The sequence below is a fragment of the Nilaparvata lugens genome, chromosome 5 (genome assembly GCF_014356525.2).
Source record: "Nilaparvata lugens isolate BPH chromosome 5, ASM1435652v1, whole genome shotgun sequence".
NCBI lineage: Eukaryota > Metazoa > Arthropoda > Insecta > Hemiptera > Delphacidae > Nilaparvata > Nilaparvata lugens.
The window spans coordinates 50,005,382-50,267,341 of NC_052508.1; the positions used below are offsets into that span (position 1 = coordinate 50,005,382).

The following is a 261,960-nucleotide window of genomic DNA, read 5'->3' on the forward strand; positions in this document are numbered from 1 at the left end:
GGCAATTCTAACTTACCAAAAATACCTCTAACATAATCTGTTTATTTATCTTCTTATGTCTCATACCAGTAGCTACAACTATACTTACATTAGGAGCTGGTACCAAGTTCAACTTGAGATTGTTTTTCTTCATTTCATCAACAAGTTTCTCATTAATTACATTTACCTCAGAGCCGGTGTCAATAATCATTTGATATTTCTTATTGAAAATTTGTACTTCTATTTCTGCTAAGTCATATCCAGTGGGTGGAGTATTCTCTTGTTCCTCCAATAGTTCATTAAAAATACAACCTATCATGTATGGTTCTTCTTGACAAACAATTTCAGATTTACTCATAGCTTCATCTACCTGAATTTCTGGAGTATGTACCATATTAACACTTGATGCTTTAATATGACTTTCTTGATAACTAGGCATTACTTCATTACTTAAATTCTTACAGCTATTTTCTTGCACATGAATTTGACTGATTAATTCTGGCTTTCTTACTTCAAATCTGTTTGAAGTTTCAGTTTCAAAATTTATTTTATTCATGTCTACAGTTATATCAAAATTTGACCTTTCCTTAACTGGGAGAGCAGGGCTGTCGTTTCGTCGTCCCATAATTAGTTTAAAGGAACATTATGTCTTGGACGATTTGCATTTATCTGATTTGAAGTTTGAGCAGGCATATAACCTGGCGGTGGTAGGCTGAAATCTAACTGGTAGTTGTTAGCTGGTCGATTTAGATTTGATTGATTTGAATTCACAAGTTGATGATTTCTATTATCTCTGAAATTATGCTGAAAATTTTGATCTCTATGACCATTATTGTTTGGTCCATTTTGGTACCGTCGATTTTGGAAATAATTCCTACCTCCTTGATACTGCTTATTATTATCATGAAACATCATACCATTTGAATTCTGAGACCTATTTCTATCATCCCTATGTTCACTCTGATGAAAACTTATTGTTTTATTTTGACCTCCAGTTTGAGCATTGTTATGATCACGGGGCATTTGTCTGTTTACTTTGTAAGTGTCAGTATTGTCAAACTCATTCAACAAACAAATAAACTCATCACTAGTCTTAATGTTACGAATAATAGCAGCTGTAGATATGGTTTCATCAAAATGACCTTTCAAAAACTTGAAAATAGTATCTTTATCTAAGGCTGGAATTAGATTCTTAGCAATGTTGAAACGAGAAATATAATACTCAGTAAGATTCTTAGATAAGTTTGGCTTATATTTTCCAAATCTCAAATCATCTCTAGCAGATGACTGAATGTTGTCTGACCACATTCTAGCAATGAATTTCTCTTTAAATTCTTCAAAGTTATTTATATCAAAACGAATGAAAATCCACCAATCACGATGAGCAAAATTTGAATTAAAATTGTTTTCCAAAATACCCTTAATTTTGATCCAGTTTGTGATTTCATTTCTCTCAAGATACTCGGTCAAGTTTATTAAGAAATGCATTGGATTCTTTTTGTCAATTTGCATTTGGAATTCAAACTTATCGAAATTACTATTGTTACCAGTATGATTACACATCGGTTTTGTTGACATGTTAATTTTATTTATGTTTTTTCTAACCTCAGTTATAGCAGCTGTATTTTCTTGACAATCTATTTTCAAAGAGGATAATACCTTGATTTCCTTGTCTACTTTTTCGTTTAATTCTACAACCTCTTTTTCAACATGCTTAATACTTTCATTATTTTCTGCATTGATAGCATTTTGTGTCATATTTTGTTGCTCAACTATGATCTTATTTTTATTTACTCTTTCATTAACCTCACTGACCCTATCAGAAACTTGAATGATTTTGTTTTGCATTGATGTTTCTACATCTAAAATTGATGTTTCAAGATCATTAGTTTTCTGCTGTAGATGACCTATTTCTTTGTGATTTTTACTTAATGTATCATTTATCTCTTTTATTTCCCGCTTTGTACTAACCTGATCTAGGCTTATGCTAGCAAATTCTTGCTTCATATCATCAAACCTAGCATTAAACTTAGCATTTTGCTCATCAATCTAGCATTTTGCTCATCAAATCTAGCATTTTGCTCATCAAATCTAGCATTTTGCTCATCAAATCTAGCATTAAACTTAGCATTTTGCTCATCAAATCTAGCATCTTGTCTATCAAAGTTTTGTGTTAAGAACTCTATAAGATTTATATCATTTTTAGCTCCTACCATACTTGTTTCATTTGATATTTCTACTAATTTCTCATGACTTGTTACATTTGAAATGTTTTCACTTACAGCTACACTATCGTTTGAGTCATTGTTTAAGGTTAGGTCTAAATCTTGTGATTCTTCATCTAAGTTTTGAATGTTTTCACTGGATAAAACTTCATTATTTTTATTGCTCTCCATCTTGCTACTGCGTAAAAAATATTTACTCATTAGAACCTGAACTTTCTTGAACCGATTTCCCACTCAGCAGCATCCCCCATTCACAATTCATCAAGATATCTATCCTACCAATAATTTTTTATAACCAGGGAGATATTTTTTAGTTTGAGTCCCACACCAGGGCGTACCATTTGCCGTGCTACCAATTTTTCCTTAAACGGTTGGATTAGCATTTAACACCTATCACCTAAGGAAAGTTGTCGGCTCCAATAAAATAGATTCTTGATAAACTGTGAATGGATCTATTGCCTATGAATGAGAAATCCAGTTTTCAGAGCAAATTAACTTATAATCTTCAGATGAAAATTTTTTGCAAAACACAGAAATGTACAAAAAACAATAACTTACAAGCCTAATGATTTCAGAATTATTACGAACTAAAAAATACTTATCTAGTTTACAGTTGAAACACAGTGGCTATTGGCTTTACTACACTAATAGCGAATTTTGCACAAAAATTTATATAAACTTCAATCTAAAACATTAATAAATTCATTTAAACAGACAATAACTCAGAGCACAAAATTATACAAGCAACAGCCAGCCATGTTTTCAGAAGAAGGTCCAACAGGAAAAAGACACAAGTTGCCAGTCACGAAAGACAACGCCCTGTTCAATATCGATCTTTACAGACACGTCAACACAAAATTATAACTTATAAATTTAGAATTCACATTCTACATCTGTTCTCAATAAAACTTTATTTTGAAAATGTTATTTTAAATTTTTATACATATATTCTATTCAAATAAACGATTTATTTAGTAATTTGTTAACCCTACCTCGGTGACATTATGGAACAATGCAACAAACATTTACGATAATAAATTCTCCGTCAAAAAATTTGTCTGTCTATTGATAACTCTGACATTTACTACAAAGTTCCATAGATCTCGAATTGAAGATTCGACTCCAATGTGAGAAGAAAAATGTAATATTACAGTATTAAAGATATATTTATGGGAATAAATTACAGTTGAGAACTCTTTAACAAACACTGAGTTCACAAATAATCAAACATTAATTACATATACTTGATATCTAAAAAAGGGAATGGCTTCATGCTTTTAAAATATTAATTGGAAAAAAGACCCTATTTTCCATGTGCTGCCACATAGGTCGAGATCACAAGCAAGAGAGAGCAATTCTCAGAAAAATTTCATCTCTCCCTTTAACAATTTGTAAGCCTTCTTCTGATTGACTTTCTAATTTTAGTAAAATGTGATGTAATTGGTTACTTAAGATTCAGGGTTTCTCCAACTTTGTTATACAAAGATAAATAAAAATGTATATATAACTAGCTTAGATAATAACCTGTGAACATTCCAATAAATATTCAAATAACATAATAATCGTTGTTTTCTCATTAAATAAACCTTCCCTAACATATAGTATATAATTTTTTTGAGTAAAAATATAATTTAATAGTTGATTGAGCAATCAGCTGATTTGTTCGATATCAATTCAATAAATTGTTGATTGATCTAAGATGGATTGATGTATTAAATCAAAACAAAGGATTCTAACCTCAAATTATACAAGCAATCTTTTTTTATAATCTGCCAATAATAAAACAAGCCACTTTATAAGTTTATTTCTGTCAATGAATTCTCATTATTGCTTAATTACAATTTTGCAAAGTTCTCATGATTACTCTTTATCATAAATAATATTCAGTTTTATTTGAGTGATACCTTGACTAGGCTATCTATTCTTTCAATTTCACAACTCTACTAAAGATTAGTTATTTACTTCAAAATTATTTTATGGTGCCAAGACACGACGTCATATAATGTGTCCTCTGATTTCTGATATAAAACGATAATTTGGGATTACAATATAGTTTTTATGATCCTGGTGGTTTTGGATCAGGAATCATACAAGTTACAAAGCCTGTTAATAAATCTAGTGAGAAACGTGTCTTCTAAAAGTTCAACAATATGTATAATAACAAATGAATTCCATTCAAATATATGCACCTTACATCGCTAATCTCCTGCTACATACAATACACAAATATAAATAATCTCCTCCTCTACAAATAAACATAAACATCTTTTTTGAATAATCACTCTGCCCTCAGCTAGGAGCAGTTCTTTGCGGTATCATGCCGCCAAAGTAGTTCAAACATTGGTGCAAAATCATTGCCAACCCAACAACACTATAATTCTCAGGCTTGTAAAATCTAACAGTTCTCTTTGCTTATTATCGTATCATGATTTGTATATTCAATTTCTCCTTCTTAATTAATTTTGGGCTTTATGTTTACACAATGAATAATCTTAATAGCTAGTCTTTGGTAATTTATCAACAAGAGATTCTTATTCATTAAAGCACATGAAAGTTTAGCTTAATATAAAGCCAAATATGGATATAAATTTGATGGAACAATGTGGTTTTATCATTTGGCAGATAATTTTACTTATTTTCTCTCTTTAGATAACACATTAATAATAATAATGTACTTTTTATAATATCTTACATATAATTTACATTTCTATGACACTTGAATATTTTGAGAAAAGATAGTTTTGTAAGTTATGATTCATTAATTGGCACTGGCTATCGATAGTCAGAGCAGTGAATGATCGATTTTATTGGATTCCTTTTAACTCATCTGTCATTTTGTGATCTTTGGCTTGCATGGTAAGTTGGCTTTTAAATGGAATAATTACTATTTAATTAGTTTGTGAGTGATGAGGAAGGTATAAATGGCTTCTAAATGTTCCATTTCTTTATTTTAGGTATTGGTTTAGTTGGTCGAAGTGGATGAATCATTGACTGGACAACTGCATTGTGTTGTATCCAAGATAGGTATGTATTTTGGCAACTGGTAAGGTGAGTGACAATTCCATCATAATATTTTTGTTTACCTTTCTTATCTTTAAGTGGCTCGATAATACGGCTTGAGATTAGAGATATTTTCCCACCAAGGCATTCGATAGTCTATGACTTTTTAAGAGTACTTTATCTCCGACACTGTATTTAAATTGTTTGGATTTGCTATCATGATAGCATTTTCGCGAGGTTGCTGACCTTTCTAATCTCTGTTGTACTATGTGACAGATGTCTAAGTTAGGATAATTTACAGCGATAGATGGTGGGAAATCTATTAATTTTTCAATAAATATTTTGTTTCTTTCTTCGAAAATAATTTCTGCCGGTGTATATCCTGTGTTTTCATTTATACAGTTGTTGAAACACTCTTCCAGGAACAGCAAATATCTAACCCAACTTTGATGTTTTTCAGAGCAGTATGCCCTCATGAATCATGAGATTTCTGCCATATGGCGCTCTACAGGGTTTGAGCTAGGAGAATATGTGGAAGTTCGAGATAATTTGATGTCAGCCAGGTCAAGTATTCTTTTCTATTGTTTGCTACAGAAGTATGAAGCATTATCTGATAGAATGTGCTTAGGTTTTCCTACTTGTGGGGTCCATTTATTCACTACACAATTTGCTAGGGATTCCCCTGTTAGCTTGCCAATGGGAAAGAACATGGTGTATTTTGAGAATGTGCATGTTAACACGATCATATATATTTTTTCTCATATTGTGCCATGGGTAGAGGACCATAAATGTCTGCTGATACTAATTCTAATGGGGCGGTTGGCAATATTGGTATCATTTCTCCCCTGACTTGATATTTTAGATGTTTTGTTTTTTGACATAGGTCGCAGGCTCTTAATACTTTGGCTACTTTTTTGTGCATGCCTTTGAAATAACATGCTTCTTTCAGCATACATATCATTTTCCTCACTCCAAAATGACCAATTCTTTCATGGGTTTCTTTAATCACTTCCTCACCTATTTTTATTGGGATGATAATTCGCCAGTTGTAATTCTGTGGTGTGGTACTGTGAAATAGAAATCCCTGGTATTGTGTGTTCAGATGATCGATTTTCTAATAATTCCAAGATTTGGGATAGTTTGGGGTCTTCTTTTTGTGCATTCTGAATTCTTCTGGGTCTCAGGGAATTCTTGTTAACTCTAGGCTGAATATTCTCGGGATATGATACACTTTCATCCATTTCCATCGCATAGCATTTCAGATTTGTGTCATTACAGTAGGCGGCGTCTAGTTCTTGTGACAGAAAATCAGCTGTTTGGTTTTGCTTTCCTGGTAAATGTGTGAGATCGAGATCAAACTCCTGTAGGGCGAGAAACCATCTTGACAATCTGTTATGGTTTAATTTAGCTGTTTTAAAAAATGTAAGAGCTTTGTGGTCAGTGTTGACATAAATTTTGTTTCCCAGCAGCAGTGTGTGGTATTTTTTACAAAGTTCTACTATACTTAATAATTCCTTTTCTGTAATCGAATAACGTCTCTGTGCCAGATTTAGCGTTTTACAAAAAAAACTAATACTCCTTTGTCTCCTTCTACATTTTTCTGAAATATTTCAGCTCCTATGGCATAATCTGAGGCATCCACATTTATATAGAATGGTTGGCTCATATCAGGATGACTCAAGACAACTGTTTCAAGGGAAGCTTCTTTTAACTCTCGAAATATTTTCTCTTCCGCCTCTGTCCATTTCCACACTTTGTTTGCTGATAGTACATGACGTAGTTGGGCGGTATAGTGTGACATGTGACTGTTGAAACGTCTGTAGGATTGAAGGAATCCAATGAATTTCTGTAGCTGCTTGCAATTGGTGGGTGAAGGAAATTTTCTGATGGCTTCTAATTTACTGCTATCTTGGGAGATGCTGTTCAGGGTAATGATGTCCTAAATATTTGACTTGTCGTGCAAAAAACTCACATTTTGATAATTTCAATTTGAATCCACAATTGATGAGACAGCGAAATACTGTCTTCAGATGTTGACAATGGTCCTGAATATTTGCTGAAGAAATAATCCCATCATCCACGTAAAGCGTACAGAAGTCTCCGACATCCTCTCCTACAGCTTGGCGAAGGCAACAAATAAATATGGCCATGGCATTCCTCAGTCCAAAGGCTAGGCGGGTGAAGCGGTAATTTATCCATTAAATAAAAATGACAAATAATCTCTCGATTCTGGTGCTATCTGAATTTGCCAATAACCTGCGCTTAGATCAATTGTAGAGTATACGTTTTTTCCACTAAAGGTTTGAAGCACCTGTTCTATTTGATCAGGACCCTCGCGATCATCCTCCAAAATGCTGTTAAGCGCTCGTGCGTCTAGACACAATCTCACAGTGCCATCTTTTTTAGCAACACATACAATTGGTAGGCTATACTGGGAGCTTGATGGTTCAATAATCCCTAATTCTTGCATTCTATTTATCTCTGCTATAGCTGCCAGATGGTACGTAAATGGGATTGGATAAGATTTTCGGTAATATGCTTCATGAGGCTTGACGTTGAGCTGGCATTCAAAGTATTTGGCCAGACCAGGCTGCTCTGAGAAGACGTCTCTATTTTCAATGAAGACTTTTGTTACATTGTTTTTTGAATCTGAATCCCACTCAACATTTTATTTTGTCTAGTAGTCTTTCCAACATTTCTTCTGAGGTAATATCCTTATCAATCACATTATCGCCTGCTGCGGTTAAACCCAACACTTCGAAATGCTCCATGGTTTCTTCGATTTCGTGGATGCCCCAAGCCCTAGGAACGCCCTCCATGTGGTATGCAAATTGTACAATCCGATTTTCTCCAGGGTGTCTTTTTAAACTGAGAGGTGTAATAATTTCGGTTGTAGTAATTTCGGGACTTGCATGGAACTTTAGTGTGCAGAAATTAAAACAGGCTCGAAAATATTGTAGGAAATCGGTGCCTATTATCATCGGTGGACCCTTAACTGGTAGCACTAGGAAAGTGTATTCGAATATTACTCCTTCTATTTCTACTTCTAAAAGACATTGTGTGGTCACCCTTATTCTTCTGCCAGGATTAATACCGGAGATATACACATTAGTAAGGGGTAGTGTGCCTCATGCATGCTCCTCTTTAATGTTCTGAAACATATCCTCTTGCAATAAACAGCATTGTGAACCACTGTCAATCAGGGCTTGTAGTTTAGTCCCGTACAAATTGCATTTGATGTAAGTTTGTATCTGACTGTCCGGTGTCGCACCGACATTGTCAGAATCTTCTAAGAGTGTTTCACGCTGGTCGTCCCAGAAAGTAGCGTTTACGTGGAGAGGTTTAGTAGGTTCCTCTAATTTGGTAGATGAATAATTATTATCCTTTGCCTCTGGGGTATCATATAGTCATGTAGATTTAGAAGCGCTTATTTCTTGATCTGGTGGTGGTTTGTTAGTATGTTGGTTTTGGGTTGCTTTTGTTACATGTGCTACTGTATAAGATGTATTTACTCTATCGTCTAACTAGCTTAGATAATAGCCTGTGAACATTCCAATAAATAAATCTCAATATATGAAGCTATAATGCGATATACACTTAATTTTTTATGTGAGCTTTGTATACTCTTATTTTCCATACTTTTTTAGATTTCAATAAATATTCGAATAACATAATAATCGTTGTTTTCTCATTACATAAACCTTCCCTAACATATAGTATACAAATTTTATGAGTAAAAATATAATTTAATTCATAATAGTTGATTGAGCAATCAGCTGATTTGTTTGATATCAATTCAATAAATTGTCGATTGATCTACGATCGATTCATGTATTAAATCAAAACAAAGGATTCTAACCTAAAATTATACAAGCAATCTTTTTTTTATAATCTGCCAATAATAAAACAAGCCGCTTTATAATTTTATTTCTGCCAATGAATTCTCATTATTGCTTAATTACAATTTTGCATAGTTTTATGCCTTATATTATTTGATGTCAACTATTTCTGAAGGTTTGAAAAGAAAAAGTTTTTTTTTAAAGTGAATTCTCATGAAGAAATTTTAAAGGCAAGTCTACAAATATTTTCTAACCTCAAAATGTTTTATGGAGATGGGAAGTAGGTATTGATGTTTTTCAATGTTTCTGCCTTGTGTTTTAAAGTACTGTTCTTAATTTTAATGTAATTGTACATTATAGATATTGAGTGGATTTTGAAATCAATTTGAAGCTCATTTTTTGCAAGCCGGACACATTCCAGTAATGTCTCCCGGCTACATAGGCCAAAGTCCTTTTCAGGGCAATCCAGATAGTTACTTACTTAGAATAGCACAACTTAATATTGAGGGCATGACAAGAGCTAAAGGAGAAATTTGTGGAAAAATGAGTAAAGATCTCAAAATTGACATCATACTGATTCAAGAAACACATGTAGCAGCGAATATGGATAACAAGCTGAAGATTCCAGGCTATACACTTGTTAACAGTTTAAATCATGATAAGCATGGAATTGCCACATTTGTTACATCGAATATTGCTTCTAATTGTAGTGGTTTAAATGGAAATAGTCATGCCATAGGCATAGTATACGGAGGGCTGAGTATATTCAATGTGTACAAACCCCCTGGGGAAGAATGGGAGAACCCTGCCCTCCCTCATGCTGCACATCCGTGCATTTATGCTGGCGATTTCAACTCTCATAGCCCTCTGTGGGGCTACAGAACTGAAAACAGGGATGGTGAGAGTCTGATTCGATGGGCTGAAGTAAATGATTGTCACTTGGAATATGATGCTAAACAAGGCAGCACTTTTCATTCTGCCAGATGGGGAACTTCTACCACTCCAGATCTGTGCTTTGTGTCATGTAATAGGGAAGGTAGACCTTTGCATGTGACAAGATCAGTTGAATCAAGATTCCCTAGAAGTCAACATAGCATGGTGGTTTTAGAGATTGGCATGAGGTTGCCATGTGTTCAAAATCCTGAACTTCCAAGGTGGAATCTCCGTAAGGCAGTTTGGGCAAAGTTTACTGAAGAAGTTGAAAAAACAGTTTCCAGAATCCCTATCAACATACCAAACTATGGAAGGTTCAGCAGACTGCTTTTCATGGCTGCAAAGAGATCTATCCCAAGAGGCCATAGAAAGAATTATGTCCCATGTTGGAATGCAGAATGTGATGGTTTACTGGCTGAATATAAAGTTTCACCAACTGATGAGCTTGCCAATAGCCTGATAAAAAATTTGGATGAAGGAAGACGCAATCGTTGGATGGAAGCCATGCAGAGTCTGGATTTCACTCACTCCAGCAGAAAATCATGGAGTTTACTCCGAAAGCTGAGTGGGAACACAAGATCCATAAAAAGAGCGGATGTGACTCCTGATCAAATAGCTGACATGTTCCAGGAAAATGGTGATATAGATGTGCCCCCAAAGCTGAAAGCTCAAATGAAGCGGAAACTACAGAAGGAGCTGAAAAACTGCATGCAACAATCCTTTTTGGCTGAGTTGGTAAGTTCTGAAGAGATTATAGCTGCCATAAAAAAGATGAAAGGCAATAGAGCACCAGGAGTTGATGGAGTTCTGCCTGAGTTTATCAAGAATTTGGGACCAAAAGCTATAATGTGGCTCTCAAAGTATTTTTCTGAAGTAATGGCTAGAGCTGAGCTCCCCAAATCCTGGAAACAAACAAAGGTCGTAGCAGTATTGAAGCCAGGAAAAGATCAAAGACCAATAGCCCTGTTGTCAGTTGTGTACAAACTTTTTGAACGAGTCCTGCTGACAAGAGTCGGGAGCAGAATGGATGAGTGTTTGCCAGAGGAGCAGGCTGGTTTCAGGGAGGGAAGGAGTTGTGAGGAACAAGTATTGGGGCTCACAACTTACATTGAGCATGGGTTTGAGAGAAACCTCAAATCAGGAGCCGTATTTCTGGACCTTAGTGCAGCATATGACACAGTGTGGAGATCTGGTCTTCTTCTGAAGTTAGCAAGGATCCTGAAATGCAAGGCAACCATCAATCTCTTTGGAGCTATTTTGAGAGACCGTACATGCAGAGTGTCTCTTTATGGTAAACTCAGCACTATAAGAAGATTACAAAATGGTTTACCTCAAGGATCGGTTCTTTCACCAATTTTGTTCAATGTTTACACTGCAGACCTGCCTGTTACTCAATCACGCAAGTTTATTTATGCCGATGACATTGGGCTTGTTACTCAAGGTCGAAATTTTGATCAGCTCCAAATTGTGTTGAATGAGGACTTAGAGTTAATGGCAGAATACTTCCAGCAGTGGTTCTTGAAGCCAAACCCGTCCAAAACTGTCTCAACAATATTCCATCTTAGTAACCAGCATGCAAAAAAGACAATTAATCTCAGGTTATGTGGCAAAAGAATATCTCATCAGGAAGCTCCCCGTTACCTAGGAGTCAGACTTGATAGATCCCTCACATATCGACAACATCTGCAGGGGTTGAGAGATAAACTGAAGACAAGGCTAAATATCATCAGCAAACTTGCGGGAACAACCTGGGGTTGTGACATGAATGCCCTTCGAACATCAAGTCTTGCACTTCTGTACAGTACAGGGGAGTACTGCTCTTCTGTCTGGGCTCGCAGCAGACATGTTGAGAAAATTGATACAGTTTTCAATGAAACTATGAGGAAGATTAGTGGGACATTGAGACCAACAGAGACTGAGTGGTTGCCTGTGCTTAGTAACATCATGCCTCCAGATCTCAGAAGGTTGGAGAAGAAGAACAAGTTCATTTCCCAGTTACAACACATTCATGAGGATCTCCCAGTCTCTAGAGATTTGGCTAACCCTCCACCAAGGCGCCTCAAGTCAAGAAGATACTTGAGACTTGATGAGCAGGAGGAAATTAGAAGTGCAAGGGAGTTATGGAGACTGAGATGGTTGCAGGGAGAGGTCAGGAACAAAGGCCTTGTGGATGACCCTAATAACATTGTTCCTGGCACCCAGCTGAGACGTAGAGAGTGGTGTGGCCTTAACCGGTTCAGGACGCAGGTGGGAAGGTGTGCTGAGCTGATGACAGCATGGGGATACACATCTGATCCTCTGTGCCAATGTGGACAAATCCAATCAATGAACCACCTAATATCTGAGTGTCCACAACACTCCTATCATGGAGGGCTGTTGGCCCTCCATGATGCTGGAGAAGATGCGTGTCAGTGGCTCCAGAACATTCTAAATTCTATTGGTATTTGAAATATTAAGTGTAAAATTATGTTTTTTTTTCTAATTTTGGCCTATGTATGCATATGCATATATATCACTTAAGATTGTCAAATAATGATCAACTTTGAAAATTGATATACTCTAGGAGATCATGTCAACAAATCCAATTATATTGATCAAGTCGATTAAATTGTCTAGCTCGATAACATTTCTCGCTGATTGATTATGATTACACAGCTGGAAATAATCCTGTCTCTCTCCCACACAGGCACATGTATCTTCTGTTATTAAGAGACGACAAAATTATCATATGTTTTCCAAGGATGAATTATCCTTTTCATGTCCTTCAGCGAGTTTTCCCAGGGATGAGACCTAGTGCAATCGAATTTTTATATCATAAACCTACTATACTCCAAATTTCGTGAAAATCGTTAGAGCCGTTTTCGAGATCTGTTGAACATAAATAACCAAATATAAAAATATAAACAGATATACAGAAATTGCTCGCTTAATATAATAGGATTTTGAAGTCTGTAAATATTTAGATTTCTGTCTCAACTGGCAGCATATAGGCCCTGGGTGGGAGGGGCAATGCAGTCAAAACACGCTGCTGCCGGGTATTATTTGCCGTGGATCGTGGCTGTCAGCAAATTAGGTAGACAATAGTTCATGCTATATATTTTCTCTTTAACTTATTATCACTTTGTAATATATGCGAAATCACATTTCTAATATTTTAGAACGTTTTACGAAGTAAAATGATTATCAAGGTATTGGCTAAGTAGCATTCAGTTATGCCTTATCAAAATCATTTTTCTGTTGTATGGATCCCAACTAAAAACTGTAGGTTCATCCATCTCTTTTCTTCAGCAAAATATTTTTTATATGTCGACATTGAAACCCTGTTTACATAGTATCACACAAATTGAAATATATGGAATAAATGAGAATAGAGTTAATCGAATTGATCTCACTTTCAAACTTCAGCATATTGTTTTATTAACCTTACAAAAACAACTCTTACAATCTATTCAACATACATAAGTATAACTGTTTGGGATTCATAATAATTTCTCTAGATTCTAAAGCTTAGCAATTATTAAAAATAAAAATAATACGTTATCAATTGAGAAATTCATAAGGTCTTTATTTGAAAATATAATTTAAAATTACAATGATTACAATATATACAATTAATGATTACATATGTCAATTTCCATTGTAAAAATATATCTCTTATTCATTCACGAATACTTTACAGCAACATTTGATCTAAAAAATAAAACATTGCTTTCAATTCAAACTAAAAATTCAGCATGAATTTCACGACATAATAATTTATTTCTGAAGGCAATTCCGATTTTATTTATCAGTATTATTGTTATTAAAATTTATAGCTATTAGTCTAAATTTATGTATACCTAGTTTTCTAGAATTGAACTTTTCCATTCCAACTTCGCATTGTAATAGTTATTAGTTTGTTAATCTTAACTATCAACAATAATTATTAATTATTATGGAACAGAGTAAATCATCAACAAGCCTATTAGATCTCATTTTAAATTTTAACAGTACGATTCTAGGGTACATGGTAGGCTATTATTATTTATCTTATCAAGTATTTTATCTGCAATCTAGTCAAACAAATATAATGCTTTATATGCTTCCACCACTATAATAATATTATCAAGTGGCTAATTAATATTTCATTATTCCATCAAAATTGTTCAAGTACCTAGTATATTTTTAAAATTTTCAGCCTAGAACAATAAAACTTGATTAGTTACTAAACCTGTATTTCTATAAACACAAGTAGACAAATAATAAGTTTTATGATTGTGTTTACATTATGTTGGGCTCACATTAGAATCAGGTTTGTATTGATTCCTGACGAGAAAAACACGTCATACAAAACGAACATTTTCGATTAGTTAAAAATCGCTATTTGAACTAATTTAAGCAGAACAAGTCAAGTAATAAAAGTTATCAATGTATTCTCCATTTCAGTACGGTACTATATTCCAAGCTAAACGTAAGGTAGGTACTTAAATTAAGTGGATAATTTTAATGTAAGTATACTGGTAACATAAGTACACTGAACATGAATTATTTATTATTTTAAGCACAATATAACAAGCACGAGGTGAAGGTTTTGATATTTTATTTTTGTAGAATCCAACAACAGAAAATCATGAAACAAAAATAATAGTACGCTCTACGCCTATCAATCAACACTGCATTAAAAATACTTGGGTTTTTCCAAATTGGTTTTCCTCTAATAAGATTTAATTGTATTTTGTAATAATATTGTTTCAGATATACCCTTCCAATGGGAAGTCTTTTACATTTTTATCCGATACACGTACAAAACAAACATTCTCGATTCAGGAATTTGTGAAAAAATTCTATTTGAACTAATTTAAGCTTTTCAGGTCAAGTAATAAAAGTGATCAATTACATGAAGATCTTCATAAAATACTTTAGTATTAAAAATTTCATCGAGATCAGTATTGGTTTGAAATTTTGAATGGGGTTAAACATTAATCAATATTAATTCAAATTTAATCTTTCCTTAGATCTATGATAGATTCCTAGCATAGGAATATTTTCTTACTACATCCCTAACGATTTTGCATGGCTGAAAACTGAAGATGAAAAAATATAATAAATTGAACTAGTTTATTAAAATTAATCATTGGAGTAATTTGTGTGAAATAAATCTGATCAATATATAGTTATTAATTAACACTTTTTTATAGTTCCTATCTAATTATCTATCGACTTAGGCTTGGTTGAATAAAGATCTTTCTACTATATAAAACAACTTATGTAAAAAATGAAGTAAGATGCTAAAAATACATAAATATCGATTAAAAAATGTTTATAGTTCTCATCTACCTGTAGCAGGAGAAATTAATGAAAACTTCACAATATTTTAACTAAAAAATATAAATACAGTATATACTCTATTGATTTATTATAATTTTCATATAAATAAAAACAGTATTCGTCAGTTTTTACATACTTTTTAAACAACAGTAACCTGATCTTCTATTGAATGCTAAGTACGCTTCTAGCTATGCTTATTCCTAGAATAGTCCTATAGGCAATGAAAAGTACAAACATAGAAATCAAAAATGTCAAGGTGGAAGCACATACTTTTTTATTAAAATTACTAATGATGCTTAATACTAATGTGTTAAGGGCGATTGTTTAGTAGTAACAACTACTTATCAATAAATGTAATATACTTAGCTACTTGTCGCACCACTATAACATGACGCTAGAACATAGGCCACTTCCTTTCTTAAACCCATCATCACAGTTAGCACCCTTTACACTGATTTTACTAACTTACAGTCTGGATTTCATCTCCATACTATAATAATCTAAGATCTATAAATATTATTGTTATCGTTTATCATTGTTATCCTAGTTATTTTCCAATGCAGTATAAGTTAATACTAAACGGCTAACTCTAAAAAAATACTTACATTTTCATCTATACTAGTTTGACAAAATATTTACGAAAACTAAGCGTCTCTAGATAGAGTTTTCAAACGATTCACTTTTATAGGTTGTAAGGTGATAAATCTGTATTTTCATTTCTCAGTTTTTTTTTTGCATCACTTTATGTTCATCCTAAATTTATTTCTTCTCTAGGAAAAGGTATTCACGATTATTATTAGGCTACAATTTTCTATTGGAAAATATAGAAACTCAGTTGACTGAGTGTACGGTATTTACCAAAAAGATTCACTTTTGCACAAAAAGACGGTGCAATGAGAATATTTCTTTTACAAATTAAATTCTTCGACAAATCAGCTAAAAGTCTCAATAATTCTAGTTGAATTGGGAAGTTCAATTTGTTTCAATTCTCTAAATAGAGTTTATAGATAGGTTTATCTAGTAACAGAATTCAGCCACTTCAAAGAGTCGAAATAGCCTGATCATTGAGTCCTGTTAAATTTTACAATATTCGAATAGATTTTCTAGATAAATAGTATATCTAGTACTGAATATAATAAATCGGGTAATATAATGATAAAGTTACTATTAATATTCATTTATTGATATTGAAATGTTATTTTCATTACTAGCCTTATAATATGTTCGATAACTGTTGGGCAAGCGATTTCCTTATTAGTTGGTAAGCAGTACAAATAATGCAGTCTCAAAAACAACAGTTGATTGAAGGATAAGTGTGCAAACAATAGCTGTAGAATTAACATGTAATTCACTACAACTCGTTTATCAACTGCACTAAGGCAAAACCAAATTATGACCAATTTATTCCTTTATATTTCACCCATATAAGTCACTTACTGTTAAGGAATGCTACAACTACTCAAATTGATCAAACATCAATAACAATGAATAGGCCTAGGGCGACTCTATTGTATTTTTCAATGAAAGAATGCAAAGAGTCAAATATCTAGTTAAATTTTCGTTAAGAGACCCCAACTAAATACAATTCAGTCGTGTTACCAAATAGCTCTAGGTCTACTGTTTAGGTTTATCAGATAGATAGGCCTGTAACCAGGAATCTAAGAAAGATAGCCTAGTTATTAGTTACTAGAGTAGTATTGTATTACCGTACCAAACTTACGAACAATGTAGAATAGTCATTAAAATTATTATTTTATGAGGACTGAAAAACTAATCTATTATAGTGTGATCTAATAGTATTTTAATGACGCCAAAATATTTGAATACGTCTCTTATTGAATAATATGTTATATTGTACTGATAATTACAAAAAGCTTACAGTATCAACAAATATCTTTTTTTTCATTTTTTTAAATTGAATTTTTCACAAACCCTAGCTAAAAATTACCTAACAAGTGAATCGTTGAAAAACTGTTAATTATTATTATATCTCATTTGTTTTAAATATTCAGAATTGACAGCTGAAGCTGAGCGTTTAATATAAGCTACAATCAAATTGTAACCAGTATATTAGTTTTGGTAGTCAATATTCAATAGACACAGCCTAATGCTTATATATGTTCCTGCCGGTTCCTTATCCAACAATGGATGAATATTGATAATAAGATTGAAGCTGTCTCAATGCCCCAACGCGTATAATATGGGATTGTGGTTGATGTAATATGTAAGTATTGGATTTTATCACTTATAGTTGATTCCAGTTAAGTTCTAGAGGTACCGTTAGTACTAACGAAATAGAGTATGACAAAATTTTTTGGCATAATTAAATATTAATACCTACATTAAAAATATGAAATATAATAGAACACTTATAATATTTCCTCAGTGTTCAAATTCGCTTTAGACTGCTCAGTAACAGAAATGTTTCACATCAAATTCATGCTTCATTCAAGCATAAATTTGTTCAAACTTACATTGTAAAAATGACTCTGAAAAATATAATGTCATGTTTATCGTCGTTTTTAGTTCAAAATCTTCAAAAAGATTTAATTTTTTGAAAATATAACAATAATAAAACTTTTTCACGATATTGTTGATGATTTTGGCAAGAAATTTGTCTATTTTATTCATTGCTAGAATATTAATCCTTGAGATGATGTGATTGTTTAAACTTGATAGAAATATTTCATTCTATTAATTCAAATACTGTGATGGATCTCATAACACAACCACGTTATAAACAGGGAGACAACTTCATTTTCATTATCCATTAGTAAAATTATCCTACCACAATATTCTACAAACATTCATCCTTCGTTACAATCATCAGGATTTTGATCAACTTTCAGCATTATAAAAAACATCATGGAAACAATCTCGAAATCCAACAATGGCGACAGCAGTTCGCGCTTTCAATAAATTCATTTCCGATAAGTAGAAAAAAGTCAGTCACTGTTGATGAATCACAATCGTTAGTCTTGAATAAAGCAGTAGCAGCAGCAGGCCTCTCAAGGTCAAGGTCAATAGAAGATCATCTTCTACCAAACTTATTGAGGGATATTATTATTATTTCGATCCCTATGTCCCGCAGAGAAATAGAGTGGCGAATTCCAGGGTATGAATGTCCGCTTTAATAACGGGACAAATTGAAAGTCAACCATGAGAGAGAAACATAGCACATTACTTTGATCACATGACTCCGTTTCTTGAACAAATAATACAATAATGAATGAAATCCAGATAAATAAGGAAATTTGAAATGTTTTTGATTCTAGAAAAAGCATAACTTTGGAGATCTACCAAAGGAAGCTTCCGGATCACATAGTTCAATTTGATTAGCAATAATAATCATACTGACCAATGAGAATTAATAAGCACTTTCATGTTGATTAATCCAGTGACCAATCATAATTATTATAGCTCCATTTTATTAAAACTGCCTTCTAGATATCTTTGCGCGATCAAAATATGAAAGGAAATAAGTACATTTACTTAACTTCAAAAAAATCTTCTACAGTATAGGAAAAGTTTCAGGACCGTATTTCTAAATATTATTTTTAAGGAACAGAGCTTGAGCCAACTAGGTCGCTTATACCTAGCAATCAAATAATAATAATCGATCGGAGTTTTCAGATTGTTTCCTATTATTGGTTGCTAGGCAACCAATTGTGTTTGGGTTGAGTGTTTGTGGGAGTCATTATGTAAGGGTGTGATCACATTAACCGCGTGTATGTGCAAGTGCAAGTCATGAATGAGCCGAAAAACAAAATTGGATAATTGCCATTGAACCATGCTGTGACTTGCATGTAGCTGCTCACACACAACGCACCAGCAAGTGCATTGCAAGCGTTGTGAGTGTTCCTATTGTTCTTTCCATTTTTTGTTTTTCACGTGCAAACTTAGTCATGCATAACCAAGCGTACACTTGCTAATACGCATATAAAATACACAAGCGTACACTTGCTAATACACACTAAAAAAGTTTATAAAAACTCTCCAAAACTAAGAAGGGTAGGCCTAGATGAGATGAAGGTCCACCCACAAACATATCTTTTTCCGGAAGCTTCCAGAGGCATATATTTTATAAAAATAATAGTGTCAAGAAAAATTCAATATTAGCTTGCAGAATATACAGAGTTCCTGAAAAGTATGGAAACAGCTTAATATTTCTGTTACAAAGATAATTTGACAATATCTTCTATTAAGCTAGCTCCGCAGTGCAGGCTGGATGCTTGTCTGACTCGGACTAGGCGCTGAGACAGCAAATAATAGCAGCGTTGGTGGGAATGGGAGCGGCCGCAGTAACATCTTCCACCCAGCAATGGTCGGCGTAGTTCCGCCTAGCGGACAGACGAAATATCAATCCAGTCGGTTATTTGACCCCTCCAGCCAGGCTCAGCCAAGCAGCCGAGACAATAGAACAATGGAGTGGCGGTCTTATTCGCGTTCATCAGCAGTTTTTTTTCTCACGATTATTTTGATTTTTGTGTTACCTATAATCAATAATAACTCCAGTCACAAGTAAAAAATTTCCAGAAACGTGGTGTATTACCATATTAATGACTTTTCATGATGGGTTTTTATTATTTAAAAACATTGTTGACATTCTGAGCCTTCAGGCTAAACTTGGGGAGAATTTCTCTATCACGAAAAAACCCAGCTGTTGATCTTTCGGCAACCATTAATAGTCATCCTGCAATGCGGCCGAAACACTTCCAAGCCAGACACCCAACTCAAATGGCAACAACGCCAAGCTGTGAGAAACCATCCTGCACTGCGGCGCTAGGTTTAGGGATCCATTTGTATAAAAAACTACTTTTTTGTCACTCAAAATTTTGTTCCGCCATATTGAATCCAAATTTATTTTTTTAAATGGGAAGGTGGCCATACGATACATTATTTAGATATGGCGGAAACCGCATATCGATATCTCAAACCGTTTCAAAGTTATTCGTTTTTAAAAATACCAATAAATCATATTGAATAATCATTTTTGTAACAGAAACATTAAGCTGTTTCCATACTTTTCACCAATCCTGTACATCTCAAAAATAGAAATAGTACCCTTTAAAATAATAAAACAAGAATACAAATTGTAACGTAACTACTAGTTTCAGTAATCACACCATCGTCAGGCAATTTTTTTATAACCTGACGATGGTGTGATCACCGAAACTAGTAGTTACGTTACAATTTGTATTCTTGTTTTATTATTTTGAAGGGTACTATAATTCTATTTTATAAATACAAGAAAGTAGCCCTGAATTCATACATTTCAAAAATAGTATACAACGACTAAAATAGTAAATTTATGAATTACGGTACCTTAGTTGGCTACAACTAGTATAACTTTAGTACTCTGTAATGGCCCTAGTTGCCCGTCCAGGTATCGACCACTCTATTGCTCTGTGTTGTGTCCAGATCAAAGATCGGTGACACGGACCTTGTAGGCGTACTGCTATTCGTTGTTGTTTTTATTTAGTTTCTTCTTCTCGTCGTCTGCCTCGTTGCATTCGCTCTCTGAGGAAGACTCGAGTGATTCAATGGAGAGGGCAGCCAACCGTCCACCGCCCGCACCACCACCAGCAACCCCTACACCCCCCGCCTGACTCATTGGCTGAGTCGAGGAGGAGTTGGTCCACCGGTCGTTCAATGATGGAGTCGAGCCGTCGGCACTCACTGCACATAAAAAACAATCGAAATATTCAAAAAATATTCAAGATAAGAATAACAAAATACTCGAAACAACATAACTGTATCTTATCTACGACTACGTTATAATGAAAACATTACAACATCACAATCAATCCCCTTAAAAACTGGTTTCCGTGATGAATTTTCAAAAATATACTTGAAAGTTTATGTAATTCAATGGCTTTTACTTTTCGACCAATCACAATGCAGATTCACCCACGAACAGTGTAAAAAAGGTGATCGCTGAACCGAAATCAGCTGTTCCAAACATTACCTGTTTGTTCTCACCTATAGGGAAATCAATAATAACAGTATCTAATTCAAATCTATTCAATCTATTGTTATCTATAAGAATTCTAATTTTATACAATTTGGAAAGCAGAAATTTCAGCAACATCAAGCAAAGGGTAAAGAATTCAGCTGTTTATACAAGAGTATTATGCAACTACTGATTGTTAAAGCTGTGCTGATTTCAAACTAGTTGAATGTTTGTTGAATTCCATAACATTGGATAATTAAAAATTAAATATATTTTGGGATGTAAGAATTGGTGAGTACTAATTTTGCTTTTATTTACAAAATTTTGTTAATAGTAAACTGTTGGTTGTATCTTTTCAAGTGAAAAATTATAAATTGAATGATTGTGCACTTGACCTTATCAATTTAAAATTATGGAGTTTCGATTTAGAAGTTTTGGGTAAATAACTCTTTCTGATTTCATTGAAATTGTATTTTTCAACCTATATAATAAATAAAATAGCTATTCACACATTTTATTTCAATCATTTTCCATGTTGGCTATATGTTTGCTTTGTAACCTGTCAGCAATGTGGTACCGTACTGTACTTTGCTTGAGTGGTTGTAGATAGTGTATACAGAAGTTTTATATGGACTTTAAAGCACTAAGCATCTTCAAGACACGCGCTTGCTTGTGTCTCAACTCTACACCTAACTTGTGCATTAAAGACTCATTATAATAATTTTGTAAAAACTACTATTATCATAGTAGTAATAAATATATATATAGGCTACTACCCGTATAGGTAGTTGTAGCTGTACATAGATTTTATATACTTATTTTGATTTTAGTGAAGTCAAAAATATAAAACATTGAGGTAAAAATTGTTCTTCAAAGTGAAAATTTCAAGTTTCAAAGTGTTTAGCCTACAATCCTAAAGGTTAAATGCACCAAATAATTAAAATAGAACAGATTCTCTAGTAAGATTCACTTCAAACTCTTATCACGTGTTGAATGGAAATACCATAAATTAAAAAATACATGACGATTGAGGATAAAGTACGCTGAGCTTGTGTCAATGTGTCTGTGGTATTTTTCCTCTAAATTTAAAAGTATTGTAGAATGTAAACAGCTCTAACTGAATAGTAAGTTATCATTTGTGCAGAGTGGTCTGTAATATTCATTGGTGAAGAGAAAATCGAAGAGCAAATTCTATCTAAATACAAGCCGAATATTCTTCGCCTGCTTGCAAAAAAGAGGCTTGATTATTCTATAACAATTAGAATAGTATTCTATCATAGATGCAAGCGCAACTATCTAAGCTACTTCAACTATCGTACTCCTAAGATTGAATATGAATATGCAATTATAGTGAGACTCACGTTCTAGAATCAGTAGAAATGATAGGACGGTATCAGGAATTGCTATACTACCTATAAAGGAGGTCCTGACGGTATAGTATCTTTATCCACCGAATTCTATAGTAGCTGATAGCTGATCTATATAGTAGTAGATCCTTCTATAATAGCTTCTATAGATAGCTGATCCAAGTCATCCAGGGATCTAGTAATTGTCGATTCTTGTTAATGATTATATCTCAAAAATATATTATATTCACCAAGAAAATATACATTTTCATGATTTAATAATACATTTTTACAATTTAGATTAAATATTCTAGTAGTTCATTATATTTATTCATAGCCTACAGACGATTTTGCGGAAATGGGAAAAAATTTAGCTACCTGCTTCGTCTGAAGGTGCGTACAGATTTACCTGCCGCGAACACGAGTAATTCTCTTTTAATCAGCTGATGCCAAGCTTTTTATATCTTACCGTTTCTATACAAATACAGTTATAATCAGCTGATGAAAAGTGAATTGCTCGTGTTTTCGGCGCGTATATCTGCACGCACCTCAATAAAATACAAGGTTTAAGGTGCATGTTCATTTGTGCGTAAACTTCCGCAGTCGACGACGACAAGCATCGTTGACATCCATATTGTCCAAATTTCAAGTGTGCTAAAACCAAATGTGCCATTTAAAAGCATAAGAAAGTATAAACTCAAACTCACCCATTGAAACATAATTGAACATAATCTTTTAGGTTATTTAGACAAATTAAAATCCACCCAATCTGAGATTCTCTCCCTGTCGTGGTCGACGACGGCATTTACGCACAAACGAAACCCCAGCTTTAGTAAACCAATGTTGATCAGGTGCTGATTTATATTGTGAATCTCACTAAAGAACGTACAGAATTTTGCTAAACTTAGCGATACTCTGAACTCATGGTTGCGGATTGAAGCAAGGTTTGATCGGGAAATGAATGAGACGTGTAGTTTACGAGAAGAGGAAGAAGATGTATAAGGAGAAGAAAAGGAGAAGGATAAGAAGACGATAAAGAAGAGGAAGTGGAAATGAAATAAGAAATATAATAATCAGATAGGCAGAGCAGAAAAAATGGAGAAGAAGCAAGAATAATAGAAAGACGTCGCATAACAAAGTGAATAGACTATTAGTCCAGCCAAAAAGCTATTACTTCCAACTTAATTTGATTATTAAACTTATTATTACAAGCTGTAAACCTGATCCAACCCGTTTTCCGTAAAATATTTCCTATTTATAAAAAAACAACTATATTATATTCAATTTCTGCAGAAAAGCCAAAGCAATTACATTTTGCTGAACATAACCACTGTGGTTACAAAGCTGATTTTGAAAAAATCAAAGATTTGTATTTAGAACGCAATTTGTTTCTCCAGAAAAGAACCGAGGAACTAATGCTATATTTTCTCTGTTTAACCCTGTTGTCAGTATTTTCAGTAGCAGAGCAGAAGTCTTCAGGGTGTTTTACAGCATTTAACTTTGGATTTTCGTTTGATAATTATTTTCTGTATGGTATTTCCAAGTCTAATGTATTATAACTATTATTATAATATCAATCTTTGAGATTATTTTCATAATAATTGTAAGATTACAAAAATATGTGAGTCAGTATTTTGTACTTTTATGCAAATTGTACCTTCATTCATTTAACGATGTTATTTATACCTTTTTGTAGATTTTTTCGTTTTGCAATAAATTTAAATTGATAAATTATTTTGATTTTGTTGAACCAGAATCTATAAACATCTCTAGCAATGAACTACAGAGGCTCAATATGCCCAAATCTTCAAGGATAATATAGAGTTGTGCAGAGGAAACGCATGTTTTTCGAACAGCCAGTACTCGTCAACGGGAGAGGGTATTGCCCTGGAACGAATGTTGGCAGACGACCCATACTATGCCATTTCAGTTGCTATGAGCGTTAGAACGTACAACATCGTGTGTTCGCTGTTAAGCAGTTTTTTTTAGAAACAATGAATCTGTAGTCACAGTGCAATGCTTTTCCGTCAATATTTTAGAGTTGGGCGTCGAGGTGCAATGTCCGATCGAAAAATGTAGACCGAGTAAGTGTCGTCGAGTCGATCGTCTAGGACTAGTAACAACTGCCGTTCTGACTCGGTCTACACTTTCCGGGGAACGGGAAAGACCAGGTGGTTTCTTTTTCATCACATAACTAGTACTCCTAAATGCTGCAACCCAACGGAGTACAGTATTTCGATCGGGCATTGCAACTCGACCCTCACAACTCTAAAATATTGACGAAAAAGCGTTGCACTGTGACTACAGAGAGAGAGAGAGAGAGAGAGAGAGAGAGAGAGATAGGTGCAACTAGGACGGGTATGGGGTTTACCTGGCCGATTAGCAGTACCTGTGAGCAGTTCTTCCTCGGGAATGGGATCGACACTGGAGCCGAGCTCGAGCATAGATCCTCTCCGTGCCGTCTTCGAGTGGGGACTGAGCAGCAGCAGCGAAGTGGCTTCCTCTATGAGCAGAACGGACGATGACTGCGGCGAGCTGGACATTGATGGTGGCTCGCTCTCGCGGCGGAACAAACCAATCACCGACTGCACGCCCGGTTGTTCGATGCCGCCTACACACAGTACAATAACGGGGTTAGTGACTAAAAACAGTACAGGAATATTGCATTCATTAAATTTAAAACAAAAACAGATCAAAGTGATACATCTTAACGTAGGATCAATGACTGATAAGGTGGGGCAGGTGAGAATATTTTTGGAAGATGAAGCTCCAGATTTTTTTCTTATAAGTGAGCATGGGCTGACTGATGGTAAGTTGAATTCAAGTAAACCGCACATTTGAATAATTATTTTGAAAGAAAATATATGAGAAAGTGAGGGTTCGCTATTTATAAGAATGATTCAACTATGACTGGAAGTTTGAAAATTATGGAGATGAGTAGGAGTTTTTCCGAGCAAAAGATTTTTGAGTGCTGTGACATACAGCTGGAATTGGATAATCAACGTATAATTCTGTCATCAATATATAGGAGTCCTCATGCTAAAATTGATATATTTGTTGAAGAGTTAAGTGCCTACCTCAAAGCATTAGAACCGTTTTTGAACTCGCTTGGAATAATAATAGGGGGGATTTTAACATAAATATTATGAAGAAAGATAGAGCTGCAAATTGTTTTGGTCTGAGCTTTCGAATTATGGTTCTTACTAGAATGACCGAGCTGACGTCAACATTTGAACAAATTTCCCAATCAATAAACATGAGGTGATTGAGTGTCATTAATCCGATCATCATGTAGTTTCTATCACTTCTAAACAGCCATCTGGGAGGATTTGTAATTTTAAAAAATACATTACACGGAATTTGAATCGCCAGAACCTTGTAGAGTTGAAGGATAAATTGAGACTTGAAAATTGGGCTGATGTTTACAGTGAAAAGGTACTGTGGCACAAACTAATTTTATTGATTAGTAGATTTTAATTTTATCTAGGTCTAGTAGTAGATGAGAAACTACGACGATTGACCATACATTTTGTTAAATGTCTTATGTCAATATAAAACAATTTATTTCTATTTCTATTATTCCATGCAAGTAAGCTAATTAAGTTACCTCCTTCAAGTGTAGATAATATAAGAAATAATGAGAAAAAATCCAATATTAAAAACAACTATTTGAATGGCTTATTGGATGTCTGCCTGAAACTATTGAGTTTTTTTTCATAAATTATCTGAATTTCATTCAATTATAATAATTTTATTCCTTTCTTTTGCACATGAAATTTTAAAATAAAAAGATGTATGAGTGAGTCTACAAAACATTTTTTTCACTGACCTCCTACTTGCATACAAATTAAGAATAAATTAATGAAACCAATATAAAAATCTTGTAGTACCCTTTATTTTTCAAAAACTTCAAAATAGTTCAACAGAAAATAAAGGGTACTAAAAGATTTTTATATTGTTCTTATTAATGTGTTGAAAAGTAGCCCATATAAGTGAAGTGTTCTTATAAATAAAGAATAATTTTGCAAGTTGTACTTTTGTTTTGACATGAACCAACTGTATAAAAGTTTTTTCTTTATTTCACTGAGTTAGTGATAGTAGATAATTTTAATTATTGTAAGTCATTGTTTTTTGTCAATATAAAACATATTTTGATGGTTTCCATTTGGTTATATAGTGTACCTAGGAATGTGGCAGAGGGGGAGCTGTAGGCGAGGTACTCCTTGTTGGAGCACCATCCGGGGAACTCGTTTTGCCTCAGCGGTCCGGCGTTCTGGTCCTCGTCGTCCCGTTTCCATGGCAACATCTTCTCCAGGGCGGTCGGCGTCGACACCCGAGGCACTTCTCCCGCTGAAATTAGCAAATAATCAAACATCATTCTACTGGATTTGTCCACTGCTCATTTCCTATGACAAAATAACAGACATAATACTGACACAGATAAAACAAATATAAAGCTCTCACATACAATAATAAACAGAGATAGAATACTACACAGACAAGAAGTGAACGCAACTTGTACATTATTGGCGTTCAGGCTATATATTTACAGCATTTTCCAATTCCGTGTACATTTTTTCCTCCCCATATTTAAGCCTACACAAACTATTTATCAATTCCATGTACGTGCTTTCCTCCCCACATGACTGTACACTAACATTTATTTACGTCTCATTTGCATCTGAAAGTTTAATTTTTTTAAAGGAAAGGTTTTATATAATTAACTTATTCTTAATTCCATTACTCCATATACGTGTTTACTTTCTCATGTACACAAGCAGTCATTTACGTCCCAATTGCATGTACATTTTTTCAATGTAATTTGTTCCGAATTTTAAATTTCTTGTACGCGTTCGATTGTATTCTGATTACGTGTTTCTAATTAATATTGCAATAGATAAGCGATTTTATGGGCTGCTGTGAGAAGTGAGATCATTCATTAAGAGTATACATCGTCTTGACTATTGAAAGAAGTATGGAAAGAGATGAGCTAATGTATATTGGAGAAATAATATATATCTGTAAGCCATCATGACATAATATCCTTCAATGAAATATTTACAACAAAATACTGGGAAGTCTAATATTATTATCTACCGTTAATATCTAAAAACACCGAAGATTTTGTAGTTGGAGAGGAGATATATATGCAGAATATTCATAACAAAGAATGGGAAAAAGGAAGAATAATTGAGAGATTACCACAACCAGGTTCATTCCTGGTTAGAAACAATAATGGCGGTGTTCAGCGAAGAAACACGATTCATATACGAAAAATAAAAATCTGGTGTGGCGCACCCACACAACTTTCCTTGCCGTTATGAGAATTGATCACCTGACGCTAGTGTTCCCGCGCATCTCAAGTCTACTTATAAACAAAGATCTGATTCAGCTGGTGACAGGACAATAACGCTGGAGACATACGAGGTCTGCTATCTCTCCATAGTGAATCATTTAATAGAATCAACGGTTGCCTGCAGTTTGCAATTGGATAATCACATTTTCTCGAATTTCGAGCTTATTTTCAATTTTAGGTGAAAATGTTACTGGACATCAATTGTAGAGATTTTCATGCTCAATCTTTTCCACGTGAAATTTTTCGTTTAAATTGTATCTGAAGCCTGATAATTGAGAATCTAAAATCAAACTTTGCATAGATGGGGCGGTGCTCCTGAAATTTTTACAGATATGGGACTTATCAATGACTTTTTTAGGTATGAATTTTATCAAAATCGTTGGAGCCGTTTTCGAGAAAATCGCGAATAACCCTGTTTTTGACAACATTTTCGCCATTTTAGCCGCCATCTTGAATTGCATTTGACCGAAAATGTTCGTGTCGGATCCTTATAGTGTAAATACCTTAAGTTCCAAATTTCAAGTCATTCCGTTAATTGGGAGATGAGATATCGTGTACACAGACACACACACACACACACACACACACACACACACCACACATACAGACCAATACCCAAAAACCACTTTTTTGGACTCAGGGGATCTTGAAACGTATAGAAATTTAGAAATTGGGGTACCTTAATTTTTTCGGAATGCAATACTTTCCTTACCTATGGTAATAGGGCAAGGAAAGTGAAAAGGGGAATATAGGATAATATACGACTAATATAAAGTCTTGAAGAGGGAGATGTTACAGATGATAATTATTATTATCATATGATTTCAATACACTAGTTACCAGAACGTTAATAACAGTTTAGTCTTGAATGAATAATTATAAATAAAGATGGTTGGTTGATATGAAAAGTATTATTTATTCAATATCTAACATGGTAGTTTATATTGGTAAGGGTTTTACTAATATTTTTTCAATTTGTTCCTCAATTTGGATCCTAATTTTACTTTCATTTTTGAATGTTAAAATACTTCAAGTAACACAAGCCATTCAAAAACACTACTCTTTCTCATCATCGAATAGTATGGGAAAAATCTGGTGTGGTGCACTCACACAACTTTCCTTGCCGTTAAGAAAACTGACGCTAGTGTTACCGCGCATCTCGTCTACTTTTCAAAAATCTGAGCCAGCTGGTGACAGGACAATAGCGCTGCAGACACATGAAGTCTGCTATCTCTTCATAGTGAATGATTCAATAGAATCAACAGTTGCCAAAAGTTTGCAATTGAATAATCTTATTTTCTCGAATTTCGAGCTTATTTTCAATTTTGGGTGGAAATGTTACTGAACATTAATTGTAGAGATCTTTATGCTCAATGTTTTCCACTTGAGAATTTTTGTTCACATCGTATCTGAAGCCTGATAATTGGGAATCTAAAATCAAACTTTGCATAGATGGTGCAGTTCTCCTGAAATTTTTACAGATATGAGACTTGTGGCAGTTGATAGAGCTTATCAATGACTTTTCTAGGTATGAATTTGATCAAAATCGTTGGAGCCGGTTTCGAGAAAATCGCGAAAACCCCTGTTTTTGACAACATTTTTGCCATTTTAGCCGCCATCTTGAATTGCATTTGATCGAAAATGTTCGTGTCGAATCCTTATAGTGTAAGGACCTTAAGTTCCAAATTTCAAGTCATTCTGTTAATTGGGAGATGAGATATCGTGTACACAGACGCACATACACTCATACACACACACACATACAGACCAATACCCAAAAACCACTTCTTTGGACTCAGGGGACCTTAAAACGTATAGAAATTTAGAAATTGGGGACCTTAATTTTTTTCGAAAGCAATACTTTCCTTGCCTGTGATAATAAGGCAAGGTAAGTAAAAATTATCTTTGGGAATTTCAAGTCATGAATAGAAGATAATAATTAGGATATTCAAATCGTGAAAATTACGTGTGAAAATATTTGATAAATTCAATAGCTATATTTGATCAATATAGACTAAGAAAAAGCTTGTTGAAAACTAATATGGCGGAAATAAGAGTAGGCCTACCCTAATCAATCTTTTCCACTAGGATGATGAACAATAAATATTTTAAGGCTACATTATTTGGATAACTCTTTAGGTAAAACACCTGAAAATTCCAATATCAGAAAGCTACTATATACTATTCGATACAAATTGGATACCAGAGATTCAAGTTATACTCAAAGTTCAATATTATTTTTCTATACAGGATATAAATATTGCACGTTGAATATCATGATATAATCCTAATCAATCAATTAGCACAGGTTGAAGAACATTTTTAAATAGTTCAAATTCAAAACAATGATTCAACCACTGTTTATTTAACAAATAATAACCACCAGGTTAATGATAAGGAAGCGGATGACGACTAATTAAAATTCTAGATAGCGTAAAATTCAATTTTAAATTATAAAAATATTCTAAATGAGAATGCAAAGCCATGCGGTTAGGCGCTACTTACTAGTGGACGAATCTTTCGAGAGCTTCTTTTGAGGCGACTGCGAAGGTGGTATGCCTTCATCTAAAAACATTCATCAAATTATATATAACAACAGGTTTGAAAAGTATATCATTCAGAAACACAATGTTGAAAAACAATATACCATTTTTAATTAACTATTGTGTTGGATTATTACTTCGTCGATTTTTTAGTTTCAATATTTTTTTCTTGAAGAGAAGAAAAAATACAGGAAGATGACAAGCCTTAATAATTAATATATTTAGTGAAAAGTATAGTCATGTAAAGTTGACATTAATATTTTTCATGTAGAGCATTTTCTGCTAAAGCTATCTTTATGAAATGTTTATAAAATTTTAATTTTTCAAGCATATTTGGATGAGCATGAATTAGTATAATAAAGAACTTCATATCTTGAAGTTTTTTGTAGTAAAATTATGGTTTATAAGGAATAAGCCTGCATTTAATAATGCATTCAAGGCTGACTATTTATTTACAACTCTGCACTTTTCATATTTTACAGCCTCAAGCAGAATAGGACTATTCTTCTTAATCAAGTACAAAAACATTTTACAAAAAAAAGAATTACTACAAGAATAAAATTGACATACCGTTACATTCAAGATTTGATAATAAAAATTATTTTGATAGAGAATAAAAATTATTGACATTTATAATTTAAAGAGAAGTTGCAAGTGCATTAAATAGAGATAAATTTGGAATGGCAATCAATAAAAAAGTGGATAATTCATTCCAAATACACAGATAATAGATTAAATTGAAAGATCAATGCAAAAGAGAGATTTTCCATGACAAAACTTATGCAGAACATCCGTCATTCAATTCCAGAACGATAATTTTAAACGAAAATATAATAGAAATCTACAAAGAGTTATTGTTCACATTGAGCAAGCCCTGATAATGTAGATAGAACGCCAAAGCTACAAAAAAAATTAACTTGAAATTGATCAATATAAAATAGGGACTTTTATACCTGTTTTGAAGTTGACTTACTTTGTAGGTCTGGTCTTATTGATTTATTGAATGCATACTAGAAAATGTATCAAACGAAATTAATTAATACATTTTTGTGGTCTGCATTATATACTTTATCTACCTACCTTGATATCACAGATTTGGTAGAATATATTCCATAAATAATTCGAAAAATACTTTTTCTCAAGGTATAGTGTTATAAGTTTAATAGTAAATGAGTCTTTAAAGCGCAAAATGAATATGAATCGAAGTGAAAAAATAATCAATGTTCCTTGAAGGCTTGATTTTGAAACTTAATATTCAATTAATTTGTGTTATATTTTTTTATCTTCTTAAGTGATGATTATTTTTATTTTTGTTAATTGAATATGATTCGTTTCATAAGTATCAGTAAAGCATAAGTAATCAGCATAAGTAAATCAGGGATCAAGTTCAAACATGAATCAAATTTAATTTCCAATAGGAGCCCTCATCACTAAAAGAACACCGTAATTTATTGATGATTGTAGTTATCGTTGTCAAAACGAATTGACCTGCATAAATTGAATACAAAAACAGTTCAAAACGGAAGTCAAATCAACTCAATTAAACATAAAATACTTACAGGCCCCTAATCTCCACCATTTTTCGTTGGCTGGATTTCGTCGGTTTTTGACATGCTTATCTAAAAGACACAGAGCAAAACATTTTTCGTAAACATAAAACATCAAGCCATGCCTCATTAACAAAGCAGCAGAAGCTACATGCTCATGATTCAAATAAAATAATATACAATGTATTGCAAAAACAAATAATTATGAACAAATATAAAATGAAAATAATGACGGAAAATTGTCTTAACATAAACTGAAAACGTCAAATGCAATCTTAGGCGATATTATCAGATTTCAAAAGAGCTATGAAGAGGGAAAAGATAGGAGAAATTATGTGGAAAGAGAGAGAAAATAGTTAGGAACGATTCTTGGAATACAAACTTGAAAGATAAATTTCTACAGAATGGTATACCTCAATTTATAAATTCATAACTCAAGTTAGGATAATTAATCTTCCAATCTAGATAGTTTATATATTAACGAAACTGTTTAATACTATTATTGAAGTTTTGTAATAATTGTAAATTGAAAAATAAGGTTTAATGTTTATTGATCAACATATTTCTAATAAACTTTATTCATAATAATTAGAAAATATACGGGAGTTAATTCAAGGTGATTATTCTGAAATATATTTAGGAAGGATTTACTGTCATTAATGATTCATTCCTCCTGATATTCTTTTATTTTTTTCTAATCTCACTCTTGAATCGACTTCGCCCACCATTAGTTTTAATAAAGTAAAGTGTAAATAAAAAGGCATTTATTATCTATCAATGGAAGAGTAATAAATTTTCATATTATTATAGGGAAGCCTAACTGATTGTGTTCACTTCAGGAAGTCCCCCAGCACATTAATTTAATGATATCATCGTTATTTAGACAACAATTTCATATTATAGCTAGTATTCATCAAACAAGTAGAACTTTTATAATTCTTCACAGGAGTTTTCAAATTAACAATTTTTACTAGATAAATGGAATGAATATCAGAAACCGGTTGTGCCATGAAAAAGGTACCTATTAGTGATTCTATAAATATAATAAAAAAATCAATAATATTACTTTTTAAGAATCGACCATCTCAACTTCATACTGTATAATGTGATATGAAACTATAAAATCTGATAGAGAAACTAGTGAAGTTACTTTCACAAAGTTTCATTAATCGATGCATTAATGTGAGTGATAATTGAGTCTAGTAAAGTCATTGTAATTATTGAACTTAGCAGTCTAATTTTATTTTTCGAACAGACTGTACTTAATATAAGAAAAGTTTTCAAGTGTTCGTTTGTAATGTACATACATGATACACGTAACGAAAGTGGAACTGAATGGATTCTATTCATTGTTAAGAGATAAAAAACAGGTTCAACTAGGATGAAACAAGGAATAAAACAGCGAAATTGTCAAGATCCAATCAGAATTTCATTGAATATTAAAATTACCTGCTTGATTATTGCTTGGTAAGACTGAAAAATAGAACAAATGTAAGTTAAGTAGTCAAGAAAACAGGTGGTGGTGGAAAGTGTTTTCACAATATTGTTAATGTTGAAAAGATATAAAGGTGGAAGGTGTTATTATAATTAAATACACAATGTTGAAAAGATACAAAGGTAGCCTATTTGCAATTAATGTGAGTTGTTATAATATTGTGCCTGTAAGTCTATGCTAACTCTTGTACCTACAGATCTGAGCAAGCCTATTTTCAAATAGCTTGCTTTCAAATGCACTTTTATTTGAGCCGTTATTTGAGTATGTGTTGCATTAAAAAATAACAAAAATATAGAAAAATCCAATTGAACGAAAAATCGGTAGATTTTGAACACAGTATTAGGTTAACTGTTTTATTCGCAATGACCTTCAATCGAACTTACAATTAAGTACCCCATAAACTAGATTCTAGAGTAAAGACCCTCATTATGATTTTTTATTCAATTCGAAACCGATGAAAAGTTTTTAAATTGTACAGGTTTATGAAAATTTGGAGATTTAAATATCTGTTACCTATTTCGATAACAAATGAACTGTGTTCATTTCTATTTCGATAAAAAATGAACTGTGTTGATAACAGCATTGAGAAAAAGGAAAATAATGAGTTTCATTTGTTTACATAGAAAATGGAAAATTATAAAACAGTAATTTTAATCAAAATAATATAATATATTTTCTACGCTGTGATTGATGTATATTTTTATACCTACAATCGACGGTACATCAGGACATTACAATACAGTATGTACAGAATTCATTGGATGTTTAAATTCATAAGAGCCATTACACATTTTGTTACTTCAAACAAAAAGACCTATTCTTTTTTCCCAAATCTAGATTCTAGCTAATTACTATTATTGTACATGTAGATATGGTTAGCATGTAGATATTAATTTAATTCCATTTTTAAACCTTGATAACTTTTTTCACAATTCCATGATTTGTGGGGTTTAATGACATTCAACTCTAACGTGTTCAACTCAGTGTTATCTCCTGAATCAAATAATTCATATCCTATCAATAATTACTCTCTCTCCCCAAAAGTAAATTCCAGGTAATTGTTAGGATCAACGTATTTGCATTTTATTCAATTTCCAGAAACCCTTTTTATACAATAAACCTTTGTCAGGATTTCATCCTCAACGACGATCAACGTTTAAAAAAAAACTTAAATGTTTTCGAACTCTGTGTTTAATAAAGTAAATGAATCATATCTTTTGAACGAATTAGCTAGCAATGCATTGAACAGAACACTGCCACTTTTGACAAATATAAATGGTGTGCCACTAGACAACTAGTAAAGTGATAACAAAAAACACTTAGGCCTGCTTCACATTGCACTGCTCTAAGATAAATACGGTCTACACAAATATGGAAACTAAGGCCACTTTCACACTGTCACTGTCTTCGTCACATAAATGCTCCATTGAATATATTGAGGTCAAAATCATCTGAATGTATAGATGTAAATACTATACAAATTATCAAGATCAATATCGAAATACTAGTACATCATAAGTAACTCGAAACTCATTGTTTTGCTATCCTTGTCTGTCATTAGAAAAAGCAAATATCTCCATCGTTTTCTAGCTCCGCATGGTTGCTCAATTGTTTTTAGACTATGAATATAATGCAACCAAAATATTCAATCTCAATTATGAAACATTATTATTACATCATGGAAAAATATATTTTCTTGACAAATTGAATTTAAATTAAACAATAATAATGATATTTATTATTATATCAGATATAGCTGGATGACTTGAATCATGCTATTTTCTATAGGACTAGAGAATATTCTAGAGGAATTATGGAAATTGGCAACCCTTTCGTCAATTCCACTTTCGTAAGGCGTGAATCTCACTATAGATATATATACAGAGTAAGTCATATGTATGGGAACCCTTTAATAAGATGGAGATGTAATACTGTAACTTTCAGGATGAGTTATTGGTCGAATACTCTACCTTTTGACGCACAACTGAATTTAACCCCCTCATAAGGGGGTGACTTAGAGATTGTAACTCAAATATTTAAAATGTAAACACCCATTGTGTAGTTGTAGTACATCATTTTAAAGGCATTTTCAAAACGAGGAAAATTACATCAATAAAATGTTCTATGATACTTTTATCCGAAATGGCGGCTGATTGAACTTTATCAATATTATTTCTTTAAAAACTTCAATCAGCCGCCATTTCGGATAAAAGTATCATGGAACATTTTTATTGGCGCCATCTTTCTTGTTTTAGAAAGACCTTTAAAATGATGTGTCACACAATGGGTGTTAACATTCAAAATATTTTTCTTAAAAACTAAAACTTCAATCAGCCGCCATTTTGGATACAAGTATCATAGAATATTTCAATAAATGTTATCTTTCTCGTTTTAAAAAGGCATTCAAAATTATGTATTATATTTACAACAGTCTCCAATTTATTGAAGTGTTCCCATACATATGACTCACTATGTTTAAATATTGTGTGTTACAAGCCGTGTACAGTAAAAAGCCCTGATTGAACTAATTTTTGAACGATCAATAATAATCCAAATATTAGTGTATCATTCAAATTGATCATCAATGTGACAAAAACTACAGTACAAGTGTGAAAGCGACGCAACAGCAATGAGGTAATAATAATAATAATAATGACAATGACTGTAATGATGATGATTATAAAAGCAATGCACAATTAATTAGGTATGGCGTGGAGCGGGACAGAGCCGATACAAACGTCATCCAATAACAAATAACTAGTTTCTACTTTGCTGCTGGCAATAATGATTTATCTACTCTGCTGGTTTTGTCAACGTCAACGGCTAAAAAGGCTTTGAGCACAGATATAATCACAGAGTGCACTGAGCGAGACACTAAAGTGTTTTCTGAAGGAACGGCCGAATTTTAAGGTCACCTAAAAAGGGGTGATGAAATCACTGGACCAATCATGGAGTAATTGATGAAATAAAAACACTGCTGGTGTTTTATTCTAGTTCTGTCGCCAAATTTGATTTCTTGGACCTTGTTTGAAGAAGTTAGATTTTCATAAACTATCACGATGATTATTTATAATAAAATAATCCTCTGATAAGCTTTTTGATTGGTCAGTGAGCTATCAACCACCTCAATTTGTGATGTTTCAAAAGAATATATGTATCGCGCAGTATACTCTGTGAAACAGAGAGGACAACCTCTGGGCCTGTTTCATTTGAGGTATTTAGTATGACACACGTTTTTTATTGTTTAAAGAGCTGATACTGTACGGGTCAATAGGATTGGCGACTTTCTTGCAGGTTTCACATTTCATTCTCATTGGGCCTGTTTGACATCATTTAGAATGTAGAAGATCAATAAAACAAGCTAGCTACCCGTCTACTGTAAGAAAGGCATTTTTTGACATGTTAATGGGCTGGGTTTTGTGTATCTCTCTGCTTGAAAATATGAATATGGTATGAATGTGGACAGGCCCTTATGAAACAGGCCCAGATTAGCGTGTGCTATCTGCGCTGCGCTCAACGACTACACTGCAGAGTTGCTCGTGCGTGAGTAGTGGCAGACAGACCGTCACGTCGCCAGGGCAGCGACACCTCGGCTACAGTCGGCACGTCCTCCAGTCGCAGACTGCTGGGTCGCGACGACTTGGGCTTAGCCGACACATACTCAGTCACAAGACGCGCCCTGGTGGACGCCTGCCGAAACCCGGGCAGCGACGCTATCTGGTTTAACAGACTGTACGATGGCGACTGACTAGTTGCGGTCGCGGCTGCGGCTGCGGTAGCGGTTTCCACCACCGTCTCGCCGCCGCTGTCTTCCGCCGCTAAAAACAGCCAACAGCCACCAAGCTGTCTCAACTGGTCCAAACACTCACACATCCACACCCACTACACACACGCTACCAGTGCTACAGTTTCCTCATGTAAATGCAAACCAATCAAATCTCTATTTACGGTATCCTATTAATTACGTGAGTGGAAATAAATCAACATAGGCTACTTTTTACATGATATATCTTTTATATGATACAAACAAAAACAACCTGAAAAGTTGTCTCGTCTCAATAGCAATAAACGAACACTATATTCCCTAACAATCAACAACCTACAAAAAATAAGTAAATAAACTTGAAACCATCATAATTTGAATTGAAATTATAGTGAACGGAAACTAACTGTCTATTTACAACACACTATCTATATCCTAGAAGCATTGATAAATAAAGCCATTTATTCTGTCTCCTAATTTTACAATAAATAATTTTATTTTCCTAGAAGAGTTTGAAGTTATATGAGAGAACAACCTGAATAGCCTTACAATGTATAGGGGAAAACATCGCGTTTATAGATATGATAGACATTTTTTTAATGATATGTGATTGGAAGTAGGGTTTCTATACTCGCATATCCCCTATACCCAACAGACAAACATGAACTCATTAACATTATAAGTGCTCAACAGATAATCCTAAAAAGAGACACTACTTTAAAAATTTTGAGGGAACTAACAACTATCACTCTTATCTATAGCCTATTCACAAATTCGTACATAAAATTCAGAATGAAAAATAAAACTAAGAGAGGCATTAGAAGGTAGGCTACCGTGATTCAAAAATGACGATTTTGAAGTATCCCTGTCGTGTAATGTCAGAAAGTTATTTGTGCAACTAGTGCGCAAAGTGACAGTTTGCTGCACCGAAAGAAACGTTTACGCCCGAGCCGTAGGCGAGGGCGGAATGGTTTGTTGAGTGCAGCAGAGGAACTTTGGCCACATATTTCACATTAAATTTTTCCTACAGTTACCATTGAATATGAAAAGTGGGTAATTAAGGGTAAAATTGCCTGAAATGCATCAAATGTTTGTGTGTGTGATGCTGTTATTAATAAAAACCTTAATTTATTGTCAAATTGAATAATAATGTAGTAGTGTTTGAATGAAGGGGTGGCTGTCACTGATGTGGTGGCTGTCCTCGAACTCGGTGTCCTTAATATTATTATAACGTGCACCACAGTCACTGTTAACAACTTAATTTTAATCTTCCTGCACTGGTGCTCCATATAACCTACTAATTATTTTGCGTTGTCATGCTGCAAATCTGGAGTACGCAAAGTACTCACTTTGCGCACTAGTGCGGAAAAGTGATTCTTTGCGTTCTGTAAACAGTGCAGGAATGGTCACTTTTCAGGGTATCTGTAGGAAAATATAATTTCTTAAAAAAACGTCTTCTATACTGATACAAAAGTGCTGTGGATCAATTTTAAGCATCGAATGTCTCTTTCCTCAATTGAAGACCACATAGTGAGGTACGTAATTGTGAAAAAGTTAATTAACAGTTGAATGATTAAATAAATTCCCTGCATAATCAGTTTATGCATATTTCAGTTTTTTTTCATTATTCCCAAATAATCAGAAGCATAATTACGAATCAAACCAATTCCTGTTCGCAAATAGCTATACTAAATTCAACCGTCGTAAAAATTTCCTAATATGAAAGAAGCAATGCCAGGAGAACCAGGGACACTCAGATGACGTCATCTTACGACAGCTGAACGCAATAGAAATACGCTCAACCAGGATGTGTTCCAAATATTTTACCGCCCAATTTACATTTTCTATAAAACAAGAATGTAATTTTTTTCAATGTAATACTTATGAATCTATATGAGCATTAAGCATATATAAATGATGAAACATACCCATACCGAGCTGAGACACAAGTAATGCTATTTATATGAATCAACTGATAGCTAGCTATAATTGGAATGCGAAACAAATCAGAATTCTATCTAAATACCAACACCCCTCCAAACCCTAAAAAAACATAAATTGAAACCTATTAGGCAATTAAAATGAAAATATAATTCAACTGGAATAAAAATGATCAATATGAAGTTCAGAATCAAGATTAATTATCACACATAGGACCTAATTTATAAAAAAAATATCTTCTACGCTTTATAAAAAAAATCAGAAAGCTCCAAATATTTCCCACTTCTAGTATAAAAAAGCTAAATGTTTAGGAACCAAAAATTGGAATATAATAGAGTAATTAGATACCATAAAGTTTCGCCAAGAAAAAAAAATTAAATGAGATGCAGGTTAATTATTTCCTTTATTGCTTTATTTCCCTAATTTATATTTGACAGTGTAGAAGAACATGTACATCTATTTTTATGGATGATTATTATATTACCTCAGGGAACCTACCACTTCATCGAAAAACTAATTCACAGATAAAATTTAGTCCTTCAATCCTCGTCAACTACATGAAAGCCCAATAATTCACCATAAAACTCAGTTCTTCGTTCAAGTACCGTACCTAATAACTAATAGTTAATTTTTCTATTTAAGTTAATTAATTAATTCATTGGTTAAAATAATACCATTGAACTTGGAATAAAATTATTTGTGAACCACAACTTATATCTGAACCCGCCCTAGTCTCTAGAATTATTGCTGTACAGTACTTTGATCTTAAAATATGAAATACCTAATATCATACCCTGATTATGAGTTAGTTTTCATCTATAACTCTAAGGAATAACCTGCCACGAGAACCTCCTAAAATGCATGTCTAATTTTCGAATAGATTATTTTATAAATTTCACACAACCAGCAATGATGAGAACACAACTTTCAAAAGGGAATTGAATGCGAAATAAGTACCCTACAAGAATTAGATGATGAATGGAGTAGTAGTAGTAGTAGTAGTAGTGAGAACAGTGAATGAGAGAAGGTATGACAGATAGATAGTTGGGCAATGGGAAACTCAAGTTCATTCACAAAAATCAAGCCAGCTGTTACAATCTGCCAATTATGAATGAAAGGGTGCTTACGAGAGGGTTGCGCTGTGAATGTGATGCCTCCTCCTTCCCATTCATCTTTGGTTCCTGGTTTCGGAGTTTCGTTCTCACACTCAAGAAGCACTTCGTCTATATAGTCTGCAAAAACATTACATCAAATGAAACATAAAGTAACTTGAATCGTTACGAGGAAAACATTGATGCAAAAGTGCTCTGTAGGTAGTAAGATTTACTGTAAAATAAGTATAGAGTCTGTATAAAATAAGTAAAGTTGAAACTTGCAGAAAAATCCGTGTTGCGAAATTGTGCGAAATTTCACTCTTTTCATGCAAGCTCATATTACTGGATATATTAAAATTGACAACTCTGCATCGACTGTGTTGTTAATTTGAATAAATTGACTATAATTTGAATAAACTAGTGACCCCCTGGGTTGGAAAACTCGCTCATGAGTTGATTATTTGATCTTTGAATTCCACAAAATCTAATTATACATAGTTGGTGAGAATTGTGGAAACAGCTGAATAATCCTTCAACAAGGATAATTTGATTGTGGTTTTCATGGGTATCCTTCCGGGAGTCGCGCCCTACTTAATCACACGAGCAGTCGCATACTGCAACTCATTGAAGTGATGGGGGGAAAGTTTTGGAATACATAGGAGACTCATTCACTGACACCACCCCATTCAATAGTTTTGTGCAGCTAAAAAAACTGACACTGTTGTACTTTTTACAACAGCGCGACTGCCGGAAGGGTATCCTATTAAAATTTTTAAAAAATTCTGTTTCTTCAAAACTCTTGTCCGTCATCTTGGATCCGTCATATGAATTATAACTTCATCTCGAATCCAGCTTCATTTTTTCAAATGGGAAAGTGGTCATGTGATACACGATTTCAATACTTAAGTTTTTATCGATGTGCTGACGAAACCAGCACATCGATATCTCAAACCGTTCCAATGATCTTCACATTCAAAGATTTGAATAAATCATACAAAAATGAATTAAATGAGTACCTAAATTGAATAGTCATAGGTTAGTGAACACTAATAGTAACTTCTACTCACGTACTGAATGAACTACACAAAAAGTCTACTCACGTATTTGACACTGATAAAAAAATGATCTCTATCGTATTTCTAAAGTAGACTACTCATTTATTCCATTACTGCATTACTGGCTAAGTTGTATGATACTCAGCTGAAATCATGTGTCGGCGCATAAAGGACAGTCTGTGTGATAACTCCCGAATAGCATCATTTTATTTTAAATGAATGACAAAATAATAGAAAATAGCATGCAATTAATTCCAGCTGACTAAATTATAAATCACAACATTGTTTTCTCATGCACTTTCAATGTTATTTTTATATACTGGAAAAGGACGAAGGAGTCAGTCAATTTTGTTGTCCAACTAACTTGAACTGTAAAAAGGTTCGAAGAGTACGTACTCAAAATTTGAAGCTGATTGATCAATTCTTTCTCAAGTTATTGTAGAACATACAAACAGACGGACAACGACTTTGGCCTTGAGTGAGTCAAAAGTGAGAACTCGCTAACGCTCGTTCAATTATATCCTGTTATAATAATTATGTGCTAGCATGAAAAGATTGAACTTGGCACATTTTGGCAACACAAATATTTACTCCGCACAATTTGGCAACACGGAAATTTTCTCCAAGTCCCAACTTATTTTGTACAAACTATAAAATTCTCGGCTCTGGTTGGGTGGAAAGAATTGTAACTCAAAGTGAATCTCACTATAATAATTTGAATATCTATTATTTACAGAAAATAAAAACTAGTATCAGTATTTGAGGTTCTAGTTTTAAGATTATATTCAGTATTTTTCGAACCTATATTCTTTTGCTTAAGCTGCGTTTGCAACAAAGTTATAAACAAAATGTCAATAACTTAATCCTTATAGATTCTATTAGATTGATCCTAAGTTATCATAGACATGATGAACATATGTGTTTGTCAAGTTCCGTTCAATCTAATAGAATCTATAAGGATTAAGTTATTAAAATTTTGTTCATAACTTTAGTGTAGACGCAGTTTTAGAAATGTTGATATGAAAGTTGAATGAAACTCACGGAGTGAAAAATTGTTTAGAAATTAAAAAAATAAATCGAATTCAAAAGTACGCTAATTTAGGTATGAAATTTTGTTGATTGAAGCAGTTACATAGACAATCTAGACCCAATTTGAAACTGCATACCTCTCAAACCTCTCAGGGGTTGAAAATAGAATTAAATTCATTCATTATACATAAATACAATCCGTACCTATTGATAAATACCAACTGGAAATTGATTTGAGTTACTTTGTAAGTACAGTTGTTATGGTGATGCGCGTTTCTTCATGTGTGTAAAGTATGAAGCAACCATACAAAATGGTCAAACGCTCGCCACAGCACCACTCGTCAAACAGTGAATTATCAATTTCTACTAACAAAATATCTTGAAAATTATACTATATTATACAGATAAGAAAGGAAATTTACTATTTATAGGCATTCGAGATGTTATTCATTATGAAAAAAATAAAAAATATGCCTTAGAATATCAAGATGTAATAGCTGATGAAAATAATACAATAATGTAAAATGTTTCATCGGAATCAAAGCGGAATAAGATCATAATAATGTGCCTCACCATTTGCAAATTGTTTAGCTGATCCGTTCTGCTGGATTCCGGGGAAACTAACGTGATTGTGCTTTCCATCCTGCAAAGAATGAGGTATTAAGACAATTTCAATCAGAATACAAGAAGACATGGACGTGACTTCAAATCACACATAATGCATAAATTTTATAGATAACATCGGTGATTCAGATTATAATTAGCTTGAGCTTGGACTTTAACCTGAACTTTTCCAATAAATATTGGAAAAGGGTTAGAAATAAGCAAGATATTTCATCTGTTCAAATGCCAATAAGTAGACTAAATTATTAGAAAAAATCAAATAAATCAACTACCTGAATATTTCTGCAACTGCGAACATTGATAACTGGGAGGAATAAAATCCTATCAACAACCCTTGCCTATAAGTGAAATTAGTTATTAAACGAAATTCCAAATTTATTTATGCAATCAACTATCTGAAGACTTCTGCATCTGCTAGCGGTAGTATTGGAAATATTCTCCCTGTTGCAAACGCAGATGTCTTTAGGTAGAGTAGGTAGCAAATTAATCTAAAATTTAGTTACAATTGGAAGAGCTGTGGATCTGGGTCAGTAGTGTCTTTCTGGAGGTATAACTAACTACCTCTATATAGCTACTCCGGGGACGCACGACAATGTCAAACGCCCCCTGCATGGTTGGGTTATGACAAGTGTAAGCCCAGGGTTGCTAATGACAGTCCCACAAGACTTTCTCACACAGTCCTTAAACTTGATTCCTTGTGTTGTCTTCAGGCAGTACCACACAAGGAGGACTTGCTAAGCTGATATCTGGGCGTAAATGTATTCTGCCGTTCTTTATGAATAAATGGCTATAACTCAGATATCATTAATGTCACGTATAAATGAGAATTATGAATGCACCTTCAAACTATAAATACATTTATAGAGAATTGTTGAATTTAATTTTCAATAAGGAATGAGAGAATTGAGGTTGACCTTGTTGAGTCGCTTGCTCCTCTTGTGATGGTGTTTGCGCTGATCTCCGACCAGCCGACGTATGTTCATGTGCATGCGGTAGTTGACTTGCGACGACAGATCGCGGTCATCCACGGTGTGACGGCTGTAGCTCAGCCGACGGTGCTACAAGTACAACAACTAATTAGTAATTATTTACATTGTACATAGATTCCATCAAAAAAAGATTGGAATGAATTTAAATTTCTTGCACCTATTATTTTGCAATGATATTTCATGGCGCGTATGACTCTGCGCGCAATAATAATAACTTATTGCTCCGAGGAATAATTTATTGCACACAAATAAATTCAAGTGTACAGTTCTAAAACTCTAGCAATTTGTGTTATTAGTAGCTCTGGTAACCTACAGTTATATTATAAATAATATAGTTAGCAACTGTATGGTAGCCTAGGTAAGTAATTGTAGGTTAAATTGTCTGAATTAACTTGGTCACGTTTCAAGGTGGCTAGGTTCTCCTGCTTCCTAACGGTGACTCTGAGGAAGTGTAATATCGTTGATGAAAGATTACTAAGCTGAAAGATTATTATCCATCTTAGGAAGTTTCATATATGAATTGATAAATAATAATTATAAAACGTTAATTCATGTGTTGACTCGAGTTGCATGTTGCCTCTAAGCATAATAACTGTGACTCTGAGGTTTTCAATCAAACAGATGCTTTCAAATATTTAGGTGTGATATAATGGATGAAAATGTATTGAAATTTGATGAGAAGCTCATGCGGCCTCAAAGCATGATTAACAAAATTTATTATGCTATCTAAAAGAAGTATTAAATACAAATCAATGAATTAATAATAATGTAGTTCATGTCTCTATATAAAAACTATTATAGTTCATGACTTGACATCTCTCTACGAAACAACAGAACTTGTTTTACGTTTTTTCCTGAGGATGATGTCCAGAAGAGCTCTAGGCTTGTGCGTGGGAGACTGACCCTACCTTCGAGTTGGAAGACTAAATTTTTGTAAATTGTTCAAAGCATGTCTGGATGAATATATAATTACCACAAGTAATGATAGTGCTCTATTTATAAAGAAAATAAATAAAAATAAATCTGCATTAATATAATAAATATTGATGAATTGGAAAGTCGTATTCAGCCGTGCATTTGCTAAGCCTATCAGTTATCAGATAATAATTCAGCTTTTAGAATAAAATTTAATATGAATAGTATTTAGACGATTCGGAATGTATATAACAACCACCAACTGCCCAACATTCGCTTATTCTGTTACAAAGCGCAACGTGCAATAACTATTAATTAACAGTATTTTAATATTTCATTTAAATAGAAAATTCATTAGAGCCCGTTGCCAGTATCATGCTAATATCATAATGAAGTGATAATTCTAATAGCATATAGCAAAATAAAGTTCATGATCGATTATTCGATTAAAACACCTTCCTACAAATCAAAATGTATCGTTCAAAATTCTGCCGATTATTCGACAGTGAATATCAACAAGAAGAATTTGCTGGAATGACATTTCTTAATTCTCCAACAGTAAAGATTTGTATTGTCAACATTCAATAAAATATTTTTCTAGAATAACATGTTGGTTTTACTAATTTATTGCTTATGCTTAAGTTCGTGGGATATTACCTATGCGTTCAAAATAATTTTCTCTATGAGACTTATTCAGTGAATTTTTAAATGAAAATTTTGATAATTTGAAGATATTATGTTCAATAATTATTTTCAATTCCGTCCATGACAGACTTATTCTGTGACTTTTGTAAATGTAAAGAAAACTGGAGATGTCATATCAATACCAAAATCTAGAATAGCATAAATACGTTATTGGAGTCAAAAATGACAAAACGCAATAAAGTTTAATTATTGACAACTTCTAATACTTGATTTGAGAAATTACTACAGCCGCAAATTTATTGTAATTTAAGCAGCAATAAATTTATCCTACAGATATAGCAAAGTTACTATTTTCAAAAATGCCTGGCTGCATCAATACCACTTAGAAAGTGTACCTCACTATTAAAACAATTGATAATTGTTAATTTTCTTACTCTGTTGATGTAGCCAACTATTCTCAATTGCTGAAAATTATCACCTATTATCAAAATTGATGATTCTTAAAAGGTAATCAGTAATCTAATCCTATTTGGAATTTTCATAACAGACACAACTTATTATTGTGTATTTCAATCAATCAGCAATAATCAGTATTGTAAAAATCGTAATCTACTAATTTATAATTTTCAAGAAATTCAATTCCAATTTCACCAATTTCAGGTTCATCACATGCATCCAGATTGATATTTTTGTAAAACAAAAGTTTTAAAAGTCCATTAAGCTGGGTTCACACCAAAGTTATTAACAAAATGTTAATAACTTGACTTAATACTTATAGATTATATAAGATTGAACGGAACTTGACAAACACATAATGTTCATCATGTGTATGATAAGTTGTGCTCAATCTAATAGAATCTATAAGGATTAAGTTATCAACATTTTGTTAATAACTTTGGTGTAAATGCGGCTTTAACCTCCTCAAAGTAGTAATATAAATAATGCAGCATAAGATGAATTAAATCAAGTACCAATACAAGTAGTAGACTATCTAGCCTACAGCTGAAAATGAAGTAAATAGCACCAATACAAGTAACTTAGTAATATAGCGAGAAAATGAAGAAGATGTTAGTAAAAGTCAGGCAATGCTCTCACAATCCTGTATTTAGCTCACCCCTACCCTTCTGCACGGCTGGCAAAGTTCTTCAGCCAGCAAATGGTGGATCCTCGCGTCGGTCAGATCTTTCTTCGAAGGATTGTACTCGAGCTCTTGCATGTCGATGTTCCACGTGCTTGAGTCTAGCTGTGAGAAACTGCAACGTAAAATGATCAGAGAAATATTAATTGATTGCCGGGAAATTATTGTATGTTTCTAAAGTAAGTAAATCTAATAGTTTAGCACTAGACACGTGAAATAGTTTTCTAGAATTAGAACTTTCATCCATGAACACAATAGAATGAAGTACTGTAATCTGATTATGATCTAAAGAGGGTTACCAGTGTGAGTTTCAACTGAATCGGAAGAACAGCTGGTCATTGAAACTTGGAATATGACATGATTCAAATCTACCAGCCATTAGGAGACGTATTTATGAAACATTCCAAGATTAAATAATCACTTCTGACTTGGACTTTTAAATCAAGCAATAACAGCTACCTACTAAGAAGCCTACTATTCTATTGTTAAGTCGTAAAGTTGTAAATTCTAGGTAGCAAATTCCTTTTCACCTATGTTGAGATCTTGAAACCAGTTCACAAATAAGGCATTCGATTCGGTTGAAAACTGGAAAACCGTTGATTACAATTAAAGCCAGTTACACATTGATTTTTGGACGTACTTTTTTGCCGTCCTTAAAAATTCTACACATGATAATATCATATTATGTTTCTCAAGTTATGTTCATAGGAATTATATATCATAGGAATTATCTCATAGGAATTATAAGGACGGCAAAAAATCGTACGACCCTAAATTGATGTGTGTAATAAAACTAGTCTTACGGTAGCCTTAATATTTTCATAACAGCTTGAAATACTAGCCTATATATCTATATATTCTCAAGAAATAAACTTCTCTGGAGAACTCTTTATTGTTTCGTAAGAAAATGATCACATAATCTAAGTATTCTCTATGTATATGTCAAGAGGATGCGGTAGCAGTCGGCCATTATTGAATCATGTTCCATAAGATCAATGCAACCATTTTGAACATATTGCGCCCTCATTTATGGACAGAGATTATTCACGTATATGGCACTGAAAAGAGAATTCAATTCTTCAGGGCTGATTCATTTTAACTTTTCCAATTTAGAAATTGAAACAATAATTGAAGCAATAATAAACTACCTTCTTCAAGTTATTATTATTTTTAAAAGAAATATTTAAAATTTGAAAAATCAATTGCTCTGCTACATTAAATATATCATCTAATAATGTTTTTCAAGAAGATTTTATGTAAAGAAACTGTAGACGTGATGAGTTTGAATAATAAATAATGCATAATTCGATTATATTTAGTATATACAATGTGAATAATGAATAATGTATAATTTGAATGTGTATAATGTATGTATTGATGTTATGTGACTACTACTAAGCACTCTCTAGTCTCCAGTTAAAACTGAGATGTTCATGCAAAAACACAAATATAAACTTATTCTACATATTCATAAAACTGAAAGCCCACGAAGAGAATCTATATTGATACTTAATCTTTACTACAGAAAGTGCAAGCTCCTATAAAAGCTTAAGCTCATTCAAATAATTTATCACAGTTGAAATATTGAAAAAAATTGTTTGTTTAGTCTTTTATACTATATTATTCTGCTGTCTATTCTATAACGTTAAATATTTTTGAAAATTCATTACATAACGTTTAATTAATTTAGCGTTGCATATTATTCGAATCCTATCGATTGATAAACAATAACTATACTAAAAACGTTTTCGTCTATTATGAGAAAATTGGAACTGTAATTTATTACGAAAAATGATAAATAGCTTATGGAGTAAAAATATTCAAGTACTATAATCGCTGTATGAATGTAGCCGATCAAGACAGTTAGAACCAGAGAGCAACGTAACATTATGAATAAACAATCATTCACTGGGCATCACATGGTAAGAATAGACAAGGCAACATTATTTTATTGTTAGTCAAAAAATATACAAGGTGAGGCAGAGAGGACGAACTTTTTTGAGATAGGTAGTATTTTCATACGGATAGAACAAATTGGAATACTATGTCATCTTATTATGGTCGTCTTATATGATGCCATTTTTTTAGTAAAGAGGATATTCTGTATTTCCAATGTTGATATCCATGTTCCTGCCATTTTGTCAGGCATGAAGCTGTGGTCTGGGTATTTTAATGAAAGCAATCAAGCAAAGCAAAGCATAGTTCTGTTTTTCGTAGCTCTGAGTGTTCCCGGTTCAGAAAAATAAATTTATTGGCACCTTTCTTCACTAGACCTGTCGATCAGCGACAACTTTTAGTGGAGTAGCCCTTTTTACCTATTTCTGATCGCAAAACGCGTAGAATAGACGAACTGAATGAATTAATTTGCCTAGAAATCGTTCAAATTGACAAGGCCATCTTCCGAGAGCGTTTCTGAAAGTATGCTCATATGTCACATTAAGAGCCGTCATTAATGCTTTGCATTAGTGATTTGCTAAGAGCCGTCACATATTGATGTTGCTTTCAAACACTAGTTTTGTGAAATGGTAGCTTAACATGCTCATTACAAAACCAAAAGTTCAATAGTTTTCATTCACTAACTTTGTAAAATGGCATCATGTCATGCTTATTATTATGAGAATTTTGTAATAATGTTTTTTCATTCACAGATAAAGAATTATTCATATTGATCTATTGAAAAACACGCGCCCTCTCTGAGACTCACCCGGTATAAGAGAATTGAGACTGTTCTCGGAAACTGCATGAAAAGAGAAACATTTACAAATTAGTTTGGTGTTAGTATAACACAGGGAAAAAGTTAATTTGGAAGTGAGTCATACATGCAGCACATGGCTTTGTTGGTTGCAGATTTAAATCGATAGTGAACAAAAAAGGTTGAAATGGAGAAAGATACATGGAATTTGAACACCAATTCTACTTTAGCTCACAGTTTTCAATTCTCAATCGTCAATTATCAGCACTGATCAAGATTATGTTTTCTAAAAAAAATTTGGATATAGATCTATCTATAACTGTTCGTCTCATTTCTGATAGGGTATATGATAAGTTTTCCATTGAATATTGGAATATACAGAAAAGGCGAATAATAAATTATGTAAAACATTTCAACTTTTTGTCTTGTCTGTGGTATTGGATAAGCCCTTGAAAAATGTCATAATTTTCCATTGGATAGCTTGATTTTATATCTTACCAGTGTTCAAACTCATGTACCATACTATGGAAACAAACAATAGTACGGTATGTAAAATCAAAAAGTGCGTAGATTTACGCGCCACGAACACTTTTCACTTTTCATCAGCTTATTATACCTGTATCCTACTTTTTCTATACAAATACAGATAAAATCAGCTAATTAAAAGTGAAATTCGCGTGTTCGTGGCGTGTAAGTCTGAACGCATCTTAAAATCAAAGCAACACTAATTTTCTAATATTCAAGTCCGTAATAAGTACTGACCAATGCTATAGTGTTTGTAGCATGAAGAATGTGGAGACTATCACAATGATTTCGCATTCGAAGACATTTTCGTGGCAGAGACGAGACAGTGAAGAAGTGTGACAAAGACAGAAAGCAGAGACGAGTGGCGGTGCAAGAAGGAGAGAAGAAGTTGTAGAAACTAAAAATTAAAATAAAACTAAGGAAAACAAAAAAGAACGCTTCATACCTACGGGGGAATACCAGAGAGGAATTGTTGTACCTTCCGTTCAAGTTGCCCGCCGTGTAGTTTCTAAAGATGGCGGACATTGATTCGGTGTTGCTGATGTTGCCGATTGTGGAGGCGTTGCGACGCATGAAGTCCATGGCGTCCTTCATGGCCAGTTTCGAATAGGTCTCGAGGATCTTGGGCTCAGCGCCCTGGTGGTCGCGCAATAGGTACGGCCGGATGAACCGGTTATCGAATCGTTTGAACCTGCCGACAAAACCACACACTTTATGTCAATCTACCTTATTATTCGAGAGAAAACAAATCTAAAAACCGTTAAGGGGCGTTTGAATTGGCCGAGTTTACTTGACTTCAAGTTTTGTATAAAATCAATGTATTTTGCAAAGTTGAAGTCAAGTTTACAAGAACAGAAACTTGAATCCACTATACCAATGTAAACCCTTCTTCAAGTTTTGTAGATGTTGAACATGTTTGACTATTGGATTCAACTTGAATCTTGAAGGTACAGTCCAACCTTAAAATGCGGAAATTAAATGAAAACAGTTGTCAGTCAATGTAGAATGTATGAAAACAACTGAATAAAAAAGTATGATGCAAAAACAACTATGTAGCCTATGAAGAAACAAACTTCAACTTCAAGTTTTCAAAATCGCCCATTTAACTCAAACGTTAAAGAAACTTGAATCCAAGTAGGCCTATACTGGACCAATGTAAGGAATGATGTGATTCACGTTATAAAGTCATTACCTGATTTAAATTGGCTTGGTATCCTTGTATATATTTTTGGACAAATCAGATAGTTCTGCTTTTTCAACTTCACACCGTTGCCAAATTGTTTGTTGGCTATGAATTACAAGAACAGAAACTTGAATCCACTAGACCAATGTAAACCCTTCTTCAGGTTTTGTAGATTCGAATTTATTGACTTTTTGACTACCAAACAATTTATAAATCTCAATACGGAAAATTATAATTAAATCATGGAAGAATATTTTTTCTTGGCGAATGAAATATAATAGATCATTGTTAATTATAAAAATCAAAATTATAATTAAATCATGAAATAATATTTTTTCTTGATATAAAGGGATAACCTGAATCACAGCCAACGCAACTTTTATGAAGGCGTTGGAAAAAGTTTTAAATTTTCACAAGATGACAAGATGGTGAAAATGACACCATGGGTTTTGAAACATGTTTGTAACTTTCTGATAAATTATTGATATTTTTAGACAATATTCTAGTGTTTCGTTATGGTTAAATATCACTATATCTCACCAAAAAAGTATCTGAAGGAAAAAATAGCTTGGCAACTAAGTTATGCCGTCCTATTATTTCCACTGGCTTGACAAAGTAACAGTGTCTTTTAAGGCTGTGCAAAGGCTAAAAATAAACTTTCTACTAGTGATATTTTTCATAGTTTTTCGATTTGTATATCATCAAGCTATCAAAATGAAAAAGTTTTCTCAGGAAAACAGGATGAGACTAGTGTCAGAACAGTATTTTGAAAAACCAAATCAACATCCGTTCAAGCGCTCAACGCTCCATCCGCATCAACTCAAAAATAGTATCACCTATGGATTGGATGAAAACCTCAAATTGTACAGTAAAAATTAAAATTCACGCTTGAAAATGTAGCGGTTTCCCTTCAGGGAGCCACTATCATTTATTTTTTTATTGAATATTGTATAAACACCTTTAAAAAATTTGAATTCTTGCTCTGTTATTTTAGCACTCCCGGTAGACTTTTTGTTTTATTGAATATTGTATAAAAACCTCTTAAACAATTTTCTCATTCCCCTAAAAAATGTATGATAAAGACTGAACTTATTTTCATGTTTTGCAAGTTATACCTTGTGACTGCATAAAGATTTTTTCTCGAAATAGTCAAGAATTTATGCAAAAACCACAGATAAATCTTATTAAACCATGAAGGGTTCATACACAACTAATTTTGTCTCATTGGTTTTGGCTCGCCCGGTCTAGTAGCGGTTCTACCCCTCAGCCACCCTCTTGACTTCAATCTGCCACTGGTTGCACACTACAATCATTTCCAATCTATGGTGGATTTAATATATGGATTTATTTAATCTATGTGGATTTATCTACTCTTGACTCAATCCCGGATCCGCCACTGGATTTAACAGTACAATAATTACCTATCTTTTTCTGGACATTTTACTCAACGAATTTCCTTCTGCTATTCAGATCTTCGGTCGACATTTGTAGAAGCAGAAGTCGTTAGTTCTATTATAATAGCTACAGTACTTACGTACTGTATAGTACAGTACCTGTTCGTTTTTACCGTATAATTATATGATAATAGAAAGCTTTATTAAAAACAGCCATAACTTCCTTGTTTTCGGATATTTTCAAAAACGGGACTTACGCTTTAAAGAATTTGGGGTCGCTGAATCCAAATCCGAAATCAGAAATCTTCTATCTATATTTTTAAGGAAGTTAGACTTTGAGAAAAAGTGATGAGTCATATACTTTGAGCAAACGTCGGCATAGTTGTTAGATCTTGCCTCTGCTTGCCTCGAGGGGAAAAGACGTGACAAAACGAGGTTCCTGGATAGGAGTCACCATGTGAAAGACACGATTTGACTCAATGTACTTCGACAAAAAAACGTGAACACTGTTCAGTGTTCAAGTTGCACGTCTCCTATCGTGTGAAGGAGGCCTATTTAAGGGGCGTTTGAATTGGCCGAGTTTACTTGACTTCAAGTTTTGTATAAAATCAATGTATTTTGCAAACTTGAAGTCAAGTTTACAAGAACCGAAACTTGAATCCACTATACCAATGTAAACCCTTCTTCAAGTTTTGTAGATGTTGAACATGTTTGACTATTGGATTCAACTTGAATCTTGAAGGTACAGTCCAACCTTAAAATGCGGAAATTAAATGAAAACAGTTGTCAGTCAATGTAGGATGAAGAAACAAACTTCAACTTCAAGTTTTCAAAATCGCCCATTCAACTCAAACGTTAAAGAAACTTGAATCCAAGTAGGCCTATACTGGACCAATGTAAGGAATGATGTGATTCACGTTATAAAGTCATTACCTGATTTAAATTGGCTTGGTATCCTTGTATATATTTTTGGACAAAGCAGATAGTTCTGCTTTTTCAACTTCACACCGTTGCCAAATTGTTTGTTGGCTATGAATTACAAGAACAGAAACTTGAATCCACTAGACCAATGTAAACCCTTCTTCAGGTTTTGTAGATTCGAATTTATTGACTTTTTGACTACCAAACAATTTATAAATCTCAATACGGAAAATTATAATTAAATCATGGAAGAATATTTTTTCTTGGCGAATGAAATATAATAGATCATTGTTAATTATAAAAATCAAAATTATAATTAAATCATGAAATAATATTTTTTCTTGATATAAAGGGATAACCTGAATCACAGCCAACGCAACTTTTATGAAGGCGTTGGAAAAAGTTTTAAATTTTCACAAGATGACAAGATGGTGAAAATGACACCATGGGTTTTGAAACATGTTTGTAACTTTCTGATAAATTATTGATATTTTTAGACAATATTCTAGTGTTTCGTTATGGTTAAATATCACTATATCTCACCAAAAAAGTATCTGAAGGAAAAAATAGCTTGGAAACTAAGTTATGCCGTCCTATTATTTCCACTGGCTTGACAAAGTAACAGTGTCTTTTAAGGCTGTGCAAAGGCTAAAAATAAACTTTCTACTAGTGATATTTTTCATAGTTTTTCGATTTGTATATCATCAAGCTATCAAAATGAAAAAATTTCTCAGGAAAACAGGATGAGACTAGTATCAGGACAGTATTTTGAAAAACCAAATCAACATCCGTTCAAGCGCTCAACGCTCCATCCGCATCAACTCAAAAATAGTATCACCTATGGATTGAATGAAAACCTCAAATTGTACAGTAAAAATTAAAATTCACGCTTGAAAATGTAGCGGTTTCTCTTCAGGGAGCCACTATCATTTAATTTTTTATTGAATATTGTATAAACAACTTTAAAAAATTTGAATTCTTGCTCTGTTATTTTAGCGCTCCCGGTAGACTTTTTGTTTTATTGAATATTGTATGAAACCCTCTAAACAATTTTCTCATTCCCCTAAAAAATGTATGATAAAAACTCTTTAACTGAACTTATTTTCATGTTTTGCAAGTTATACCTTGTGACTGCATAAAGATTTTTTCTCGGAATAGTCAAGAATTTATGCAAAAACCACAGATAAATCTTATTATACCATGAAGGGTTCATACACAACTAATTTTGTCTCACTGGTTTTGGCTCGCCCGGTTTAGTAGCGGTTCTACCCCTCAGCCACCCTCTTGACTTCAATCTGCCACTGGTTGCACACTACAATCATTTCCAATCTATGGTGGATTTAATCTATGGATTTATTTAATCCATGTGGATTTATCTACTCTTGACTCAATCCCGGATCCGCCACTGGATTTAACAGTACAATAATTATCTATCTTTTTCTGGACATTTTACTCAACGAATTTCTTTCTGCTATTTAGATCTTCGGTCGACATTTGTAGAAGCAGAAGTCGTTAGTTCTATTTATATAGCTTTCATTGTATATTCAAATTAATTATTATAATTATCCTATTTCTTGAATGATGGTTAACATGAGAAATGCGAGTGAATATGATCATGTAGACAATGATACATTTTCCTGTCTCTAAAGTGGTGGTTGCCGTGATAGTTATCTTTCTCTCAAATGAAGTTTAACATGAGAAATACGACTGAACATGATTAAGTTTAGAATGATACACTTACCGTCTCTCAAATGGTGGTTGCCGTGATAATTACCTATCTAACAAATTATGGTTAACATGGGAACTAGGAATGAATATGATGATGTTACCTGTCTCTCAAATGGTGGTTTCCGTGATGGCCGAGGATGTCCTCGATGCCAGCCATGGTGTGGTCGATCATCCTCTCGTGGATACGCTCGTTCATGGTCGGCTTCCGCTTCTGTGCGCGCTTTACGTTCAGGATTTTCACCAGCGGCTTGATCGTGATACCCTGCGAACATACATCATTACAGATGAAAAATTCACTTGATAATTGAAGGAAAAACATTATAAGAATAGGGTCATTCAATTATGGTTATGCTCACATTGAATTCGTATATGTGCAAATGCAAGCTTGATAATGGACGACCAAGCGTGCAGATAAGAAACAAAATCTAGAAAGAGCAATAGGAATACTGACACTGATTACTTGCACTTGTTGGTTGCGTTCACTATGAGCAGCTACATGCAAGTCACAACGTGTTTCAATGGCACTTCTTTGTTTTTGATTTCAGCTCATGCATGATCTGACTTGCACTTACACACATACGCATTCGATGTGTTCACACCCTAATGAAAACAAGAGAGAAACCCCATATGTTATTGTTGAAGAGAATAGTACCTTATTTGTGCAACTAGTGCGCAAAGTGACAATTTGCTGCACCGAAAGAAACGTTTACGCCCGAGCCGTAGGCGAGGGCGGAATGGCTTCTTGAGTGCAGCAGAGGAACTTTGCTCACGTATTTCACATTCAACTTTTCCTACAGTTACCATTGAATATGAGAAGTGGTTGATTAAATGATTATGGGTAAAATGATGGCTGAAATCCATCAAATGTTGCTGTTATTAATAACATCCCTAATTCATTTAAAAATTAATAATCCAATTGAAGTTGAAAATTCTCAGCCAAAGTTCTCATTTTTATTCATTCAAGAATCAGAAAAAATACAGATAGAACAAAAAATTCGCATTCAAAATACACGCCAACAGCTGATTGGGATGGCTGCAAGATGGCTGAACCGACAAGCGCGCGACCCAGCGGGAAGAATCGTACCTAAGTTTGTTTCATCCAGCTACTGAAACAGGATTCAGAAATTTAGTCTTTTGCTCAAATTACCGAGAAAAATGCTCAAAGTAAACTGAAAAATATTTATAAAAATAACATAGACAACAGATAATATTTATTGTAGTATTGTTATGTTTTTTATTATTTTTATTTATATGAATATCGAACGGTAATCATTTAACCTCAAAATTCGAATTTTATAATGTATATTTGCTACTTTTCTCATTTCTTGGAGTTGAAATAATAATTATCAATAGAAAAGAACTATTATTTATTATTAAATGATGAGAATTCGTAAATGATGATTATTTAATTATGATTTAGATGAACATTATTCTTGTTTTGGATTTCTAGATTGGGATTTTATCATAAATGTAGGGTAGCCATTGAAATGATTCTTATCTAAATCTAACCACAGTCATTGTTACCAACTTAATTTTTGTTTTCATGCACTAATCTTCCATATAAACCCACCAACTATTTTGTGTTGCCATGTTGCAAATCTGGAGTGCAGAAAAAATTTGTGCCGCACTAGAGCGGAAAAGTGAATCTTTGGGTATTGTAATCAGTACAGGAACAGCAACTTTCCGAGGTAGCTGTAGGAAAAATTATTTTTCTTTCTCTCATTGAACTACAGTTAAATTGCAATGAATAAGTACCTATATTATACATTTTGAATGATGGCAAAGGAACAGATACTTGCACCAGAAGTACTGTAATACGAAATAACGTATAATAAATACTCACTGTTTACTATGAGTGACAACCATTTTTCAATGTTGTATTGGAATCAGCACACTGCCTCAAAAAGAGACTTTCTACTACAAAATTCGAATAAATTGTAGAAACTAGTTCTTCCAATGTTTATTATGAGTGATTGGTATGTTTTACTCACATCCCCAGACTGACTCAAAGTCATTCTCTACTAAAAAATTCCATAAACTGTATAAAATCATTTACACACTGTATTTACTACGAGTGACACCGTTTTTCTATGTTGCACCGGCATCTACAGACTGACTCAAAGGAACAATTAAAGGTCACATCGAATTTGAACGAAGTCATACACCTCAACATTAGACTGGCCACTAACGACATGACATGTTCTGCATGTTGTCATCAGCGAGAGACTTCGATCAAAAAACAGCTGTTTGCCAGTAGCTTCTAACATAGAATACACAATAAATTAACTAATGGAAAATTACAATAATAATTTCAAATCAAATTTATTTTCTATTTATTTCATGTTAAAAACCAAATACATTTCAAAAAAAATTATAAACATTTTTTTCCATGCATGGGCAGAATGCCTGTGTGCAGGAAAGAGTAGCAATCTGAAAAGTTCATAAGTTAACATAATGACAAACATGACAATATATATGTGAAATCGAATAGAGTAGTGGAGAGGAAATAAACAACAAAGAATCGAAGATAAAAACCCTAACCTCAAAAACGTTCAACATTACAATGGTACTTTTCCATTATGATAAACACAAATCAAAACTTTTGTTCAAAACCTTTTGCTGTGATGACACAACAATGTATGACGATATGTGTGTACTCAAATCATACATTTGTGCTGTCGTTAGTGGCCAGCCTTAGACATAGCAATAATTGTATATGCTTTACCTGGAAGAAGACGGTGAAATAGATGACAGCGATGGTGGTGGTGACAAACATGGGTTGCAGCTTGACGCGGTGTGGGTCGATGAGCAGAACCAGAGCAAATGCGACTGCGCCGCGCAGCCCGCCGTACGACATCACGAACTTGTCCACCTTGTTCAGTTTGTACAGTCGAAACTCGTTCACCAGAGCCGTCAGGATTATTACACCTGTGCAACGAGACCAAAATTATGATAAATTATTAATGCAATTTAAATTACTGTAATTATTTATTACAGATACAAATTAGATTTTCTATTCATATATTGCATGGAAATATATGGATTAAAAATGGAATAATTGTATTGGAAAAACGTTTTGAAGAATAAGGCCTGGTTGTACAAAAGCCTGTTAATTGTAATCATGATTAAATTCCACGAGAATCAATTAGAGAAGGGTGCTCTTAAAATAAGGTTATCTTGGTTCTCGTGGAATTTAATCGTGAGTGAAAGTTAACAGACTTTGGTCAACTTGGTATAAGCATATCTATAGTTTGTTATCCATTTATTTGATACAAGCATAGAAAGGCTTACAGACAAATTCTTGATAAACAATGCTACCATGTAACACGTTTCATTGTAATGTCATATCAGAACAAATATGAACAAGATGTGAAATTTTCATCTTTCATCTTTTGGGTAATACGGCAAGGCAGAACATCCAAAAGGATCTCTCTGCCGATAAAAGTCATATGAATAAATGAAGAACAAATAAACTCTTTTGTTGAATTTTTTTTTCTTCAGTATAATAAAATCAAAAAAACTAACAATGTTTCATAAAAAACCTTTTAAGGTAGCCTGATGTGTGTATGATAAATTTTATTCTTTTTACATAAATGAACTACTAGTAAATTGTGAGATCTTGTCTAATTTGCTTTTAGACAAACTTCAAAGTTGAAGCACATCCCTCAATTGGTGTGCAGTTAAAATCTACAGTCTCACCGAAACTGATTCTGTCTTATAATGGTGATGATACGCACTCAGCATTAAGTTCAAATGAATCTTGACTCGAACCGAATGCACGCTAGACTGCTGCTGCTGATCTTTAGTCGCAGAAATCTATCTATTGAAAATGTATCATTATATATTAATGCACATAACCAAATCCTGGCTACGTGCCTGGAAGTGAGTCTTTACTAAATTTGTCTTTTGAATAAATAAATTATCATTGTAAATTGTAATCAGGAATAATTATTGTATAGAGTAGTTGTTGTGACTTACCGATAGCCCTGAAAATGGAGCAGAATGCGATGGTGAGCACGACAAACCAGGTGTTCCAGTCGTGACTGTCGTTGACCGTGGCCACGCCCAGGAACATGAAGATGATCGTCTCCGAAGAGGAACTCAACATCTTCATCGCGTACTTCACAGTCGTGTGCGACTTGTGCGAAATGTTCGCCTCCACGTAGTTTTTCATTGTGATGCCGCAGAATGTTATTCTGCAATAAGAAGAAGATTCAGATGATGCAAAAATTGAGTTATAAAAATATAATATAAGTTTTTCTCATTTCATTTAAAAGTGTGAAATGAAAGACTCAATCAATTCAAGTGATGAATGCCGATTAATGCCTATTCATGCACAGATTAGCTTGACGATATATTCAATGAGGAATAATAGTTTCTGTTGTGATGCATAGTTCCATAGATATTTATTGTTATACTGCAGAATTCTATACTGAAAATACAAAGAAAAATGAATGATAAGTTCTGAAATATTTCTCACATGAGATAATTTCATGACATTGGAGAACATCATTATTATAGAATAGAAGTGTAAAGAATAGAATTCATTAATTTTGTATTTCAAGTGAAACTACTATTCACTCAATGTCTTTCCAAGCTTTAATTTTCATTAGAAAGCAAATCGAAAAAAAAAATTATGGATGAAAATAAATTCAATTCCGAGTTATGGTACTGAATAATCATAGTAAAGAATAAATTCTGATAGAATCATGTTTTTTAATCAATTTTACTATTAATATTTGAACATTATGCTTAGACCGTTGTATTCAAGTGACATGTGAACTTTTTTATTTTGTCAGCATTTGAAACCATAAGTTAATTGAGAGATAAAGAACATTTGCTTGAGTGAATACAGTGTTGATTTCATTTTTCATAATTTAGGAAAGATTAAGATATGGATTGATTTGAAAAATAAGTGTCACAAATTATTCATATTATTATAAATTATTATTATTACAAATTATTATTATAATAATTATAATATTATTATAATTTTTATTATAAATTATTATTAAAATTATTCATATTGTTTATCATTTTTCAAAACATCTCACAATGTTACAGGAGTAAAGAGATGAAAATCACAGTCATTCGACAGATATTGTTATTTGAATTTTATTTAATAAATTGTTATATTCTCAATGCCACTATGCCAGCTACACACTGAGAAAATGAAATTGGAGTTGAGCCGACTTGACAGGAGAGACCTCGACACTGAGCCAATGGCTGTTCCACACTTAACCATCCACGGCCGACACTCACAATTGACCTCCGATTGGCTGAGAATCAGCTGTTGATGGGAATTCATCAATCAGATAAGGGCCAAGCCACTTTTTTCAGGCGTTTCTGGACTGGCAGCGGACGAGTCAGCAGGGCAGGAAGCTGACTGGGTAGCTGATAATTGATTAGCCAATCGAAGAGCTTCCTGCCCTGCCGACTCGTCCGCCACCAGTGCAAAAACGCTTCATGTGGCTTGGCCCTAATTCTGAGTGTCGCCCGATAAATAATGCAATTTTCAAGGGCACCTGGAGGCACAGCACGGTATATAGAAGAAGACGGTAGGTGTCACGCGCATGTTTGTGCTAAATTTCCGGTGTAGCTGACAATTGTATCTTCAAATCTATTCAAGAAGAAGCTTTCTCTGCCGAACTTAAAGCATTGCGTCAAAATCAGGAGCTATTGCCTAATAGTCTATTAAAGCCTTGTCACCATTCGTTCATTCAGATTCTCTGCTCAGAGTTGGTGGACGTTTGCAAAACGCAAATGCTTCATTTGATTACAAACATCAAATATTGTTGCCCAGCAATCACAAATTCACTCGTGCATTGATTGTTGCTCACCATCGTCGTCTAAGTCATGCTGGGGTGCAGGCCACCATGGCCAGTGTAAGACAACGATTTTGGTTTCCCTCCACCGTCGCACCATCAAAAGTGTATTGCGGCATTGCATATTGTGTTTTCGCTTTTCGGCTCTTCGCTCTGAGCAAATCATGGGTAGTTTACCTGCGGCCCGCGTACAGGCTAATTTTCCCTTTTATAATTGTGGTTGGATTACGCCGGTCCTATTTTCATTCATGTAGGCGGCCCCAAATCTCATGCTTCTTATTTAACCACTCTTCAGAAAAAAGGCAAATGGTTAAGCAATTATGAAAATTTGAAGGTCGGTACGGTTGTCATCTTGAAGGATCCTGGTTCTGCGCAGTCCACTTGGAAGCTGGCGTGCATTACTGAAGTTCATCCCGGTAAGGACAACAAGGTTCGAGTTGTCACTGTTCTCACTCCCTCCGCACTTTAAGAGGGCTATTTCGAGTTTAGCACCTCTTCCCATTGATGAGGATTCTAGTTAATCCCCTTGCTCTTGGTTCATGTTGTATTTTCAGGTTTCATTGTTTTTTTTCCCCTGGTTCTCACATGGGGCCCAGTTTTCAATTCCAATTGCCTTGCCAGATTTTACATATTTCTTACTTTTTCTTATTGTGCCATACCCCCGTATGACACAAGGGGCCCAGTTATGTAAAATCTGACAAAGCATCTATTGGAACGGTTCACTTGTTATTCGTTCCGCTACTACGTAGACTTCATGTCATCATCATGTCTGTCTGTCTGCGCGCTGTGTCTTTTGTGCGTCTGTGCTGATCAGTGACGTCTCAATCGCGGTTTTTGCCACTGCCCTAATCAGCTGGTTTTCTATACTTCTATTCGTACTTTTTCGTCGGATTTTTGCCGTTGTAATTTTAATATTTGTGCTATTCGATTTTTTAGAATTAATCTTGTCTTTAGGCATCTTACTTTTAGATATTTGTTACTTTTTCACCATTCGTTTGCGAGCGCTTTGCCTACGTTCTAAACATCCGGCAGCTTGCCTTTTCATTGTAGCTTGCAGGCTGCTGTCTCCGTGGCTTCTTCAATGGTGGATAGTCGATGGTGCATTTACGCTCGGTCTAACCTTTCATCTGAATTCATCGGACTTACAAAACCTTTTTAAAATGTGAATTATTCTTTAAATTAATTCGTTTGTTCCATTATTCAGTGTGATCAATTATTCTTGAGTTCTTCACTCAATACTCTGTTAAAATTGGATAAACTTTGTCTAAAATTGCAAACGCGTGTGAGCGTTTCATCGCTATTCATTTGATTTACAAAACCTTTTTAAAGTGTGAATATTCTTCAAATTAATTCGTTTGTCCATTCTTCAGTGTGATTCAATTATTCATCGAGTTCTTCACTCAATTACTCTGTTAAAATTGGATAAACTTGTCTAAAATTGCAACTGCGTGTGAGCGTTCATTGCTATTCATGATCTACAGAACCTTTTTAAAGTGTGAATTATTCTTCAAATTAATTCGTTTGTTCTATCTTCAGTGTGATTCAATTATTCATCGAGTTCTTCACTCAATACTCTGTTAAAATTGGATAAACTTGTCTAAAATTGCAACCGCGTGTGAGCGTTCTTATAAAGTTCAAAAACGTCAAACAAAGGGGAATGTTTTAGGTAGCATAATGGGAATCTGTTTTACTTTTTTCAAATTTGAGCGCTCATAGATTTTAAAAAAGTTAAGCTCGATATAATAAACTTTATTGGTCATTTTTGTAGCAATTCTCATGTAGAATCATGTTTTCGGCATTAAACTTTTTTGTTAGATTTCGTCTCATGTTTTAGCCAGTCTTATGGTCGTCCATCTTGTTTTTGTAGCATTTGAATCTACCGCTGCTACAGTCCGCCGACAACTTTCTCATGTGTCATGCGATCTCTGACGTCACAGTTTCATTGATCGCTTGATCGATAGTAGCGCTAGTTGTCGTCTGCTTCTTTCAATGTTTTCTAGTTTAATATTCGTCTATAAGTATTTTGAATTGTATTTTCATTGTTTTTGAACCTCCTTTGGTATACTTCAACAGTCACTTCAACCTCAACACCTTCAGTTCGCTTAATATCGATTTTATATGTTCACTTCATTCGTAGAGTTTGTGCTCATGACTGCCGTGGACGTCATGTTTCCGCTATTGGACAGTTCCTGTTTCGTCAACCAGCAAGCAAGAAGGGTCACTTCTTTTGTACAGTCATACGATGTAACATCTCAATTTAACGCGTCCATCTTTGGAAAACTTTATCCATTTTCATCATTCATTATGTCCTAGTTTGTGTGCTTATTCAAGAACCATTCAACGCATTTTTCATCAGTGAACGTTTTTCAACCATATTTTCTATGAATTTAACTTACCTTTCGGGACTTTTCTACTAAGCGTCCTTTTTTGCAAATCACGCCATGCTTTCTGCGTACAACGTTTTTCAATTATTCATCACATTATTATATGAACTGTAAGTAATTTCAACATGAATTCCACATGAACTTTCAACAATCCTCAATATGAACTTTTGATTTATTATTTATCACTTCAATTTTACTGAGCATCAGTACACACTTTTTAGCGGTTACATTCATTCATCTTGTATGCTCATAGGAGATACATTTTTCAACTTGGGAAGTCTTGTGCAAGTGCAGCTTACCTTATTCATATTTCAACTCAGGAAATTTGCGCAAGTGCAGTTTGCCTTTCATTGTCAACCGCTACTCATTTTTAGCTACTCAGTCTTAGCTACTCATCAGTTATTTAGTCGAACTTTGTCAATCTCAATTCTTACTGATGCCAGTGATTTCATCGTCAAGAACATTTTATCTCTTTTTTCAAATATTTATTCACTGCAATTACATCAACTTTAGGACATAACCTCAAACATTAATTATTCTACTTAACTCATGGTGGAACCTTTTTTCCAATTAACATTCAACCAGTGAAACTCATTCAATTTGTGAAGTGCCCATTCGTCGTTATTTCATTATCAATTTTAATATTGGAACAGTCTCAACTTTCAATATCTCAACGTACTCAAATCAAGTTCTCTTCCGCATCGGTCATCGTTTATCAGGATATAATCAAGATATCTTCATCGTTCAACTTCTATTAGCCCAGCAGCTGTCTGCAACTACAATGTACTTGACAGGAGTCAAGTTCCATCCTCGGATTTTGAGTCACCGTAGGCCTATCACTTTGGCAACACATCATTAATTATTCAGGGAAGTCTTATTCTATTATTCACATTTTTGTACTTACCCTCTCAGAGGCACTGTGTTTACTGGTAGTCTTCATCCCATCAATTTTGTTCCTGATTAACTTTTATTCCTAAATAATAACTATTTTAATACGATCAATCATTCAATTTTTTATCTTCTATTATTATTATTACTTATGTGTTCTACATATAGTAATATTCCCCATGTAACTTGACATGCGTTAAGCTGTCATTTCCCAGCCCGCTATGTAATACAATATGCTGAGCTTCGTCTCCTTTCAATATTGTATTTGGTATTTTTCAACCTTTTCTATTTTTAATTATTAATCGAACCTTCAGTTCTGGACAGACTTTCTGCTCCTTCTGCTTACATTATAGCCAAGTTGCTATATTTGTCCTCTTTCAGTGTTACATAGTCAACAGCTTGAAAGCTTCAGGTACGATTGGATTCTACCTAAACTGAATTCCTAGTTTTCATTTGTTGTGAAATTAGGTAATTGTTCATATTCATATAATTTCTGTTTTTTTCTTACCTTTAAGATTACTAAGAATTTTGCAGGACTTTTATCTAGGATTTTTGTCTCTCGACTGTTTTTATTAGTCAGGTTAAGATTCTCATATTTACGATCTTTTTCAAGTATTCTAAATTTTATTCATTTTTAAACATTGCTAAATTTTGTACGTTCAATTCAATCATTACTCATTGTCATTATTGTTCTATTATTAGTTTCAGCATCAATATACTCTTTTGTGTATTTCAACATTAACATTGATATCCCAACTTATCTTTGTATTTACTCAATCTTTTGCGCTCACAGAGGTAACATCATTTTGAAACATTGTATCAGTATTCTTAAACGTACTAGCAAAAGTCTAGGTACAATAAACTACTTGAGTGCATTCCTAATTCTTTTTATTTTAATTACAACTACATTAATTTTAAGCATTCCAATAGTTACATTCAAATATCAGCATTACATACGGATAATAAGAAACTTATTATCTATTATTCTTTAATTATTAGTCATCATTATTGCACTACTTTTGTGCATTTACTTGTGCTCAGACGCACAGTAAACCAGAGGTATTTTTTCGGATCTACACATTCAAGGTTTGTAAATCATCAAGCTATCAAAATGAAAAAGTTTTCTCAGGAAAACAGGATGAGACTAGTGTCAGAACAGTATTTTGAAAAACCAAATCAACATCCGTTCAAGCGCTCAACGCTCCATCCGCATCAACTCAAAAATAGTATCACCTATGGATTGGATGAAAACCTCAAATTGTACAGTAAAAATTAAAATTCACGCTTGAAAATGTAGCGGTTTCCCTTCAGGGAGCCACTATCATTTATTTTTTTATTGAATATTGTATAAACACCTTTAAAAAATTTGAATTCTTGCTCTGTTATTTTAGCACTCCCGGTAGACTTTTTGTTTTATTGAATATTGTATAAAAACCTCTAAACAATTTTCTCATTCCCCTAAAAAATGTATGATAAAGACTGAACTTATTTTCATGTTTTGCAAGTTATACCTTGTGACTGCATAAAGATTTTTTCTCGAAATAGTCAAGAATTTATGCAAAAACCACAGATAAATCTTATTAAACCATGAAGGGTTCATACACAACTAATTTTGTCTCATTGGTTTTGGCTCGCCCGGTCTAGTAGCGGTTCTACCCCTCAGCCACCCTCTTGACTTCAATCTGCCACTGGTTGCACACTACAATCATTTCCAATCTATGGTGGATTTAATATATGGATTTATTTAATCTATGTGGATTTATCTACTCTTGACTCAATCCCGGATCCGCCACTGGATTTAACAGTACAATAATTACCTATCTTTTTCTGGACATTTTACTCAACGAATTTCCTTCTGCTATTTAGATCTTCGGTCGACATTTGTAGAAGCAGAAGTCGTTAGTTCTATTTATATAGCTTTCATTGTATATTCAAATTAATTATTATAATTATCCTAGTTCTTGAATGATGGTTAACATGAGAAATGCGAGTGAATATGATCATGTAGACAATGCTACATTTTCCTGTCTCTAAATAGGTGGTTGCCGTGATAGTTATCTTTCTCTCAAATGAAGTTTAACATGAGAAATACGACTGAACATGATTAAGTTTAGAATGATACACTTACCGTCTCTCAAATGGTGGTTGCCGTGATAATTACCTATCTAACAAATTATGGTTAACATGGGAAGTAGGAATGAATATGATGATGTTACCTGTCTCTCAAATGGTGGTTTCCGTGATGGCCGAGGATGTCCTCGATGCCAGCCATGGTGTGGTCGATCATCCTCTCGTGGATACGCTCGTTCATGGTCGGCTTCCGCTTCTGTGCGCGCTTTACGTTCAGGATTTTCACCAGCGGCTTGATCGTGATACCCTGCGAACATACATCATTACAGATGAAAAATTCACTTGATAATTGAAGGAAAAACATTATAAGAATAGGGTCATTCAATTATGGTTATGATCACATTGAATTCGTATATGTGCAAATGCAAGCTTGATAATGGACGACCAAGCGTGCAGATAAGAAACAAAATCTAGAAAGAGCAATAGGAATACTGACACTGATTACTTGCACTTGTTGGTTGCGTTCACTATGAGCAGCTACATGCAAGTCACAACGTGTTTCAATGGCACTTCTTTGTTTTTGATTTCAGCTCATGCATGATCTGACTTGCACTTACACACATACGCATTCGATGTGTTCACACCCTAATGAAAACAAGAGAGAAACCCCATATGTTATTGTTGAAGAGAATAGTTATTTGTGCAACTAGTGCGCAAAGTGACAGTTTGCTGCACCGAAAGAAACGTTTACGCCCGAGCCGTAGGCGAGGGCGGAATGGTTCCTTGAGTGCAGCAGAGGAACTTTGCTCACGTATTTCACATTAAACTTTTCCTACAGTTACCATTGAATATGAGAAGTGGTTGATTAAATGATTATGGGTAAAATGATGGCTGAAATCCATCAAATGTTAGTGTGTGTGATGCTGTTATTAATAACAACCCTAATTCATTTAAAAAATAATAATCCAATTGAAGTTGAAAATTCTCAGCAAAAGTTCTCATTTTTATTCATTCAAGAATCAGAAAAAATACAGATAGAACAAAAAATTCGCATTCAAAATACACGCCAACAGCTGATTGGGATGGCTGCAAGATGGCTGAACCGACAAGCGCGCGACCAAGCGGGAAGAATCATACCTAAGTTTGTTTCATCCAGCTACTGAAACAGGATTCAGAAATTTCGTCTTTTGCTTAAATTACCGAGAAAAATGCTCAAAGTAAACTGAAAAATATTTATGAAAATAACATAGACAACAGATAATATTTATTGTAGTATTGTTATGTTTTTTATTATTTTTATTTATATGAATATCGAACGGTAATCATTTAACCTCAAAATTCGAATTTTATAATATATATTTGCTACTTTTCTCATTTCTTGCAGTTGAAATAATGATTATCAATAGAAAAGAACTATTATTTATTATTAAATGTTGAGAATTCGTAAATGATGATTATTTAATTATGATTTAGATGAACATTATTCTTGTTTTGGATTTCTAGATTGGGATTTTATCATAAATGTAGGGTAGCCATTGAGATGATTCTTATCTAAATCTAACCACAGTCATTGTTACCAACTTAATTTTTGTTTTCATGCACTAATCTAATCAGACTGACTCAAAGTCCTTCTCTACTAAAAAATTCCATAAACTGTATAAAATCATTTACACACTGTATTTATTACGAGTGACACCGTTTTTCTATGTTGCACCGGCATCTACAGACTGACTCAAAGAAACAATTGAAGGTCACATCGAATTTGAACGAAGTCACACACCTCAACATTAGACTGGCCACTAACGACATGACATGTTCTGCATGTTGTCATCAGCGAGAGACTTCGATCAAAAAACAGCTGTTTGCCAGTAGCTTCTAACATAGAATACACAATAAATTAACTAAAGGAAAAGTACAATAATAATTTCAAATCAAATTTATTTTTTATTTATTTCATGTTAAAAACCAAATACATTTCAAAAAAAATTATAAACATTTTCTTCCATGCATGGGCAGAATGCCTGTGTGCAGGAAAGAGTAACAATCTGAATAGTTCATAAGTTAACATAATGACAAACATGACAATATATGTGACATCGAATAGAGTAGTGAAGAGGAAATAAACAACAAAGAATCGAAGATAAAAACCCTAACCTCAAAAACGTTCAACTTTACAGTTTTGTGTTGTGGTACTTTTCCATGATGAAAAACACAAAGCAAAACCTTTTGCTGTGATGACACAACAATGTAAGATGACATGTGTGTACTCAAATCATACATGTGCTGTCGTTAGTGGCCAGCCTTAGACATAGAAATAATTGTATATGCTTTACCTGGAAGAAGACGGTGAAATAGATGACAGCGATGGTGGTGGTGACAAACATGGGTTGCAGCTTGACGCGGTGTGGGTCGATGAGCAGAACCAGCGCAAATGCGACTGCGCCGCGCAGCCCGCCGTACGACATCACGAACTTGTCCACCTTGTTCAGTTTGTACAGTCGAAACTCGTTCACCAGAGCCGTCAGGATTATTACACCTGTGCAACGAGACCAAAATTATGATAAATTATTAATGAAATTTAAATTACTGTAATTATTTATTACAGATACAAATTCGATTTTCTATTCATATATTGCATGGAAATATATGTATTGAAAATGGAATAATTGTATTGGAAAAACGTTTTGAAGAATGAGGCCTGGTTGTACAAAAGTCTGTTAATTAAAATCATGATTAAATTCCATGTGAATCAATTAGAGAAGGGTGCTCTTAAAATAAGGTTCTCTTGGTTCTCGTGGCATTTAATCTTAACTTGAAATATTAAGTTATCTCGTGGCATTTAATTTTTAACTGAACAGACTTTTGTGCAACTGGGTATAAGAATATCTATTTTTTGTTATTCATTTATTTGATACAAACACGTTTCATTGTAATGTCATATCAGAACAAATGATCTATTTTGTTGAATCTTTTTTCTTCAGTATAATAAAATTAAAAAACTAATAATGTTTCATAAGAGAAAAAACTGTTACCTTGGGGTAGCCTGATGTATGTATGATAAATCTGATTCTCTTTAGATAGATGAACTACTAGTAACTTGTGAGATCTTGTCTAATTTGCTTTTAGACAAACTTCAAAGTTGAAGCATATCCCTCAATTGGTGTGCATTTAAAATCTAAAGTCTCACCGAAACTGATTCTGTCTTATAATGGTGATGATACGCACTCAGCATTAAGTTTAAATGAATCTTGACTCGAACCGAATGCACGCTAGACTGCTGCTGCTGATCTTTAGTCGCAGAAATCTATCTATTGAAAATGTATCATTATATATTAATGCACATAACCAAATCCTGGCTACGTGCCTGGAAGTGAGTCTTTACTAAATTTGTCTTTTGAATAAATAAATTATCATTGTAAATTGTAATCAGGAATAATTATTGTATAATATAGATTTTCTGTATATTTCCGTGAGATTAATAGTTGTTGTGACTCACCGATAGCCCTGAAAATGGAGCAGAATGCGATGGTGAGCACGACAAACCAGGTGTTCCAGTCGTGACTGTCGTTGACCGTGGCCACGCCCAGGAACATGAAGATGATCGTCTCCGAAGAGGAACTCAACATCTTCATCGCGTACTTCACAGTCGTGTGCGACTTGTGCGAAATGTTCGCCTCCACATAGTTTTTCATTGTGATGCCGCAGAATGTTATTCTGCAATAAGAAGAATATTCAGATAATGCAAAAATTGACTTATAAAAATATAATATAAATTTTTCTCATTTCATTTAAAAGTGTGAAATGAAAGACTCAATCAATTCAAGTGATGAATGCCGATTAATGCCTATTCATGCACAGATTAGCTTGACGATATATTCAATGAGGAATAATAGTTTCTGTTGTGATGCATGGTTCCATAGAAATTCATTGTTATACTGCAGAATTCTATACTGAAAATACAAAGAAAAATGAATGATAAGTTCTGAAATATTTCTCACAAAAGATGAAGATGAGATAATTTCATGACATTCGAGAACATCATTATTATAGAATAGAAGTGTAAAGAACAGAATTCATTAATTTTGTATTTCAAGTGAAATTACTATTCTCTCAATGTCTTTCCAAGCTTTAATTTTCATTAGAAAGCAAATCGAAAAAAAATTATGGATGAAAATAAATTCAATGCCGAGTTATGGTACTGAATAATCATTTATAGTAAAGAATAAATTCTGATAGAATCATGTTTTTTAATCAATTTTACTATTGATTTTTGAACATTATGCTTAGACCGTTGTATTCAAGTGACATGTGACCTTTTTTATTTTGTCAGCATTTGAAACCATAAGTTAATTGAGAGATAAAGAAACATTTGCTTAAGTGAATACAGTGTTGATTTTATTTTTCATAATTTAGGGAAGATTAAAGATGTGGATGATTTGAAAAATAAGTGTCACAAATTATTCATCAATCGAACTCAAATATCATTTTTCAAAACATCTCACAATGTTAACAGGAGTGAAGAGATGAAAATCACCGTCATTCGACAGATATTGTTATTTGAATTTTATCTAATAAATTGTTATATTCTCAATGCCACTATGCCAGCTATACACTGAGAAAATGAAATTCGAGTTGAGCCGACTTGACAGGAGAGACCTCGACACTGAGCCAATGGCTGTTTCACACTTAACTATCCACGGCCTTAACTTTACACAATTTATTGACCTCCGATTGGCTGAGAATCAGCTGTTGATGGGAATTCATCAATCAGATAAGGGCCAAGCCACATTAAGCGTTTTTCAGGCGTTTCTGCGCTGGTGGCGGAAGAGTCGGCAGGGCAGGAAGCTGACTGGGTAGCTGATAATTGATTAGCCAATCGAAGAGCTTCCTGCCCTGCCGACTCGTCCACCAGTGCAAAAACGCTTCATGTGGCTTGGCCCTAATTCTGTGTGTCGCCCGATAAATAATGCAATTTTCAAGGGCACCTGGAGGCAGAGCACGGTATATAGAAGAAGACGGTAGGTGTCACGCGCATGTTTGTGCTAAATTTCCGGTGTAGCTGACGTCATTTTATATCCAATTATCTGTTTTTAACAAATAAGTTTCATAAATTAGCAATAGGTGTTGAAAACCTCGGTTGGTGGCGATGACGCAATCTAGCTTGCACACACTTTGCATGACCCCTACTGTTTTCATCTAAATACCGTGAGGCAGAGTACTCATTCATGTGTGGAACCAACAATAGATTGGAAAATGAATGTGTTAGCGGTATTTTACAATATCCCTGCCTAACTCTGGAACATATGGTTTGAATGGTACTGACGCAAGTATGGGAATGTGCAGTTCTAATGAAGTAAATGTACAGCTCTAGAAAATGAAGAAAATGCACAACTCTAATCGAGGCCTACACTGGACTTGTTCGTTGTGACATGAACAATAAAAATTCGATTGCAACTTGAATACTGTACAAGCATAAAAGTAATGTTCTATAAATGTACATGACCAATGTACGGTCGGTTTGGAACATATTTTGGTTTCAATGGTACTGACGCAAGTATAGGAAATTTACAGCTCTAATCGAGGCCTACACTGTACTTGTTTGTTGTGACATGAACAATAAAAATTCGATTGTAACTTGAATACTGTACAAGCATAAAAATAATGGTCTACAAATCTAATCTACAAGACACAATTACGGTCGGTTTGGTACTGACGCAAGTATGCCAGACATGTGGAAGATCTCGGCGTTGAGGTAGGCGAGGTAGGCCATGACGAAGATGAAGATGGGCTCGATGACGCGCACCTGGTGCGTGAAGCGGGTGACCAGGCCGGTGAGGAAGCCCCAGATGACCCCGATTAGGGTGCCACCTATCGCCACCACGAAGAACGACGCCAGTCCAGACAGCAGGTCCGTGTAGGTGATGTTGGCCGGGCCCATTGTGTTGTACGTTTCGAACATGTGGTACAGCACCTACACAAAAAAAATGATAAAAGAAATGAGGTGAATTGAATTGAAATTTTCTTTTCTCGAAATAAAACATAGGTATGAAAATGATAACATTTGTAATAAAAATTGGAGGCTCCTCTCGTGGGCACAGCTGCCTGTTATGTGTGAAAGGAGCGAGTTGAAATAGAACCAATATTTAACTTAATAATGATTGTTAGTGAAAATGTTTATTAGCCAATGTAATAGGCTAGATATACAGAGTATCCCACGAAAGGTGTAACAGCCCAAGATTATGGATTCTACATAAGATTTGTAACAAAAAATGTTCAGTAACTGTCTTATATCGACCTTGATTTTTGAAATGTATAGATTTTTCGATATTTATGAAAAACGTCAATCACTAGAAAACTATCAGGTAAATCTAATTCGAAGGAAATGGTTGGAAAGAGGAGAAAATGTTCAATTAAATACTTTGTTCCCTTGTTTGACGGTTTTCAACTTTTTATAATTATTTAAAATTTGGCTTCGAACTCGACGAATGTACTGTTCAACTTTGAGCGTTCCTAGAAAGTTCAAAAACGTCAAAGGAACAACTTTTAGGTAACATTTCATGGGGCACTCTGTATAACATAATATGCATTTAATACAATAGATTAACTGAATACAGTAACAATTTCATCGTAAATGAAAAATAATAATGAATGGATGAAGCAATTGAAAAATACTTTATTAGAAAGTAACGAGTTGAACGCAAAGTAATATTGAGATTCAATGTATCCAAACCTCAGATAATGGAATTATTTATTCGATAAATGAACGTTTAAAATGTGAAACACACAAAAAGTGACTAGTTCAGTACAGTTTAGTCCCATGAATTCGGTTTATTGTATCAACTCAACAGACCACTCCTTTAGAAGAAGAAAATTCTATGCGAGCTACTATTTTCTCTAATACTACTGAGAAAAGTATTAAGTTAAGGCTGTTCCGTACACTTTTTTATTATTTAAATTGGATAATCTTTCTCAATATAATTGTTGAGATCATTATAAGAGTGAGAAAAAGTGGCAACTGAAATTTTCAAGTGGTCTAATAAGCGAGTTATGGGTTGATGAAATGCTAACTTTCCAAATTCCGTTTTCTTTCCAGATCATAAACGGTTTCGACTATATTATTAGAACTTCTCTTGAAAATTCAAAAAATGTTTCTTTCCAAACTAAAACATTTTATTCCCCATATCGTTTAAAATAAAAAAGTAACATTTTTTTGTAAATTCGATAACTTGTTTATTTTGGCATTAATCGCGAAAAAACGCATATTAGAACAAACCCAATGATATACTGAATGTATTAAAAAAACTCCAATGGAAAATTCGAAACCGTATATAACCTGGAAAGAAAACGGAATTTAGCTCTTCAACAGCCCATAACTCGCTTATTAGATTACTTGAAAATTTCAGTTGCCACTTTTTTTAATCTTAACAATTATATTGAAAAATATTATCCAATTTAAATAAAAATAAAAAGGTAAAAATAATGAACAGCCTTAATACTATTGGCCAATATTTGCAGTAGCAGAAGTCTTCGGGGTGGTTGTCAGCATTTAATTTGAATTATCGTTTTACAATCATATTAGATTCATTTACGTCTACATTGATAAATACAAACTAGATTAATCGTATTGGTAAAAATAATGCAAATGATTAGGTTTTACTGACAACAGTGACAGCATCGTTGAGCAGGGATTCGCCGAAGACGACGATGTAGAGGATCTCGTTGACGTGGATCTCCTCGAAGACGGCGAGCACGGCAACCGGGTCGACGGCCGAGATCAGCGCCGAGAACAGGAACATCTCTAGCAGCGGCGTCTCGCAGCCGAACAGCCCTGTCAGCCCAGCTAGCCACAGTGAGGCACCTGCCCATGCCCAATCAACCAAATTAATCAATTAATAATAACAGAGACAAATGATTGTTGAACGGTATCTTCACAATTTAATCTATGATGATAGCTGCAATTTAATGTTTCAAGTTGGTACCTTTAGTAGCCTACTAGAATTACGGTTTCTCAAATATCGGGACACCGAGTTTTGCTCGTTATTTATTTATTAATAAACAGAACTCAATTCTTTAAAATGATTGGGGAAGAACTAACAAGCACAGCCCAATACTGTTTCTTCCCCGAATTTTGATTTATGCATTGTAAATATTCCAAAAAGTAGGTTATGTTTCATATACTATATTCCAAATTTCGTGAAAATCGTTAGATCCGTTGAACATGAATAACCAGATAACCATATATAAAAAATATAAACACATATACAGAAATTGCTCGCTTAATATAATAGGATAGGTCGGTACTTAATTAATAACACCACAAAGTGAAGAACAGCTTTGAAGTTATTTTTATCTTCTTCTACAAAGAGTAGGCAAACTTCTTTATTTTGTGATAACGCATATCAACTGTGTTGATGGAATGGAGTGCTGGTGGAATAGGTTGGAAATGTTATAAATTCAGTGTATTTAGGTATGTTCACGTATTGCGATTATTCTAAACATATTATTAAATTAATTCGAATTATCAAATTACGGTTCTGAGAAAACAATAAATGATTCAAACATTCAATAGAGTACCAACATTTGCTCTACAGTATCACATTGAAGAGCGCTGTCTGGAGTAAGGCTTGGTTGGTATTTTTAGAATTCAGATATAATATCATGAACCAAGTTTATTGTTATTGTATACATATTATTGAATTGAATAAAAGTAGCAAATTACGCTTTTGAGAAAACAAAAGTGTACATTAAACCAATTTAAACATCCAATAGAAAATAGAATACAAACATTTGAATGACTACAATAATTAATATCGGGGACCGAGCTTCGCTCTGGAGTACAAAAGCATAAAAAAAATATTACGAAAGAAGAAATTATAATAATATGCATAGTTCATACAGAAATGTTCTATCTAATCACAATGAATTGGGATTAATTCCCAGAGGAATGCAAAAATTTCCCTTACAAAGGCCCGGTTGCACAAAAGCCGGTTAAATTTTAATCCTGAATAATTTCACGTGAACCAAATCCGAGAAGACCATTTCAAAAAGATGTTTTTACTAGAATTAATCAGGATAAAAAGAACCCGGTTTTTTACTAAGTACCTGATTGAATGATTACAAAAGTTCAACAGCTGAGTCATAATTTTGACACAGTCCCACTAGCTCACTCACTTCCATCATCAACAGACGACGAAATGATTATTAACAGCTGTTTTTCCAAGGATGAATAATAATAATTATCCTTTTAATGTCCTTTAGCGAGTTTTCCCAGGGATGAGACCTAGTGCAATCGAGTTTTTATATTATAAACCTACCATGTTCTGAATTCCATGAGAATCGTTAGAGCCGTTTTTGAGATCCGGTAAAATACAAACATATAAACAGAAATTGCTCGTTTAATAGTATAGGATTTCACAATTCATATTGGGACCGGAGGAGGTATAACCTATAGCTATAGGCTAATTTCACATGTGGATGGATGCAAGGGCCAGTCACTTGTCACTGAGGAGCGACACACCGTTGCACATGCGCTTTGTATTCAATCATAATCTCACCCGTCAGAGAGGGTGGTGGTGGGAATTGGAGTGGTGAGGGGTGAGGAAAGAGATAGCGCTATCTCTTTCTCGCTTTGAATTGATAGTTGATTAACAAAATATTTCATCTTAATTATGAAAATTCATTATGAAATTATTGAAAAAATATATTTTCTTGCTCAATAAAATATAATTTATTATTTCAAACGAGAAGGAACCGTTAATATTAATATTATCAATCATCAATATTCAAAGCTCCAGTTAATATTACATCAATAAACCTGTATCAGCTATGAATCTATAGAAGGCATTGACAAGACAGAGGATTGGCAACGTTTTCCCCTTATCTTTCTCCACTTCCATTTATAATGTGGACCTCACTAAAGCGTTCATTAACGTGCATGTCGCTGGCCCGGCCACATTCGAATTTCACCATACAAATTATGCCAAGATTTACTACCTATTTTCTACTATTTTCTACCTCCAATAACCGATTTTCTACCTCAAAGATAGCAGAGATATTGAATAAACTAAAGTGCCGGGCCAGGGACATGTTAGCCCGGCCATCTCTGAATTTCACCAAACAAACTATGCCAAGATTTACTACTTATTTTCTACTATTTTCTACCTCCAATAACAGATTTTCTACCTCAAGGATAACAGAGATATGAGCAAAAATATAGAAAGGTCAATGACCTCTCAGCCCGGCCATCTTTGAATTTGACCAAACCAAATATGCCAAGATTCACTACCTATTTTCTACTATTTTCTACCTCAAACCAAACTGAAATCTAACCATTCATAACGGAGATATTGGCGAAAATATGTGTAGGTCACGTGCATGTCGCTGGCCCGGCCACATTCGAATTTAACCAAACAAACTATGCCAAGATTTACTACCTATTTTCTACTATTTTCTACCTCCAATAAAAGATTTTCTACCTCAAATCAAACTAAAATCGAATCACGCATAATGGAGATATTGGCTAAAATATGTATAGGTCACGTGCATGTCGCTGGCCCGGCCACATTCGAATTTAACAAACCAACTATGCCAGGATTTTCTACCTATTTTCTACTATTTTCTACCTCCAATAAAAGATTTTCTACCTCAACCAAAGGGAATTATAGAGGATTGTAAGTTTTCACCCACCCCCCTCGCCTATCACCACACACGAAAACTCGTTTCTAGTCTTGCCATGATTGAATTTCTGAAAAACTAAATGAGCCATATGTAGTACACAAGCCCTGCTATCATATTCCACGAAGAACGGAATCTATAGCTCATCACTAGACAAAGTTATTGAGTGTTTAAAGATTACCCCCCCCCTCGTAACAGCATGTCTCTGGCCGGCCACATTCGAATTTAACAAACCAACTATGCCAGATTTTCTACCTATTTTCTACTATTTTCTACCTCAACCAAAGGGAATTATAGAGGATTGTAAGTTTTCACCCACCCCCCTCGCCTATCACCACACACGAAAAAACGTTTCTAGCCTTGTCATGATTGAATTTCTGAAAAACTAAATGAGCCAATATGTAGTACACAAGCTCTGCTATCATATTCCACGAAGAACGGAATCGATAGCTCATCACTAGACAAAGTTATTGAGTGTTTAAAGATTACCCCCCCCCCTCGTAACAGCATGTCTCTGGCCCGGCCACATTCGAATTTAAACAAACCAACTATGCCAAGATTTTCTACCTATTTTCTACTATTTTCTACCTCCAATAAAAGATTTTCTACCTCAACCCAAAGGGAATTATAGAGGATTGTAAGTTTTCACCCACCCCCCTCGCCTATCACCACACACGAAAAAACGTTTCTAGCCTTGTCATGATTGAATTTCTGAAAAACTAAATGAGCCAATATGTAGTACACAAGCTCTGCTATCATATTCCACGAAGAACGGAATCGATAGCTCATCACTAGACAAAGTTATTGAGTGTTTAAAGATTACCCCCCCCCCTCGTAACAGCATGTCTCTGGCCCGGCCACATTCGAATTTAAACAAACCAACTATGCCAGATTTTCTACCTATTTTCTACTATTTTCTACCTCCAATAAAAGATTTTCTACCTCACCCAAAGGGAATTATAGAGGATTGTAAGTTTTCACCCACCCCCCTCGCCTATCACCACACACGAAAAAACGTTTCTAGTCTTGCCATGATTGAATTTCTGAAAAACTAAATGAGCCAATATGTAGTACACAAGCTCTGCTATCATATTCCACGAAGAACGGAATCGATAGCTCATCACTAGACAAAGTTATTTAGTGTTTAAAGATTACCCCCCCCCTCGTAACAGCATGTCTCTGGCCCGGCCACATTCGAATTTAAACAAACCAACTATGCCAAGATTTTCTACCTATTTTCTACTATTTTCTACCTCCAATAAAAGATTATCTACCTCAGCCCAAAGGGAATTATAGGGGATTGTAAGTTTTCACCCACCCCCCTCGCCAATCACCACACACGAAAACACGTTTCTAGTAATATTTTCAAACTGTCCAAAAATCCACTGTTTCTTACTCAGCCGCCAATTTGTTACTCACACTACTATCTCAACCAAGGAATCTCAGACAGTTTCAAAATTATTTGTAGATTAATTTCGTACCCTGGAACAGTGCCTTGAATATTGGTAGGGAAACTTGGGATAATTGGTAGTGGTTGATTTTAAAAATAAGCATGTATTGAACTATGTTTTGAATTGTTTCTGATGAAATACCATATAACAAATAATAATGTTGGGAAATAAACATAAAACAACTTATTACATAAAAAATGCATTGCAAGACGTACCTTTATTTCATCAATAACTATAATTGAACATATGATACACTAATTAATATTTGAAATACCTTTATAAAATCACAACTAATTGTTCACATTCTGCAAACAGAAAGGAGAATAGAAAAAACATCTTTATTTGCAATGGAGGAAAATCGCAAACTATGTGAACATATAAGATACACAAATTAATATTTGATTACCTTTATACAATCGAAACTAATCGTTCACATTTTGCAAACAGAAAGAATAGAAAAATCATCCTAATTTGCAATGGATGAAAATTGCAAACTATTCGTGCATAAGATGCACAAATTAATATTTAAAATACCTTCATACAATCGAAAATAATCGTTCACATTTTGCAAACTGAAAGAATAGAAAAAACATCCTTATTTGCAATGGATGAAAATCGCAAACTATATGAACATATGATACACTAATTAATATTTGAACTACCTTTATGCAATCAAAACTAATCGTTCACATTTTGCAAACTGAAAGAATAGAGAAATCATCCTAATTTGCAATTGATGGAAATCGCAAACTATATGAACATATGATACACAAATTAATATTTGAACTACTTTATGCAATCAAAACTAATCGTTCACATTTTGCAAACTGAAAGAATAGAGAAATCATCCTAATTTGCAATTGATGGTAATCGCAAACTATATGAACATATGATACACAAATTAATATTTGAACTACCTTTATGCAATCAAAACTAATCGTTCACATTTTGAAAACAGAAAGAATAGAGAAATAATCCTAATTTGCAATTGATGGAAATCGCAAACTATATGAACATATGATACACAAATTAATATTTGAACTACCTAGTATAATTATAAATTTGATTCAAGTCAATGAATCAATGTATGTGAGAGTAACGTATTGAAGATTTAATAAAATAATAGAATAAATTCATTTGTTTCAAGCACATATGCTAATACAAACGAGTTGAGTTGAATACAGTCATTACATTCTATGATATCACATTACTGGTATGTCTTAAATCATGCTTTAAATATATATCACAAGTAAGAGTACTTTAGTAAGTATATGTTCCTAATATACAGAAGAATAGATCTATCACATTCGACAAATTTGAAATTTTAAAATAAAATATCTATCTGTACATTTTCATGTAATAACAATCCCATATCTATCAATCATAGCACTCCCGTATAATATATATACCTATACATATTTTATAAACGTGCAATAACAGTTCAACTACAAAAATAATCAATTTTTTGTAAAATTTATTCAATACTACATTTCTCACATACTAAAAAAATACCATTTATAGTAATCAACAATAATAACATTCCAGTTTTAAATATCTACCTATTCCTATTTTATAAACGAAACGAGTAATAACAGTATTAACTTCAACAATAATCAATTCTAGACAAATATATCCAATAATACATTTTTATATAATAATCCGTCACACATACAATAATCTCTTCCAACTATCTTATTTTTAGAGCTCAATCTATCCCCATCAAACTTACTTTATTCAGCTCACTGCATTCCTCATTTAACCGTCTAAAATGAGCATCGAATACTTTTAATATTTTCAATGATAATCTCTGTTCCCTGACTATAATTATCGGACATTATTCAAGTGTTTATTATCATAGATCTGATTTCGATTGCTTTCATTGTATACCCATACAAACGGTTGATTTTCTGCTCCGTAAAGTTCGAAAGTAAAACCATGAGTTTGTCATCGTCAGTAACCACATTTGTAGTGAATTTTTCTAAATAGTGTCTTCTTATTCCACCATACATCGGGCACCTTAACAGAAAATGCTCAACATATTCCTTCTCTTTCAGTTTTGTACTAGTTTTCCTTCCTTCAACTTGTAAGACTTAAGAAAACTTTCCTCTGTCCTGCCAATCTCCAACCAGATTGCAACCCGCCAGATGCAACTGATTCTTCAACAAACACACCCAGTTACCTTGGTTATCTTGATCCTGTTGCGCCAACTCGTATAATCTATCAATGCATTCTCTGGGGTATCTCCCGTTAGCCATTGACATAACTCTACAGATGTATTTAATTGACTTGACGAATATAAAACTACTCAACCGTAGTCTTCCAGTCTCCAATCTCAATGACCAGCTGGGAGTGCTTCTATTCAACAGGAGTAAACGCTTTAGAAAATAAAGCTGTGCTTCTCGCCAGTGTGAACTTGGAAGAGCATTTCCTAGAAGTACATCCAAAATTGACAGTTCTGGATGCAGAATCGATAGTTCTACAGTTCCTGGAGATTAATAACGATAGTTCCATTGAAATAGTCGAAATAAATGGATTTGAAAAAATGCTCTTCCAAGTTCCACTAGAAAAATGTATTTTTGTCAGCAGAACACAGAGAAATGCTTTAAGATCCTCGAATATGAGAGTTCTAGGCAGAGGAGGTCAACCTGAATATAGAACAGATGAGTTCCAATTGATAAATTCAATTGATAAATTTTTATGGCTATTTGAAATTCAAAAAATCTGGTGTGGTACACTCACACAACTTTCCTTGCTCATATTCGAAACTACGATCAGATTTTTGTATATGTGTATATATAATTGTTTTCAGAGTACTTTTTCCTTTGTGTAAATTGTGAAATTCAATGATCTTTTTAGTCGTAATTTTTTTAAAGTCTTCAAAACAGCTGTTCTACATATGAAATATCTCGACTATGTGTTCTTTTTATGAACTGCGCTACCTACCTATTTCATGCACGAGAAGAAGGTTACAAAGTCCATTTCTCAAGGATGGGGTGGACCCCCCATTAGTTTCCCAGTAAGGAGACTCATGCCAGTTGATAGAGCTGATAAATATCTATACAGAGTATGAATTTGAAAAAAATCGGTCAATTTATTTTAAAAAAAATCGTGAAAACATGGTTTTTTAGTAATTATCCGCCATTTTTCTCAAGAATATTACGGAGCTCCTGCAATTTTCCAAGGAAAAAACTCATGTCATTTGATAGGACTTATGAATAGCTACCCATGGCTTGAATTTGAAGAAAATCGTTAGAGCCGTTTTCGAGAAAACCGTGAAAAACCTGGTTTTTTAGTCATTTTCCGCCATTTTTCTCAAGAATATTACGGAGCTCCTGAAATTTTCCCAGAAATGAGACTTATGCTAGTTGATAGGGCTTATAAATAGCTATCCATGATATAAATTTGAAGAAAATCGTTAGAGCCATTTTCGAGAAAAACGTGAAAAAAATGGTTTTTTAGTAATTATCCGCCATTTTTACCGCCATCTTGAATTGAATTTTATTGAATTTCTCATTGTCGGGTCCTCACGGTATAGGGACCTTAAGTTTAAAATTTCAAGTCGATCGGTTAATTAGGAATGGAGTTATCGTGTTCACAGATATACACACACACACACACATACACACACACACACACACACACACACACACACACACACACACACACACACACACACACACACACACACACACACACACACACACACACACACACACACACACACACACACACACACACACACACACACACACACACACCACACCACACACACACACACACATACACACACAGACCCAAAAATCATGTTTTTGGACTCAGGGGACCTTGAAACGTATAGAAAACTTGAAATTGGGGTACCTTAATTTTTTTTGGAAAGCAATACTTTCCTTACCTATGGTAGTAGGGCAAGGAAAGTAAAAACGAGATAATTCACGTTTTCACCAGAAGAACACAGAATTCAAATATTTGAGAGATGGAAATCATAGTTCTAGGAAGAGGAGGTCATCCTGAATCGAGAACAGCTGAGTTCCAATTGATAAATTCAATAGATACATTTTTATTGCTATTTGAGATTCAAAAAACAAGATAATTCACGTTTTCACCAGAAGAGCACAGAATTCAAATATTTGAGAGGTGGAAATCATAGTTCTAGGAAGAGGAGGTCATACACTAATACACACACACATACAGACCAATACCCAAAACCCACTTTTTTGGACTCAGGGACCTTGAAACGTATAGAAATTTAGAAATTGGGGTACCTTAATTTTCTCGGAAAGCAATACTTCCCTTACCTATGGCAATAGGGCAAGGAAAGTAAAAGAAAATATAAACTATTCTGCCATTCTTCAGTAATTAATGATGCAATATGAACAACTCTCTCTCTCTCTCACTCCATATTTACAAGAATTTCCAGGAAATGTCCCATTCGCATAACACAAGATATTCTTCAAATATTGATATATCACTACTATTCAATTAAATTTCAAAACAAGAATGAATTTTGTACAAGCACAGTTTTCAATGTTCAGTATTAGTGATAGTAGAGATAGATAGGAAATATCTTGGAGAATCACCCACAAAATTTAAGTGCATCACATTTCTATAGTTGTTTTAGAGTGAATGCAATGTTTAGTAAGAAAAATGATCCCAATAATCCTGAGAACTACAGAGCGATTTCATTTACAAATGCAATTTACAGTAATAAATATTTGTAAGTATCTTGTTGACAAGATTGGAGAAGTGGATTAATGGTCGAGAAGTCATTAGTGAGAATCAAGCAGGTTTTCGAAAAGGATACTCCGCAATAATTGATAACATTTTTTTTTCAACGTAATTAAACATTCTCTATCCATGTGTAAAAGATTATACTGTTTCTTCGTTGATTATAAGGCTGCGTTCGATTCAGTATAGAGAGAAGCACTCTTTTATAGACTGGCCGAGATAGGAGTTTCAAGTGAATTTGTTAATTTAATAAGAGCGCTATACGGTCCAAATGCAAAATCATCGATATGGTGCAAGGAGGAGCGTCAAACTGAAGACATAAGTATTGAAATCGGATTAAGGCAGCAGAGCTGTCTCATGTCTCCACTTTTGTTCACCTCATTTATTTATGATATTTGCGATATTTTGGGAGGGGGAATCAGGATAGGAGATATGATATTGAATGCTCTTTTTATGCAGAACTTGTTATCATTTCCGACAATGTTACTGAAATGCAGAGAATGATCCATGGACTACATTTTTATTGTAATCGTTGGAGTCTAGTTATTAATATGGATGAATCAAAGATGATGGTTTTTAGAAATGGAGGAAAGCTGTGTAAAAGGGAAAAGTGGAAGTATGGAGGTGAACCTGTAGAAATTGTGAAGGAATATAAGTATTTAGGTTTAGTTTCACATCAACTCTGTCTTTATCAGCACATTTCAAGCAAAAATTAAGAACAGCGAAATTTGGAATTCAGAGTATGTGGAATAAATTGATAGCAAATGACGATGTGACTGTTTCAACAAAATGGCAAGCTTTCAATGCAGTTAGTATATCTACGGTTACTTATGCAGCTCAGGTGTGGGGTTATCAGGAGAGAAACGATCTAGAAATATTCCATAGATTTTTTATTAAGCGTCTTTACTGGTTACCTAGAAATACTCCTAATTATATATTGTATTTGGAGACTGATGTAAAAGAAATGTATCTCCAAACTTTAAGAATGAACAGAGATTATGTTTTGAAAACAATAACATTATCAGATAACAGGTTTCCCAAAAAAAATACAATTACGATGGCTCAAAGTAAGTTTCGATGGTGCAAGGAGTGGAGAAGGCTGTTCGGTTTTAATGATATTAATTGGGTCGACCCAGTGACTCAGTCTGATGTATGGAAATTGGAAAGCTCGGATATAATTAATAAGATTGAAGGGGTAAAAGAAAGGAGACGGGGCTGCACTACCTGTGCACTGGGCTATTGTTCCAAAAAGGTGCATCCTCTAACTCTCGACTAGCATACTTCATTGTCCTCTAATTCCGGTTCATTACCCTTTTAGTGGCCATCAGTGGCCCCGTGTGCTTTCTTGAAGGCAATTCTAGCTGGTAGCACCAACTTATCTATTACTTTGCACCTTACTTACATCTGTTACTTGTATTTTCTGCAGTTATTGAATGTGAATCAGTGATCAAGTACTTGGATATTATTTTATTATTCCCAATGGTTCATTTTTGATGAAACTCAACTTGCTCACAATTGATTTTTTGGCGTCCTTTCAAATTCTATTAGATTGAATTGAACTCAACTTGACAAACATATGTATACGTGTATTATGTGTATGTCAAGTCCTATTCAGTATAGCAGAATTTCTAAGGACGGCAAACAAATGTACGCTCAAAAATCGATGTGGGCTTTACTTACACACCACGTACGTTTGACTAAATTTGTACTTATCATCGAAAGTAATGTGTGTGTGTTTATCCAATCACTGTAGGCTACCACTGGTTTACAGCTGGAAGTGCCTTTAAGTAATCACACTGGTCCACCAATATATTCCTCGGAATGGAAACCTTAACAATAGACCACGAAAATGTCGGAATTCAATAACAATCGGCGACCACTGAAGTGTCACTAGAACTTCTACCTGTCCATCCATTGTTTTCGGCGGCCCTGTTTCATTTTTTTAACCCGATATAAGAAAAGTGGACAAGAGATTTATAGAATATAGCTGAAAAAATGATCATTATCACTCAATCTAAGCTGACCTCAGACTGGAGAATAATCAAATGAATAAAAGTTACATGAATGATAAGAATAAGATACGGTTCATTAGCAATATATTCAAAGCAAGATGATCCTCATTGCCATTAAATTTCAGACCGGGTGGGGAGGAGGCTAATACAATATGTTCTTTGTGCAATAGTGGTGAAAGGGAAGATATTTATCATTTTATAGGCCGCTGTAAGGTATTGGGAGAGCAAAGGAAAAATTTGTTACAGCATCAAGTACTGGTAGAAGAAGTAGTGCAAAAATATCTTAACGGGGATGACTGGGTGCGGTTGGAGGGGTATTTAAGATCAGCGGGAACATAAAGAAATTTCCTCATTCATGAATACTATTTTTAAACTGTAAAATAGTTTGTTTATATTCTTTACCTAGGCTTGTTGGTAATATATTGTATTTATTGATGTTCACCTAAATCTTATCTTGTGAATGAGAATAAATTCTTGGTTTATCAATTATAGTTGAATTATAGTTCATGGTAATAGAAGGCTTATAACTATTTTTGTACAGAGTAGGTACCGGAATCAATGACAATTGCTGAAATGTATCAAAATTTTTTATCTTGATTAGATACGAGATAACTTACTATTATCTTTGTCTACCAACTCTGGCTGACGGCTTCGGCCATGCCTAATGAATTTTTGTCAACCACAGAATAATACTGCGTGCTACTTCATTGGTTAAAATGTTAAGTGTTTGTATTCTTCGATGTAATTGTGTATTGAGGACAGTAAAATTCTTTTCTATTCTATTCTATTCAATGTTCAATACATATCAAATCATTTTGTACCAAGAATGAATTTCGCTATCTTGAAAATTAGATAGGCTATTACGAGTTTAAACTATTAACAGGCACAATTTCGCTTGAGCTACTATTGAACATAACGGATTAATCGACCAGGAAACTCATTGGAGTATAATCAATCATCGTTTCGAACGATTAGTTTTGATTGCATAAAGGTAGTTCAAATATTAATTAGTGTATCATATGTTCATATAGTTTACGATTTCCATCAATTGCAAATTAGAATAATTTCTCTAGTATTCTTTCAGTTTTCAAAATGTGAACGATTAGTTTTGATTGCATAAAGGTAGTTCAAATATTAATTAGTGTATCATATGTTCATATAGTTTACGATTTCCATCCATTGCAAATAAGGATGATTTTTCTATTCTTTCAGTTTGCAAAATGTGAACGATTAGTTTTGATTGCATAAAGGTAGTTCAAATATTAATTTGTGTATCATATGTTCATATAGTTTGCGATTTCCATCAATTGCAAATTAGGATGATTTCTCTATTCTTTCAGTTTGCAAAATGTGAACGACTAGTTTTGATTGCATAAAGGTAGTTCAAATATTAATTAGTATATCATATGTTCATATAGTTTGCGATTTTCATCCATTGCAAATTAGGATGATTTTTCTATTCTTTCTGTTTGCAAAATGTGAACGATTAGTTTCGATTGTATGAAGGTATTTTAAATATTAATTTGTGCATCTTATGAACGAATAGTTTGCAATTTTCATCCATTGCAAATTAGGATGATTTTTCTTATCTTTCTGTTTGCAAAATGTGAACGATTAGTTTCGATTGTATAAAGGTAATCAAATATTAATTTGTGTATCTTATATGTTCACATAGTTTGCAATTTTCCTCCATTGCAAATAAAGGTTTTGCTTTTTCTATTCTCCTTTCTGTTTGCAGAATGTGAACAATTAGTTGTGATTTTATAAAGGTATTTCAAATATTAATTAGTGTATCATATGTTCAATTATAGTTATTGATGAAATAAAGGTACGTCTTGCAATGCATTTTTTATGTAATAAGTTGTTTTATTTTTATTTCCCAACATTATTATTTGTTATATGGTATTTCATCAGAAACAATTCAAAACATAGTTCAATACATGCTTATTTTTAAAATCAACCACTACCAATTATCCCAAGTTTCCCTACCAATATTCAAGGCACTGTTCCAGGGTACGAAATTAATCTACAAATAATTTTGAAACTGTCTGAGATTCCTTGGTTGAGATAGTAGTGTGAGTAACAAATTGGCGGCTGAGTAAGAAACAGTGGATTTTTGGACAGTTTGAAAATATTACTAGAAACTTGTTTTCGTGTGTGGTGATCGGCGAGGGGGGTGGGTGAAAACTTACAATCCCCTATAATTCCCTTTGGGCTGAGGTAGATAATCTTTTATTGGAGGTAGAAAATAGTAGAAAATAGGTAGAAAATCTTGACATAGTTGGTTTGTTTAAATTCGAATGTGGCCGGGCCAGAGACATGCTGTTCGAGGGGGGGGGGTAATCTTTAAACACTCAATAACTTTGTCTAGTGATGAGCTATCGATTCCGTTATTCGTGGAATATGATAGCAGAGCTTGTGTACTACATATTGGCTCATTTAGTTTTTCAGAAATTCAATCATGACAAGGCTAGAAACGTTTTTTCGTGTGTGGTGATAGGCGAGGGGGGTGGGTGAAAACTTACAATCCTCTATAATTCCCTTTGGGTTGAGGTAGAAAATCTTTTATTGGAGGTAGAAAATAGTAGAAAATAGGTAGAAAATCTTGGCATAGTTGGTTTGTTCAAATTCGAATGTGGCCGGGCCAGAGACATGCTGTTACGAGGGGGGGGGGGTAATCTTTAAACACTAAATAACTTTGTCTAGTGATGAGCTATCGATTCCGTTCTTCGTGGAATATGATAGCAGAGCTTGTGTACTACATATTGGCTCATTTAGTTTTTCAGAAATTCAATCATGACAAGGCTAGAAACGTTTTTTCGTGTGTGGTGATAGGCGAGGGGGGTGGGTGAAAACTTACAATCCTCTATAATTCCCTTTGGGTTGAGGTAGAAAATCTTTTATTGGAGGTAGAAAATAGTAGAAAATAGGTAGAAAATCTTGGCATAGTTGGTTTGTTTAAATTCGAATGTGGCCGGGCCAGAGACATGCTGTTACGTGGGGGGGGGGGTAATCTTTAAACACTCAATAACTTTGTCTAGTGATGAGCTATCGATTCCGTTCTTCGTGGAATATGATAGCAGAGCTTGTGTACTACATATTGGCTCATTTAGTTTTTCAGAAATTCAATCATGACAAGGCTAGAAACGTTTTTTCGTGTGTGGTGATAGGCGAGGGGGGTGGGTGAAAACTTACAATCCTCTATAATTCCCTTTGGGTTGAGGTAGAAAATCTTTTATTGGAGGTAGAAAATAGTAGAAAATAGGTAGAAAATCTTGGCATAGTTGGTTTGTTTAAATTCGAATGTGGCCGGGCCAGAGACATGCTGTTACGTGGGTGGGGGGGGGGTAATCTTTAAACACTCAATAGCTTTGTCTAGTGATGAGCTATCGATTCCGTTCTTTGTGGAATATGATAGCAGAGCTTGTGTACTACATATTGGCTCATTTAGTTTTTCAGAAATTCAATCATGGCAAGACTAGAAACGAGTTTTCGTGTGTGGTGATCGGCGAGGGGGGTGGGTGAAAACTTACAATCCCCTATAACTCCGTTTGGGTTGAGGTAGAAAATCGGTTATTGGAGGTAGAAAATAGTAGAAAATAGTAGAAAATATTTAGTAAATATTGGCATAGTTTGTTTGGTGAAATTCAAATGTGGCCGGGCCAGCGACATGCACGTGACCTATACATATTTTAGCCAATATCTCCATTATGCGCGTGATTCGATTTTAGTTTGGTTTGAGGTAGAAAATAGTAGAAAATAGGTAGTAAATCTTGGCATAGTTTGTTTGGTTAAATTCGAATGTGGCCGGGCCAGCGACATGCACGTGACCTACACATATTTTCGCCAATATCTCCGTTATGAATGGTTAGATTTCAGTTTGGTTTGAGGTAGAAAATAGTAGAAAATAGGTAGTAAATCTTGGCATATTTGGTTTGGTCAAATTCAAAGATGGCCGGGCTGAGAGGTCATTGACCTTTCTATATTTTTGCTCATATCTCTGTTATCCTTGAGGTAGAAAATCTGTTATTGGAGGTAGAAAATAGTAGAAAATAAGTAGTAAATCTTGGCATAGTTTGTTTGGTGAAATTCAGAGATAGCCGGGCTAACATGTCCCTGGCCCGGCACTTTAGTTTATTCAATATCTCTGCTATCTTTGAGGTAGAAAATCGGTTATTGGAGGTAGAAAATAGTAGAAAATAGGTAGTAAATCTTGGCATAATTTGTATGGTGAAATTCGAATGTGGCCGGGCCAGCGACATGCACGTCGTTCATTATTATTGTTATCCTGAAAGTTGTGCCTAGCCAGCACCAGAGAAAACTGTTATAATGTGCCAGCACACAATCAGCTGATCGATACTCGGTCGCAATCAGCTGGCCGTCGCCATTACAGGTTGATAGGTTAGATTTTGATCAAAGTTAGTAGACAGTCTGTTTACTAACGTTGAGTTTTGATTATGTAGGCTACTAACAATTTATGTTGGGCTAGGTTAGGTAGCATTTTAATTTTATTAAATTCTAATATTGGGAAACATATTTTAGTTCTAGTGAAGTACTAATGAGCACACCTACATGGAAACTTTAATCTCTAATATTATCACCTATCATCACTACAAGGTTGACTTATAATTACAACATAATTCAACACACACTGCCTTTTTAAGTTATAGGTTAGGTTCAATTAAGCAGAATAAACTTGGATCTGATATTGCCTATGGTCAGTGTTGAATGTTGATGATGAATGTTTTGTGGTTTTTACATGGTTGAATGATGTAAGTAGAGATTGAATGTTACAAACTTCCAAAGTGGATGACGTCACAACTTCTAACCCCACGTTGGTTAGGTTGGGTTGCATTACCAAGCATTTCTAATGTAAGGGTATGATCACATTGGATGCAAGTATTTCAAGCATGACCATACATGATCACTCAAGCAGATGAGAAACAAAATCTGGAAAGAGCCATAGAAACACGTGACTTGTCTGGTGGTGCTGCTCACTCAGCCACCAGCAACAGCAAAACAGCAAGTACATCGCATGTACTTGTTAGTAGCATTCAGCATGAAAGTTTCTATGGTTCTTTCCAAATTATGTTTTTCATCTGCATGGTCTCGCACTTGTACTCAAATGCATCCAATATTCCAATGTTATCATACCCTAATCAATAAGGCCAGTGTATGTTAGGATAGAGAAATAATACTCTATAATATCTTGTACCACAGAGAAAAGAATACTGGTTATACTCCAATATTCATTTGTCTCTGATTGTTAGATTTCATCACCAAATATTTCTAATCTAATAAGCTCCGTGAATGGATAGGTTAGGTTAGTTAACAATCTTACCTATGGTCAGTGTATTGAATATAGTTCCGACAACAGCGAACATGAGAATGGTGGCGAGGTGGTCGAAGAAGAGGCGGTTGGGCATAAAGTAGCCGGCGTCGAGGATGATGGGCGGCAGCATGTAGAAGAAGAACACGTCGGGAGTCAGCGTGGACACGTGCAGCGATGACGTCACGAACAGCAGCAGGCCTATGGCCACGCCCACCGTGATCAGCAGGCATGACTCGGGGAACATGTGGCTCAGCTTTGGTGCCATGTGGAACGCTGCAAAACACAAACAGACAATATTGACAAGTGTATTTTTGAAGGGTTGAAGCCTGCAGGACAGCAGAAACTGACAACCACATTGAAGGATAGGAATAGTACAAAATGAAACCAATTTTCAAGAGTAAAAGAGTTCCTAGATGGTTTTTTAAACCAAAAATATCAATTTCTGTAGATTGACAATGCAACACACTTGATTAGTAAGATAATATCCAACATGAATATTATGTGAACAAAAAGATATGGAATCCATTTTACGATATTACTTGGATCAACCAAAATATATTCATAGTTAAATACATAAAGAGCATGACATGATGAATAGCAAAGCCTATATTAGAATAAGAACTAAGGAGAACAAAAGTTATTTGGAAAACGGAAAGTTCTCATGGAATGCTCCACACTATTTTGTATGATAGGAGGTAGGAGCAGCTGAGAGGCAACAAGGAGATCTACGAGCAATAATACCGTACATCATAATTCGCATGCGCAATTTAAGTTTTTGTTCTCATTCTGTGCAGGTGCGTATGTAAGGGGGAGGCAGGGGACACGGGCCCCCTCGAAATAATGAATAAATATGAAGGAAAATCAGTACATTAATTACAGAAAAAAGAACAGTAATCTGAATTTATGACGGCCTGACAGTAAAGTAAAAATGGCGTTCAGCGCAAATTACACTCTGAATATGAGCAGCAAAACTGATATCAAGTATCATGGGCGGGAGTTACTTAAAATCACTTAACCTATATACGCCACTCATTCTGTGTGTGTTATTCTCTGTGTTTATTAACTAAAATAATCAAAACTACCAATCATACAAGCATTATAATGCCGTACCATTTAAAAGCAAAAACCTAATCTCCTAACCTATCCGTTTACCTTTGAAAAATTTAATTTTAGTTTATATTACTATTGCTTATTGATCCTCGCTAGAGACATAGTCACACAATTTCAACCAATCGTGAGCGAGTTCACTTTTTGCACTTCAAGTGGCTTGTACTACACCACGCCTCCAAAGCTCTCTCACTGGCTCATGACATTACTCCTTTAAATTTTAACATTTAATTATGTTGATAAAAATAAACATAATATTCTTCTATTAAGGTGCGTACAGACTCATGCGCCACGAACAAAATTCACGTTTCATTAGCTGATGATATTTTTATTATATCTGTATGACTGTATCATTCACATAAGTTAGGCGGGCTGAATGAGAATAGTCCAATTAGAACTCAAGAAATTATATATTCAATTATATATATATATTCAGTGAAAATCCAGCTTTAGATGTCATTGAAATCAATGTCTTCTGTGATGACAGAGTCAGTGATTAACGAAACACTTTTAGGCCCGGTTGCACAAAAGCCGGTTAAATTTTGATCGTGGTCAATTCCACGAGAACCAATCAGAGAAGCCGTCTTTTCAAAAACGCTTTTTCTGATTGGTTTTCATGGAATTAATCATGATTAAAATTCAACCGGCTTTTGTGCAACCGGCACTTAGTGTTTCAGGAACTGTAATTCAGTTTATTGTATAGAATTCAATAAATGGGAGATTTTATTGGAACTGTGAAGATTGCATCAATTAATGTTACATATGAGTTTGATTGCAAGTAACTTATTTCAATTATTCTCTTCCATAAATAAGTTCTAGTATATCACATGAATGAATCGTAAAATCAAAGTTTGCCATAAAATCTCAGGGTTTTTAAAATAGTTGACAAAAAATTTCTGCTGTTTCTTAGAATGAAATTACATTATGGTTAGTATGCATACTTCATCAGAAGGCCAAAACATCAAGTCCAGTTGAATATCCATTACAATATAACGAGAAAATTAAAAAATAAAACAGCAAAATAGCGCAATGCAAGAGTGCTTTTTAATATGAAAGGAAGAAACTCTTAAATGATTCGAATGTCGGACTGATTTATTTACTTCTTGCCACTCAGCGCAGCTAAACTCGCTCACTCCAGACAAACTTTTCTCGATTAGAATCTCCACTACCAGAGAACCAGATTGAAGTTGGGGAAAATCGTTAAGAACTGGCCCTTAGAATCAACATTTCACCGACAAACGTTGGAAAAACGGCCGCCTTTTAGACATCACAAAGTTTGACTAGTCACAAAACTTCTCAACTAACTTCGTATTAGATGGGAATAGAGTAGTTCCCAGTATCTCATAATAGCATCAAATAGGGATAATCTGCCTCAGATTAAATATAAGGAGAGTTTTTAGATTTATTGATTCTTCTACTTTCTACTACAATTCTCCGTATGACGTTGCAATGCTAGGACACTATAAAACTCATTAATAGACTATTTTTCATGAATAGACTATCAAGCTGTACCTTTTCTGTTAATGGACTAACAATAATTTATTATAGCTGTATGCACTCATGTGTATCCTCAAAATCATATCTTCATCCTTTAAGCTAATCTTATGTGTATAAATATGATTTCATTTATCTAATAACGTGTTTCGTTAGGTCTACTTGATTTGGTTTCATTTATATTTGTCTCTTTCGAACTCGCGTTAATGTTACGAAAATTTGTTTTTATGGTAATAAATAATGTAGGGATTGTAAGTAATGTGAAAAATTGTAACCATAAATCATACGAAAATTTTAGCTTGAACTTGAAGCAAGAGCTTATAGAACCGTGTAATTACTCAAATTAGTGATTTGACGTATAGTGTTTTTTTGACAATTGAAAAAAAATAGTATATAAATATAGAAGCTAACACTAATAAGCGTTTAATAGACAGTAGGCTACAGACTCCGGTCTTCTGTAATTTTGTAACTAATGAATGAGACTAATTACTTCAACTTGAGCAGTCCAATTCATTCCCGTTTAGCCAGAAAAAGCATACAAATAATTAGTACGACTTGACGAGAAAAACAGATTTTTTTCAGAAACTGGATTTTACAAATTGAAACAATCAGCGATAAGGTTATGATTATCATCCACAGTGAAAAAATTTGAACGGGAAAACAGTGAAGTTAAAAATGAAGAAGAAATTGATATCCTTGCTTTTTCTTGCTCCAATTTGCACAGCACAATTAATTTCCACGTTTTACCAGCAGCAAACCATCCAAACATCCATCGCCTCTTTCAGTCCAATACAGGAGTTCGATTTCAACAAATGTCCACAGGTTATTTGCTATGGTATAGAACCATAGCAGCGATTAATGAGCGTTGGCGCTAATTCATCTTCAGGCTTCTATTCAGGAGCGTGTCATAGCCTAATGATCTGACTTCGAGGCTGCATTCAAGAACTAGGCGAATCCTGATTGCGAACAGTGATTAATGTGAATGCAGAGCAATGCATGGATGGGTGGGTGGGTGCACCGCAAAGGAAAGAGCCAAAATGAAAGGAGAGTTACGAAGGAGAAGAATTGAGGAAAGTTGAAGGAAACAGAGAAATGAAGAGGAGAAGAGGATAACTGAGCAAGGGGATGAAAGAGAAAAAAGGAGGATGAAGGAACAACATAAAAGGACATAAGGAACGAGGAAATGAAGGTAGAAATGTGTAATCAATTATATAGTCTTGGAACGAGATATAGGTGAACCGAAAAAGAAGACAGATCAGATTATGGTATGCATACAGTAGTGTGGTGGAGGTGAAGAACACGGTGAAGGAGATGAATTGGAATGAGGGACAAAAAAGAAAAACGATGCAAGAAGAAGAAAAAAAGCAAGAAGTATAAAAAGAAGAAATCAAGGAGAAGAGAAAATAAAAAGAGATGATGATGAGGAGGAAGAGGGAGAGTAGGATGTGTAAGAGGAGCAGGAGAATGAAGAGTTTGGGGAGAAGAAGAAGAAGAAGAAGAAGAAGCAGAAGAAGAAGCACATGGAGAAGGATGAGGAGGGGTAATGGAGGGTAAACCTAATGATGAGTGGAAAAATGGAAAGTGAAGTAGGAGAGGGAAAATAATAAGGAAAAAGGAGAGAGAATGATAATAAGAATCCAAGAGAGTAAGGACATGATGAATGAGGTTTGTAAGATGTACGAAAAGACAAAGGAAATAGAAGAACAATACGGGAAAGAAATGTAGGAAAGGTGTAAGAATGAGAAGTAGAAAAATTAGGACATATAAAAGAAAAAATGACGAATTAGAGATGATGGCTTAGTAGAAAATACATGAGGAATTAGTAGGAACATAAGTGGAAAATAGTAGAACTCAACTACTACAGTGTACAGTGTACTTGGCAATGGGTATCCGGGAGAGGTCACATGCTCTGGCACTAGCAATGAATAGTGTTCCCTTGAAAGGAGGGTAGCGGGGCGCAGGGGGGCACCACCCGCACCCAACAATCGATTGTAAACCCCAATCACGTTCCTTGAGGATGAGAGACCTCTAAACAACTTCTCCTAGGTCGGGGGTTGGATACTTCCACCCCACCCCACCCCATCACCCATCAAACCTTTAGGTCATAGGAGTCCCTCTCATATTACATGACTTTTCTCTCTGCTTTTCCCAGCTCAGTTGGCATCTTCTCTCTGTCTGTTACTTCTCCCATGGTTCCTTTTCTCTTCAAACCGAGTCCCTCTAACAAGACATTACCATTCTTTCTTCACTCATTTGCTATCTCCTTCTCTAAGGCTCCCATTTCTCCTCAAATCTTCTGATGGATCTTCCACATAAGTTTACTTTTTTCTATCCTTTAGCCTTCTCTCATTTGAAGCATTTTTTTGTCTCCTTTCGTAACCTCATTTGGTGCCTTTCCTCTATTCCTTCCTTACCTTATTTAGTGTTATTTCTCTCTTCCCTTCATCCCTCATATTTCCCCTTCTCCTTATTTTTAATTTGATACATTCTCTCTCCCTCCCTAACACTCCCTCTCCCGCTCTTCCTTTCCGCTCTATTTCTTCACTTATTTGGTACATTTTCTCACACTTTCTCCTTATTCGCTGCTTCCTTTTCTCCTTTTATGTTCTGTTCCTACCATTTTTCTCTAATTCTCTTCTCTAGAATATTATGTTTAATGTGTTTGTTCAGTCTCCCACTCTTATTTCATTTGGCTCCATATTTCACTCTCTCTCTCTCTCTTCTTCGAATACTCTTTCCGAAGAATGGACATTGATATGTCCAAAGCTCCGCCAATTTATGTAGATGCATAACAATATTATCTATTTTATCTATAGTTATTACAAATTGCTTTTTTCATAACATATACAGCTCAGTAATTATTTTCTTAATTTATATTTTGTTCATATAATTTAATGTTTTATAATTTAATTCATCTATAATTTTGCTGTATTGTAAGCTATTGTATATAAGTGTATAAGCCAGTATATATTGTAATCTACATAAATAAAGTAATCAATCAATCTCTCTCTTCTTTCTCTCATTCACGCCCTTCCTCTCTCACTTTTATCCAACATTTGATATGCTCTCCCTTTCAACTCTAATTTGCTACCTCTTCTTTCTCTTTCAATTTCTTCACTAATTTGGCGCATTTTCTCTCTCCATTCCTACCGCCTTATTATACCTTTCCTCTGCCTTTTTCATCCCTCATTCGATGCCTTTGCTCTCTCCTATTCCTCTGGCGCCTTTCACTTATTTCCTTTCATCCCACATTCGGCTCCCTCCCAACTCCCATTCTTTCCTCACTAGGCGCCTTTCCTCAATCTCACTCCCACATTTTTCACCCTTTTTCTCCTCTTTTGGCGCCGTTCCCTTCCTCTTTCCCTGGTTGCCCTGGACCGTTAACCTTGACCGAATCCAGAGTCATTCGTATATAGCTGCCAAATATAGCTACAACCGATATTATTTGATAGTAACTAATGAATGTGACCACATTGCATTGTCTGCTATGGCGTGTCCTGTCCACGCAATGAACCCCAAAATCATTGTTCTTTGGTCTGCTAATAAATCACTCAGTTATCGATTTCAGTAATGTCTTCCTTTCAACCTTGAGTAATGGAAAAGTAATCATTGGTTTGATACATGAACTTGTAATTCTTTTTAAAAATCTATCCAGTAGCCTTATAGGATTAAAAATCTAATACACCATATTTATATTAAGTTTTTTGGAGATACAGGAAAAAATGAAAAATTCCATAGATTTTATGTTATTGAAATAACAGTAATAAAGTTGAAAATGTTATACGTAGAGTGAAATAAATTAAAATCGCACCCAAGATCGAAAAAGTGATAATTCAATGTCTGACCGAATAGCTAAAACAACAATATTTGCAATACTCTAGGATTATAACAACTCACTATGGATAGCCCAACTTACCATAGCCTTGATCTATCCACAGATAAAAATTTTCATATCAAACCCATGCAGTTCTCTAATGTATATTACGAATATTTTTTGATAATAATATTTTCGATCATACGACTCCGGAAGAATTCAAACGTAATACTAATATGAATGTAATATTGATGATTATTCTGAAATTGATATTTAACCTTTTATAAACAACAATTAGAATCTAACCATTGATGAAGTCATCAAATAAACACAAGGACATAAATACAAGGAAAAATAATAAGAGGAATTGCATTAGAGTGTATATAACAGATGGAAATAGAAAAATGAATAAAAGGCATGAGATGAGGGGAATTGAGAGGAATGAAGTGGCATAAAATATAAAGAGAAAGTTGATAGGGCTGTTGTGAGGGAAATAATTTATAGTATATGTAAAGTCTCCAAATTGCACGGAATTTACATAAGCACACAATCGATCAACGTCAACCCTTGTTAAAGCCAACCTGACAGTTTATCATCGCCTCAAAAGAGAAAATGTTCATCACAGTACTTGAGGTGAATATTGAGGCAGGACAGAATTGAGGAGAAAAGGTCATCCTGTTTAGCTGCAGATTTTTAAGAAAAGAGAGAAAAGTATTGTATTTCCTATTAAACTTTTCGTATTCCAAATGATCGTTATCACATGGTAAAATAGAACTCTCTTATCGCATAAGAAAATTTGTCATCAACTAACTAATTACACAGCAATATTAAAAATTATTCACTCATTACTATTCTAGAGAATCACTTGTTCCTATATCAAAGGACATAAGCTTAAACAAAATATGTATCAGGAATATTCCATTTATTTCCTTACAGTTTTCCTTTCAAGAATTCCTGTTATGTGAACCATAATAGCACGTAGAACACTCCTGTTCTCGTTATTATCCTATATTCTCTATATCTCATTCTGTACCCTTGTCTCTTCCACGCATGTCCCGTTTGTAATCACGTTTAATATAATAATATTTGAACTGAACTAATTAAAATGCATTTGTTCATGAATCCCCATTGTACTCATTCTATAAGAAATGGTTTTAGATAAATGTTCCAAGTTTTCAGTTTTACTTCATAATATTACTCTTTTCAAAGACAATACTGCTTGTATCATCTTTCAGAGTATAAGTTTTGATAGAAAATCTATTGATAGGGATTACATTGATAGATTAATATAGCTTTTGATAGAATAATATATATGCATTTAATATGTATTGAAAGGCATATTGAAATATATATCCCTTAATAGGATTCATATAGGATTCCTATAGGATTTTGGTTATACGACTGTATCGTCAATCTTTTTTTTACTTTTCTTTCACCTATAAAATTCATGTAATGCACTTCGTTTCTCTCATCCCACTCTCTTACATTCCATTCCTCTGTTACTCTCATCCGCACACTCATTACATTTCCATCACTTTCTCTTCCACTCCCATCTATCTTCTTCCTCCCCATAAGCGTCTCTCTCTACGTGTGAAGGGTGAAATTGCAAAATTGGAGCACAGCATCTCGCAATCTCCAGCTAGACTCAACCGGTTCTAATAATGTTAACTGCATGTTTATCGAATCGCATGCAGCCAGTAATTGTTTTAATGGGAACAATTGCCTTACTTATAACTGGCTGTTAATTACATGACGGCTACATAAACAGTCATGGTTGACAAGACCGAACAATTATTATTGTCCTCGCTACTCTCAGAGAGACCCGGTTATCCCAAAAACAACTGCAAATTGGATCGCGGCAGAACCAAATAGGATCACTGATCAATAGGCTACCCTCATCACTAATTACACTATTGGCACAAGCCAATTTATTAATTAAAATCCGACAATTTTTATTGCTCATAGTAATCAATCATAATTTTCCTTCCCTCAATATCTATCATCCAGGCTTTGTGAAAAAATCAATTGTGTTTTTCAAATGTAGGCGAGTTATCAATTGAAATCTGACAATTCGTAATTGGATGAAGCATTTGAGAGGTTAGACTTGTGAAATTCAATGTAGGACTGGAGTCTCAGTCAAGAAGTCACTGTATGATTTTCCGGATGATGGAATTTTTGGACTCCAATTCTAGTGAATTGAAAACATGACCTAATTTTTGAAACATGTATAAGAAATCGGGAGTGAAACTATTTTGGACAGTGTCTATTGTTCCTTTCCCAATCAATGATGTATGTTAATTATTTCTATATGTAAGAATGATCGAAAATCATAAAATAATAAAGAGTGAAATGCTCTTGTTTTCAAATCAAATTCCTTCTGATACAATATAATAACTAGCTAATACAATTCGAGATTAAACGTAACAGCAGTAGATTGATTGCCATCTATAGAGCAGTACTGTCATTTAAGAAAAACTAAAATAAAGCTGTGAATTTGGGAGTGCTTTGAATTTCAACAGATATAACCTAAGAAAACATTCTAAGTGGGTCGAGATTCTCACTAATTCAGTCAGCTATTACGTTTCCTTAGATTTTTCCAGCCAATGTTATGACAAAGAGTTGAATGGATAGTGATGGATGATTTATATTAAAGTTATAACTGAATTCTGAATATATTATATTATTTAACTGTGCGAATTAAATGGATGTAGGCTATGCATAAGAAAACATCCAGCAGATGACAATCGATATTGATAGAAAATAAAAATTCACTGACAAATTGAATGCATCTTGTCAGAAAATGAGAATCATTTTCAAAAATTTGGCACAGAACATTTGCACAGCATTTGTTTACTTTCAATTGAGTATTAACATTTGGAGGCACTCTACCTACTGTACTAGAAATCAAATGTGAATCATCCTATTTTTGAGACCGCATTTCACCTCTCCAAGCAACCAGCACAATGGATGCAAAAATAGAAAACATAAATAGCACAGTGTCTGTCCATTAGTATTAAATAGCTCGTCTGTCTGACGTTTCAGATCAACGCGGTCATTCACAAAACAAATGCTTTGCTTTCATCACATTTGAACCAAATTTTATAATTTAGATTCCACTTTGCTTTTGATCTAAATGAGCTTTTTAGAACAATCTTTTAGCTTTTGATCTAAAAGACTTAACAGTTGGCAATATTTTCAATTTATTGCATACAATATTAGACACGAATTGCAGTCTTCTCCTCTACCTTATAGATGAATAATTTCATCAATTATTGCAAATATGAGGTGAATAAAACTAATATCTGAACAATGCAAGTGTTTTGTTCAGATTATAAATCATCATCATCATCATCATCATCATCATCATCATCATCATCATCATCATCATCATCATATCATCATCATCATCATCATCATCATCATCATCATCATCATCATCATCAGTATTCTGCCCTAGGGCAGGTCCATACATGATTCCTCCTTCTCTATTGCTCTCTGTCCTGTGCTATTCTCTTCAGCATGAAGTATTTTCCCTCCTCCTCCCTGACATCATCCACCATCTTCACTCTCCTCCGTCCCAGCACCCTCCCTCCATCCAATAGACAATATATAATATAATAATACATATAACATTATATATTATTGTTATATATAATAATATATTACTGTATTATCATATTATAATAATACACAAAAATTATAAATAATTGTATTGGTATAACACTACATTGGTTACATGACAGAGAAGAAAGGAATAAGAAAAGGATACATCATTTTTCATGAATAAGACCACAGTCTATAATATTTTTAAAGGATACATCAAGTAACTTGGATTGTCTGTTACTCAACACCCACTGAATGTCATCATAACGAAAAAACGTCTTCTTGTTCATTTGTTATCTTGTGATTGGTCAAATTCCTATTACTCAACTCCTATTGACTGTTGTCATGACGACATAATTGCTGGTGTCTTATTGGTTGTCGTGTGATTGGTTGAATCCTCTTCACTGATTTCAAATTGGCTGTCGACATGATGACGATAATGCAGCTCTATCATTGGTAAACTCCTAATTGCAACACTTGAATTTTATGTTACTCAGCTCCCATTGGTTATTACTAAGACGATGGAATAGCTGTTCTCTCATTGGTTGGCTTGTGAGTGGTTGAACTCTCTCTTACTCAATTCCCATAAACTATTATGCTGCCGAAGTTACTGCTTTCTCATTGGTTAGTTGAAATTACAGTTACTCAATGTTGCTGTTATGACAATCAAATCACTAATAAAGAGCTTATTTCCTACAAGACATACACATCTTTCAATATAAAAATAGATATTGAAGTGTAATACTTATTTTTCATATTATTTATAGCTTACCAAGATTCCAAATTTTCAGTGTTTATATTCTTGAATGGTCAATTTTTGTGAAATTATAAGAATTTGTACCATAATCTCATTCAGAAATGCTCATCAACTATCTAAATTCGGGAGAGATATAGTTTTGGATTAATTCTGCTGTTTATCTCACAATCATAGTTTTGTATCATACATATATTGTTTGCTAGTTTGTGATTAGTTGTATTTTCTATTACTCAATTCATATTGACAGTCAACATGTCAACGAATTGTTCACTCTCTTATTGATTAGATTGTGAATGTTTCAATTTACTGTTCCTCAATTTCTATTGATTGTTGTCGTGGTGATAGTTTGAATGAATTGTATGTTCAACTGTCATTAAGACGACGAGATCTCTGATCTCTTATGATTGGTTGATCTTAACTCAACTCCCATTGGCTGTTGTGGTTACCATGAAACAGAATTATTTCTTACCCAACTCCATTGACTATCGCCATTATGACGAAACTGCAAATATTTTATTGATGAGCATTATATGAATTGGAGAAAAATGGTTGGTTGATATGACAGATATAACTTTCAAATGTGGGAAAACACGCTGTTAAATTTTAATCAAAGTTACTTTCCAGCTTTCTAACTTAGGGAGATTTTATTGCCGGACACTGTACCACAACATGAAATTGAACCAAACAACCATTTTAACCATGCATTCGGTATTGATATCATTAATGGTTTCAGGTTTGATAAACTTATTAGCTTCTTGGTACTAGCTTAAAATCATGTCAAGTGACTTCAATTCCTAGAAAACTCTATAGTAAGATTCACTCGAAATTTCAATTTGATTTTCAAGTTGAATGGAAACAATTGAAGTTAAGGAATACTTGATGGAATACATTGATGTGAACCTCACTGGGGATTCACATTCCATACTCTTCAATTCGAACAGCAAAACAAATCAAGCTCTTCGTTGATTCTGGAAATGACGCTGAAAATTGAACCTTGACGTAGGCAAGGGTCACGTGTTGAACACGTGGCACGATGTCCTTCCTTCTCCACGACTTGTGCGTAAAATAGCATCGCCGCCAAATAAAACACCGGCAACCAAACGTCGGTTCGTTCACTTTTCAAGGAGCCACGCGCCGCAAATAAAAATATTTTTCCAACTTTTTCTGCCGCTGCCCGCCAAATGGGAAATAACAAAGAGCGCGAGCATTAGTGCGCATGCGCTGTATTCCTCTATTTCTGGAAACGTCTACAGAAAGCTGAAAGGTGGCATCGGAGCGTAAACCCGAAACCTATTAGACCAGCATTATAGTGCGACTCGAGACTCGAGAGCTCGGTACACAATTGGGGCACGTTGCACGATAATGAGCAGACATGATAAAAGGGTACGACTCGATAAATATAGATAATGATGTCTTCCAGTACTGTAAAATACACAGAATGAATAAGCTGTTGTACAGTTGATTATATTGTCATTGATAACATAGTTAATACTATAGTGATTATAGCTATATTGATAAATATAGGTATAAATTAATATAGAATATGAGTAATAATGTCTTCCAGTGCTGTAAAATACAGAGAATCAATAAATTTTTGTACAGTTAATCTTATTGTCATTGATAAAATAATTAATACTACAGTAGTTATAGCGATATTGATTTGAAACTGTTAGAATTGTTAGGGTGTTACGCACTGATGTTCTATGTAAGGAATGCTGACAATTTTAAGTGAAACACTGTTCCCACTGTAGTATCGTCAATCTTATTGATTAATATATTTATCAATTCATGCAGCCATAAACAGGTTCAACCTAATACTGTTCTCTAGTATTTTGGTGAATAATCGTTACAAAATTGGGGTAAGGATTCAAGGATTTGTCTTTCCTCAATTCAAGTGAAAAATATGTAAGCAGAAGTTTTGAATTTTTTTGAGATTTTTCTTCAGTGAAGAATAATAATGATTGATAATCATAATATTGTTTTTGAACAAATAAAACAAATAAGTTTGCAATGATTATAATTACAAATTTGGGAAATATTGTTTAAATTTTGAAAGAAATGATTTTATATAGAGTAAAGGTAATCTTGAATAAGAGGTCAATATTGGTGGTGAGGGTTACAGAGAAGGGTTATTGTATAAAGTCAGTCCAGCAGACTATCAGTATCCTGGAAAAGAAAAATCTTCATTCCACAACTTTTTCTCATCAAAGCTAACTAATAACAATAAAAATTATCTATTGTACTCTGGCGTCACTTCCTCCAAATATCTTTACAGCCATCTTTATTTGCCATTAAAAGTTGCCCAGTCATTTGCTGAATTTCGCCGTCTAATTAGAAAAGCTTATCTTCTGTTCAATCTAGAAGAGATCTCTCAAACTCACTCTCCCTCCCTCTCTTTCGCTCTCTCTCTCTCTCACTCTCTCTCTTAATCTCTCAGCCTCTCTCTGTCAACCCTCGATGCTCTTTCCACTGAACTCGAGTATTCCCTTGGGAAGTTCGCTAAGTGCAACATTATTCAGATTTGAATACAAGATTTTCTGTGAACCGGCAGGTTTGTTCCCACCGGAATTTCCCAGGCTGGAGAAACGTTTCAAAAAAGTTGTGTTTCATAGAATCCAGGAGTTTTTCAACAAGATTGTCAAGTTTCGAGACAATATATTTTAATAATCGACATTATCACTTTTTCTTTCTTGAACACTTCCTTAAAGTAATCTCTATTTTATTTTTGTAATTCCTGAGACTTGAATGGTAGTCATAGTTTTCATTTAATCTCTGTTTTATTTTAGTTTTTCATATTGGAAAATCTTTTCTGTTTTTTCTCTCTCAAAATTAGTTATCATTCTTTTGGTTTTTGCAGTTAAATAGATTTTCATCAATTTGATTTTGTATTGTGTTATTTTTAGTTTTTATTTTGAATCGGACTTTTTGCGACTCCCACCAGCGGTCAAAGACTTTTTCCTCCTCCTACTGTCTAAAGTACTTACTTTACTCCCTGGAACATAATACTAAAGTGTCACTTTTTTGCTCTCGGTACTAAAAAACAGAAAAACTCCCTAGGGAGGAAAAGTAACCCCATTTAAATAACATGGGAAGCATCTCTATTTTAAAAACGTACATTTGAAATAGGTTAGAAGGTCTAAGCTCAGATGAGGAAGCATAGAGTAGTCATTAAACCCACTAAATTCAATACCTCAACCAGACATTTGATCAATATATGAAATTTATGTTTGTATGCTAAAATTATTACAAACTTCATATCACTTTACTAAAAAAAAATGTATAAAATTTTTTTTTATTCCATGTTATTCAAAATACCAGCCAAAGAATATTCCTAATTGACTAATCAAATTTGAAACGGGAACTTCATCATAGCTGTAGTTGTGGCGGCCATTGTTGTTGAAACTATTGCCGACAATAGCGCATAGCGCTGTCGGCGGAGAACTGTGATTACAAGCCAGTTGTTTCTGTTTACTCTTCAGATTATGTTGTAACACAATGTTTGGTCAAGTACGCTTTTAAAAATTATTTTATTTGGAGTCTTTATAAAAATGTAGGTGGAGAAAAAATGTTGTGTATATCACGAGTGAAAAATGTTTTTCTCCCTCAGGAAAATTGTTGCCCTCGACTTCGCCTCAGGCTTCAAACTTTCCCCTCAAGAAGGAAAAACAGTTCTTTTCACTCTAGATATACAAATAACTATTCTTTTGCTGGTGGGGTGCCAGAAACAATTTTTAGTTCTGGGTAATTCACTTTATTTTATTTTCTTGTGATAAGTATTGATCTATTTACCTTTGATTTGTTGCGTTGTTGAATTCTGGCAATAAAGAATTGAATTGTATTGAACGATTAGCATTATTTTGATATCCCATATTACAGTACTGAGCTTGTATTAATGGATAGAGTTTCCTATTAAATATTTGTTTATTTCCCTTTCCCAATGAGGGGAAATCTCCTTGACATTAGACCAATTCAAATGAGATATTGATCCATTTAGTTCTCATTTTAATCATACAATCACTTAATTTGGATGATTGGAATGGATAGATAATGTCGATATGTCATCATTTGACAGTATGTCAAGGCGAAAAAGCACAGCAGCCGACACACATCTGCAGGCAGACAGAGAAAAAACAAAATGTCTGCATGCAGACAGGAGGAGATATATGTAGGCAGACAGATGGACGTCTGTATATGTGTTGCTGCATTCGAACACCTAGGGAGGGATTTTCCCTCCATTTATCAGCATGCGTCCGTCTGTTGGTGTGCGTTTGCGTTCATGATGATTATTTCAAGAATTTGAATGAAAATTTGATAGTAGAATAAATGAAATCTCATCATCATCTTCACTTCAGGGATTAGGTTTATTAATGAACCTGTTCCGGTACCCATCTCTTTCTTGGTCTCCCTACATCTCTTTTCCCTGTAGGTCTATAGTTTTGGACTACAACGGGAATTCTTCCAGGTGGCATTCTATCCAAATGACTGCACCAGTTGCGTCTATTTTGAATAATTCTTTCACGTAGAGGAGCAATTAATAAACCCTGTCTTATATCAGTGTTTCTTATTCTATCAACTCTAGTGCAGCCAAATACACTCCTTAGAAACCTCATTTCTGCAGCTTGAATTCGACTGTTCATTCTACGTGTGTGAATCCAATTCTCACTTCCATATAGGAGAGTCGGAACTGCAATGGTATTATAGAACTTTATTCTGGTTTCTTGTCTTGATTTATTTTTGAGGTTTCTATGTATAGTGCCACATATTTTCTGAAACTTTGAAATTTTATTGTATACATCAATATCTGTATCATATGTTACATCATTACCAAGATAGTTGAAATTTTTCACTTGTTCTATTAATTTTCCGTTCAATTCTATTTTGGTTCTAATTGGATATTTTCCTTTGAATGCTATGGATTTGGTTTTTATAACTGATATTCTCTTAAATTAATTCTGATAATTATTATTAATGAGTATCATGATAATGACCATTATTATAACAAGCTATATTCATTGAACTGTTACTGCGTCATCATTTTTAAAACACAATTATAACTGCACAAAAATGAATCTCCCATGAAAACAAGATCAATATTTTCGCTCCTGTTTTTCAGGAGATAGAAATTCAAAGAGAATTCTAGTAATTAGTTCAGTCATCCTTTGATAGAGCTTTCAAAAACAGGCCAAATTAACACTGACGTGCCGACACGCGCGAAAAAATGCGTTTTTAATGTTCAATCTCCTCTTAACTCAATCTATTTTATACTTTATCTCAGCAGCTACAACTCATTTTAATGTTGAATCTCCCCTAACAGCTGACTTGAGTGAGATTCACTCCAAGCTGACAGTATCAGTTGAATAGGGGTAGGAGCATCAAGGAATGCTGACAGTTTGTCTAATGAATCTCACTGTGGCAGGTGACTGGCGGGGTGTTATTTACTGACGTTAAATTTCATCATTTTCGTAAAATGTCCGACGCACTAACCTTATCTATCTTTGTCAGCCAACTTGCTTGCCATAATCTTATTTCTTGTATGCAGACTGGGCTATACTAGAGGTTGCTGCTGCTGTCATAACAAACACAACGTCTTCTTCTTCTTCTCCTTTTTTTCTTCTTCTTCTTCTTCTTCTTCTTCTTCATCATCTTCTCCTCCTTCTTTTTATCCACCCTTTGGCATCATGTGTCGTGCATATGGATTTTTGCTGATGTGGGTGTGTGACTCAATGTGTTGTTTTTACACTGAACATATATATACTAAATCTATGGTGGTTTATCTACATATATTTGATGCAATATATAGCCTGCCCTCTTGCTCCTATCAATCGGGTTCCCCATTTTCTCGAGCCAAATTGCGAGTGGAGAGAAATTTTGCCAGACAACTGAGCAGGGCAAGATATATACTGTTTGCTCATGTCCTCACTCCCTTAATTTATTCATGTACTTCTTATTATCTTTCTCCTTTTCTCTCTCTATTTCTCCTCCTTCCCTTCCTTTTCAGACTATTCGCTATCATTCTTGTTCTTGCTCTTCTCCTAAATCTCAATCACCTCCAACAAATTTTACTCATCCTTCTTCTTCTTATTGCTGTTTTTCTAATTTCCTTCTTCTTATTTCTTCATTCTCATTCTCTCTCTCCTACTCCTCCTCTTCTTCTTCTAACTACATCTTCTTCCTCTACTTCTTCTCATCCTACTCCTCCCTTATTCTTCTCTATCTCACTCTACTTCTCCTCCTCCTAATTCTTCTTATTCTCCTTTCCTCCCTACTTATTCGTTTCCTCTCTATTGTTTCTTTTTTCATTCTTCTTCTTCTTCTATTGATTCCTCTTCTTCTTCTCCTACACTCTTACACTCCTCTCCTCCTCTCCCTATTTCTTCTCTCATTATTTTCTACTCCTTCGATGTCAATGTGAAATTTTGCCTGACATCTCGGCAGGTTAAGCTTCAAGATAAATAATGTTTTCTCATCTCTTCTTCTCAATTTATTCTCTTCTCTCTCGTCATGTATTCGCTGTTAATGCAGCCGCCTGACGGAAGTGTTTGCGTGTTATTGTCTCATACGTCTTCTTGGTCCATATTTATTTTTAATTAGTTTAGTCAGCAGCTGGCTATTTACCCGGAAGACGTCTGCGTAATTTATATGTAAGGAATGACGCGAAATATTCTTGAACTCTCGTTTCTAGCAAAATAATAGAAAGGGATTAACGGCAGGATTATAATAGTATTAGATACTGAGTTCAGTTTGGGTCGTGCAAATGAGATGATTTATCACACCAATTTCAGTATTGAAAGTTTGCAGTACTGTAGTGGTAAGCGAATTTAAATTTTCTCAAAACCTATTGAATTCTATACTTGCTTCCTCAATATAGTCAAACTATATGGAGAATATATCAAGAACTATAAGGAGAATAGCACGTAATACGACATGAAAAAAATAGTAAATATAACATAACTTAAAGTAGTTTAGGTAGGCTGACCAATGTTTGAAAATAACGAATAATACATTAAATCAGCCCATTTCCAATATATTTCGACTGTTGACTGGAATTTCAGTCAATAATTTTTTTTTTAATTCGCGTAGTAGGCTGGAAGTTACACAATCAACTATTCAATGAATTGATTCGAGTTTAATCAATCAGTAAGTAGTACTGTAACTGGAGATTCAAAACTTGCCGTTTTTATAAAATGGTTTAATTTTATTGAATCAGTGTCGTGCTTTAAATTCGAGACTTGATCCACAAGAGTTCATATAATTGATTGAGTTATTCAATTTTAGTCTGTATAAGGGAACAATCATGACGCACGCTATAAGTGCTTAGGAGTGAGTGAGTCAGCTTGAGGGAATTCCTTCACTTCCAAGTGTCGAGAAAGAGAGGATGATTCATGGAGTGTGAGTGAGAGAGAGATACAACGACTGCTGAAGAGATGTATGTGGAAGAGAAAGAGAGAGAGTAATCAAAGATCAAGGAGGGGAGGTATATAATAAAAATGAAAATTTAACTCATGAAGAGTGAGAAATGAGTGAATTTGAATAAGAATCTAGGTTCGAAAAATTATTCTAAGTGTTTATACACTTATTAGGGGAAAACGTAAGCGGATCAAGAAAATTGGGGAATAGGGAAGATAGAAAACTAATATTTTACTCACTTTTTCTATTATTATCTATTCGTTTTATTCTATCTATACTAGTGTACTATCCTTCTAAGCTCTCATAGAAGTATTCCTCCATCTGTAAATTTGTGGGTCAAAAAATTAAAAACAATCAATTTTTCATTTAAATTTAATCATTGCATAAAATCAAAAAAATCGCTGGCACTACTAGTGGAGTGTAACTAGAGATGCATTGATGTGAAAAGAAATATTTGAAGGGGTGTGAGAAAGAAAAACGACAAAAGTTTGAATAAACGAGGGAGAGAAAAGGAGAGTGCGTAACAGGTCAACGCCCGTTCCAAACGGATACCTTGGTTACCTTGCGATTGTGATAAGGAGAATACCGCAAGGTACCTGTACTCTATATAACGCGGTGCAATGTACCTTGTACTGTATCTAGCACGGTGCTCTGCTAACAGGCCTGCTCTTGGTCTTTGACCTAGGGAGGTCTGCTCTCTGCTTCCTTTTCTTTGCTGCACGTATCCTGGTCGCATCAATGTCAATGCCCTCCCTAACTGAATCAAGTATGACTCATACCGCGAATAACTACGTGGTGAATGACAGGTGATTATGAAAGAAATGCTCCGTGCGTTGTAGCAAAGAGGATAAGAATACAATATTCAATTATGTTTTTCTTGTTGCCTATTCAACGTTCACTAACTATGTAGTAGAGTACCATTGTTCGTAATTATTGTTACACAGAAGATTAAAACTTATCGCAATTTGTCTATCTCAGTTGTATATATTTCATGAATAATAATATTATGAGATATAATGACATAAAGATTATTATGAGATTAAATCGAGTATAATGATAATTAGGAACTTATAATGGAGCATTAAAAGTGATAAACTTTTGAAATTAGATATCAATTTGATTACGCCTCGTTTGGAAACTCCAAATAAATATTTTCAAAATTCACAAGTTTATGGCTTATGAATCATGGTTGGATATTACACGAAGATCAAAAAATTTCACTGTAAATTCAAAGTAATGAAGTTTAGCCAATAAAAGGGTTTTCAGTTTTGTAGCTCTCAGGCTTCAGATTTTTTACCTCTCCAATTGTAGAATTAACATCATTTGAAGCTCTCAAGAAATACAATATTGGAAGAATTTTCATTTTGAGAGAGTATTACTCTCTTAATTATTAGTTTATCAATAAAATATTTTCATCATCCACAAGAGGAGAGAGCTTGTCGGTGTCACCCTTAGCAAAGAATTCGCTAAATTCAAAAGACTGATTATGTTCAACACAAAAACAAACGCAAGAAAATTACAGCGTGAAAATTATATGAATAGGTGGGTAATGAACAAAATATTGTTCCTCTTTGCGTTTTCTATAATATCGACCTTCATTCTATTCATGAGCTCGAAACAATACAGAAGATGATATTCAAATTATCTAACCACGTGTATTCTGAGACAGTGGTATGAGAATCATAAATATGGTGACGCTAGGATTGCGTGTTCTCAAGTTACAAATTTTGCACCAACACAAATTGAAGGTCAGTTTACCCCACGAACAGCTGTTTTCAAGGTAGAGGAAGGTCATGTAAACCGCAAACCACAAGGAAAGTTTATCCAAGTTGCATGCAATATGCATCTGCTCCTTCATCACACAATCTAGATCAGTAGAGAAGGATATTTGAGACTACACTATAATTTCAGACACATTAATTTAAATATTTTGAAAAATTCAAGAGTTAGAGGAAGATGTCTAATCGTCGATAAAAATTGCTAGATTTCCATGGAATACAAACAACCAGTTCTCATTATTTTGACAAGGAAAATGTGAAGTAGATTGCTGTATAATCACATTTGCAAATTAATTTTTTCCTCATCACAGATTGTTTGCTGAAGTTCAGTTCAAGTGACAAATCAGGTACAATGTCTTATAAATAGTCTCTATAGTCTCAATGTCTAAAGGTGCGTACAGATTTACGCGCCGCGAACATGAGCAATTCACTTTTAATCAGCTGATGCCAAGCTTTTTATATCTGTATCTTACCGTTTCTGTAAAAATACAGATATAATCAGCTAATTAAAAGTGAATTGCTCATGTTCGCGGCGCGTATATCTGTACGCACCTTTATATGTCTTATTATAGTCTCTGGAAATAACACTTTTGAGAAGTGCTGTTCTGTAAATAATACGGAAAAAGTTGTAGAAAATGAGTGCAATAAATTAAATAGAACACAAAAATAAATGCGAATGAAGACACAAGTTGCACGAATACAACAAAATGAAGATCAGATATACTGGGATAAATTGAATCACTATAGAAGGCGGTGGATAACAATGTATCTAATTTCCACTGACTATATAACGTGAATCTCACTATAGTATTTCCAATTTGGAACTAGTATTTCAATTTGAGAAAAAAAGGTTACTTCAAAATATAGTATATAAGATTCATATGAAACTTACAAATACAGAATATTTTCCTATTTCAACAGTAGGGGTAAAGTGAGACTTCTGTCTCAAAGCTGGCTCAAACCTGCCCCAAACCTGGCTCAAAGCTGCCCCCAAATCTGCCCCAAATCTGATTCTTGGTTCTAACCTTGCCCAATCCAATGTAATCTGATCTAACCTAACCTAGCCATACCCCTAATCTCACAATAAACCTCAAATGAAGATTTCCCACTTTTTTGGAAAAAAAAACTAGATCCAGCTTTTTTTTATTTCTTGAATAACTAAGAAACCGTTAATTTTACAAAAAATTACAAGAATAACTTTTTCCAGTAAATCTAATAACGAATCCATTGACACCCCATTTGTCAAGATTGAACAAAAAATAAGGATCTCATGGGAAAACTAGATCCAGCTTTTTTTTATTTCTTGAATAACTAAGAAACCGTTAATTTTACAAAAAATCTACAAGAGTAACTTTTTCCAGTAAATCTAATAATGAATCCATTTGTCAAGATTGAACAGAAAATAAGGATCTCATGGGAAAACTAGATCCAGCTTTTTTCAATTTCTTTAATAACTAAGAAACCATTAATTTTACAAAAAATTTACAAGAATAACTTTTTCCAGTAAATCTAATAACGAATCCATTGACACCCCATTTGTCAAGATTGAACAGAAAATACGGAAAAATTAGATCCAATTTCTTGAATAACTAAGAATAATTTTTTTCAGTAAATCCATTATTTGTCAAGGGATCCTAACTCTGAAACTGAGCAACAAGCATTTTTATGTTGAGACCCTTTCTTAAGCAAACCTCAGCACTAAACCCCCCCCCCCTCCACAGGGGGGGGGTTGGGGGGTCTTGACCCTCTGCCTTTAACCAGCTAAGCTTGAACTACTTGAAAACTCACCTCAGGTTGTATTGAGAAGAAAAAAATATATAATAAAAATGTATAAGAAAGAAGTCAAGTCGGATATATTACTTGTTGATCAGAGTGTACATCTTGATGAGAGTATTACCAAATATGATTATATCACTCACACACCATATATTCAACAGACATTTAATTACAATGATGAAATTCGAATTAGTTTAAAACAAGAAGATATTTATACACTTCCAAGTAGAAGTTTTCTCATAATTGAAGGCGAAATCAAAGTGAAAGATAAGAATGATGTTGAAACCAAGGACTTTTCACTTATCAATAATGGAGTTGCATACCTATTTGATGAAATCAGATATGAATTGGGAGGGGTTGAAGTTGATCGCACACGTAATGTAGGATTGACAACAACCATGAAAAACTATCTACGTCAATCAAAACTCAATGAAAAAATTATGGAGAATGCAGGATGGAAGTTGACTGGATGGAAAAGTTTAGATAAATTCTGCTTTTGCATTCCTTTGGATATGTGGTTAGGTGTAATGGAAGACTATAGAAAAGTTCTATTAAATGTTCGTCAGGAAATTGTTCTATTAAGATCATCATCAGACTTAAATTGTATTGAATCAGAGACAGCAAAATCGGTGAAAATTGATATTACAAAACTACAATGGAAAGTACCCTATATACATGCTTCTGACACTGTTCGTCTTGATCTGCTGAGTTTAACACATAGTGATATACCAATTACCATTCCATTCAGATCATGGGAATTGCATGAATTTCCACAATTACCTGAAACTACCAATCTTCAATGGACAGTTAAGACAACTTCAAACATATTGAAACCTAGATTCATTATTCTTGGATTTCAAAAGAATAGGAAAAATGTTATAACTGCTAACAGGTCACATTTCGATTTCTGTAATCTGAACAATGTTAATCTCTATTTAAATGCTCAATCATTCCCCTATGAAAATATTGTTGGTAATAAACATTTATTGTATCACATGTTCTCTGAATTCCAAAATGAATACTATCCTTATAACAGCAGTACATCAATTGAGTATAAAACATTTGATGAATATGCACCATTGGTTGTTATAGACTGTAGTAAGCAAAATGAACTATTGAAATCTGGTGCAATAGACATAAAGTTGACATTGGAAACAACAAATAATTTCTCAGAAAAAACCAGTGCCTACTGTTTAATCCTCTATGATAATGAGTTTGAATATACACCACTGAGTGGAACAGTAAAAAGAGTATTATAAATCTTCTATAAAATAACAAAGAACTAGACAATATTCAAATCAAAAGTATTATCTACAAATGTATCAATATTTTACCTTCAGTATCATCCCATTGATTTGTAGAATTGTTCTTGTCTTGATCTCAACCATTTTCTTCAAATTTAATTTTAAAGCATTTTATATTATTATTCAATTTATCAGCTTCTTTCAAAGCAAAATACTGACTGTGATGATATAGTGCTATCCATATGAGCTTAGATTTTTCATTAAAGTTGAATAATGTTCTTGGTCTGGGTAACCAAACCTACATTTTTTTCTGGGTGTACTCACCTACATCTACAATTTTTTCTGGGTGTACTCACCTAAACCTAAGATTTTTCACCTATATTTATTACATTTTTTTCATACCATTCTTTAAAAGAGATTCCAGAAGAAAGTGAGAATTGTTGGATTAAGTTTGGATCAGTCATATACTTCCATTCTTTTTTATTATTGAGATTGATGTTTGGTATGAAAGTTGCAGCTAATGGTATACATTGTAAAAAATGGAAAAAATTCTGAATCAAATTTTTGATATCAACATTAATATCTCTATTATTATCTTTATCATACAAATATCGACCAAATTTATCAACACTCATGATCTATTTTTATAATAGATGTTTAATACAACCTGAGGTGAGTTTTCAAGTAGTTCAAGCTTAGCTGGTTAAAGGCAGAGGGTCAAGACCCCCCAACCCCCCCCCCCCTGTGGAGGGGGGGGTTTAGTGCTGAGGTTTGCTTAAGAAAGGGTCTCAACATAAAAATGCTTGTTGCTCAGTTTCAGAGTTAGGATCCCTTGACAAATAATGGATTTACTGAAAAAAATTATTCTTAGTTATTCAAGAAATTGGATCTAATTTTTCCATATTTTCTGTTCAATCTTGAAAAATGGATTTACTGGAAAAAGTTATTCTTGTAAATTTTTTGTAAAATTAATGGTTTCTTAGTTATTAAAGAAATTGAAAAAAGCTGGATCTAGTTTTCCCATGAGATCCTTATTTTCTGTTCAATCTTGACAAATGGATTCGTTATTAGATTTACTGGAAAAAGTTACTCTTGTAGATTTTTTGTAAAATTAACGGTTTCTTAGTTATTCAAGAAATAAAAAAAAGCTGGATCTAGTTTTCCCATGAGATCCTTATTTTTTGTTCAATCTTGACAAATGGGGTGTCAATGGATTCGTTATTAGATTTACTGGAAAAAGTTATTCTTGTAATTTTTTTGTAAAATTAACGGTTTCTTAGTTATTCAAGAAATAAAAAAAAGCTGGATCTAGTTTTTTTTCCAAAAAAGTGGGAAATCTTCATTTGAGGTTTATTGTGAGATTAGGGGTATGGCTAGGTTAGGTTAGATCAGATTACATTGGATTGGGCAAGGTTAGAACCAAGAATCAGATTTGGGGCAGATTTGGGGGCAGCTTTGAGCCAGGTTTGGGGCAGGTTTGAGCCAGCTTTGAGACAGAAGTCTCACTTTACCCCTACTTTCAACCAACTTTTTCACTTTTCTAACAAACAGAGAGCATCATCAATCAACACAACATTTCCAAACTTGAAACGTCCTGACCGACAAAAGTTCATTTAGTGGCACACGCAAGAGCTCAGTTGACAAGCATGACCTACAGAGCAGTTCAAAACTGGGAAATTCTCGTGTTCAAAATGGCGACCAATTTGGGATTGGTCTATTGCGTGCAGCAGTCAAAGTCGAAATAAATAACTTGTGAGTTCTGTATTGGTCGTTTCAAATGGTACCTACTTCACCAAATTACTGGACTTTAGCGCTCTTCATAGTTTTCTCATATTTCTTCTCTGCTCTTCTTGTAAGAGAGGGCCGGCTGCTCCCTAACTTCGCCCTTCTAGAAACTAGAAAATTCTAGAAAATTCTCTCATTAAGTATTACTTCTTAAAGTATAACAAATAACAATATTCAAATACCAAAAGAACTCTTTTCAAACACTTTCCACACAAGCATATACACTGTACTACACATAACATCCCAAAACCAAAAGAGGCAGCAAAACTTCTTGAATTTCTTTCCCATCATTATCATTCCAAAAATGTCTCCCTTATTCGATCTTCATCTTCTATTCCTTCTTTCTTCTTCTCCTCCTTCCATTGAATTTTCTATTTTTGATTGCTCTTCGTTCTCCATTGAATTCTCAAACGTCTCTTATACGTTTTGGATTTTATTCATATTTTCTGGCTTTCTCTGTTTCGGAAATTATTATTTATTCCAACTTACTCCCTTCCTACATTAAGTTCTTTCGTTTCCGAATTCTCTCCTGTGTTTTCATATTCACTCCCAAATTTCTACTGTGAATTTGTTTTTCTCTTTACCTCAGTCGTCTGTTTCAATTTTTATTTTATTTTCTCTTATGAGAGAATTTTATTATTTTCTTCCCCTTTCTTTTCTTCTTCTTCTTCTTCTTTCTACATGATTTTCTTATCACTTTTTCCATTACTCTTTATCACTCCCTTCTTTTCTTCTTCTTCCTCCATAATTTTCTTATTACTTTTTCCATTACTCTTTCTCACTCCCTTCTTATTCTCTCAGTTTTTTTTCTGCAATTTTCCATTCTCAGTTCAATGTCCTTTCTGTTTTCCTCCCTACTTCTACAGCATTTGTTCTGTCAATTACTCCAACCATTTCTCAACATTTGTTTCTAATTGAGCGCAAGAAGGGCTTATAGTGCAAGATAGTGCTTAGAGTGCTTATAGAGGCTTATAGTGCCTTATGGTGCAGGACGGCCTTTCCCACAGCACTTTTGTGTGCATTAAGTGACCATAAAGACAATTATCCTCCCGTATTATAATATCCTCATTTCCTTCTTTACACTCTCCTTCTCCTTTGTTCATCTCCATCTTAATCACATCTTCATCTTCATGTTATTGTTGTTGTTTTTATTCTTCTTGTTCTTCTTATTTTCTCCTTGTTCTTGCTCTTCTTCTTCTTCTTCTTCTTCTTCTTCTTCTTCTTCTTCTCCTTGTTCTTCTTGTTATCATTCTTCTTCATGTTCTTCTTCTTCTTTTCTCCTGCCCCTTATCCTTCTCCTTCTTTCCATCTTCTTCTCGTTTTCCTCCTCCTTTTTCTTCTTCTTCTTCTCTCCTCATCACTCATTAAGTATTACTTCTTAAAGTATATCAAATACCAATATTCAACTACCAAAAGAACTCTTTTCAAACACTTTCCACACAAGCATATACACTGTACTACACATAACATCCCAAAACCCAGATTCACATCATGACTGTCCTCTTTAGAGCTTCTCCAATGCTTATTTGTAAGCCACACACCATCAATCACAACATCTGACAATGAGCGACTTTTTCAATGAAAATAGGATTGAGAACAGTTGCATTGGCACAAAAATAAAATAAGGATGAAGATGATGATGACGATGGTAAATAATAACATGAAGAAGAACAAGATGGATTATGAAGAATATTAAAAAGAAAAAGACGGCTGGTTGCAAATTGTGCACATTTCCAAGTTTGCAACCCAACCCTTTATTCTCTTCGTCACCCTGTCAGCCTTCTTGAACTCCTTCAAATCTTCCCTCTTCCTCTTTCACCCCTCTTTCACTTACTCCCTCACTATCCTCTGGTCCTTTTCCTTCTTTTGAGACCCTTCCCCTTTAGTTTTTGACCAGAGATTAAGGCCAAGGGCAGCCACAGTTTAATGGATGAGTTGGATGTTGACCGCCACTGCCACATTGATCGAATTGTTGGCAGCGGAAGGTCGTTGGCAGAAAATAGACACACCACACTGATGCAGATACTAGATAACAGAAACATCGTTGCCGCCTTCTACTTTCAAGCTTTTCGACACAATGACTCATCAGCATACTGTCACAGATCACATAAAAAAGGGGAAGCTGCACAGTGTTTTCCTTAAAGTAACGAAACAGAGAAAAGGAAATTGAACAGAATTAAAATCATTTCAAAGAAACCTCAATGGATGAGCATGAATTGAAGTGAGAGCCTCTCTTGGAGATTAATGATGGAACCTACAAATGTACTGGTAAAACCTGAAAGAAAGAAAGATATGGAAGAAATCTGTACAGAGATTGATGAAAACCTCCAATTTTGTAACTGATAGCGATATAATAGGAAGCTGTACATAGTTTTACCTCGAGATAATTATATTTCAAGGAAGTTTACTTGTTCAAATAATTGAAGACATTCATAGAGCATTATTCAGGAAATAGATATAAAAGTCTATATTGTATTGTGAATGAAATATTGAAATGATCAGTAGACTTGCTGTATACTAAAATTTTGAAGATGTTTCGATATTGTCACCCATCTCTTGTTTAGTCACATATTGAAAAAATCACTAAACAATGATAATGTGGAGCCAACAAAAAATTTGCAGAATAGAAGAAACTTGACCATTTTTATCAATTGGATTCCTTATTTGGGTGAATTATAACCTACTAGGTGTCCAAAGACTTGATACTACGTATAGAATTTTCAGCAACTTGTACAATTTTCTCCAAGTATCCAGAATTTTTAGTGGATGGACTTCTTGAGGAATTATTTGATTAATGAAGAAAGATTTATGATATCTGCTAGATGTTGATGATGATGAAGATGACCTGACCTAAGAGGCTTGACTCCATATTGACCTGGTTTGGACTGATTCTAATCTTTCCAAAAAGAAAAATTTCCTGTTGTACTAAGAAGAAACAGATTTTAAAGTAGTAGAATTGTAGTTTAAAGTAGAAGAATGTATTTTAAAGTAGTAGAATGTAACTTTTTGAACGATTTCTTGAGATACTGCAGATGGACACATTTTTTGACTCGAGCAAACACTGTGTAAACAACACAAAACACTTCAAGTAGTTTTTTTAACAATAAAAAAAAACAAATATAATAATCAAAAACTGAATAAAAAAACCTAAAATCAAAATAGTACGATTATTTTCATGAAGCCTCAAAAATATGATATAGTAAATTTGGAAAAGTGAGCATTTTCGTAACCATAACTACAGAAACATTTCTCACTATTTTGTTTAATATTTTCTGAATACAAGCCCTAGAATATAGCCAACTCAATGAAAATTTCTTTATTCTCTGTACTTCAAACTGCTGAGTTACTTCATCACAGAATCATCAAAGCATTATAAGCGTTAACAGTACCTCTATTATCTACTACCTCTATGGTCTGTAAAATTGTGATACTGCATCATACATCAGGATCTTCCTGTTGGGCCACTATGTCTATCAACAATCAATGCCAACAAAACAGGACTGCTGCAATGTAAGGCACTACAAAACTGCCAACCGAGCAATTTAGCGTACACTATTTGATGTAGAACTTGTTTGTACACTAATAAATTGATTTCCCGTCCAGCCTTGGGCTAAATGTACATAAAGGTAGTATTCCACCGTGGCCGTGACATGGAATTCATGATTCACTTTTCAGTGTCTACAAATAAAAACGGATCCACGCCCAACGACGGAAACTGTTGACTTTTCCGCCCTTGGAAATATAAGTGAGTTGTTTGGATGGAAAACGATTCATATCCTCGTGTTGCACTCAAAAACTAAACCGACACCTGTCCAAATAAATTTTAAAACTGAAAGCAAATTTGTCTTTCATGTCATTCGAAAGGTTTATAATATACTGCATACTGCATCTCAGATCCAATTGAATAAACATCTATCAAAACTTCAATTCATAAACTCATTAATTTTAATAGATTCTGTATTATATATAATCATGAATAATGTATTTCTATTTATACTATTCATTCAGATCTAGTATCAATTTAATAGGATGCGATATATTACATCATTTTAATACAATATATTTATCATTTCTTTATTACATCCATTGCTGAGAATGAAGCCCATATGAGGCACAGGTTTGTGCGTGAGGGGGATTGGAAGTAAAGGATGTAACGGTCATAAGGCGATAACGATTAGAGAAAATGAACCAACAGAAGGGATTTTGAAGTACCCTTACAACGAATGACCAGCTGATTCAACTAATATCCATACATTACAATTATATATTTATGTTTTCCATATTTATTCATTATTTATCAGTAAAAAATTAAATCAAGATTAAAATGATATTTTATAACATTGTACTATTTTTGAACTTCCGAAATGTCACAGCAGGCTATTATCGAAATGGTTGCTGTTCCAATTTATAAATTATTCAATTAATATATTTCAAATGAATTTGCTTTTGAATAAACTTCAAATATGAACTGTATCAATAACTATTGTTCTTCCATCATCGTTGCTTCTGAACTAATATTTTTGTCTGTAGTGATATTCTCTTTATAGTGACAGCGTTGTTTGGCTAGGGAACATTGATGTTATTTTATAAGGAATGCTGCTGACAGTATAATGTGAATTTCACTATGGAATACCCACTACACGACGAGTTATACACAAGCCTGATACTGGTTCATATAAGGGTTGTATAACTTCCTCCAACTTGCTTGATCCATTTGAGCAAGGACAATCCACGCACCAACCCAAACAACTTTCTAGATTAAATGTCAGTCACTCGCTTAATCTCACCACCCTTTCAATCGCCCAATACAGCTCACATCCACCCTCAGCCCACAAATCACAAACCAGAATGTGTTTCAAGTCAGTCGATTACGTCAGCTGTGGGCAAGGCTGACGCAAAACGGGGTAAGTGGGTGTAGACTTCAACCAACTAAGATGGAGTATTTTAATGCGCTGGGGAAGTGGTGATGGTGCGGAAGGGTGGGGAAGGGTCTTATCACTGTCCTTAAGGGGGAGGGGGTCAATGATTACTCCTATCCCTCTTACAACAGTGAGGGGTGGGTGGTTTGATCACTTTTCTTATTTTCCCAACAATGGAAGGGGGGGGAGGCTGATTACTTTTCTTATTTTCCCAACAATGGGGGGGATCTGATTACTTCACTTATTTTCTCAGCAGGGGGACTGATCACTTTTCCTTCTCTCCCAATAAACGCAGAATAAACGCGTCGGCTTATTGGGGAAATCCTGAAGGGCAACTACCTTCATTACAGCAATCAGCAAGTAATATCGGATCCATTGGGGAAACACATGCAACTAGCTTGAAAAGTGTTGATTTGATCACAAGACTTTCAATTACCGATAATTGTTATTTGTGTTATGATGTACGAAATTGTTTTATTATGTACAAAATTGTTGTGTTTTGTGTCAATATGTTGTTTTCTCTTTATTGTATGACTATTGTCCATATGGTGCTTGTCACTATCCATGACAGTATAATAAACCAATAAACCAATAAATTAAGAATATTGTGATTCTAGGCTAAAAAAGAAACATTTGAAAGAACTTCATCAGCTATTCTCGAGAAAAGCAGAAGAGGAAAACCGAAATAGGCCAATCAATTATTAATAGAATGCTACTAGAGAATGGTATAGGAAATACTAATCTTATTTTGATCAAGAGTCATCATTCAAGGATGTTATTGCATAATATCGTATGATTTTAAAAGTGGACCTACTATTTGGTGATGAAGATGAGATAGAATAACAGGCCTACAAATTGTCAAAACCAATCAATCTTAGAATAGTAGACTTGCGATGCGCGGGGAACACTAGCGTCAGGTGATCAATTTTCATAACGGCAAGGAAAGTTGTGTGTGCGCCACACCATATTTTTATTTATACTATTCATTCTGATCTAGTATCAATATAATAGGATGCGATATATTACATCATTTTAATACAATATATTTATCATTTCTTTATTACATCCATTGCTGAGAATGAAGCCCATATGAAGCACAGGTTTGTGCGTGAGGGGAATTGCAAGTAAAGGATGTAACGGTCATAAGGCGATAACGATTAGAGAAAATGAACCAACAGAAGGGATTTTGAAGTACCCTTACAACGAGAGACCAGCTGATTCAACCAATACCCATACATTACAATTACTGTATATATTTATTTATGTTTTCCATATTTATTCATTATTTATCAGTAAAAAATTAAATCAAAATTAAAATGATATTTTATAATATTGTATTATTTTTTAACTTCCGAAATGTCACAGCAGGCTATTCTCGAAATGGTTGCTATTCCAATTTATAAATTATTCAATTAATATATTTCAAATGAATTTGCTTTTGAATAAACTTCAAATATTAATTGTATCAATAACTATTGTTCTTCCATCACCATTGCTTCTTCTGAACTAATATTTTCGTCTGTAGTGATATTATCTTTATAGTGACAGCATTGTTTGGCTAGGGAACGAACATTGATGTTATTAAGGAATGCTGACAGTATAATGTGAATTTCACTATGGAACACCCACTACACGACGAGTTATACACAAGCCAGATACTGGTTCATATAAGGGTTGTATAACTTCCTCCAACTTGCTTGATCCATTTGAGCAAGGACAATCCACGCACCAACCCAAACAACTTTCTAGATTAAATGTCAGTCACTCGCTTAATCTCACCACCCTTTCAATCGCCCAATTCAGCTCACATCCACCCTCAGCCCACAAATCACAAACCAGAATGTGTTTCAAGTCAGTCGATTACGTCAGCTGTGGGCAAGGCTGACGCAAAACGGGGTAAGTGGGTGTAGACTTCAACCAACTAAGATGGAGTATTTTAATGCGCTGGGAAAGTGGTGAGGGTGCGGAAGGGTGGGGAAGGGTCTTATCACTGTCCTTAAGGGGGGAGGGGGTCAATGATTACTCCTATCCCTCTTACAACAGTGAGGGGTGGGTGGTTTGATCACTTTTCTTATTTTCCCAACAATGGAAGGGGGGGGGAGGCTGATTACTTTTCTTATTTTCCCAACAATGGGGGGGATCTGATTACTTCACTTATTTTCTCAGCAGGGGGACTGATCACTTTTCCTTCTCTCCCAATAAACGCAGAATAAACGCGTCGGCTTATTGGGGAAATCCTGAAGGGCAACTACCTTCATTACAGCAATCAGGAAGTAATATCGGATCCATTGGGGAAACACATGCAACTAGCTTGAAAAGTGTTGATTTGTTCACAAGACTTTCAATTACCGATAATTGCGAATATTGAGATTCTAGGATAAAAAAGAAACATTTGGAAGAACTTCATCAGCTATTCTCGAGAAAAGCAGAAGAGGAAAACCGAAATGGGCCAATCAATTATTAATAGAATGCTGCATTTCTCCAATTAGTTATTTTGATGCACCATGAACAACACTAATTTTTACGCTCACAAATTTAGCAATACTATAATTACAGAGTTCAATGTTGCATGTAAATACTGTACCGCATTTCCACAAGATAGTAATGTCTTGAATTGGAGTGGAACAATAAAAAATGTCTTCATTTATTCATTCATTGGATGGGAGATGGGAGGAGACTCCTTTCTCCTCAAGCAAAAACTGTCAGCATAGCGTGCCAAAAAAACTCTACGTTAATAATTGAATGACAGACTGACATAGTTCCGTTTTCTATTATTGAGTGATATCTTTTGGAAACCAAGGTTGAAGCCAGCATCTAGAGCAAAAGCAAAAATGTGCTCTGTCTCAGAATTTGTTTCAATTTAAGTATACTGTTAATCGTTTAAGTAGTAATAAATGATTGTATGAATCTATGTACTATAAATGAAGATAATTATCATCTAAATTCTAAGTCAAAGCTTGACTTTATCTGAATTAAGGCAATAGTAGCCTCATATCTCATAAGCAGACACTGTAAACAATTTGAAAAAGTAAGTGAGAAGGGAAAATTCGAGGATCTATTTAGAAATAGGAAACTAGACTTGTAGTTCAATTTGAAATAATTTCAAATTCATTATTCAAGGAGGGACATTGCAACGTTTTCTACAAATTTTAGATTTATCCAATTCAAGCAAAAACAATAATGTTTAGCACTGTTAACCTGACCCATTTAGTTACAAATGAAGGAACCCATTTGAAGAAGTATGTACACCAGAAATATTAAGGGAACTTTACACTGATCAAAGCCTTTTCGAAGGGTGAAAACATATGAAATATGTTTTAGGGAAATATGAAAATGACAAAAACCTAGTTAGTAGCTAAGACATAGCTGAACTTGTTATTTATGTTCATGTGAATTTAAATCTCACTGCCATCTATATAATAAGAGAGAGTAGGGTTGTGTTTGTTCGTTTGTTCGCATCAAAACATGTCAACTTGTGGATTGTATACCGGAAAAACGGGAGTGATTCAAATCTCCAAATTTTGAACATAGATTCTAAAAATATCAATCTCGTGCACCTGGAAGCCCAAATTTCAATTTTCCTTCTAGATTTTTCAGAATTAGTGTTCAAACTTCATTAATCTATACTTATAAAATTCTTATCTCTCTGACTCACTGATCACGATTTCTGGAAAACTACTGGATGCATTGCAACAAAACTTGGAATATAGCTTCCTTAAACGTCCTAGGTGCTCACTAAGAAATCTTTTGGCGATATTTCAACTCTAAGGGTGGTTTTTAAGGGTTTAAAGTTCGTCTTTTAGCATGTATATTCTTCTTCTCCCAATCTCCTTATTATAATAGAAATGTCCATATCATTTATGTTATTATAGATCTATAATCTAGAGAGAGTACCTCTTCGAAACAGTTGTTAACTGGCAACTTAATCAATAATTTTGACAGGTTAGCATTAGGTTGGCACCAAGTTGAAGAACGAATCAAAATGCATTTATCGAGAACAAATTGATTGGGCACTGCTGCTTCAATCAGAGCTATTCCTGGGAGTATAGATAGTTTTTATTTTTCATAAAACAAACTTTTATGACGGGAGTTGCTTCTATCAAGTGATCCTATTCTATCAAGACTAATTTAATTTTGTTTGTATATCCGATCGCGATAACTGCTTAAACAATTTCGATGAAATTTTAATAATTCAGTATGATTTATGGAGGGTATTTTCAAAACTTCAGAAGTGTCCGTTGTGGAATCTGTTTGCAAAGAATGAGGAAATTCGGCCAAAATTTAACTTGGGCGGAAGAAAGGGGTTATTTATTAAAACGGCCAAATAGCTGTTGTTCCTTTTCCCAATATTCTACAAAATTCGCTGCAATAATTGGACTACTATTCTACAGAGCACTTCCAACAAATCAATGATTAATTGAATGATTTGACTCAATAGTTTTCATTCCAAGTAGTGGCCTAATCTCAAAAACGATTATAACAATGTTGGTAGTATTTAGATTATAAATGGTTCACAAAAATAATCTTATATTTCAATTCCCGTAGCGAAGCACGGGTGCCCTGCTAGTCATTAATAAAAATGAAAACTACCAACTAATAAAATTGAAAGCATTTATAAATTATTTTTAAGATTTCCATATAAAAGACGTAATCCCAAGTAGAACACTTCAACGAATAGCCTACTATAATAATTTATTATTCGGTTATGGAACAATCCTACATCTTCATAGAATCCTTTAAATATTCACATATAGGTAAATAACTCTGGAGAGAATTTTATTTATTACGGTAAGAGCAGATCCTAGTCGATGTCACTTGGGAGTGGATGCAGGCTCCAACACAGAACGCTGCGCATCATTGTATGCAAAACTAGTACTGTTTGTGTAGTGTGTACACAGATGGGCAAATTTGCAAATACATCGCAACAAACAACGAGAAAGGCACATGCCTTCTTACCATAATAATATGACTGGCTCTTTGTTATTATAAACAGGTACTTGCTAGTACATAGCATCTACGTCAATCCTCCTACATGACTCTCAGTTGAGTTGTAGAAGTAAGTTGCTTATTATGTAAGTATTTCATGTAATTTTCATTCTTGTAGAACATTCGCATTCGAATGTTTTTTTTTTCAATAAAAATTCATTTTTTTAATTTTATTTGGAAGATGGATGTTGGCAACCTCATATTGTATAGTCGTTATCATTAGGATTAGATGAATATATTGGAAAAGTTGGACGGAATCTTAATTCTGTGGAAATACTATAATTACATTCAAAATGGAAGTACTTGACAAATAAACTTGGAGTTTAATATTGCCGGCCACATAGCCGTGTTGACTTGAAGGCGTTGCACCCCTTCAGTCTGCTAGTGCTACCTGGTCGCGGGTTCGAATCCCGCCGAATCCCATCGAATAGGACGTTTGATCATCTCATAATTCACCCTCGTATTTCCCATTACCCAGGCACAAGCAAAAAAGCTCATGTCGGCATGATCCGCAATAAAAAAAAAAAATATATATATATATATATATATATATATATATATATATATATAATGATCTTACTTCGCACATATTACTTGAAATGAATAATTGACGAAAGATTTTCATTTACTTTAGAAAATCGATTTTAATGTCAATTATAATATAAACCTCAATAAATCTTAAACTGTACAAATATGAACATTCAATCATTCTCTCATCAGCTCTGCTATTAGTTTGATAAACAACATTAGTAAATTATTAACAAGTCATATGGTTCATATGATTAGAAAGAAGAAGCGTGAATGTAGAGCTACCAGCTTCTTACATATAGTCAATGCACTTCAACCTTTTAAAGCTTGGTTCAATCAATTGTAGCATTTCTATAATAACGCATATATTTTGTAATACAACTTTAATTTGACAAACACAAGTATTATTGAATAACAAAGGCCTTCAATCTCTTGTATAGAGTATTTGTGTTTAATGAAATGTAGAGAAAAACATAGAATGAATAGAGGAGAGCCATGAGGGATGAGAATGTTAATCTTTAGCTATATCGGCCGAAACGCGTCGATAAATTGAATTCACAATTTATTGTTAAAAACATAACGATTGTCCAGAACCCATCTAGAATATTGAGTTCATCAACAACTCATCTTCAACAAGAAAAATTAAGTAAGAAGGTAAAATGTCAGACTTAACTGCTGCCAGAGAAAATAGAACTATTCCTAATCAATTATAATTCTATTTATTTGAAGCTACAATGAATCAATCAATTTGCAGTAGCTCAGTTCCATTGGCTGGGTATTGTTTTATGAATTCTATTAATAATACTGTATGTTGTTCGGAATCTACTTAAAATGCTCATTTCAATGGTTCAAAGAAAATTAAATAATATTATTCTAGTACATGCAGAATAGATGAAGGTGTTACATTTTTAGACACAAGTTTTTGTTAGATCTGTTTATCAAACTAGGGTACTAGGATATGATATTGACATTGAATTCGATTACTTAGCACGTAAACACAATACAAATGCGATTGTAGAGCTTCTCTTCGTGATTTCGTGCTGTAGGCCTATTGGGATTAGGTTCATTTGACCTTCCTCACTGCTGCTTGTCGTGATATGCTCATTGATATGGTTCATATGATTAGAAAGAAGAAGCGTGAATGTAGAGCAACCAGCTTCTTACATCTCCCCCCCTTGAACGAGAAACTTCCTCGAAGGTGTCAATTTGCTTGAGTGACAGATGATTGGTTCACTCCCATTGATTCCGCAGGCCACTTCATACATTGAGTTTGATATTCTTCTTATAATGGGGAACGGTCCACTTCTAACTTCATCTAATTTATTTCTATTCAACTTGTTCCCTTTTTCTATATACACTAGTTCTTTTTCCTTGAAACCATATATTCTTCTGTTCTTATCACATCTCAGTTTGTTCCGTTTGTGGTTTAAATTGGAATTTTTTATTGCTTCTTCTCTGTCTATTTGTAAGTTTCGTTTTTTCCTCAGTTGTGATGGTATTATTCCCAAATCCTCTCCCAATAGCAGATATCTTTGTGTAAATTTAGTAGTGCTATGGATTGTCTTGTTGTATTCTGATGTGCAACTTTCCGCTATTTTCGACCACGTCTGCGTTCTTCCTTCTGGACTATTCACTTTGCATCTAATACGATTCACCAATGTCTGGTTTAGCCGCTCATTAAGACCATTTGATTGTGGGCAATCTACCGATGTGAACACCATTGTAACACCTTTTTCGAGTAGGTAATCTCTAAACTTTTTTGATTTGATAGACGCATATTGATCAGCTAATAGGATCTTGACAGAATGGTTTTGTAAGATAGGATCTAGCAAACGAATGTATTCTTTAGTAGTTTGACCGCTAGAGCTTGAAGTGAATGCATATCTAGAGAAGTGATCGACCAATATGTGTAGGTATCGTTTTGTTGAGTTGTTTCCACCAAACCCTCCAACAGTATCTATCGACATGATCTCATACGGTTCACTAGCTGGACCCAATTGTAAAAGTAATCCTATTGAGCGACCTTTTCTTGTTTTATTCTTCTTACATATATGACACGAATCACAATAGCGCTTGACCATTTCATCCATGTTGGAAAAGTAGTAATGTGGACGTATGTGTAATAGTGTGTGGTGAGTTCCGATATGTCCTAGTTGAAAATGAATTTTCTCTATCAATTCTTTACCCTTTTCTTGAGAAAGGAAGATTCTTTTGTTTCCTTTCATACATTTGTAGAATATTTCCTCTTTATATTCCACATTCCTATTATTCATTATTGCTTCTTTGTTTTTTTCTTGATCGTCTTTTATTTCTTGTATAGATATCAAATTCACAACTGTTAAAATGTCTTCATTTCCTTCAAAGTGCTCTAAAACTGGATTTCTTGATAAAGTATCTGCTTCAACATTTCCTTTTCCTGGGCTATATATCAATGTGAAATCATATTGCGATAGGTAGTATACAAGATCTCCCAATTCTTCATCGGTTCGTGCTTTCACTCTGAGATTCTCCAATGGTTTGTGGTCTGTGATCACTGTAAACTTCCGTCCTATCAACCAATATTGCCAACACATAATTGTCTCTTTTATAGCCATACATTCCAGATAAATAGCTTTTTTCTTCTTTTGAGCAGGGCTCAGTTTTTTTTGAAAAATATGCTACTGGATGAAGCTCATTATTTTCTTTTGGTTGTTTCAGTACAGCTCCAAATCCCTCTCCACTGGCATCGGTGAAAATGAATACTGGTTTTTCATAATCATAAATTTGTAATACGGGACTAGAACATAAGTATTTCTTCACGTTTTGGAAAGCTTTATCACATGTCTCTGACCAGATAAAAGGTATGTCCTTCCTCAGTAGATTGTGTAAAGGTTCTAGAACTTTCACTGCATTCTCTATGTATTTATAATAGAAATTTATTTTCCCCAAAAACTGGCGTACATTCTTCTTGGTTTTTGGTTGTGGGAAATTTTCAATTGCTTTGAGATTGTCAGTGAGTGGACGGACTGAGTTATTTTCAATTATGTGTCCCAAATATTTAATTGAACTCCTTGCAAAGTTACATTTTTCCAATTTCAGCTTGAACCCTTCTTTATAAACCGCATCAAGTACGAGGTTTATATGTTTCAAGTGTTCCTCAAATGTCTTTGAAAATATTAAAATATCATCAATGTAGCAAGTACAAAAATCAGTCAACTTATTTTTTTTGTAAAGTGTTACCCAATATTCTTTGAAAAATTGCAGGCGCGGTCTTCAAACCAAATGGTATCCGTAACCATTGATAATGGCCTTCGTGGGTCACAAATGCAGTTTTCATTCTGTCTTCTTTTTTTATTGGTATTGTCCAGAATGCTGAATTAACATCAAGTACTGTGTACCATTTACAATTACCAGCCTTCACTGTTATATCTTCTATTCTTGGGAATGGTTGTGGCTCTGGTATTACAATTTTGTTCAGTTCCCGGAAGTCAATACATAGCCGTGATTTTTTTTCTTCTCGTTTGAAGGCAAGTGTAACAGGAGATGCAAATGGTGAAGTTGAATATTCAATCAATCCTGCCTCTAAAAGTTTTGAAATTTGTTGTTCTATTTCTTTTTTATCTGGGATACACGTTCTGTATGGCTTCTTAATAATATATCTATCTTCTGAAAGTTTGATTTCTGCCTCTGCATGTTTTACCTCACCTACATCATATTTGTGTTTTGCAAATAGTGATTCATAACCTTCAATCAGCCTTGTTATTGTTTGTCTCTTTTCAGTATCAAGATAATTCAGATTGCTTTCCATATTTACAGAGAAGACAGATGACTCATAATTCAATCTTTCAACATCTGTTTTGTCATCAACCTTCTGTAAAATTTCTAAATTTTCATTCTGTATCAATTTGAACTTTTTTATTGCATCCAATCCAAGAAGTAAGTCATAAGAGAAATTATTGTTCTTCACAACATATACATCTAATATTTCTTCAATTTTATTGATTTTCATTGGAATTTTGGCCCGGCGATTTGTAAAATTCACACCACTAATAGTTCGAAAAAGGTTATGGTCGTTCATAAGTTTTGTCTTCAGCTCATCAACAATTTTCTGATTTATTAGAGTGATATTTGAGCCACTGTCATAAACCCCTTTTACAATCTTCTTTTTATCAACTAGTACATTAACTGTAATCAATGGAATGAACTTACACGCCGGCTTATTCAGTTTTTTGAGTTATCAACATCGAGTGTATTTTCCTCACAGGTTGTGAAATTCACTGTTTTATTTTTATTTCTACAGATCTCTGCAGGATGAAAGCGATTTGGTTTTCCCAAGGCTGTACATACAGAACAAGGAGTCTTCTTTCTTCTTATCTCTTCCATCTTGGTTGAGTCTTTTTTCTGGCTATTTATATGACTATGTCCGTTTGAGTTTGTGAATGAATCATATTTTTGAATCTCATTCATCAGATCTTCTGTGGTCTCGATATTTTCCTTATCTAATCTATTCTGAATATGAACTGGTAGTCCCACAACAATATGTGAGATTCTAGATTCATCTGTCATAGTTCTCTCACATTCAAGCAATAATCGTTCCTTCTTCAAAGCATAATCATGCATAGATCCAAAATTTTCAATGTATTTGAATGAATATGCATATCTCACATTTGACCAGCCTTTATTAGAAAAAGTTTGGAAAAATGTTTTTGACCACAAATTCCAATTTTTCAATCCTAATTTATATTTGTTGGAAGTATACCAATCTTCAGAACTCCCTTCTAAAAATAGTCTTAAACATGTTATTTTTTTCTTCATCGTTGTGGATATTGTAACGGATACATTCTTTCTCAAAATCTTCCAGCCAGAATTTTGCATTTTGTCCAATTTTCCCCGAGAATTTTTCCAAAACAAATTTCCTATCAATATCAATTGAAAATTCACTCTTACCTTTTTTCGGCATGTTGAACAAAAAAATCGATTTATAATGATCTTACTTCGCACATATTACTTGAAATGAATAATTGACGAAAGATTTTCATTTACTTTAGAAAATCGATTTTAATGTCAATTATAATATAAACCTCAATAAATCTTAAACTGTACAAATATGAACATTCAATCATTCTCTCATCAGCTCTGCTATTAGTTTGATAAACAACATTAGTAAATTATTAACAAGTCATATGGTTCATATGATTAGAAAGAAGAAGCGTGAATGTAGAGCTACCAGCTTCTTACATATAGTCAATGCACTTCAACCTTTTAAAGCTTGGTTCAATCAATTGTAGCATTTCTATAATAACGCATATATTTTGTGATACAATTTTAATTTGACAAACACAAGTATTATTGAATAACAAAGGCCTTCAATCTCTTGTATAGAGTATTTGTGTTTAATGAAATGTAGAGAAAAACATAGAATGAATAGAGGAGAGCCATGAGGGATGAGAATGTTAATCTTTAGCTATATCGGCCGAAACGCGTCGATAAATTGAATTCACAATTTATTGTTAAAAACATAACGATTGTCCAGAACCCATCTAGAATATTGAGTTCATCAACAACTCATCTTCAACAAGAAAAATTAAGTAAGAAGGTAAAATGTCAGACTTAACTGCTGCCAGAGAAAATAGAACTATTCCTAATCAATTATAATTCTATTTATTTGAAGCTACAATGAATCAATCAATTTGCAGTAGCTCAGTTCCATTGGCTGGGTATTGTTTTATGAATTCTATTAATAATACTGTATGTTGTTCGGAATCTACTTAAAATGCTCATTTCAATGGTTCAAAGAAAATTAAATAATATTATTCTAGTACATGCAGAATAGATGAAGGTGTTACATTTTTAGACACAAGTTTTTGTTAGATCTGTTTATCAAACTAGGGTACTAGGATATGATATTGACATTGAATTCGATTACTTAGCACGTAAACACAATACAAATGCGATTGTAGAGCTTCTCTTCGTGATTTCGTGCTGTAGGCCTATTGGGATTAGGTTCATTTGACCTTCCTCACTGCTGCTTGTCGTGATATGCTCATTGATACTAGTCTTCTAAAAGCCTAAGCACGTGTTTAACTTGAATATGAGACGTCTTCATTATTTCTCAACCATCAACTTCCAAGTCACATCACTTATCATATTATTGTATTATTCCTGTTGAAACTATTTCAATATTTTGTTTCGAATTATTTGAAAGAAATCCATTCGTCAATGCTATGAAATAATGGGAGGTTATTCTTCTGAACGCAAGTGGAAAATCTTAATTATATTTTATAATATACCCGTACAATGGTTAGTCAATTAAATTAGTAGTGATTTGCCCATCAAATCTAAATAAATTTAGACGTACACAAGACTAATGGACTATTATAAAAGTTCACGCAAGGCGGAATAGAACACTGGATCTAAACTATTCTATTATCGAATGTTATATTATAACATTCTATAACTTTTTATAATATAAGTATATTAAACTATTTCAGATTTCATTGAAATATTTTCGCTATCAAGTTGGCGAATTTTTCCGATACCTATAAGTCCTGATTAATGTTTCAAACTGTGATTCTGATGAAAATTAAGAGTGTCTGAACTGTAATCTTCAAGTAAAATAAGTTGAAGATACGGTATATTAAACATAGTATTACTAGGTTGTAAGTTCAGTTTCTACAGAGATATTTGACTGAATATGAGAAACAGGGGGTTATTAATGAGTTGAGTTGTGCAGTTCACAAGTGATTTCGTTTTATTACTAGGAGGGAAATCCCTATATTCAGACACAATTTCAGATATTTCCTAAAAATCAGTAGTGTTATTTTTGAACATTTTAATGATTCTATCAATAACCAATTAGGCTTGGTATTAAACTTTGATTGTATCCCACATTTCATTAAAGATTGAAAAATTCATTGAATTTTCTTGAAATGGAATAGAGTCAACTCAACTTCAACAGCTTGGTGGGAATTATACAATTTCGATTATTACAGAGCAATAAAACGGTGGGATTTGGAGAGATCGAGTTGGCTTTTGGCTAATCCACTGCACTGCACCAAATGCGGGCACAACTTTCAAATAAACAGATTTGTTTTCCAACTGGAGGTATCAACTTATCACGACTTAATAATCTGACAGTTTGTATAGTTTTTCAACGCCAAGTTCCATTTCTTCGGCATTAAAGTATATTGTGTCAACCCACATTTCTAGCTACTATCAATGTCATTAATAAAAAAAACATAGCTATTAATAAGTTTGGAATGTTTCAAGCGGCTCAACAATTACAAGACAGTTTAAATTTGGGAATGTGGGACAATGACAATGTACTGTAATTGTTCTTCGAGGATAATTATTGTGAACCACAAAAATTTGTAACGAAGAAGTGAAGACCACAATGGAATTTCTTTTTTTTTATGAAGTATGTGAATTTATTATTCATATTTTTGGGATTCCGGAAAAATATCTTTAATATCTTCTTATAAATTTCAATTACCATATTGATAAACTTCAGAAGCAATTGAAATTCGAATGAAATTTTCCATGACTGATTAATTGGAATATCTCATTGATTCAGAATACTAAATTGATAAATTTATTCATTGACATATTATTTATTTATGAAAACATGGAAGCAAAAAGGATTTCTCCCAAAAATTGCTTCCGTAACACATTTGGCACATATTGCAGCCAAAGCACGTAAATTTTATGAAATTTAAAATAAAGATAATAAAAATAACAATCAAATGTTTTTTATCAACTCACCAATCCGTCGTATCTGTTATAATTTGAATACTGGATTGTACATCATTATTACCTGTAACAAAGATTAACAGAAATACAGTTTAAAATTTGAAATGTAAAAAAAATCAAATGTATTCCAGATGAAAGTAATGCTAGTGAAAATATATTTCATTATAAATACTATTCTACCAATATTCTTACTTCTGAGCTCGTGTTCTGAAACTATTCTTCACATTCCAACTACAGGAAAATACTTTGTAGTTTCATATTTAATGTAAATAAATAATTTTTATTGCATCTTGAATTAGAAGAGCTTTCAAAATATATAAGTTCCATCAAAATTTTCATAAATTAATAATTATTGTAGTAGTCTACCTCTCAAATATATTGTCCATCGTACAATTATTCAAATTTTCAAAGAAATTTGGAAGATTATTTACCGTACAGTATGAAATTAATTTCATAATTGATTATTGTAAAATTCTGAGTGTATCTTCATGAATTTAGATTGCCAAATTGGAGATATCACAAGCAATATTACATGATGAAACAATGAATCATGCAGCAATGTTGCCTACCAAGTGCAATTGGACATATTAATAATGTTCTTCTTACTCCATTATATGACACAATTTGTAACATGTAACATGCGACCTAACATGACAGTTAGTAATGCATCTAAAGAGGTACTTCTGCTCTGTCGGTTAACCATTTTCATCAAACTAATCTAGGTATGAAGATTTGATCAGCTTATAACTCCCTCGATCATTTCCTAGAAGGGGTTCAAGCATCGACTACAATATTTCATTGACTTCAAACATATAACCATCAATAATACTGATTAATCATATTGAACATTATCCCAATAAAATCGAACCTCAAATAATGAGATGGATGAGGGTCAAATTTCATAGTTTCGAACTTGAATGTAAATTTGTGCAAAAGAGACACGAATAGCTTACAAGGCATGAATCAAAGTTTGTTGAAACACCGATCAAAGTTTGATTTTCGATAATTCATGAGGGACACGTTCGAATTGTATATAAGCTCTGATCAACGTTCATGTACACGGAAAAATTCCGCTTTAAACTTTTCATTGTAAGTATTTGAAAACACAATTCATAAAAGATATGTATAGTATACTCAACTAAAAATAACTAGTAACCCTCCTAGTTATAAACTTTTTGTACAATCACTAGTAGGCCTAACTATAGGGTTCTCCAGAATGAGCTCAAGCTTTAAACTTGAAGAGCTTCATCAAACTTTGTAATTTATATTATAAACTTCACTACTTAGAACTAATTAACTTCATATATAATTGAATCATATAACAGTATACAACTTCATAAGATGTTCTACCATTTACTTACAAAGGAAGAAAAGGGAAACTACTGTTGCTAACTTTCGAGATTTTAACTATGTTATTATAAAGTAACACTAATTTTATTAAAGTAAACACAAAAATGTTTCCAAGATTTCAAAGTGGTAAAAAATTATTGACCTTATCCTTGAGGGATGACATTGGTTCCAAGTAATCTTAATTCAAATCAAATTAGGCTGCAAGACACGCAACGCCATGTACATCCATCAGCTCTGCGTTCTGGGACCCAACAACAACTAAGCTCTTAGCTTGATTAAATTATGAACATTTTGCAAGGATGAATGATATACCCTACAGACTTCATGCAATAATCATGTCTAGACTTGATTAGTGGGGAGTTACTTGAAGTAATGGAGTCATCTTGCGAACAGATCATATAATATTATTAATTATGTTATCGATCATAACATAACATAATAAAAATTGTTTTTGATATGTAAAATAAAAGTTTCATACTGTTGTCAAAGTTATTATTTCTGAATTAAACTCATTAGTGACATATAATGGATGTTCCTCCATCAAGTTTATAGAACTTAATAATCACTAGTTCTAGTATAAAGCTTCGAAAGAAAATAAATGTCTATGAGTCGAGCCAAGGCCTTCAACAGTCTGCGTTTTACCAGACTAAAATACACCATGTTTTGCAAGTTAGCTAGGCCCCGATAATATTCCCGAAACCCCTGGTGTTTTGTGCACTATCTAGCTTTTGTAACATCAGAGGAGTTTGAAACGTACAGGGTCTAGTGTTGTATGTATAGATATTCAGTTCTCTGGAGAAAAACCATCCCAGCCCCAGCTGTTTTCATAGCTACAGTAATCATCTCTACCGCATCATCCTTTCTTCCTCGTTTTTCTTTCAAATTTTTCTGTTCTCTTCTAACACAGATGAGGCGCCCAGCTGTCCGCTTGGCTGTGCGCCAGCTCCATCAGTTCCTCCTCACACCATTCACTATTCCTCTATCCTTTATTTTTTGGTCCTCCAGCTGCTCCTTCGATTTTTCCCTACTGCAAACCCCGGGCACCCAATAAACATTGGCATCTACACAGAGATGTCAATTTAGAACTGTCAACAGTGGTTGAATAGGAAGTACTGATCTTATCCACAAGGAATACTGACAGTTTGGAGTAAATCACACTAAAGTACGGAATAGTACAAGAAACGACATAGTTCACATTAGAAGCAAGCTGAAAGTTTCGAAAGTATGTCGCTTCTTACAACGAGACTCCAGTATAGCACGAGAGAGAACCTTGAAGAAATCGATTTTCTCGCTTCACTCCCCACCGTAATCACGATTTTCTGCGCTTTTCACACAAGATTTTCCTCCCGTTTCCTCGTTTTTCTTCGTGGCATTACGGAAATTGTCATGTCACGTGTGTCGGAAATGTCAGAGGACTAGATCAGGTGGAATATATGCATGACAAGCATTCACTAATAGAATGAAAACCTTTTTAAAGATCCACGCTCAGGAACATAGAATCTCTAGGAAAGGATTACTTTCTGAACTGAACGATAATGATAATCGATGATACAGGTATTTTTCATTTGATCTGCTATCATTACAGACTATCATCAGTATCATTTACTAACCAATGAATTATAGCCATTTTTGAAAATTCTATTAATTCAAAGCAGTTTGCTTTCAAAATGCAGACAAGATATTGCACTAATTCACTTTTTCTATTAGAAATCCTCAGCATATTCCTCTGATACTGTACTGTACCAACTTTTCTTCCGATAAGCTACTTGAGGAAACCACATTGATCTCAAATCACAACAAGAAAACTTTAAAAATGGAAAAGGAATAGGAGTTTACAATATGGATCGAAAGATAATGCAGTTCTCATAACGTATCATGAGGAAATGAATACTCTCATCGATGCCGTATTCAATTTGCGCTGGAAAAAAGTAATAAAAGTTACTGGCATAGTTTCTGAGCTTATTGAGCTACTTTCGTTACAAGGAAGTCTATAAAAACCGACAAGAGAATAGGCAAATAAGCTCTCAGCGCTATAAAATGCTGATGAGAATTCTGTACAGCATGGGAATTTAGAAGTTATAAGGCGTTCAGATTTATTACCAAAGCAGATTGAAACTGGGAAGTAATAGAAAAGTAGCCAGAGTTTTTCCAGAATGAAGAAATGATTGTTGGAAAGTCTTGGAAGGTTATTTGAAAGAAATTCGTTCGTCAGCTTACATACTTGAGCCATATAGAATAAACAATCTATGAAAGGCTGACAGATTGAAGTGAATCTCACTTTAGCAAAGAAAATGGTTGACAGAGAAACAAAATATAGCTATTTTCTGCTTGAGCCTCACGATAGTAAAATGAGCTTAAATTACATGATTTTGTTATCTATTGCAAATGAATGGGTTCATTTGAAATATGGAGATGAGCCTATGATAATTTAATTGGTTTAACTTGAAATTTCAAATACAATGTTACTTGAAATACATAACTCTCAACTCTTCAATTGATTCATAAAACACAAACAATATGACAATACAAATCAAAAACAAGAATTATTGGAATCAAGAAGACATGATATAACAATGCTTATAAAACGAAAACAATAGTTTACGAAATTTAATAAGAAAGCTAGATAGAAAACTATTGCAAATTTGATTTCTCCTCAATCCAGATCTACTGAAAGAAAATTGTAAGTGATGATGATACTGCTGTAGTGAGATTTAAACTGTCAGCATTGATTCATTGATTGAATGGGAAGCATAGATGTTATTTGTTGAACGCTGATAATTTGAAGTGAATATCAATATAGCAAAGAAAATGGATGACATAAAAACAAAATGGCTGACCAATGAGAGAATACGTGTTCTGTGATTGGCTGCTCCCTGAGACATGGCATGCCCATTTCTAGTAATGGGAGGAGCTCAACAACATTGGATAAGCCGACTATCAACAAAAGAGAAACGGCTGCAGAAGTCAATTGAACATTTCAAACTGAGAAATATAAATGATTGTACTTCATTGGAGACTTGGCTATAAAAGATTACTTATAAATTTTATACGATGATATAATAAGACAAAAACGCGAACTGCCCCAATTGAAATATTGAACTCCACATATTCTTTATAATTTACAAATATATTAATGATTAATAAAGATTTTGTATCTCTTGATTTCTTCATACCTGGTTCATTAATTCATCCAATGTTATTGTTAACTCAAGACACTCCCATTATAAAAATTAAATATTTCTATTTGAATTTAGAAATCCAAGTGAACATAAATTAGAATCATCATTCATAAACTATTAATTCGATTGTTATGATGAGATTCTTCTCTTGAATATCAAATGATTTTATCTCATGAATTCTTCCATGGGTTTATTAATTTCCACTACAACTTTCCTTCAACTCAATGTATTTCGTTTTCAATGTTTCTTCTTGCATGAATACTTTTTAAAATAATTTATTCATTATATAAGTAATCCCATGAAGGTAAAGGTATTTATCTCATTGGTAAAGTTTTTCACTGAAATCCTTTTCAAACTCGACATGGATCAAAACTTGAGAATTATTAATTTTCAATTTAATTCATTGCACAATCTTTTTCTCCAATTTCAATCCTCCAATCATTACACTCAACAAGAAACACTCTTATACAACATGTAAGGTTGGATTTATCATCTGACGATGTGACCATTCATGGGACATCAACAACACCACATACTGCCTCGTGAAATGTGTCATATCTATCATCGATTGTCGGCGTGATTTATTGGTGCTTGAATACTGATGTTGAATTCACGTCACGACTCAGGTTCAGGCTCCAGGTTGACCTTGAATTGACCTCTTCACCTCATCAATACAATATGGAATAAATAAATCAGTAATAAGATTGTAATCGATGTATTCATGTGGAGAACGAATAACATTATTATTCCGGTCTCCTGTATTTCGCATAGAACTGGGTATTGAACTGAATAAGGAACTGGAAACTACATAGTTTTATATACAGTACTTGGATTACTTTGCATTTCTATTTCTGTGACGATTATATAACACACCTGGTTATGGATTCCCTTGCCAATAAAAAGTATATTCAAGGTAACTGGAGACGATAGGTGATATTTTCATTCAATTTCTGTGTTATATAAGGAAGATATCAATTCCTCAGAGCCTGTTCTACCTGATAGTTCTTGAATCTTCCTCCTTTTACTAATTGATGAAGATTCAAATCTACAATTTACAATTTCCACGATTTAATTCTGCACTAACTATAAGAACGGGAGAAGAAATTGTATATACTGAGCTATAAGTACAGATGAATGAATACGAGGTGAATGACAAAAAGCTATAGCAATTCTCATATGTCATCCTAAATGACGAATTCTTGAGCTTGAAATTATTTGAAAGCTCTCTCATCTCACACATTAGGTCAAATCACTATGTTACAATACGTTCTATTAGGAATTGAAATCAAGAGACTCCTTGAGGAGTCTTGATTCAATATACAATCAAGAGGAGTCCCTTAAGGCTGTGCAAAGGCTAAAAATAGACTTTCTACTCGTGATATTTTTCTAAGTATTTTGATTTGTATATCATCAAGCTATCAAAATGATAAAGTTTTCTCGGGAAATTTTTTTTTCGATCATTACTTTTTGAGATATGAGCGACTGAAGTTTGAATTTTTGGGACAGAACATTTCAAATTCGGTACGATATAAATCCATGATATTTAGAGGATGGATTCTTCATGGTATTGTTGATCTAGTGAAACAAAAATTTTCTGAAAATATCAATTTTTGGAAAAGTTATTCAATTTACCGAAAATAACTCAACTAAAAGTTATTTTTAGTAAATTGAATAACTATCTTGAAAAATTGATATTTACAGAAAGTTTTTGTTTTACTGGATCAACAATACCATTTAAAATCTATCCTCTAAATCTCATGGACTTATCTCTTACCGAATTTGAAATGTTCTGTCCCAAAAACTTAAACTTTAGGCGCTTATATCTCAAAAATCTGGTGTGGCGCACTCACACAACTTTCCTTGCCGTTATGAAAATTGATCATCTGACGCTAGTATACCCGCGCATCTCAAGTCTACTATTCAAAGATTTGAGCCAGCTGGTGACAGGGCAATAACGCTGAAGACACACGAGGTGTGCTATCTCTTCATAGTGAATCATTAATAGAATCAACAGTTGCCAACAGTTTGCAAATGGATAATCACATTTTCTCGAATTTCGAGCTTATTTTCAATTTTAGGTGAAAATGTTACTCAACATTAGTTGTAGAGATTCTCATGCTGAATCTTTTCCACTCGAAATTTTCTGTTAAAATTGTATCTGAAGCCTGATAATTGAGAATCTAAAATCAAACTTTGCATAGATGGGTCGGAGCTCCTGAAATTTTTACAGATATGGGACTTGTGGCAGTTGATAGAGCTTATCGATGACTATTCCAGGTATAACTTTAATCGAAATCTTTGGAGCCGTTTTCGAGAAAATCGCAAAAAACCCTGTTTTTGACAACACTTTTGCCATTTTAGCCGCCATCTTGAATCACATTTGATCGAAATTGTTCGTGTCGGATCCATAATATATTGTAAGGGCCTTACGTTCCAAATTTCAAGTCATTCCGTTAATTGGGAGATGAGATATCGTGTACACAGGCGCACATACACTCATACACACACACACACACACACACACCAATACCCAAAAACCACTTTTTTGGACTCAGGGGACCTTGAAACGTATAGAAATTTAGAAATTGGGGTACCTTTATTTTTTTCGGAAAGCAATACTTTCCTTACCTATGGTAATAAGGGCAAGGAAAGTAAAAAGTAATGATCAGAAAAAAATGTTTTCCAGGAAAACCTTTTCATTTTGATAGCTTGATGATTTACAAATCAAAAAATATCACAAGTAAAAAGTTTATTTTATTGAACTAATCAAATTAATTAAATTTAATCTTGCATCTAGAGGAATCTCATGATTTCAATTCCCAATCCGTCTATGATTACATTGATGGAAGACACTTTTGAAAGTTGACGATGAATGCACTCTGTTTTGATACTGTTGAATAGTTCTTATTTACTAGAACAGTAAATGGTTTTATTCACACACAACATTATGTTCTTGCACTAAATCTACCAATAAATAGATTTGTTCTATGCTTATACAGTTTACAGTGATGGATGCATCAACTATGCCTTCAAGTGCCCCCCCCCATTGCTATTCCTCATATTGAACCCTTTTTGTTTTGCCCATTCATGGTCGCACTCAAAAACCAGATGCGATCAGAGAAATCCAGTTCCCATTCTCCATGATCTGAATTTGAACAAATTAAAACATCACAACAATCACTCCCACAATTTTTAAGCCAACAATTGAATGGTGTGACCGCCCATCACTGCAGCTGTTAACTTCATCTGCGCTCTATTGAGGCAACGCGTGCGTGCGTGCACAACTTCTGTCAAGACAATAATTCTCAATTGTTGACGACAATTCGAATTGAAATTATTAGTGATGGGACGTTGACGTTTTGAAACAGTCAACGAGACTGATTTTGAAAATAATCAACTAGTTGATTAAAAAATAAATTTAGAATTCAATTTATTAAAGATTTTTTAGTTTTTTTTTTTTTTTTTTCAATTTCAATTTATTTATTTCAATTTTCACAATATTACATTTCACCAAGTACATATATAATAACCTCTCTAGCTATTTAGCTATTTGAGAGGTATACAGTTAGAAAATTTACAGACAATAATTATTTTAAAACAATTTGACATTTCCAATGAACACAACGTCAACAAAAGAAGTTCGAAAACAGTTCAGTACAGATTGTCGGTACACTTTTATAGCATCCCACTTTGTCACAGTATTCTGATCACAGATATCCATACAGAAGGCATTTGCTGCCAACTTGATTTTCATCGTCTCAGCCACAAATTAATACACACAGGTTACAACCAAGATTTATCTAGTTACTCTTGCTAAAACTCATTTTGATCTTTTTCATAATAATAATAATTATTATAACCTTTCTTTCATCAGAGTATAAACATTACAAGAAATAAACTCAACAAAAAACTTTTCTTTTTCTACTATTTTCAATTTTGAACCCTTAATTGCTCAAATTATACATCGTATTTTTATGTGTTTCTATATAATCTTGTTGAATATGACTATTATCTAACAAACAAATCTACTTATACCAGGCTCAATTCAGTGTTTATAAATAATATGGAAGTTATTCATATAATTGGTAGCATGAAAATTATTTATAATAATCTGGAAGTAAACTTCTAGCTTTAAATGCGTTTTGAACCATAGCCAACTTATTATAACATTGAATCAAGTATTCTAACCTCATTAACATTTACAACGGGTAAGTCATTTAATAATTTCAATCAGAATAATCTAAAGTTATGCTAGCTATTTTTCCTATTCGTTATTAATTCTCATAAAATATGCCTTTAATTTCCTTTTAGCTTCACCTTTCCTTTCCAAATTTCTTAATTCTATGGGGAGAGAGTTCAATAAATCGGGTATTCTATTATTAGGTAAGTTTTTCCCATAAACATTATTATATCTCTGCGTTCTGTAATTTCTTTGTCGCAGCCCATAAACAATTTCATTTAATACTCTATATTCCTCTTTAAAATAGTTCCTTGACAAGTCATGGTACTTGGCTAATAAATCAAATGATAAAATTCCCAGCAGATTTCTTTCAATTCCATTAAACAACGTTTGAACAATTCTTCTCATAGTCCTCTCCAATGGCAATTTTACGTATTGAGGGGCTAGGGAGTACACTGTTATTCCATAATTAATAATACTCTGTATCATTGAGAAGTATATAATTCTTTTGGTATTCACTGGAAAGTAATGACTAATTCTAGAACACTTGTAAATGTCATGATGAATTCAATTATTCAGAATAAAATGTTAACGTGTTTTACAGGACATTGTGTGTTTATTTTCATTGAGATATGTCATACCTTACCTTATACCTTATACGCGGGTTTTTACAGCCTTCCCGGCCGTTTCCCACACTCAACACGCCATCTGCCTCTATCTCTCCATATGTCTTGTTGGATGCCCCAACATATCTTGTGCTCTAACTATTAATGGATAGTCCAGTTGACTAGCGCTAATCGGCTGTCACCAGCTACTATAGTGAGGTCCACGTTATAATGGCAGTGTTTGATTAGCAATGGTAATGCTATCCTAGTCTATCATTCAACAAAGCGGATAGCGCTATCTCTTTCTCGCTTTGCTCTATTGCCATATCGGTTTTTAACAATGTAGAAATATAATTAACAAAATATGTAATCTTATTATGAAAATTCAATATGAAATCATTGAAAAATATTATTTCTTGCTTGATAAAACACAATTGATTATTTTAAACGAGAATGAACAGTTAATATTACATCAATAAACCGGTATCAGTTACCCTCCTGTCATCGACAAGAAAGAGGATCGACAACGGTGTTCTCCTATCTTTCTCTACTGCCATTATAACGTGGACCTCACTATAGCATCGTGCAAACTCACATTGTCACACTTGATCCGCTTTCACATGCAAGTGTTATTCAAGTGAATTTTAGTAGCCAATCAACCAAGCTATCAAATGTGAGCTGTGCTATGTATACACTGTAGAGACATAGTTTCCCATGTATTAAACAACAGGGAATAAAATGTACAAGCTACTTAAAACCTTTTATCCTCTGATTCAACAAAAGCTCCGCTACTGCAAGATTCACTTGGAATGCTCACAGTATTTAAAGTGTATCTTATGACACCAATTTTACCAAGAAGAGACCTGTTGGAAGTAGTACAATAAAGATGTCAAAAGATAAAATGTCATTGAAGATTGATACTCTTGAGAAATCAGAAGGAAAAATGCGTTTCGTATTTCAGTTTCCAAAACTATTATTTAATATTGAATAATGGAAAGATGATTTTTGAATGAGTTTATTTTTATTCTCTATAATTATTCAATATTTTGATCTTATTATACAGTATCAAAAAATTTCCAGTTGAAATAATACAGAATACTAGCCGTCAGGCTCGCTTCGCTCGCCATATCCGTCTAGCCAGGGGGCTCCGCCCCCTGGACCCCCGACTGGTTCGTCCAAGAATTTTTCATTTGAGCATTTTTATCATATGTTGAAACAATCCAGTCGGGGGTCCAGACTAAACGTCTGGCTAAACGGATATGGCGAGCGGAGCGAGCCTGACGGCTAGTAATATAATATTCCCAGGATTGAAGTAGCAGTGCCCAATCAATTTTTCCGCGATAAATGCATTTAAATCTTCAACTTGGTGCCAACCTAACAAAGTCAACTCAACTTAATGCCAACCTGACAAAATTATTAATTTAGTTGCCAGTTAACAACTGTTTCGAAGAGGTACTCTATCTAGATTATAGTTCTATAGTAACATATGATATGGAAATTTCAATTATAATTAAGAGATTGGGAGAAGAAGAATATACATGCTAAAAGACGAACTTTAAACCCTTAAAAACAACCCTTAGAGTTAAAATATTGCCAAAAGATTTCTTAGTGCGCCTCTAAAGAGCCAACTGAACATACCTACCAAATTTGAACGTTTTTTGTCCGGTAGATTTTTAGTTATGCGAGTGAGTGAGTGAGTGAGTGAGTGAGTGAGTCAGCCAGTGAGTGATTGCCATTTCGCTTTTATATATATAGATTAGTAATCTAATCATACACATAAGTACAAATAATACAAACAACTGCGAGAATCACTTAAACTGTCAGCATTCCTAATAAAAAACGACAATTCCTTCCATTCAAGCAATGCTGACAGTTTGAAGTGAATCTCATAATAGCTACAGAAATTCTTGTTGCTATAATAAGGCTTCAATTATTACTCTCACAAGAGCTAAACAAAAATTTTAAATATACATGATTATATTATTTATTTATTTTGTTGTTAGCTAGACTGACAGCTTGTTGGCTAGTGGGAGAACCAGTTGAACAGTTGACGTTGACATACATCCACCCGTTATATCAACTACTTCGTTAAATCAACGCCCGCCTCTAATTGAAACGCTGTTGGTTGAAGATATTCGTCCATTGGAAAGCGTCGTTCGTCAATTGATGAAGAAGAACCCTAGTGCTCGACACGACACATGACAACGCGATTGTGTTAATTCTCAAATAATTCAACTGGAGAGTCAGCCACATATATGAGTGCAGTAGAGCGAGACGTTATGTACATAGATATATAGAAACAGTACACGTTTCAAATTCCGTTGGGGGTCTTCGCCCCCTACGATTGCATGCTGCTATATTTATAAAGTAGCGTCTACTCTAGCTTTTAGCGACGTCTTCTCTCATTGATCGCGCGTGTGCGTTTGTGTGAGTGCGTGCGAGGCAGGATGAGGTGAGGGTAGAGACGGTGATACAAAGAGAGAGCGAAATGAAGGAGTGGAAGATTGCGAAAGAAAAAGGATAAAGCGAGAGGGTATACTATGTAAAAGGGTCACTCAACTCAACCCCTGATCATACCCGTTACACATACACACACTAATCTGGATTTTTCCAGTCTCATACTTTATCACTCTCTCTCTCTTCTTTCTGTGGAAGAAAACTGCGTATCATCTTGTTAACCGATTTTGGCAATTACGGAAATGGCAATCTAATAGAAAAACATGTCAACTAGAATTAGAGCTCTATTAGTATGAGGGAAGTTAGTTTTAATAGTAATTGTAGGGGTTCTGGATGTTTCCAGTGTATCCTGGAGATGGCAAACAGTTCCTTGTTGAATGTCTGCACTTCAAAAGCAAAAAAATAGAAATTTACATAATTGTTTGCAATTTTGCATGGGTAATTGATAGTAAAAATGGATTGTTCAGCTCAAATAGTCTGTTTATAAGGGAATTTTCCAGACAAAGTGTTCTGTATTTTCGAAATGAACAACTGATTATCAAATTCTATTAATAAATTGTAACTTGTGATTCAATTCGGTTTCACTTTTTTCAAATCACAAGTCCTTTTTTGATGTATGATTTTTTTGGTAAATCTTTTAATATAGTTCTGGACTGGGCTACACTTCAACTCGGAAATAATTACAATAAAAAGACAAATTTATCGTAAAACAGTATCTTTATTTAGTGGAGTCTAGGATGCTCGCAGGAATCAGAGTGGACTGTAAATTCGAATATTGATTTTTCCATTTGTATTGCACACATGAAAATTCTTCAACGACGGTAAATCAAGGATACCAAATATTCAGTGCACTCATGGAGAAGGAAATACTTTTATCATGTGAAATCACAGATTTGTGAAAAATCATCTTTCAAACTGTTTCTATCAAAGCAATGGAATAGTGATGGCCAAAAAATGTACACACAAATAAATACCAATCTTCATAATCGACGTCAATTTATAATCATCATCAACATCAAAAATGAGGGAACAGCAAATACGTCAGCTAACCTCATGGCTACTAAGCTGGCTATTTTCCTACAGGGAACGCATTTTAAGAATGACGCGTAAACGCCGCCAAGCTTCAAAGGTATTTGTTCACCGACTCCCTCACCCCTCACAACACCAGCCAACAAACACCCACACCCTCTCGAAAGAACAGATGGACTATATCACGGAGGGTTAACGAGAGGTGGGGGGGGGGGGAGAAAGAGCACAAATGTCAATAAAAATATTTACCTGGCAATTTGGAACGAGACCTCAAACTCACTCCCTCACAAGCTCTTTCATCTCTCACTCACTCTTTTTCTCTTGCTCTCTCACTTTCACTCATCCATCTCTCTTTCACTCACTCTCTATCTCCCACACACACTCTCTTGCATTCTCTCTCTCTCTCTCTCTCTCTCTCTCTCTCTCTCTCTCTCACTCTCTCTCTCTGTAACGAAGCCAACAAAGCGTTTTTCGGTCTCTGTTGTTGATAACCGTCTGTTTTCGCGCGCACACCAACATGCCAAAAATTAACCAACCTCTCACTTTCTTCTAGTGGCGAATATAATATAAATTCTCCACTCGCCATTCCGTTGGAAAAATATTCTAGCTCAAACAAACCATCACGTCAATACCGTATTTGTTTTTTCTACTGAGACAAGAATGGAATCCTACGGTGGATATCGTGGTACCGAGTTGGAAAAATATTTTGAATATTTTATTTTCGATAATATTTTGGGGAAATATTGTTCAATGATTCTGTGGTTGACCCAATAACTGACAGTTATGAGCTTCAAAGTCACATCCAGTGGTTTGGTACCTATTCATTATCCTGGCTAGTCATGCATACAACATCTCAAAAAGTCTAAATACAGTAGCTCAACTATTTCTATCTTATGTTTTTTTATTCTAATTGTGATTGCTATCACTTTAAAGAATCCGTCACTGATATTGATTACCAAACACAAATACAGTACTGTAGTTGAACTGAAATAGCATACAAACAAAATTAATAATTAGGAGAACAAATTAGGGAATGAACAATTCAACTTTTATTTAACATTTTAGTTGTGGCCTACAATAATTTGTTATCACAGTTCACAGCAATTGAAGAATAGATAAGATTTGAAGAATCAATGAACAATGAATGAGTAAGTTACTGATATTGATGGTTTACTGATATCAGGTTAGTGATTAGGATTCACTGTCAGGAGAAGAATCTAAAATATTTAATCGAGTATATGAGAAATAGTTTTGGTGGCGAATATAGGGGCACATATGCCAGATTGTCACAGAACTTAATCACAATAAAACTTACTTATGATTCTCACATATTGTCTTTCACGGCATTACGACCAATTATTCGTCAAGTGTGCAATTAAAACACGCAATTTACTTCATTCTGGTTTCTACTCAAGGCTCTTGGCACTATTTCAGAGTCACACAAGCATCACTTGTCGAATAAATCAACAACAGAGTCAAAATGGCACAAAGCATCAAAGAACAAATTCAAGTGACTATCAGTTTAATTTCTGAGCTTAATTGACCTCAAATTTTTATCATGGAGGTAATTGTTTGCGAATGTTCATTTTTAATTTCAATATTGAAATGTGTGATGTTCATAAATTTTAAATTATGAAGAATGTTTCATAGTCATGGAGTATGATGAGCTGATAATGAACTATTTAAATTCCATGATAAGAAACAATTTTATTGATAAGCTGGTAAAGAGCGGAATTAATTAATTTAATTTCGGTTATGCGTTAACAGGAAGTCTAGGTCCCTCCACTCCTCACTCTACTATCAAATATGAGAAATTAAAATGCAAAGGAGTCAATTAGAAATGTCTAGACAGTCATGACGTCATTGAAGAAACATAATCAGGAAATTACATACTTCGACTAGCTCATTAACTGATTAACGCTGCTTAATTGAAACTTGATGGACTCCATAAAATAAATGTACGTATCATTTATAACGAAGAATAATGATGTGAAAGAAAGTAATGAACAAAATTACATCCTGTAATGTACGTAAATGTACCACATACATTTTTATATTTTTGCTCAAGATGATTTCTAACTTACCTCTAAGCGTATACGTGAATATTGTGATTAAGATGTCGATGAGTAATGAATACAATAAGCCTCCACACACATAGACTCGTTCTAGGTGAGGAGTACTATTCTTTCAAATTATTGAAAAGTAAGGAGTCAAGAAGGAGTTTCATCCAGTCAACAGTACCTCTTACCACAACACCTGAACAACGAAGGTTGGATCTATGGCAGGAGGAACTGCAAAATCCACTCCTGGAACTGAAAGAAAGTGCTAGCTGTGGTAGTGAACTCCCTTTCACAACTTGGAAGTCTTTAAACCGACTACGCACAGGAGTCACAAGGTACAAATCGAATCTACTACGCTGGGGTTACATTCAGGACGATGCTGCCTGCGACTGCGGCCTGGAACAAAACTACACTCACCTATTGCAGTGCGAGTTGCTTGACACAAACTGCTCTCATGACGACCTCCTCCAAAGCAACGACAAAGCCCTCCGGGTGGCCTAAATTTTGGGAGCGAAATATATAGAAAAATAGAAGACTGGTGATCCTGGACACGGAAAGTAAGTATTGAAAAGTAAACAGCAGTATTTCCCTACTGGGAAAAGCAATATACACATTAAATCTTCTAATAAATTCTGTAAATAGCAACGTATAAAATGAATGTTAACACATTTTATCTTGAAGAATTGAAGGATATTTTAATATTAATTAAAAATTTCCCAAGGCCAATTATAATGTTCTAGACCTAGAGTATCTAGAGAAGTCTGATAAAATTACTACTACCAGAGAATATAGATTATGGTTATTCTATGCTACTACTTACTGTTTACTACTTTATACCCCACTGTTGCATAATCATCAAAATTGAAAACTAAATGATGCCATCAATACATTCGTTTTTCGATATAAACCATCATAATTGATATTGAATACCATCAAACAACTTGAAATAGAATTGAATGTATCAATTTAATAATTTCCTATGCCAATTAGAGCATACCAGAAGATTATGATAAAATTAATAGTATTCATACCTCATACCCTACCTTAATATAATCATCACTATCGTACATGTACAGAAATTGCATTGTAATATGATTCATATGGTATGAAAACTTATTTAAAGTGGATATTGCGAAATACATCCATCACTCACGTCAGTGTACAGGTGGCATATCAACCAAGTTAGCAGGCTCACCGAGTTGATAATGAATTTCAAACCGACATAAACGTCAACCTATCAAATTCATATCATATGAAAACTCCTAGTCATTGACGTTACGTCAATGGCATATCAATATTCAGGCCATACAAACTGCTCTAACTTATAGGTCTATTGTTTGAGATTGAACTTCGCGGTGAATCATAGCAGATGTTTCACGTCCGCACCGCCTTTCAATTATCTGTTTTCTTTCTCACTCTCACTCGCTCTTTCTTCCTCTTAAAGGAAATCGTAATCGGAATAGGAAGTGCCCATTTTTCCTAATTGAAACTTATCTTTCCTGATATTGTTGTGTAGCCTACTTCAATGATCTTGGACCTGTACATGGCTGTTTCTGGTGGACCCAATCATTTTCAAAGCCTCAACCTTAATTATTTGATTGTTGGAATTCTGGAGCTATGATTCAAGAAATTCATGAGCTAAATATCAGGATTGTTGAAACATGTCTGTATGGAAAACCTGTTGTTCAACAACAAGTTGTTTGACAAATATCAGTTTCATTTATACATAACTATTACTTTAAATATAAACCTCAATTTGAAGTTTTGTTGGAATCCATGAGCCTGAAATAGGGGCTGTCATTGAACACTTTAATTCTAGAATACAAATCTCATATTCCAAATAGAATACTTACGAACACAAAAAGGCTTCATGTGGTTAGCTGAGATACAATCAATCATCAATAATCCTTAAATTTATCAGCAATTAAAATTTATTAATCGTATAAAAATATCACTTCAAAACAGTTCTTTTCTATATAAAGCACATGACTAACCACCTTACATAATAGAATAATCAATCTATATATTTCATATTCAATGAAAAACTAATAAATATCTAATGTTATGATATAAATACTAATGAGATAACAATGCATACTAAAATTATTGAAATCATTCATCAATGATCTTTCAAATGGCTCCGCACAGTTCATCTCTCACCAGTCAGTCGAGATTTTTTCTAGCTGCTCAAGTACTTGTACAGTATTCATGTTTCATGTTGATAACTCTATCGCCCCACTATCCATTGCACTGCTTCCTTTGAATTTGAATGAAAAGAGATCTCAAGTTGTGATCTCAAGTTCTGTCGAAATTGGAGGTCTCAATCTTATCCTATAAAATTCTAATATGAGTGATTTCACGTGATGTGATGGTGATTTTCACATGGATGAGTTCCAGACACTATTATGAGCCACGAACCCTCTTCGCATGCTTCAAGGGTGAACAACCCCAGACGATGTCGAGCGTAGACAAAAAAATGTCTGATACGAACCCAGCAACAAGGGTTGAAGGTCCCAGTCTCCCAGTCACCGTGAAGATGGCAGTTCCTATCTATAATACACTCACCGCTGCAGTCAGATGATCTTCCAACTGTCAGCATTGAATGAATGGGAAGCATTCATGTTAATGCACATGGAATGCTGACGGTTTTGATTGAATCTTACTGCTAGCTGTCTGGTTAGCAGGGTGTAGGGCACATGACCTGGATAAGGGTAGTCGTAAAAAAGGCAAATGAGTTAAATATTACTATTAATCTCTAGACTCGGGTTGCTTATAGTGTGATTCAGCATTGGTTCGAATGGGAAGCAATGATGCTATTTAGCAGGAATGCTGCCAGTTTGAAGTGAATCTCATCACAGACTGAACTCATTGGAGCGTGAAACATACATTTTTTGAGAAACCTTCTAAGTCTAGACTGCACAAACTGTTGATCAAGCCAATTTTACACACACAATAACAAATTATAATATTGTTAATTATGAAACATTCCAAAAGTACAGTAATTCATGGAAAAAATAAAAAATCTGGTGTGGTACACTCACACAACTTTCCATGCTCATTGAACTGTAAGCCTCATTCTTAGACGAGAATGATTTAGGAGAATAACATAATGACGATTGGCGGAAAAATATTTGCAACTACGATCAGACTACTTTATATTGTGTATATATAATTGTTTTCAAGGTACTTTTTCATTTGTGTAAATTGTGAAATTCAATGATTTTTTTCAAAAGTCGTCAAAACAGCTGTTCTACAGATGAAATATCTCGACTATGACTGTGTTCTTTTCATAAACTGCTCTACCTACCTACCTCATGCACGAGAAGGAGGTTACAAAGTCCATTTCTCAAGGATGGGGTGGACCCCCCATTAGTTTCCGAGGAAAAAGACTCATGCCAGTTGATAGAGCTGATACAGGGTATGAATTTGAAAAAAATCGGTCAAGTATTCTTTGAGAAAATCGTGAAAAACATGGTTTTTTTAGTAATTATCTGCCATTTTTCTCAAGAATATTACGGAGCTCCTGCAATTTTCCCAAAAATGAGACTCATGTCAGTTGATAGGGCTTATGAATACTATCTATGGTATAAATTTGAAGAAAATCGTTGAAGCCTTTTTCGAGAAAACTGTGAAAAACATGGTTTTTCAGTCATTATCCGCCATTTTTCTCAAGAATATTACGGAGCTCCTGGAATTTTCCCAGAAATGAGACTCATGACAGTTGATAGGGCTTATAAATAGCTATCCATGGTATAAATTTTAAGAAAATCGTTAGAGACGTTTTCGAGAAAAACATGGTTTTTTAGTAATCATCCGCCATTTTTTCCGCCATCTTCATTTGAATTTTATTGAATTTCTTATTGTCGGATCCTTATGGTATAAGGACCTTAAGTTTAAAATTTCAAGTCAATCGGTTAATTAGGAATGGAGTTATCGTGTTCACAGACATACACACACAAACACACACACACACACACACACACACACACACACACACACACACACACACACACACACACACACACACACAGACCAACACCCAAAAATCATGTTTTTGGACTCAGGGGACCTTGAAACGTATAGAAAACTTGAAATTAGGGTACCTTAATTTTTTTTGGAAAGCAATACTTTCCTTACCTATGGTAATAGGGCAAGGAAAGTAAAAATGTTTAGTACAATAATGAAATGAAAAAATACTCCATGAAGGTTGACGTACGATTTTTGGTATTTAAATAAAAAATATATGAGCAGAATATATATGAAAATAGAATGAAAACTGAAGAAAGTTTAATTAAAATAAAAATAGAATTAAGAATTAATAATTTTATTATTATTGTTAGAACTCCCAGAAGCATACGAGAAGAAAAATTAATGAACCTGGAACAAAGATGATTACAAGATATATATTTTTCTATCATATGTCAGAAGATTTAAGGCTCGTATACAATGGGAAAACGTCAGCAAAAAGCTAAACTTTATTTGGACTGTAATTTGAATTGAATCCCAATGATCCATTAAAACAAAAAATTCAGATTTGAGGAACCGTAGCAATAAATCGATTGTGAATTCAAAATTTGAAGTAATTTAGTTCATTCAATAAATTCAAATCTGACCAGCTTTTTAATATAGAATGATACTCGAATATAGAGTAGAAACAAGGTTTCAAACATTAGAATTTGATAATTTCAAATAGGGTTATAATATAATTAGAGTGTTATGAACGAGAAACCATGTCTACTTTGGTGACACATTTTCTTGACTTTTCCAGCTAGCAGGTGAAAGAGAGAGGGTGAGGTGAGAGGTTGCAAGAGGGTTGTTTTGGATGGTGTAATGCAACACGGAGAAAGGGGTGAGAGTGAGAGGTGAGAGGTGTGAGAGTGGCTACAGTAGTTGGCAATGAACCTTCACTTATCTCCCGCGAATCAATACACCCAAGGTCATTTATGGTCGATTACAGCCAAATACAGTTCAGTAGTTGCAATACAGTTGCTCAGCCCTCTAATGTCATGTCAAGTGTATGCTCACACTCACTAGTTTACTCTTTAATACCACAGAAATGATAAAAGTGCGAAAGTACAATAGGAAACGACAGCATAGTGTAAAAGTAGCTTAGTGCAAAAATAGCTAAAATTAGTTCAAATGTAGAATTGATTTCAATTGAGTGTAATTGAGACAATTGAAAGAAGATGGAGATTGTATAAGAATGTATTTCATATTTCATTTAGTTTCTAAAGAAGAAAGAGGTTTCTGAAATACATTTCTCCCTTGATAATGAAAAATAAAAATATTGGACATTCCTACAAAGTTAATGGTGATGATAAATTTCTCCTACATCATATTCAAGAAGCACGTATTTCTTATGCTTCAGAAATATTACCGTGAAAATTTCCGGAAAGGGTTTTTCGGGAAATTTGAATGATACGTGAGAGTAAAAATAAACAAAACAAGTAGATTTTGAATGATCTTTCTAAAACACAAATGACACTAGAATGAGTGACAGGACATAAATTGAATAATAAATACATCAGAGATTCAATATTGATAGATGATTTATTTTCAATATAGAATATTTTCGTCAAACAGACTTTAGAAATTGGAAATCAAGGAATTGTTCAACTAAATACAAATTAGAGGAAAAAGTGTAAGATTTTCCAATAACTTTTGATCTCAATGACTAACCTGCATTTGTCAGACTTCTTTACATGCCAAATCTGTTCTTAGCAAAGAGGAGACAATAGCAGAACTAATATACAGTATTACAACATTTTTACAGAGTCTGAGATTTGGTAAAAGAAAATAAAACTCTGAGCTTGAGATTCTACAAATGATGTGAAACTCTGAATTTGAGAATCCATACACAATATAAAACTTTGAATTTGAGATTCGATATAAAACCTCACGCCAAGCACCAAACAAAGAACATTTTTAATAAAACTGACAGCTGAACCTCGCAAAGATATTCGTCGATGCAGATAGCTTCCCTGTTGTATCCACAATATTATCTTGAAAATCTCACTTCGTTACTGCACAATCGTGATATGACTTCAAAAGCTCCCAGTTCTTGGTTGATTCCTGTTAAAGCTGCCATAAGACGTCATATCACGATCCTACAGAGGTCATTTGAGAGAAGACACAAAAATGGGATATTGAACCACATTTTTCCAGCAGTTCCTCGCAACAGCATCATAATCTGAAATTCTCTCATCGTCCTTCTATCCGCTATTCCCCATTCCATAAACACTTCTCGATTTTTGTCCATCATCGTTGGAAGAAGATTCCTGACAACGCCCTTTCATCCCTAATCCCTAGCCAGGGAGGCTATCAACTATATTATTGGCTACATTCACTAGTGAAATGAATAGTATTTCAATTTAATTCGAGGAAAGTTGGGGAAGGTAAATGTCACACCGGAAAATATTTCAAAGAATCTAACCACAGCTTAATCAATTTGAAATTTATTTGTTTACAGAGTAAAAAAAATGAAAGCACAAAATTGAATAATGTGACAATTCAAGTTTTAAAGTTTATAATATCCATGAAGTTATTTCGATTATTGAATACTGCCTGTTCATTTGTGTAAAGTAACCTACTAATTTTTTAATAAAAGTTATATAATCAGTTGCATCTATATGTGCATATTGACAACATACAAGAGGTGGGGATCAGTTAATTTTCTGGATACGAATTACTTATGGAATGTATGTTTGAGTTTCTTCATCTTCTTTATTGGTTTGGGATGGAAATAAATTCATTATTCATGAGTGTTTGATAAGATGACTCCGATACAAGCATGAAAGCATGACCTGAATATTAGCAATCAGTGTAATAATGAGCTGAATAAATACCAAATCTTTAAATAAAAAACTCCAGTTATAAACATTGCATAGTGGAAAAAGTTGCAGATTGAAATTACAGTATTTGAGAGAGAAGCCCACTTCATCAAATAAGATTATTAATATTGATGTTTTAGATAAAAAACAACATTTTGGGACATGCAACGTTACAAGAATGCACGCTTCAATTTATGATTCAGCAAGAGTTTACAATGTATCAATACGAATTAGAACGAGTGTATTAGTGTAAGAAGTTTCACTCCAAGACTGATATTAAATTTTCAATTACTTGTTCCGAGTCATTTGATAATGATTTTACTAATTTTACAATGAACTCTCACTGAGTGAGTCAGTTGATAAGGCTGATATTAATAATTTTTCAATGAATTTTTACTACGCATCATTAATGATGCACTACTGTACCGTGTTTTACGACAAAAATAAAACTACCAATAATGCTCACAGTAGATAGCCTGGCTTCAATTTTTATAGTCTTTTGAAGTCTTTACTGAGAAAAATGAGTGATTTATCATGTCTGATAAAAAAAGCTCATAAATCATAGCGAGCTTCCTGCCATTGCAGTCTAGTTGATAGTCAATAAGTGAGTGTTTATCTTGCCGATGCCAATAATAATTCAAGTTGAAAGCGAAATTGGCAACTTGAGTTGCTTCAGTCATTCATCGAAAATGAAATCATAATAGTTGTACTTGATAATTTTGAAATATAATAATGATCTAATAAGTAGGTAAAAGTTAGAGTGGTTATTACGATATGGTACAATTTACAAATATCAAAAGAAAATCAACTAAAGCCAGTAAATTGGTTGTGCTGAAATATAAAGATCCGTTGAAATACATTGGATCTATAATAAGATGGGTACCTGAGCAAGGCATTCATATCATTAATATTGGATAAAATCATAATTATCAGCAGAAATACAAAAGTTTTTCTCTCAATTTTCCCAAAAAAATTTAGGGAAGGAAAACACATATTCTCTTGGAAGCTTTTCTATTAAAAATGTGTAGCCGACAAAATTAAGATTACTGTATATTGCATGTCGAAAATTATGTTGAAATCTATTAATGCCTGAGATTGTAAATCATTACTGTATGATGAATTACATTATTATCATGAAATGATCTATTATATTAGTCAAACCATGGACAGAATAGACACGGCTGATAGATAATACATCTCTTTTCACTTTCCGTGAGAGGTCATAAAACTCCTTTTCAATAGACCTGAAAGTTCTTCCATTTAATTGCTTGCTCCACCCAGTAGAATGAAGCCTACTGACTCACAAGGCCTTTCTAGTTACTACTAGTGAGCTTTTCCATCTATGAAACCTACTTTTGAAGAGAGGGCTTCTCAATAAAAAGGTCACGGGAAGTTGATCACAAAATTTACTATTTCAAAGTAAAATGAATTATTCAAATTCGCCAATAAATCCCTATTATTGAGACACGTCAAGAACGTATACCCAATTCTAAATTATTACGCTGAACTTTTTCATTCTAGTAGATAAATGCCTCAAAACTCTCTGTTTCTTTTAAAACCTCACATCCTTCAAATATTATTTCCTTACAGTCAATTTCCTTGAATTGTGGAGCATTTATCAGTCAATTTACTAAACACGAGCAGTTCAAACTAGATCGAGATATTATCCAAATTGAGATCACTAACCATAGATGACTGATATATTCTCTGATAATTCAGTATTTAGAAGACACAGTTTTCCTTATTTTATGACAATTAACATGATTCCAAGTCGAATTAATGTAGAGTATTTCACTATAATTAATGTAGAGTATATCACTATAATGCAAAGGATAAGGTAGTTTCTAGGAAACTATTCAACTTCTGGAAAAGTTAATTTTCAATTACTTCTTTCTCTACTGAGGATGAGTTATGGTGGAAACAGTCGAAGAAGAGTTCAAATGGGTAAAACAATATTAGTCAGTAAATAAAATATTCTACAATTTCATCCATATTCTCGGTATTGCTCCACTAGTATTGTGCTAGTATGAAACATTAAAAAAATAAACTAAGCTTATTCAATTCTCAGTAAAACAAGATTACTGTATAAAATTGTGAGGAAAAACTTTTATTACTGTTATGAGGTCCAACTGAAATAATTAAAAAAAATTCACGAGGTCCTGCACAAGCTTAAATATGAAAAATCTTCTATTTGAAGAGATAGGATTTCATTCAGAATCAGAAAATTAAAGAAAGTGTTTAAATAGAACAATGAAACACTTTGCTGAAATGCATTTTTGCTCTTCATCACGGAATAAGCTTGCAAGTATGATTAAATTTTGAATTTCTGATTGTGATTAAACTCGGAGGAAATCAGATTAGAATTGAACAACTAAACCAGAGAAGGAGATGACTAAGCATAAACGTTTAAACTTGCTTTTCCAAAGCCGGAGTGAGGAGGATTGGATGAAACTCTTTCTAATCTGTTCAAGGCTGAGGTAGGCAATCATGCAAACACTGTTTTCGGAAAGTAGGATGCAGAACGAGCGTTATGAGGATCTTTCTCTCTGCTACAATATTATTATTTTTAGAAGAACATTAGTACTGTAAATAAGAAGTGGTGGTATTCTAGAGTTTCCATAAAGAAACTACCCTAATAAAGCACAGTATACATCAAGCTGTTCAAACTAAAAATGTTTTCAGAACAAATCTCATTTCTCTTGGTTTTCCACAATCATCTTGGCCTGCCACCTTGATTTATTAAAATAAATCGTCATAATATATTTTTAAAAGGTATTTTTTTCAGCTAGAACTTTGGAAATGGTCAAACTTCACATAAAATATACCAATGTATCCAATAACAACAGTAGTAACAGTTTCCAACTAGAGCAGTATAGTTGATTTAATTTTAAAAAGCTGAAGAATGTTATTTTTCAAGACAACTTTTAACAGTTATTGATAGGACTAGTGACCCCTGGGTTGGAAAACTCGCTCAAGAACTGTTGTATTGTATTCTTTGAAACCCGCAACTTTTAATTATACAGAGTAGGTGAAAATTATGGAAACAGCTAAATATTTCTTTTACAAGAATAATTTGACAGTAGGTTTCATTGAGGATCCTATTTGAAATGAAGAATTACTCTGTCGTTTCAATATCTTTATTTATTTATACATTGATACATAGGATATTATTCTCAACTATAATGAATGATTGGGAAAGGAACAGCAGGCTCAAAGCCCACACTGTTCCTCATATCCCGTGTCCCTCATATCAATCCAAATTCATTTTTTTTTTTAATGAGAAGGTTGTCATGTGATACATGATTTCGATCCAGAGTTCAAAGAGGAAAAGAACGGCCGAACAACGACTTTAGCCTTCAGTAATTCAGTAAGTCAAAAGTGAGAAATCGCTAACGCTCGTTCAATTATTAGATTTCGAAATGCCGATCCCCATTTTCAAAAATGGACCAGAGGTTCTTGGAATTGGGTAGGGGCGGGAGTGCACAAATAGCATGAAATAGTCGGTATCGATTTAAACGATATTACAATATCTCCTAACTTTGAGCACATTTGAATACTCTCTGCTGAATATTGTATTCTAAATTGTCTAATCTACTCAGCTATATTGAGGTCCTCGTTATAATGGCAGTATTTGATTAACATAGATGTTGCTATCCTTGTCTATAATTCACAAAGCAGACATCGTTATCCTTTCTACCTCTGCAACGTTGCCAGATCATTTTCAGTAATGAAGTAATATAAATAATTATCAAAATATTCAATCTCAATTATTAAAACTTATAATTAAATCATGAAAAATACATTTTCTTCATGAATGTATTTGATGATTTTTAACAAAAATGAACAATTAAAATTCCATCAGATATAGACTATCAGAGAATGGGCAATGCTGTTCTCCTATCTTTCACTGCCATTATAACGTGGACCTCATTATATACAGCGCTCAATGATAAAACATGTTTCTATACTTAATCATGCTTACTTTCCGTGTCCATGATCACCATTATGCTATTATTCTATATCATTTCCCTCCCAAAATTCATCCACCCAATGTTCATGCTACAAAAACTTATTTAATGAATCATGAACTTATTCATATTGACGTTTCCGTACACAAGGTGCAACATGGATCAGATCAATATGTATCTTCCATTTCTGTTACATCTTCATTAATATAAATATAATATCATAATAAAATAAACTTATTCACGAACTTATTATAATATATTGGAGTTTCACACCAAACTAGCAAAAATATCATCGAAAGAAGGCCAATCTATAACTATCTATCTATCTATCTATAGTCTATCCATATCATAGTCTAGTTACATACTAGTATGATTCAGCACAAAAATTGTCGTGAATTGCACTGTGCGAAAATCACGTGATATTACCGACACGCGCAAAACAACAAAATCCCAAGACAATTGCGCGCAGTTTCGTCACAGCCCGTTTCGCAAATGATGCTAATGGAATCCAACCGATTATAGCTGGATAAGAAGAGATATTAATCACGTGACCAAGTGACGTCATCGTGTCACCTTTGCAGGTAATTAATCGAATTCGCCAATAAATCCCTATTATTGAGACACGTCAAGAACGTATACCCAATTCTAAATTATTACGCTGAACTTTTTCATTCTAGTAGATAAATGCCTCAAAACTCTCTGTTTCTTTTAAAACCTCACATCCTTCAAATATTATTTCCTTACAGTCAATTTCCTTGAATTGTGGAGCATTTATCAGTCAATTTACTAAACACGAGCAGTTCAAACTAGATCGAGATATTATCCAAATTGAGATCACTAACCATAGATGACTGATATATTCTCTGATAATTCAGTATTTAGAAGACACAGTTTTCCTTATTTTATGACAATTAACATGATTCCAAGTCGAATTAATGTAGAGTATTTCACTATAATTAATGTAGAGTATTTCACTATAATGCAAAGGATAAGGTAGTTTCTAGGAAACTATTCAACTTCTGGAAAAGTTAATTTTCAATTACTTCTTTCTCTACTGAGGATGAGTTATGGTGGAAACAGTCGAAGAAGAGTTCAAATGGGTAAAACAATATCAGTCAGTAAATAAAATATTCTACAATTTCATCCATATTCTCGGTATTGCTCCACTAGTATTGTGCTAGTATGAAACATTAAAAAAATAAACTAAGCTTATTCAATTCTCAGTAAAACAAGATTACTGTATAAAATTGTGAGGAAAAACTTTTATTACTGTTATGAGGTCCAACTGAAATAATTAAAAAAATTCACGAGGTCCTGCACAAGCTTAAATATGAAAAATCTACTATTTGAAGAGATAGGATTTCATTCTGAATCAGAAAATTAAAGAAAGTGTTTAAATAGAACAATGAAACACTTTGCTGAAATGCATTTTTGCTCTTCATCACGGAATAAGCTTGCAAGTATGATTAAATTTTGAATTTCTGATTGTGATTAAACTCGGAGGAAATCAGATTAAAATTGAACAACTAAACCAGAGAAGGAGATGACTAAGCATAAACGTTTAAACTTGCTTTTCCAAAGCCGGAGTGAGGAGGATTTGTGGATGAAACTCTTTCTAATCTGTTCAAGGCTGAGGTAGGCAATCATGCAAACACTGTTTTCGGAAAGTAGGATGCAGAACGAGCGTTTTGAGGATCTTTCTCTCTGCTACAATATTATTATTTTTAGAAGAACATTAGTACTGTAAATAAGAAGTGGTGGTATTCTAGAGTTTCCATAAAGAAACTACCCTAATACAAGCACAGTATACATCAAGCTGTTCAAACTAAAAATGTTTTCAGAACAAATCTCATTTCTCTTGGTTTTCCGCAATCATCTTGGCCTGCCACCTTGGTTTATTAAAAAAAATCGTCATAATATATTTTTAATAGGTATCTTTTTCAGCTAGAACTTTGGAAATGGTCAAACTTCACATAAAATATACCAATGTATCCAATAACATCAGTAGTAACAGTTTCCAACTAGAGCAGTATAGTTGATTTAATTTAAAAATGCTGAGGAATGTTATTTTTCAAGTTAACTTTTAACAGTTATTGATAGGACTAGTGACCCCTGGGTTGGAAAACTCGCTCAAGAACTGTTGTATTGTATTCTTTGAAACCCGCAACTTTTAATTATACAGAGTAGGTGAAAATTATGGAAACAGCTGAATATTTCTTTTACAAGAATAATTTGACAGTAGGTTTCATTGAGGATCCTATTTGAAATGAAGAATTACTCTGTCGTTTCAATATCTTTATTTATTTATACATTGATACATAGGATATTATTCTCAACTATAATGAATGATTGGGAAAGGAACAGCAGGCTCAAAGCCCACACTGTTCCTCATATCCCGTGTCCCTCATATCAATCCAAATTCATTTTTTTTTTTAATGAGAAGGTTGTCATGTGATACATGATTTCGATCCAGAGTTCAAAGAGGAAAAGAACGGCCGAACAACGACTTTAGCCTTCAGTAATTCAGTAAGTCAAAAGTGAGAAATCGCTAACGCTCGTTCAATTATTAGATTTCGAAATGCCGATCCCCATTTTCAAAAATGGACCAGAGGTTCTTGGAATTGGGTAGGGGGCGGGAGTGCACAAATAGCATGAAATAGTCGGTATCGATTTAAACGATATTACAATATCTCCTAACTTTGAGCACATTTGAATACTCTCTGCTGAATATTGTATTCTAAATTGTCTAATCTACTCAGCTATATTGAGGTCCTCGTTATAATGGCAGTATTTGATTAACATAGATGTTGCTATCCTTGTCTATAATTCAACAAAGCAGACATCGTTATCCTTTCTACCTCTGCAACGTTGCCAGATCATTTTCAGTAATGAAGTAATATAAATAATTATCAAAATATTCAATCTCAATTATTAAAACTTATAATTAAATCATGAAAAATACATTTTCTTCATGAATGTATTTGATGATTTTTAACAAAAATGAACAATTAAAATTCCATCAGATATAGACTATCAGAGAATGGGCAATGCTGTTCTCCTATCTTTCACTGCCATTATAACGTGGACCTCATTATATACAGCGCTCAATGATAAAACATGTTTCTATACTTAATCATGCTTACTTTCCGTGTCCATGATCACCATTATGCTATTATTCTATATCATTTCCCTCCCAAAATTCATCCACCCAATGTTCATGCTACAAAAACTTATTTAATGAATCATGAACTTATTCATATTGACGTTTCCGTACACAAGGTGCAACATGGATCAGATCAATATGTATCTTCCATTTCTGTTACATCTTCATTAATATAAATATAATATCATAATAAAATAAACTTATTCACGAACTTATTATAATATATTGGAGTTTCACACCAAACTAGCAAAAATATCATCGAAAGAAGGCCAATCTATAACTATCTATCTATCTATCTATAGTCTATCCATATCATAGTCTAGTTACATACTAGTATGATTCAGCACAAAAATTGTCGTGAATTGCACTGTGCGAAAATCACGTGATATTACCGACACGCGCAAAACAACAAAATCCCAAGACAATTGCGCGCAGTTTCGTCACAGCCCGTTTCGCAAATGATGCTAATGGAATCCAACCGATTATAGCTGGATAAGAAGAGATATTAATCACGTGACCAAGTGACGTCATCGTGTCACCTTTGCAGGTAATTAATCGAATAATAACGACGCTTTATTGTGAGCCGATTCTCTCGCCGCCAATGTCATTACAATCTGTGACGTGGGCACGCGCTTTTCAAATTCTCAAACGCCGCGTTTGGGAAGAGTGGTATCTTTACAATAGTATTAGCAGCTTAATATCATGGAACGTTGTTGATATCCATTGCGTTTGGGTTGGGGGTTGTCTTGACAATTATTAGCAATGGTTTAGTTGTTGTAATTCATTGGGTTGGCCGAGGGTTCTTTTCAATAATGCCAATAAAAATCTATACTTTTTTACATATTTTATTTATAATGCAGATGACACTAATGTAATAGCATTGGCAAATAAAACAATAAGGTAGTCCTTGTGCTATTTTTCTTCCAAATTTATAGGTGACAAAGTCCAAGGTTTTAATTTCACTATTTCCTTATATTGAAAATCGAAATACAGTTAAATTGATGGAATAAAAGATTTAGTCCACTCACTTACTTTCGGGTTTCAACAACCCGAAGCTGAAGTTGTAACATGTCTAGTTCATTTTCATCAGTTGAAAACGGATTCTTAAACCCCAGTCGATGACTTAATTTATTTAATCTCATCATTTATTTATTTTGACTGCATGTCAATTACGCACAGACGTTCACCTTGATAGGTCACAGTTTCCACCAATAGCGTTGCTCGACTGTTAGTATGAATACTGCACCTCTTTACTTTTAATTTTAGTTTACCAGGGATTGATAATGGTGTAATAACCGAAACCGGTATCTCGATCTTTAATAAATCTGTGGTTGGAGAAGATCTAGTATTTTTATCTACTGCTAATTATTATTGGACAATACAAATGTTCCTGTGATGTTTTGATAAATGATTCAGATTATTTTAGTTGTCATCTGCATGGTATTTTTTTAGGATAAAAGTATCAAAGAATCAAATCAATTTTACAATAACATTCATTTTTCAATAATGTAAAAAATGTTATAGAATAAACAAGGGTTCTGTATTTGATATATCTTATAAATTATTCGCCTGTTGAAATTAAAAATAGAAGGGAAATTTTCGTTTGATATTCATTAGAACTAGAATACTTCAGGTCATTCAACTAAAGAGTATAGACTCAAGTTCATATTCATAAATTCATACAAGTTCAGTTCAATACAATACAATACTCTCAATTCAGTAGTGCAATAAACCAATAATAGAAGGTCATGTCATGGAAACAATAGGCGCCCATTTACTATATATGCCTATTCGTATGTATATAATTCCTAGTTTTACAGGCGCCAGACAGGAGTTGAGGCGCCACCTATTAGCAATGGGTAAAATCACGGAGAATGCAACTGCTTCCATTCCCAGAGACATAGCAATAGACAATATAAATTATAGAGAGCATGATTCGTCAAAAATTAGATGATGAAGCTGTTTGAAACTGATTCGAGATCATCGATCAGAGCTGCAATTACAAGTAGCTAATTCTAGATTCTAACTGCATTGGGAAATCCCATAAAGCTCTATCATATCATAATTATAGAGAAAATGTAGCTTATTCTATGCTATTATCAAGGTCTTATGAAAAAACCCAATCTTCACGGTTTAAAAGTAAAGCCACAGAGGAAGGAGCCCTGTCCTTCATTATTTTGTGGTAAAGCACAATCTATTAAAGTTTCAATATAAGATCTACAGCTTGAAAATGTTGATATAGTGGGTTTAGGGCTAATAAAAATGAAGGCTAGAAATTGTTTTACTTAATTTTTTTTTCAAACATCACTTGAGTATGATAAAATTATTCCAATAGAACCAAATACCAAGATAATAATATCAGGTAATATTTTCATATGTATAGTTATTGTAGTGGAGCTGCCTTCAAACAGGCACCAATACAACATAAATAATAAGGACACAATAATATTCAAAGTACAATCTGATGTATTATTTACAATATTCACCTATGTAATTTACTATGATGGGAATTTGATGCGGAGCTATTGATATTAGCATAGAATACAGATAATAAGCATACAAGAATAGTCTACCAGCATAAACGAATAGCTCAATGAAAAATTATTCATAATAACTACCGTATAATAAATCGATCTTTCTCTATGAAACTAGCGTATGCTTTATTATTATAATAAGTACGTAACAACAAACATAATAAATAAGGCGTTGTCTTTACAACACCTTACCAATATCCAAATTACTCTCGTCTTGATACCACAAAATTTGACAGAATAACATTTTGGCCAGAGACTCGATACAAATAGCCGCATCTCTAGCTTTGTGAGTGAAGGTTCGTACAGATGCAGTGGAAATGTGAGCAAACAGACAACCCATCTGAGGTTAAGGTTGGCCCAGTCAAATGAATACACCGGGGGGCTTTACACACGAAATTTGTTTGAAAAGGACTAGTAGCCACTGACCATTGCCCCCCCCCCTGTCCCCTTGCTAAGGCTCCAGATCGATTTGTTCTATTTGTGTGTGTGTGTGAGTGAACCCGCCCGTTTTCATTGTTATAAAATGAACGCGTCGATCGACCTTCCCGTACATGAGTGTGTGCACTGACGGATGTCAAGAGAAAAGGGGTACCCGGTTCGAGCCCCTCCCATGCACTGCAATCAAATTTCCGTTAAACCCCATATCTGCGAAAAAAAGTCATATATATTTGTTCGACATTTATCCAATCTGATTCAATTTGACGGATTGGACAAATATTATTGATTATGGCAGAAGAATATATTTGATCAATTTGACAAATATTTATTTGTCCACTTTTGATATTTTATTCAAATCATATAATTGGATAGGATAAATATTTTGATTTCATACAATTTTCAATATTTATTCAAATTCAATTAATTTGACAGATGCTATGAATAATATTCATCTATGCAGCAGTAGACCAGACACAATTGCATTAGGTCTATAAATGACTTTCTCTTACACTGAGTGAACCCAATCTTTTTACTTTTCATAGAATTTCAGTTGAGATAGCATCATAGTTCCTACATACGTTTCGAGCATATTTTTGAGAACATTTCTGACTCTCTCTACCCTGGCTACTGATTGGTCGATACTTGAACTACCAACTATGAATATTTCAATTAGGCTATGAAAAAACTGTTTTTACGTATTTATTTCATTCCACAATCTTAATATCAAATCAATGATTGGGAAAGAATCAACAGGATAGACCTAAAACTGTTTATCTCCCTAATTTTGATTAAAATAGTCTAAAAATGGTTATTTTTATTTTTCAGTCCAAATTTGCATTATACTAAAAATGTTGTATCTGGATTGATATAAAAATGAAACAACTTCACCAAATTTGGCTAATATTAAGCGAGCTTCACTACACTCAAAGAAATTATAATCAGAGAAATTACTTTTCTATCATCAAATCCAAATGCAAGGGCTAAGAAATTTTTGCAACGAATTGTAAGAGTTTACTTTAATTATTAATATTAGTTAATAATTAATCAACAATATAGATGAGAGCATACAAGAATCAAAAGTTTCAATGTCGCATGTCCTTAAGAAACACGTAATTCTTCGTTTGTCATTGATTTCAAAACGAAGACAGAGAGTATAGAATGTACATTCTAATAACTACATTTTAAAAGTGCATTCCATAATCTCTGCTTCAAGAGCCGTATTTATTATCGTTTTTCAAAACTGTCTTGGCGTTGCACACCTACATTGCTACCAATTACAGAATAGCTAAATTCTGAGGCGAGAATATTTCCTATTGGTTCAATATAGCATGCTTGGCTTAGAAAGTTATTCCTTTATAAATTAAATGCCACAAATTAAGATTGACACTAAAGAGTAATGTTCGGAATCCGTGTCACATTCCATGCAAATTCAAGCAACGTTTTTGATTTTTTTCTCGCCGAACCAATTATTGTTAATATATTAGTATACAACGAATTTAGGCTGTGTAGTTTGATAGAGTAGTTCACAGTATCTAGCAATGCGTATGAACTTAATTAGCAGGTCACATCAACTTCTTTCAATTCAATAGCTGATTGCGATACAGTCTGATGAGAATAAATGAGCTTTTAATCGAAACTAGGCTAAGTTGGTAGGTTGTAGTCGAGAAAGAAGAGGTTGAGGTCAATGATTAGTCGATAATAAATCAATGAACGTTGAATTCGGGTATGAATGACAGAATAGCATTTTTGTTTATAACCGACCCGTATTTTGTTGAACACATAATATGAGATAGACTATCTTTTACCAATTTCGTAGTAGTTGTTATCTGACAAAAATTTCAGTTGAATGAAATGAAATTGAAAATGTTCTGAAATATTATGTAGACTATGTAATGAGACTATGTATGTAATTTGTAAACTACTGAATGAATTCGTTTAGTAAACCGGATGAAAGATTCATTTCATAGACACGAATACTATTCATTATACATTATACTATACATTTTAATATACAGTAAAAAATAAGTCAATAGTGCATGAGCTAATAGGAAAATTCCTTAAAACTCATGTATGCGTCGTAGTCAGATGTTAGAAAATATATTAAAAAACCCCAATGAGATCACATTCAAAGATGGTTTGAGAAAAGAAATAGCTATTTTTTGGAAAAGAAAGTATTTCTTTTGGAGGTAACATCATAAAGGAAAATGAGCGGAAACCAGATTAAAAAGAGGGAAATGGGTAGATAAGAGGAAAAATAATAGAATATTTGAAATGTGAAAAACAGAAACATTTCGTAATAGACTAGCGGAAATTTACTGACGTTTCAGGTTGCAGTGGAAAAACCAGATAAAATTGATTTGTATTTGAAAAACTGAGAACGTTGAGAAAGAGTAGCGACAAATGAAAGGGATCTGACGCTACCTATTTAGAAAAATTCAATGAGCAGGAATAATTGGTTAACTATGGCCGAAGTACCGTAATGATTACTTGAATCAGTGACTCACTTTGATAACTCAACTGGAATGAAATCAAAAATATTTATTCGGTCGATTTGAGGTAATATCAGGATTTTAAGAGAAGAGATTCGATTCACTTAATCATAATAATTCAAAATTTAGATAGAAGTTTTTCTGACTGATCAAGATTTCAATTATTAATTTATCCATCATGTAGATTTTTTATCCACTTCCCTCTTACCACGAGATTAATAATTCATTCATTTATACATCATTTCCATGCTTCATTGTTCTTATGATCTTACTTCAATTTTGTTTGCGATCCAATTATATTCCAAGCATTTCTTACTCAATTTTCGACAGTCTTGGTGCCGGTTGCACAAAAGCCAGTTAAATTTTAATCGTGATTATTCCCACGAGAACCAATCAGAGAAGCCGTCTTATCAAAAAGGCCTTCTCTGATTGGTTCTCGTGGAATTAATCACGGTTAAAATTTATCCGGCTTTTGTGTGACCGGGCCTTAATGGAAATCTATAAGAATCTTGTGATAAAACGGGAGCAGCTGATCTATAAATTAAAATATAATGTAACTCAGTATTGTTTGCTTTTGTAATGCTTTCAACAAAATAAATCGAAGTCAGACTGCGGGTTTCTCACAACAATATGAATAAATATTGACCCGAATTCTGACAAGGCTTTGGAAGTGTGATAACTTAGTATACAGAATATTGCAGTAATTCTCTTGCTGACAAGCGTGTAAATAAATGCACCCAAATGCCAGGCTGAGCGTGAATGAATGCAGTCTGTCACTTTTTATAACAGCAGAGAGATGAGTTTGTGAGAGAGATGAAGTGGGAGAGAAAGTATCAAGTTTGCGAGACAAAAGGATAGATCCTTCTAGAAGATGTCTTTGAAAATAATATGAAAGAGCATGCTTTATTATCCCAGCAGATGAAAGCACTCAAGTGACAAGAGCTCTTGAGTTTGTCGATAGAAAGAAGCTTAACCTTAACCTTCAAGTCTCTTCTAATAAGACCAGAAGAGTGCGCAAACAGAGTTCTCATCATTGCAGCAAATTATTGTTCGACTTCAATTAAGGATGGAACTGGGACACCGTCAGTCGAGATTATTTTTGAAGCTGAATGGGTACTCTGGAAATTTTCTCTTTTGCGTGAGAATTTATGTAGTTGAGTGATTGTGAGAGAGTGCATGTATATAGTTGAAAGAATGAAGAGAATATGAAAGAGAAATATGATACTTCTCTATTGATTAAACCGAATGAATTGTAAAAAGCTCTGGGATTCACATTATTGAAAATTCCATCAATTTTACATCATTGACAGCTAATTTTGAATTTTCAAGGTGGAAAATTGAGATTTCGATAATATGAGTTAGAATGAATCACACCGTCCTTGAATTCTCCAAATTTATAACTCTATCCCTATCGGGACTTTGTCCTATTATTATGAGCTCTCCGAATTTCCAATCTATTTGTTCAATACAGCAAAGTTCTATCAATGAAATTAGAACCTTATATCCAATTCAATTTTTTTTCAATTCGAATGCAATGCAATCACTAGAGTTAATCAACAATATTGGATGTTGGGTTTGCAGAGTAGATTTACTGTAATGAAATAATTGATGAATATAATTGCACCAAATTAAAAACACGAATGCTCTTGAAATGTATAAAATACATAGAGGATAGAGCCTTGGCCCTCTAGAGTCTACATTTTTGACAACATAGCTTCTACCCTGATATATCTTGTAAGGTTATAGAGTGCAAATAAAATACATCTATCTATCTATCTGATATGATTTATCTCCCACTAGGCCTAGTACCTTAACTACGAGCAAAGAGGAAGAAGTATGATATGATACTTTGTATTTTAGAGTAATACTAGACTAGTTAGGTACACTAGTAATACACTTATAGGTTGGTGTTACTAGTAACTATTAGTAGTTATAGGTGAACCAATAGTCATTACCTATTATAATATTGATGTTACACTGGTGAGTTTCACTTAAAACCATCAGCATTCCTTATAGTAACATCAATGCACCCCCCATCCAACCAATGCTGACAGTTTCAAGAAACCCTTTTTCAGAATCCAGGTTAAAATTGGGTAACATAAAAAATCCAGGGTAACACTGTCCGAAGTACTGAGCACGATGAATATGACATGAATGTATTATTATGCCATTTGATATCTTGTACCACAGATCTAACCGAGTATAATGTTTAGTTAGTCTATGCTTCTATATAGCAGACATTGACATGCCCAATAGATGAATATGAATATTGATTAATAATATTAATATCAAATTCACATTCATTTCTTGACAAACAGTCGACCAATGATTGAAAAAAGGACCCCGAGATCGATATACAGCCTGGAACCTCGCGTTGGATATACCAATCGGCAAAGCTCTTTCTGTTTGTTATCTAGCCATGACGAAAAATTGATTTTGGCTTCGGTCCCACAACAATAAACAATTCAAATGTGATGGAACACGGCTTCCGTTTCTTTAGCAAGATTCAATTGAAATTGTCAGCATTGGCTGAATGGTGTTATCTATAAGGAATGCCGACCGATTGTAGTGTCTCAGTATTGAGGCACAAGTGGATCCAGATCTCCATAAACAACCGTCCACTGAAATGGGTCAACATTGAATGAATTTTCTAAAATCGGCAAGTTTCTTATAACGGCATTTTCTAGTGATCATCGAAGTGATAGCCTACAATGAAAGTTGAGGTGATGGTTCTTCCACATAATATACATCATACATTGAATGAATATTTTATAGGCCATATTATGTAATTTGATCGGCAAATAACCAATGTACCCAACAAATATTTTTCAATTTTCAAGCTTCAATGTAGTATCAAATTTCCACATATGGTCCGGTTGCACAAAAGCCTGTTAAATTTTAATCATTATTGAAAGTATTTGAACCAATCAGAAAATGCTTTTCTGGAAAAGAGCTTCACTGATTGGTTCTCGTGGCATTCAATCACAATTTAAATTTAACAGGCTTTCGTGCAAATGACACTTAAAATAGCAAATCCTGATCGCATTTCAAGGCTTTTACTTACTTCTTGCACAGGGGCAACTTCAGCGTACAGGGAATATCCTGATAATCTTCAAAGAAGAAATTAAATATTATTTGAAACGTTGATGTTTGGCATTGATAGGATTTAGTCGAGAAAAATTACTAACCGCACAATATATGTGTAGATAAAGTGAGCACTATCAGACTGATGAGCAAAAGTAATTATTCAATATACTTACTATACAATGTGATTCAACTAAATGTTGATCTCTCTTATACCCATAGTAGCCTCACCACCTAGCCTACTCAGACTCATTTTAGTTTCAGTTTGGTGGATTTTTCATTACTAACAGAAAAGAGCCTTTAGTATATTTCAGCTGAATTATTATTATTATTTGATAGTAAAAAGTAAAAACTGAATAAAATAAAACCTCAAATACTTTACTTTCGAATGTGTGGATTATGAATTATTTAGGCTAGAACACTGCTAAAACAACCAGGTGGCACTTCACATGAATATTCATTTCATGAACATCAGGATTTCTCAATATCCCCTATGAATTCTATACAAGGTAGAATAACTACACTATTGCAAACAGTTGTATGAAGATTGCTTGATTATATTTAGTAAAGTTTATGGATTCATTGACACAATGAAAATTAAATCTTTAAATGAACAAGCTTTTTTCGAAGTTTATACTACATCTATTGATAAAAGGAGTGAGGAACTTACTTTCCTAGATAGCAAATACAGTACAACGCAGCCGTAGCAAATTTAGCGCAGTGAATGATTCATATCCTTTTTTGATAAGCCAGTTCAACTTGAGTGCAAATATTGACAGCTATCACATGAACTGGCGGTAGAAAGTTGTCTAAAGCTTTGACTTAAAACTTGTTCACGATTTTTCCATCCAAGATTTGTGATAGGATTTAAGGGCGTTTCTGGGAAGGTAATGAAGGCTTAGATACGAGAGTGGAATGATGACTTACTACAGCCACTTATCATTTTTCTCAGCACCACCTTGAAAAATGGATGGAAATCATTTCTTCAGAGCAATATATCCCAGGAGTACGTCCAGGAGGATGAGATCAATAAATTGGTTCACGAAAGATCTCTGAGATGTTTTAGCCTAGCGCCCTTTTCTTTCCAGTATTATGATGCATTTGACCTACCGGTAATAAATGAATATAATGGTTCATAGAAATCAACGTCATTAGAAAGAATTATTAAACAATAAAGATATTTAAAAAAATAATTTTTGAAAATAGACTACTTCAACACGCAGTTCAGATATAATAAGAGCTAATCAAATCTCATTTAAAAGAATACCTTTTCTGATAGGCTACCTGCATTTAATTTTATTTTAATCCTGATAAATATCTTGATAATTCCAGTTATTAAAAATAATTAAAGCTTATAATATGATGTCATTCTAAAGAAAAAAAATAACAAGGAAATACAATATTATGTTTTTTTAATTAATACCTACAGTTTAGAACCCAGCAGATATGTAATTTCGAAGAAAAGGTTTCTGAGCGTTTCCAAGAGCACGTCAGTAAAAACTATAAATTAATGGAAATGGACAACCAAGTTGGTACCATTTTCCACAACCCACAATAATTATTGTCTCAGGTGTAACTCCAATAAAATAAGTCTGGATTAAAATTTCGGCGTCGCGTAGGCCTATTCCTGAAGACTGAACTTCTAAAAAAATTAGGTGTTAACCAACAAACACCCACAGTCTCGTATCACTGCCATCAACGATTCTCAACATAGATTTTTAGAACATGACTTTTTTGATGATCATGATCTTTGGATCCTTCTTACTATAGTGATGGCCACGTTATAATGACAGTAGTTGATTAACTTTGATGTTGCTATATTTGTCTATCATTCCACAAAGCAGGTAGTATTATCCTTTTCTAGCTCGGCAACGATGCCAAATCTGTTTTTGACAATGTAGAAATATAATTAATTAAGACAAAGAATCGGCAACGCTGTTCTCCTATCTTTATTCACTGCCATTATAACGTGGATCTCACTATAGTGTCTTGTAGCTGCAGTAAACGCACATTGCTGCAGCATGTAGTACAGTTAGTGTAGTTTGATCTGAAATCTGCAATGAACCTCAATACAGAAAATATAAATTTAATTAAAAATGATAAGCGTGATGTGCAGCCACTGCCAACTTCTGGTTGAAAAGATTATCGTTGTAAATGTAGGTGCTCTCGTTTAAACCTGGATGGTTTCTATAAATGCAGCAGTTTGCGTTTTCGGTTTGCAGCATCTCACACCCCAACAGAGGCTGCTTAATCCATAGAGATGTAAATTTAATGTAGAATAATTATTGTAACACACACTAGACAAACAAAATGAAATATTTCATCTTTCAGCTGTTTCCTTTCTAAGTTACAAGAATTCCATTTTTATTGAAACAGGTCTCTGATTCAAGCATAGGTCAGGATAGGCGTTGTAGTCATCGTCAGCTTTGGATCGCAGTGTCGTATAGATTCTATTTTATATAGTACCGTAATCAGAAATGAATAATAATGATATTTTTCTTCAGGACTAGGTTTTAAAAATTTCCCCCTAATTATACAATAAAACTTGGGTTGCTTCAGGCTCCAGCGGGGCTCATACATCTAACTCATATCATACGACACATAAAAAATAATTTTCATATTTAAAAGTGTACTGAGATTTATATTTTTATTTATATATTAAAAGTAGTCCTAAAGAAAAAAGACAATTATCATACGATTATAGGTCTACCTATACTTATCTTAGCATTGCCACACACGATATTATAATAGGCCTCGCCTAGATAAAGTAAATAGTAAAGTTCCCCTTCATATTAGCCTACTCATAGGTCTATTTATTGATAATGATAATAACTGTCGCTGAGCATTGATACTGTTTACAAATTGACCTAAGAATCCAGTAATGTTATGGATCATCCGCAGTCGCAGAAGACTGAAGAAGCTCTTTTTCACAGCGATATTAAAAACGAAAAATGATATGAAACCATTGAAAAACTCACCTATTTTGGCGAGACTGGCCAGGAAAATCCATAGTCCTATGATGAAGGGGGCCTCGACCCTTTGGAATTCAAAGTGAAACACTTTGTAGCTGGCATGGCCTCCAGACCCAGCGTCGCCATGATCGGCTGAATCAGCTGATCGCGGCTCACGATGACCCTCCACTGCAGCGGCAGACGACAGTCCCAACAATGTACAAACAACTATTATCACAACCGACCCAAAATAAGAGCCCATCTTACTGTTAGTATGTTCAAAAATTAGACTAAAACTTACTGACAATGTCACACATAACAACAACAAAGTACGATATCGATTGATCTAGTAACAGTAGTAATGATTTTAACAAGAAGTAGGCCACTAATTTCTTCTAAGCGAGTAATAACAGGGGTGTCAACAGATGCTAGAACGACACGGGAAGCAATAGCTGTTGTAGAGATGGTGGCTGTCATAGCCGGCCACTGGAAGCGCAACTGAGATTTCCATCGCGTCCTAACCTCACCACGCTACGAGACCCAGCTCCACCTTCAAGGTTTGAGCAGCGACTGTTTCGTATTCTGCTGTTGGCGTCGTGAGAACGTCACTAGCGCCCCTAGCGGCTAACGCGCACTCTCAATAAATCGTTGAGCAAGCGGCAAAAGAGAAAATTAGCGTTGCAAATTTCCCTGCGCCCTGGAGTAGGGTGGCAGCACTGCTGGAGTGCGGCGTCAGCTGTCTAGGGGCCGCGAACTCCCCCATCACTGACAAGCAATATCTGTTTTTTTTGTTATTATCTCTTTACTACTCTACTATATAGGCTAGGCATAGAGCCACAGTATACACACAGTATGGAAACTTGGCTAGTACCCTGTCGCAAAAATCCGCCATCTTGTTAGGAAGTGCTGCATTGTAATAGTATTGATGGAAGGTTCGGATCACTATAATGATCCGGATCAATTGATCTCGTTCACTGCCACGAGCTAATCAGAAGACCAGGATTAGAACTTCCCAAGGTCACGTGACGTGTCTATAGTGAGGTCCATGTTATAATGACAGTATTTGATCAACTTTGGTTTAGGTATCCTTGTCAATCATTCGACGAAGCCGGTGCTACTATCCTTTTCTAGGTCTACAACAATGCCAATTATGTTTTTGACGGTGTAGAAATATAATTAATTAATGCAGAGAATCGGCATCGCTATTCTTCTATCTTCATCCACTGTCATTATAACGTGGACCTCACTATAGTATTTGCGCCTTGTAAAAAGCATTGGTTAGATAGGCGTTTTATTGACAGTTTCCATTCTGTACTTATTCTGTGATAGAGCTATCCAGGGGTAGTAGACACCAACTAGGGTTGCCACCCGTACTATATAATAAAGTATTGTACTTTATTTGAAGGTCTTGTACTTTATACTTTGTAGGCAAGATAAAGTACACAAAAATACTTTATTTTGCTCAATTAAGTACTATATAATCAAGTACGAGGAAATCAAAACATTTTAGGTTAGTAGAGTGGCGGAGACTGTCAGATTTAATCTAAATATTGGCTACATTTTTTCAGTGCATGTGATGCTGATGAGTTCAAGAATTTGTATAAAGTGGTTTCATATTTAGTCTATCCCTGCCACTTCAGCATTTGTGGAAAGGGGGTTTTCGGTAATGAATAATAAGTGGAGAGATGAGAGGAGCAAAGCATCTTTGAATCTCATAAGAAATAATGAACTACGGTACCTAATGATTTATTTCAATTTGAATGTTGATTGCAAAGATGCTTTGCAGCTCTTCACCAGTAACAATTATTTATTGATGATGACCAAAAGAAATAAGAAATATATTTTCAAGAATAAACTAATTGATTTTTTATTGAATTTGAAATTCATTATTAAACTCATTTTGTATTCCATTATATTCAATTATGTATTCTATTTTGAATATCCATTCAAAATTATTTTATTTGCGTGGGCTACTTATAAAAGTTATTAAAAACATAAAGCACCCTTTATTTATTTCTTCCAGGAGCACATTCAAGCTCTAAAAAAAAAATACTATAGGCAATAATCAGCCTTGTGGAGCACTTGATAGAAGAAAACCATAAATATATTGATATGAATGCTATTATGACGATTTTAAACGTTGGAAGCAAAAGTAAAATAAATTAATGAAAAGAATATTTCATATCTACACTACAGCAAAATTAAATAGTAATAAACTAATAAATATCATACAATTCGATTTAGATAATCCAATTTTTGATAAAATTATGCAAACCAAGAAATATAACATAATATAAAGAATAGTCTTATATGTACACTAGCCGTCAGGCTCGCTTCGCTCGCCATATCCGTCTAGCCAGGGGGCTCCACCCCTGGACCCCCGACTGGATCGTCCAAAAATGGGATCAGCGGGCTCGCTTCGCTCGCCTGCATGTAGACCTCAGCGGAACCTCTGTACCGAATTCTGGACCCCCGACTGGATTGTCCAAAAATGAGATCAATGGGCTCGCTTCGCTCGCCTGCATGTAGACCTCAGCGGAAACTCTGTACCGAATTTGAACATCTGTATGTCAATTTGATCTCGAAGAATACCTGTTACTATATCGACGTATCTTACCTAACCTGTGTACGGTACTGATTTTTTTTTAATATATTTCCATCAATTATTGAAAAAGGTGAGGAAACGCAGAAAAGCTGAGAAAACGCTAAATTTGGCTAACTGAATACATTGGTATTTAGGAGGTTCTGGATAAATGCATTTCAATCTTCAACTTGGTGCCAACCTAACAAAGTCAACTCAACTTAATGCCAACCTGTCAAAATTTTTAATTTAGTTACCAGAACAACTGTTTCGAAGTGGTACTCTCTCTAGATTATAGTTCTATATTAACATATATGATATGGACATTTCAATTATAATTTTAAGATATTGGAATAAGAAGAATATACATGCTAAAAGAACTTTAAACCCTTAAAAACCACCCTTAGAGTTAATATATCGCCAAAAGATTTCTTAGTGCGCCTCTAAAGGGCCAACTGAACATACCTACCAAATTTGAACGTTTTTGGTCCAGTAGATTTTTAGTTCTGCGAGTGAGTGAGTGAGTGAGTCAGTCAGTCAGTCAGTGAGTGAGTGCCATTTCGCTTTTATATATATATATAAATAGAAGATAAAGATAAATCAGTCAATACTTTTTTATTTATTTATTCGTTTTTCATTTGAACTCGAAAATGGCTAAAATAAGCTGAAACCGGTCGTTCTTTTAAAATATTTCATATAAAATAAAGGGTGCTTTTTGTTTTTAATAAATCATTTAAAATTTCATTTTGAGAAGTACACATAACTTTGACCAGAGGGGTGCAATTTTTTTGCATTAAGTTTCTTAATCTTGTGTACCTCAAATTATTTTGCAATAGCCTAGAGTTGATTAAATTGTTGAAGTTTAGCAATATTATGCATTTTTTCAAGGCGTATAACTTACATTTTGAATTTAGAAGACCAACTCTAAAACTTTTTTGATTAAATAAAATAAATTATATGTTTTTTTCATGATACTATATTAAACAATTCTTCTGTACGAGTGTGTGCTTTGTAAAAAATGAAATTAATTTATCTTTTCAATAATTAATTATTATTTTCATCATACCAGTATGTAATCAATAACTTTCCAAGCTATCATGTTCTTATTTGGATAATTTGAATTATTCTATCATTAATCATTATTAATAGAATAATTATAATTGATTCAAGTAATCAGTGATATTCATGTCAATAATGTGTATTCTTGTGAGTAACATATATAAGAATGCCACAAAAAACTATGCTGACTTTTTGAATATACAGGCAAAAATTACTTGTACTTTATTTAAACCCAATGTACTATATTTGTTAGGCCTGTGATTACCAATGTACTTTATTTTTCTTTAAAAAAGGTGGCAACCCTAACACCAACAGACACAATCTTAGAAAATATAGAATGTGCGCAAAAACCACATTTTCATTGAAAAATGGATGGAATTTAAGCTCCAGCACTATACCTATACCCTGCAATCTCAGTAATATCAATTCATCTATATTTTTTTTTCAACACATCAGTCAATGATTAGCCTTTTGCAAAAATATATCATTTTCAAATGAGCTTTTATTTTATTCGTACATAGCCTAATGGTTTCATATAGAACTTGAATTGATTTTCGCTGGTTGGCTACTGAAGGGTACTAGAGTGAGCAATAAAATACCTACTAAAATACGGTAACACTCGCACTGAAAAAGTTCATAAGTTTCCTTTCCTTAGTTAACTTTGAGTACTGTATCTTCATACATTGAAAAATGCAAAAGCATCTTAATCAATGTGAAAACATTTTTAAATAGGTACGGAACCGTAAATATGGAGAAACAAGAAGACATATTTTTCAAAAAAAAGACAACTCTGATTCAATTCAATTTATTTCACTAAAAACCCAAAATAATACTAAGTTTGACAAAATAGTGCCTTATTTGAACAACATGTTGGACAGTGACAAAACTGATAAAAGCGTAAATAAATAAAATAAAAAGGAACGGGACAATATATCAAACAATGAGACAATGAAATAATTCACTATGACCCTAACTAGTATTATAAATGATAAATGATTTATAAAAATTCTTATTACGATTAATATGATCGATTGAAACTCTTTCATCAATAGAAAAGTCGTTGTTGGTTATCCATCTTGCTTTCACTATTATTATTACTAACGTATTTTTATGTAACTTTAAAGTGAACAAAAACACTCACATTCTTTTATGTAGCGACGACCGTTTCGTGCTGGTATTGCACATTTTCAAGCCTAACAGAAACTGAGTTTGAAAATAGTTGGGCTTGAAAATGTGCAATACCATCACGAAACGGTTGTCGCCACACCAAAGAATGTGAGTGTTTTTTTTCACTTTAAAGTTACATAAAAATACGTTAGTAATAACAGAAAAGTTGTATGTTGAGAAAACATACATCCTTGTGTTTCTTTCCTCTGTGCCCTATTGGGTCGGTTTATAGTCAAAATAATTTCATATGCCTACACATTATATATATTATATTAATATAATTATTTATACGGAAAACAATATTATTATGGTTGCAAATACTAATCGTTCTAATGTGTCAATGGTATTTGGCGCATTTTTAATCCATTCATGTAGCCTATATGATTTTGGAAAGAAATATGGAGAATGTAGAATCTCGACATTAATGATTCTATATTATAACCTATACTCACAACAAAGTGTTGTCTATTTTTATAGTGTGAAGCCCCTGGAAAGTGTAGACTTCCTTCACAGCATCATTTCTATTTTAGTTAAATTCACAAAAAAAATATTTATTTCCTACAATAGCATTACTTTTATATTCTTTTCATTACAATTTTCTGACAGGAATCACTACAGGTTCATATCAAAATAAATCCATATCGAATATACAAAATAAAAATGAAATTTCATGGTAGCATGATTTTGTTACAGGTTATTATAGCCTAATAACAAATATTATCCATGAACTAAATAACATTATTAGAGTGAAAAAACGTCAAAACATTGAATATTTCACTTTTGAATTATTTTTGACGTCACTAAATTCTATTCTATTTCTAAATAGAATACATTTTAAAAATTTTCGAAAAGGCATTTAAAAAAAATAAATTGCACTATAGGCCTATGTAAGCCCATGCTTGAGAGCAACATGTCTTCGAAGGTTGGATCTCTGCTTGGTGCAATAGGTGCAGACAGGACATGAGAACTGCGGCTCCTTTCCACACTCATATTTTAGGTGAGAAGCCAATGCTGCTTTAGATTTGTAGTGCTTGCCACATGTGAAGCACTGGTGCACTCCGCATGTAAGAAGTATTGGATCTGTAATAGCAAGTCAATTGCAAATAAAATAAATTTTTTTAAGTCCAGAGTTGGAAAATTGTATAAATCATTTAGCATCAAGATAGGGAATGCATCACAAGGAGAATAAACATCGAGAGAAGGGAACTTACAATAGAGAACATTTATTAGATTCAAATAATTTTATTGATCCTTCTCTCATGAAGAGTATTAATAAAGTATATAATTGAACTGCTGAATATGAACTCTTTCCCGCTTTGTTTTTTTTTTAGAGTGAGTTTCGAACTCCCTCACTCTATATGTAATTTTGCCCGGCGCCAATCAATCACTATGAATTGATAAAATATTACTGTACTATATAACTTCACTCACTGTGTGGATACTTATATTTCAGTCACAGAACTAATATTAGAAGAAAAATATAAAAAGAGATAGAACAGGGTCGTGTGTAAGGGAATGTATGAAGTGAAAGGCAAAACAAATGTTAATTATGAATTTATTAATACACTTTAAATTGAAATGAATTTATAAAAATTGATTAAAATATAGTAATGATTTAAAATATACAAGATGATTGAGTTTTGAAAGTACTACAGTTCAAGTTTAATTTTATACAGTAAAATTTAACAAACAGTTCCCATTTATTTAGTTATTTGAAGAGTAAAATGTAAAATCTAAATATTGAACACCTCTAGTTAAAAATACGATTACAGTCAAAAATAAAAGAATTAATAAATTTTAAAGAATGATTGTGATTAGAGGAGCCTTGCTTTAATAAACTATTATTTGTGCTTGGAAGAAAATTTCGACTGTAAGCTTCAAGAAGTTAATTAAAACTGTATCTACAGATTTGTATTTAGAAAAACTTAATAATTAAATTTGCTGTTTACTTTGATGCTATGTAATTTTATATACTTATTTGGGCTTTTTAGGGTGGAGTGGTGTGGATTTGAAATAAGAAAAATTGAAAATTCTAAATACAAACTCTAACTGGCTCAGTCAATTCCCTATAGGATAATTGAAGTCTGAAACCAAAGAACCACTCCTACACTGAGCACTGTCCAAAATCCAAGAGACTAACCTCGCAAGACATGGTCTGCCTGCTTATATACTAGCACCACGATTTTCCACCCCTCATCACCCTTCGCCCTCTAGCTCCACCTACACTCAAACTCTTCAGCCTAATATTCAGTTTACAAACTGAATTCAAATATCAATTTAAATTTACTATAATGTTTATTATAATATATCATTTTAAACTATGGCTCCCCTTCATTATTAAAACAAATGATATCATACATTTTACCAATATTTAAACTCTGAAGTTTGGATACTAACAATCGAATACATACTCATCGAATTTGATTAATACAGTAATCAATCTTATAAATCTAATATGGAAAATACTTCAATAATAAATACATGAAATGAAGAATAAAATACAATGTCATACAGTACATCATTACAATAAATTGAATTGAATAAATCAAATTAATAAGATACTTATTAATTAAGCAGGTTTCTCATACTCATTGTATAACTATACTAATTGTCAACATGTTTCAATCAAACATACCTAATTATATTTATAAATTCATCCTTAGCATAAGAATCCGGATTCAACTAACTCACTTAGCTTTTAATAATATTATTACATTATAATTCATTGTACAACATATATTTTTTGAATGATTTATACATAGCCTAACCTACTTAATGACCTAATCTATATAGACATCTACTCATATCATGTTTATTCAAATAATTGATCATCAAATAGTTGCTTCAATAATAATCATATGCCAACCACGTGGTAACATTGTAGCATAATGCTAACCACGTGGTAACATTGTAAACTACATAATATCTATATTCTACTACTCTCCTAACTGTATATCTATATTGCTATATGCAATCTACATTTACCTGCCATCAACTTACGCTATAGCTATATACAAGGGTTAACACAAAACACAGTGGACCATGTGGTTTCTATTGTAAACGTGTCTGTAAATAGTGTTAAGAATATTGTCAAGTTTCTATGAAAGAATTGATTTAGTTTCAAACTATTTTGAAAAGAATACCACTGTCGTCTGGCTAGGTAGGCTATTCAACTGTATTCTCAATAGTTTTGAGAAACGGTTCTTTTTATTATTCTAGCTCTAGAGCGTCCATATTCTTACAATACAATATGTTTAGAACACATGTTACAACAAATAACAAAAATCTACAATTTTTCAATTTTAGGAGAGCACGTGGTCACCATTTGTGGATCAAATAATAATCTTTGAATTGAATAAGTGAGACTGACAAGAGGTATTGACTCCATGAGGTTTTATGAGGCATAATTGAAGAGACTTGAAATGAAGTGGATTTTTTGACATTTCAAGTCTCTTCAATTATGGAAAAGTTCAACAAAATCAATATTAACTCTACAAACTTAATCATTTATGAGGCATCATTATTAATTAATTTAAATTTTTTTGGATGTTTTATTTAGTAGGCCTATACTTGAATTTTCTTTTTAAATCAATTTTATTCACGTGTGCTTAAGATTTGCAAAATATTTGTATGAAATTTGAAATGATTTTAATTATTATGAATTTTATTTGATAAAAAATAATACATAGTAAGAAGTTATGCAAAATAATAATCCTTAAATAAACGAGTAACTGATCTGTTGATTGTCAGGAAAATTATTCCTGTATATTGAATGTATCCTACTGGTCACTGAAGTTGCAGTAACCATTATTTTTTCGTAAACTACAGATTGCGCGAGGTTGAGTGGTGGTAGAGAGGACTTGAAAGTCCTTACTCCGCCTAATAATTTTTTTCATTTAATTGACAGAATATAACATTTTCTATTACTCTAGTCCATTCTACTACTCTAGTCAGTTATATAAAATATGGAAATTGAAAAATTTTTAAATTTACTATGAATAATCAAGTTTTGCTATGCATGATTTTGTCTATAGTCTAGTCAATGCTATGGACATACTGAACTACTGACCACAATCTTTATAGAACTTCATTATTTAATATCTAAGAACAGGGATATTCTGGATACGGTATGGGATTTTCAAAATGTGGAGATATGGGATTATGATAAAGGATTTTCAAAAAACACACCACAAAATTTTTATTTCAGCATATCAATTATAATGATGAAATAGTACTACCTACATATTATTTCAACGAAACAAGAGATCTTCCATTTTATCAATACAAAGATTACAGAATTCATAAATTTAGGAAAACCAGATAATTGGATTGAAAATGTATCTTAATGTTCATTCAAATAGCAGGCTTATTAAACACAATTTCAACTATAGAGAGAGTAAATACTTTAATTATTTAAAGAGAGCAGAATTCATAAATTTATAAGAAGCAGAAAATTAATCTATCCTAATGAAATATAATAAATATAACCTATCCTGATAAAACATTATTAAATATAACCTGAATAAAACCTAACCCCTGACCCTATCACATTTAATACTTTAGATTTATTTGTCATCTTCAGAACAGAACATAAACATGTGGTTCATTTCATGAACATGTTCAGAAACATGTGGTTCAAAGCAAAATCCTAACCCCCTAACCTATCCTTTCACATTTGAAACATCAAAAAACATAACTCTACCTGGACCCTAGCCCCTTCTAGCATATTGCAATTTTTAAGCAAAAACCTAACCTATCCTAATGAAACATAATAAATATAAACTAAATAAAACCTAACCCCTAACCCTTTTAAATTTAATACTTTGGATTTATTCATCATCTTTAGAACAAAAATAAACTTGTGGTTCATTTTCTAGAGCTGAACATATCCATTTTATGATGTGCAAGTTGAATATTGCCAACCAAAGACCTTAAAGAGATATCTTCAAGGTCTTAAAATGCATCTATGTCTATGCATCTTTAAGGTCTTTGTTGCCGACATGCAATCAGCTGGTATAGTGAGGTCACGTTGTAATGGCAGTGTAAGAAGAAAGGAGAACAGGGTTGCCAGATCTCAGCCTTGCAACAAAAACAGCTGATACTGGTATATCTGATGAATTTAACTGTTCATTATTTTTGAAAATAGTTAATCATACTTTATTTGTCAAATATATTTCTTTAAGATGTGATAATAAATTTTCATTATTGAAGAGCTTTTTTGACACTTCAACCTTCCTTGCAATTGAATTTTCCATATAGCCCTTGGCAACTGAAGACGATTTCCAGCCTCCATGTCATTTTAAAATGAACAATCCCCACCTTCAACTAACATTGAAGCTGATGTTAGTCTTAGTGCATGGCCGGTATAACTTTCAGGATTATCAAGTCCAAGGTACTGAGCTACTTTCTTTGGCACAGCAGCTATAGTATTTTTACCTACATGCTGAGATGAACACTTTCCCTGGTTGTACTTTATAAATAATCTTTTACTTATCATAGTTGATGGACGAAGTGATATGTATTTGCGAATCAATTCACAAGGGCTGAAAGGGCAATCTTCATCATTTATGATGAAGCTTCTCTTCGAATGAGTTTTTCCTTCTTCAAGGAATACTGCCATAAAACTGCCATTGTCTTTAATATCATCAACATTTAGTTGTAAAAGATCATCTATTCGGCAAGCTCCAAAAATACCAAAAGCCATAATAGCCTTTGTTAGAAGCCATTCACTGTCTGGAGCTTCTTTCATGAACTTTACTACTTCGTTACCTGTCAGAACGTTTGATTTTTTAGGTTTGTAGTTGACATTGAGCTTTTTCAGAAATGTAGTGCATAGTGTAAATGATTTTGAGTCAATGTTGTGCTTCACATTGAGACAACTCTTAATCATCGAAAAATTGGACCAAACTGTACTAGCTCTACATACTTTAGATAAATTGGTCAAATACACTAATAAAATTTCATCACACACTTCTGTAGGCACAATTTCCTCTTCATTCAGCCATTGAAAAAATTTTTCGTAAGCATCGTCATATCTTTTCCTCGATTTGGTTGGTAATAGGTCTTCCGTAATCTTCATCGACTCACTCATCTTCTCCATTTCTGAAATTGAGAACAAAAGTTAGTATAGGCATACCGATACAAAAGACCCTACATAGTAAATTACCTTCCTAAATTTGTTGCAGACAGTGCTTTCACATTCAAATATTTTCATTTTAGACACTATATTATTTTTGAAAAATGGTAGGTCAAATAGAAATTGAAAAATAAATAAAATTCAAACAGCCTATTTTGATAGTTTGAATCTTGGTTATTTTAGTGATGAAATTACTAGTAGTTCTGTGAACAGTAGACCTCGCACAGTTATAAACTGCAGCCTCCTCTTATACTGTTCATCAGAGTAAATCCTGTCTGTATGTCGTGTCGGCGAGATATCTGTGTGAAAACGGCTAATGGCTGTTGGGGTTGGTGTATCAAAAATTTAACATCAAAAGCTAATCTCCTTCAAGACATACTGTCAACAGGACAGCCCGAGTTCAAAGCACAGAAAGCTCGAGAGACAATGCTATGTTATTTTAGTTATTAATTGCATGCGTTATTGCACACAATCAATAGTTCATTTATTTATTTATTTACAATGGAGACAACAGGTTTCCCCAAATATGTCTCCCTAACAATAAAAATTGTACAGATACAAAAGAAAAATGACAAATAATACAAAATTATGCAATAATAAATAATACAAACAACGAAAATACCACCTAATTTAAAAATGAAAAATACAAATATTTCAAATACTTATGAAAAAAGTAAAAATAAAACAAATTGAGAATTCAAAAATCCAAAACTTATAAAAATTAAAGAATATAATAACACTTAATGAACAAAAATTTTATCAATAGAATAAATAACATTTATAACTGAATGACGTCCCAAACCAATATGCACATCCACACTGATACACTAATTATTAATTTATTCGATCAGATCATGCTTACACAAGATTTAATTATTATCATAATAATGCTTTCCGGAATTTAGCCCAAGAAAACCAGAAAACATCTAGGCGCCCAGATAAGCTGTTATAAAAGTTCTTTGCATCCTATTTGATAGTGCATAAAAATTGCATTCAATGAGGCATGCAATGAGGCATGCAATTTATAGTCTACACAGCTGCGGATTTTTCATCAAGTTACATTGAGATATTGAATTGCATCATAGCCACCTCTAATACAAGGCCCCAGCCTACGATATTGCAACGTCGCAGTGTAGGCCTAGAATCTAATATATGATTGGTGGAAAATATCAGCTGGTATTTTTTAAAATATCTTTCACAAATCATGTATTAGATCCTAGGCCTATTGAACAATAGGCTATTTGAACAATTTATTTTACAATTCAAAGCCAAGCAATATCCCTTGAACAATATTACAAAATAACACATCATGTTGTTCAATCCATAATGATATCAGCTGAAAAATTTGAAAATTGGTGAACTAGGACCCCATAAAATTGCGATTTTGCAATGCATCACGGGATTGTGTCATGACCTGATTGTAAGACCTTGGGCTGAAGATTCGACTTATGCAGTCTCTGGTGGTCAAAATATGAACTACGTCAGTGTTTCCTATTTCTTGTTTTCATTGGCAGAGATAGAACAATAGTGAATGAAACTGATTTTAAACACATAAAATGTAATTTTTGAATGTGTGACTGTACTTTTAGGAAAATGAAAACCTTTTGGTATGTGGTAATGTATTCAATATTATTGAAAGAAAGGAGGTGAAAGGTTATAGGATAGTGATTAGACAAATGTTCTCTGCGTCATCTGCATAATTTACTGTACAGATCAAAACAAAATGCATAATATAAACATGATCGTTCATGATAGTTTATAATAATAAAATGCCTATTTTATACCCAATATCTACATGCTCTCTGAAGGAATTAAAATAAGTTCCTCTTGTTTTGTGGGTAAGTTATTATAAGTTTTATGAATCAGGTTTGATTTCATGTGAGATAGTCCACTATAAACATTATTTCTCTATAGAATTCCAATTGCCTGTTAAAGAGAAAGTGACAAGTACATACATGTTTTATGATTATTCAAATGAAATATTATAAATAATACAATCCTAATATACAATGTGTAGTATTATAGCCTATCATGAAGACAATAATTCTATGACCAGATTTTGGACCTACTGCTATGAAATGTTGCTGGTAGTTTATTTTGCCTATAGTTTTTATTATTGGTAATAAGAATAACACTACTTTAATACAGTATTTCATCATTACCAATTTGACGGCTTTTATATAAAAGGAACCAACCACCAAATGGTCATAATGGAGAAAATGAGCTCCAAAGCTTCACTGAAAAATCCCTTTTCAAACTGCATGACTTAAAACTTATGGATTGATTAAAACTTGATTTTTCTTGTCCTGTCAACATAGAATTAATACAACATTTCAAAAATTCATTCAATTATCATCCTAAATGGCGTTTGGTTCTGTTTCAATACATACAAAAGGAATTTCTTTAAAAAGAACCACACAATAGCTAAGATAGAAATAAACATTTTATTGCAAAAAATGGTAGTCAAAATACAAATTATAATGAAAATTAATCAAAAGTGAAGTCAATTGCAGCATTATATCCATCTATATCATCTTGTATACCCTCTTCTCAAATGAAACCTTTGTAAAAATTATGCAAATCCTTTGGAATCAGATGAATCATAGTCTGTATGTCTTTCTTCTTCTCAATGGAAATTCTCTTCCCATTTGGCCACAGAGGAGTCAGTCTTGAATGGAGAAAAACATCATTTGTTGAAGGTCTCCCTTTCTCTTTCATTTTCTTAATATCTATTTCAATACTTTCACTTTGATCATGACTTGTTTTCACAAGCAATGTCATTGGCTTGCTTCTGTCCAGCATAATCTCCCTCATTTTTAGCCAATTTATTTTATTACCATGCAGATCTTTCTTTCTGTTGGTTATAGACTTTTCAATTACTTCGGTACTTTTGAAATCTTCACCATTCATTTCTGTAACAATAAATTTATTTTTCTTCCAACAAGATTTCATGATATTTATGTAATCTTGTGGGCAATAAATCTGTTGCTGGAAACGCAAAGCTGATTCTACATCACTGAAATGAGAATTGTTAGGCATAAAGCTATGTCCAGGAATAAGATATTTGAATCTTATCTTTTCCAAAAAAGGCATTTTTGGAAAAGTGTTTGAAGAAGCAAAACAATTTTTATATTGTGGTTCTGACCACCACATGAATCAGACCATAAATTCAATTCACTAACATTGAGTCCAACATGGTTCAAAATATGTTTTCTTAGGCATGACCCTACTTCCTGTGCACCCCTACCAGCAATATTCTCCACCCATACATAGAAAAAGCCTTTATTATCTTTACCAGAATAGATGCCTGAAGTTTATCTGGCGTTTGTAATACACTATATTTGTTGGAATTTGTGGCAGAGGAAAAGTTTTTTCCAAATCATATGATAAAGATTCGACATTTTCTTGTTCCTTTGCTTTATATCCTTCTCCTTCTCCTTCCTAGCTAATTCAGCTTCTCTGTGATGGTCATCAAGTGTTTCCTTATCATGCTCACCAGAGCTAGAAAACTTCATTTTTGTTTGCAGCTCATCACATTTATTGCATGTATCTTTCTTCAGCTTTTTCCTCTTGATATTGAAATGGCTGTGGAAAATATGCCTGTACCACAAAAAGCTCACTGTACGCTGCCCTTCGTTCTCCTCTTTATATAAATCATACATTTTTCTCTCTGACATTTCAGTTGGCAGGTACTCGCTGTGGTACAAAATTATCTTTTCTACAATAGTGTGATTTGTATCTCGGAAATTTATTTATGTGATTCTTCACTGCTCCAACTATTTCTATTGGGATACGATTTGTTCCTTTCTTATGGATACCCCTGCAATCTTTGACAGTATCTGAATGCATTTTACAGAGTGCAGTATTTACATGCTTTGAAGAGATTGATTAAGTATTTATGAACATTTTATGGCAAACAGTCTCAGTTCTCAATTTATAGATTCTGATGTATTTTCGTTTCTCTGAATTGGAAAGCTTTCTTTTTGCTTCTACTTCACTTACTAGAGCTGCAATGAATGTTGTCTGTGAGTCATACGATCCAAGTTCCCAGAACTTGATGAATATTTTTTTCCTTGAATCACGAGAAACCTTCAGATTACATTTTTTTGAACAATGGCAAACAAAATCACTAAACTTTTTTATCATTACAAGATTTCCTTTGACTGAAAAATGCTTCTCATTTGAATCTTTCAATTTTTTCCTAGATCTAAAAGTTTGTGTTTCATATTTCCTCTTTCTTCCTTTCTTTGGCCTACTGGTCGGATTATTTTTTTCTAGTGCTCCCTTGTTTGAGTTATCACATACCGGTACCTCTTGTAAGCTTTCCTTGTCAACAACTCAACTACACTGTCATCTGATTCACTAGGATTATAATTAGGGTCTTTATCACTGTCATCAGGATCATCAAATTCAGCAAGATTTGATTCACTAGGATTATGATAGGGTCTTTATCACTGTCATCAGGATCATGAAATTCAGCAAGATTTGATTCACTAGGATTATGATAAGGGTCTTTATCACTGCCATCAGGATCATCAAATTTGGCAAGATTTCCAGCATCTGTAGTTCCAGTATTGTCATGATCATCAAACTCAGCATTGCTTCCATCCTGCAAAAAAAAGATTTCTGTCAAAACTACATTCCAGTAGTTTTGTGTAAGTATAAACAGAACCAAACGTCATTAGGATTGAAGCAACTAGAGGCTATTGCGAAAATGAATTTCCTAATTGTAGCCTATCATAATGCATTAAGCATATTGTTGTGAAATAATATAAATGTTGTATCACTACCTACTACTGTATTATAGGCGTATACACTTACACCATCTGCTATTAAAAGAATATTGTTCAAGTTTAGTAGAATTTGACCTGTTTTCTAGGTTATTATGAGAATCTATGTTTTCTTAATATAAAATGCAGAATGATTCTGAAATTTCAGTTATTAGAGATCATACGATCTATACATGTTAAACAAACATTATCAATTTTAGTAGGGACTGTATTGGTTGCTGAAACTTATTTGAAAATGTGCATGATAGTGTAAAACTAACCTCAAAAATTGCTTTTGGATATATACTTCTCATTCCCTGATTTTTAGCAAGATCCGCCAAATACTTTCCTCTTGTATAAAATTCTTGCTCCATAATTGAAGAAAATGTTGTACGGTAGGCCTAGTAGGTAGTTCATTCACTTTTAAAAACTTGCAACACACCTATCACTTTCACAAGATGCAAGGATGCAACAATTATGGTTAAGCCATTCGTGATTCGTGTAAACAGAACCAAGCCACAGAATATACAGAATGGAAACTTGTAATCAATCGGCTATCTAACCAATGCTTTTTACATGACGCCAATACTAAACACATCACGTGACCTTGGGAAGGTCCAATCCTGGTCTTCTGATTAGCTCGTAGCAGTGAACCAGATCAATTGATCCGGATCATTAAAGTGATCCGAACCTACCATCAATACTATTACCACAGAGGAAAGAAACACTACACTGTATGCTTATTCCGTGCTATTACAATGCGGCGCTTCCTAACAAGATGGCGGATTTTAGCGTCAGGGTACTAGCCAAGTTTCCATACTGTATGTATACTGTGACCAAGCAGCTGACTGCATTTGGTTCCATTTATAGAAAAACGTTACCAGTCGATCTAATACAAGTAGTTGGTTCAGATGCCAATAATAGATAGCAGCAGGAGCTACGGAGCAGTTGGGTCATTTTAGACAAACAATGGTCAATTCAATGCTCATGAGCTAATAATATTAAAAATGAGAAAATTGGTGGTTGGTTCCTTTTATATAAAAGCCGTCCAATTACAATTCATTAAAAGTCACATGTGGATCAATGAATAAATACGAAAAACATTAAAACAGGATAACCTGTTTTAGGTTGAGATGTCTGAAACAATGTATGGTAAATTGGTAATACATGATAGAAAATCGTTTCAAAAATATAAAATCATGTGGTTACATGTATAACCTTTTATAGAAAATCTTGGCAATACTGTTATGTCAATCAACAAGTGTCTAAGTAATAAAAAATAATTCACTCAATCCTTTCAATAGTAAAGCCTAAAGCCTATTCCCTTCACCCAGGAAATCAATGAATATTATGATTTATTAAATTCAGTACTATAATATTCTTTATTGCAACTAATATCACTTAATCTTTTTTGAACTTCAAGGTATTTTTCATTTCCTTCCCAGTCCAATAATTTTTATTATAAGTGAATTGCAAGTGAGGTATTTTTACATTCAAATAGTAGCTGCTCAGCCTTTATACTCCCTTGAGGAGTACACATCTTATCCACGAGCGCGCTGTCGGCGTTTCTCCTGTTCCCCTATTAATAGGATTATGATGAAATTGTGAAGCTGATATCAGTAATAAATTGAGATAATAATAGAGCTCACTCTTATAAATTCAGTCACTTCATTTACTCCTAAAAATATAATTCATTCATTATCATCAAAATGAAGGGGGTTGTGCATGTGCAACCATGCAACCTTAACACACCGCCACTGATACGTAAACAGTATAAAATTTAGTTAGAGAGCTAAGATTTGGTCGATTTGTGAATTTTATATGAATGTTTTTTGAAAACAGTATTTAAAGACTTGAGACAGTTCAAGGCTGAGCACATTATTTTGGAATATTTTTGCTTTTACATAAAAATTGTATTTAGAAACATACAGAAAATACGATTACTACTTTCATATAATTCTATTCGATGACTAATGTTTTACAATATTAGTACCGAAGATCACTCTTCAATAATACTCATATACTTATTATTTGCAAATAACTTTGTTACAAGAAGAAAATAGTTTTGATTTTATTATTGATTTTCTTCTTTTAATTCATATTTGTTTCAAAAAATTCCATTTCAATACTGGTATGGTAATATACATTTAATTGATTTTATCATATTTGTTTCAAAAAATTCCATTTCAATACTGGTAAGATATTATACATTTAATTTGACCAATGTCTGAAATGTGTTATCCTTCAGAATCTTGTAGAATATTATTTCATTTTGACGCGGCATTTGCTTTCATATGCCTAGATCAACATGCATTCCATGCTTGAGAATGACATGCCTGCGGAGGTTGGACTTCTGTTTGGCGCCGTAAGAACAGTGTGGACACAAAAACTGCGGCTCCTTGCCACACTCAAACCTTTGATGCGAGTTCAAAGAACTTCTCTCCTTGAAGCTTTTTCCACAAGATTTACACTCATGTCTTCCAATTATTGGAAAACCAGCATGATCTGCTACTTTCCCAACTGGGAAAACGTCATCTGCATGTTTTTTCACATATAGGTGACCTGCAATTCAAAGGATACAGTTCAAAAGTTAATACGAAATGGAATTTTATCAACTTGAAGCTATTTTTAAGGTTCAAAAATAATTATGAACATTATATGTTTTCAAACATTTCACAATAGGCTACTGTAGTATCAAAAATTACTACACTTCTGTCCACCAACTGGGAATTTTGATCAATTTGTTTATGGGAAAAGATATTTCCGTTGTGAAACTATTTTATAACTACATAATCATTCACATAAGTTTTCAAATTATACTACATGATTACTGCAAGATCGAATGAAAAAATGAACGAATAGTATTGTGATGATAAGCAAAGAGGAACTTTGCGCACGTATTTCACATTTAATTTTTCCTACAGTTTACCATTGAATATGAAAAGTGGGTAATTATGGGTAAAATTCCCTGAAATGCATCAAATGTTTTTCTGTGTAATTTTATTATCAATAAAAACCTTAATTAATTTAAATTTGAATAATAATGTAGTAGTGTTTGAATGGCGGGGCGGCTGTCATCCACTGTTGTCCACCGCCTCAATATTCTTATAACGTGCACCACAGTCACAGTTACCAACTTAATTTTGATTTTGCTGCACTGGTGCTCCATATATAACCTACTAACTATTTTGTGTTGCCATGTTGCAAATCTGGAGTGCAGAAAAAATTTTTCCTGCACTAGAGCGGAAAAGTGATTCTTTGCGTTCTGTATAATCAGTGCAGCAATGGCCACTTTTCAAGGTAACTGTGAGAAAAAATAATTTCTGTATTCATATTATTGTTATACAGTACCATTTATAATGTACTGTATTTTAAATTGTTCCTTTTTGCAATAGTTTCAAATTTTAATACTACTTATAAATATAAGATCTATTAATGAATATCATGAAGAAAAACAATTAATAAATGTTTATTATATTAGGCCTTTATGATAGAATTATTAGAATACAAACATAGATATTGTAATAATTGTTCATATTTCAGCCACTCTCATTGAATTTTCTTATTGCATTTTATCCCATGTACATGGGATGATTTGCTATGTAAAATAGTTTGATTGAAAAATATTGTTATGTAGCCTAACAATTCAATGGGTTTGAAATATGCCTGCCACATATTGATTCTTGATCCGGCCAGTTAGCTAATGTGACCTCTATGTTTGTTACAAACTGGATTTCAAAATAAATGTAGTCGACTACTCAAGTAGAATAATATTTTATTATTTGAACATAAATTCATAGAAGTATATGTCATTGTCACAAAATAAACGTGGAGCAGCCCTCTTGTGACACAAAAAGCACCCCTAAATATGAATTGTTGATTGCCCAATTCACCTTATCCAATATCGCAATAATAAAGTAGGCCTAATAATCAATTTTTGAAAGTGAAATGGTGTCACAGGGAAACTAAAGGAGAAATAACTGAAAAACAGAGTAGAAAAAGTTTAACTCTTAAAACATAAAATGACATAAGGTACTAATAATAGTTATACATCCCAACTGGGCTACAACATAAATAAAATTCCAATAATATTTATTTATTTCTATATGAATATACGGATACTTGATTGTTCTTCAAATAGTGTGTTTGAGATAACAAAAAAGTATACTACTCCATTCAATCGGAGAACATTCAATAGAAAATAAATCCCAAATATTTACAGAAAAAATCAAATAATTCATTGCATTTTAAGTATATGATAGTTTTTTTTTTAATTTCCAAGAGTAGTGTGTAACTTAGATAGCCTAGACTTAGTTGAGAAGAGCTGTGTAGATTCTGCCTTTCTAACAAAATACAAATTCCTTTTCTAACTAAAATACAAATGAAAAGTAGCGTATAGTAGCCTCTCTACTGTACATGTAACAAAAGCATGAAAATACAAAAAATATAAATAAATAATAATTGATTGTGATATAACAAAATAAAAATTCCTTTTCTAACTAAAATACAAATGAAAGTAGCGTATAGTACTGTACATGTAACAAAAGCATGAAAATACAAAAAAAATATAAATAAATAATAATTGATAGTGTCTTACATCTGGACAACATTTGGTTAAACCAAAGTATCGTACGTGGAACAAAATAATAATTAAATTTTGTTTTTTCTAAGAGTTGAATTTTCAAATGTTGCGGGCGTGAGTTAGAACTACATGAAGACGAAGCGAGCCTTTCTGTTTAGTGCGATGTGGACAGAAAGGACAAGCAAATTGTGGTTCCATACCACACTCGTACTTCAGATGCGAGGCGAGTCCTTTTTTGAACTTGTAGCTCTTTCCACATTTGTAGCAACTGTGACGATCATCCGAAAATGAGGACTGGTCTGAAAAATTACAATTACAAAGTTAAAATTATTATTATTTTTATCATCATCATCTGTCTACTGTGCACTAGAACTTTATCTAAGGACTCTACTCAATAAAACTGGAATAAAAATCAAAGTAGCGTATAGTGGGCCTACGGTATATGCGATAAAAGCTGAGTATAATAATACTCTCTCAAGAGATTCAAACCCAATAGATTATATGTGTTAGTCTTAAAATGTGTGCCACACTTGAAGTAGGCAATTGTAGCAATTGTGACGATCATCCGAAAATGAAAACTGGTATGAAAAAGAAACAAACAACTCGGACCTCTCAGGGCCCATTATAATTACACATTTTTCAATTAGGCACAAATGAGAATTACAACAAAATTAATGTATGATAAAAAATTCTGTCAAGGTAGAGTGGTGAAACATTGAATAGAATAAGAATATACAAAACAATTTATTCATAAATTAAAGTTACAATGTTTCAAGAGTAGATGAGTGCGTAGGGTGGTGCTGCGTTTAGCCCTATAAGGACAGTGTCGGCATTCAAATCGGGGCTCCACTCCACATTCAAACTTCTCATGAATTCTCAAATTCCGTTTCTGTTTGTAACTTTTTCCACATCTGTGGCAAATAAATCTTCCGTACTGGTCTGAAAAATAGCATTCATAAATAAGTAAATTAATTTGTGTTGTACTTGGAACAACACAAACAAGTTTAATTTGGCAGGAAATATAACTTAATCCAGAGTGATGTAAAATACTCCAGAGGGAAATGTATAAAAGTACCGTTAAAACTATTATTATTATCAGCATCACTGCAAACTGTGACTTAAACTTTATCCAAGGACTCTACTCAATGTAACTGAAATACAAATCGAAGTAGCGTAGTCGGCACGGCACGTGTAATAAACAATGAGTGTAATATACTCCCTGTAAATAAAATAAAATACTCACTTTTTCAAACTGTACACTACATACATATTAATCACTATATTACTGGTCTGGAAACCAGTAATATTGGACAAGGTTCACATACATGAAACGTGCACTGCATATCAGTAGTCAAGTACCGGTACGGTATGGTCGGTACCTAAAATCATATTTCCATAAGCAAATGTGTATTTTCCCTACATTCCAAAAGTTGTTTTTTATTTCAAGAGGAGGACCCGAGATATTACTCATAGAGAAGCTTATGGTCTGCTTCAGTACTGCTTAATTGATTGTTTTTTATTCACATATTAATATTTGTTTAACGTTGTTCAAGATCTGGTAGATTAAGCATGAACATTTCAATATTAAAATTGTATTATTGATCCCTGTTCAACCTTCATGAATCCCTGAGAGGAAAAGTGAAACTAAATAAAACAATGACAAGATAAATTTAATTAAAGACAACAATGAATATTAACAATATGAAAACATTACAGGATAGTAAAAGTAGACATGCTTGGCTCCAATGTGGTATTTAAGGTGAAGTTTTCGTTTAGCCCTGTAAGGACAGTGTGGACAATGAAATTGCGGCTCCACCCCACAGTCAAACTTCTCATGAATTCTCAAATCGCGTTTCTGTTTGTAACTCTTTCCACACCTTAGGCAAATAAATCTTCCATACTCGTCTGAAAAATATTGGAATATTACATTCGTAAATCATTCAACAAATTACGTTTATAATATTAGTCTATTACTGTAATTAGAATACAAATTAAAATAGTATTTATATTAATCATATAGTAAGGAATGTCTGAAGGTTAGAAGAAGCGGAGTATGAATTATTTCCTGGAATGAATTTATAGCCAAATACAAGAAATATTTTTACAAATGAAAAGAATCATTAAAATACAATATTTTTCTTGGCGTTACTGGACAAAGAAGCCTTGAGCTCCAGCCACGAGTTATAAATATAGGAAATAGGTACATTTTTTAATATAATAACAGCAGTAGTACAAATAAAACAATTCTGTTGATGAATGATAATCTAAGGATGTTGAATTTCATGAATAATCCAAGTACTTGATAAACAAAATTTAAGAGATTAAATATGAAAAATATGACATTCAGAATAGTTAGCCTCTAAGATAAAAATGAAGTTATTTCGCAACACACGTTAACGTTAGAGGAGAAGATCAATGATAAACGATTGTAAGAAATTTTATTTAAAAACATTTTTTGTGTTTTGTGATTAAAGTCCTGGTGGGGATAATGATTCTACAACCAGTTAAAAATAAGTTAAAAATCTGGTGTGGCGCACTCACACAACTTTCCTTGCCGTTAGGAAAAAAGATCACCTGACGCTAGTGTTCCCGCGCATCTCAAGTCTACTATTCAAAGATCTCAACCAGCTGTTGACTGGACAATAACGCTGAAGACACACGAAGTCTGCTATCTCTTCATAGTGAATGAATCAATAGAATCAACAGTTGCCAACAGTTTGCAATTGGATAATCACATTTTCTCAAATTTCGAGCTTATTTTCAATTGTAGGTGAAAATGTTACTGAACATTAATTTTAGAGATTTTCATGCTCAATCTTTTCCACTTGAAATTTCTTGTTTCAATTGTATCTGAAGCCTGATAATCGTGAATCTAAAATCAAATTTTGCATAGATGGGGCGGAGCTTCTGGAATTTTTACAGATATGGGACTAGTGACAGTTGATAGAGCTTATCAATGACTATTTTAGGTATGAATTTGATCAAAATTGTTGGAGCCGTTTTCGAGAAAATCGCGAAAAACTCTTTTTTTGACAACATTTTTGCCATTTTAGCCGCCATCTTGAATTGCATCCGATTGAAATTGTTCGTGTCGGATCCTTATATTGTAAGGACCTTAAGTTCCAAATTTCAAGTCATTCCGTTAATTAGGAGATGAGATATCGTGTACACAGACGCACATACACTCATACACACACACACACACACACACACACACACACCACAGACAAATACCCAAAAACAACTTTTTTGGACTCAGGGGACCTTGAAACGTATAGAAATTTATATTTTGAGGTATCTTAATTTTTTTCGGAAAGCAATACTTTCCTTACCTGTGGTAATAGAGCAAGGAAAGTAAAAATAGTTCTATGTTGATTTAGTGTATTTTTCCAAAAAAACAAATATATAGTAGCATAATGTAGTTCAGTATTCATTGAACTTGACTTACATTCTTGCAAACTTTACACACAGTTTCTTCCGTTCAATAATACGAAAACAAACGTTAGTCTTTACAAACATCTCAATTTCATGAATTTGATGAAAATAATAAATAGTTAACAATTGAGGTTTCAAAATGTTTAATGTGCGTTAACATTACTTTATCTCAACTGAAATTCCAAGACTATAAAATCAAAGAAATGGAAAATATTGATCTAGCATTCGGTATTTCAATTAGTGCAGTAAGTAGCTCAATGTTTTTCAATAGTAGCATTAATAGTAGTTTGAAAAAAAACATCAATCAGCAATGTTTTACTACATACATTCTCAAAAAGCAATCAAACAACTGAACAATAAACGAGAATGAAATTATTTGATTTGAAAACAATAATCTTAGTGAGATTCACTTCGAATTGTTAGCATTCATTTATAAAAGTACTTAACATCTCTGCTTCCCATTCAAACAATGCTAACGGTTTGTAGTGAATAATTAAAAAAAAAAAAATGGAGTGGCCGTAGTCGAGTGGATTAGATGCTGGCTTTGTATTCCAAAGGCCCGGGTTCGAATCCCAGCCCGGGCAATATATTTTTCTCGGGCCACTCCCGTGTTTCGGATGGACACGTTAAGACGTCGGTCCCGGCTGCCTAAAAAACAGTCGTTAGGTCATGTCAGAGGCCCTGAAATTAATCAGTTGCGACCTTGAAAACTCTGACACCAGACCTGAGCCAGCCAGGTCACTCGATATTATTATTATTATTACAAAAATAACTGAATAACTAATAGTCCACTAAAGAAACTAACATAAATTCGTAATGTTTATAAATGTATTGCATTTTTATATTGAATACCGTAGTATTACGGTAGGTATTACTGTATACATCTAAAGAAAGTGCTTCAAAGCGACATGAGTTCGAAGAGTGGTGTTGCGCTTGGCCCGATAGGGACAGTGTGGACATTGAAACTGTGGCTCCAGGCCACATTCGTATTTCAGATGGAATTTCAGAGTACTTTTCTGATTGTAGATACGACCACATTTGTAACAAGTGTTCGAGTTCCCTCCATCCTTTTCTGCAAAAAAAGTCAAATTCATTAATTCAGTCATCAGACAGCCGAAATTTTCTTGTCACATTTCAACAGTTCAATAATGTCTATATAAGCTTTCCAATCAACCATGGTCCACATTACATTTGAGTTGACAAAGAATTTACCATAAGAAAAAACAATTTAGCATCGAAAATAAAATTGTAGAAAACTGCAAACAAAAATATGATGGAATAGGTGTTGGAGATCAATAAACTCAAAAATACCATAAGAAGAGTATACATTTTGATGAATTACAGTGAAAAATGAGATTCGTTTTCGAACTATTCATCACTACGATACTACAGTCAAGTTTTTTGAATTAGTTATTAAAACTAGTACTCACTTGTGAAGTCCTTTCAGATTTTTAAATCCATTTTCAACACTCAATGAATCCTCAAAAAATCCGAAAGCACTCTGCACGTGAGTACTATTTTTTATAACTTTTATTCAAAAAAATTGACTGTAGTGTTTTTGTGAAAAAACTAATTATTTACTAGCAGTTCGTCATGGAATGTGAAATAGATGAGTAAAAAATGAAATTTACAAACAAATAGAAACAAATTTATTTGATGGTTGTAAAAACATAAAGTATAACTATGAAAAAAATCAATTTGAAAACATAGAAAAATAAATTAAATTTAAACTGTAAATAACTAAAAGGATGAAACTAAAGAAAATAGACAAATATATTCAATTGGTGCTTTCACAGAAATTGGAGTAGGTTATAAACACTATGAAACTACGAAAAAATATATTCAACTTTGTATAAAAAACTCCCTAACAACCAATAAATAAAACAATATTTGTACAGTTCAGAAACGAGTGACAATGCTCTTTTGAATTGATGAGCAGTCTCAGTCAAATACTCGATTGGATTGATGCGCAGTATGATGCTTGGAGACGATGTGATACTGGAGGTGCACCTTCTGCTTGGCACTGTAGGGACAGTGAGGACACTTGAACTGTGGCGCCACACCACACTGGTACTTGAGGTGAGCCATCAGGCTGCTCCTCAGCTTGTACTTCTTGCCACACTTGAAGCATGTCGGTCTTTCATCACACCAATTATCTACAAATAGAGCAGATCAGCCACAAATTCAACAAGTGATGAAGAAATGAGGAAGAACTACTAGCAATTGTTGAGCATTTGATAAGCAATGTTTTGAAAAATAGAGGAGCAGCTAGCTATTACATTGAGCAGATCAATAAGTAATGCTTTACACAGAATGATTCTATTCTGTTTTAATAAAGCAAGGAATTGAAAAAGTGATAAAAATATAGAGCAACTATCAATTCAATAAGTAAAGTTTTCACTGCTCTCATTCTGTTTACAAAAATTTAGAAATATGAAGCAGGCTGAAACATGGAAGATAAACGACTATCGTAATGAATTGAGAAAAATAATAAGTGGTTTTTTCATAGAATTAACTGTACTGTAATCAAACCAGCTAAGAGTTGAGTAAGTTAGTGCTAAGAAGTATATAGAGTACGAAAAACCACTAGCCATTGAGCAATTTCAGAGTATTGTTTTTTCAAAATTTACTCTGTAAAAGTAAGGAATTCAGAGCAAAGAAGACTATTATAATAATCAATATTTTCAACTACGATTTCTGTTTTCTATATAGCAAGGAATTAATTACGGGTTTAAAATTTGTCAATTATTTATAGTTTATAAAATCGAGGGAAAATGTTATTGTGGAATTGAAGATGTTGTGGATTCACTCCACTGATTTTGTTTGTGCCATGTGTTTTATGTCAATATTTCATAATTAGTATTATTAACCCTCACCAAATATCTCCGTCACCAATATAATGTTACTTCAGAGATGGGTTTAAAATAAATTTGAAAAATAACTGGAAATTAATTGTTTAGATTTTTTCGTCAAATTAAAAAGATTATACAAAAATAAATCCTCATTAAACACATATATACAATAAATGAATACATATAAATGCGATACAAGTAGGATTGTTGCTCTTCAAGTAATCTTATTGGTTGTGCATAACATACAACCACCAATCCAGCACAGTATCACCGACACCAGAAATTTATTTTTAAGCAGTGTTCAAGTTTTCTTTAGAAATAGTAGGATGAGAGCAGTTGATACGAAAATGATCGATTCAAGTTATTGAAGAGATGATAAAAACACCACTGATGGATAAGGAATGATAGCTTATCATTATCATATGAAATTCATAGAGACTATATACGTACCATACTTATATTCATAAATACAGCGAGATTAACAACCTTGAGACCAATTAAGGATTATATTTTAAATTTCAACCAGATTTTTCTTATTTTTATTTTAAAATACAGCTTCCTGAACTCAGCATTTTCAAGTTTTTTTTTCATACTACCTGAATACTATCATATTCTTCACCTACCGTAATTAATTCCAAGTGAATTTATTCTCCCTTATCCCAATGGTTTATTATCCAAAAATAAGGTTGTGAACTTGGAAAAATTACGAATATTAGTTATTGGTTGGAAAATGTAATGTAATCAATCCAATGTGATGTATAAAAAAACAATTATAGCCTAGTACCATGGCTTACTTTAGATAAGTAATAAGTAACACCTCTATCTATAGTATGCTGTGATAGTACTCTTTATTGATAAAATTATAACTGAACATTAAAATTTACAAACCTAAGCTGCGATTACACCAAAGTTATTAACAAAATATTAATAACTTAATCCTTATAGATTCTATTAGATTGAACGGAACTTGACAAACACATATGTTCATCATGTGTATGATAAGTTATGTTCAATCTAATAGAATCTATAAGGATTAAGTTATTAAAATTTTGTTAATAAATTTAGTGTAAACGCAGCATAAGTGTGATATAGTTTCTGGTTCACTACTAGACTAAATATTATTCAATATTATTACTAGAGTAAAATAGACAATTATTGTCTATTCTTCACGGAATGTGGAATCCTATTATTTTTATCATAAAAATGTTTTACATTAAGAATTTGCTAAAATAACACAATAATAGATCGATAACCTGAAATAATTTCTATAATTTGACTTGTTCACTTACATGAAAATTCATCTTTACCAAATTGAGTCAGTAGTACGGGTTTACAAGATAAAATAATTATGTGGGATGGAAAAATTTTCAGAATAAAAATTTCTACAAATTTTTCCGAAACAACAACTGCTGAATAACCCGGAAATCTACCTGAAATTAGACGGGAAATAGCAGATAATAGAATTTAGGAAACCTAAATAAAGTGTTTTAGAACTAAATGACGTTGAATATGAGTTTTCTGTTTGGCGCGATAAGGACATTTGGGGCACTGGAATTGAGGTTCCATTCCACATTCGTACTTCTGGTGCCTTATGAGTGCTCCTTTCATTTTATAGCTCCTTCCACAGTTGCAGCACACATATCTTCCTCTGATTAAAGCTGACGATTGATCTGAAACATTCAAATGGTTGATCGTCATTGGTTACAGTTTTTTCGGGATTTTCTTTAGGTCTACATACCTACCATCACAATTTACTTTATGATTCAGTAGTAGGATATCTGAAATGGTATTTTCACTCGATCCATTCCAAACATACAGAACGAGCTAAAAATATAAAATAATGCAACATATCTTAGGCTATATTATTGAATTATTTTCATAAAGATAGGCATACTTTCTTATGCCAGTTCTTTATTGTATAAAATAGTGCCCTTATGTCTGTTTTTATGTACACTATAATTTTTTATTTAGCTTATGTATATGTATATCCCCCTTCTTACATCCTTACATGGTATATGTATTAGGGCCAAGAAACTTCACTCTGACAACAATAGCCAACGACACTATTTTTATTTAATCAGGACGAGTTTGAAGGAAGTCACTCCCATTTTCAGCGTGTAAGAAATATATGCGACAATGAATGTTCTGGAAGTAATTCATGTCTCTGATCATCTGGGGAGTACCTTTTGGATTATCTAATAGCCTCAGCTTTAGGTACCGTAACTGTAGATTATGTTCAGTGTTTTGAAAAGCGCATAGAAAAATACAAAATGTAGGTTCTGTTGTAAGCTGTGCAAGTTATTTACAGAAATCGAATATTCATTCATTCATTTATTCAACATGAGTAATAATTATAGTTTTGAAGTATATTTTAAATGCCTTTTTGAAAATAAACATACTTTTTGCAGAAATAAGGATGAACAGTAACAGTCAAGTACTATAAATAATCTGTGAAAAATATTGATAAATGAGCTTATAAAAGTAGTTCTAGTTCTAGGTGCTGAATAAAAATAGATTTGAAACAATTTTAATTTTAGATAATGTAACAAAGTTTTGATTGAACTGTAATAACAGTGTGCCGTACTATATCGAGGTTCCTCTGATATTATGAAATACCCATAAAGGATACTTGTCGTATCTACTATACTAATCATAAATAATAAATATACTAAGTAAATAAATCTGTAATCACGAGAACTATAAGAGATCATACAATTTTTATTTTTAATTCAACTCTGTCAGTCTCTAATGACAGATAGAGTAGGTTCATACTAATACAGGCAAAACTTTTACAAGAGAATAGAAATATTGTTACAATGAGAACTGAGACAGTTAGGCTATATTGTTTTATAAAAAATGCTTACTAGATGACTCAATCTACATGCTTTTTATCATCTCATGAAACATACATTTTTCAAAACAGATTTTTAACGAGATTCTATATATATACATACTAGGACAATCTAAATACTTGGAACAGTAAATTAATTCTGTATAATCTTAATGATCTTAAAGCTAATAAAAATAATACTTGGAAATTAAATTTGAGAAATAGATACATAACCTCTTCAATTTCAATTCTCTCAATTTCATGGGAATGAATAAGTTTTCTTATATACGACGAACTTTGAAAAGATTATCACAAACGTATTTTAAATGTTTCTAAGGTATTAACATTTTAAATTTCCAGAACTAAACATGAATATACCAATTCTTTCACCTATTTTCCGCCCTACAATATACTACTTCTCAAAATCTGATCATTAAGTTTACAATGTTTATTTTTATTTTATTTCATCTTAATTTTTTTGTGCAGAAATATAACTTTATTTTATTCTATTATTCCATAAGAGGTGATTTTGATATAGGCTAGATTTTTTCGAGGTGTTGAAGATTAAAGACCCCAGAATGTTTAGAGACAATGTGGACTTTAAGGTGAACCTTCTGCTTGGCACGATGTGGACAGTAGGGACACTTGAACTGCGGCTCCTTGCCGCACTCGAACCGCTGATGTTTGGTGAGGCTTCCCCTCTCCTTGTAGCTTTTGCCACATTGTAAACACACCAGCCTACCGGCCACTGATTCCGTGAGTCCTGGACCTGCGCAGAATACAAAAACATAACAGTAATTTATTATGACGATGCAAAACTTTACAAAAACATCTAGTATTACGATTTGGAAATTACTTCATGCAAATGAATACATTTTCCAAAACAAATTATTAGCTTGAAATTGCTTCATGCAACCACAAATGATGATGATACATTTTGGTAGGATTTTAAAATCATAGTACGGTAGGCCTACATGTAGTGGGATTCACCGCGTTATTATAAAGTCAGCACCTCATTAACATTGGTTTGCTATATCCGTCTGTCATTAGACAAAACAGATAGCTCTAACTTTTTCTACCTCCGTTCTGACATGCCAAATGAAAATCCAAAATATCAATTATTAAAATTTATTTAATCAATTTCAAATATATTTCCTTGACGAATGAAATATATTTGAGATTGATTTTATCATTATTGACATTCAATTGAATCTAATGTAAATGGAGGTTTTAAACAGCAGAGAATCGGCAACTCTCCTTAGTCCTATATATAATAACGTCTATTCCGACTTAATAACGCGAATCTCTCACTATGGTTTTTTAGAAAGTACAATAATAATTAATTGATAATTATTCATTCTTGGGTTTGAACGATTCAGTCTTATTTAAACAATCTTTCTTTTATTTATTCATCCTGTCAAGGAGAAGTTTCTTGACTTTCCTGGAAAAATTATATTTTTAGAGAATAAAAATGAACAATTCATCGTTTTACATACCCAGCTGACAATTTTAGTTTCATTCATTTGTCTCTTCATGGAGGAGTTATGCAACTTTCCTGAAACAATTTTAAGGTTGATTCACATGATTAATTGGAATATTCTTCTTGGTTCTGGTTGGGAAAATACTGAACAATTTTTGGGATGGGTATTCAAATTTACTGTTTTAGGAAGTAAAAAAATTGTAAGCTTCGTAAACGTGAAAGTATTTTAATCAGCTTTGTTTTCCAATAATGCAGTCATACTATTAAATTTGAACATAAAACCTATTTCATTTTAAAACGCTCTTGCCTCTTCTTGTGGAACAGCTCCTTGTATTTTTTCTCTGAAATCAAATAGATAATTCTACTTTCTAATACCATAAAAAATTCTTCTAGAACTTTTTTCCAACAGACAGGTAGACCTCAAATACACTCATAGCAGCAAACTTGCATACCGTAGTCCTACTCTAAAAAATTTCCAAGTATAAGTTTTTAATTATTCTAGTCACTAAAATTGTTTTAAAGTAAATTCTTTGACTTGCCATTGACAAATAAGAAAACTGTGAAGCATTACTTATCACCAATGAATAAAATGGCAAGAAAAAAACAGGTTTGCTGCCACAAGATCCACATAAACCAAGCATAACAAAGAGATTATTCAGATTTAGCCACATACCGTATAGCCTATCGGTACCAATGATGACCAATAAAATGATGCATTGGAGAGAGATATATACATTTTTATTTTTTTTAGAAAAATATAGCTTTTTATAACTCATTAAAAGGCAATGATCCACTGTTATATTTGCCCATTTTAATATCTCAACAGATACGAGCGACCCTTGAATAGTTCTTTATCACTTGTAATTGTAAATGTGTGTTTTATGAAATCAAATACTTACCGTACCTACTTTTAAACCATTTCAAAAAACATAAATATGAAGAATTTGAGGTAAAACGCACTCTCCAAAATACAATAAGTCGTCATGTACAAAATTATCAAAATTCTATGGAAATATATGCAGTCTTGTGCGTTTTGTAGAATAAGCCCATAATAATAACCCCAAATCTAACCATCATTATCAGAGTCATTACCTACCGTACAGTTATTAGAATTCATAGACAAACATACACATTCAAATGATTGATGTTCTAGGCATCTGTGTGGCGCAGAATATCATGGTCACGGGCTCAGGTCTTTTAATGCGAGCTAAGGTAACTTAATACTTTAATATGAGTCTGTTTGAGAAATTAGAACTCTAAAAAACTCTTCAATAACTAATGGAGTATTCAAAGAGCCCTAAACTAAACCAGAGCCTTGAACTCTTCAAACACTTATATAGAGCCCTAAATTCACACAAAATAAACATTCACTGTCAGTATGCACTCAAGATGGTAACAGTATAAACTAAATAAACAATGCTGAAATCTGTGCTAACAGATACCACTATATGTAAGGGCAATTGTGGATCTTACGGGAAGGCCAGAGGGGCGCCAATCAATCATTTCAAATTATTTATTCCTCTTACACAAAAAATCCAGGGTAAATAAGTAAATATGTAAAACCTCTTCTGACAATTGATTTTAATAACAATAGACTATTATTTTAAAATGACATGTAACCAGTCTGCCTTTTGTAGGCTGAGCCCGGGAAACAACGGTTCAAGTGGCCGTAGTCGAGTGTATCAGATGCTGGCTTTACGATTCAGAGGCCTGCCAGGTAACTCGATATTATTATTATTATAACGGTTCAAGATCGAGTAAGGTACTTCTGAAATTATTTTCCATTTTATGCCATTGAAAAAAGTTTGATCAAAATAAGTCTTAAATTAGACAATTTTAAATAAGTCAAATCGATAGGTCAGTAGGACTGGTATCCGTGAATGGAGTCGTGCGATTTGAGTCGCGCTAGTGTGAATAGTGACTAGAAAATCGTTAATGACAGTTAGTCATAGTAATTATTTACCTCCTTTGCAACCTCGTTAGAGCTTGCTGGAACCAGTTCTTCATAGAATTTTTAATCAGGTCATCTGTACAGTCTTGGAACCGTTTCCTCACAGCATCTGAAAAAATTGAAAACAGAGTACTACAGGGTTTCTCAAAGAATTTTAAGAACTCGTGATTATATCTATAAGTAAAATACCTAGCTACAAATGGTATTGTTGATTCTTCAATAAACAATAATTTATTGGTGTTCTACTAAATTCATTTTAAATAGGAAATTCAATTAATTTCGTAGTAGGCCTACGGTATATTTAGTTTTTTGAGGGGTGAGTTTAAAATCATGAATGTAAGCTCAGGTGGTTGATCGGAACATCAAATAAAAATTCCTGATTAGAAGAAGTAATGCTGCAAACCCGACCTCAAAAATGTTCACCATGCAAAATAGCGGCATATTGAAGTTTAAATTCAGTGAAAAAAACGTATCAATTTATAAGATATTATCTGTACTACTTCCCATCAAATAAACATAGATTTATTACTTTAAATTTGTACATAACAGTTTACAGGCTTAGGCTAATTATGTTATTTTTTGAATCACGTTAATATTATTAATTACCGTATATCATATTATTATAATTATTTTAGACATAAGTATTCAATTGAATTGAAAAGAGATGAATAATCGAATAGATGGGAAATATCCTTGTGTAGTAGCATTACATTTTCAAATCAGTCCAGTGAAAGTATCTTATTGTACAACCTTATGACCAAGGTTTGAAAATTTGTGTAAAAAATAAATAAGATGGAAAAGCTCATTGAATATTCAACTTTTTTGTTGCAAATATTCTCGAGAATATTTTTTTGCTAATGCACTTTTGGTGCTTCACATAATACCAAAATATTGTTCCATATAATTATATACCGGTAATGAACAAGATTAGAAGATAAACTTGAAGGGTACAATATAATACTACCGTAGGTCTGAACAAAGTTGTTGAATTACTTGGGTTATATGTTTGTATTATTATGGGTGTGACACTACCAACCCACAATAATACATGGCTTTTCTGAGACAAATCTGTGACAAAATTGTCCAACTGACTATGAAAAATAACCAGTACCCATAAAAATATAATATTAAAATAATATATTAATGTATCAGAAATATACTGGGAATAGATCATAAAATACAACCTACTGAATTATATTTGCATTATCACCGCAACAAGCAATAAATATTGATATCAAACTTACCAAAGATTGAAAAACATATTTGGGTTCCAAGGAACTTTCTTTTAGCAGGAAAATTCCCTATTTTCTTCCCAGTGAGGGAGAAAAGTTGAGCAGTTTCATCCGTCAGGGAGTGTCTCAGGATTTGCATCACCATCACATTACAGTCCCTCCCACCTACATCAGACATCGCTTTGATCTGCAAACATATAAATAAATAAAAGATAATATAAGTTTTGATAAATATACAAAATGCAAATGAATAACATAATATAAAATATAAGAATATAAATACAGTAATGGAAACTACCACTCACGTTTTAAAGTGGCAAAATTTTTTGTGCGTAATTAAACGTGTGTTAATTTTTTCACAACAAAATTATTCTCAATACAACCTTATATAATGATTTGGTGAAAAGAAGAATGGATAACCAACAGTGGAAAAAACAATAATTTACACTAACACAGCATCATGAAGAGCTGTCGTCTTGTTTAAGCTAGAAAAGATGGTGAGCCACACATTATTAAAATCTCAATTAATATAATATTATTGTATATTATGTTCTTCGAGAATTTTATTATATTTATGATGAGGAGTGAAACACATTCGATCGCTTTAAGCATCCAGTCAAAAAAGCCACACAGCACGAAGACACGCAAGTCATATTGAGTATATTATTTTCTACTCACTAAGTAATTATACGTACTAGAATATGTATTCATTTTCTACAGAAGAAGAAAAAGATGATTCACAAATCTTTAAATGCATTACTTGTGAATAAAAACTTTGCTTGCGTTTGTATGCAAGCAATTGAATGAATAAATAAATGAATGGATTTATTTATTCATAAGGGAGGGGAAAGGGTTATCCATAAGGAGCGCAAATGATAGATAGATAATGTTTAGGGGTGATAAATTTGGATATTCTACTGTCTTTCTGGAACTTATTTCTGTACAGAGGGTAGGCAAACAGCTAAGTTTACAGCTAACAACAAAGTTCTATGGAAATATTAAATTTTGGATACAATTATTGTGTCCAAATGAATTAGATAGTCATCATAATACTTACAAATGATTTCCTAAAAGATCTATGATGACTCAACTTCTCCTCAAACTCATTGAATGCTTCCATGCTATCGAGAGGAATGAGTGAAAAGATTTCTTCGTTGGATATTCTCCAATTGTCAGTCCTTCACTCAGGAGGTCGGTATTATTTGTTTCAACTTTTATATTGTCAAATTTCTTATGTAGAGAAGCTACCATTTCCAATAAATGGTTCAGTTTGTCCATAACTGAAATAACCAAAATTTCGCATTTTAAAATAATAATTTCATGGCAATACTAAAATGTATCAATTGTTCAAACAGCATATTGGTCATCATGCAGCAATTGTTTTTCAAACATGCAACAATTTTCAAACCAACTGATGTATTAATTGGAATTTTCTATAATTAGAAACTAATGTGCTTTATTAATAAGATTGAATATCCAACAAGTAAAGCAGCTGATACAGTGATGTAGCCTAATACTGACCTGTTAAGGAAGGATCTAGTATCATGAAAGTAACTGCAATGTATAACAATGTTTTGCAAGTGTAAAAAACTAGAAAAAAAAATTGTTAATTCAGGAAAAATATATAATCTGGATTTTGGTTAGCCAAAGGTATTCATGTAGGCCTATATTAAGGGCAGAATGAAATAAGCCTATCTCATGAACCTTGGAAGAATATAATATGAATTTTGGTTAGCTAAACTTATCCATGTAGGCCTATATTAAGGGCAGGGATGAAATAATAGGTCTATCTCATGAATCTGTGTGGATGAGTTTTGAATGGATTATGTGAATAAATATTTCGTGAATACGTACAAAACAACACAAAAAAGGAAGTAAGATATGATGAAATTTACTTAATAGAAAATTAAAGAATAGAAACAAATAGAAAACTAGAAAATAAGTAGTTACTGAATTATGTATCAAATTAAACAATGAGCTACTGGGAAATAATGAAAATTCTATTATGAAAAATAACCACACTTCAAAATGTTGATCCAAAATTAGTTTACAAAATACCGGTAATGATTATTATAGGATTATGTCTCAAAGAGCAATAGAACTTTGCGTTAAGAAACGAGATTTCAAACTCTACATAAATAATATGAACAAATAAAATTTTATTGTCATTAAGCAACTCTGGAATTACACAAAGCATAATACTAGATTTTAAAATCAAATAATAAGATGATATGCACAAAACAATATCACACGTTAAATGACATACATAAAAGGAATAGGTACAAGTATCGTATTGAACCACATTACATAAAAAAACTACTTAAATTCACCTTAAGTAAGCATAAAATCCACATTAAAATGACCCTGAACAATTTACTTTCTATATAATCAAAATGATGTTTCCAAGTTGATTTTTTATCACCCAAGAACTTAACATTACTTGAACTATTATCTATTATATGAAATCTATTATGAGTTGAAATGTATTGAATTGAATTTGTATTCTTGATAATATACATAACGTAACATAAAAAACAAATAGATAAAAAATTACAAGATAAAAGGAAGCACATTCTTATGGCTTAGGTAGTCATAATAATACTTGACATCTAAAAATGATAATTGATAGTTTGTTGTAATAAGAATATTTACACTTTCGTAGCACAGAAGATAAAGCTTCTGGATATCTGGAAAGAATCTAACCTTGGAATAGTGAAACAAATTAAACATTAAGTACATTGAATATATTGTTTTACAACAAATCTATGTTTTAAGATAATTTTTGTTGAAAAATTGAGTTACAGAGAATATTTTCACTTGAGTTACAAAATATTAGGACCATGTCTCAAAGCTTGATGAGTTTGAAGATGAGACTTTCGCTTGCCCCGATAAGTGCAAAGGTGGCAATTGAACTGCGGTTCCATGCCACACTCAAACTTCTGATGTGTTCTCAGAGCTCCTTTCAATTTGTAACTTTTTCCGCATTTATTGCATACGTGCCTCCCATCCAATGTTCTTGAACTATCTGAAAATCGAAGAAGAGTGATTCAGGCTGTTGTAAAACATCATATTAATTAATAAGCTAGAAAATGTGTTCAATTATTTTTGTCATCATGCTTTTAGTGCGTAGTAGGATTTTAAACTGTAGCCTACATTTTGTTTCTGATTAATCTGAGCATGATTATTTCAAGTAAAACTAGATGTAAATTGATGCTGTTTTCCATGACAAAACATTATATAATAACTTTGTTGTAGTTTAGACATGGCGTATCATGACGAAGATAGGCTACTCAGTTTCCAAACTACAACAAATTTGAAATGTACCAAAACAGAATTGTAGAATGTCTCAAATTCTTCAATCTGGAAATTTGGTACTCATATTCTGAAACACACTTTAATTATTATTATTATTATTTGTAGGCTAACTGAATGTTTTTTTCTTGCATTGCATTGCTGAATTGAAATGTACTTGAATGTATGGTAAAAATACATTTTAATGACATAAATCTTCTTCCAACTTTTGTTTGAACTCCATTAATTGAATTGAATAAACGTAAAGAGATTTTCCGGTGGGGAGGTCCTTGAACCAAATATTTGTTGATAACTAAATTTATAAAATTAATGTATTTTGTGATTAAATATTTGATTTGTGTATTATGAAATGTAAATAAATAAGATAGCTTATTTTTGCATAATTTTTTGAAAGAGTTGAAAATGGATTTCATTAAAACACATATAACTTACTCATGAAACTATGATTTATTTTTGATTGAGATGCAATAATCGATTATCATCTATACACAAAAAAGTAAAATGTTCTACAACACATTATTCATTGTTGAATGCATTCCTAAAACTTTTACGATTTTCCGAGCAAGTAAAAAAGTATGCAGGCTACTTTCAATAGCTATATAGTAATAGCTGATGTAATTGATAGTAGAGCACTTATAAAAATGTCAAATAGGCTATATTCAGCAACTGAATGCAAAAATTTCAACATGAAGCTGGACAATATTATCTACACAATCAAATAAAATTAATAAAAATAATTACAAAAATATATGAATGTATAGGGATATGAAAAAACTACAAACCTATTAAAATAAAAAATTATAAATTAACAAATAATAATAATAGAATGTTCAAAATCATGAGAAATTCATTAGACTGTTTTGATCAAGGTAGCCCAATTCAAATAGAAACGATAGCAAAGGAAGAAAACACGATAATTGAATGTTGTATATGAACACATCAACACACAAGAAGCAATGCGTGAGATTTACCCCTTTACTGTCAGCCTTACTAATAATATCTACAGTTTCCCATTCAACCAATGCTGACACACTTAATTGAATCTCACAATATGATAATTAGATTGATAACTTATGAATTGATACTAACAAGAGAAAACTAAAAGTAGACAACGATGTCTTAGAAATGTTAAACTCACTTTTATTAAGGAAACTCGTTTTTCCTGCAAATAAAGATAGAATACATGGAAATAATCATAGCATAGCGGGTATACGATGTTGTATAATTATGTGTTTTTTAAGGCTCGATTTGCGTTTGGCCCGGTAGGGACAGTGTGGACACTGGAATTGTGGTTCAAGGCCACACTCGTATCTCTGATGAGTGCCGAGAGCTCCTTTCATCTTGTAGCTTTTCCCACATTTCTGACACACGTATCTTCCGTCAACAAATTCTGATTGATCTGAAAATAATAAAAAATTCTGAATAATATGATATTCATTAACTACTGTAATTCTGTAATTCTAAATCATACGGAAATGGAAATCGTCAACAGGTGTGAATGATCTGAAAGTTCTCAGAAATATAAAAGTATCTACAGGAGAAAATAACAATCTTTACATCGCTACAAAGGCAGTAGAATAATATTTGAGAAATGTAGTAGACTATTGCACTTTTTCATCAGGTACGTTTCACAATACGAATAAATAACTAAACTGGACTGATTTAACCCCCTGCAACAGTACAGAGTAACTTATTCTCTCTCCCACCCTGAACCGTGAATATTTTTAATACCCACTCTATAACCACCGTACGTTTATTACTTGAATACCCTTGATGGGCGCGTGAGATTACCAACCATGCAAAACAAACAAATAAAAAATTAAAAATATATATAATTGAAATTAAACTAAAATGAAAACGGAGTCATTAATATTGTGTTTTATTGATTAAATAATTGGATAAATTCAATTATAACCTTATGAAGCCATTTTTCAAAGATCTTAAAGAGGTATAGACCCACGTACAATGCGTATGCCTTCCCAATGCTTGCTCTTACTTGAAATTGAAGCTGCCTTAATTAAGGTATTATTTTAGAGCGAGATATTATATATATATATATAATATATATATATATAATATATATATATATAATCGTAATATAAATACCAAAGGTCTTTGATATGTAATAATCTTCCAGGTTTCCCCCTCAATGGCCAATTTCCAAGAACGACACTAGCACTGCATGTGAGTCTATGCATCTTAAAGATCTTTGCCATTTTTTATGTATACTGAATGAATAAACTAATCAAATACCGGTAAGTTATTAATCCTCAAGATAAAAACCTTTTTGACTAATTTGAAAACAGATTCAGTCATTATTATCGTGTTTAATATTACACGAATAATTTGATGAAATTTATTACAGTTACAGCATGGAGCCATGCTTTAAACCAAGGTGGAGTTGGAGGCTGTATTTCTGTTTGGCTCGATAAGGACACTTGGGGCACTGGAATTGAGGTTCCTTTCCAACGAACTTCTGATGATTGGTGAGAGCTCCCTTCAACTTGTAACTCCTGCCACAGTTCAGACACACAAATCTCAATCAAACATTCTAACTGACCTGGAAACAACAAATAACAACTAAATAGCATAGACCTACTTTCTTGTTACAAAGAGTAGTCGATTTGTAACAATATAGTCTATCAAGCTTATATGTTATGATAACAAGTTAGCAGAGTCTCTATACGAGATAGGCTTATCGGTAGGTTATAATAGTGTTCAAAAGTTACCCTACAGTTTTGAAAAGTCATATAAATTCAATGAAACAAGATACAAGCTTTTTTAAAATTTGAAAACAGAAACAGTCATTATTATCGTATTGTATATTACTTTTTACTTGAATAATTTGATCAAATGATTTTGATTTTGGAATTTTATTACAGCCTTATGTGGTAGTGGTAGTAGGCTACTTAAGTACAACCCATCACAAAGCTGGGGTTGGTGTTGTTTTAAAAGAAAACACTAGAATAGTTTGATAGTGCAAAATTTTTCCATAACAAGTGCTAAAGGTAGTTAGATCAACGCTACAGTCCAATAAAGATTGCACATTATATAGTTTAGTAGATAACAGGTCCTGAAGGGTAGTATTAAAAAATAATAAAAATGGGATATTTTACATGCATAATTTATTTATTATAGCTTACAAAACAGGTATAAATTTTCTAATCTAATTTTTTACAAAATTGTTATACTAGGTAGGTATACATTCTTATCGTACCTAAAGAAGGTTTGATGTACATAAATATTCCGAATACCATTAAGAACACTTTTTATGTTTTTTTTTCAATCTAGGCAAGAATCACAGTCTAGTCTATATTTAAACTTAACTAATAAGCTGAACAAATTTAATTTTAAACAAAAAATAATATTTACATAATTTTTGGCATGATTTGTGATTGATTAATATAGATAAATAATTAGATAATAATAATATATAGGCCTATATATGTTGTGTTCGAAAATGAGTAGTAGAAATATCAGGACCATTCCTCAAAGCTAAATGGGTCAACAAAGTTCTTTTCCATACCACATTCATATATCTGATGAATTATCAGGGCTTCTTTCAATGAGAAACTATCTCCGCAATTATTATTGCTGCACACGTATCTCACTTCAAAAGATCTTGAATTATTATCTGGAAATGGAAGAGAAGTAGTAAATCAGACCCGTGGCAACAGAATTTATTACACAAGAAAAGATTAATGTTCAATAAAAATGAATTTAATGGGAATGAAATTATTTTATTTCATAAATGAGGAATATTGATTTCACTAGGTTCGCAATCAATACTTTGAATAGATTGAAAGATGAATTTTATTTTAGTGTTAAATATTTAGTGGATGATGGTGATGGTTATGACTTTTATGGTCTTGATTATTAAATTCAGACATTATAATGAGTTCTATCTACTAGTAGACCTACCGGTACATAAAAGTATTAAAACATAAATAAATGATTCCTAAAAACAAAACCCGTATACATGATGTATGTAATAGTAATTTTAGTTGGTTTAGTTCATTAATGAACAATGATAAATTATATGGCATGAGTTTGATCCATAAATGAATAATGAAGGGGTCATAATTGGAGAGAGCCACTTATTGTTGCATTACGGACCTATGCTTTACAAACATGTGAAGTCGGAGACTGGATTTTCGTTTGGTACGATAAGGACACTTGGTACACTGGAATTGAGGTTCCTTTCCACACTCGTATCTCTGGTGAGTGCCAAGAGCTCCCTTCAACTTGTAACTCCTCCCACAGTTCTGACACACAAATCTTCCATCAATCAAACATGCCAACTGATCTGAAAATAAATAATGAAATGACAAATTAAAACCAAACAAAATACTTTCTACCAAAGATAATATGAAGCTCTAATGAGATCCATTGTCCATTGATAATTATTACCTACTGTCAGCATTGGTTGAACGGGATCACTGATATTATTGATAAAAGGAATGCTGACACTCAAAAGTGAATCTCACACTAGGCAATAGAGGCAATTATATTTCTTATGCATCTCTACTTTCCAAAAATATCTATGTGTTGATTAAAATGTATTCAATTAGTTGAGATTAGGTAGCAGCAGCCAAAACTGTAATTAGATTATTGGTCTGTAGCAAATGATACTCAAATTATTTTACAGAGTTTTATGTTATAGTATAGAAGCTTATAAAATAAAATGATGATATTCTAGAGCATGAAATGAGGGCTAATGGGATAGTAGAAAATTATTTTAAATAAGCAATTTTAGATCAATTTATTCATTAGTTCATGAAAGTTGTATCAAAATGAAATCTCTCCACACTATATAACGAGATTCATAATGTAAATTGTTTTAAATTTATAAATAACTAGGCTAGACTGTAGTACAAAAAATTAAAATATGTTATCTTCCTTCCAAATAACTAAAAAATAGAATAATCATGAATGTACTTGAAAATGAAGACACAAAACTAAAATGATTCAGAAAAAGGCAAATTATTTCATAATGTACTGTTTGGCGTTCCCAGGAAGACTAGTTTAGATAGTGGCGACGAGGTTAACAAAATAAAAAACCTAATCAACTCTAGTAGCTCTTTTCATAAAGTCTAATTAAAAGTAGACCTCGCGCAGGTATGAACAGATCCAATTGTTTATGCCACCCAATTAGCCCATCGGAGAAAATTCTGTCACGAAAAGTAGGTCACTGTTAAAACAGCCAATAGTAGATGATTATGTTGGCGTATCTACAATATTATTATTGTAGACAGCAACTATGGCGAGGTCCACGTTGTAATGGCAGTGGGAAAAATAGGAGAACAGCGTTACCAATTTTCTGCTTTGCCACTGCCTTTTATAGAGGATAGTTGATACCAATATATCTGTTCATTATTAATAATATTAACTGTTCATCCTTGTCTTGAAATACCTAATAAATAATATTTTATTTGGCAAGTGAATATATTTTTCAATAAATGAATAATAAATTTTCATAATTGAGATTAAATATATTTTGTTAATTATATTTCTACATTGTTAAAAAACGAGCTGGAAAAGGCTAGTCTTATCGAATGATAGACAAGGATAGCAACACCAAATGTCAATCAAATACTGCCATTACAACGTGGACCTCAATAATATTTATTCCAATTATAAAGCTTATATTAGATTACATCAAAGTTGTCAATAGAATGTTTTTCCGTTCTTATTAATTCTAGATTGAACATAAAGGTGGAATTTCTTAAGGGGCGTTCACTAGATTAGGTAGTTTAGTTGAATAAAATTGAAGTTTTGTATAAAATAAATGTATTTTGCGAACTTCAAGTCAAGTTTACAAGAACAGAAACTTATTGCATCCACTACTATACCAATGTAGACCCTTCTTCACGTTTTGCAGATGTTGAGCATGTTTGACTTTTGTATTCAATTTGAATCTTGAAGATACAATCGAACATACCAATGGAAAAATGAGATCAAAACAGTTTTCAGTCAATGTAGAATGTATAAAAACAAGTAAAAATAAAAGTATGAAAATTTAGAAGAAAGCTTTATTTGAGATTTATTTATTAGATTTTTTAATTTATGTTTTCAAAATCACCCATTCAACTCAAACGTTAAAATAATTGAATTCAATTAAACTTGACTAATGTGAACGCACCTTGAGCGACGACTCGAGCCGCCGCGGCTGCAGTAGCCTACATAGCGTATAAATTCACTAGATTCGATGATTCATCAGAGATGCAATACTATAGTAGCCAATACTTCCAGTTTATCTGCCGCCATAACGTTCATACGTCATAAAAATAAATTAATCATGGAATCTCTAATGAATTTATGTGCTATGTACTCCAGCCGCGCGTCTCGAGTCGTCGCTAAGGATGCACCTTTCTTGGCAATAACGCATCATCTGTTTCTCAAGTTCCATTGAATCTGGTAGAAATTTATCAGGACAAACAAAAAATTATTAACACTTTGGTGTCAACTTAGCTTTATAGACATAAGCTACTTTGAAAATAATTTTATTACAGTACTGTAATAAAAGAATACGTAGTTGAATAATAAAAAGTACGTAGTTGAAAAGAATATATGAGATTTAAATTGTTTCCTCTTTATCAAAATGACTCAATACGCAAAATAACATTCCATGTAGGCCTATGATTATGAAATCAATCTTGATCTTGATTAATAATATATAGTCGCTGCACAATCACGTGTTTCGTGTCTTTGTTTGATCTTTTTTTAATATAACCTACCTGCGCACACGGTTTTAAACCTATGCAGGTATCATTTTCCCTCAAATATTACCCGTAATTATTTATAATGGACATTATTATTATTTATTCTAGCAGCAATGTTACTTTATAATTAATAAACTATAAATATATAGCTACATTTAGCATCAACTTGCTAATTCAATAAGTAAGTACCCTTATTGTTTTTCGTTTTCTTTGTTTGTAATGTTTTTTGGAAAATAAAGTTCAAAGTTCATATGTTTAGCAACAGATTATGAATATAGTAGTATCACAGTATTGAAAATTTCCTTTTCCTTCTATATTGGCCTTGAAATGCAAACTTCCAAATAATCTTACATATAGACCTACATCGAAGCGCAATCGAAAAGGAACACTCCAGTCAAATGTCATGGAAATCTGTTGCTGCGTTTGGTCGAACATACGTCACATACGAACAAAAATATACATATAGGTACATACAAACAGACGAAATAAAATCCAGTCCAGTTAAAACGTAGACCTCACTAATCTCGGTCAAATATAACAGATTGAAAATGATTTGAATAAAATAGAAATACACTCAACAAGTAAAAATAAAATAAGTAGAAGTATTTCTTTAGCTTAATATAAGAAACTGACAGATATAGGCCTATATGTGTATTGAGTAAACACACCTATTTTAATGAGTGTATTGAGTATTATTGTCAATGATAATACTAAAAATAGGAAATTAATAAATTATATTAAAAATTGTAGTATTGTGTAACAAAGTTTGGCCTGATTTTGGAATCATACAATATTTGTGGTCAGCAATAGAAATATAGTAAGTTACTTCAAAAATCGACAAAAATATAATATTTTTGAAGAGTTCTAGACAATTATTTTATAATAGTGACTTATGCTGTCCATAGATGTGGATCTTGAGGTTTCCTTTCCGGTTTGCGCGGTAGGAACAGTGTGGACATTGGAACTGTGGCTCTTTGCCACACTCGAACTTGAGGTGGGTTCTCACACTCGATCTGTCCTTGTACCTTTTACCACAATTGCACATAAATCCACGGCCATGCTCCAATCTTAAATATCTGTCAACTGGCCTTAAACCTGGGGAAAGAGAGAATATTCATAAAAAATGTTTGTGATTGAATAAAAATTATAATAAATAGGAACCGGTATCATAATATTCGAGTATATATGCAGCGAATAAAAATTCAATAAATAGCTAACCATATAATATTTGGATGATATTAAAAATGAACACAACAAATTTATAACGATTCTAATAAATTAACTTACCATATTATTCCAATCATTTATAAATTGATGTAATAATAAGTAAGATGAGCTGAAAAAATAAAATATTGCAAATTTTCAAATAATTTAATAAAAGGCGTCTATTAATGCAACAAATATATGAATCAATTCCAACAATAAAATGTTGAAAAATATAATAATGATGGTCAAGTTTTAGTACTGCTAAACTCGGGTTCCTTCATCTGACTTTGAGGAGGCTACCCTGATTGAAAAAAGAATAGTTGATGAACTTGAGACTTATAATCGAGATGTTACTCAGCTCATCAACTCAACCATTATCTGAATTTTGAAACGGTAATAGATTACAGTAGGCTATATTTAAGAATAGAGTAGATCCCGACGTTTCTCATGGTAAATAGCAATGAGGTAGAGTAGGTAGTTGGGAAACCAAATATTTGTATTCCAATTTAACCTTAAATATCAAGTCAAAGAAGGTTTTATTAATAATCAACTTTTAATTTAACCAACAGCCAAATTTCATGATAATCACTAGTTGATGAAATAAAAAAGTAAGAAAACATGGAAATAATTATCTTAATTTCTATAAATAACAAAACAATATTCTGGAGATAAGGCATTTATGCACTAAACAAAAATAATAGAATAATTTCAACTGAATAATTATTTCAAACATTTGATATTTGGTTAATCTCTAGTATGTTCATCTAACTTTGAAATATTTGAAAGTAAATAATTATTAATAGGAAAAAATAATACGGTGATGAACTATTATCTTGCAGGAGATATTATGCCCAAATCACACAGAAGTGGCGTGGCGCTGACTATTTTCAACTCCCATATAAACAACATATATGGTTCAATATGAACAGAATTGGCGGCATTTCGCGAAGCCACTTCTGTTTGAATCGGATCGTTTATATGAGAGTGGCGTGGAAGTGGCAAAAAGTCAGTGTGCTCACATAAGTCACTCATGTGTGAGTTGGGCATAAGGCTGATCAGTTCTTAAAATGCATAACACCAAATTATTATATTATCATGCATGTGCATTGGAAATTTCATGATTTTGGAAAAATGTCATGTTTTGTGGAGAACCACTATCAATTGTCAGTTATATGAATTTTTGGACCATGTTTGATACCGATGTGAGTTTTGAGGTGATCCTTCCTTTTGGAACGATGCGGGCAGAAGGGACATTGCAGCTGGGGCTCTATACCACACTCATACTTCTGATGGGCACTCAAACTTTTTCTCTTCTTATAGCTCTTTCCACACTTACTGCACCAGTATCTCACATCCACAAATGCTGATTGATCTGCGAGAATACATAGAAACATGTTAAACATTTGTTATAAGGTACTTGAATTCTCAAATAAATGATTTACCAGTTGAGATACTTTCTGATTGGAAATTATAGTTTATTGTCACTATAACACTGGGTTTGCCATGTTGTTTGGCTCATCTTATGGCGAAACACGTGTTACAGTGTGTAAACTATATCTTCAAAAATATATCACCTATTATCGTTTCAACAGTAGAAAAATACGAATGGTACCACATTTTAAATTGAACTTGAAAACGGTTATACCTTCACTTACAAAACATGATAAAGACAGAATGGAATAGTAGGTGATTGGGAAAATAGGAACGTATTTCAGAAATATTCGGTAAAAACATGAGGGAGTGGAATAGTAAAGAAAAACATCAAGATTCGAACCACATGGATCTCCTACAAAACTACATGAACCACAAAATAGCATAATACATGAATCTTCTACGAAACTACAATAAGTTCTAAATCCTACAACACAAATCCTAAATCACACATATTTTATAAATCCTATAAAAATACTCATGCGTTTTTCATTATAATAACTTACATTGACTCACAAGTACAGTATCAGGACTTCCTATATACTTCCTAGTATATAGGAGGTCCTGACAGTATGCATATTTGGAGAAAAAAGAAGAAGAAAAAAAGAAGAAGAATAACAAAATATTTAAAAGAAAAGTAGACAAAGTAAGCCCATATTTATTGTTGGTATTTTAAAGAAATACTATAATAGATCCAATCTTTTCTAATTACTCATTGATATCATAATATTTTCCTTACTCACGCACAAGCCTTGAAACATGTGTGGGCAACTGCTCCCAGAGCTCCAGGCAAACACTTGACAATAATTCAATTTACAACCTGAAGAAATAATCTATTTAGAAATGACAAAAGTTTAATAAAAAAAACAACTATTGATAAGTTTATTTTAGTTGAATAAACTAAATAAATTTATTTATTAAGCTGTATTTCTAACTGTATAGCTTAATAATGGCGGCTTACCAATATTGGAAATGATTCGATATAACGTCTACCACAGCCTCCACGAAGCACATATTCGAACTAAGAAACACATATCAACACGAAAACAACCCGAAGATCACGACCTGTAATTTATTGTTTGAGCCACGCTGCCCACTCGAATTGCTCTGTTTACAACCGAAAACTCTCTCTTCCGCTGAGGAGTTGATAAACGTTATCTACAAATTATCAGGAAGCTGTTCAAACCTGAGTTTAGGCATTACAATGTGAACATTAATGGATTGACTAAATACACATAAACTGCATAATAGGATACTATCAACTTTTTATTGATAACCAAACAGTTTTCTGATGAAGAACATTTAATATGAATAGATTTCATATTGATAATAAAATCATTCAACCAACAAGAGATTGATTGATTACTTGCCTTTATTAGGGCGGAGTTAGGACTCCAGGTTCTCTCTGCCTCACAACCCTAAATGGACAAATGAAGAAGTGAACAAATTGGAAATTAATATGAATCAATGAAATAAACATTGGAATGTGATGAGCAAGTTTATGAACTTGATATGTGTAATAAGTGATGAAAAATGTGCTTTATTTATAACAAAAATACTTTCAATCAAACAATCACATGAATGAAGAATCGACGTATCTCATGGTGAGAATTAAGGTGTACCATACAGATTTAAAAGAAAATATTAAGAGAGACGAGTAGTAATTGGAAATTATGATATAAAATTGCAAAATAGCTGTAAGTATTGGGATGTAGGCTATTGTGTGAGTTTATGAGCTCAAGATGTGTAAACGATGAAAATGAAATAGCTGTTTAATAAAAATACTTTCAATCATCCATAAAAGTGAAGATAATCACATTAACGTGATTAGAACTCTAATTCTGTGGAGACACATCTCGTAGCTGAATATGGTACCATAAAACTTGAAAATGAAACATGAAAAATGAAGATAACCAACTTGACTAATGCATTAATTCTGTGAAAGTCAATCTTATAGCTAAATAAACAGAAAACTTCAAAAAGTTACATTTGAAAAAAAATTATTCGTATTAGGAATTTAATGTGTCAATTATATGAAGCAAAAATACAGAGATACAGACGAGTTACCTCTAGTCTTTCAATACCTAATACTAGTAATATTGAGGAATTATGCATGTCGTAGCTTCAACAATAAATATTATTATTATTATTATTGGAGAAAATTTAATCCCTAAACATTTTTGTTAAGCATGATTATGAATGATCATATTAATTATTACAAATAAAGATAGTTTGAGTAAAATTTTGTATTTGTAAAGATAGCATCATAATAACTCATGAGTAATTAAATGTGGAATATCCCAATTTAACTTGATTTATAAGAGTTAACATGATTGTAGACATGTAGCCTGATACAAAAGTAGTGTAGATTCTATATAAGTAGAGAGCCAGAGGCAAATAATAATCTTAAATGTATTTACTCTATGGCAGAATAGAGAATATAGAGACGAGTTGCTACTAGTGTTTTAATAATTCATGTAGTATGGCTAGACAATTATCACAATAGTTGACAAAATTTTGTCAACCCAAATTAGTATTCATTCTATAAAAATAGATGAAGTGATAAAATATATTAGTGACAATTATGATTTTCAGTATCTCTGCTTGAATACACATTCAAAAGAGACATTAGGAATGATTTTGCAGAAAATGCTTAAGAATCATGAGTCTCTGAAGCTGGCCTTTCTGTTCAATGGTGCTATGTAAGTACAATGAGGATTTCTCATCCTTGAACCCTCTGTTGAGCATTGAAACCCATTACAAGAATAGATGTAGTGTTGAAATAGATCAATGAAAAGGCTGATTTTCAGTAAATCTCAAATGAATTTTTAAACTAAAACTTAAGAAATCGTGTGGCGAAAATGTTTGAAAATGATGTGTCTTCGGAGGTAGCCTGTCTGGTTGGTGCGGTAGGTACAGTGCGGACATTGCGGATCGATGCCACACTCATTCTTCTGGTGAGCTCTCAAAAACTTTTTCTTTTTATAATTCTTTTCGCAGTTGTTACAGTGGTATCTCCCATTCAAAAATACTGGTTGATCTGCAAAAATACACAGAACATGCGTTGAAACCCATGATATGGCGAAATTATAGTGGAATAATAAGCAGTATTTATATTAATAAATGGTAACTGAGAAACATACACTTTACACTAGACACATAAATATTGTAGAACTCCTCTGTAGAATAAACAATATCGTGTCAAAGTGTCCAAATGTCGAATTCCAAAAGTGGAATTGTCGATTCCACATATGTGGCATAAAATATAGTACTGAAAAAGATTTTGTACTATAATAAGTAAAAGCAGAAAATGGTGATAAAATTCAGAAATCTTATAAATGAAAACATGATAGTGGGGAGCTTTTGAAAACAATTAAAACAAGAGTTTTATAGATTCTTGTAGAGAGTTAATGGGATGAAATAACTTAGAACAAGTTGGATGTGAAATGATTGTAATTCATTCATAAAAAAGGCAACGAATCCTTCTTTTTCTATTTAACATATATAATAGAGAAGTCTTATATCGAAAAGAATCTAATTTTCCGAAGGACAATAATATTATTTTACACTAGTTTTACACTATTATTTCTGATCTGGAAGGTTCCAAATAATTAAGACTACATTATTTATAATGCCTCGCACTTATGAGAAACTGGCAGGTAACGTGCTTTGCACTGGGGAAAATGTTGTGTTATAAAATGCAATATCTTATTTGCAATAGAATAATTCTTTCTTATTATTTTGCCAAAATTACGTGAATGAACTTCATCAGAGTTGAACATTTCCAGCCAAAAAATAATTTAATTGAACTCGCGATTTCATGAACATTCATGAATCGTGCGTTCTACCAATTATACGCCACGGTATCATTTGGAGAAAGCTCTGTTTGGTTGGGTTTTCATCTCCGCATAAACTCTGAATCACAAATTGAATAAACTTGTTTCAATAATTAAATTCAAATTTATTGTTTGATGAGAATGAAAATATGCATATAAACATCCTCCGTTATTTTAAGTAACTCTATGCAAAAATTCAAGTTAATCAGTTCAGTAGGTAGGTGTAGTTCAGATGCATCATTCGTTTATTTCCTATCCCGTACAAGGCAATTCTTCTCTTTATGATAGTATAGATGAATGAATTGATAACAAAACAATTTTTTTCCAAAGAAATGCATTTGTATGCAAACATAGCCTATAGCTTACACACAATTATACAGATATAAACACATTCATAAATACATAATTATAAATCACACACATATACATTCTAATTCAAAGCATAGAGGAAAGAATACATAGGCCTATATTAAAAAAATACTAGTACGGTACTTTTTGGAAGCTTCTAATTCATTACAAAACAAAATATAAGATCTTGTCAAACATGAATTTACACAGAAAATAATGAAATAATTGAACAAATCATTATAATACTAAATCAAAGGATAAGAGTAGAATAATAACTGTAAGTAGCGCATGACACATTTTAAATTACGGCAACAGTTTATCACTATGTTTGACACCAATGTGAGTTTTTAGATGGCCTCTCTGTTTGGAGCGATGTGGACAGTAGGGACATTGGAACTGGGGTTCCTTGCCGCATTCGTACTTCTGATGAGTATACAAGCTACTTTTCTCTTTATAACTTTTGCCACACAAGTTGCATCTGTGTTTCTTGATGGCAACTGCCGAAATGCCTGCAACAAACACACACATACTTGTTGAAAAATATGTCAAATCGTTGATAGTGGTGCAAGTTACCACTATGATACAGACTTCATTCGCGTATATTTTTTGTATGCGATACAAATTCAAGTAAATAGTCAAGTTACATACTTGAGTGTTGATGAAATAGCATATGTTATGTATTATATTGTCTAGTAGGCCTAATGGAAATAATGGAATATTTTAAAAATTTTCAACTCTCAATACAGTCGATAATTTAGTTAATTATTTATTTGATCAATCAATAACATAATAATAATTTAGCCTATTTATAATCAAGAGTAGTAAATAATAATGTTGAAATTTTTTGTAGATAGCTGGAGTGATAATTAGAATAAGACTGCAAAATGAATATAGAATAGGCCTATAAACTTTCAATTGTTTTTTTTTTGTAAATTATTGAATATAATCGCTTTCTTCCAACAGAAACACAATTTACTCTTATTCAACCTCTCAATTCCCAGGAGTCTACTGTATATAGTGACAGTTCTCTAATCCTCATTACAAATATGACAAGTTATTAATATTAGAAAAAAACAACTTTTCTCATGAAACTGAATATAACTGAACATAAACTGAATATAACTCGTAGCCTACATGCTGGATGAACTATTAAAAATCATTAGTAAAAGTAGAGACTGAATACAATATAAAATAGAAATTAAATACACAAACTACAATATAAGATAGAAATTCACAAGTTACTCATGAAAGAAATTCACAAAGAAAAACACAAATAACGATTCATTGATTAATTAATTTCATTTATTTTGCATATACATTCTTTTTACAGTATATACTACTGTCAGATACTACTCGTCAATTATTGTTAATCAATAATTGATTCAAATAATTACGTGACCAGGAAATAAGTGTAGGTATCAGAAATTAAAATATATACCTACAAGAAAAGGATGTAATGGGAAATGTACATGCTAGATTGCCATTTTAGGACCATGTCTAATAACAATGTGTACTTTAAGGTCATGTGGTTGCTTGCAGCGGTATGAACAGTGGGGACATACGAACTTGGGCTCCATGCCACACTCATATCTTTGATGTCTATTCAAGCAGCCACTTGATGCATAGCTTTTTCCACATTTGCTGCAATGGTACCGCTTCTTGAGAAATGCCAAGTGATCTGCAAAAATACCGAGATTTGTTAGGTAACACAAACCACACATTATAAAGTTTATACTTTAATTTCAAACACATCAGTTGAATGGCCAAGCGTCTACTACAGTACTAACTAGAAAAGTGAGTTCAACTCATCAAACAGAAATTCGTCATGCAATTACTGAAAATACACAAAATTAGCCAAAAAATTACAACAAAACCCTTTTTTCACATGGAGATTTCAGGCTACGATTGGAATACCCTGTCAACTTTCTGTGTTGTTGTAAATATGATATTGTGGTAAGATAAGTGGATGATATTGAATGAGAACCGACTGAAATTATCAAGACCACTGATTTATTGAATAAATTTTGAGATAACAGTACTAGTTTTGGTTGTTACACCATTCTCAACCTCTATCAAACTAATATAGCCTATTTGAACATCGAGCAGCATGATATAGCCAATAGTGTGGACGAAGACGAAGCCATATATATGAGTGGCTGTTAGTGACCCAATCACGGTTGGTCTAGCTGTGTCATTGCCCGAGACATAAGACACTCTCAAGCTATTCCAAATATATTTGATCATGAGAACCATTGAACTACAGCAAAAGAAGAAAATACTCAACAATTTGGATTTGATAGTATATTTTCTATTGTTATACTGTTTAACGGTTTCCATGATCATATAGAGAGTAATGTGAGTGTGTCGTGTCGTGTCTTTGCCAGAGCTCAATGAGATAACTCAATCATGATTTTGTCACTAACGGTCGATCATATATTGCTTAATTCACACACTAACTATATATTCTGCTGCTTGATTTTTAGATTGGCAGTTTACTACAGATTGATAATAGTATTACAACCAAAACTGGAGATTGATAATGATGTAACAACTAAAACTAGTAGCTAGAACATTTATAATGTGAACATACATTGTGAAAGAGAATGTACGTGTGAGCAATTTAAAAATTTTGATGAAGTTGATACATTTTTCTCTATTGTGGAAAATTGTACACAATTTTTGGAAACTTTAAAATAAAATGTTAACTCACGAAAAAACCTGCCCCTAGAACACTCATTATGTTCTATTTTTTGTTAATCCCCAGAAAAACGATGACAGTTCCTTTATCGTCTCATTGGTATCATATCAATCCGACAAATTCATACGAGAGAAAAAGTTATCAACAAAGTTATTTTATAGAACTTGACATTTTCTGCTTAAATACAAGCAAAATTAACCCATATTGTAAACTTTTAGAGGATAGTAAACTAAATATGAAGTATAAGTGTACAAGCTAATCACTAAATTTGAATTGATAGAATCAAGAAATACAAAGTAAGATAAAATATTGCAAAGGAGACCAGAAATTGAAGGTATATAAGCCTAGGGTTAATTATTGAAAGCAATATAGAGTGTTCGAAAATGTACTTATTGCTACACATAGAAAACTGAAATAAAGTTGACTTACAATGAAGTCCTGCTTTCCAATCAATGGATCTAATGGGTGCAATCATACATTTTTGTCAGACCACTTATATTATAAATTTGTTCCAATGTGTGAGCACTCCCAAAACCAGTACCGTACGGAATGCAGTTCTCAGGGTCTCAGATTCTGATCGAAAAAAACTCGCTTTTTTGCAATGATTTAATGGAAAATTAAGCACATATACCGTACAGCAAAACAGGAATATAAATTAATATATATTGAAATTTACATGAGAAAAATGTTTGTTTAATTACGTAGGTACCTTTAATTCTTCAAAAATATATTGATAAAAACAGTTCGCTCAGAAAATATGAGTTGTAAAAATAAAACATCGTTATTTTAATACATGGAGATGTGTGACTAATTTTGACAGATAATATGAAAAGGACGAGATGAATTAAAAACATGAGAGATGAAAAATACATAGACGCCAAGGTTGAATAAATGCCACTCTTAAATAATATTTTTAAATTATTTAATCGTGGTAAAAAATATAAATAAAAAATGTTGAACTTATGTTTGATATTACGGTAATATGAATTTTGAGAGTAAAGTGTGATGGAGGAGGTGGCGCATTCAAATTTTAAAGTATAGGGTATAATTATTGTAAAATAAATTCTGGTCCATGTTTGAGACCAATGTGAGTTTTGAGGTTGCTTCTCTGTTTGGCGCGATGAGGACAGTGAGGACATTGGAATTGAGGTTCGACGCCACACTCAAACCTCTTATGTCTATACAGGCCACTATTTTCTTTATATATTTTCCCACACTTGTTGCACTGGTATATTTTTTTGGAAAATGCAGATCGACCTACAAAAAATACAGAGACTTGTTGAGACACCAGAGTATTAACCGAATTACTCAATTATCATAAACAACATCAGTTACATAGGAAAACAAGCAAAACAAAATAAAATACAAAGGGAAGTTAAACTCACCTGAACAATTTTTTCATGGAAGTACTAAAAAGTCAAATTGGACAAAAAAATCACAACACAGTAGCCTATATATTTGTCACATCAGGATTTTATGCCATTTTTGAATAATGCTCAATTTTTAAATTGAATTGTTAATTTACTAGATAAATAAACTATTCCATCTTTATTTTTGAGTATGGTTTTGGTACTCAACATAAATTTGGAAAACTTTATTGAATTATTACTAATAAGTGAATAACTATAGTTTGTCATGGGAAGGGATTTTGAAGAGTATGGAAGTACAGATTCGTATTTAAAATAATAAGCATTGTCAGTATGAACATTATTACAGAAGGCCACAATTCCTCTTATACTGCATGTTTCAAGTATTACTGTGATATAATTATTATGAAATAGTTTGGAATCACTGGTTTTATAGATAGGCCTATAAAAAACATCAACTGTAAATCTTCAATTCCTCATCAGAATCACTGGAAAAGAAAACGGTAGATAAACTGTATTTATCAAAGTATAACGATAAATTTCGAGTAATTAATTTTATTAGTAGTAATTAAATAATTGGTTTTAATGCTAACTATTGAGCTGAACTATGAACAAGATGTGATAATTCTGTATATAATTGCAGTTACACAAATTTAGGAAGTGCAACAAATAAATAAATAATATATAAGTTAGCTCTGTACTGTGAATGGATTTCTTTGGAAGTGGCGTGAATCAAAAATCACATTGAATCGCATGGCTTCATAGAACAAATAGAATTCCAACTATATAACTTTTATTCTTAAAAATTATATTGGAAGAAAAAGTATACTAAACAGTACCTATTTTTATATTTTTTGTCTAGTGTAAGAAAATGTTTAGTGAATAATGTTTCACGTGGAAAAACACAAAATAATCCCCAGATATCCTTTATGACGTATTTTTATTTTTTAAATTTGTGACGAATTCATGTTTCACAATTTCATGTATGTTCTGAATAAAACGTTACATTGATTGATTGGTTGAAACAACATGTTATTTTATATATAGTTGACAAATACCTATGAAACAAATTATGTAAGAAAATAATGAAGAGAATATCTAACAAAAACATAAGGTGAAATTTAAATTATAAAAAAGAACCATAGAGAGCTATAGAAAATTGACCGGATACTGATATTAACTGGAAACAAAATTGAATAAATTTAATTTGAAAGTGTATATTGTTCAATCGTTTAATGACGATAGAAATTCTGAATTGATAAATTATTTTGAATCATCAATAAAAATTATGAGGATCAGGCGCGATAGAGGAAGGTAGGACGTGGCGAATTCAAATGTTCATAAAAACTAAAGATATTGTGGACCATGTTTAAGAAAAATGTGAGATTTGAGGTTGCAATTATGTCTAGCACGATAAGGACAGAGTGGACATTGGAATCGCGGCTCCATGCCACACTCATACTTCTGATGTCTATTCAAGCTTCTACTTTCTTTATAACTTTTTCCACAGGAGTTGCACTGGTTAATTTTCTTGAGTGATGCCGATTTACCTGCAAAAATACAGAGATCTGTTATAAGAAACACGATAAACCAAATAGGAAGTAATTATAAAATACGAACAGATGTAATAAACCGATAGAGGTACAGGTGGACCTCGTGAACCGACAAATTTATTCGACAGCAATTGAAAAAATAGAATAATAATTTGTCTAAATCATGTGGATAATCTTAATTGAGGTTCAAAATTCTCTTTAAAATGCGGTTGGACTCGATCTCGCAATAATATCTCATTCTTTCAAGTCCCCCTCTCGCCACCCTAAGACCAAAAAAAAAAAAAACAGTGAACAGATCATCAATAAGTTGATTGGGTTTTCAACATTAAAAATAATGTAAAATTTGAATCACAAATTCAATAAATTTGTTTTAATGATCAAATTATAATTAATTGATTAATATGAATGGAAACAAACCTATCTATAGCTATTTACTAATCTCAGTAAATTCAGAATCTTTATGAAAATTTGTTAATTTAATCAGTTTGATAGCTTCAAACATGTATTTCCTTATACTTTCTACGAGGGTTATTTTTTAACCTCCTATTGGCAATGAATAGAAAATGAATGTATTATTATTAATAGAATAAACATTTCACTAAGGGCCGGTTTCCGAGCTCGGGATTTGGCTAAGTCCAGATTAAACAGCTGGAGTAAGAAAATTGGCTTTCCAAAACGGGGCGAAGTCGTAGTCATTGTCAAAGTCACGTTTGAATTAAATTTCAAAAAAAACTAGAAAATTAAACACAAAATAAAATAAAGAGAAAATAGTGTTAATAAGTTTCAGCTATTTTGAATTATTTAGAAATGTTTCATCTCGTCAAGGAAATACGTTTCCAATTATAGAAATGAGAAAATAAAAAACTGCAACTACGCCACGTTTTGGAAAGCTAATTTTCTGACTCCAGCTGTTTAGAGTGTAGAACTTAGCTAAATCCCGAAGTGTACAAGTTACAAGTGGCCAAGACAGGTTTGTATGGTGGGTGATCAAAACTATCCCATTTGATTTGCTGGAGAAGCTACTTAATTGCACCAGCACTGTGAGGTCGAGTTATTATGGATCACAATGATTCCGGAAGTCACTTAAACTGACTTCTTTAATTTTTCGACACCATCTACGCACGATATCACCACTCATAACTCTTTCTGCGTAAACTTGAATAATCAGAGTAGGAATACAGTATAGAAGATTATCACATGAAACATCAGATGTATGAGGAAACCTTCACAACAGAATAAAATGCAAAAGAAAGTAGAACTTTACTGATTAAACGATTTTCCTTACAAATCTTAAAAAACAAATTCTATTTTTTTACAATTAAAATCAAATTTAAAATCTTAAATTTTCAGATGCAACCTTCACAACAGAATAAAATGAAAAATAAGTTAAAGTAAAACTTTAATAAACGAAATTTGTCATGCAGGTGCTAAAATTAGAACAAGATAAATTTGCCACATCAGAATTTCATGCCAAATTCGATTTTTTCAATAACTAATGATAACACTTTATTTACTGATGCTTATTTATTTAATGAAAATTATAGTGAATTTTCTGAGATGAATAAACGTTTCTATCATCATTCTTCTTAAAGTAGCTTACCAACGCAGTATTATCCAACCTATATACAAAAAACTTATTTACGGTATCCTAATAATGATTACAAATAAATCTGCTTAGATTGTGGTTTTATACGATATAGGCTATGGCTTGAACATCTGAGTCTGAAATAATATTTTTAACAAGCTGCAGTTCGTCATAGGAAATCAAAGGGTGCAGCAGGTATGAAATAATAAACCCTGGTATTCACTCTACTTTTATTCAATAAAACATCAAATTTCCATACACTGTATTTTGGAAGTAATTGAATAGACTTAGAACGTTGTCAAAAATCCACTTCAATTAAATAAAAATTAATATTTTACAGGAGCATGCTTTCGTGTGTACTCACACATCATCAGCTGTAAGTTACAACTTTTAAGTCTATTCAATAATGGAAAAGTTCCACAACATCAACATTCACGCTACAAACTTATTTTGGAAGTATTTAAGTATCATTACAATATATTCTAGTGGTGATGTGCATATAACTACATAATAATTGAAGTATCATGAATACTTTGATAAGTACTTTACTGTAACTTACAGCTGATGATGTGTGAGCACACACGCGAAAGCATGCTCCTGTAAAATATTAATTTTTATTTAATTAAAGTGGATTTTTGACAACGTTCTAAGTCTATTCAATTATGGAAAAGTTCCACAACATCAACATTCACGCTACAAACGTATTTTGGAAGTATTTCCGTATCATTACAATATATACTAGTAGTGATGTGCATATAACTACATAATTATTGAAGTATCATGAATGAAATAATAATCTCTACTATAATAATAGTATAGATGATAATAGTATAGGGTTGTCGTTTTTTCCCTTGACTGAATTATCTATGAGTGTACACATTTTATATATAGGAATCATATGAAAAAAGAAAGAAACAGTATATTAAAAAAACTCATTGATGAAAATATTTGATGGAAAGTATGGAATTGTGGAAACTAATCCACCAGAGAAAAACAACTAATAAGAGAGCATGTGAGAAACGAGAACAGCAAACAATTCATGGTTTCAAAGAGATCTCTTATAAAAAATAGAATCTAAATTGAACAATTATACAACTTGAAGTTGAGTTTGAGTATTCAATCGTTGAATGGCGGTAGACGAGTAAGCTGAATAGGCCTAAATCACGTTAAAGCATCTTTAAAATCAATATTTATTTTGAGAGTTGAATGAGATAAAACGGTGACGCAATTGAATGTTTGAAATATCTATAGATATTTTGCACCATGTTTGATACCAATGTGAGTTTTAAGATTGCCTTTATGTTTAGTGCGGTGAGGACAGTAAGGACATTGGAACTGGGGTTCCTTGCCACACTCAAACTTCTGATGTGCAGTTAAACTACTTTTATCTTTATATCTATTTCCACACGCGTTGCACTGGAATGCCTTTTTGGAACATGCCAATCGATCTGCAAAAAATACAAAGCTTTTTAGAGAATCACAACTTACTGTACCAAAGTAGTATTAATTATTGAATAATCATGAGTCAGAACAGATGCAGATCATCAGATGGACTCTACTATATAAAAATGAAAACAAAGAATAACTCAACAAAAAGATACCAGATTTCTCATGCAACTAAAAAATAATCGATTACAAGTAACACAGAGTCTGAACTACAACAAATTTAAAAATAATAAATCAACCAAGAAAAGTTCAAAACAGATTCGAGTCACAGCACAAAATAAAAACAGTTGTCACACTGGAATTACTTGCTAAATGGGAATATTGCTAGTTTTTATTCTGAGTTTGCTTTTATTACAAATTGTGAATATTTTTTGTAAAACTTTTCCTACCATTTGACAACCACTGAAATTGATTGAATGTGGAAAACCTAATTGCATTATTAACAATAATATTTTTTCATTGAACATATTTTTGTACAATAGATAATAAAATATTATGATTTGTTTGATGTGGAATAGAAGGGTATAGGCCTACGGTATAAACATAAATATTGGTATTTATTTATTTTATAGCAAAAAATAGCATATACATTTTAGACATAGAAATAAAATACAAATGCCTCTATTAGATTCATGTAGTTGTCAGATAATTATGTATTTGATCAATTTTTAATACAATTCTGATTTTAAAACGCGATAATGCCCCAAAAATATAACAAAGTTAAGAACAAAATTTTGGCTCTGCCAACAGAAGAAAACTTGATGCTGGTAGCAAAAAGAATAGCTGATTAAATGGATGAGAAACCAAAAGCTATGCTAACGAAAATTCCTTTTAGTATTTAGGCAAAGTTAGAGCAGGATTTTGTTATTGAAGAAACATTGCTCATGAACAGCTTGAAAAACTGAATAAGGGTGAGGAAAGAGACTAATCAGCTGTAAAGATACCGTAAAGTATTGTAAGATCATGATGATGAAGAATTTGTTGAGGTGTTCAATAATGATGAAAATTTTTAGAAGTTAGTGAATAAATATCTCAAAGCACAATTTTATTGAACAGGAAATAGTTCAACTAATGAGTATCACCAATATACGGTAAAAAATATTGAACATTTTAATACAGACTTCCATCCACATTGCCCAATTTGAATCTAGGAGTAAGTATTAGGGCAGTCTGCACAGTCAAAGCTTAAACTAAAGCTCAAGCTGGTGGCTTAAACTCAAAACGAACCAAATTATAACAGAGAATTGATACGGATTTAATCCAGTTTAAAATGAAATTTAGTTTAACTGTCACTGTGAAAACGGCCCTTACTGTGATAAAAGTACAAATTTATAATTAAAAGAGTATAGGCTAATTAATTTAATCACTCATATGAGTGGTTTTGAAAATTAAATGCAAAATTGACTTACTAGCTGATTATAATTTTCATAATTTCCATCCTTCAATCATAATTTTCATCCTTCATTTCATCCTAATTTTCATAATTTTCATCCTTCAAAAGTATATTGAAAGAAACAGCATATAAAGGAAATATGTAAAATATTAATATATTGAAACATAAAATGTCGTCCAGTCAATGAAGGGACACTAAAGCGGCTATAACAATAATTGAAGGAAAGTATGATATAGTGGAATAATACATCGAATTAATAGAGAGAATTTGATGATCTTCAACCCTACCCTTGATACCTACTTATTATCTTTTATGCATTATTCAAGAGTTATAAGCTTTGAAAGTGCAAAACGTTGGATGAAACCCTGTGTTTTCAAAAATCTCACACTTGGTGTGCATGAAGAGCATGCTTCGTGAGAAGGATTGAAGATACAGTATCACAAAACTCTTCTGGTCATAACTTGGAAAAAATATTTCACCAGGCTTGATTTCAGTATCAGCCATATCGGTGGAACGCAGTTTTCCCAATACATAAGCAATAAATAAAAAAATGCAACTTTTAAACCACCCTCATCCCTCTAGCACTAGGGGTAGTTGAGGCTACATTGTTTAGTCCTTTAATGGCTGTAGACATTCTGAATAAAAATATTTTCAATGATGTTAAACGCCAATATACATTTTCCGGATCAAATGCGATGAAGCAGCGGTGCATTTGAATGTTAAAAAACATACTAAAGATATTCTGGACCATGTTCAAGACCAATGTGAGTCCCGAGGTTGCCTCTCTGTTTAGCACGATAAGGACAGTGTGGACTTTGGAATTGCGGTACCACACTCATACTTCTGATGTCTATACAAGTTTCTACTTTTTGTATAACTTCTCCCACTAAAGTTGCACTGGTATTTCTTTTTGGGAAATACTGATTGATGTGCAAAAAATACATCAAAATTGATTACGGCATTGAATTATCATAAGGGAATATCAGTTACACGGAGTAACATATACAGCAAAATATAAAGTGGAACGCAAGTGCAAGCAATTTTATTTGTCATGAATATGCAAATACACAACATCAGAAAAAGCTAAAATTCACAATATTTAATCACAGCAAAACAATCAATTCATTTTAATAAAATTGGGAATTTCATAATACATTGGAGAATAAAATGATTTCTAATGTAAATTATTTTGTATTTCAAATTGTAACGTTATTTAAACAAATATAAAATATCCTATCTAACTTCATAAAAAGGCTTCATTTTTATTTATTCAACGAGTATTTATAATCTGTATCAATAAATAAATCATCAAGAAATATCATGCTGTTGAAAAACATAATATCATGAAACTTATTTTGACAGAGAATATTGAGAAAATTAGAAAAACAAAGCATGAAATAAAAACAATTCCTGGGATTTACTCGAGTAAACCTGTAATAGGAACCCTAAATAGGAACAAAAATCAATACCACTTGATATAATAATTATTCAATCAAGACCGTAGACGTTCTAAATTAAACACTTTGAACCATGTACAACATCAATATGAATTTTCAGGGTCGAATGCGATGGATGAGTTTAAATGTTTAAAAAAAGCAGTAAATTACGAAAGATACTTTGGACCGTGTCTAACACCAATGTGAGATCTGAGGTTGCCTCTCTGTTTAGCACGATAAGGACAGAGAGGACATTGGAATTGTGGTTCCATGCCACACTCATACTTCTGATGTCTATACAAGCTTCTACTTTCTGTGTAACTTTTCCCACAAAAGTTGCACTGGTATTTCTTTTTGGAAAATGCCGATTGATCTGCAAAAAATACAGGGATTTGTTGAGAAACACGTCAATGTTTAGTATCTGTTCAATCAAATAGAAAGTCGATTAACTCTTTTACTGATTAGAATAGGATAACAAAGAAAGTACCTACATCATTGAACGTAGAAATGTGATGTCATGCAGCTCTAAAAAGTCACATCATCCAAAAAATCACAACACAGTATAACTTTGATGTGAAAATTCTATTTATTGAAAAAGGATTAATGTGAATCATTAAGAAAATACAAAAATTACTCAAACTTTGAAAGTGAATCATCGCCAATATGAGATTTCACATATAAATGTTATTAATAAAATAAAATAACATAGTATTCTTCTGGAAGTGATATTACATAATCACTAATAGTATGAACTGAAGTTATATGGAATAATATTCATATACACGGTATTGATTTCATAGATGAAATTGAATACTAATTTTACATACATTTAATTTCTAAAAATAATACTAAACTGAGATAAACATCTTACATAAGAGAATGTATCTATGGAAAAGTAGTCTGTCTATCTTTCAAGAGTATGGGTATTTAAATTTTTCGGAATTTGTTCTTAATATGAATGAGAGATCCATTATAGTGTTAGATAATATTTTTGGCGAGATTGTGGATGAATGTTGGTCCATGTCTGAGACCAATATGGGTTCGAAGATGGCCTCTTTGCTTGGAGCGATGGGCGCAGTAGGGGCACTGGAACTGGGGCTCCATACCACACTCATACTTCTGATGGGCACTCAAACCCTTTTTCTCTTTATAGCTCTTTCCACATTTGTTGCACTGGTATCTCCCATTCACAAAAGCTGATTGATCTGCAAAATAAACAGAAACTTGTTGAGATATTGTAATAGTACTCGATTTTTTTAATTCATCATCTACGTACATGCATGTTGTGTCTTCACTTCAGAATCGAATATTTACTTCAAACTAATATTGGGAAATTATTATGAAAATTCATTCAAACTGAAGCTGCTAAAATCACAATATAAGCCAAAAACTTTTTCACTGGTACCTCCCATTCACAAAAGCTGATTGATCTGCAAAATACACAGAAACTTGTTGAGAAATTGTAATAGTACTAGATTTTTTTATTTAATTCATCATCTACGTACATGCATGTTGTGTCTTCACTTCAGAATCGAATATTTACTTCAAACTAATATTGGAAAATTATTATGAAAATTCATTCAAACTAAAGCTGCTAGAGTCACAATATAAGCCAAAAACTTTTAACAAAATACGAAAATACAAAATTAAATATTAATAAATTCGAAAAATTGATTATTTGAAATGAATCTAGATATCCAACTGAAAAGATGAATAATTTTCATTAAATTGACGTTTCATTATTTTGTAATGTTAAATGTAACTGTAGTATTATAATAATAGGTTCGTTTGCACAACAGCCGGTTAAATTTTAATCGTGATTAATTTCACCTCTTTTGAAAAAAGCCTTCTCTGATTGGTCCTCGTGAAATTAAACACGATTATAATTGAACCGGCTTTTGTGCAACCGGGCCTCTAGAATTACAGCATATTATACGTGTGACAAACAATGAATTGATGAGCTACAATAATGCACTTGACAGCTATTGATAATGAAAAATCCTATGGTCTGGATTTTCCCATGTTTACACGTTGATAATGTTTATAGTAAAATTGAAAATTAAAATCCAAGTACTGTACCAATTAAAAAAAAAATATTCACATGTTTCAACAAGTTTTAAGTGAGTGAATTAAACAGATAAGGTTGAATAAATACTATTTTAATATATTGTTTATGATCATTGTGTTTGTATATTCATATGATTTATTTTCTAGGACTGAAGATTTTGAATTCATATTTGCATGATTCTATCAAAAATTGGATTATTCATGTCTAGTTGAATTATATTTATTATTTTTTCTCTGTTTAATTTTATTGCCACATACATTTTCAATTTCCAGATAAATAAAAGCAGCCCTTACCAAAAAGTTGGTGATATTGGAGTATGGAAGAGATATTTTTTTTCTTTTATATATTATCCTTAAAATTCAAATTTCAAAAACCTTTTACATAGACATACATTGACGCACAATTCAAAGAGGAACATTCCTGTCAAATTTCATGAAAATCTACTGCGGAGTTTGGCCGTAAAAAATGCGAAACAAACATACACCACAAAGATAAATTCAAGACCGTCGGCCTCAATTTCGCTCGGTCAAAGATAGAAAAACGTCAAATGTATAGAAAAAATACCCAATTTTGGTAGTTTTATGTGAATGGAATACAATAATAGGCCTATATTTTGTTTATGAACTTTTTCGACATTACAGTCAAGTTTTTGAATAAAAGTTATTAAAAACTAGTAAACCTACTAACGTGTGGAGCTCCACACTTTTAGCGTGTTGAAAATGTGTGATCCGAAAGCGCTCCACACAAAAGTACTGGTTTTTAATAACTTTTATTCAAAAACTTGACTGTAGTGTCGTCAAAAATAGTTCAAAAAAGTTATCAACAGTTAGTCAACAGTGAAATAGATGAGTACAATAATATACTGGTTGTCAATCTTTTATTAGTAAAAATAAAAAAAAACTAATAAAGGCTAAAAATAAATAGTATATGATCATAATACATATTGATGTTCAACCAGAGATTTACATAAAATTGGCGTAACAAATGTGTTAATCAGATAAATCTGGTATCTCTTGGAAATTACAATATTGATTAAATATATATATTTATTTTAATGAAATACTTAGGTAGGTAGAGTATTTAAGAGATTTGAAAATTTTATAATGTAGGACAGAATGTTAGTTCAATCATAGAGAAACAATAGCGTGAGTAGATATCCCATGCTATAGGGAATTTATGTCGCAACTTTTACTGTTATCTCAAGCCGATTACTGTCGACTATTGTCAATTTTCATTGTTTTGTTGGGGTGATAGTGTATGAACGGCACAATTTGAGAGACTACCAGCGTCACACAGCTGCATAGGAAAGAACTACGTGAACTATCGGCTTGGGATAACAGTAAAAGTTGCGACATAAACGCCCTATAACATGGGATATCTACTTATGCTATCGTTTCTCTATGGTTCAATATTATAAATTTGGAAAATGCCGATTGATATGCAAAATATACAGATTTGTTAAAAAAACATGACATCCTAAATTGGTGGGTACCACTCGCAACACTTTTTATAGTATTGAAGTTCAATTACATTATAATATTACTGTTCTTAATGAAAGAAATATAAAATGATAAAAGCGTAAAAATTGATACTTGCACTTTGAGTGGTTCTGTAGAAAAAATATATACTAGCAAAGTAGAAATATTAGGAAACTATTATGAATTTTTGAAATTTATAATGTGAAAAATTATAAATTTTAAAATGCTGAATGATTTGCAAAATAGAAAATATTTAAAGATTTTTTAGAAAAATGCAATTTTGAAGTAGTACTAGCACTTTAAAATGAAGCACCAATTTTGTACCACGCAAGTAGCCTACCTAATAAATAAAATGGTAGAGAATGAAGTTCAAGTTTACTGAAAGATATTGTCATATCCATTATTTCCAAAAATAACCTTAAATATTAGGCTAAGTTAGTTGTATTCTATTTGGTGGTAGGCAAACAATGTTATTTTATTAAGATTCAAGATAGGAGCCGATTTGGTTTGATTCTCTACAAATGACTACGTGACGACAAAACTTGTGAATGAGCTATTAATTCCCATCATTTATAAGCTAAAGTTGCTACAAGTAAAGGAAATAAATGTAACGTAGACAGATAGGGAACACCTGAAATAAATTAAACTTCTAAGTCTTATGGTACGATACCGTACCAAAAGTTACATATTATAATATTATTGTGCAATCTGTCTTACAAAAAATGAATTTTGACGTTGCCTGTCTGATACATTATAGACAGTCCAGTTATTTGAAAGTATTGTGAAAACCTAAATTATTGTAGGGTTATGTTCGACAGCCATGTGAGATTTAATCTGGCCTCTGTGTTTCGTGCGGTAAGCACAGCGAGGACATTTGAATTGAGGCTCCATGTCACATTCATTATACTTATGGTGATCATTAATAGACCTTTCTTCTTTATAACTTTTACCGCAACCGTTACAATTATATCTCCCATTCATGAATGTCCATTTATCTACAAAAATAAAAGCAAATATGTTAAAAAAGTATAGCCTTGCCTATAACTATCTTGAAAAAAGCATAGAAAATACTTGCTCTATGAAAATACAATAGTTATTACTAATAGAAAGAATAAAATATTAGTCGAAAATGTAAAACTAACAATACATTTAAGAAGAATCCTATGGATTGATCCGGAAAAATACTGAAGACGTAGCATATAGGAAAAACTGAAATAAATCCATTTTACATTTTGTTTGATCCTTAAATTGCATCGTATCTAGGCCTAGTAACACATCGCAATAAAACTCAAATAATAAGTGATAAAATAATAATTTCAGTAGAGGAAGAATTTGCATAACAAAACTGAATTGAGTAACTGAAAAATGTACAAAGTAACAAGAACTGAAAAATTCTGCTTTGTAGTATGTTCGATCTTTTAATTGCAGAAACAAAACGGTGTAACACACCAGGTTAAATCAAAATGAATCTCAAGTTTACATCTTGTACGTTTAACACAATAAAGATGGAGCAGTTGTTATTTATTTTTTCACAAAGTTGTCTATCTGTTTAGTGTAATCAAGATAGTTAATTTAATTTTTCCATGACGATCTGAAGGGTTCTAAGAGTGATTCTGAAGAATTTTTGGACCATGTTTGAGACCAATGTGGGTTTTTAAATGGCCTCTCTGTTTGGAGCGATGGGGACAGAAGGGGCACTGGAATTGGGGCTCCATACCACACTCATACTTCTGATGTCTATATAAACAACTCTTGTCTTTATAACTTTTATCACACGAGTTGCAACGGTACCTCACATTCATAGATGTCGATGTATCTGCAAAAATACATAGAAACTTGTTGAAAAGCAAAATCATGTAGAGAAAATCTTAAAAAGACCATGAAATAGCTCTACTAAAAGTATATCAAATAATTTGTTGCAAAATGATGATGCAAACTTAATTAAGAATTTTAGTAGTCCTACAGTGGAATTTGGAAAAAGGAGGAGTATATTCCAGTAATATTTAAATATCAGAATGACTGTCCATTAGGAGAATGATAATTAGTGTTATGCAAAATATATTCATATATAACTACATGTTTGAGAGCAAAATTACTCCAGAGGTGGACTTTCTGTTTGTTGCAATGTTTGATATAGGGACATTTGGAACTTGGGCTTTATACCAAAATAATACTTTTGATAATAAACTACTTCTAAAGGATGTTAACGAACTCTCTACCAATACTCTAGGGCATTGTTCCTGGGTGAAAAACATACCTAAATATCATATTTAAATTGTCCGGAAGTATTCAATTACTAACACAGCGGCCATATTGCTTTTTTCACTTATTTTTTTCTAAATAATGATTAAACATACGAAATTGAAACTTTGCACAATCATTAATAACAATTAGACAAAGCTACAAAAAAATTATGATTTTTCAAATTCATAAAACAAAATGGCGGCCATTTAAAAGTTTGTTTCTTAAATAACTCAGAAACCGTTTCTGTTTTCTAGCTTTGTCTAGTTGTTATAAATGATCGTGCAAAGTTTCAATTTCATATGTTCAACCATTATTTAGAAAAAAAATAAGTGAAAAAAGCAAAATGGCCGCTGTGTGAGTAACTGAAGACTTCCGTACAATTTTAATATTATATTTAGATATGTTTCTAAGAGTATTTATTTTGTTTTTATTTGTTTTTATTTATTTTTTATTTGTTTTGCTCTAGAGTATTTATTTTTTATTTGTTTATTTACAATGCAAATGACACTAATAACATTGAAAGATGAAATAATAAGGTAGTCCTTGTGCTATTTTTCTTCCAAATTTATAAGTGACAAGTCCAAGATAAGGTTAGAATTTCACTTGTACAATTTTCATAAAATTTTAGTCCAAAATAAACATTAAAACTATAAATTTTGAATTTAGATGACTTGAATTAATAAATTAATTAGAAATTTTCCACTCAATTGCCACTTGTAACGAATAATGTTGAGTTATTTAAGAAAATTTAAAACCATTCAAGAAACACAAACTCTAAACAATAAAGCTCAGCTGACTTGGTATTGGTAGGGAGTTCGTGAAGACCCTGTATATTCTAACCATCTACACACTTGTTGCACTGGTATCTCATCTTGGAAAGTGCTGATTGACCTGCGAAAAATTCGTTGAAATACATTAAAAATGAGAGTTGTTTTGGGAAACCAATCGCCTAGGCTATACCTATTCATACAAATTTGATAGCATTACAATCTAAGCATACTAGATAGTAATCACAAAATGTGAAGATATTGAGATATTCCACATTCAATATAGCAGCACATTACAGTTGTCAATGTAACAAGAACAAACATAATTTTTCCAAATTAATTGAGCATACAAAAATCAGGCATAACATGAAAATCAGTTTCACGCAGTACATTTTAGTGGGAAAATTTACAATTGATAAAGAGTCTCTGTTGACCAGTTGCTAAACAGCTAGAAGACAACTAAAATTAATTTTGATTATTTTAAATCAATTTCAAGGCTTTATAAGAAGAACATTCTGAACAAAGACGATGAAATAAGGCCAACAGTAGTCAGTAGATGATAATTGAAAGCAGACAATAGGATACAAAAGCAAACTTTAATTACATCAAATATAAAATCTTTTTGATATTTATGTATCTTTAATGAAATACAGTGAGTTGAACATATTCATATAAACTTTAAAAAATGTTATATTTCGTCGCATTTTATTCATCAGTAGCATATCATATATTATATAGGCATTCTTCTTTACAGTATAGTCTATACACTAGCAGAGCACGTGCCTTGTCAATTCATAATAAAACTAATTTAACTAATTACTGATGATAACTATCTCAAGTATGTAACTTAAGTATCAGAATCAACTGAATATGGTAATTAAAGTTTCACTAACTATTAACTAACATTAGGTAGATAGGTACCGTACACATAACATCGTCACCAAAACGATCATCCATTAGATATTTGCTACAATATTGCTCTGCAAGAAAAATATAGATTTAATTCAATACTTTGAAATTGAATAATATTATGAAATATTTATAAAAATATATAAAGTTTAAGTAGTGTATGATATATTCTAGGTGAACAATTTTATAATATAACACAACATCTATATAGTATTATAGTAACATATCATACACCTATTTAAGGTTGCCTAGCTACTGTTTAGAGCAGGGCTCTCCAACCTACGGCCCGCGGATAGATTTTGTCCGGCCCGCCGAGAGTTTGAAATCAATTTAAATGATTGGAACCACAAAGTTTGATCCTAAATAGGCGGACATTTCAAGTGGAAAACAAATGCAATCTTCTCACTAAAAATAAGTATTTTCTTTTAGCTTGGTAACTTTTTGTAAATTCGTATATTGTCAAGTTGTGTTATTACTATTAACAAATTTATTATTATTTTGTTTAAGTTGCTAAATTCATGCATTGTCAAGTTTTCTTATGACCTTTTCACACTTAATAAATTGGAATTTGTATTAGAATGAAATTAATTGGTTTGTTTTTTCCTGTGTTTTAATTAAACCTACTTAAAATTCCTCATATTATTTTAATGGAAATATAATAATTTTACACCCCCTAAATCCCCCGTCGTGTGTGTCCCCACAAGTCAAATTCCACGTACATTCTTGTTATTGGCCCTCTAAGCCTCCCAAGAACTAACAATGTGGCCCTTGGATAAAAAAGGTTGGAGACCCCAGGTTTAGAGCAATAATAACCGTGTGGCTATTGTTATTTGTTTGCTTAATAAGGTTGATTATCTGATTAGGAGTAGAGTAACGATGATAGTGCGATACTTAAAATGTTTCATTTATGGTATTCTTAAGAGAGATTGAACATTAATGTTGGAAGATGTTTGACTCCAATATGAGCTTTGAGGTGGCCTTTGTGTTTAGTGCGGTGAGGACAGTGAGGACATTGGAATTGAGGTTCATTGCCACACTCAAACTTTGGACCATGTTTGACACCGATGTGAGATTTGAGGTGGCCTTTGTGTTTAGTGCGGTGAGGACAGAAAGGACATTGAAATTGCGGCTCCTTGCCACACTCATATTTATGATGAGCATTCAGAGTTCTCTTTTCTTTATAACTTTTACCACAGGAGTCGCAATGGTATCTCCCATCCAAAAATACCGATTCATCTGAAAAATACAGAAAAATATGTTGAGAAAATTTGTAATTATTTATCTTGAAAGAAAAACCATGAAATAATTTTGTATATGAATAAAGTACTAGTATTGCTATCAAAAAAATAATAGAAGAGTATTAGTCAAAATGTGTTATAAATTTGGGAAATTCCAATTGATCGAAAAATACAGATAATTGTCAAGAAGCGTGCCACTGTACACCTATTTCCAAATATTAGGAGTGGTCGGTATATGCCACAAAATGAAAAGCATACCAGTGGGATTCGAACCCGCAACCAGGCAGTGCTAGCAGGATGAAGGTGTAAACCTTACACCACTAGATCAACCTGGCCACAAAATGAATGAATAAAAAAAAGATATCAAGCCACACCATTATTCATAGGTTTGACTTACATACATGGGAAGGGAAGAGAATGTAGACAAGCTACAAATAGGACAAATTGAAATAAATCTCGCTTTAAAATTTGTTTGATCGTCTAATTGCAGTAGTAATACACAATTTAGTTCAATATAGCGCAAAAATGACAGAGTCACTATTCTTATTTGATTGTTTAAACTTTCTCTCTCTCTTTAGTTTAGGGTTGTGTGGCAGAGGGGACCAGGAGTCCTAACTCCGCCCTAATAAAGGCATATAATCAATCAATCTCTCTTGAGAGACAGTTTTCTTTCTTTTTCTCAAAACAATTCAATATTTATTATTTCTCGTTCATCCGCTTCTTTTACTTCTTATTTTTCTACTTCTACTTCTTCCTTTGTAGCATTGTATTATTTTTCAGTTTTTATTTTTTAATTTCTATTCATAGACTATCTTTATTATAATTTTGGTTTTGTTATTTTTTCTCCATTGATTATTGTTTTGTATTTCAATAATATTTATTTACCTTGTTTGTAGTATTGTATATATATTTTTTCTCAATTTGATTTGTTTAATCTAGTAATTATTTAGCGTTGTATTGGAGGGTAGAGTGTAAGAGAGGGCTGACTGCGCCCTAACTCCACCCTCGTAGATAAAAAAAAGCAGCGATTCTATTCTATTCTTGTTTGCTCTACAACCCGGGGTGGGCTTTGGTATTCTCTACCACTCGCATCCATTCCATTCATCTCTGTCAGCAGTTTCAGACTTCCAATCCTGCCATGACACAATCCATTCAGCAAAGTTGTGGCTTTCCTTTCCTCCTGCGGTTGTTCAGCTTGCTGCTCCTCAATATTCTGAGAAGTACTTGGTTTTCTTCAACTCAATGAAAGTGTCTCAGCTGTTTAGTCAACCTCTGACACTTAACAAATTTATATAATACGATTAGGAAGACTATAAGGCAAAGCCCAAAACAGTCTTCATTGATATCAACAATTTAAATCTAACCTATGGCGATAAAGAAATAAACTTTATTTAAAATACAAAATCACTGGTAAATATTTCCAATTAATAATACAATTATAATTGAAATATACATATATCATAGAAATGATAAATACACTGTATGTAAATGACCTTGATAAGAAGGTCACGTCCGCTTTACAGGAGAAATATTGAACAAAAAAATTTAAATAGTTAGAATTGAATTAATTAACTAAAGTACACAAAAAGAAAAGAATAATGTATGTTTCTTAGAAGATATGAGCTACATACATAATCATAGAAATGAAAAATACATTGTACGAAATAAAACACTATGCAAATGACCTTGATTACATTACAGGAGAATTATTGAACAGAAAAATTTAAATAGTTAAAATTGAATTAACTAAAGTAGGTACACTAAAAGAAAAAGAATAATGTATGTTTAGAAGAAGATATGAGCTAATAATAAAGTAAATCAGTATCAGATGAGAAGTAATGTGAAGTGATACCTTATTGAAAGATGATTTATACAAATAGCACATTCATACAAAGATGAAGGAATTGGAAATCTCACTATGTCTAGCTTCTGTATTTGTGTATCCATCTCAGAGTCATATTTTATTCTCCAAACACTATTTTCACATGTTGGACCACAGATTCTTCACAGCATTTTTCTTTCAGCAAGTCTGAGAGCTTTCTCATCAGCAATCTGCATCAGCCATTACCCAAGCTTTACAGGAAGACCTCTCAGTAGCTCACAATATCAAAAGCTGTTTTATAATCAATTGTCAGGAAGTGCAGAGCCAATCCACTTTCATATCAATATAATAGTGTTTAATATAACATTAATATATATAATAGTGTGTTTGTATTCTCGGTCTCAACATTTTATAGTTTTTCCAAAGTTTGGAATTTTTCAATTATTTGTAATTAATTTTATTTAATTTGAAAAATTCTTCTTCTTCTTCTTCTTTTCCTTCCCCTTATGCCGCTAAGCGTCGGGTGCCTCCAACCATTTCTTATATTGCACTCTATCCTGGGCCATCCTCCTAACGTCCGTCATTGTCTTTCCCTTTCCAGCCGCGATACTCACCACATACTCGCTCCATTCCATCCGTGGTCGTCCCCTGCCTCGACGTCCCTCCGGTCTTGCTTCCATTACCATCCTTGCTTTTCTTTCCTCCCTCATTCGTGTGACATGTCCATACCAACCTAAAGCTTTTCGTTGGACAGAAATGATCAGCTCTTCCTCCTTTAGAGTATCTCTGATCACTCCATTTCTCACTCTGTCTCTCCTTGTCTTTCCAACGACTTTTCTTAAATATCTCATTTCTGAGGAGGTAATTCTACTTTTATGTTTATCTAGGAGTGTCAGGCATTCTGTTCCATACATTAGGATGGGCTTAAAAACTGCTTCATAGATTTTCATTTTTGTTCCCTGGCTTATCTCTCTTTTCCCAAGTAGTGTCCTGCTTATTTGGTAGTATACCTGGTTAGCTTTCCTTACCCTATTATTGATTTCTTCATCAACCTTTCCATCTGTGGAGATGACCGTTCCCAAATATTCAAAGTTATTCACTCGTCTTTCCATAGATTTTCCATTCCACTTTATTTCCATTTCTGCATTTCCCTGCATCTTAGATATCACCATTACCTTACTCTTATCTGTATTTACTATCATTCCCTTGTCTCTTATTGCACTACACCATTCCGTGACAGAATTCTGAAGGTCTCTTTTGTTTGTTGATATCAATGCAATGTCATCCGCATAGATAAGTGCTTGAACATACACAGGACGGAGCTGATGATTTCCGACTTTACTTCTACTTGTTCTTCTTTTACATATTTTCAATATTTGGTCCATCAGCACTATGAATAACAGAGGGCTGAGGCTGTCTCCCTGCTTGACGCCTTTATCCATTTTAAACTCTCCGGACACAGCACCTCCTATTCTCACAACTCCGGTTACATTCTTGTACAGGCTCTTGATCCTTTTCATTATTTCATAAGATGCCCCCGCCTCCCTCAAGGCTGACCACAGGTACTCTCTAGGAACAGTATCAAATGCTGCTTTCAAATCCAGGAAGGCCAAGTAGGTGTCACCAGCGCGGCTCAGTCTTTTGTCCATGACTTGTCTGATAGTAAATATATGATCACTGGTCTGACGATCTCTTCTAAACGCCGCCTGTTCCTCCTCCAGTCCCTCCTCCACCTCTACTCTAAGTCGTCTTTCTAGTATCCGGGAATAGATCTTCAATACTACTGATGATAAGCATATGGCTCTGTAGTTCTCACATTGAACTGAACTACCTTTTTTATGTATGGGAACAATCACATTTTTCTCCCATTCTGATGGAATTTTGGCATACTGCCAGACATCTTTACACAACTTCCATATCCAGTTAGCTACTCTTTCCCCTCCATATTTAATGAGTTCGGGTGTTATACCATCATATCCAGCTGCTTTTCCCAATTTCATGCACTCTATGGCATTTTGAACTTCTTGAAAGGATATCTGCATTTGCTCTTCTACTTGATCTTCTTCATTAGCACCATCAATAGGTCTTACCTCCTCCTGAAATGCCTTTTCATAGTAATTTCTCCACACCTGCAATACATCTTTCAGTTCTGATTTCATCCTTCCCTCCTCATCAATCACACTTCTCACACGCTTTCCATACTTTCCTCGTAGGGCTCGAACTGTGTGCCAAAATTTATTACTCATTGCTTGACTGTTTTCCTCAATTTCCCTTCCAAACTCCTCCCATGACTCCAACTTAGCCTTTCTTACTTCTTGTTTGGATTCTCTTCGTCTTTGTCCAATCATCTGTGTCTTCAGTCCAATCATCTGCATTTTTAGTTCTGAGAAACTTTTTCCATGCCTCCTTCTTCAGTCGAACCTTCTCTTTCACCAAATCGTTCCACCACTTGGTTCTTTTTACATGCTCTCCCACTACTGTCTTTCCACACACTTCCTCTGCAACTCTCAACAGCGACTTCTTCAGTAGGCACCATCTCTTCTCAATATTCTCTTCTGAGCTTCCATCAATTTCTTCCTCCTTCCTCAAGAGCTCCTCAGTTATTAGCCTTTGATATTCTCTTCTGTTCTCTGCCTTCTTCAATTCCATTATCTTTATTTTCTCATACTTGACAGATTTATACTTCTTTGGAGGTCTAATTTGTGTGTCCATAATCAATAGTTTGTGCTCTGTACTGAGCTCCGCACTCCTGTACACCCTCACATCCGTTACCGCATATCTGAAGTGCCTTGAGTATACAAAATAGTCAATTGCACTTTTGACTCCTCTGTTGGGTGATTCGAATGTGATTTTATGGATACTTTTATGGGGAAAGAAGGAATTTCCAACTAACAGATCGTTATCCACACAGAACTCCAGCATTCTCTTGCCACTACCATTCATTACCGACTCTGCTCCATGCTTTCCTAGGCATCCATGTCCTATTGTGATATCATTGCCTACCCTCGCATTCCAGTCACCCATGATTATTATGTGCTTTGCATACTGACGGGCCTTATCAACTGTTTCCTATAAGGCTGAGTAAAATGTCTCTTTCTCTAGTTCAGCCGAGTCATCTGTGGGAGCATATATTTGTATTAGTGACACCCTTTCAGCAAACTCTAAATCTGCAGAAATAATTCTAGAGTTTACTGCCGTCCAGCTCACCATTTTTCTTTGGCACTCATCACTTAGTATAATGCCCACTCCTTCCTTTGCTCTAGCTTTCATTTCCACCCCTGAATATAGAAATGTGTATCCCTTATCTAAAGCCATCTCACCACATCCTTTCTTTTTGGTTTCACTAATGCCCATCAATTTCAATCCATATTTCTCCATCTCCTCGACCACCTCACACTCCTTTCCAGCAATAGACGTAACGTTCCATGTTCCAAATTTCATAAAATTGCATTTCCGTTTTTTATTCCTTAAGTCCGGTCCTGTTCCGAGGCTCGTTAGTCTTCCCTGAATCCGAGTTTATCCAGCGTGTGGGGGATTAGCCCAACGACGCCTTCTTTGGAGTACTTCTTTGTCTGCCTCCTACCCTTCGACCTGTCCGGCTTGGGTGACCCTGCTGGTAGTTACACTACCGCCGGCATAGCTCTCTGGGTCACAGGAGGACGCAAGCCCCTCCACCAACGACAAGGTGTTGTACTCCCCAGAGGGGTTGAAAAATTCATGTGTTTTTAATTGTAAATTGAATTGTGTAATTGAAGAATTTTAAAGTGACACATAACCTAGCTACATTTGGACTGTTCTATAAATTAGAATTGGAACCGTTTTGGGCGTATGCCTGTGCTACTTTCCTGTAAGTTGTGTATTATTCTGAATGATTAAATGAATAAATATTAGCTTTTCAGTATCTGCCACATTACAACGAATTGGTCAATGGTCCCCTTGGTCAATAGGACTGATAGTACAATATTTTGAATTTTTCATCATACCCTTACAAGAATTATTTGATGAATTATTTATTATTTGATCGAATTATTTTTGGACAATGTTTGAGACCAATCACATTTGAATGTTTAAATGACGAATTTGAACATGTACAAATGACGATTTGTCTGAAAAATACAGAGAAATATGGTTTGTTGAGAAAATACTTAATTACTTATCTCGAAAAAAACCATGATGTACTTTTGTATATGAATAAAATACAAGTATTGCTATCAAGAAATAGTAGGAGAATATTAGTCAATTTCTTATATATTATATCATATTATATAAGTCAAATGTATTACAAATTTGGGAAATTCCAATTGATCTAAAAAATACAGATATTTGTAAAGGAACATGCGACTGTAAACCATTTTTAAAATAATCACTGAAAAATTCATGTATCCATTTAGGTGGTCGTTATATGCCACAAAATGAAAAGCATACCAGTGGGATTCGAACCCGCAACCAGGCAGTGCTAGCAGGATGAAGGTGTAAACCTTACACCACTAGATCAACCTGGCCACAAAATGATTGAATAAAAATAAGATATCAAGCCACACCATTATTCATAGGTTTGACTTACTTACACGGGATGGATAGAGAGTGTAGACAAGCTACGAATAGGACAAATTGAAATAAATCTCGCTTTAAAATTCGTTTGTTCGTCTAATTGCAGTACTAAGTAATAATACACCATTTAGTTCAATATAGCGCAAAAATAACAGTGTCACTATTCTTATTTGATTATTTAATCTTCCTCTCTATCTTGTTTGCTCTACAACCCGGAGTAGGCTTTGGTATTCTCTACCACTCGCCTCCATTCCATTCATCTCTGTCAGCAGTTTCGGACTTCCAATCCTGCCATGACACAATCCATTCAGCAAAGTTGTGGCTTTCCTTTCCTCCTGCGGTTGTTCAGCTTGCTGCTCCTCAATATTCTGAGAAGTACTTGGTTTTCTTCAACTCAATGAAAGTGTCTCAGCCGTTTAGTCAACCTCTGACACTTTACAAATTTATATTATAAGATTAGGAAGACTATAAGACAAAGCCCAATACAGTCTTTATTGATATCAACAATTTAAATCTAACCTATAGCGATAAAGAAATAAACTTTATTTAAAGGAGAATTATTAAACAGAAAAATTTAAATAGTTGAAATTGAATTAACTAAAGTACACAAAAAGAAAAGAATAATGTATGTTTCGTAGAAGATATGAGCTAATAATAAAGTAAATCAGTATCAGATAAGAAGTAATGTGAAGTGATACCTTATTGAAAGATGATTTATACAAATAGCACATTCATACAAAGATGAATGAATTGGAAATCTCACTATATCTCGCTTCTGTATTTGTGTATCCATCTCAGAATCATATTTTATTCTCCAAATATCATTTTCACATGTTGGACCACAGATTAATCACAGCATTTTTCTTTCAGCAAGTCTGAGAGCTTTCTCATCTTAGTCCAGTCACTTTATACATTGGTGAATGCAATTTATATTGTAGTTCTGATTTTTTAATATATTATTTTGGTACATAAGAGGAGTCCAGAACCAATTTCTTCATGCAAAATTTTCTTGTGCTAGATACAGTGTGGCCCATTTTCCAGTTTTCAGCTGTATCTACCAAATCTCGTAATCGGACAGTAAATTTGCTTTCGCCTTTCTTTAGATTATAAAATTCTGAATGAAATGAGATCATTCGGAACTCTCTATCTTTGATGAGTAATGAGTTATGATTTTTCAAAAATGAGTGAAATTTGAAGAAGAAAATCAATGTTGATGAATTTTAGTTTTTGATCAACAATATCTTCCGATTGTTACCATTTAGATGTATAATTCAAAATCCCTCTGGGCGTATTTTTGTGCTCTACAATCTGAGATCAGGTAGAGCGCTCTATCTTATGAAGATTTCCAGGTACACCTGACAACAATGCTCCTTGTACTGTGAAAAACACCTAATTTTCAGCTTCAACCATTATCACCAACTACATTGTCCTCACATTGATATTTCGCACAATGACATAAGTTCATGATATCATGTTCCATGAGAATCACCCGTTAGATGCACTTCATTTCAGTATTTGCTATTGGAGAGGAGCGCTTAAGGACACCTCAAGGAAAATTAGCTGAAAATGAGGTGTTTTTCACAATACAAGGAGCATTGTTGTCAGGGGTACCTGGAAATCTTCATAAGATAGAGCGCTCTATCTGATCTCAGATTGTAGAGCACAAAAATACGCCCAGAGGGATTTTGAATTATACATCTAAATGGTAACAATTGGAAGATATTGTTGATCAAAAACTAAAATTCATCAACATTGATTTTCTTCTTTAAATTTCACTCATTTTTGAAAAATCATAACTCATTACTCATCAAAGATAGAGAGTTCCGAATGATCTCATTTTATTTAGAATTTTATAATCTAAAAAAAGTCGGGAGCAAATTTTTCTTTCCGATTAAGAGATTTGGCAGAAATAGCTGAAAACTGGAAAATGAGCCGAAAATACTAGGTTTTTGAGCCACCCTGTATCCAGCACAAGGAAATTTTGCATGAAGAAATTGGTTCTGGACTTCTCTTATGTACCCAAATAATATATTAAAAAATTAGAACTACAATATGAATTGCAAGCAAACCCCTTTTTTATGTCTATATTGACTGGACTATCTGCAATCAGCATCAGCCATTACCCAGGCTTTACAGGAAGACCTCTCAATAGCTCACACTAACAAAAGCTGTTTTATAATCAATTGTCAGGAAGTGCAGAGCCAATCCACTTTCATATCAATATAATAGTGTTTAATATAACATTAATATATATAATAGTGTGTTTGTCTTCTCGGTCTCAACATTTTATAGTTTTTTCAAAGTTTGGAATTTTCCAACTATTTGTAATTAATTTTATTTAATTTGAAAAATTTATGTGTTTTGAATTGTAAATTGAATGTGTATTGAAGAATTTTAAAGTGACACATAACCTATCTATACATTTGGACTGTTCTATAAATTAGAATTGGAACCGTTTTGGGCGTATGCCTGTGCTACTTTCCTGTAAGTTGTGTATTATTCTGAATGATTAAATGAATAAATATTAGCTTTTCAGTATCTGCCACATTACAACGAATTGGTCAATGGTCCCCTTGGTCAATAGGACTGATAGTACAATATTTTGAATTTTTCATCATATTCTTACAAGAATTATTTATTATTTGATCGAATTATTTCTTGGACAATGTTTGAGACCAATCACATTTGGATGTTTAAAACATACTACATAAATTGTGGACCATGTCTGAGACCAATGTGAGTTTTCAGGTGGCTTCTGTGTTTAGTGCGGTGAGGACAGAAAGGACATTGGAATTGCGGCTCCTTGCCACATTCATACTCATGATGAGTATACAAAGTTCTCTTTTCTTTATAGCTTTTATTACACATGTTGTAACGGTATCTTCCATTCACAAATGTCGATTTGTCTGAAAATGCAAAGAAACACGTTTAAGAACAAAATCATATGAGAACAAGCATCTCGAAGATACCACGAAATAGTTCTATAAACAGGTTATACTAGAAAAGTATTTTTGTATTATAACACACTTTAAAAAGATGAAAAACTTAATGAAACATTCACTAATACTGTATAGTATTTGAAAAAAGATTAGAATATTCCAGTCAGTGATCTTTAAATGAGCGTATGATTATCCATTTGAAAGATAAATTTTCATATGCAAAATATACAGGGATTAGTTGAGAAACATGCAATTCTGAATATGAATTATGTACGAACGAATGGAGCACCAGTTTTAAAACACCTAAAATAGAAAGTAAGTATAAGTCCAATAGAACAAACCTGAATAATTGTCAATGCCAACCTGCTATAAAGAAGAGATTTTATAAATTCATAATTGATAATTTGATGAACATAGCCCCACTTTGGACAAGTTTAATGAACCAAATTGAGAAAGAGAACGTTTTGGGCTAGCCCATGTTTTTTCTATCCAACATTGTTATGTGTATAATGAAATAAATTTCTCAATTATTAATAAGAGAAGGGATGGATGGGATGTAGCCAAGCTACAAATGGGAAGAAACTGAAAAAATAACATTCTATAGTAGTGATTGACCTTTTAATATTGTTTACGGTAATAAGTAACACATAATTCTGTAGCATTTCTTACACCAAAATGAACTTAAAGTTTTCATCTCTGTTTATAGCACAATAATAACAGTGCAGTTATTGCTGTTTGATTGTTTGATAAGGTTGCGAATCTGTTTAGTACAATGAAAACAGAGCGGTGGTTTGAATGTTTCGTATACTACACCCACTTAAGGATTCCAAAACATATGAGAGATTCTAGATTATTTTTGGGCCATGTTTGAGACCAATGTGGGTTCTAAGGTGACCTCTCTGTTTGGATCGATGTGGGCAGTAGGGACACTGGAACTGAGGTTCAATGCCACACTCATACTTCTGATGTAGACGCAAACTTCTTTTCTCTTTATAGTGCTTTCCACACTGGTTGCACTCATATCTCCTGTTCAAAAATACTGATCGATCTGCAAAAATACACAGAAACTGGTTAAAAAATTTTATTAGTAAATTGTCCAAAAATACAGAGAAATTTGTTAGAGTTCTTCAATGCATGCTGAAGGTGAAGCTTTTAGCATTAAATTTACCCAATTCATATATAAATGAAGGAGCGTACATACCTATGTGCCACGAACACGCGCATTTCACTTTTTCATCAGCTGATGATATGTTTATCAAAATCTTTATCTTACTGTTTCTGTACAAATACAGATATAATAAACTTAGCATCAGCTGATGAAAAGTGAAATGCGCGTGTTCGTGGGGCTTAAGTCTGTACGCACCTTAATGAGACGAATTAGAAATAATGTGTATAGAATAGAGGAAGAGTAGGCAGAAAAAATAGATTAAGATTCAAAAAATTAAGTGTTTTTATGGAATAGAACATAGAATTGAATGGAATCATATGAGAGAATGAATAAGTGAATAGGGAAAGTTTGGTGGAAGATGTGGAGGTAAGACAGTAAACTTTAGGTAAGAGGAAAGACAGTGAACTAATCACTTTATAGAATGAAGAAAACATTTATTATGCTCTATTAATGTGGAGTGATAGAGAATAATTCAAATTAACTTCGAAAAGTATTTCTAGTGGAACAAGTGATACTTCGTTTCTAATTTAATTTAATTGATTGAACAATAGGAATAAGATATCTGAAAGGAAGAGAGCCCTAAAAGAACACACAAGTAAGTACTGGTAGAACATTGTCATGTTTCTAAGAGAAAAATAAAATTAAACACAGTCATTTTTAACATAATTGAATGGAATAAACTTTGGAGTGGAAAAATAACAATCACGTTTGTGGGCGTAGCATATTTATACTGACAATAACAAAGACAATGGATGCTCTAAATTTCACAAGAAATGAGAATGAAATATATTGGAACAACTGAAGTATATGGAGAAAGCAGACTTCAACCAAATAAACTTTTCTTCAAAACATTTATGGAAGTCGTTCTCTTAACTTCATGGTCTGCAAATACCAGCAGGAAGAAATATTATTGTCGCTCAAAAACTCAAGTTATTTCTATTTTTTCACTTCGGATAAAATTTATCACACAGAATTAATATTCACTAGGGAAATAAATTCAAATTGGAATTTCTATTCAATTTTGTTCAGTGATGAGATGGTGGATGAACATTAACACATAGAATCATAATCTAGAAAATCGCATTGTTTGATAAATGGTGAAGTGAATGAATCAATTCAATTCAACTATATTTTCCACCGATAAAAAATGGACAAACAAATTATCAATGGGAAAAGAATTAACATTTAATAGAAAAGTCGTGAATATTTCGAAGACTCTAATTGAAATTTTGGCCATTACCAATATCTTAATCTCTTTAAAACTAAGATTGGTAAGGACAAGTAATTCATATTTGATAAAGATTTAGGTATTATATTATAGTTAAAAAGATTCTAAATGAAATTTGGGCCATGTATGACACCAATGTGAGCTTTTAGATGGCCTTTCTGTTTGGTCCGATGAGGACAATAGGGACATTGGAATTGCGGTTCAATGCCACACTCATACTTCTGATGTTTATTCAAACTTTTCTTTTCTTTATAACTTTTCCCACACTGGTTGCACTGGTATCTCCTGTTTGATAATGCTGAGTAATCTGCAAAAATACAGACATTTGTTAAGTTTTGCATACATTCGAAATAGCTACAACAGCTACTTGGTTATGGCCCACTACAAAGTATTCAGAATTCAGAAGGAGACTTAGATATTGGAGACAATAATATCAGCTGCTGATATGAAAGATTAAACTGACATGTAAAATGTGTGTTTAAATTGACATTTTAAATGTGTGTTATTATTCAGAAATAAAATGGATTACGAACAGTACAATCATGTCTGGTAGATAATTAGAAATATTAAGCATCACACTTTCACTTTCTAGAATTAAAGAACCTGAGGCAATAACCATGTAAAAATATAAGGATATTTCATAACGTACCTCTCTACATAAACTAGTTCTCAATTCAATAACATTAGTAAGGTGAACGATGATAGTGAATTATACACTTTCGTATTCATCAGTATTTTTCTGCGAATGATGTGCAAATCATTCAAGATAAATAAGCCTACTGAATAAGTAAAAGTTGATTATAATCTGGAAAAATCAAGCATACCTATATCAATAAAACACTTTATGAATTTGAATAGATGTGACAATAGAGACAGTATGCTTCTCAATTATTGAAAAATTTGTTGATCGATTCTCTCGATCAAGAGAATTTTGATTCTCTCGTACAATAGTGAATATTCATGAACTGCCAATATTTTTTGGAAAGAATGGAAAAAGTTTCTTTTGAATGAATTGTTGATGAAGCCTGTCAATTAGAATAGAAAACCAATACTGAAAATATTATGATTTCGAAATTTAAAATGATATTATATAGGGCCATATGAATAAAGTTGAGCATTTGCTCATACTTCTAAAATATGGAGCATTTGCTTCATTTTCTATGAATAAACGTGAGCAAAACCTTTTGCTCATGCTCATCAAAAAAATAGTTTGAGCATTTGCTCAAAAGTAAAAGCTTTTGCTGAAAATTGTATGAATAAACTAGAACATTTGCTCAACTTTTGAAGCAAATGCTTCAAAAAAGGTGTGAGTCTAGTCTAGACCAGCTTATCACCTTTTGCTCATAGTAAAATGGCTCAAAGGCTATTGATATTATAAGAATATGCTGAAGATTATTATAGAGATGAAATTTTTTCACGCTATTATTTCAAAATTCTAAACTCAACTAACCTAAAACTCTATTCATAAAAAGAAAACAGAGCAGACGACGAAAACACAAGCGGTGCACCCTAATTGTATATTTAGCGCTTCCGTGAGCTATAAAAACAAAGTAAGGCTACAAATTGAATCAGCTGATGAAACATCTTTAAAATACTTGAGCATTTGCTCTAAAGTTCAGAAGCATAAGGTAAGAGTATAAGGTAAAGCTTATTCATATCAAAATGAGCAAATGCTTTTGCTTCTACCTTTTGCTCATGAGCAAAACCTTATGCTCAATGCTTTTGCTCATGAGCATTTGCTCTGGTTTTATTCATATGGGCCATAATAATAAAATAATCATAATTATCAAATACATAATTTATTTCATAAATTACAAGAATCTCTACTCTCTACAATATCTACACTATCATGACCAGCTCCAATAGGCTAGAGCACTTGTAGCACCTAGAAGAAAAGTGATAGAAAACTGATCACAAGAACTGCAAATTACACAGACTGAACTGAATATATTCAACTTATAACAAAGAAGAGAATTTAGTTTTCAACAAAAATCGTATAATGAAAACATAGTACGGTGAAAAATAATAATTTGTACAAGGTAGCTGCGTTGAATTAAATAATTTTGGTACAAGGGTAGGTTGATTAGTAATGCATACATGCTTGTAGAGAACAAACTAGATAACGTTCAGAAGCGTACCTGGTGGCATTTGGAAGTACCATTCATCCTCTACACGGTTTGAAGGCGTTGCATTCATCCAGTTTGTTTTGATTAGTGAAAGTATGATGTCATTTTCTGGTGTCAAAATTCTATGATCCATTGATTCACTGTAGACCTATCAACAGGATCGTCACAATGAACAGCCTTTAAACATTGATAAATCTCACTAGGCTTCACATTCTCAGCATTTAAAAATTCGATAACAGCTAGTTGTTTTGAACACCACAACATGACACGATACTTTCACTAACAAAAGAAAACTGGATGAATGCAAGCCCTTCAAACTGTGCAGCCGTGAAGAGGATAAATAACACTTCCACATGCCACCAGCCGCGCTTCCGAAGATTATGTAGTTTGCGCTCTACAAGTATTATTTTGTGCATTACTTATCAACCTACCTCTGTATGATTATCTTATAATACGATAATAGAGTCTTATAGCCGCTAAATCTGAACTGTCTATATTGCAATATAACTGTTAGCTGTAAGTTTGTAAGATTGTAGACGTAACAAATAAATGAATAAAAATTAAACTTTTGGCGAGAAATGTCTGACAGCTACATGACTCTGAGGTTACAGTTCTTTTTAGCCCTGAAAGGACAATGCGGACACTGGAACTGAGGCTCCTTGCCGCACTCGAACTTTTGGTGTGATTTCAGACTTCCTCGCTCTTTGTAGTGTCTGCCGCATTTACAGCAAACAAATCTCCCATCGATAAATGCAGAGTCTGCAAAAATAAATTCATCAGGCTAGAGCTGAAGACCGGTTATACACAAAAAAATGAAATCTGGAAACTGGAAAACTTGAGACATAGTTTTGAATATGTTTACAGTTCTTTAGACCTGTACTAATACAAGTTTAATGAATATGTACCTACTAATTATTGAATTTTCACAATTATTACAACAGTATCGTAATTTTATCTTTTGTGATTCCATACCCTTTTCAAAACACAGGGCGTTATCGTCATTTGAGACTTAGATACAAATCCAGATCCTATGAATATGGATTGTAAATATTATGTAGATAAAAATTTTCACTTCCATCTATAGGGCTACTAGAATTAAAGAAACCCAATAAAAGTTAAGTGCCATTTTTATTTTCTTAAATCACAACTAGTTGACCGAGCGAAGTGAGGTCTAAGATTCAAGTCGACGATTTGGCATTTCTCTTAATGTTTAAATATTTATATGTTGCGCATTTACGGCGAAGCGCGGTAATAGATTTTCATGAAGTTTGACAGGTATGTTCCTTTTTTAATTGCGCGTCAACGTATATACAAGTTTTTTTGGAAATTTTGCATAAAAGGAAAAAGGAGCCTCCTTCATACGCCAATATTAGAGTAAAAATCAGACTAAAGAATTATTCATCATAAATCAGCTGACAAGTGATTACACAGATGTGTGGAGAAGCCAGTCTATTGCTGTATTTCCATAAGGTCTATATAGTTTCAATCAGGTACTTGTGGATGAGAATACTGCGTGAGGTCTACTGTTCACAGAACTACTAGTCTTAACTCATTGGAGCAATTTTCGAGTGTAAATAAAATAAACTGTAGTCGAGTGGATTAGATGCTGGCTTTATAATGAAGAGGCCCGGGTTCGAATCCTGTGCCGGGTAATATATTTTTCTCGGGCCACTCCCGTGTTTCGAATGAACACGTTTATAATTTTGTTGGCCTGAAAAGCAGTCGTTAGGTCATGTCAGAGGCCCTGAAATTGATCATTTGCGACCTGTAAACTCTGACACCAGACCTGAGCCAGCCAGGCCACTCTATATATTATTATTTATCATTGATATTAGTTTATTGTTCATAACATAAACTGGCATTAATTGAATGTTTTAGATTTCATTTTATTTACACTTGAAAATAGTTCTAATGTTTCATTAGTTGAAACTAGTTGTGATTTGATAAAATAAAAAAAGGATTTTTGATAACGTTTATTGTGTTACAATATTATGATTTTATTATGGGCTTATAAATATCAAATGTCAGTATTTTCTAGCATATTCAGTTCTGAGAATAGACTTTAAAAATGTTTGTGTTTACACAGACCAATTTAAAAAAGGTAAAATTAAAATTAGTAAAACGGATAACGTCTGACGTGAAAGCTCCTAGATTTTATTAAATATTCACCACAATATTCGAAAATCATAGAGTAGGCCTACATTGTCAAACAATAACAATTGAAAATCAATCAAAAATAATAACGTTGAAGTTAGAGGCTGCACAGAATGAAACACTTCACTAACTAGTCAAAAAGTTTATTATGATTAATCATCATGGAATTGAGGTTCATAAAGTCTGTTTGCATGAAATACACAACTAAAATTTTTAATTCTTAATAAAATTCAACTCATTTTGATCGATAATATGTATCAATGTATACAATACAATGTATTCTAGGTTCATTGGATACTACCAAAGAATACATGAGACATACATACATGAGACATGGATACATGAGATTACGTTTTTTGACATCTCTCTAATTGGAAATTTTTTTCACTTACAATAAGCTTGCGTTTCACATATTTTATTGATTACATCGTTGTTTGTTTATTTCATTTAAATGTTTGAGCGCGAAATGCGATTTAAGACTAGACTTCTGCTTGGCACGATAAGGACATTGGGGACACCGGAACTGAGGCTCCACACCGCATTCGTACTTCAGGTGATACTTCAGAGTTCTCTTCTCCTTGTAGCTTTTGCCACACTTGTAACACACGTGTCTCCCGCCGTCAATGATCAATTGAATACCTGTAAACAACCACATCACAGATCAGCATAACTGAATATTAAAGAAATTGTTTTTTTTTTTAATTTGAATTTTTATTCTCAACAAAATACAGCATACACATGCATACATCACAATATCTGAAGTCTTCTAAAAACATAGGACATTAACTGAAATGCTCTATACAATAGAATAAAAATAAATTTAAAAAAATCCAAGACAGAAAACGAGATCATACTGAAATAAGGAGTTTTACAGATATAGATAGAAAGTAGCAGGGGATATTGTAAAATGTACTTTCTGAAATAAAATGAATTTGAATTGAACTGTTTGATATATAATTAGCTATGTCAAAACTTAGATTCAGTTTAATAGAACTATGATGATATAAATTTGCAGTTTAAATATACTACCGGGTGAATCATTAGTAAATAACCAATAAATTGATTGGGAAAGAAGAATTAACATGTCCAGTCAGAAAA

At 33.1% G+C, this 261,960-nt stretch overlaps 4 protein-coding genes, 4 long non-coding RNA genes and 1 other non-coding gene across 26 annotated transcripts in view; all 9 read right to left on the reverse strand.

Annotated features, from left to right (window-relative positions):
• Positions 1-20,442: 20,442 nt before the first annotated feature.
• LOC111054054 (probable Na(+)/H(+) antiporter nhx-9) lies at positions 20,443-174,382 on the reverse strand. 13 transcript variants are annotated; one of them, XM_039428554.1, is made up of 18 exons: positions 173,791-174,382; positions 90,530-90,793; positions 73,988-74,184; positions 72,041-72,297; positions 59,138-59,355; positions 57,885-58,087; positions 55,261-55,421; positions 50,412-50,624; positions 46,693-46,831; positions 43,944-44,087; positions 42,979-43,048; positions 40,355-40,459; positions 37,087-37,341; positions 33,478-33,501; positions 30,444-30,503; positions 26,765-26,932; positions 24,954-25,193; positions 20,443-20,962 (listed from the first exon to the last, which is right to left on the reverse strand). In XM_039428554.1, the coding sequence occupies exons 1-18, from the start codon at positions 174,023-174,025 to the stop codon at positions 20,742-20,744; spliced, it is 3,174 nt and encodes a 1,057-aa protein (XP_039284488.1). In that variant the 5' UTR covers positions 174,026-174,382; the 3' UTR covers positions 20,443-20,741. The 13 variants fall into 13 exon arrangements, with proteins under 13 accessions (XP_039284488.1, XP_039284489.1, XP_039284484.1 ...); XM_039428555.1 differs by having other exon boundaries at positions 46,699-46,831; positions 173,791-174,377; XM_039428550.1 differs by having other exon boundaries at positions 50,379-50,624; positions 173,791-174,373.
• Positions 174,383-180,110: 5,728 nt separating this feature from the next.
• LOC120351400 lies at positions 180,111-184,846 on the reverse strand. The gene is made up of 2 exons (XR_005571364.1): positions 183,890-184,846; positions 180,111-183,801 (listed from the first exon to the last, which is right to left on the reverse strand). It is a non-coding gene; the product is annotated as an uncharacterized LOC120351400 (long non-coding RNA).
• A 4,200-nt stretch (positions 184,847-189,046) lies between these two features.
• On the reverse strand, positions 189,047-190,089 carry LOC111054053. Its single transcript, XM_022341020.2, has 2 exons — positions 189,757-190,089; positions 189,047-189,315 (listed from the first exon to the last, which is right to left on the reverse strand). The coding sequence occupies exons 1-2, from the start codon at positions 189,847-189,849 to the stop codon at positions 189,049-189,051; spliced, it is 360 nt and encodes a 119-aa protein (XP_022196712.2). The 5' UTR covers positions 189,850-190,089; the 3' UTR covers positions 189,047-189,048.
• A 3,141-nt stretch (positions 190,090-193,230) lies between these two features.
• Positions 193,231-196,689, reverse strand: LOC120351399. Its single transcript, XR_005571363.1, has 2 exons — positions 194,823-196,689; positions 193,231-194,356 (listed from the first exon to the last, which is right to left on the reverse strand). It is a non-coding gene; the product is annotated as an uncharacterized LOC120351399 (long non-coding RNA).
• A 4,188-nt stretch (positions 196,690-200,877) lies between these two features.
• Positions 200,878-203,843, reverse strand: LOC111054052. The gene is made up of 2 exons (XR_005571371.1): positions 203,786-203,843; positions 200,878-202,014 (listed from the first exon to the last, which is right to left on the reverse strand). It is a non-coding gene; the product is annotated as an uncharacterized LOC111054052 (long non-coding RNA).
• A 5,125-nt stretch (positions 203,844-208,968) lies between these two features.
• On the reverse strand, positions 208,969-229,135 carry LOC111054050. Of its 6 annotated transcripts, XR_005571368.1 has the most exons (7): positions 226,131-229,121; positions 221,470-225,201; positions 220,276-220,449; positions 215,266-215,455; positions 213,513-213,709; positions 212,288-212,548; positions 208,969-210,862 (listed from the first exon to the last, which is right to left on the reverse strand). It is a non-coding gene; the product is annotated as an uncharacterized LOC111054050 (transcript). The 6 variants fall into 6 exon arrangements; XR_005571367.1 differs by lacking the exon at positions 213,513-213,709 and having other exon boundaries at positions 226,131-229,119; XR_005571366.1 differs by lacking the exons at positions 208,969-210,862; positions 212,288-212,548; positions 213,513-213,709 and adding an exon at positions 214,258-214,783 and having other exon boundaries at positions 226,131-229,120.
• Positions 229,136-248,994: 19,859 nt separating this feature from the next.
• Positions 248,995-249,720, reverse strand: LOC120351632. Its single transcript, XM_039429522.1, has one exon. The coding sequence runs from the start codon at positions 249,718-249,720 to the stop codon at positions 248,995-248,997; it is 726 nt and encodes a 241-aa protein (XP_039285456.1).
• Positions 249,721-254,787: 5,067 nt separating this feature from the next.
• Positions 254,788-257,757, reverse strand: LOC120351401. The gene is made up of 2 exons (XR_005571372.1): positions 257,232-257,757; positions 254,788-256,889 (listed from the first exon to the last, which is right to left on the reverse strand). It is a non-coding gene; the product is annotated as an uncharacterized LOC120351401 (long non-coding RNA).
• Positions 257,758-259,297: 1,540 nt separating this feature from the next.
• Positions 259,298-261,960, reverse strand: part of LOC120351633 (longitudinals lacking protein, isoforms N/O/W/X/Y-like) — a 6,946-nt gene continuing 4,283 nt past the window's right edge. Inside the window, exons 2-3 of the mRNA XM_039429523.1 lie at positions 261,289-261,501; positions 259,298-259,467 (exon numbers count right to left, since the gene is read on the reverse strand). Coding sequence (XP_039285457.1) covers positions 259,298-259,467; positions 261,289-261,501 — 383 coding nt within the window. The remainder of the gene's footprint in view (positions 259,468-261,288; positions 261,502-261,960) is intronic.

What these genes read in the sequence shown, in the direction of transcription:
- LOC111054054 (XM_039428550.1), bottom strand. Translation starts at nt 174,025, where the DNA reads ATGGGCTCTTATTTTGGGTCGGTTGTGATAATAGTTGTTTGTACATTG. An exon ending in AACCACCATTTGAGAGACAG is followed by an intron (nt 50,625 to 55,260) that starts GTAACATCATCA and finishes TTTTGTCGGCAG; the next exon opens with GTTCAAACGATTCGATAACC. An exon ending in GCTGCCCTGGCGACGTGACG is followed by an intron (nt 33,502 to 37,086) that starts GTCTGTCTGCCA and finishes TCTATTTTTCAG; the next exon opens with TCTTACCAAGCAATAATCAA.
- LOC111054053 (XM_022341020.2), bottom strand. Translation starts at nt 189,849, where the DNA reads ATGGAGCAAGAATTTTATACAAGAGGAAAGTATTTGGCGGATCTTGCT. An exon ending in ATCCAAAAGCAATTTTTGAG is followed by an intron (nt 189,316 to 189,756) that starts GTTAGTTTTACA and finishes TTTTTTTTGCAG; the next exon opens with GATGGAAGCAATGCTGAGTT.
- LOC120351632 (XM_039429522.1), bottom strand. Translation starts at nt 249,720, where the DNA reads ATGGGTGACTGGAATGCGAGGGTAGGCAATGATATCACAATAGGACAT.